The sequence below is a fragment of the Bos mutus genome, chromosome 3 (genome assembly GCF_027580195.1).
Source record: "Bos mutus isolate GX-2022 chromosome 3, NWIPB_WYAK_1.1, whole genome shotgun sequence".
NCBI classification, from domain to species: domain Eukaryota; kingdom Metazoa; phylum Chordata; class Mammalia; order Artiodactyla; family Bovidae; genus Bos; species Bos mutus.
In genome coordinates, this window is record NC_091619.1 from 56,253,391 (window position 1) to 56,496,520 (window position 243,130).

A 243,130-nucleotide genomic window follows, 5' to 3' on the forward strand; every position below is an offset into this window, starting at 1 on the left:
TTGTTTTGGGTTTTTTCCCCTATAAGTTCTAGGAAATCCTGGAGACTGATTTTTTGACCCTGTCTTTAAATATATGTGATATATATATTCTAAAGATAATTCAGTAGGATGCTGTAAATGGGGAACTGGCTGATGCCGGCTGTTATTGACAAATAACTGAAAGAATAAAAATAATGCCTTCTTTCTATCTGAAACCTCCCGGTAATAATAGAAACGATGTTGTTTGTTTCATCACTGCTAGCTTATTTCCATACATTATCACACGTAACATCAAAATACACTACAAGATTTATAATACCATCGTCTCTGGAGTACTGCTTAAGAAACTGAAGCATGGAGAGGAGTGCTATTAGATGTTTCTTCCATCTTCGTGCAAGCTTAGAACAGAGCAGGGTAGGTCTTCACATTTGAACGCAGCGAGGATTTCGCCTCTCTCCCTCATCCTGAACTCCTCCGGTCTCTTAAAGCAGAAGCCTGTAGCCCGGTGCAGAAACCCTCCAAAGGAAGGGTTTGGTGAAACCCCGCCCCGGGGGCGGGATCGAAGTGGGCGTGGTCTCAAACGGATCCCGGGAAGATCTGTGCGGGACTGCCGCAGAGCCGTAAAGAGCTCCGTGAGTCGTGAAAGGGTACGGCGCGGAAGCGTTGCTTTACGACCGTTCGGACAGGCGCGCCGGGTCGGCGTTCACTGCTTGTTACTTCTGTGATATGCACGTGGGCCGCTCTTCGTGTTTTTGCAGGTAACTCAGCCCTCTTGGCGTGAACCAAACACATTGAAGGACGGTGTGGCAACGGAGGTCAAGGATCTTGAGCTGATGGATTTTGCTGCTGAAAGTGAAGAGATGTCGGGAGGAGGTCTCCAGAGTGAAGCTGAGGGGGCGCGACTAAGTCTCGAGACAGATCAAGAGAGAGTAAGGACTGAGGAGTCCGGCGATGGAGAGGCGGAGAATGGTCTGACCGGAATGGAGAAGACAAGGGCAGGGGAAGAAGAAAGTAGACGAAGAGCAGAGGAGATGCGAATGGACCTAACGGTTGTGAAGCAAGAAGTAATGGACTGGTCAGAAATGGTAGAAGGTACGCTGAATGGCCAGTGGGTAAAGCAGGAGGAGGACCGACATGAGGTGAAAGAGGAAAAACCAGGCACATTGGAGGTGAAGGAGGAGATGGATAGTAGTTTGATGGTAAAAGAAGAAAAGGTGGAAGAAACAGAGATAAAGGAAGAGAAAGTGAAGGTGAAGGAAGAAGTGATGGACTGGCTGGAAGTGAAGGAAGAGAAGAAAGATATCTTGGAGATTAAACGTGAGGAAGTGTCTCTTGATCAGAATATTAAAAAGGAGGAAATAATGGATGAAATGTATGTAAAAGAAGAGAAGTATTTCCCCAAAGAAGAAATGATGGATTATACAAAGGTGAAAGAAGAGCCTCAGATAAATCCTTCAGTGGGCTCGAAGCGGAAACTGGCCATGTCAAGGTAGGGCAGAGCTGTGAAGGTCTTTTGTTGTCTAGGTTGAAAGAAACTACACCATCAGAAAGGTGTGGATTAATGAAAAATAAGCGCGAGTTTGGGCCGGGAGTCTGAGTGGTGGGGGGAGAGGCGATTAGGAAAGGAGGGTTTTGTCAGATAACAACAAATTCTGTGGAAATATGTGAGGTTGGTACTAGTGTCCAGTGGCCAAGTTAGGAAATGAAAATTCTTGGGACCAGAAAACCCCTGGACCAGTATCTGGCTTGACTTTGTATGCCCTTGGCTCAGTATTCCTTTGAGAGAGGATAGGTGTGAGGAACAGTCTAATAAAACCAACAAGGAAAAGTGGAGTAAGTTAAAATTAGGCAAAATACATTGTAACTCACTCAATTGGCTAGTTTCTCTATGGGTACTATGAACATTTATTGCTTTTGATTTGATTTCTTTATAGTGTGATCATGTGGCAGCATAGGAAATAAGAGTAGTCAGATTCTCGGGACCATTTCTGTCTCGAATACAGTGAATCAACATGTAGTTTGCTTGTCTGTTTGTAGTTTGATTGTCATTGTACACTGATTGTCACTCAAGTGAAAGATCAGTTGGAGACAGATGATGGGTAGTAGTATTTCTAGAGTGTTTTGATGCCCATTCTCAGTTGGGTGAGGAACTGAGGAAGAAAGATGCAACTGCTGCTCTCTAAATTTGCCTGGGTCTTCTTTTTCTGAATGTGTCTGCCTTTAAGATATATAAACAGCTCATGGATTGGACTTCTGGCTATGTGCACACACACAGTTGTTAACAGTGTCAGGCACTCCAAGTTCAAATATCAAAAAGCGATCTCATTGTCTGATTATTTAGAAAAGGAAGTCACAGTGAGGTAATTTTTTAAATTTGATACATGTTTTCTTGAATTACCTATCATTAAACAACATTGTAAATGTAGTGTCATTTAGAGATGGTTTCCTAGAGGAGAATTTTCTAATGATGTTTGACAGCTGTCCATTATTTCATTAGAGTTACTTGCATCTACTTTATTCACTGTGACTGCAGGTCTGTAAATTGTGATGGATTAAAAGTTTATAAATAAATATATAGAATTAATATTTGATAATCTATTAAGTTTCTTGTGGACTTTTGTAGATGTGAAACTTGTGGTACAGAAGAAGCAAAGTACAGATGTCCACGTTGTTTGCGGTATTCCTGCAGGTATATATGTAATTTTCTACCTTATTATCTCTGCCTGTATCCTTTTTACCTCAAAGCATAAAAGTTCCTTCTCTTTGTCTCTTCAGTTTGCCCTGTGTAAAGAAACACAAAGCAGAACTAACATGTAATGGAGTTCGAGATAAAACTGCGTATGTTTCAATACAACAGTTTACAGAAATGAATCTCCTAAGTGGTAAGCCATCTTATGTATAGCAGATTGATGCTTCCTGGCCATAGGCATATATCATTTATTTATTTTTCTGTGTTTTTGAAATTTGTAGATTATCGATTTTTAGAAGATGTGGCAAGAACAGCAGACCATATTTCTAGAGATGCTTTCTTGAAAAGACCAATCAGCAATAAACATGTAAGTATTTCTTCTGTTCTTTTCCAGTTAGAATTTCTTCTAATCAAATAGATTCTTTTTTTTCTTTTTGCATTCAACAAATAATATATTAAGTGGCTACTATGATCCAGGGCTGTTCCAGTTGCTAGGGATACAGCAGTGACCAAAACAAAGTCCTTCCCCTTGTGGAACTTGTAGCGGGAGAGACAGGGGGATGAGTACAGGAACAAATATAATTTCAGATAGAGTTAAGTGCATCTGAAAGATAAAGAGGACAACAGGAGGTTAAAGAAAATCAAAATGGTGTTTGTGGGTGAGGGAGGTTCTGAGAGTAGTCAGGAGAGTCTTCTCGGAGAGATGCCATCAAGCAGCAGTGTGAATGATGAGAAAGAGGCAGTCACGTGATCGTTTGAAGGACGACTTTACAGACAGAGACAAAAGCAGAAGTATAGATTGAATCAGGGTCAGAGTTAGTGTGTTTGAGGGCTTAAAAGAGGAGCCCAGTGACTGTAGCATAATTGAGTGAGGAGCATGTTGAACGGTGAGGTTAAAGAAACTGATGAAGTCTCCTAATGTATTCAAAGTAAAAATGGAGGCCATGGGAGGCAATTGAGCATGTTTGCTTTTTGAAAGATCACTCTTGAGGCTCTCTGGAAAGTGGACTTGAATAGGCAAGAGTGGAAGATTGGAAGCTGGGAGATCAGTTACAGAGCTATTGTTGTGGTTCTGGTCACAGATGATGCTGTTAGAATTATTGGGAAGTGATTAGATGTGTTTTTTTTAATTGGAGTATAGTTGCTTTACAATGTTGTATTAGTTTCTGCTGTACAGCAGAGTCAATCAGCAACATGTGTAAATGTATATCCTCTCTTCCTTGGCTTGCCTTCCACTTAGATCACCACAGAGCAGAGTTCCCTATGCTATACAGAGGAAGTGATTAGATTTGAATTTTGAAAGAAGGGCTAATAAGACTTGCTATTTTAATAAACTTATTATACTCTTTAATTTCTTTTTCATTCCTTAAGCACTGTGCAAAATGAAAAGCTTACATATTGGAAATATTTTCCAACTGCTATTGTTCTAAAAATTCTTTAATATTATTTAATCACATCACAGAATTATCTTTGGTTTTCAGAGACCATACTGGTATTGGAGTTGCAGAATTTTAATACTCTTTAAAGTATTTTATTGGTATTATTGGTACAGACATGACATTACACATGTCTGAAAGAAAAATTACCATATATCAAGGTTTTTTTTCCTTGAGCTTAATTAAACATCATTAAATTATATAGTTAAAGGATAAACTGCTTTTTAAATATTTTCTTTTTATGAAATATGGCACGCATATAAAAAAGCATAAAATAGAAATATACCATTTAATAATAATTATGGAGTGAGCATCCATGTAGCTACCACCTAGATCTAGAATTAGAACATAACCAGCTTCTCAAGAATTCCTACCACCATGTTATGCCCATCCCTGAACCATTCTTATTTCTGGGTTTTCTGTAATAAATTTTATGAACAATGCTATAGTGAACACTTTTGTTTAGGAATTGTGGTTTGCTTATGCATATGTTTTTCTGGAGTTCATACCTAGGAGTGAAATTGCTTTGTTGTGGAGTATGCATATCTTCAATTTGACTGTATGTTACCAAAATATTTTTCAAAGTGGTGATGCCAGATTATACTCACAGTATTTAAGTATACCTGTTGTCACATCCTCTCCAGATTCTTGACTTGGTCATAGTTTTTAAGCTTTTGTCAGTTTGATGGCTTTGTTACTTTATTATGATTTTTAATCTACAGTTGTCCAATTCTTAATGAGATTGAAAGTGACAGTAAAAGTCGCTCAGTTGTGTCCAACTCTTTGCGACCCCATGGACTATACAGTCCATGGAATTCTCCAGGCCAGAATACTGGAGTGGGTAGCCTATCCCTTCTCCAGTGGATCTTCCCGACCCAGGAGTTGAACTGGGATCTCCTGCATTGCAGGTGGATTCTTTACCCACTGAGCTATCAAGGAAGCCTCTTAATGAGATTGAGCACCTTTCAAATATTTTATTGGCCTTTGGATATTCCCCTTTGTGGTGTATGCCTGTTAAGTCTTTGTTCATCTTGTCTTTGGTCTGTTGTTTTTTCCTATTGGTTTTCTTTGTATTTTTAGATGCTGATGTTGATTGTGTATGTTATAAATCCTTTGATTCTGTGGCTTGTGTTTGTACTCTTTTTCATTTCTTACGGTAAACAGCTTTTTTAAATTTTAATGTAGTACAAATTGTCTTGTGTTTCCTTTATAGTTAATAGTTTTATGTGTTTTTAAAGAAATCCTTCCCTTCCTTGAGGTTATGAAGCTATTCTCCTGTAATGATTTTCTGAAAGCTTTGTAATATCACGTCTCACATTTATGTCTGTAAACATGGAACTGATTTTTGTCTATCATGTGAAGTAGAGGTCCTATTTAATTTTCCAAATGAATAATCTCCTTTTTCTAGCACCAGTTATTGAAAAGTTCACCCTTTCTCCACTGCTTTGCAGGACCATCTCTGTTATATATCAGGCATCCATATATGCTTGGCCTGTTTGTTTCTGGCCTGTCTGTTCTATTCTGTTAAACCTCTTGTCTCTTGCAACTATTGTAGTCTTTGCTGAACTCACTGAAGAAGTCAATCTTCTCACTTTGTTCATTGTTTAGATTAGACCATAGCCATTTTTCTAGAATATTTTCTAGAATATTGTCTGAAATACAGATGTGGCTCTTTGTAACTTCATACAAATAAGAAAAACCAGCCAACTGATTTATAGTCCTACCTTCCCCACTTGGGTATTTTGATTGGATTTGCATTTATTTTGTAGAGTTACTTGGGTGATTGGATTTTACGGCATTGAATATTTAAATCCTTGATTGTTGTATCTCTGAATTTATTTGGGTCTTTAACATCTCTGTAATTTTCTTAGTGAAGGTCTTGCACATTTTTTGTTAGACTTATTCTTGAGCACTTTATTTTTTCTTAGTATTTTAAATAGTATTTTCTTTTAAAATTTTTTATTATCTCTTTGCTGGTATTCAGGAATGAAAGTTTTTGTTGTTGTCCATTTTATGGTAGTAGCCATATTAAAATCTATTCCAATACCTTATCTATAGATTTTTTGAGGTTTTCTCTATAAACAGTTCATCACAGTTTGTGTCTAGCTTTCTGTCCTTATTCTTTTATCTCTTTTTCTTACCTTGTTAGAATAGCAAGAACTTCAATAATGTAAAATAGTAGTGATGATAGTAGATATTTAAAGTCCACTCCTGAGTCTGATGATTTGCTCGAGGGGTTCACAGGATGCAACGTGCAATTGAACTCATGGCTAAAGTTTATTACAGTGAAAGGATACAGAGCAAACTTTGCAAAAGGAAAATGTGTATGGGGCCAAGCCTGTAGGAATCCAGCCACAAGCTTCCCAAATTCCTCTCCTATTGGAGTCATACAATACACAGTTAATTTCCTCAGGCAATGGGTTGTGATAACTAATGTTTAAAGTTTATTGTCTACCAGGGAAACTCATTAGAGACTCAGTGCCCAAGGTTTTTATGGGGACTAGTTGCAGAAACACCCTTACCCTAGCAGTTGCCAAGTTCCATACACCCAGAAGGAAAGCAGATAAAAACCACATTTTTGTACAATTTCAGCATAATGAAGCAGAACCTACCATTTTTCATACCATTTTAGGAGAAATTTTTTGTCAGTGTAGGGTCCATTTACCAGTCAGTCAAATTGCCAAACTCCAGCCAAGAGCAAACCTTGCCAACAGAACTTTCTAAGGATAAGTTTCAGGCCTCTTATGTTAGCTCTTTTCTGTCTTTGTTTTGTAACCCTGATCATAGAGGGAAAAGTTTTAAGATTTCACCATGTTTACTTTTCAGTTTGTGGGTATAGTTTGATATCTAGATTAAAGAAGTTCTGTTCCCAGTTTGCTAACACATGTTAACATGAATCATGGTTATATTTTATCAAATGTTTTTTCTATATTTTATTATTATTTTAATATATAATATTCTATTAAGAATATGAATAATAATCGTCTAGGTGATTTTCTATTTTAAGCTAAACTTGCATGGTGTATTATTATCATATCATGCTTTTTATACTTTGCAGAATTCCGTTGTGTTATACGTGTGTACACATTATCCTTTCATTCATTTTGCATTTCTGTTCATGAGTGAGATAACTTCTAATTTTCCTTTTTGGTATTCTTAAGTTTCTCTATTGATGTGATTCTAGTTTCATAAAATTATTTGCTGATATTTCCATTTTGTTCTTAAATACATTAACATTGGGATTATTTCTTCCTTGGGAGTTTGATATAATTTTTTAATAGGCTGCAGAAGTTTATTCTTTACTATTAATGGGACTGTTCGGGTTTTCTCTGTCTCACGTCATTATTTTGTCTTAAGACTACATTTTCCTAGGAATTTGTTCATTTTACCTAACTTTTCCAATGTATTGGCATAAAGTTCTTCATAACATTTTCTTTAATGTGTCTGTAGGAAATGTAGTATTATCATTTGTGATATTGCTTACTTGTGTCTTTTTTTCTAGATCAGTTGCTATTACAGATGCCTTTTCTATTTAGTTACTGTGTCCTCTTGACTTCTGTTATATCCTTTATTATTTTTAGCTTAATTGCATTATGGTCAAAGAACATATTTTTTTCTGAGTTCATTTTTTAAAAAATACATTAAGACTTGTGTTTATGTCCCAGCATATAGTCAAATTTTGTAATGTTCCCTGTTTTCTTGGGGGAGCGGGGGAGGTATTCTGCAATTGCTAAATGTCTTATTCTAAACATATTCCTTTTAGGTCAGGTTTGTTAAATACATTGTTCAAATTATAACATTTCTGATTTTCTCTTTGTTTGTTTCTTTCTTCTACCAGTTACTGAGAGACATATTTTAATACTTCCCAATAGATAAAATCATCAGGATTTGTATGTTTCTCCTTGTGGATCAGTTAGCTTTGCTTCATATGCTTTAAGGGTACGTTATTAGATGCATACTTCAGGAAATTATTGGTGTATTTAACCTTTGGCCCTATGTTGTAACCCTTTTTGTCTCTAGCTTTTTGTGTTTTTGTCTGTTTTTAAACTATTTCACTCCTTTGGTGTATTTTGTCCTTCACTTTTACGTTAGGCCTTTCTGTGTCCTTATGTTCTGTGTGTCTTTTCAAAATACCATATTGTTGATTTCTAGTTTTTCTCCATTCTGACAATCTGTAACTCTTAACTGAATCTCTTTTTCTCTTTTGGTTCCTGTGTACTGAGGCTTACTTTCTTCTTCTTTTTTTTTTCATTGTGGTGGCTTCTGTTGCAGAGCTCAGACTCTACAGGGCATCGGCTTTAGTGGTTGCAGCGTACAGCTCAGCACCTGTGGCACTTGGGCTTAGTTGCCCCTTGGCATATAGGATCTTAGTCCCCTAACCAGGGATCAAACCTGCATTGGCAGGCGGATTCTTAATCACTAGACCACCAGGGAAGATCCCCTGATTTTCTTATATTGGTTATGCTTATTTATTTTTTGTTGAGTACTCCTTTTATTTTTCCCTTTAAAAATTACTTATGAGAATTGTTTGAAGGCTGGAATAAATAAATAGGCCTTCTTTTATTCTACCAGATACCTAGAAGCATTGCAGATCTAGGCTATCTTAAACCAGGTTGAAGGCTTAAGATTACATTAATCCCAAAGCAAGGCAAATCATTTCAAGTCTGAGCATGAACTGCCATGACCAGGCTAGAGGATTTCTAATGGATTTTTCTTTTTCCCCCCGTTCCAGTCAGACTAATAAAAAAAATTCCTAGCATGCTCTGGTGACCCTTATCCTGAGGGTGTATCATTCTGTGACTCAGTTTCATTTCATTTGAGAGGAGTTTCCACAAACATTACTAGATCTTGACTGTCTTGCTGAGGAGGCTCTAGAAAGGGGAAGCCTATATTTGCCATAATTAGCAAAAGTGGCTTCAGTGCTTTTTGCTTACTTCTCTGAGTTTCACTTTTCATTAAATATTGGCCTGTAGTTTCCCATTTCTGTCAGCTCTTCAATGCTTTTAAGGTGATCTTTGAAAATATTTACACAAATATATATAGCAAATAGCATTCTTAGATGTTTTCCATAGGAGAGTTGGGTCCTTATAATCACCGTCATTACTGAAACCAAAGTTTATGCACTGTGAAATTGCATGTAATTTCTTAAGTCATTTTCTTACTGACCCTCCCTTCCTCTTGACTTGACTTGATTGTCTAACTCTGTACATTGCAAAGTCTAGATGCCACTCACTTAAAAAGTTGCATTTATATTTTGCCACTTCTTTGAGTGATCTTTCTTCTTCGTTGATGATATTACTTCCTTCAGTACTCTCTGGAGTTGACTAATTCAGCTCAACCAACCTACGTGGTCAGTGGAATAATACATGTCAGAGCTAGAATTCTCATACCTCATTTTGTACATCCTACATCAGTGGCTACTTTTAAGTTAAGCCTTGTACTTGGCAGCGCCATAGTTCCTTCCCTGAATGAGCTACCTGCCTAGTAATAGAAGCAGGCATATATACAGCCAACTATGGTATGAAACCATCAGTAAAAAAGAAGAAGAAAAAAAAAAAACTATATAGGTAATCCCTGTGATTGCTAAAACCTGTATGTTTTTAAAATCCCCATGAAATTCTTCTTTTGGCTTATAGGATATATGGTTAAAAGCACAGACTGCAGTTAGACAAACCTGGATTTAAATGTAGGCTTTACATCTCTAAAATAGCAGAAATGAGAGTAATAATAGTACCTGCTTCATAATATTGTGAGGATTAAATGATATATTGCTGTTTATTGTAGTTTGTGAAGCATAAGTAGCCGATAAATCTTAACTTACATTTTAAACACTGTTTTATGTGCTTTTGGAATTTAAGCTATTTGAAAATTAATTTGTCTGTTTGTTTTTGTTTGTTAGATGTACTTTATGAAAAATCGTGCTCGAAAGCAAGGTATTAATTTAAAACTTCTACCCAATGGATTCACAAAAAGAAAAGAAAATTCAACATTTTTTGATAAGAAGTAAGTTTCTGACTTCTTTTTTAGTATATTAGATGTTCTTATTAGATGAGGAGCATCTTTTAAGCTTTGATTTGCTTGGAACATTGCTCCTCAAAGTGTGGCCTATGAGATGTTTGTCATTGATTGGTAGAGGACAAGATGACTGCAGAAACTGGACTTAAGCATTTAAGAACTTATGCTACTTTTATGTCATGTGACTTTAACATTTTTGGTTTGCTCCCTGTGTGTTTGAGAGAGAGAGATGGAGAGAGAGAAGGTAGCGTGTATATGTATATATCTTTCTCTCTGAGACCTAAAATACCATCAAAGTATTTCAGAAGCTTCAAGGACAAAATAAGAAGTCAAAGCAGAATTTCTGCATATTTTTAACCAGAGGAGCTTGACTTTTATACTCTTTTCTACTTTGGAATTCCAAATAGTAATTCATTTGTGAGTGAGTGATGGAGAAGAAGGGAAACTTGGAAAACATTTACTCTAGAAAATCTGAATAGAGATAATACATTAGAGATTAGTTTCTTGCTCTCTGAAATTGCTAGGTCAAAAAGGCCCCATTCGTACAGAGGAGAACAGGATCCCAAAGTACTGTAAGTAGCCCATTAAATTATTAGGTAATACCTTTACAAAGTCAAGATTCTGGTTTAGAGTCAAAAAGCCTGAGTGAGTCCCTCCCACTTTATTTTTTTTTTATTATTTTATTTTATTTTTAAACTTTATTAGTTTTGCCAAATATTGAAATGAATCCATCACAGGTATACATGTGTTCCCCATGCTGAACCCTGAGTGAGTCCCTCCCACTTTAGTCTCTTAGTAACTGCAAGGCCTTGAACAAATTACTTCCTTTCTCCGGACTCTGTCTGTATAATGGTGGGGGTTGAACTAGGTAACGCTCAGTTCAGTTCAGTCGCTCAGTCGTGTCCGATTCTTTGCGACCCCATGAATCGCAGCACGCCAGGCCTCCCTTTCCATCACCAACTCCCAGAGTTCACTGAGACTCACGTCCATCGAGTCAGTGATGCCATCCAGCCATCTCATCCTCTGTCATCCCCTTCTCCTCCTGCCTCCAATCCCTCCCAGCATCAGAGTCTTTTCCAATGAGTCAACTCTTCTCATGAGGTGGCCAAAGTACTGGAGTTTCAGCTTTAGCATCATTCCTTCCAAAGAAATCCCAGGGCTGATCTCCTTTAGGATGATTGGATCTCCTTGCAGTCCAAGAGACTCTCAAGAGTCTTCTCCAACACCACAGTTCAAAAGCATCAATTCTTCAGCACTCAGCTTTCTTCACAGTCCAACTCTCACATCCATACATGACCACAGGAAAAACCATACCCTTGACTAGATGGACCTTTGTTGGCAAAATTATGTCTCTGCTTTTCAATATGCTATCTAGGTTAGTCATAACTTTCCTTCCAAGGAGCAAGCGTCCTTTAATTTCATGGCTGCAGTCACCATCTGCACTGATTTTGGAGCCCAAAAAAAAAAGTCTGACACTGTTTCCACTGTTTCCCCATCTATTTCCCATGAAGTGATGGGACCGGATGCCATGATCTTCGTTTTCTGAATGTTGAGCTTTAAGCCAACTTTTTCACTCTCCACTTTCACCTTCATCAAGAGGCTTTTTAGTTCCTCTTCACTTTCTGCCTTAAGGGTGGTGTCATCTGCATATCTGAGGTTATTGATATTTCTCCCGGCAATCTTGATTCCAGCTTGTGCTTCTTCCAGTCCAGCGTTTCTCATGATGTACTCTGCATATAAGTTAAATAAGCAGGGTGACAATATACAGCCTTGACGTACTCCTTTTCCTATTTGGAACCAGTCTGTTGTTCCATGTCCAGTTCTAACTGTTGCTTCCTGACCTGCACACAGGTTTCTCAAGAGGCAGGTCAGGTGGTCTGGTATTCCCATCTCTTGAAGAATTTTCCACAGTTTATTGTGATCCATACAGTCCAAGGCTTTGGCATAGTCAATAAAGCAGAAATAGAGGTTTTTCTAGAACTCTCTTGCTTTTTAGATGATCCAGCAGATGTTGGCAATTTGATCTCTGGTTCCTCTGCCTTTTCTAAAACCAGCTTGAACATCTGGAAGTTCACGGTTCACGTATTACTGAAGCCTGGCTTGGAGAATTTTGAGCGTTACTTTACTAGCATGTGAGATGAGTGCAATTGTGTGGTAGTTTGAACATTCTTTGGCATTACCTTTCTTTGGGATTGGAATAAAAACTGACCTTTTCCAGTCCCATGGCCACTGCTGAGTTTTCCAAATTTGCTGGCATATTGAGTGTAGCACTTTCACAGCATCATCTTTCAGGATTTGAAATAGCTCCACTGGAATTCCATCACCTCCACTAGCTTTGTTCGTAGTGATGCTTTCTAAGGCCCACTTGACTTCACATTCCAGGATGTCTGGCTCTAGGTGAGTGATCACACTATCGTGATTATCTGGGTCATGAAGATCTTTTTTGTACAGTTCTTTTGTGTATTCTTGCCACCTCTTCTTAATATCTTCTGCTTCTGTTAGGTCTCTACCATTTCTGTCCTTTATCGAGCCCATCTTTGCATGATATGTTCCCTTGGTATCTCTAATTTTCTTGAAGAGATCTCTAGTCTTTCCCATTCTGTTGTTTTCCTCTATTTCTTTGCATCGATCGCTGAGGAAGGCTTTCTTATCTCTCCTTGCTGTTCTTTGGAACTCTGCATTCAGATGTTTGTGTCTTTCCTTTTCTCCTTTGCTTTTCCCTTCTCTTCTTTTCACAACTATTACAGGAGCTGACTGTGGCTCAGATCATGAACTCCTTATTGCCAAATTCAGACTTAAATTGAAGAAAGTAGGGAAAACCACTAGACCATTCAGATATGACCTAAATCAAATCCCTTATGATTATACAGTGGAAGTGAGAAATAGATTTAAGGAACTAGATCTGATAGATAGGGTGCCTGATGAACTATGGACGGAGGTTCGTGACATTGTACAAGAGACAGGGATCAACACCATCCTCATGGAAAAGAAATGCAAAAAAGCAAAATGGCTGTCTGAGGAGGCCTTACAAATAGCTGTGAAAACGTAACGCTACTGTTCCCTTAAAATTTTACTACGTAAATTAAAAAAACTGAACCATCAGAACTATCATTATTCTAAAAATCTTCCATCTTTTCAACAGATATTATATTTTTAGAGAATGGTGTTATCCAGTTATATATTTCAAAACAGATAGTTATAAAGGTGGTTTTCTCTTTCCTTGGTTGGTTTCCAAGATTATAGTAATATTTTGCATTTATCAGACTTCCCTGGTAGCTCAGAGCATAGTCTGCCTGCAGTGCGGGAGACCAGCTTTGATCCCTGGGTAGGGAAGATCCCCTGGAGAAGGAAAAAGCAACCCACTCCAGTATTCTTGCCTGGAAAATCCCATGAATGGGGGAGCCTGGCAGGCTAAAGTTCATGGGGTCACAAAGAGTCAGACACGACTGAGCGACTTCACTTTGCATTTATCAAATATGAGATAATTCTTTTGTGTGTTTTGAAACTGACATAGAAATTGACATGATTTGTTTGAAATTTAAAGTAACTGGTTTGTGCCTTCTGAAATATAAAATGTATTCCTGTTTTATGAAAGAAAACATTCAGAGCCTCAAATGTAAAACTTTGAGGTCTTTAGATACATAAATGTTTGTGGGAAGTTTTTTCCAAGACTACTACATTCAGTGTATTTTCTGGGTTTAGATTACAAATTTATGCTGTTATTTTGGAATTCCTCATCTGTGAAGTAGCAAATCAGACTCTTCTTGCATTATGCCTTTTACTCATGAATTTACAATGATTTGGGCTTGATGTTTTTATATTTTTAGTGTCTTGCCATGAAGAGATTAGCAACATAGAACACAGTAGACTTTAATTAGTTTTTCAGCTGTTTTCACCTCTGTAAAATGGAGCTAATGATAGCTACTGTGTAGTCCTGACCTCAGGGTGTTAATTTACCTAGACACTAACTTGAAGGTAGGAAGAAATCAGCACATAGTAGCAATTGTAAAAGTAATAAACCCTCAGCATAAAGAGTTTAAAGGAAAAATAGCAAGTGTAATTCCACTATGTAGAGACAACCAATGATAATGTTTCCTTCTCATCATGTTTGCTTCTTTTTTTCAATTAATAAAATATAATATCCTTACAAAAAAGTATAAAAATTTGCTTGACTCTCCTCAAGTTAAGCATTACTTTATAAATAAAAGGTACACCTTTTTTCTACAGCTAGCTTTTTCCTATTTAGCAACATATTATGAACTTCATGCTTGATAATGCAAGTCTGCGCGTTTTAAGTAGTATATTTCAACTATGACTACTGTATCCTAATTTATTTATTACCAGATTATCAAACAGTTGCTTAATTTCTGGTTTTTAATTATTACAAATAATACTGTTGTAAACATCCTTGAACAAGTTGTTTTGCATGCTTATGTGACTTTTCTATAGATCGATTCCTGATAAGTGGCATTACTGGGTCACAGATTACATGCATTTAAACTGTTGAGAGAAACTCCAAATTGTCCTCTCAAAAAAAGTACCACTTTGTAGCTTTTACAAAAATGTATGAATACCTATTTTAGTTATACTGTGCTTTAACTGAATATTATTAAACTTCTTTGCCTATCTGATTAGAGGTTGAATTCTTCAACTTTTTCATTCAGATATGCATGTTTTTAATCTCATCTTGATCAGTTGCATGCATTGTAAATGTTTTTACCAGTCTTTCCATTCTTAATTTTGCCTTCTGGTCATTTTTGATGCATTTTAAAGAATGGCTAAAAAGAAGAAAGGTTCTATAAAACATAAAGATAGTGAAGTGGAGTGGTTAAGAACACAAACTGGAGCTAGGCTGCCTTGGTTCAAATTTCTGACCTTCCTCTTCTAGCCATGTGATACTAAGCTAAGCCACCTAACTTCCTTGTGCTTCAGTTCCTCGTCTATAAAGTAGGACTAGTAATAATAAACTAGGGATAAGCCAGTTTTCATTTCCACTTACAGTAACTTAGAAATTCTATTTAAACATTTCACTAGCACTGAATTGTCTCTTTTTAAATATTTGTTGCTATTTTGGAAGGTGGAAATTGTTTTAATTTGCTTTTACTTAATTGCTCCATAGATATGGAGTATTTGCCCATGTGTTTCAAAGCAATATTTTAAAATTCAAATGTGAAGTTTGACTTAATCTAATCTGTGGTAGTAAGATGCTCTTAGAACTGTTTTGGTAAAATACGTAATTCAGAACTGTGGGACAGAGTTTTTCCATTTGTTCTTTGTTAAATTGCCCATTATTATTTCTAAATGGAAAATAATCATGCCACAAACTGAATTTAGAATGTCTGTATTTGGATGTTCCTTGAATAATAAAGCATGAAGGTGAGTTCCCATTTAGTTGATAGCCATACTTATTAGTTAGTCAATAGTCTGCTCAGTTGGTTAATAGCTTGGAAGTCTTTTGAGTGTGTCCTTATACTTTGTTCATTTTTCAGCATTTTCATCAGTGATTTAGGTCATGATTTCTTATCTTGGTGCTGCTAACATATTGAACCACAGAGCTCCTGTTGTGAGTGTGCATTTTAGGATGTTTAGCAGCATCCCTGGCCTCTACCCACTGGATATTGGTAACACACACACAAAGGCATTCTTTGTGATACCTGTGGTTTCTCAGACATTTGTATGAAAATGGTAAAAACTTTGGATGATCATAATGTTATTTGCTGGAAGGAAGGAAGAAGGGGATACTACCTCTTATCAGAGAATTATTTTTACCTCCCATATCTCCGATACTCTGTTTTTAAGAGAATTGTTTATAAGCTTTCTTAAACTTTAAGAAGTAGTTAAAGTTTTGACTGAGATAAACATGAATTTGAATATTGTTTCTACACTTGGTATATGTTAGGTGTCCTTGGGCAAAAGTGAATTTGCTAGATTGTTGACAGGAATAAATAAAATAATATTAAAATAATACCCAGCACTTAGCAGATAATGTGCAGCAATAAAAGATCTGCATTTTCGTACTGGAAATCTTTGGGAATACATTTACTATATTATATTCATTCCTAGTAGGTCTGCTGCTGCTGCTGCTAAGTCGCTTCAGTCGTGTCCGACTCTGCGACCCCATAGACGGCAGCCCACCAGGCTCCCCCGTCCCTGGGATTCTCCAGGCAAGAACACTGGAGTGGGTTGCCATTTCCTTCTCCAATGCATGAAAGTGAAAAGTGAAAGTGAAGTAGCTGAGTCCTGTCCGACTCCTAGCGACCCCATGGACTGTGGCCCACCAGGCTCCTCCATCCATGGGATTTTCCAGGCAAGAGTGCTGGAGTAGGGTACCATCACCTTCTCCCCTAGTAGGTCTAGGGCAGCATTATAATTAAACAATACTATTTCTCCAGTGAAACCTCCAAATGTTTGAATTAAAATGGGAAAATAATGAGTATAAATGAGCTCAGTCACTTTTTTGCTGCTGGAGGAGTTATGAAAATCTTTCAGCTTCAGAGATTCAGGGCTTGGAATTGTTCCCATGTAATTTTGGTCCTGTACTAAGATTATTGTAATTACTCCCTAGGCGTTAAATTGGTCCTTTGCTTATTTAAGCAGCTTGAGCTACAATATACACAAAAACTCAAACTGAAATTATTTAAAATTGAATGTTCCAGTGGTAACTTTTGAGCAATCTGAATGAAGAATTCTTTGTGGTATTTTTGTAACTTTTCTGTAAAGTTTGAAATTATTTGAAAATAAGAGGGTTTAAAAAAAAAATTAAATACCTACACCCCCTGCCCCCACCTCCATGAAGTGTGACTAATGTACATTGTGTCTGAATTACCTCCGTAGGACTAATAGCAACTTATATAGTAGCAAGTGCATTAATACCTTAGAATCATAGGTTCATTTTAACCCAAGCATTCTTTATGGTAGAAGTTTTTGACCAGTATGACTTCAAATCTCCAAAATCATATGCAAAATTATGTGATACATAAATTTTTCTAAGACTAGGAACCATAATTCTCATTTTATAGTCGAAGTGTGATGTAACACTAACCAGCCTGTTATGTCAAAAGTATATTTAATAGCTGTAAATTTTAAAGGACTGGTGAATTTGCTATAATGTCATAATGGATAACTTTAATGAACAAAGAAAAGTTAAGAGATGCTTATGTTAAGAATAACTTGAGCCAATACAAAATAGACATTCTCTGTTAAAAATAGAGGAGCTTGGTAAGAAAATGGTATAAGGCTCCCCTACTTATTTTAGTCATTGTTATTCAGCCACTGTGTCATGTCCAGCTATTTGCAACACCATGGACTGCAGCACGCAGGTTTCGCTGTCCTTCAGTATCTCATGGAGTTTGCTCAGACTCATGTCCATTGAGTCGGTGATGCCATCCAACCATCTCATCCTCTGTCATCCCCTTCTCCTCCCTTCACTCTTTCCCAGCATCAGGGTCTTTTCCAGTGAATTGGCTCTTTGCATCAGTTGGCCAACATTTAGAGGGGACCACAAACTACTTCTTTTAAATAATGACTCTTTCAGAGGTAAATGCTCTGCCTCAGCTCTTTGTATGGCATATAACTTTATATTTATTCTCAATCAGTGCTAATCAAAAACTGTTGAAAGAATGGAAAAGATCTGTATGAAGAAAACTTAAATTCTACTGAATGGCTTAAACAAGTCAAGCAAATGGGGGGAAAGGACCTTGTTATTAGCTGACTCAATATTACAGAAATAACATTTATTTCTTAAATGAATGATCTTTAAATCTGATATGATCCTAATGAAATCACTAATGAAATACTGTTTTTTATTTTGGAAATTTTTTTTTTTTTGGAGAAGGAAAAGATCCATAAAATGACTTTAGTTCATTCTGAAGAATAAACATGGGAGAAGCACCAGGAAAAACCAGGGGGGAAAAAGAGGAATAAGGCTGGACTCATTAAAATGTATGAAATTTTAGTAAAGTTTTATGGTATTGATGTAGAAATCTACAGTGAGATTATAGAAAATAGACATGAGGCTGTTTGACACTCTAGTATATGATCAGATAGAGATAGCATTTCAAATTAGTATAGATAATGACTTATTCAATAAATGCAGTTGAGACAGCCTGCCATTTAACAGTTTTTTGTTTTTTTTAATAGAATGTCCAGTCAGGTCAATTGCTCAGTCGTGTCCAACTCTTTGTGACCCCAGGGACCACAGTACACCAACCTTCCCTGTTCCATCACCAACTCCCGGAGCATACTCAGACTCATGTACATCACATCAGTGATGCCATCCAACCATCTCATTCCCTGTTGTCCCCTTCTCTTCCCACCTCCAATCTTTCCCAGCCTCAGGATCTTTTCAAATGAGTCAGTTCTTCACATCAGATGGCCAGCGTATTAGAGTTTCAGCTTCAACATCAGTCCTTCCAGTGAATATTCAGGACTGAATTCCTTTAGGATGGACTGATTGGATCTCCTTGCAGTCCAAAGGACTCTCAACAGTCTTCTCCAACACCACCGTTCAAAAGCATCAGTTTGTTGGCACTCATCTTTCATGGCTGCAGTCACCATCTACAGTGATTTTGGAGCCCAAAAAAATAGTCTGTCACTGTTTCCATTGTTTCCCCATTTATTTGCCATGAAGTGAGAGGACCAGATGCCGTGATCTTAGTTTTCTGAATGTTGAGTTTTAAGCCAACTTTTTCACTCTCTTCTTTCACTTTCATCAAGAGGCTCTTTAGTTCTTCTTTGCTTTCTGCCATAAGGGTGGTATCATTTGTGTATCTGAGGTTATTGATATTTCTCCCAGCATTCTTGATTCCAACTTGTGCTTCATCTAGCCTGGCATTTTGCATGATGTACTCTGCATATAAATTAAATAAGCAGAGTGACAATATACAGCCTTGACATACTCCTTTCCCAATTTGGAACCAGTCTGTTCCATGTCCAGTTCTAACTATTGCTTCTTGACATGGATACAGATTTCTCAGGAGGCAGGTCAGGTGATCTGGTATTCCCATCTCTTTAAGAATTTTCCACAGTTTCTTGTGATCCAGTCAAAGGCTTTGGCATAGTCAATAAAGCAAAAGTAGATGTTTTTCTGGAACTCTCTTGCTTTTTTGATGATCCAACGGATGCTGGCAATTTGATCTCTGGTTCCTCTGCCTTTTCTAAATCCAGCTTGAACATCTGGAAGTTCACGGTTCACGTACTGTTGAAACCTGACTTGGGAGAATTTTGAGCATTACTTTGCTAGCGTGAGAGATGAAGGCCATTGTGTAGTACTTTGAGCATTCTTTGGCATTGCCTTTCTTTGGGATTGGACTTCCCTGGTGGCTCAGACGGTAAAGCGTCTGTCTACAATGGGGGAGACCTGGGTTCAATCCCTGGGTTGGGAAGATCCCCTGGAAAAGAAAATGGCAATCCACTCCAGTACTATTGCCTGGAAAATCCCATGGACAGAGAAGCCTGGTAGGCTACAGTCAGACACAACTGAGTGACTTCACTTTCACCTTCTCTGCGATTGGAATGAAAACTGACCTTTTCCAGTCCTGTGGCCACTGCTGAGTTTTCCAAATTTGCTGGCATATTGAGTGCAGCACTTTCACAGCATCATCTTTTAGGATTTGAAATAGCTCAACTGGAATTCCATCATCTCCACTAGCTTTGTTCGTAGTGATGCTTCCTAAGGCCCACTTGACTTCACATTCCAGGATGTCTGGCTCTAGGTGAGTGTGAGTGATCACACCATGATTATCTGGATTGTGAAGTTCTTTTTTGTACAGTTTTGTGTATTCTTGCCGCCTCTTCTTAATATCTTCTGTTAGATCCATACCATTTCTGTCCTTTATTGTGCTCATTTTTGCATGAAATGTTCCCTTGATATCTCTTATTTTCTTGAAGAGTTCTCTATAGTCTTTACCATTATATTATTTTCCTCTATATCTTTGCATTAATTCCTGAGGAAGGCTTTCTTATCTCTCCTAGCTGTTCTTTGGAACTCTGCATTCAAATGGGTATATCTTTCCTTTTCTCCTTTGCCTTTCACTTCTCTTCTTTTCTCAGCTATTTGTAAAGCCTCCTCAGACAGCCATTTTGCCTTTTTGCATTTCTTTTTCTTGGAGATGGTCTTAATCTCTGCCTCCTGTACAGTGTCACAACCTCTGTCCATAGTTCTTCAGGCACTCTACCAGATCTAATCACTTGAATCTATTTGTCATTTCCACTGTAAAATCGTAAGGGATTTGATTTAGGTCATACCGAAATGATCTAGTGGTTTTCCTACTTTCTTCAATTTAAGTCTGAATTTGGCAGTAAGGAGTTCATGGTCTGAGCCACAGTCAGCTCCCAGTCATGTTTTTGCTGACTTTATAGAGCTTCTCCATCTTTGGTTGCAAAGAATATAATCAGTCTGATTTCGGCGTTGACCATCTGGTGATGTCCATGTGTAGAGTCTTCTCTTGTGTTGTTGGAAGAGGGTATTTACCATGACCAGTGCATTCTCTTGACAAAACTCTATTAGCCTTTGCCCTGTTTCATTTTGTACTCCAAGGCCAAATTTTGCCTGTTAGCTCTTGAATTCCTACTTTGGCACTCCAGTCCCTTATAATGAAAAGGACATCTTTTGGGGGTGTTAGTTCTATAAAGTCTTATAAGTCTTCATAGAACCATTCAGCTTCAGCTTCTTCAGCATTACTGGTCGGAGCATAGACTTGGATTACTGTGATATTGAATGTTTTGCCTTAGAAACGAACAGAGATCATTCTGTTGTTTTTGAGATTTCATCCAAGTACTGCATTTCAGACTCTTGTTGACTATGATGGCTATTTCATTATTTCTAAGGGATTCTTGCCCACTGTAGTAGATATAATGGTCATCTGAGTTAAACTCACCCATTTCAGTCCATTTTAGTTTGCTAATTCCTAAGATGTCAATGTTCACTCTTGCCATCTCCTGTTTGACCACTTCCAATTTGCCTTTTTTTCATGGACTTAACATTCCAGGTTCCTATGCAATATTGCTCTTTACAGCATCAGACTTTTCTTCCATCACCAGTCATATCCAGAATTGGGTGTTGTTTTTGCTTTGGCTCCGTCTCTTCATTCTTTCTGGAGTTATTTCTCCACTCTTCTCCAGGAGCATATTGGGCACCTACCAACCTGGGGAGTTCATCTTTCAGTGACATACCTTTTTGCCTTTTCATACTGTTCATGGGATTCTCAAGGCAACAATATTGAAGTGGTTTGTCATTCCCTCCTCCAGTGGACCACGTTTTGTCAGAACCCTCTGCCATGCCCCATCCGTCGTGGGTGGCCCTTGCATGGCATGGCTCATAGTTTCATTGAGCTAGTCAAGGCTGTGGTCCATGTGATCAGTTTGGTTAATTTTCTGTGATTGTGGTTTTCATGCTGTCTGCCTTCTGATGGATAAGGATAAGAGGCTTATGGAAGCTTCCTGAAGTGAGAGACTGACTGAGGGGGAAACTGGGTCTTGTTCTGTTGGGTGTTAATCCAATTTTCTGTTGATGGGCGGGGCTGTGTCCCCTCCCTGTTGCTTGACCTGAGGCCAAACTATGGTGGAGGTGATGAAGATAATGGCGACCTCCTTCAAAAGGTCCCATGCAGGCACGGCTGACCCACGCCTCTGCTGGAGACTCCTGGACTCATAGGCATATCTGGGTCAGTCTCTTGTGGGGTCACTGCTCCTTTCTCCTGGGTCCTGGTGCACACAAGGTTTTGCTTGTGCCCTCCCTGATGGCTCAGGGTAAAGCGTCTGCCTGCAATGCAGGAGACCTGGGTTCGATCCCTGGGTCAGGAAGATCCCCTGGAGAAGGAAATGGCAACCCACTCTAGTACTGTTGCCTGGAAAATCCCATGGACAGAGAAGCCTGGTAGACCACAGTCCATGGGAATCGCAAAGAGTCGGACATGACTGAGCGACTTCACTTTCACTTCCAGGAGTTTGTTTTCCCAGTCCTGTGTAAGTTCAGGAAGTTCTATGATGGGGTTAATGGCAACCTCCTCCAAGAGAGCTTATGCCATACCCAGGTCTGCTGCACCCAGAGCCCCTGCCCCTGCGGCAGGCCTCTGCTGACCCGTACTTCCACAGTAGACACTCAGACACAGTTCTGGCTCAGTTTCTGTGGGTTGGTCATGCATTTTATGCCCTTCCCTGGTCTGAACAGCTCAGGTGACCAGGTGCTTGGCCAGTGCACTGTCTCAGGTGGGCTGTGCATCTTAATCACCTTCCGGGTCCTGGCTGCGCAGCAAGAGCATGTGTGCCGTATGTCTCCACGGGAGAGCTGATCTGGCAGATGTCAGCCATCCATGATCTCAGAAGCAGCTGGGAGCCTGCTCACAGTTTGGTGGAAGATGCCCTCTCTAGGGCTAAAATGCCCTCTCTGCTAGGAGCCTCTTGCCTTCGGGCTCGGGCTGTGTCAAGGCTGCCTCTTTGCCTCTGGGCGGGGAGGGGCTGGTACACTGCTAGCTCTCCTTTGATATTTGCTCTGTCCCTTGTGCTGTGATCAGGCCAGGCTGCATGTTAGGTTGTTAGGTTAGAGCCTTTCTGGGAAAGTTCTCCTTTCCACAGTTGCAGTTAGGCATGTATTCTGTGGGTTTCCCACCGCCCCCAACACCCACCCCACAGCGCCACCCCCCCCGCCCCCCGCCTCTAGGTTATGTTGCCTTCTGAGATTCCAGAACTCCCCATAGACCCGCCTGTGAGAGGGTTTCTTATTGTGTGGAAACGTCTCCTTCTTCACGACTCCCCAGGACAGGTCTCCACCCCTAACTCTTTTGTCTCTCTTTTTGTCTTTTATATTTTGTCCTACCTCCTTTGGAAGAGAATGGGCTGCCTTTCTGGGTGCCTAGTGTCCTCCACCAGTGTTCAGAAATTGTTTTGTGAAAGTTGCTCAGCATTGAAATGATCTTTTGATGAAGGTCCAAGTGGAATTAATTGAGATATAATTGACATAGCTCTGTGTAAGGTGTATAGCCTAATGATTTGATTTACTAACATCATGAAGTGATTATCGTAATAAATTTAGTAAACATCCCTCATCTCATAGATAAAAAATTAAAGAAATAGAAAAGTTTTTCTTGTGATGAGAATACTTAGGATTTACTCTCTAAGCAACTTTTATATATAACACACTGCAGTGTTGATTATATTTATCATGTTGTTTTTTTATCTCCTTAGTGCTTATTTCTCTTACAACTGGAAGTTTGTACTTTTTGACTACCCTTCTCCAGTTCCCCTTCCTTCTCCCTTCTCTCCAGTAACCAGAAATCTGATCTCATTTTCTATGAATGAGTCAATTTATTTTTGAAGTCTAAGTGACCTACAACATCATGTTAGTAAAATCTAAAACTTGAAATAAAAAAATATGGAAATATTTTCATAATTTTGAAAAGAGAAGCATCCCATCCAAAGCCATTAAGGGAAAAATAACTAAATTTACATAGCTTTTTAAAAAAATTGTATAGCCTGAAAAGACCATAATAAAATCCAAAGACCCCCTCTCCAAAAAAATCTTTGACATATATGACAATGTTTATGCATTGATAAGAAAAAAGACTAGTAACTAAGAAAAAGGACAAAGGAGAAGAATAGATGGTCATAGAAAGATGTGTATGTGTGTGTGTGTGTGTGTGTACACACAATCAAAGTATGTGTCTGACAAGCATATATTAATAGTATCTAATACAGTGAATGTGTGAGCTACCCAGACCATTTTCTTCTTTCACTGTTCTTGAGAGTAAAAACTTAGGAGTCATTTTAGAAGGCAGTGTTTCTAAAAACATTATGCGTGCCTATTCAAGGAATTTAGCCTACACATGTATTAGTACAGTTCACAGAGATATATGTACATATTTATCTAGTGCAGTATTGTTTTTAATAACACAAAACCTGGAAACAACTTTGAGTATCCCTCGGTACTGGACTGAGCTAAGTTAATAATGATGCCTTCATATGGTGGAATTCTATGCAACCATTAAATTACATATAGAAGTATTGTCATGCCATGACATCCATGATAAATATCCAGTGGAAAAATAATATTGGAGTTTAGTTGTCTGAAAGATAAGAAGCTAACTTTTACTATTGTGAAATTCACATGCAGTGAAATGCACAAATCTTACATGTACATTTGTTGAGTTTTGACAAATGCATATATACCTGTATAACCCAGTCCCTGTAAATAGGTAAAACACTATCATCACCCAAAAGATTTTTCCTAGTTATCCCATTTCCTCCCCAGACAAACTATTCTAATTTTTCCCCTGAAGATGAATTTTGCCTGTTTTAAAATTTCATATGTGTGAATCCTATAGCTCCACCCTTGCTTTTGAACAATAGTTTAGCTGAATATGAAGTATCTCAGGGTCACATTTTAGTACTTCAGTTTAATTATTTATAACACTGTCCTCTCACTTCTTTTGCCACTATTGAGAACATTGTTGTTTTATATAGTCTTTCTATGTCAATTGCTTTTAAGTTCTTCATTTTTATCTTTGGGTGATTTATCTTCCTTTGGGGGTGGTGTGCTTTCTGTGTAATTCTGGAAAATTCTAATTTGTTACCTTAACTTTTTGCTTTTTTGTTCATCTTTGCTACATTCTGGGCAATTAATTCAGCTGTATCAACCAAGTCACTTTTCCCTCCTTGTTGTGTCTAATTAATCTGACCTTTAGCCCATGCACTGGATGGGTTTTTGTTTCAGTTACATTTTTCATGTCTAGGAGTTACATTCCTTTTTCAAATGTATCTGGTCTTTTAAGTAGAATGTGTTCCCTTCTCAGGTTTTAACCTACCTTTTTATTCAATAATTTAATACATCTGTTATCTGCATAAATAATTCTGTCTGAAATTCTTGGTAATTTGCTACAGCTATCTGCTGTTTCTGCTGATTCTTCATTATGATGGCTTATTTCCTTGTTTTTTTCTAAAATTGTGAAGTCAAGTTCATGCAGGAGGTGGTATGCAATTGCTTATGCCAGATACCGCATTGCACCAGTCGAGGACCCTCTTTAATTTCTTAGTTTGAAGTTTATCAGACTATACTATCTATGGTAATGATTTGAACTCCAACCCATTTGAGGATTTCATAGTTATTCATTCTCAATTGAAACCTTTCCCCCACCCCCTGATCCTTTCTTTCCCCCTCAGGCTTAAGCTGAGATGAACATGTTTCCTCCTTATCTCCCTTTGCTGGTAGCCACAATTTTTCTGGTTCACCCTTTCACTAGTTTTATGCAGTGGTCTTAATTTAAGGTCTTCGCCTTATTTGATACCAGTATCTTGTCTCATGTTACCCAGTGGCTGTTGAAACATAAGCCTTTTAATTACTAAGCCTCTTGGTTACTCAGAGGCAAAGGCCTCCAGAGCGGGTGTAGTTTCCTCATTCCACTATGGTTTTTAGTTCCTGCTTCCTTTTGGCTCCTGAAGATGTTTCTTACTTTTTGATGAGCTCAGTATGTTTGCTTTATTTGTCCAGGATTTCTTATTGAGCGCTTTGAGAAGGTTTTCAGATGATCTTCTTTACCATTTTGCACTATTTGCTTAAAATAAGTAGTGGCCCTGAACAAAGGGAGCTTCAGTTGTTGAAGAGAGATGGATCAGGAAGGCATGATAATGACTTTTTCACTGAACAGTTCTACTCTTAGAAATGTATCTGGCACATATAATCGTATGTATGGAAAATGAAATATGTACCAGGATATTCAGTGCAATGTTTTGATAGTAAGAGAGCAGTATGAATCTAAATACCTGTCAATAGTGGACTACTGAACTGAATTATGGTGTGCCTTTATAATGGGAAAAAAATTCAGCAACTCTAAATGTATGAATATGGAGTGGTTGCCAGAAATACTAAGTGAATAAAGACAGATACAGAACTACATTCATTATATACTAGCATTTTCTGCCACTGTGTGAGAAGTAAAGTTTAATTTAGTATCTATTCTTATGTTATAAGCTATTAATGGTAGTTATCTTAAGGGAGGGGAACTATGTAGAGGAGGACAGGAGTGGGAATTATGTGCCCTTTTGTACCTTTTTTGAATTTTAGACTGTGCATGTTATATTTATTTTAAGAATAAATGAATTTTTAAAATGATAATTTTTAAAAAATTGATAAATGTGGTAGGACCATTATACATTTTGAGTTGTAGTTATAGTCTTTGGAAAGTATTCTGATACTCAGATAAAATTCCATGTTTTTATCCATGGCTTCATCTTTTCAGATGTATTTTAGTTTTTTTGTTTTTTGTTTTTTTTCTTTTATAGGAAGCCGTGGGTAGCAAACCTGGAGATTATCTTTGATTGTGTTTGAATAACATCTCATTTGGTTGCCTAAGTTCCTTATTTTATTTTCCTGAGCCATTAGGGTCTGAGCAGAGGATTCAGCAGTGAGGGGCAATATATTTTGAGTTGTCATTTGGATAAAAAGAATTGGACTGAGGACTCCTCCCCAGTAATATATTTACCTTATCTCCAGGCATATGCTCTCTTATGTGATCTAACCTCTTATTCCCTAGGAGTGGACCCAGCTTTTGACCTTCCTCTTCTGGCAGTTTATCTCCACATGGCCCTGACCCTCAGTTCTAAGCAGCCCAGTCTATCTTCATTCCTTTACCACTGTCAACTTAGAACTGAGTTGCTATCTTACTTTTGGTTCAGAGTTCTTAGGCTCTCTGTCTATGGGTCTGTCTTAAACTTAGAGTGTTTGGATAGTATAAGTGTGTCCATTGTTAAACAACAGTATGAATTGATATTTGAGTTCCAGTCCTGTTTTAGAAGCTAGCCACTAGATGTCTCTCTTGTAAAGAAATAACCTTTTACAGAGTCTTAAAATTACTTTTTGTAAAAATGTCTATATGTGTATAACTGAGTCACTTTGCCGTATAGCAAAGATTGGCAAAACAGTCTAAATCAACTACACTTCAGTTAAAATTTTTTTCATTACTTTTTGAATAAAATTATAACATTCAAATTATATTGCAGTGATATACCTGGTATCCATCACTGTATTAACATCAGGAGCACTTTTTTCCTTCAATAATTATATGGCAATACATTTCTTAAAGGACAGGTTTTTGGTTTTGTTTTTGTGGGTTTGAGCTTTTTGTTTCTTTTTGGGCATGGTGTTTTATAAGTAGTATATATAGGTTTTTACCTTGCTGCAAACTAACTTTAGAAAAGAACAAAAGAAAATGAAATAATGGGTTTAGCAGTTATGGTCGTGATGAGAGAGGTGGATTAGAGAATATGACATAGTAGGTTTTCAGTGCACACTTGTTAACTAATTGAACATGGTTAGCTCTGTGGTTTCTTCCCCATAACTGATACAGTTTAATGGAAGAATTTCAAAGCAACAACAAGGACTTAATGCCTCTATTCTTTCACACTGTTTTTCTAATGGTTCTTCGGTTAATCAGGTATTTCCTTACTGGGGCCATGTAGACAGTGGTAAGGAAGTTTTTACTCCACACATCAGAGAGGGTGTGCCTTTCCATGGCAACAGGCAGCATTCACTCAAGTGGAAACCAAACATTGTTGATCATGTTATGGTCCCCGTATTGGTTCAGTTAGGAAAGTCTGTCCTCAGCCACCAAGTCTGCTTGTTCATCTCAGGAAGGAGTACCTTTCCACTGCCTTCACTGTGGCATCTATCATCTATAGCATCCAGCAGCTGTCATCTTCTCCCATGCAGGCCCATCTTGCCTCACCCGGGATTACTAGGGAACCTCTAAGAAACTCTCCGTACCTTCAGTGTCTCCTTACCTCAGTCACTCTTATACATTGATGCCAATACATCTTCTGAAAGCACGTGTTTACTCTGGTGGTCACCTGCTCAGAATCCTTTAGTGCTTCTGTGCCCACAGGAGTCATTAGCTCCGAGATACCTTTACTGGTCACAGGCAGAATTGCCAGTAGGTGAAATTTGTCACCTCACCAGCTTTGAACTATCTGAAGGTCTCAAGTGTTTTACCCTTTTCTGTGACCTAAAATTACCTTCCTTTATCTCTCCCTACCCGCCCCCCATTTCAAATTGCTTTTTCAGCAGTTGGAAATACCTCTTTCAAATATTTCTTACTTTAAGCAGTATGTTCCTGTTCCTCTAAGGATTGGGATCCATACTAAATAGTAGATTTTCATAGATGCCCCCACCTGATTTCCTAGTGTGTTCAACTAAAGGCACCCAGAGTGGTTATTCCTAATCCTAGAATGCCTTCCCCTTTCCTGTTTCCTAGACATCTGTGAAAATACACATGGTAGCTCATCTTCTCCATTATTTCTCCTTTGCCAGGGTTCCTATGGTACATATTTTCTCCAAGTTAATGTAAAACAGATGCCTGCATTTAGTGCTGGTGTTCAGTTTTTGGTATGCATGTATCTGCTCTCCTTTCTGTATTCTAGTGTTTCTTGGGAATGGCTCTGTTGACATTTTGAATAGGACAGTTTTTGTTGTGTGGCACTTTCGTGTGCATTACAGGAAGGTTGGCATTTCTGGTCCCTGCCCACTAAATACCTAAAGTGCTCCCCAGTCTCGGAACAATCAAAACTGCCTAGCCGCTTCCAAATGAGGTTGGTGCCACTCCGGGTGGAGAACTGCCTTATTAAGTGCTCGAATATATATTAGTTATTTGAAGCAAAATGTACTTTTTGTTCATTTCGATCTTTACCTACTGTATCTGTTTTCTTAATGTACTGTCTACCACATACTCCACAAGCAGGTTAACCTGTTTCCTATTATGATCATGTATTACCAGTAGTGAAACTGGTTTTTAAAAGAGCAAAATATAACTGGAACTTCTCAAAGTATTTCATAATGATGTGAGGCATAAAATTACGGTTTTCATTCTCCCCAGTTCCAGTAACCCTTTGCATTCACTCTTTCAAGAACATTTGCTATGGTACCAATCCTAACAAAATAGATGGGTTATTTTTATGAAGATAGTTATGTTTATTTTTGAGGCTTTAAATTTAAAAGATAAAATTTAAATTTCAAAAGATAAAATGCCTGTGAGTGAAGGATTATGTGCGTTTATTTATTATTGAAGGGTTTCACATTTTTGTAGATTTTCTTTCTGCTTTAAGTTAAAATAAGATTTTATAACCCACAGTGGAATAAAATTCGTTTTTCCTAATAGTCCATTGGGTGTTATTTTCTGTTTCCAGATTTTATAGCAGTTGACAATATATTGATTAATCTATCTTCACTATGGCTTAGAAATGCAAGAAGGAACCTAGAAAGAAAAATGTAATCCCTTGTATGAAACAAGATGCTTTATTTGCATGAAATAAAATATTCAGTTCAAACCAGTTTGAGCTATAAATGTGGTGTATTATTATATAGGCTTTCATAACTGAATGTCCACAGGTAGGATGGACTTCAGGACTTCGGGTACAGTGACTCATTGTATCATGAAAGACCCAGTTTATAGATGATTCTTCATTGTATTTTCTGTGATGTCCGCCAAATCCTTCTAATGGTTTAGGTAAAATATTTAGGAGTGCTTGTTTCCCAATGTAACTGAACAGGAAACCTGAAATTCACTGTGATTGGATCACCTAGGTCATCTGCCCAATCCTGAGACCTTGTGTCCAGGAGAATATAAGGTGTGACTTTCTTAAGCCAAACAGTAAGTGTGTAGTCCTAGAGATGGGGATGGGATCTATTATTCACCAAAATCTGATTTGGATTAGGAAGGAGAATGGAGGTAAGGGATTGCCAAGGAGACAGAATGTCCAGGATAACTCTTAAAAGTGATTTTAAAATATGGAGGCGAGTGTTTAAAATAAAATTGAGATCCATTTGAGTTATTAGTACAGAAAAATACATGGTTTGTTATTGAACTTTGATTTCTGGAAAGTTCATTATAGTATGCTAGATTGCAGCATAAACTCTTAAGAGTTAAAGTGCTGCCTGGGTTCAAACCCCAGCTCTGCCACTTTCCAGCAGAATAATAATGTTGGAAGAGTGCCTGACTTGTCTTTACCGTAGTGTTCTCTCCTATAAATGAAATAGTAGCCTTTATCCCATAGAATTATAAGAATTAAATTAATTGATACATATAAAACACTTAGAACAATGCCTGGCATTCAGGAGGCACTTAATAAACTAGTCAGCCTTCTGAATCTGCCAGTTCTGCATCTACAGATTTAGTCAATCACAGATTAAAAATATTTGGGGAAAATCTTGGAAGGTTCCAAAAAAGCAAAACTTGAATATGCTGTATACCAGCAACTGTTTACATAGCATTTATATTGTGTTAGATATTATAAACAATCTAGGGATGATTTTAAAGTATTTGGGAGGATGTGTGTAGGTTATATGCTGATAGACATTTTATATAAAGGATTTGAGCATCTTCAGTTTTGGTATCTGTGCAGCAGGGTGCAGGGGAAGACTGAACCAACTCCCCCAGGATACCAAAGGATGACTGTTGTTTACTGCTGTTGCGACTAGCGAGTGCTTTCTGGTATAAGGCTTCACTGGTAGTTTGCATAACCTGTAGACTTTTCTGAGTTAATGAATGGTATGGGTTCGACGCCTGGATCAGGAAGATCCCCTGGAGGAGGGCATGGCAACCCACTCCAGTATTCTTGCCTGAGAATCCCATGGACAGAGAAGTCTGGCGGGCTACAGTCCGTAGGGCCATGAAGAGTCAGACACGACTCAAGTGACTGAGCACGCACATACACATGGTAGTCTGAAGATCAGACTTGTAGAAAGTTTAGCTTTCACTTACCTCATGACGTCACCTGTATTTATGAATCATAAGTAAAAATTTCAGGCATATTTAAACTGCACTGTATCAGCAAGCTTCTCCACAAGCTTGTAGGAAATACTTCCCTTAATAACTTCGAACAAGAGTTGAAGAGTTAATGGCCTGAATATACTGTAGAAACAGTTATTAGGAGAGTTAAATAGCAGGATGACAGATTTCCTTCTAAGCTTTCATTTTGCTCTTCTTTAAAAACCTGTGTTGGTAGTGCGTTAATCAGAATAAAATCCATATTGTTTGACAGAACATTCAGAGCCTTTAGCAGTCTGGTATTAGTCCACATGTCCAGTTTCATAAACACTGAATTCCATGAAAGTAGAGTTTGGTTATAAACTCGTGGCACAATATTCTAAGTTGAAGACCCTGCAATGTTTCTGTTCTAAGCTTCATAACTCACAGGACATTAAATTGAATGTAAAATTATAACAGTAGTAATAACAGTAACTAACATTTTTGGTTGTGGTGTTCTGAGCTCTTGACCTATACATACTCACTTAATCCTATGATATAAATATTGTTCTCCCTGTTTTACTGTGAGAACGCTGAGGCATAGGGGAGATGTGTCTCTTGCTCAAGATCACATGAAGTAATAAATTTTGTTAAGAGTAGGATTCAAACAGAGTCCACTTCACCTCTCCCCTCTCCTACCTCTGGGCATTACAGTATATTGGATATCTTTTCTGTGTACAATGTCAATAAAGAACAGAGTTCTTTTATGTGAAACTCTATACTCTTCTTACAGTGATTTGGAAGGAAAAACGTGCGTTGGTGGTTCATTCACTGCCCTTTTAAAAAGAGGCTGCTTTGGGCTCATCCCCTGTGTCTCTTTGCATCCCTAATGCTCAGAGAGCCCTCGTAAGTGGTCTTTGAGTAAATGTTGGTTAATCAGTGATGTAATGGAATGAGAATTGGCAATTTTTTTAAGAAACAAAAGTGTTCATGTGCATTTAAACTTTGTATTAGAAATCTTAGTTCTTAGAATTCAGTCTCCATATGTTACTCTTGCTGCTGCTGCTGCCGCTAAGTTGCTTCAGTTGTGTCTGACTCTGTGCGACCCCATAGACGGCAGCCCACCAGGCTCCCCTGTCCCTGGGATTCTCCAGACAAGAACACCGGAGTGGGTTGCCATTTCCTTCTCCAATGCATGAAAGTGGAAAGTGAAAGTGAAGTCGCTCAGTTGTGTCCGACTCTTTGCGACCCCGTGGACTGCAGCCTACCAGGCTCCTCCGTCCATGGGATTTTCCAGGCAAAAGTACTGGAGTGGAGTGCCATCGCCTTCTCCAATGTTACTCTTAGTTGCAGCATATTTCTTGAGGCACAAAGCTTTGAAGCTGTCAGAAGATTAAATAAGGAACCCTAGTTCTGGTTGAGTAATAATTTCTGAGATAAACACTTTAAAATAGGACTTCTAATAATAAAATATTTTTTATTTGGAAAAACTTGAGAATTTTCCCCTGAATATTCATCACTTTTATTTATTTGTTTTTAATAGGATAATTGCTTTACAGTGTTGTAATGGTTTGTGCCATACAGCAGCGTAAATCAGTCATATATATATATATCCTCTTCCTCTGGAGCCTCCCTCCCACCCCCGCCATCTCACCCATCTAGGTCGTCACAGAGCACAGGCTGGGCTCCCTGTGTTATATAGTAGCTTCCCACTAGCAATCTGTTTTACATATGGTAGTGTATATATCGGAGAAGGCAATGGCACTCCACTCCAGTACTTTTGCCTGGAAAATCCCATGGATGGAGGAGCTGGTAGGCTGCAGTCCATGGGGTCGCTAGAGTCGACATGACTGAGCAACTTCACTTTCACTTTTCACTTTCATGCATTGGAGAAGGAAATGGCAACCCACTCCAGTGTTCTTGCCTGGAGAATCCCAGGAACGGGGAAGCCTGGTGGGCTGCCATCTATGGGGTCACACAGAGTCGGACACGACTGAAGCGACTTAGCAGCAGCAGCAGTGTATATATGTCAGTGAATAAAATATTTTTAAGTTTAAAAAGAATGTTAAAATTATTCTTGTCTTTTCTGTGACTTCCCCATGAAAACATCTTTGATTTTTCTGATAATAAAAAATAGCCAGTCATTATGTCGACAGTTTATTTAATACAGACACACAGAGAAAGAATTAAGTCCTTTCGTAATGTTAAGAAATAACCATTGTTAAAAATTTGGGGCGTATCCTTTATACTTCTAAATACAAAGTCATGAAGTCAGAAGAGTAGTTGAGTATATAAATACATTACTTCCCCAGCCCCAAATTTGTGTTTCATCCACATATTATTATCTTGGAACTGTGGGAGAGAATGAACCTCAACAGTTTCTAGTAAGCAAGAGTTGTTGAATAAATGTCCTATGTTAACTCAGTAAAATCAAGTGTAAAATAATACTTATTTTTGTCATTTAATACTTGTTCACATAGGTGTTTCTCAGTCTTTTCTCATTATCACCTCCCAAGGAACCTTTTTAAACATTTTCCCTCAAATTGCTGCCTGCCCGCCCGCCCACCCTGATATTTTGATACCACGTATGTATCTGTTTATGTACTGGAACCCTCCAAAGGGCCACAAACAAACAATTATACTAATTTTTTCTACCCTCCTAAGAACCAGTTTTCAGCCTCTTGGGAGTGATGCTTCCCACATTGAGAATGTATGGTGTGTGTGTGTGTGTGTGTGTGTGTGTGTATTTGGGAGAGGAGGAGAAAAAGCTTTGCTGTGCATGAATGATTACTTCAGTTTCATGGCACTCAGAGAAGGAGCCAGTGTTTTTATTACCTTGTCAGTTTGTCCAGAAGGGAACATTAGATTTAATTGTTGCCACCATTACTTCACTGGTCTATTATCGAACTACAAACATCGTGCTTTAGGGTGCCTAAGTTGCTGAGAATATTCTGGGTATAGTAATTCCATCCTTGAGAACGTTGATAAATATGGCAAGGACACAATGACATCTTTCTAATTGAAGGCATTTTGTTGAATTGAGGGAACAGAAGTCCTAATGCGTTAAGAACAATAATAAATATTTAAACCTCTATCCCAGTGGTTGTCAAAAATCATGATTTTGCCTCGCAGAGGACATTTGCAGTATTGGGGAACATTTTTAGTTGTCACAGCTGAGGGAGTGGATGTTGCTAGTGGCATCTCATGGTGAGAGGCCTGGTGCTAAATATCTTGCTAAACATCTTGCAGTGCGCAAGGTGATGTATCCCCACACCGTGAACCATAATAGAAGTATCTGGTCCAAACTGTCAGCACTGCTGAGGTTGAGAAACCCAGCTTTATCCTAATGATTCTATATCTTGGAATCTATATTTAGAAAATAACCCAAAACTCAGAAACAATTGTATGTATGCCTAGAGATGCTCACTGAAGCATTATTAATTTTAATCTTTTTTTTTTAACAAAGTATTCTTTCAGAAAACTTACAAACAAAAGAGAGGGGGACTCAGTCCCCCCCCAAAATAATGTTGTTGGGATTTTGATGTATGTATTCTTTGAAGTAGGACTTTTATCTCTATATGGGCTTCCCTGGTAGCTCAGCAGTAAAGAATCTGCCTGCAATGCAGGAGATGCGGGTTTGATCCCTAGGTCAGGAAGATCCGCTGGAGAAGGAAATGGCAGTCCCCTCCAGTATTCTTGTCTGGAAAAACCCCATGGACAGAGGAACCTGGTGGCCTGTAGTCCATGGGGTCACAAAGAGTCGGGCACGACTGAGTGACTACTTTGACTTTCATATAGTGACATGCTGCTATTCAGTTACTCCGTTGTGTCTGACTCTTTGCGACCCCATGGAGTGTAGCCCACCAGCCTCCTCTGTCCATGGAATTCTCCAGGCAAGAATACTTGAGTGGGTAGCCATTCCCTTCTCCAAGGGATCTTCCTGACCCAGAGATCAAACCCGGTCTCTTGCGTTGCAGGCGGGTTCTTTACTGTCTGAGCCACCAGGGAAGCCCATATCGTTCTATATACGTATGAAAAATGAAAGAGTTAATTCTTTCAGACTTAGAGATTTCATTGCCTTAGTCAGGACCACATCAATTTCAGGAACACTAAAGAACCACTTCAGAGGGAATTAATTAACTCATTCATTTCAGGAATTTTTTATACTGTACTCTTCAACCTTTTTGTCCACTGTCTCTTAACTTTTAGATTCCACATTACTGTTCACAGATGCCTCTTATACTATCATAAAGTGAAAACATAGAGGCAGTTTTTCAGTGACGTTAACTAAGTTCTCTGTACCAGAAAAGGTACATGATAGCCCCATCCCTGAGGCCATTCTTCTGTTTTTCTTTACTGTGATGTAAGAACAAGAACAAGTGGTAAAAAATGGGAAGCAGTCATAAATGTCTGGAGAGTCGATAAATAGATTTTGGCATTCTTCGTGCAATGGAATACTATGTAATGGTTAAAATTAATGAACTAATTTACATGTATCATCATAAGTCTCCAAAGCATAACATAAAGAGCATGACATGAGGTATTTAGAGTATGATAACATTGAAATAGGTGTTGCTATCACACAAAATATTGCATAGATATGTTTATATATGTATTAAAAATGTAAAACCATAAATGACAAAAATAGATACCCAACCTCAGGATAGTAATTACCTCTCTTAAGGAGAAGGGAATTGGATCAAGGACCAGTGAAAAGATTCATCAACCACATTTATAATCTTACATGTCTTAGAAGAAAGTATCTCAAGCATATAAATATGGCAACATGCAAGTTGGTTGACTATGTCTATGTTGAATGTTTTTATTCTTTTTTTGTTTTTAAGCTAAATACACTTTTCAGATTTGTTCATGTTTTAACTCGGGCCAAATATAAATAGATAATAGGCATAATTTAGCAATATATAATAAAAGAGTAATGAATGATTCCCATATAGCCACAACTAGTTAACTAAAACTAATAAAATCATTTCCAAGGACTTTTCTGTCTTTGTTTTTGGAATGTTAAGTACTTTCAGAGGGTATCTGGGGTCCACTGAATGTTAAGAAAGGCAAATGGTTCTTGAAATTACTCAAGCAACAGTTGCGGTGATTATGATTTACAATTCCAAAACATGACAAACTGGTAATCTTTCCTCTTCCCTCTGTAACTTAAATATATTTAGAAGGAAACCATATTGTACATTAAGATTAAAAAATTACTTTACTTCATACTAAGAAATGTGGTGTCTCTTGGCCTCTTGATACTGATACTATACTTACCTATTTCACAGATAGCAAATACTGCAAGATGTTTCATTTTAGAAGAATTCTTTATTTAAAATCAGTAACTGTTGTGTTTGTGTTCAGGTTTTTCTGTTTTTTTTTTTTTTTTTAAGTTTTCTCCTCTGAGATTTTAGATATCCAACCTTTAAATCAGTAAGGGATGCTTTACAACTTAAATCTATCCAAAAAAAAAAAAATTTAACATGATTGCTTCTTGTATAAGTGGCACTATCAAGTATCAATATGTGTTTCTCTAACTAGTGCCCAAAACTATCTTGTTACTGAAGAAAGCATCCATAAGCAAATCTGTGATAACTTACATTAATAGAAGGATTTTTACTTAATTTTATGTTAGTCTTCACACAAAAAATTGACCAAATCATATAAATGTTTGGTGGGAGATATTCTACCAGATTGTATTAAAAAAAATTATTTTAGATTTTGGGACCATGCTGCTAAGGGATATATTTATAGGAGATATTGACTATGGCTTGTACATACAGCTAGCAATAAACTTGCCGGTGGGTTGTTAGAAATTTATTTGCCAAGAAAGAAAAACATGTATAAAATGATCATGTAGTGAAGACATTTAAATTTCTGTAATGGATTGAATATTTTGAGCATTAAATGTTTTTAAAAAGGAATGGTCTCCAAATTTTGATGTATCAGATAGAGCATATGGCCATTTTTCTAAAATCACACATTTAGTGAATTGTTACAGTTGATTCTGTGTCAAGCCAAAGTTTAGACTAACAGCGAACAGACTAACTCAGAGTGCTTTCTGCTTAGCAACCAATTTGTTGTCTCCTGTTTTGCTACTGAATGCACGTACTCATGGCTCAGAAGTGTATCTGCAGCCAGCTGGTCTCAACTGGACAATACTTCATTCACCTAATTTCCAAACTAGTCAGGCAGAGACATCAGCTTTTTATTTTTAGTCATGAGGAAATTTATTTGTAAACTTCAAGTAGTAGCTCACTGATCTCAGAAGCCCCTGAACTATGAGAAACTGCCTTTTAATTCAAGAATGCGAAATCCTTGGAATTTCTGTTCTGCTTAATATTTTTTCCTCTTAAAGCCTCTTGCAAGTATATTGTTTAAAAAACATAACCTCTAACATTCTAGAAAAGAGAAAATAGCTTTTAGTATAAAAAAATTTTAAACTCCAAGAATACTTTTAGAATAATTATCTGAAAACAAAAATTTAGGAAGTTAGTTGTGTGTTCAGATTTCTGTTTTCTGCCTTTATCCCCCACATGATTGTTTTCTCTCTTAGAAAACAACAGTTTTGTTGGCATGTGAAGCTTCAATTTCCTCAGAGTCAAGCTGTGTACGTAGAAAAAAGGTATAGTATCACCACTTTCTATTCACAATTTACTTGTTTTCATTACGCCTCCGTATTTAAAATAAACTGTTAGATGTGATGTCAGTAGTAGAATGGATAACTAAGTATGGTATAGTCATACAATGAAATGCTACACACCACTGAAAATGAATCAACTACAATTACACACATCAACATGGACAAACCTCAGAAGTAATGTCTAGTGAGAAAACCAAGTTAAGGAAGAATATAAAGTATGATTTTTGTATGTAAATATGGAAAAAAATAAAAGTATACTTTTTAGGAATACCTCAATGGCACCCCACTCCAGTACTCTTGCTTGGAAAATCCATGGATGGAGGAGCCTGTTAGGCTGCAGTCCATGGGGTCGCTAAGAGTCAGACACGACTGAGCGACTTCACTTTGACTTTTCACTTTCATGCATTGGAGAAGAAAATGGCGACCCACTCCAGTGTTCTTGCCTGGAGAATCCCAGGGACGGGGGAGCCTGGTGGGCTGCCATCTATGGGGTCGCACAGAGTCGAACACAACTGAAATGACTTAGCATAGCATAGCATAGTAATGGTAGAACTCTGAGGAAAGTGATTAGCACAGAAATCATAATAGTGTTTACTTCAAGATGGGGACAGATGTGAAGGAGAGCAGCATAGGGAGAATCAGGAGGGCTGAATCAAGAGGAAACCTCTTCAGGCAGGTGGTTATACAGGAAATGAAAACTAATCCCAAATTCTACTATGATAAAATTACTGCTATTAACATCACAATGTGTCCTCAGAAAATACATTATTTTGGACATGAATATGTATACTCATAATTGGAATTAATTCACATAACAGTTGTTTATCCTACTTTTTTCATATTATGAACATTTTCAGATACCATTTAAAAATTTGAATGGTGGTATACTATTTAATTCCTTGGGTTAAGAAAATTTTAAAGTTGCCTTTTAAATAATGTCTTTAGCATATATTCATACTATGCATAAATGTCCTCTCTTTGTAATTGCCATATCAATTTTAGGGAAGAACTTTATTATTTAAGGTTGCATGACTGACTAACAACAGGGAAAGGACTTACATTTTACAGGTAGGGATATGTAGCACAGTAGTGTATATGAATATGTATGAGCTTTTTTCCTAAGTAATTTTTGCTTAAAAGGACATTATATTTTGCCAAGACTAGAATAAAAGGTCTATGTTCAGTTTTTTCTCTAAAGCCACAATAGTTAATAATTCTAAATTAACACCTTTAGTAGAAAATTATAAATAATAAATTTTGTTTTTGTTTTTGTTGGGAAGAGTACCAGATGATAAAACTATTAATGAAATCCTAAGACCTTACATTGATCCTGAAAAGTCTGATCCTGTAATTCGTCAAAGGTATGTTTCAAAAATCTTGTCACTTTCTGAAATTATTCTACATAATGAGGTGTGTATTATGTGCATATTTAAATAAAGCCATGTTTTTATTAGAATGTGATATTTTCATAGTTTACTTTCTGTCCCATTTCCTTGGGGTGTACTCAGGGCTTTGTCAGTCAGAGGTGATGTTTTGGGTGAGAATTTTGGTTATAGTAAAAATAACAGTACTTAACACTTTGTATTAATTCATTTAATCCTCACAATAACCCTTTAAAGTAGATTATTGCCATTATATCCATTTTACAGGTGGAGAAACTAAGCCTTAAAGTGGTTAAGTGACCTCATAAAGCTAATAATTAGGGAAGTAGGATTCAAATTCAGGCAGTCTGGATTCAGAGTCTGTACTCTTAGCCCTTAAACTAAACTGCCTTTCAAAGTTGAACTCAAAACTCTGAAAATTAGAGTTTCCAAGTAGTTAAAGACAGGAAATCCTGTTTCAGCCAAGTCTTCATAAAACTAAGTAATGTAGTTCTGCCTCCTGTCCAGAAATACATGGACAAAAATGGTTAACATAGCATAGTGGAAAGATTCAGTTATGAATATCTGCTTTAGAATAGCTAATTTTGTCTCTTATTAGCTATGTGATCAGGAGTCAACTTACTTACCTAACTTCTGGGCCTTAATTTTTTCCATCAGTAAAATGAGAATGATGATGTTTACTAGATAGAGTTGTTATGAAGCTTTTAAAAAATTACGTATATAAGGTTCCTGGTACAGAGTCTTATACATAGTAGCACTGAAAGAAGGAAACTGTTAGCATGTGAATGTGTTTCTGAGCAGGAGTTTCTTTTCACCAGGTGATACCTGCTTAAGATAGTCATGCTTGGTTTGTTTTAAATTTTAAATTGGGTGAATTCTAAAGCATCTGATTCAGTTTTAGTTAAATCTTATCTTCTGCTTTTCATAAAAAATGTTGACACAAACCCGATCTATGTTGCATACCATACAGTGTCTTTGGGACCACTACCATGTTTCTTTTCCTTTTACTGTAGTCGTTGTTTAGTCATCCAGCTCATGTCTGACTCTCTGCAATCCCATGGGCTGTAGCCCCCAGACTCCTGTGTTTGTGGGATTTCCCAGGCAAGAATACTGAAGTGGGTTGCCATTTCCTTTCCAGGGGATCTTCCCAACCCAGGGATCAAACCTGCATCTCCTGCTTAGCAGGCAGGTTCTTTACCACTGAGCCACCAGGGAAGCCTTTCCTCTTGCTACGAACAATCTAATTGTTATTACTGGTCATATATTTAACAATAAGGCAAAATACCTGTGATCAAATTGGATACTTTTTTAAAAAATTAAATAAATTAGCAAGATTAATGTGTACAGAGAGAAGATAGATAATTTTTTTTACACTTAGATTGTTGGTTAGAAAATATCTTTAACACTTTTTCTGTGCTTGGATAGGTAAATTTTAAGTATTATAATCAGCTACTCATAGATGCTTAGTTTTCCATAGACACAGTTTTAAAATACACCAAAAAGCAGTTTTACTTCCTTTAATATGACTTTTTTATTTCAGGTTGAAAGCCTACATTTGCTGTCAGACTGGGGTCCAAATTTTAATGAAGGTAGAAAATATGCAGCAAAATTTAGTAAGGTAAAGTTGCTTCTCTTTCCATTTCTTTAAATGTTTTCTAATTCTGTAATACAACTAAATAGCTTGCTTAGTGGAAGTGGCTAGTTATTTTACTAATTATCTGGCTGTCAGCAAAGCCTAGGCTTTTAAAAATGAACTTCAAATTAAAATTTTTAGATAATCACACATCATAATATAGGATAAATGCAATTGAAAAATCACCCTGGTTAGGGACATGGAAGCAACCTAGATGCCCATCAGCAGATGAATGGATAAGAAAGCTGTGGTACATATACACAATGGAGTATTACTCAGCCATTAAAAAGAATGCATTTGAATCGGTCTAATGAGGTGAGTGAAACTGGAGCCTATTATACAGAGTGAAGTAAGCCAGAAAGAAAAACACCAATACAGTATACTAACGCATATATATGGAATTTAGAAAGATGGTAACAAAAACCCTGTATACAAGACAGCAAAAGAGACACTGATGTATATAACAGTCTTTTGGACTCTGTGGGAGAGGGAGAGGGTGGGATTATTTGGGAGAATGGCATTGAAACATGTATAATGTCATATATGAAATGAGTGGCCAGTCCAGGTTCAATGCATGATACTGGATGCTTGGGGCTGGTGCACTGGGACGACCCAGAGGGATGGTATGGGGAGGGAGGAGGGTTCAGGATGGGGAACACGTGTATACCTGTGGCGGATTCATGTTGATATATGGCAAAACCAATACAATATTGTAAAGTTAAAAAAATAAATAAAAATTTTTTAAAAATAAACAAAAAAAAAAAGAAGAAAAATCACCCTGGTTAGAATATTTTAAAATAACATCATGTGCAACTGAAAGGTTTTAAATTCCATTGTAACTTATTTCAAGAAATATTCTGTACAGGTGTGTGTGCATGCATCCTCAGTCATGTCCAGCTGTTTTACAACTCCATGAACTGTAGCCCATCAGGCTCCTCTGTTTATGGAATTTCCTAGGCAAGAATACTGGAGTAGGTTGCAATTTCCTACTCTAAGGGATTTTCCCGACCTAGAGATCAAATCAAAGTCTCTTGCATCTCCCGCATTGAAGCAGATTCTTTACTACTGAGGCACCGAGGAAGCCTATTCTATACAATAGAGTTCCAATGTTCCAGGTTTTGCTTTAGGAATAAAAAAATTTGTGTGATAAACTGACCATTGAATATATCACAGTGGAAAGAACTCTACACAGAACGTGAAGAAAGCCAGGCTCTAACAAACATTGTGATTTGAGAGTTTTAATATCAGTAGGTTCTCTGTCCCTTCTTTAATGGGTTGATGAAGTAGACAACGTTGACAGATCTTTGAGAGTCCCTGCAGTGTGTCCTTAATAAGTGCCAGTTACGTGTGCATTACACTAAATTGCAGAACACTGATCTTTTAAGATCTGTGATGCTTTGCCCCTTTTGTTTCATTAACAAAACTACTAGATTCACTTCAGACTAAATATGATTGGTCCCGTCTGCTTGTATCGCTTAGAGATTTAAGCATCCAAGCTGTGAAAACAAAGCTGGGTTTGAATCCTGGCTCAGTCTGCTTCTAATTACATTAACTTGAGTAAATTACATAGCCTAACTGCCTTAGTTTCCTCATCTCTAAACTGGGGGTAATAATAATCAGGTTGTCATGAGAGATTGAGATAAATATTTAGCACATGGTAAGTGCATGCTTTTATTATTACTATTGCTACTATTGCTGTTATTACTACTGTTACAACAGATAAATGGATTCTTACAAACATCTTCCAAAATTCAAGGAAACCAAAATTCCTTGAATTCCTTACCTATTATAAAAGGTAAGGTAAATGTAAGATACTGCATAGTTTAAAGTTTATAATATAGGATAGACTGCTTAGGCCCAGATAAGTGTTCATTTTTGACTTGGAAATACATACTGTTAATCTGTGAAGAGAGAATGGGAATGGTGATCTCAGCTTGTCCTAGAGGACAGAGTTTTCTTGGAGAGTGACAGAAATGCCTGGAGCATGACACAACCCAGAGGGGAGCAGTTGGTAAAACCTTTTCAGGAAGTTGCATTAGAAAGAAATCCGAACATAGCAAGACAGGAGGATACAAGTGAGATTGGTAGATTGTATTTTAACAAAGGACCAAAGAGGATAAACCTTCACCAAAAAAGGTCAAAGGACTTACTGCAGTGAAGATCAGATGACCTAATTCAACTTCTCTGGGCTCCATTTCCCTGTAAGAGCCTTTAGTTTCTCTTATGTTATGGCTTTCCTTCTTTAGAAACTTAAAAAGGACTTCTATTGGGCCTTGGATTAACCTTTTTAATCCCCAGAGGGGAGACAATGGTACAGTAATAAAGTAAAAGATGAGTAGTATTGACTTTAAGGAATATCTAGAATACTAAACCCAAGCCAAACTGAGTAACATGAAAAGTATTCTGACTTTCCCTTATCTATGTAGGAAAACATGTCCTCCAGATTTCCCCATTTGAGTTGTTTACTTAAACTGAATAATATATGAAAATGCTATCAAAGAAGAGGAAGCAGTAGCTTACAACCAAGGTCTAAGAATTTTGTTTTTAAAAATTGCCATGCTGCGTAACTTTGACTAGTGATGTTTTTCACTTTAAGGCAATAATAATGTTAGAAACTCTTAAGTGAGATACCTTTTATCCTGAAGGTGGACCTATGTTGGGCTAAGGTACATCCTTATATCTCTGACTGTTAAGTCAGCCTTAAGTATAGTTATCCTAATTTCTACAAAACTCCCTAGTTTTATTAGTTTCCATGCAAAGAGTTGACTCATTGGAAAAGACTCTGATGCTGGGAGGGACTGGGGGCAGGAGGAGAAGGGAACGACAGAGGATGAGATGGCTGGATGGCATCACTGACTCGATGGACGTGAGTCTCAGTGAACTCCGGGAGTTGGTGATGGACAGGGAGGCCTGGCGTGCTGCGATTCATGGGGTCGCAAAGAGTCAGACACGACTGAGCGACTGAACTGAACTGAATCATGAATAATGAAATTTGATACTATGGAGATACATTTAGAAGTATATTTTTTTTATTAAATATTTTTAAACCTGTGTTCATCACATTATACATTCATAGATAGGCTAAGATGAGCGTTTACACTTCATTGTATACTTAATTACAGTTACACCATTAAAGGAAAGTACATTCAGAGAACATCTAAGTAAGATTATTATAGGTTATAAAATGCAGGCTTCTAATTTAAAATAAGGAGGATTTTATTATTTCCTGAAAAGTACTTAGAAGACTGAAACATATTTTCCTTGTGGCTTTCTGATTTTAAATATATCATACGATTTATAGCACTCCAGTAACTTCAGAGTAGTCTTTTGACCAAATACTTGGTATTGGTGATTTCCACTGGTTGTGTTTTTCATTCTTAGAGGGTTTATGACAATTGTCCCATTATATAACTGATCAGCTAGAGCAATCTTAAATTTTCCCATGCTTTAGCTTTACTTTATTCAACTTCTATGTTTGGATTTAGGTGATCATAGAATGTGTATCTCACCCTAAGGAATTTGTTACTCTTTAGGCATTTTCTTTCCAGAATACACAGGATTGAATTTGTATCTTCTTATAAAAGTAAGTAGGCTTCCCTTGTAGCTCAGTTGGTAAAGAATCCACCTAACCTGAGTTCGATCCCTGGGTTGGGAACATCCCCTGGAGAAGGAAAAGGCTACCCATTCCAGTATTCTGGCCTGGAGAATTTCATGGGCTGTATAGTCCATAGGGTGGCAAAGAGTCGGACACGACTGAGCGACTTTCACTCACTCACTCACTATAAAAATATGTCTACTTAAGTAAATCCATTCATTCATCCAGCAGACACTTAGTGAATACCCATTGCGGTCCAGGTGTTAATAAACATTAGACTGAGAGCAGCAAGGAAGGGGAAGGCAATGGCACCCCACTCCAGTACTTTTGCCTGGAAAATCCCATGGATGGAGGAGCCTGGTGGGCTGCCGTCTGTGGGGTTGCACAGAGTCGGACACGACTGAAGCAACTTAGCAGCAGCAGCAGCAAGGAAAACCATTCTTGACTCTGGAGCTCACATTCCCAGTGGAGGAGAATTCATGTAAGATACTCTCTTGCACATCATTTCTCACCATGTTTCTGTTTTCAGAGAGTAAATGAGTGTTTTGAAGCAGAAAAGGCTATGACAGTAGTACCAGGCACCATCAGAGGCAGCCATTATATTGCTGCTAACTTATTAACAAAATAAGTTAGAATACTCCAAGCTTTGATGTAGTTCATTCAGTTGTAATTTTTCAAATCTATTATATTTTAGACCTATATTTTACTATTTACTTTCCATAAAGACTTATTTATTTTCCATAAAGAAATTCAGATGCATTTTCTATTGTTTTATGTTTACTTTGTTGCTGCTTTGATGTTTATATCAGATCCTGATTTTGATAACAATGTAGTTTAAGCTGTTGTGGGATGAATTCTTTTCAGATTTACTCAAAAGCCATTAATTAAGCACATTTACTCTCCTTGGCCTATAAATTACAAAATTGGAGTTTATATAGGACTGAGTAGGGTACAGTTTTGTTGTAATGAAGAAAACAGACATGAAGCAAAGTTGACCGGGGTGCCTGGTGTGGATCTGTCTTCTGAGAGATGGAGATAAGGTCTGGAGAGGGTTAAGGCACATTGAGTTTCAAGTAGAAGTGTCATCATTTTCTCAGTCATTACTTTCAAAAAGAATGGCCTTTCTATATTAATCCCTTATTACTAAGCACCCTATTTCTGTATCCTTTGAGCCTCAAAAGCTTTTTATAGATTCCTGCATTCTTGTCTTAACATTTATCTCAATGAAACATCCCATATGGTGATAAACTCCCTTTTGAAAACAGTGGCTGCCATATGCATCTTCATTTTTATATTCCTGAAAGTGCTGAGTCAGTGACTTTCCCATAGTAGGAATTCAGTCTTAACTCTTTTAATAAGTAGTGTGGTGGTGGTTTAGTTGCTAAGTCATGTCCGACTCTTGTGACCCCAGGAACTGTAGCCTGCCAGACTCCTCTGTCCATGGGATTCTCCAGGCAAGAATACTGGAATGGGTTGCCATTTCCTTCTCCAGGGATGTTCCCAACCCAGGAATCGAACCCAGGTCTCCTGCATTGCAGGCAGATTCGTTACCAACTGAGCCACGAGGGAAGACCCAATAAGTAGTATCAGATCAGATCAGATCAGTCGCTCAGTCGTGTCCGACTCTTTGCAACCCCATGAATTGCAGCACGCCAGGCCTCCCTGTCCATCACCAACTCCCGGAGTTCACTGAGACTCACGTCCATCGAGTCAGTGATGCCATCCAGCCATCTCATCCTCTCTCGTTCCCTTCTCCTCTTGCCCCCAATCCCTCCCAGCATCAGAGTCTTTTCCAATGAGTCAACTCTTCACATGAGGTGGCCAAAGTACTGGAGTTTCAGCTTTAGCATCATTCCTTCCAAAGAAATCCCAGGGCTGATCTCCTTCAGAATGGACTGGTTGGATCTCCTTGCACTAATTCATTTAAATATATGTGTGCTTGCTATGCGCTAGGAGTTGATACCACTTTAAAGCAGGGTTCGGACAGCTTTTTTGCGAGTGGCCAGGCAGTACAGTTGCAATTGTCAAGCTGCCACGGTAGCACATAAACAGCTATAGACAGTACATAAATGACTGTCTGGGTATGACTATAAGACCTTATTTACAAAAACAGACAATGGACAGAATTTGGCCTGCTGACTGTATTTGCCAATTCCTGTGTGCTTCAATTCTCAGTTCTCTAAAATGAGAGAGCAAGATAGATTATTAAAACAACTGCCAAGTATAATGTAAAGTTTCTTCAGAAAAAGCACTTGTTCAGAGAACAGGCTTTTTGATATGTAACCTTGACCTGAAGTATCAATAGGTTAAGACTGATCAAGTCTTTATTTTTCATTTATTCAGTTAATATTCATTGAGTCCCTTCCATATGCCAGCACAGTGCTAAGCCTTAGGAACACATAGACATCTAAAAGACTAGCCCTCAAGATGCTCACAGTTGAGGAATGAAGATAGGTATGTGGTAAATGGTACAATACATATGTATTTAATAATACAGCATAGCAGAAAACATGGGCATCTTTGCCTGTCAGTTTTTGATGGGTGCACAGACCAGTTGTCTTCACTCTACTTCCAAAAATCGACATATAGAGCAAGGAGTTGAGACTTTAAACCCAAACCAAATTAAAATATTGTCCAAGCTTTGATTTCATGAATGTCACAGAAAATGTTATTACTCTTTTGTGGGGACTACCTATTGTACTGGAGAAAGCAATGGCACCCCACTCCAGTACTCTTGCCTGGAAAATCCCATGGATGGAGGAGCCTGGAAGGCTGCAGTCCTTGGGGTCGCTGAGGGTCGGACACGACTGAGCAACTTCACTTTCACTTTTCACTTTCATGCATTGGAGAAGGAAATGGCAACCCACTCCAGTGTTCTTGCCTGGAGAATCCCAGGGACGGGGGAGCCTGGTGGGCTGCTGTCTCTGGGGTCGCACAGAGTCGGACATGACTTACAGAGATTCTATTAGTTGTTTCCTACTATGCTGGTTGCTGGTTGTAGTTAATAATTTCAGAACACTTTTTTCTTTTTTTTAAGCAAAAAGCAACCAGCAAAAGAATGAGCTATTTCTCTTGGATGATTTTATTTCCATGCTGAGAGGATGTTTTTTAAATAAAAAACTAAAGGTACTTTACTTTCTTTGGATCTGTAACTTGAAATATTTAAAAATCATTTACTGTGAAGTTGAGGTAAGATACTTTTTCCTATGCCCTTTTAGAGAAATTGGCTTTGCCTCCATAAAGGCCTCAAGTGAGACCCTCCTGACTTCTTTTTTTTTTTTTTTTTCTGACTTCTTTTTGATTTTCACTAACACCCACCCACCAGGAAGCAAAGACCCCCTCCCCTCAACTACTACCTTAAAGCAGAGTGACCCCCCAGCTCAGGTTACTTGCTCAGATTCTCACTTCCAAGACTCTGAATTCTGCCTGCAAGGCACCATCTCTCAGACTTTGTTGATTCTGAGAACCTGGTCTTTTGCCTGTGTCACCTCCTCCTGGTCTCTCCTTGCTTTTCACCTCGCCCAGACACCTACTGGAGAAGGCAGTGGCACCCCACTCCAGTACTCTTGCCTGGAAAATCCATGGACGGAAGAGCCTGGTAGGCTACAGTCCATGGGGTCGCTAAAAGTCGGACACGACTGAGTGACTTCACTTTCACTTTTTACTTTCAAGCATTGGAGAAGGAAATGACAACCCACTCCAGTGTTCTTGCCTGGAGAATTCCAGGGACGGGGAAGCCTGGTGGGCTGCCGTCTATGGGGTCGCACAGAGTCAGACATGACTGAAGCGACTTAGCAGTAGCAGCAGACACCTACTGGCTGATTTTGCTCCCTTAGCATAAGCATCTCTCCAACTGATTATTTAACCTGTTTCTTTTCTCAGAACATTGCTTCTCAGATTTCAGTGTCCATCATAATTATCTAGGACAGATGAAAATGTTGATTTTCAACCCGCCTTCAAAGTTCTGGGTTTAGTCAATCTCACACAGAACCTGCATTTTTTAGTCTCTGCCTCCTAGGGGACCCTGACAGAAGTTATCCCTGGAACCACACTTAGAAACTCTGCCCAGAATGGTAAACTCCTTGAGGACATTTTTAAATCCCATACAAGTGTCTAATGTGTTTTCTATATAAAAAGTATTTGGTAGATGTTTATGCAGTTGAGTTGTTGAAGTTGTATGTAGAAATGTGTAACATTAGAATGAATTTTTGAAGTCAGATTTCTACATCTTTAAAGATAGGGTCTGTACCCTTTGCCTAATCGAACTAGTAATAGGAAACTAAATCTAATTTCAGGCTTACAGAGAATGATTGAAAAGTATACTCTGAACATATTCTAAATAAAAAATTTATAATATACATGTTAAGTTAGGATATTTAAAAAAAAATATCCTGCCATTAAGGAACTGAAGACCTTTGAACTTAAGATTATTTTGATAATAATGGTCTAGAATTAAATATATATCAGAGAACATTAAAGGAATTCCAGGATTGCTAAAAACGGCATTAACTGCTTTCAGATGCCTTGTCTTATGTAAATAGCCAGAGACCGGTTTTGCCTTTTAGTTAGATCCACTGAAAATAACTGTGATGAAGGAAGGGTTAGTGACTAACAGTGTGCTCTCTAGATGAGATTACTTAAACTTCCTTTTGTTTCCCTTTTGGAATTTAATTCTAGTAATGAATTCTGCAGAGATAAATGGGGGGAAATCACTTAATCTAAGACAGTTGTAAACAACCTTGCAGATTAGTAGAAGATGCCATCATCAGCACTCACTCATCTCATTAAGAGATGCATTCCCAGTAAAATTGTACTTTAAATGTTTGTAATATGTTTTTGTTTTGATCAGTTTTGTACTAATAATAATTAAAATTATTCTATCCAGAAGAAATTTTAACACTTAAAGCCTTAAGGTCATAGATAATAAAATGAAATTTTTACCTAACATACACATTTTTGTTACAGGGAAGTATAACTGGGTGCTAAGTAAAAGGTTTTCAAGCATGAATGTATTTAGGATAAAATTCTGTGGAAAATTGAAATGGAAAGACAATCAAGGAGAAAGAAAAACCATATAAGATTTCTAACTATTAAGGAAGAACTTGTTCAAACAGTTTTTAAGTTGGTGATACTGGTACCATTCTCATTTTATTTAAATTCCGGTGAATTTACTTAAGAGTGATATAACATTTTCATTTTAAATTATCAGTATGTGCACTGCCCTACAAATTATGTTCTTTATAATCTGTTTAAACTTGTGAATAAAGATTTTTAAATGAAATTTTAGATGTCTGTTCTAAAATGTACAAAGGTATCTTTGTTTTCTAAAATTATTTTAGTTATGATAAGCAGAAAAGTGTGCAGAACGTGCATAAGTTTTCCCAAATGGAGACATACACAAATGTTTGCTGCAAGGGTGTTTAAAATCAGAGTTAAATCTAAAGGCTGATGGATGTCTTTATGGAACATATAAGTATTAATGACACCCTTATATTGAGTGCCTCCTACTGTTTTTTAAGTACTTTGTTAAGCATTTTATACACATTACAATTATGTTACACAATATATGCCTTGGGCTTCCCTGGTGGCTCAGTGGTAAAGAGTCCGCCTGTACTGCAGGAGATGAAGGTTTGACCCCTGGGTCCAGAAGTTCTCCTGGAGAAGGAAATGTCAACCCATTCCAGTTTTCTTGCCTGGGAAGTCCCATGGACAGAGGAGCCTGGTGGGCTACAGTCCATCGGGTCAAAAAGAGTCGGATACGACTTACCGACTAAACAACAACATACGTACATTATACATCATAAATATGTTTCATTACCCAGAAAGCCCTGACTGCAAATTTGTAACCACTAACTATTAAACCAGAGTACACGTTCTTGGAAGATGTAGAACTCAACCCCAGTTCTTTGTTACCCATTGCTGGGATTATTGATTATTTTCCAAAGTGAGAATCATAAGCAGGATGAGTACGTGCTCAAAATAGTCTTAACCGTTGGCCACATTTTGGATCTAGACTCTAGAACAGAGGAAGCAAGGGATCATTTCAGAACTAGAAAATGTTAGAATCAACCTGAAGAATGTCTGCACACATAAAGAAAATATGTAGCACAGGTTGCTAAATACTTTCATCATCTCACAACACATCCAGTGATGAAATGGGTTTCATGTGTGGCATTCTGCTTGAGACAGTTTTATGATAAGAATTGTAAACGTAGCTTTAGAGAAGTTTACTCTTACTTAGCTCCAGGGAAGCTGAAACTCAGCTGGATGGATGAGTGGTTGAAGTTTCAGCTGCTGTGAACTTGTGAATATTAATTTGAGAGACTGTACAGAAAAGTTGATCCAAAATGATATGACAGTCAAAGTCTTATCAGATGATAAGCCCACGGTTTCCATAGTAATGATCTCATTTCAACTATGTACTATTTTGATTATTGATTAAGAGGATTATGTAAAACATAAAAAGTTTTCTCTAAAAACTTGGAAAATAAATTTTAACTCTCAGCTTGATGTTAATCCACTAATTTTATCCATTCTAGTTACATTACATAATAACTTGTACCAAATTTTATATATTCTGCAAAGAGAATAACAACATATTAAAATTTCTAGGTGATTCATTTTAGCCAAAGTACCTCATCTCCTTTTCAACTAGACTTCTCACTGAAATTCATAAGTACCAAAACTGAATTCTGTGTGTGTTCCCATATTCTCTATCTATTAATATCTTGTGGAGAAGGCAATGGCACCTCACTCCAGTACTTTTGCCTGGAAAATCCCATGGATGGAGGGGCCTGGTAGGCTGCAGTCCATGGGGTCACCAAGAGTTGGACACGACTGAGCGACTTCACTTTCACTTTTCACTTTCATGCTTTGGAGAAGGAAATGGCAACCCACTATCTTGTACATGTGTTTCTTCCTAGAAAGCCTTCATCTTTTCATCTCTAGTGAATACCTAATAGTTCACCATTGTATTCCCAGTTCTTGAAACAGCAACTGGTACATGGTAGACCTTAGTAAGTATGTGTTGAGTGAGGAATAACCAAACAGACAAATGATTCTATGGTGTAGTTAATCCATGAACTACTTAACATTTAAGCAAGTTATTTGGAGGAACATGATCATATTTTCCAAAGTGATACTTCCTAATGAAGACTGAAGGTGTATAAGACTCTTGCATTTAGTCTAGCACCAGAAGAAAGATATGCTTTGTTAACAGGAGAAAGGCTACTTAAAATTCCCTGTGTTAATTAGGAGAAAATCCATGCAGGGGGAAGGATTTTTAAGAACCAATTAAGGAGGGAAGGAGCTCAAGTTAGCAAATGAAGTGCCTAGATACTACAGGCACCTCTGCAGCCTGAAAGAACATTTGGAGGTGAAGGTTTATTGAGTATCTACTTAGGTTTAGATTTCTATCCTGACACATGTCCCAATGAAATGTGATAGCTTGTTTCTTTAACTGGCACTTCCAATAAACTGTAGGGTTTACTTCTGTGAACTTCCATTACCTAGGAGACTATCTTTGTCTTAGTGTTAGTCATTCAGTCATACCTGACTCTTCGACCCTAGTGGACTGTAGCCCTCAAGGTTCCTCTGTCCATGAGATTTCCCAGGCAAGAATACTGGAGTGGGTTGCCATTTCCTTCTCCAGGGGATCTCCCCAGCCAAGGGTTTGAACCTGTGTCTCCTGTATTGCAGGCGAATTCTTTACCATCTGAGCCACCTTACATGGTAGATACTAAATAAATATTTGAGGAATTGATTAATGAATGAATGCTAGGGACTGTTTACAACATTTTCATGTGCATTAATTCTAATGAAGCATGTACTGTATCTCTATAAGATAGGGATCGTGGACTCTGAGAAATTGAGTTACCCAAAGAAACCAAATTACAGTTACAAAGCCAGGATTTGGACTCAGGTCTTTTTGTCTACAGAATTTCTGCTTTTTTCTACTGACTTGTCCATCATATAAATGATGAATATAATTCCTGAAAAGTATGTTATTTCCCTGCTAAAGATGCAAAATTACCTTTGAAGTACAAAGTCTTATTACTAACACTAGTTTGGCAAGTTACGTTTTAGAAACATTTTCACCTATTAGATTTAATCTTTACAAGCTAGCTGATGAGCTAGATAGCTTTTACAAGCTAGATAACTTTCATCATTATACTGATGAGGAAAACTGAATACTCTTGAGAAATCAGAGCATATAAGGACCTGTGATAAGACTGGAACCCAAGCCTTCTGGATTTACAAGTAATTGAGCTTACTACTAATTGCATCTAGAATAAAAGCCTTGTAAAGCCCTCTTTAAAGAATGTTTTAAATTGCGTAGTTGGTCAGTTTATTTCACTACATCCATAGCTTTCATGTCATCAATAGACTGGGATCATCTACCTGTGTGTTTCTGAGCTGTAGCGCTTTATGAATGGAGGCAGGTGTCTGCACTGCCCCCACTCATGCCAAGTATGTGGAGTCCTCATTTACACGTTTACATAAATTACATAAAAGTCCCAAAACGAGGTGCAGCAAACTACTGGTTCAACTACTGTTATATTTTTAATATGAAAACTAAGTGAAATTAGGTAAGAAGAAAATTTGACTTTGGCAAAACCTGTTTCTAATGTGACATGGACAGTTTGAGTTGCAAAAATTGTCACACGGGAGTATCATCTGGAGAAATTTTAACTAATGCCTTTTTCTTTTAAACAGAAGAGTTAAAAAAAAAAAATGTCTGACCCCTGTATTTAGTTTGGTTTTACATGTGTTAGTTTGAATTTATGTATCCTTTTTTCTCCTACTCTGGGTCTTCATTACCTATCTGGTTTCTTTCTTCCTTTTCATTTGGATTTTAAAAACTAGTTTGTTCACTTAATCTGTTCTCTTTCTCCTCTATTGAAAAAAGTTTAGTACTTTAAAATTACTTATTTTAAAGGAATTTGATAAGTATGAATCTAAAACATTTAGTTTATAATTTATTAACTTTACTGAATTCCGGAGAAGGCAATGGCACCCCACTCCAGTACTCTTGCCTGGAAAATCCCATGGATGGAGGAGCCTGGAAGGCTGCAGTCCATGGGGTTGCTGAGGGTCGGACACGACTGACCGACTTCACTTTGACTTTTCACTTTCATGCATTGGAGAAGGAAATGGCAACCCACTCCAGTGTTCTTGCCTGGAGAATCCCAAGGATGGGGAAGCCTGGTGGGCTGCCATCTATGGGGTCACATAGAGTCGGACACGACTGAAGTGACTTAGCTTACTGAATTTAGTTTATACCAAGATAAGTCATACTTGAAAAACATTTGCCTATCAGATAACAATAAACTGATTTATGTTAAAGCTAAGTTTTTTTAAACACCAAGAGATTCAACTGTGTACAGTTTGCACTTTTAACCTAGAAACCTAAATTAAGAAATAATACACAACTATGAAGAATATAGGTTAAGTGCTGCCTTTTGTAGATAAATATCAAAAAACTTGCACAGTTTTAGAGCTGAAAGGATCTTAGTGATCACCTTATCCAATGACCTTATCTTGTAGTGGAAAAATTCTGTGGCCTCGGGATTGCTATTGAACTGTTAAATTTGGAGAATATTCTATTTTAGTTCACCTGTTTTTTAAGGGGGTGAAAGGGAAGATGATCTAAAGGTCGTCAGTGGTTAGATAGGAAATAGAATGGTTTGTGACTCCTCTCTCTTTTTTTTTAAATCTGTGTCTCCTTTTGAGTTATGGGAAGTTTAAAAAATCCTAATTTGCTAATAAAATGCAGAGAAGGAAGTTCAAGAACTTGGCCAGTTTCTTTGAAAATTAGTAACAGAGCTAAGCTTAAAAGCATACCCTTGAATATCAGTCCCCTTTTACGTATATGATGTCAATCACTTAATACCTGTTTAGCCTCCTGAGCTGTGCTGCCCTTGCAATGCCCCGGTGAAGGTGCCTACAGCTGGGTCGGCTAGTGAGCCTGTGAGAGTAATAAGCAAGTGAAATAACAAGAGGAAATGTCTAAGAGAGTCCCTAAGGGAAAAAGAAAAGACAAATGTTGGTATGTTAATTCTTTCAAACCCAAGTAGTTTGTCTTGTGGTAGTAGAACCCTTTTACTAATGGGAACACCAGAGTTCGTGAAAATTTCAAAAAAAGATGAAGCTTTCACTTGGGATTCAGTGACTTAATGGTTTGCAAAGGAGCTGACTCCTAAAGGTTTTGGGCAGAGCCAAGCTAGACTCTACAGCTTGCCTCAAGATAATGGAAACAGAAGCATTCAAAGTAGTTACAGCCTCTTGGAAGTAAACGTAATACAAAACAATGATTTGAAAGTTGTGAGGAAGGCTATGAGGCTACATTTAAAAATGCAGAATGCATAAAAAAGTAAGTGTTTCAGTGCTACATAAGTGCCATTCTTCATTATTGAAAATGTTGACTGTTTTGAACTAAAGTTTCTGTAAGAGTGCATTGTTATTTTAGGTAAATACAACTGTAAAACTGTGTTCACAGATTAAGTAAATGAGTTAACAATTTCTGTGTTTTATCATTTAGCCTTTGTAATAACTCTCTGAAGTGATACAGTTATTATCTCCACTTTCGAGCATGGAATAGGAATTAGAGAAGTAACTTGTGAAGAATCACAGACCAGTAAGAGATGGAGCCAGGACTTTGAGTGTTAGACTCCAAACCCAAGCAACCAGCAAAAGTTACTGCCTCCTTTAACTAAACCCCAGGTCCACAAAATGTTACCACATTTATGTTTAATAGCCTTTCTTTATAAAACAGTTTACATAATTTACTTCCTAATTACTGGCAAATATTAATGGTAGACTAAGAGTAACCATTAGTAAGAAAAATCAAAGAAATTCAGAATTTCAGTGAAGTCTGACCTCTTTTAAGTGACAGACTGGAAAACAGGTCTCCAAGCTGATTGATACTCGATAGCAATATTGCTATGATAAGTTTGCAACATCTTTTAGTAAACACTAAGTAAAATTCAGTGATTCTAATTAAAACCACACAACATACCAGGTTTATTTTAATTGTTTCACTTTGGAAATCTAGAGAAGCTTAATGAAGATTTAATATTTTACAAAGAAAATACCTAAAACATTAGATATGAACTGAAAATTTTTTACCAAAAATAATTAAATATGTAGAAAACATTCCCTTATTTGGAAAATGTCTCTTAATAGAAGCCTTATGATTCAGTTAAAATGTACAGAAGATAAGTTACCACAAGTGTTTGTAGGATGCCACTTGAAAACTTCCTGTTTGAAAGTTCAAGTCTTACTTTCTCCTGAGAAAAATTGAGTTACATCCATTTTATATTTTACTTTATAAAAGTTAATTGTATACTTCTATATCTAATTCAATCTCTCTTTTTTGTATAATCACTGTTAACTTAAAAAAAAATATGGCTTTTTCAAATGGAAATAACGTGTAAAAGATGTGAAACATTTATTCCTTGAAGGCTGGAACCACTTTTAAAATATCGGAAACACGTCTGTATTATATTACACAGGGAAAAGAATGTATGCGTTCTGTGGCCTATGGGCACGAGGGTGACTAGTTTAGGAAAACTGAGTGTTTTGCATTTCAAGTTTCTTTTCAACATGTAAAATATTCTATGATTCTAAAGTGAAGAATTTAATTGTGGTCATGCAAAACATAAGTAAAGTTTTGGTTTTACAGCTGTTTTCTCACTTGTCACTCATTTCTTAAAAAGAAATCAGTTTTTGTAGTGGGCTCAGCTTTGCATTTTGTGAAGAAATTGTTTCCCCTCAGTGAAAAACTAGTGCATGGGACAGAGTTAGCATACAGAGGAATCACTGCACCAAGAGTGTAGTGTGCTGCGTGTCTCAGTCAGCTGCAAAGTGTGGTGCAAACAGTTTGTTGCTAATTAAGAAACACCAAAATTTGAATGTTTTACTCTTAAAATTACAGCAGATTCAAATGTATCTCAATGGCAGCCTCACTCTTGATCACTGGTATTTCAGTGTACTTTCTTGAGTGGAAGGAAAGAGGATGGTGTTCCAGCTGTCAGGCCTGGTATCTCTTGGTATGTGTGCTTTGCATGTGAATATCATCTGTCATCTGTGGAGATAAGAGAAAGAAAGTTGGAGAACTTCTGCACTACACTGGTGGAGGTTCTGAGGTTTCTCCTCTTTGACATGACATGATAGTCACATGCCAGCACATTCTCTTAAACAGCTCCTAATGAGCTAGCTGAAATTCACCCTTCTTCCTACCTCAGAGAGCAAGCAAGGAAAAATGCTAGGGGCATATATCTTTAATCAACTGAAAAAAAAAATTGTTTTTAAATAATGACTTGAGAATTTCATACTTTAAGGAATATTAACATCTAAATTTCCTGTGACACATTTACTGGCTTATGTCATAGTGAAAATAAAAGTTGCTCAGTCGTGTCTGACTCTGCGACCCCATGGACTATACAGTCCATGGAATTCTCCAGGCCAGAATACTGGAGTAGGTAGCCTTTCCCTTCTCTAGGGGATCTTCCCAACCCAGGAACTGAACCCACATCTCCCACATTGCAGGCAGATTCTTTACCAGCTGAGCCACAAGGGAAGCCTAAGAAAACTGGAGTGGGTAGCCTATCCCTTCTCCAGCAGCTCTTCACAACCCAGGAATTGAACTGGGTTCTCTCTCCTGTATCACAGGCGGATTCTTTACCAACTGAGCTATCAGGAAAGCCCAAAAAGTGCAAGTCACTTAGTCGTGTCCAACTCTTTATAGATAAACTCCATATTTCTTATATTTTGTGCTTTTACCTAATTCATAAACTCAAACCTGTTTTTTTTTTTTAATTTCAAAATAAAGGAAAGCCAGATTTAATTATATGGTAATATAAATTTTGGAAAATATAATTTAGAATTAAATTTTCACAGAAGTATTTTATAGCCAGTTATTTTACTGCCATATATAACTATAAACTATCAGGGCTAGTTGTTTGGTTTTCTTTTAAGGCTCAAACTAAATATATTTGAGGAATTTGAGTTTTTAGCTAGTCAGTATTTTATCCAAGAAAAATTTCATGACATATCAAATATAGATATTATATAAAAGCCTCTATCCCTTAAGATGAAAATGAATAACTTATTCTAGAGCTTTCCTAATATCAAATTATTTGATATGCTTTTGATTTACTTTGGGACCTCATAATAATAGCTCTTTTACCCAATTTTCTTAATGCTAGTAAACTTACTATATTTATAAGGAAACAGCTATTGAATTGTCATCTCCATGTAAAATTTTTTAATATAAGGGACTCATATTTTGTTTATGAATAACTTCAAATAAAAGAGTATTTTTATTTTTGTTTTGCTTTTTTTCTAAAAGATATTATGAGCTGGATCCTGACAGAAGTCTCCTTGACAATTTGAGGGGCAAAGTGATCCTTGAATACCCAACATTACATGTAGTATTAAAAGAATACAGTAATGACATGAAAGTTCTTCACCAAGGTGAGTGTAAATTTCTTCCTGGTAACTTTTAAATAACTGGTGAAATTGAAACCGTTACATGATTGTCTTTATATATTTTCTCACTGTATTTACACACTTAACTGAATTTCCTCTGTAACTACAGATAATGCTATAAAGAAAAATATGATTGAGCTGTTGCTTCTGTCCCGTTTGAGACCTTGTAAGCTTTCATCAACTTAAAATGAATGAATCATTGAATGTCTGCCTCTAAAAAGATGTCCTTTGCCTCTTTGGAGTTCTTTGTATTTTGTCTTTTTCTAAGGTAATAATCTTTAAGTAACAGTCAGTCTAAGATCAGATACATTTATTCCCTAGTTAAAACTCCTTAGAGATTCCTAAAATGAAAGATCACAAAACATTTTTAGCATTCTATACTTTTCCCTCTTTGGTGAGTAGTGAAGTTGGGAGGAAGTACCAAAACTGGAAATTGTATGTGTAAAATGTTAGTATATAAGGTGACTTATCCCTATTTGCAATTACTGTTGAAACTAATTATGTAGCTGAATGTAAATTCTAGAAGATGAATAAAATTTTAAAAGTACTTCTAAAAAGAAGAAGTTACTTACCTTAACTCAGAACCACTATATAGCACTTTCAGCTAATAATTATAGGTACAGACCGGGTTTCATTGTAATTCCAGAGAACCATAAAATCCTTGGATTGGAAATATGTAGTTCAGGTTTTATTGTTATACCAGCATTATAGACTCTTAATAGGCAATAGCCTTTGTTGTAAGATCTTCTCTGTATGTGTGTATGGTAGCTCTTTTTCTTTGTGAAAGTTAATAGAAAAAAATTTTTTAAACTAGCCAAATTTTGTTAAGCCACAATTTGAAGCCAGATTTTTAATTGGCAAACATGAAGTTTCTAAAAATCAGTTAGCTCTCTAAATCTTTAGGCTAATTCTTGACTTTATGTTTTGGTGGTTTTTTTTTGCAATTTGAGAGCATCCATTTTTTCAAATTAAATTAGAAATTTCAGTACTAAATGTCCAGTTTCACTTTTTTTGGAAAAAAACTGTAAAACCTTTCTTTTTCCTTAATATAATTCACATAGCTCTCTCTCTAAATGTTGGTTTCAGGGAAAGTTGTTTAGTAATATGGGTTACTAGCCAGAGCAAACATTGTCTGTGTAAATAAACACAGCACACACAGCTCCTCTTTCACCTTGTTTAGGAGTGCACATTGAAGTAAGGCTTCCTGTCACGAAGCAAAAAGAAAAGGCTACTTTTGTAGTGTACTTGGAACCTTATGAAGTAAAATTTGGTATTTTTTGGTGGTTGTTCGATATTTGACTTATTTACATGAACCTCAAGTGACTTGCGCTTTCAGTATAGAGGATCATTTAGAGCTGCTGTGGCAGAGGACTGAAGACGATCGAGCAGGATTTTAAGGACCACATCAGTATTGTCACATCATGAATACATGGACTCTAAAAATAATGCCAGGTCTTCCTGTAGATGCATTTCTTTGTGTAAGCACTTCAAGGTGTCTTTTTCTTTGTACATTCTCACAGCACTGGATATTCTACAGGGTGGTCCCTTAGTGCGGGGGTGGGGGGAGGAGGGCAGAAAGGGGGTGTTATATAAGAACGGGGCATTTTATTTGGAAAGCCTTGAAATTTTTTCTCTCTCCAGAGGCAAAAAATGTTGGATTTTGATCTCAAGTTCATAGCAAAGGTGTCTCTCTTCTAGTTTGGGGAATGTGTGTTTCTGGCCTGGGATTCAGTTGTTTTCACATTTGATGATTGTTAAAATGTTTGTTATGAGTATAGATGGCCATAGTTTATTTTTTTAAAAGTCTGCCTCCATCTATGGACAATAGACAAGTTTTGTTTGCTTTTGGCTTTTTATGAAATGGAAAAGGTTGACTGGAAAAGGTTAAGCAGTTAGTGTAGCAGCACCGGATTGGAGGCGTAGAGTGCTGTCCCCACACCTTGTATCAGTCCAGTGGAAGTGCTCAGAATGGTGTTTCTTGTCTCACAGGTCCTGTTTGCCAAACTTAGCTGGTGGATTTAAATGACACAGTAAAGGCATGCTACATTTCAGACTAAGGAAAAAGAATGGAGCTCCATTAAAAGAAAAAAACTGGGCAACTTCAGTAAGCAGCAAACGGAAAAGCATCCCAAACTGCAATACCAAACAGCACAAAGCCCATTAACTTAAAAAATTAGCAAAATATTTTCCTCTAATATAACTCAGAATCACAGAATACTTCTGCCTTTTTAGGTTTCCCAGGTGGCGCTAGTGGTAAAGAACCTGCCTGCCAGTACTGGAGACTTAAGAGGTGCGGGTTTCATCCCTAGGTTGGGAAGATCCCCTTGGAGGGGACCATGGCAACCCACTCCAGTATTCTAGCCTGGAGAATCCCTTGGACAGAGGCGCCTAGCTGGCTATTGTCCATAGGGTCTAAAAGAGTCAGACACAAGTGAAGTGACGTAGCATGCACGCACACAACCCAAAAATGATTACTTGAATTAGTGAAAATACTAACTTAGAAGTTACTTATATATCAGTCCTTTCTTACTTATTTATTTATTTATTTTGATCATGACATGAGGCTTGTGGGATTTTAGTTCCCCAACCATGGATTGAACCTGGGCCCTCGGCAGTGAAAGCACTGGGTCCTAATCACCAAACCATCAGGGAATTCCCACATCAGTCTCTTCTTGGGCCAATAAATCCTTTCTTCCTTTCTCCTGCCTCACTCCTGCTTACCCCCTCTCTTTCCCTTTCTCTTTCTGTGTGTGTGTGTGTGTGGCATGGTAGGGCAGCAGAGGGGAGGCAGTGGGATGGGGATGGAGTTCAGGCCATCTTTACCGCAGGGCAACTTTACAGTGCAATCAGGTCTATAATGGTTTCAATCCTGAGAAAGCCAGAGGAGAAAACGAATACCTTGTATTCTCATGGAGAGAGACCTGAAGGACTCTGCTAGGATCTTGAACTTCTACAAAGATCAGGACCATATCTTGGGTAGAACCTATTTCAATGCCTTCCTTGTAAAAATGACCTGATGGACACCGGTTTGGTTGCTGGTACAGTGTTACATCTAGGTACCACTGGCAAACCCAAGGAACTTGGCAATTGGAATTTGAAGCAAGATCCAAATTTATGGTTCTAGCATCACCTCTTATTAGCTGGGTCCTTGGCATTCACTCTGCCTCTGAGCTTTATTTTCCTTACCTACACAATGGAGATAAAGGGCTATAAGCCTCAAGCAAATAATCTGTATTTTAACCATAACAGTTTTCAAAGTGTTTATGTGCTATTTCCTTTTAGCTTCCCTGTACAATAAAATAAAGAGAGCAGTTGTTCTGGTTCCCATTTTGCAAATTGAAAAAAAAAACAACAGTCTATAAGTTGGAGTAGTTTACAGTTATATTAGTTCAGTATACATGCTACACGGGGGAAATAAATATAGGAGAGAAAGGCCCAGTGTCTATTCTCTTGGAACTCTCCATTAGTGAGTAAATCATAGTTTTGCTGTAGTCAAGACAACTCCTTTAAAGGAGTTCCATTTCTACTCTCAGTCTCCTTTCCTGGGAAAAGAAGGAGATGGCGATTAGCTAGTCTTCTGTCAGCCCACATTCATTCAATATATACTGACCCTCAATTTTAAGTTTAAAAAAAATCCTGGAAAAATTTATTCCAACCACACTTGGCCAGCCTGAGTGATAATAGTGGTCTGTTCAGTGGTGCAAGTATCGGATCCTACCCACACTGTGAAGTGACCATTCCTGAGTCTTCCACAGAGTCAGGAAGGATGTTACCTCACAAAACATAATTGCCACTTTCAGACATCATTTCTGTATTTATTGTGGCCAGAATTGTATATCTCAGCTGCCTGGGACATGACATGGTTTGTCTGTCCCCATGAGCAGTGCTGTTGGTATGAATCAGAAGGGAGGAGAGAAGAGGGAAAAACAGAACAGGCTAAACAGAAACAGTATACACTCTTGACTGTATGTTTACTTACTTTTTCAGTGAAAAGTGAATCTACTAAGAACATTGGTGATGAAAATTGAGCACTTCTTTTGGAGGAAGAATGTGACAGTACCCAGATAGTGGCAGAGGACCTTGTTGGAAGATTTGGGGGTACTTTCACTTGGTCATTGGAAAGTTTTGTTTCTCTGAAAAGTGATTAAACCATCTTGGAAAAAGAAAATGTTTTAATGTATTTTCTAGCTTCCTGAAAAGCTTAGACTTTAATATGCTTTATTCTGTAGGCTGAAAACTGTGTTAGTTTGATCCAAGGATCCTGCGTTAGCCAAAAGTTGGCATTCTCTTTAGCGGAACCTCACTAAGAAGGGCCATGTGGCACACCAGCTAGCCACAGGAGGACTGGTCTCTCAGATGCCCATTCTTGTCCTTGGGATTTGTGTGTAACTTAACCTCTTGAGACAACTGAATGGATCTTCTATACTTGGGTGGCACCTGGTATGATGTCCTATGTAAAAGATTGTGTAAGTACTGGGAACTTCTATTTCTTACAGTCAGTTCAGAACAGCAGCGATTCCGCATTGTTGTTTGAACCATCAGTGCTCGCGAATCTGGCTTTCCTTGTCCACACAGTGAGCTGTGTCTTACTGTGAATTCTGTGCCTTTCACCCCATTCCAACTCTCCTCTTGGCATTACCACATGGGGTGTTGTGATGAGCAGTTTAATGCTGTGTTTGGAAACATCTAACAATAGCTAAAGAAGAAACACTTGGAACTCTTCAAAGTACTTTTGGAATGTGTATGTGTATTTATGTATATACATGATTTAATTTTTACCTTATGGCAGCTCTGTATACATTATGATCTCACTTATTAAAATTAAAGTTTCCTAGTTTTATTGGAATTTATAGTTATGAAATTGCAATATGACTATAAAAGATTATTACATCTGTATTGCATCTGTGTGCTTAATGGTTAAGAAAACAAATGATAAAATTGAATATCAATGTAATTCATTTTTAGTTTACAATTAAGAAAAGTTTTAGACCAAAAAGAAACCAGAGATATTCATTAAAAGAGACTTGGAAAGATTAGAAATAGGAAAAGATAATGAGAACATTATAAGCACAGAAGAAACTTATAGAATACAAATATATGTAACTTGGGGTAGAAATTGGAGAAGAGCATCTAAAGACAGTAATGGCCCAAAGACCTTTGATATAGAGTAGTGGTAGAAATGTGATTCATAGACAGTAAAGGTTAGGCGTTTGAAAAATACATATACTTTCTAAAGCAGCTTCAGGGATCTTCTCCCCATATATAGTAAAAACTGTGTGTAGAATTATGTTTTTCACAATAATTACAGGATTGAAAACTAAATGGGATTTCACAATCTTAACAGTGAGATTTATCTTCTTGAGACAGGCAAGAAAGATAATGAATTGAATCAGACATGTCACAGAATTGTTACTGGGAAAAGTGGGATAAAGTATACAAAAAGAACATGTGATCTGAGTGTCAGGGTGGAGAGGAATTTCCTGACAGTGAAATCTGTTATGATGTAGTCTCATTTCCAAGAAAAGTGTTGAGTTCCATCCCATCTAGAATTTAAGTTGAAAAACTGGACAAAAACCAAAGGATTTATCCTGTACTTTCCCTCCTGGGGAGGAAAAAAAAAAAAAAACAGAAAAAACCCCACATGATCTAATGCATCTTTACCATATCTATTGTCTAGAATTCTGTTAGACTTTAAATTATGGACTATTCCTTAGGAAAGAATATAGCAGAGTTCCCTTAATATAACTATCAGATCATTTGATTAATATGCACATTTATTCCCACAGAATTTACAATAAACGTGTTTTAGTGAATAACTGTGTCAGCTGCTTGGATGGGGTAAACTTGGAATAATTCACTGAGAGCCCTTTAAGTTTGTAGTATTAAAACCCAATTTCTTTTTTAGAGGCCTTCACCATTTTGGATTCCTGACAAATTCTGATGAATAAACAAACTCCCTGACCCATGTTAAGTTCAACATCCTGCATTTCATTCACGAACCATATTTTAAAAGGAGAAAGGCTCCACCTGGCCTTCTTTATTTTTTAAACAATGATTTCAAAGGGAAGGTAGGCCTTTCATAATTGCTAATTATTACATATGGGATTAATAGACATAAATTTACAGTAAACAAAACTTGCACCTGTTCATATTATAAATAGGAATTAAAGAGAGTTACTATAATATTCCTAAGTGTAGTTGAGCCAATTTGTTTCATTGTAGCAAGTGATAGAATTCAGGTTTCAGGATGTTAGTGAAATGCTAAACATATAATGCCAACAATTTACTTTATATGTTTTCTTTAATTTGTTTGGCATATACAGTGTGTTGTACCTGACTTCATATCAGGCATTAAATTTTAAGTAAAGATAACCTAAGCTGCTTTTATTTAGTCATAAATGACTGTATTAAAATGTGTTAGGTTTATTTTCAGGTATGTATTGAATACTTTTATTAACCAATCATCCTTCAACTGCAAGTGTCAAAAACTCAAACTAGAGTCAGCATGAAAGGCAGTTCATTGACTCCTGTGCTGGGAAGTCTGGGCATGACTGGGTCCAAACAACAAAGAAGCCATCTGTCTTTCCATCTCCCATACTTGACCCTGCTTTTCTTTTTTGTCCATGGATTGGTTTTCTTTCCCAGGCAAGCTTTCTCTTTGGGGATGCCCACTTTGGAGTGAGGTAAGGATAGTAGGTGACAGCTGTCGACGGTTTCAGCTTACATCATCATACAAAGCTTGGCAGCAAGTTATATAAAACTGGGGGTAAGAACTTTCATTTTAACCAGATTAGATCACATTCTATCCCTGAGCTGATGAGGAGTTCCCCCAAAGGAAGGGGAAATTACCAAAAAAAGGAAGGGTGTAGGGAACAGTAGAGGAAAGGTGGTTCCTGAGAATACAAAAGAAACAAACAGATGTCCATTGCACATTTATTGGAATTTAAGTAGCAGGGGGTTTCTGATTTGAAATCACTTAAGGAGTAAAATTCAGAATTAATCTGGAGGCCTTCATTGGCTTTAACTAGAGATTTTAGTTCCTACGTGTGCCATTGCTGCTGAGTTGCCATTATAGGCTTTTTTTTTTTAATGCTTCCCATTTGTGTTTGACATTATGTTGCTACTGGTTTGATCAGATGCACCGCACCAGTCTGTTTCCAAAATGGGGTTTGGAAATTGCCCATTTCATCAACATATGAGAAATACTGATTTTGAAATTAGAGTTGTACTGGAGGATAATGCTTCAAAAAAATGAAGACTATTTTAGTAAAAATAGACCCTTAAACCTCTGAGGAGGTTTACAAAATATTTTCTTTTAACTTTGGTCAACTGAAAGCTATCTCAAGTATGTGTGCATGTGTTCTTTAAAATGAACTAAAGTGTGGGCATTTTCCATATTGAAGTGTGGTGAGCTGCACTCATTTTGAACTTCATAACCAAATGCATCCTTTAGCCTTTGATAAGCTGCTACACAATTCTGCTATCGCCAGTTTTGTTTTCTTAATGAATACAATACCACTTACTCTTCATGACTGGTCCCCAACCTAATTTTACAGCCATTTCTTTCCTTTATCTCCACCCTTTAACTTCAGTCTCATAAAACAACAAAAACGCTACCATATATACATCCCAAGCATTTCCCCCCCGAAGTGCCTTTCTCCTTGTTCATAATCTCCATATGAGCATATTCTCCCTACTCTCTGAGACTCAGCTTGACCAGTCGTGGCTGTGAGCCTCTCATGCAGAACCCATAGTTATGTTCACACTGCATGCGTCTCCTGATAGGCAGATGCTCATGCCACACTGCCTGTTAAGTGTTTTTAATATCACACTGATAATAAGGTTAATAACTAGCATATATTAATAGCTTACTAAATACCATGCACTATTCTGACACTTGTGAGCCAGGCCTATGTCTGTCTTGTACATCTAAGAAAATAGCAGGAGCCCAGGAGTCTCTCAGGTAGTCAGTGCCCATCTTAGCACCCTTCTCTTGAGATTAACTCACCCTCTGCCTCCCCACTTCCTGAGACAGCCTACCATCTCCTCACCCACCTTCACTCTCTCTCTCATGTTCCTTGCCTCCACCAAGAGTTGGGATTTGAGCCCACGTGCATTTGTGAACAGGGGCTCAGGTGGAAAATGGAACTGATTTATGTTATGTTAGCATTATCGATGGGGTTTAAAATAAATCCATTTTACAGATGAGAAAACCAAGGCAATAGAGGTTCAAACTTATTACACTGTTAAATGATGAATGATGGGTGTTCGATATTTTCCTTCTCTTAATTCCTCTCAGAACCTGGTATTATCTTTCTTCCTGTCTATATAATTATTGCTCAAATTGTTGTTTAACTGGTCTTGAAGGCCAAATCTGTGGTTGATAATTATGGCACAATATCAAGCAGTTTCTGGCATAAAGTAGGATCTCAGTAAAGACTGGATATTGAGATAAGTTGGGAGAAGTAGGGAAGCTCTCTAGGTTGAAAACAATTTTTAAGGTTTTGTTATAGATTGATATCTCTCAGTCTATAGCAAAGCCCCTGACTGATAGGTTAGTATTATTGTCTAAAAGCATAGAACATAGGCACCATTCTAAGCACGTTACAACTGTTAATCACGGATTCTTCACAGTCCGGTGAAGTAAGTACTGCTGTGTTTCATTGACTGCACAGTGTCATTAGTGATAAGATGCGCCATTTTATTAACAAAACAATGCTGCCAATTAAATTGTGACAATGCTTTTTAGAAAATTTAGAATGCTTATGCAAAAAGCTCTTTTAGGAGTTTTATTTCAATAAATCGCAGACTTTGTCAGTTGTAAGACATACCATTTTGTATAGCACTAAGAATAAAAATACATGGTTCAACAAATTGTATGACACATCCTGACTTGAGATGTTAAAATATGGAAAAAATAGCTAGAACTAATGTAATGTGATATTGAGACAAACATATCATTCTGTGCTTATGTTTTAAATAAGTGAAATTAACTGGGTAAGGCATTCCTAAAACTTCATAGTCTGACCTTTATGACTCAGACCACATGATGCAGCAATTCTTAATGAACTGCTCCACCACTGTCTGTGCAATTTCCTTCAAAGTCACTGACACCCATTCTGCAAGTTCTGATGCTGGTGTTTTAATCAGAAGGTATTTAACAGAAAGGTTTTGGTCAACTGTTATTAAGACAACGGTCTGTGGAATGAGGGCTTCCCAGGTGGCATAGTGGTAAAGAATCTACCTGCAATACAGAAGACACTAAAGACATGAGTTTGATCCCTGGCTTGGGAAGATCCTCTGGAGGAGGAATGGCAGCCCACTCCAGTATTCTTGCCTGGAAAATTCTGACAGAGGAGCCTGGCAGGCTCCAGTCCATGGGGTCACAAAGAGTCAGACACACACCGATTCTGCACGTTCTGACACTGATGTTTCCTGATCTAAAGGTATTTAACAGAAGGATTTTGGTCAGCTGTTATTAAGACGATGGCCTGTGGGATGAAATATTGAAAGATTGCTGATGTCCATGTGTGCCACCAGAGACAACCACACGTGCCCAACAATGACACGTACATCATGACTGTGGCCTGGCCAGCGGCCTTTGTTAAGGCCCTGAAGATTTCAAGAATGTTAAAATGTGGGTTCCAGAGTCAATAAAGTACAGTACCGTCATCCCCATTTTATATAGGAAAGGAAATTAAGGTCCAAACCAGATGGGTTACATGGAAATTCACTAGGCGGGCCACGATTTAAACCAAGGCAAGTCGGGCTTCACAGGTCATGTCCTTAACCATTAGGTTAATTGGACTCCTGGATGGGCTCTGCCCAGGTCATCAAGTCATCCTGAAGTCATACTATGTTTCATAATGATTTCGAGATGACATTACAGTTTACTGCTACTTAAAAGTGGATAATTATTCTAATAGGCTACTTTACCTAACAAATTTTTTGAAAAAGTAGGACAGTTTCTTCAGAGTTTGTGAAACCACTTTTCTTGGAGGTTTTTCTCGCCGTTGATGGACAGTGGGCTGTTTCTCCTAATGTTTTCAGTTCCTGTCTTGAGTCTTTCATCCATGTTACTCATATTTTGCTGGTTTGGGCATAAAAACTTCAATCACTTCAGTTAGTTTGAAACCAGCTGTTAATGCTAGTGCCAGCTTCTTTCAGTGGGATCCAAGATGTTAGTCTCAAGTCTGTTTCACTGTCCATGATGGATTATGCACTGCTGAACTGAGCACTGCTCAGAACTGTTACAACTGACCTCAGGGAACATGGCTGTCCAGGACTATATTGTAAAGGGAGCCCACATGGAAAAGACATAAGGACACAAAGACAGCTGTTAATGATTGTTGGGTTGACCTTATGTTGAGCTGTGGCAGGAACATGTGCTTGGCATACTGGTGAATCCACCTGAGAGCTGGTGGGCATTGCTTCTGGACAGGACAGGCTTGGGGAGCTAGGACAACCATAGGGGAGGAGGTGTAATCTCAGGACCTGTTGGAAATCTTGAGAATGACTTCAAAAGTGGAAACGGGATAGTTGGAGAAAATCCATGAAAAGACAAAGGCCTTGTAAATAGTGAAATCTGAGTCTTAATTCTTAATTTCATGAAAGCAAGTGTTCATGCTCTAAACTGTATAACCAAGGAAAGTAAACTAAGCCTCTTGATTTTTAAAAGGGAAATTTCCATCCCCCTTGGGTAGGTAATGCAGTGTTCATCAAATAACTGTTTCACTTTGTATCTCAGAAAAGCTTTCCTTCTCCCAGTTTTCTGCTAAGTATTCTCAGTTATTTTTACCATGAGAAGAGATTGTCACATATCACCTCTTGGTATGATTTCTTTTGGCTCTTTTGAACAGTTGATTCTAGTTTAAGTCTATACAGAATGATTCTGTGGTGCAAAGACAGTCCCTGAAGCCCAATAACTTCTTATTTTTCCTAGAACCCTGTGGTCCTATCCTTGACTGCTGCTCTGCGTTCCTAAAGAAAAACAGTAGAGTCTGATCTCTGTGTTTTGAAGTTTTAGCAGTTGGTTAACCAGATGCTGTGATGTTGTGCTTTGGCGCCCCCGCCAATGTAGAAGAGACAGCAACTTTTTCCATGTTCCTGACAGATTGGAAGGTGTTTTTTCAAATCCCCTGCTTCAGATCTCTCCCTGGAAAGGTTGGTCGGTTGTTCAGCCAACACCCTTGGCCTGCGTAACGAGTGCAGCTTAGAAGCCTGTAAATAGTTCCTGCCACATTTGGACCCTCACAAACAAAACTTCTAAGCATTGGAAATGGAAAACTTGAGGTGGCCAGGAAAGCCAAGTGAGAGCAGGCATCCAGTCTTCCAGGTAATGAATTAATGCGACTCTGCAAGAAGGAAGCTACTGTTTGTGGCTGACCTGTGTGTGGACAGTCAAAGGGAAAGCATGATCCAGGTGTTCTTTTCTCACTTTCTTAAGTGCCAAGACCTGTTGGGAGGTTTGGTTTGATTTTTTTTTCCTAAGCAATCAAATCTTCCTTTCCCCTACCAAACTTCCGTGCCCCTTAGGAGCATGAAGGACAGCAAGTTCTTTCTTAACCCGTCAAACAGTACTTAATTTGAAATCCTATAACTTAGTCTATTCAAAAGGACTTTAAAATATTTTGTAATCTCCTTTAGTCCTGTTTAAGATTTCTCCAAAGGGTGGTAGTGAATCTGTAAAGCTTAGGCCAAGTGATAGTCCAAGTATAAATTAAAGAGTATGGTAAAATGTGTTGTTTGCTACTCAATATGCATCCCCCTTCTCGTAACACTACCTTGAGTTTCTTTGGGAAGCTAGCAGCTCCTTCTGTTCACAGTGATCTGGTTCAGATGGAATTAAGACCAACCCTAGCTCTAGGGTGGGTTTTCAGCAGCCTCAACAGATCCCACTCCCGTGATCCTGTGTTTGGTTCAGAACTGTGCAGGTAACCTAAGCTGGTACAATCCAAGAGACCTACAGAACAGGCAGATAGAATCTCCCCTACTATAAAGATGCACGTTAAAAGCAGGTTAGCTTGTTTTGCTACCGTAAGGGGAGCCTGCCTGAGACTGGTGACAACTCAGAGGAAGCTGATTGAATCTAGATTAAGCCAAACCCATATATCCCTGTGTAGTGCTCAGTTACATTACCCATTACATTCCTCTTTTTTCCTCCCTTAATCAAGCTTGTGTAAGTTAGATTTTCTGTCAACTGTCAGAATTTAATACCAGGAAATGAAGCGTGGCAAGTTGCAGCCCCTGGATTATAGAACTGGATGAATGAAGATAGTAGAACTTCTGGGTGCTAGTGAGGATTAAGTTGGTCTGTAAAAGGAAAAATAATCTTAACGGGCCCTTTATGGACAGTTTGTGGAAGTTGCACACAGCACTTCTGTTGATATCCCATATCCAGAACTTGGCTGTATAGCCACACCTGCTTTCAAGGGAATGGGAAGAAGTCCTTCTGGTTGGCAATGTGCCTAACTAAAAATTGTGGACTCTTCTTACTAAGGAGGATAATTAGATGGGTATTGGGACAATAACAGTCTTTAACACAGTCAGTTATTGGCAGTTCTTGGTTTGTGGTAAATTGTTTAATGTACACTGGGATTTTCAGCCCATGTGACTCTCTGGGCGGCAGCATTCAGGGACTTGGAAAGTTCAGGTTGTAGGAATGTAGTGGTTGCAGGTTGCAGCCTCTGTACATTTTACAAGAGCTAATGCCTCTAAAACCAAGAAGGAATGAAATAAGGCTTTGCTACAAAAAACAGTTTCTGCCTGTGACCCAAGTCAACTGAGTGTATTCATCTGGATCCTTTGCTGAATAGAAAAGCCAGATTCCTTGTAAAATTAAATTAGTTTGAGCAAAAGAAAAAAGAAGGGAAAAGTACAATAAAGACAGATTGTTATTGTTGTTTATTCGCTCGGTCATGTCTGACTCTTTTGCAACCCCATGGACTGTAGCCTGCCAGGCTCCTCTGTCCATGGGATTTCCCAGGGAAGAATACTGGAGTGGGTTGCCATTTCCTTCTCCAGGGGATCTTCCCAATCCAGGGATCGAACCCTGGTCTCCTGCATTGACAGGAGGATTCTTTAGCCACCTGGGAAGCCCAAAGAAAGATTAGGACCTAGAATAAGTGTGATCTCCCATACCTCTTCTAGAATCCTCTTGCTGCACCCTCCTGACCTGTCCAAAGGGACAGCCGTGCCTCTTGAACAGATGCAGCGGGTGTGCAGCCCTCCAGCAAAGGAAGAGTAGCTCCAGGTCATTGCACTGCATTGCCCCAGAAGAGACCAATATAGAGGCAGAAGCCAGTAATTTACAGCCACCCCAAATCTGTGTTCTAAATGAAGCTATAAATCAGCTAGATCTCTACTTTTATTACTAACTCATGGAACTGACCTGTGTGTTATCAGGGTTATCCAGAGAAGCAGAACCAATAGGTATATATGTAGAGAGAGAAACAGATTTATCCGGAACTGGCTCATGTGATTATGGAGTCTGGCAAGTCCCAAGATCTACAAGGTAAGTGCTCAAGCTAAGACCCAGGAGAGCAGATGTTTCAGTTTGAGTCTGAAGGAATGTCCCTGTTCAAAGGTAGTCAGGCCAGAGGGATTCTGTCTTACTCAGTGGGTGGTCAACCACTTGGCTCTAATCAGGCCTTCAACTGATTGGCTGAGGCCCACCCATATTAGGGAGAGTAGTCTGCTTTACTGCCTCTTCTGATTTAAATGTTAATCTCATTCCAAAATATCCTTACAGAAACATCCAGAATAATGTTTTACCAAATATCTGGGTACCCCATGACCCAGTCAAGTTGATACATAAAATTAACCATCAAAACCAGAAACACATAGATGGGAACCAGTCTGAAAACTGTCCTTGGAACCCCTTCCCCCACCACAGATGCACTCCCATTTATACCAGAGAGCAATGGTATTTAAAGCTGTGCTGTCCTATGAAAAGGCTCTCTCACAGAAACAGGGGACAAGGGGATCCTCTTAGAAAGTGCAAACTGAGGCAGCCCCAGACCACCACTTCCCTGCAAAATAGGGAGTCTTTGCCACTTTTGTCCAAAAAGATTGTAATATGTGTGAGGCCTGGTAGCCACTGGATGTCCTTTGCAATTTGGAATTTTTCTGTTTTCCCTGTCCTAATATACATAGGGTGTGGCTTAACTTCTTATTTACCCACAGATCACTGAACAAAGAAGAATCACTTGACAAGATTTGCACACTGACATGAAATATTGAACTTGGATCTAGCTTTAGTAATGGAGTTTCACATGATGTCCCTGTAGAGAAGTATCATGCCCTGTGTGTGTGTGGAAGCCATGGGTTGCTGTCAGGCAGCCGAAGGCTGGACCAGGCAACGTTTCTGAGTCCTGTCTGGTTCTCCACATTTCCTCTGAGAGCCACTTCCCCATATCCTCAGCTGCAGGGCTGGTTGGGATTGATGCCCACCTTCCCATTCCGTCTCAGCCACAGTCATTGGTTCAGGAATGGGCATGGAAATCCATACCAGAGTGAGCCTCCAATTTTTGCTAGGACTGCTAGAACTCCATCTCTCTTCCTCACTAGCCTAACTCATGGGGATGTCACCATTTTTGCTGCCACAGGGGACCCAGCGTGAGAAACTAGAAGCAGAGTTAAGAGATGGATCCTGGTTATAACATTTTGCTTTCATTTTGGAATCATTCTGGAGGGCTTTCCCCTCATTTGCAACAACAACAAAATTTCCTAAGTGACATAGAGAATGTGAGGAAACTCAAACAAGCACCTCTTTTTAGTGGTCTTGTTGTCTTTTCCAAGGAGCTTTCTTTCCCCTGTGTGTCATGACCTTTAAGGTCTCTGCAAAACCACAGAATTGTAGGATCTTAGAACCAAAAGGACCATAGAAATCAACTAGTCCAGGACCTCGAAAGACGCTTCAGGGGTTTAAGCAAGGTGATTTTTATGTGATTCATGAAAATTTTTTTATTTTAAAAAATATAATTATGAATCCTAGTAAAATATAACTAGCATTTTCACATTAAACTTGTGATTTAACAGGTTTCGTAATCCTTTTACTGAAGGGAAAATTGAAGCTTTGAGAGATTACTGGATGTTTTAAGGATTGCCCAGATGGTGAATGAAGGGTGAGAGATATTAAATGGAGAATCTTATAACTGGAAGGGAGCCTAGAGGTCATGAAATTACCCTTGCCCACCTCCAATTTCAGAATTTGTCTGAAGCATCTCACAAGTGGTCATCTAGCCTCTTTTTGCATATCCCGAGGATGGAAAGTTTATCACCATTAGAGGCAGCACATTCTGTTTTGGAAGTTTTGATAGAAAAATTCTCCCGTATACTGAACCAAAATCGGCCCCTTGAAATTTCTTTCCATTTGATTCCAGTTTTGCCCTCTGAAGCTACTCCCTGGCTTCAAATGTTTCAAGACACTTAATCCTGCCCTCTTCCACTTTTCCCTCAATACACACATCAGATCTCTTCATGAAATGTGGTTTTCTCACTTTTTTTTTCTTAATTTAACACCCAGATGTCTTTGTTACTATTAAAGCTGTGTGGCTAGAACATGACTTAATACATATACAGTGTAGACTAAACTAGAGCTGTCCCCCGCTTTGTCCTAGACTCTATGTTTCTATTCAGGCAGCCTAAGATCACCTTATCCACGGCTGACCATGAAGTAACAACGTCCATCTTTGTTCGCCATCATTCTGCAGTCAGCTGACTAACTGAACCTCAGTTCATGACTTGTCATTTGTTCTCACTCATTTTCATTCTATCATTTCAGCTTGTTGAGATTTTTTTTCCTTTTGGTCTTGATTTCTATCAGCCAATAAATCTAGGAATAACAAAGTATGAGGGTGTCCCTTGAAACTTAAAAGTAATTCAGAGTACCCAAAAATATGGTAAATGTAGACAATAATAAACATATACAAACTAGTATCCCAGAGATTGATGTAGACTGAAAATATTAATGGATTTAGCATGTATCAATGAGAGATTAGGAGATACTTAGGCAGGTGCTCAACTTTTTTAATATGATGTCCTAACCTTGCCTGTCTAATGTTTCCGCTGGTCAACACCAGAGGCAGACCGTTGAGTTATATTAGTTAAAGGTTTAGCTCAGCATGGGATTTCTTACCAATTTTTCCCTGTTGCAGAAATAAATCTATCTTTGGCCCCTGGGGCCAGTCCAGGATACTGATTGAAGGAACCCATTAGTGAATTAACTAGAACTGAGTTCAAATGCTGACTCTTTGACTTTCTAGTCCTATATCCTCTCACAAGCTGCACAGCCTCTCCGAGCTTCAGCTAACCCAGGAAACAGCACAGTGCCTGTCTCAGGCCAAGAATTACATAGAGTAATATATATAAAGCATCTGGCACATGGTAAACACTTAACATAAGTGGCTATGATTGTTTCTAATTCTCTTAAAACACACACGAAATAATTAGAGGAGTTGAAAATAAAAGTTAGCCCATGGAGACTGGAGCTGTCCATCATGACCTTGTGTACCTGGGTGAGTCAGCTTCTGTCTTGTACTGTCATCAGGACTCTGACAATTTGGTGGAGAAAACTCCTAACCACCCAAAGGCTTTGCATGTTGGGAGGAGCAGTATGAGAGGTTCAGAAGCAGCTTTGATGAAGGAGCCAGCAGAAACCAGCTGGAAATGTTTCCTCCACCACCAGGCAAATGCAGCACTGTCTGGAAGGAAACACAGAAGATACCCGGCCACTAGAAGGTCACTCACTCCTGTGTCACCTGCAGAGTCTTAGGGGACTGAAGGCTTAGGAGTGAAGAGCAAGAAGAGGAGTGGAAGGTAGGCTGTTTCTCTCCCAGTATATTTTTTCCAACCCTGGATTTGCCAGCCCACCTGAATGCAATTCTGAATGTAAGGCAGTTGTGGGTACACGTGTCTGGGCAGGCACAAGCTTCTAAGGATCATGCTTTCAAACAGTAACTGGGCTTGCCAGAGTTGGCCGAGGGTGGCCTCATCTGATCTGAGGATTATTGTCAGGCAGGAGGGGTTTAAATTTTTAAATCCCAGATTTTTAACACATAGGAAAACACCTGGCTTCCTGTGAAATGAATGGCTTCAGTTGGCTTCCTTTTTTTTTTTTAAAGAGTGATTAGATTTAGTGCTTTTTTTTCTCTTCATCACCAGCTCTAAGGAGCACACAAGCAATGGATGTCCAGATAGATATCCATCTATGGGCCCCATTGTTAGGACTCCAAAGGCTCCCAAGACTTGCACCTTCTCGGGACCCCATGACTTACAGCACCTCTCTTCCTTGCTCCATTCCTTCAGCATTCAGTGCTGCCCCATTGAGACAGAAGTACCAACAGACCTTTTACTTGGAAGTTCCTAGGCTATTTAATTAGTCATTCATCCTATATATTCAAAGGGCATGTGTATGTGTGTCTGTTTTGCCCTTGGCCACACTGAGTGTTGTGCTTTGTGTGGGGGTTTTCTGTTTTGTTGTGTTTTTTCCCATTTACACAAGGTCACACTCAGAGTTCTTCCTCCCTGAGAGGAGGTTTCACATTCATCACTTAATCTGCCTCCCATTTCCTTCAGTTGGGATCATTCAGCCCTTCCTGAGGTGTTACCATTTTTCCATTTCTTCTTTGCTCCCTCCTTTCTTTTAATAACTCTGGGAGACAGGGAGGCACCTTGTAAAGTTAATTTCCTCAGAAGCTTTCAAAGTAAAGGCATCTCTCAGCCCAGACACCACCACCCCTCTCCACCCCTCAGCAGAGACACACACCCCTCCACGGAGCCTTAGTCACTCTGGGCTGTGCCCGCCGCCCAGGCCTCTCCATGCCCAGCTCTGTCTCAGGGGCACAGTGAATTGCTCTGTCTACTGACTCTTTGGCCTGGGTGTGGGGAGCCCAGATGGGAAGAGCCTCCCCCTTTATTTTCCCTGCACCTTCCTCCCATTTTTCACTTCCCAGCTGTGCTCCCCCTTCCCTTCACTGCTTTCAGCTTCTCTCTGGTACTTTCAGGACTTGGGGGCTGGCTCTCTGCCTGTCCCAGGGATGGCATTTCCTCTTCAAAGGCCTGTGGCTGCAGCCACCCAGCTCTAAGGAGCACACAAGGCTTTGGAATCACTGTGGCTTTTGCTGCCTGCCTACTTGGAAGGCATGGGCAGTTTTTTAAAACACCCCTTTGGTTTCTTGGGGTGAAGCTTTTCTCAATCTTGTTTTATTTATGTGAACACGATCTGTGGCTTTTGAATGTTTGTGTTAATGGACTAAGCTGAAAGCGTTTCCTCTTACCGGAGAGAGGGCCCCGCACAGCTGGGGGCCAGGCTGCTCAGCTCCGGCGAAAAGTGTCCCAAGAGGAACAAGTTGTCAGCCAAGGAAGTCTGGAGACTGAGAGAAATTCATTGAGACCTGCATGGGCAACAGCGGTCAGAGCTGGGATCATAGACTGGGCCACAGAGCTCAAGAAAAAATCTTTTGATTAATAGGGAAGACTGGACTGGAGGCAACTAGATTTTTGCAAATACATTTTTTAAATTGTGCATATATTTACCAAAACTGTGGTTTTCAACAGCTTGGGTGTCTGATCTTTGCAGCCATATCCCCAGCCTTCTGAGTTACTCCTGGCAGTGTAAAGAAATCCAGCATTTAGCTGATTCCTGAACCATCTGTCCGTAGGGGAGCTGTCATCTGAAAGTGTAGCAGAGTTCTCAGCCTATTGACATGCTTCCTGTGTGTTTTCCCTTCCCTTCTCTCTGCACTGCAGATGGAAACAGAAACAAAGACCCAAAGGATCCACTGAGTATACGATCTTTCCATAGTTAATGATTGGACATCCTAGTGCTGGTGTGAGGAAAGGAGGCAGGAGAGGGCAGGTGGCACCAGAGAGGACAGTGTGGAGGGAGGAGGATCCTCAGATTTGCCATGAAGACCGAGGAACAGAGTAGAAAGCCTCGGGGCTGGGGTAGAGTAGCCTTGATGGGCTACTCATCAAGGGGTAGACCCACCATCCCACCAACAACAGCCCATAGCCTGTGTATCCCTGTGTCCAGTGGCCCCAGAAACCTGTGAGCCCTTGAGCTAAAGGTGGGAGACTTACCTGGACAGTCTGTGTGAGGATGTGGGCACAATGAGGAACATGTCTCCCTGCACACAAGATGGAACTGAACAGATTTAGTTGAGAATCCTTCTGTGATCTGGGCCAAACGATGGGTCCGCCAGCAGTGCTGCTTGAGTTAGTAACCTCCTTACATGCAGGGGCCAGCTGGTGCTGGAGCAGAAAAAAACTGCAGCAGAAAAGAACGGATGTGGGGCTCCATGGGAAACAGTTCTTGAGGCAAACTATTCCAGAGTTCCTTTATTTAAGATATGAGTTCAATGTTTGTGACCCATCTATTCAATCTTCACCCTCTCCTTGGACATCATCTTCTAACTCCTTGGTTTAGTGACCACTGAATCTCTCTTCTGACCTTCAGACCTGACCTAACTGCTTACTTGACATGACAATTACACATGTACTCAGTGTAACACATGGCTAGTTCATTCTTTTCTCTACTTCCCCCTAACCAGCTCCCCTGGGTCATCACTATTCATTCAGTTGCTCACACCAGAAATATCAGAATTATCTTTTTCTCTTTCCTTTTCCCTAATACTCCAACCAGCTACATGATCCTATTCATTCAGCTTTCTCTCTTTATTCTGTCCACATCTCATTCTCTCTTTGGCCACCAAACTAGTCCAAGTTAACATCTTTTCTCATCCAGCTACCACTTTGGTCCTCGGACTGGTCTCTTGGCTTCTCTTCTTATCTCCGCATAGTCCATGCTCTATGGACTTAAAGTACAAATTAAAATAATGTATCTAAAATACAATCTGATTGTATTTCTTACCTGTCCAAAACCTTTAAGTATTTTATATTGCTTTTCAGATAAAATCCCAAGTCCAAATTCCAGCCTTGCTTCCTCCTTCCAGCCTCATCTGTTACTAGGACAGAGACCTTATCTTTCCATTTCATTGCTGTTCCTTCAGCACCTAGAACAATGTATAGCACAACATTGCTTTCTATAAGTAGTAGTTGGATGAATGAATGAATAAATAAATGAATACACAGAATTTCTATGTATTCAAGGATAACCAAGTACAATGCAGAGTGAGAGAAAGCCAATATTATAACCCCTCAGGAAAAATTTTTATTCTAAGACTTCAGTGTATTTTTTGCTTTTGGCTGCACTAGGTCGTCATTCGGTGGGCAGGTTTTCTCTAGTTGCGATGCTTGGGCTTCTCTGTTGTGGAGCACAGGCTCTGGAGCACTTCAGTAGTTACTGCACCTGGTGCTCTAGTTGTATTGAGCAGGCTTAGTAGCTCTGTGGCGTGTGGAATCTTGGTTCCCCATCCAGGGATCGAACCCTCATTCCCTGCATTAGAAGGCAGATTCTTTTTTTTTTTTTTTTTTAGTAATCTTTTATTTTATTTATTTTTTGATATCCTTTTATTTTTTTTATATATATTTTTTATTTTATTTTTAACTTTACAATATTGTTTTGGTTTTGCCATATATCAACATGAATCCGCCACAGGTATACACGTGTTCCCCATCTGATTCTTAACCACTGGACCACAAGGGGAGTCTTGACTTCAGTGTTTTGATCCCAGGGCTGGAATAGTAGAAAATACTTGAGAAAGCATAGCACAAAATACAAGTTGAATAAGTTGGTCTCCGTTATTCTGCCCCATGGGGTCCCCATTCTGGATATAAGCAGCTTGCTATGCTATCTGAAAGATTATCTATGAAGACTGTGGGAACTGAAGGGTTTACAAGGGGAAGAGAAGAAGTGGCATTTGGAAAGATTAGTGTAGAGGATGGTTTTGTCCTGTTTTGGTTTTGGCTGACTAGCATCCACTTCACTCCCTAACAATACCCCAGTTTTCTTTTGACGAAGGATCTCTTCCTGTTGGATTCAGTCTATTGGGATTGTAATTAAGAGCCTGCCTTCCCTTGAGGCCCAAGTTAAACCAATAGATGCTTTCTCCCTAGAAGCAGACTCTTGAGCACAGAGATCAAGAAATTTAAAACATTTGCTGTGTGGAGGAGACCTTCCAGCCATACCATGCCTGCTATGAGACCAGCAAGGTCTGACTGGGGGCCAGTCATCCCATTAATTAGCCCAGTTGTGGGCTCTCAACCATTACAGAATAAACTTATTATCCATAATTTCGTCAGAGTTGTTTCTGTTGTTTGTAACTGCTAGCGTGATAATGTTGGCACAAGGGAAAATTATCAAAATACATTTCTGACATCTTTGAATGTTCTGGGCCAAAGCCATTATGTAAAGCCAAGAATAAACACCATATGCAATTTGACCTTGGGAGTACAATTATGACTGACTTTCCTAACACGGAAATGTGTAACATTCAAATATGGATCTTCTTAAGCTGTGCTTAGTAGCTCAGTCATGTCTGACTCTCCTCTGTCCATGGAAATTCTCCAAGCAAGAATACTGGAGTGGGTTGCCATTCCCTTCTCCAGGGCATCTTCCAACCCAGGGATCAAACTCAGGTCTCCTGCATTGCAAGCTGATTCTTTACCATCTGAGCCACCAAGGAAGCTCTCTTAGAGATCAGTAGCTGAAAATATCACACTTTGGACTGGTCATCTGTATCTAAAAGAAATACATTAAAACCACTTCTTCAACTTTGTCTTTCATTGTACCCATAGTAAAAGACTAAAAGTGATCAAACTTACTACTGGTCTGCTGCTGCTGCTGCTGCTGCTAAGTCACGTCAGTCGTGTCCGACTCTGTGCGACCCCTTAGACGGCAGCCCACCAGGCTCCCACATCCCTGGGATTCTCCAGGCAAGGACACTGGAGAGGGTTGCCATTTCCTTCTCCAAGCAGGAAAGTGAAAGTGAAGTCGCTCAGTCGTGCCCGACTCTTCGCGACCCCATGGACTGCAGCCCACCAGGCTCCTCTGTCCATGGGATTTTCCAGGCAAGAGTACTGGAGTGGGGTGCCATTGCCTTCTCCATTACTTGTCTGGTAAATACAAATTAAAATAAGTACCATGCTCTTGCCAATCAGTTCTGCCAAAATTTAAAAAAAAGAAAAAGGAAAAAAGCAGGCAATATCCATTGTTGATGAGAATGTGAACAAAGGGCATTCTTTCATAGTAGAAGTACAAATTGGTCAGTCTTTCTGGAAAGCAGTTTGGCAGTATCTATCAAAATTCAATACATGTATACCCTTTGACCCAGCAGTTCTACTCTTAGAAATAAAAAGAGTAATACAGGTATAATACTGCTCAATGCAGCATTAATCTGTCCTATCAAAATATTAGAAACAACCTATGTTCCTTAATAGGTTGAGTACATTTTGGTATAGTTTCATGATTCATTCAGTAGCCATTATAAAGAATGTGGTTGCTATGTATGTAACAGTAGTTCATAATATTTTACTGACTGCAAAAAGCAAGTTATAGAATGTGAAGAGAAAAATTCTTTAAAGAAAAAAAAACTATACACAGACTTTATGTATGTGTATGTAAAGACGTCTGAATGTGTACAGAAAAGATCCAGATGGGTTCGCACTGCAGTTAGTGGTGGCTACATTTGACAAATGGGTAGGAGCATTGGAAGGGGAGAAGAGAGGAAAAGAAAGGAAGTTTGATTTTATATTTTATATATTTTGGTATATCTGAATTTTTATGGCCCTTCTCTTACTCTTGGGATTTAAAAAATTACTTTTTAATTTTCTAAAAACAGAAAAAAGGAGTAAAACTGGTAACATATAAATAAAATAATCAGATAACAAGCAAAGTAACCTTTCCAGAGGTCAAGGGTGGGTTCTAACCCATGGGTCTGGACAACAGTCTGGTCTGTCCCAGTAGGTGGAAGCTGAGGGACTAAGCGTACCTAGGTTCTCTGTAAGAGAACCACCTAGGCAAGCCAAAGGAGCTCCTCCTGGAAGCCTTTCCCAGGCTGGGTGAAAATCAACCCCTAAAAGAGTTGGAATTGCACAGCTGATTGTTTTCATTGGCTCTGCCCATCTTACCTTGAATACCTCCTCTCTTGTTCATGAACGTTTAATGTGCCATCATGTTATAGCTGCAACAAGATTCCTGTCTATCTAATGAATTTAATGATACTGACGTAGGTGTCTAACAGACAGCAATTAGAACCTGTTCTGTTCATTGAGATATCGTACCACCAGGTACCTGTTTTTCATGCTGCCTTGTTTGGGCAGAAAGTTTATTTATTTTTTTCTTGTATTCTACTTCATTTCAAAACACATGGTATGTGAAACACACTGTTTTTAAAAAAAAAAAATCATAAAATGGGGAATGAAAGAAAAATAAGGGTTAAAAACAAAGTTAATCCAATAATGAGGTGGACTTAAAACTACATTTACCTAAAGTTTTCTGTCCTTATAAGTTAAGGGTGGGCCTTCATTTGACTCTGAGTTTCCTAGTTGGCAGAGCGACATGGTAAGGTATAGGGTCAAAGTAACAGTCTTGGTTTTCCTAAGAAATGAAAGGAGAAAGATTTCTCGGCAAGCTTGAATGTATGCATAGCTGAGAAGAAAAGAATCCTACTGCAGTCTCATGGATTTTAGAGCTGAATCCTGATTGATGGCAGTCAACTTACAGTTGTTTTCCAAGGCAACAGTAGTTTCCTTCTTTTCTATGAAATAACATACCTTGAGTCACTTGGTCCCCTTGCATCGTGGTCCCTCCTCTCCAGAGAGGAATCCTTGTGCTTTCTCTCAAAGCCATAGCTTGGGGAAGAAAGCTATTTTGTTCAAGTTATTCTTGATTACTTCGGAACTTCCTAAAGCTCCTGTCATGTGGTTCCAAGTTTAACCATAGTCACTTCGGACATGAGTTTGTTTCCACAGTGATGTATGTCAGCAACCACAGAGTAAGCTTGTATTTTTATATCAATATGATACCCTTTGTTTATTTGTTCCTCAGAGGTTTCACTTTTGCTTATGTAATGGGCTAAGGCATTCTTCGGTCATTAACTCATGCTGGGATCTCCTTTTCCTTTGTATCTCTGATGCGTCATATTCTTGACACTTGACTCCTTTGGATCTCTGAGATACAATGCTCTGAGTTAGTGGGCAGGAGTGGGTGGGAGCCAGATGACATGATGACTTCTCCACCCTTCCCCACACAAGAACCGCCTGAGTTTGTCACTGAGTCGTTTCTGAACTCAGACTTTTGACATCCGTCAAAAATCACATCACCTTAAAACTACGGCAGCTACCAAAATCATCAGGGTTACATGGGCCTGGAAGACTGTAAGCTCCCATGCTGAGTTAAGCAATGGGCCCAAAAGAGTCTCCTAAACTCCAGAGTTCCATTGACCCTGCTCCCACAGAGTCTGTGGCTAAAAGTGGTCAGTCCCCCATGCATACCCCCATCCATATCTACACTATAGGAGGATCTTGAAGGAAACATAAGCTGCAAAATAGGAACACTCCTTGGCTTGGGGCTCATTTTCCTGAGCTCCTCCATATTCTCATATATAGCTATCTGCTCAGATGTCTGACAGGAATCTCAAACTTAACATGCACAAAAAAGAACTCCTGTTTCACATTCCCACCCCACTCCCACCCATGTACTATTCTTCTACTCTTCTCCATCTGGAAAATCGCACAGCTATTCACCCAGCCACTCGACCCAAAAACTTAAGAATCATGCTTAATCCCACCTCCCCTTTCCTTCACCTTTTAAAAGAAAGTGAAAGAAAGAAAGTGAAGTCACTCAGTCATGTCCGACTCTTTGCGACCCCATGGACTATAGCCTACCATGTTCCTCCATCCATGGTATTTTCCAGGCAAGAGTACTGGAGTGGGTTGCCATTTCCTTCTCCAGGAGATCTTCCCGACCCAAGGATTGAACTCGGGTCTCCCGCATTGTAGGCAGACACTTTACTGTCTGAGCCACCTGCCAAATACAGTGTTTCTATTTCCAAAATATATCTGAGTCCCTCCACTTTTCCCCATACTCATGGCCATCATCCTAGTCCAAGCTGCTGTCATCTCTTGCCTGAATGACTGAAATCACTAACTGGGATCCCTAATCTATTCTTGCTACCACTACAATCTATTACCACACAGTATGCAGGGTGGCAGAATGCGTTGTTCCTGTGCTTAAATCCCTCCAGTGACTTCATTGCTGCTCTCAAGGGGGGAAAAATGCTGTTGCTCCTGCCCATCTCTCAGATCACATCTCATACCACTTTTTGTGTCAGCTCTAGACACATTAGCTAGCAAATGAATGGTGAACGAGTGATCTGGATGAAAAGGAAAAAAGAAAAGAGGAGCAACAAGGCCACTGTCAGATTCAGACCTAAGGTACCAAAGAGGAAGCAAGCAGAAAACAATGAGAAGGCTAAGCCGGAGAGACCATCCTGCCCATTCAATAAGCTGGGCACAGTCATGTCTGATTATGAAACATGTTAAGAGTCAGGGGCTTCCCTAGTGACTATAATCATAGATGTCCTTTCCATTTGTTTAGCCCAACCTTAGTTCAAAGTAGCATGGACATAAACTTTAGCCCTGGCCTTGACCGAAGGGCCACACACTCCACTTAGTTGAAAAAGTTCTATCAGTCAATGTGTATCAGTGAGAGTTTATACCAGTGAGGCATCGTAGAGCACTTTGTGGACATGGCCCTGATCAGCTTTCACCTGCCAAATAAGCCTCCTTTCCTTTGGGATCCCCTTCCTCTCACTCTTCAGAGTCCTAGTTCAAAGTCCAGCCTCTGTACTGATCTGAACATCTGCATGAATTTCTGTGTGCACTTCTGGAGGCAGCTGGTCCTTCCTCCTCATCCTGTTAATTTCCTTTTCTTCTCCCTTGCCCGGGTCTTCAGCAGACCTGCCACAAACCGAGAACCCACAGGCTGCCAGGAAACAGTCCTTTTCTCTTGTCTGGAGCATAGAAATACAAGGTTAGATTTGGAACAAAGAACAGGATGACTAGATCAGCAAATGAACCCAAAACTTACAGAGATAAGATGTGCTTAGCCACCATTACAAAGGAATGTCATGGTTTCTTTCCACTTGGTTAGATGGCTTACATTAAAACTTTCAGATGTTGGGTGCAGGTAGTGTCTTTGGGACCAACAAGATGGGAATCTAATTACACATCCCAGGAGGGAATCAGCTAGCAGCTGCAGCTCATCTCAGGTCTGAAGTGTCTCCTCACCCAACTGTGAAAATGACCTAATTGTGTACAGACAACAGCAATTGTACAGGGAAAATAATACAGCAATGCAAATATTCAAACCAAATTGGAAAAGCAAAGTAAGAAGGAGCCAGAAAACATTAGATCATTCAAACTGCAACCTGGCCAAGACAGCATCTGGGCGTGCACCCTCTGTCCAGCTTTTGTTCACATACCATCCCTAATTCTTCTTTGCATTTATAGAATCATGACTCGGTATTTGCACAAAACCCTTTGTGTGGCTGCATTCTAAAGAAAAGATTTTCTCACAGTGTCCCTCCAGCAGGGGCAGAGAATTCCCCCAGTGGAATGCTTTAATAGGCTTCCAGGTCAAAAAGAGCCTTTCTCACTCTGAAGAGATGGGCGGAGGAGTGTGCACCTTTGGCCGGCGTATGTGTTTTAATTGTGTGGCCAGGGCAGGCGGTGCTCACTTTCCTTCCTCACTGGGTCATTTCCACTTTAGTTCTGAAAACAAAAAACAATTGATTAAATAAAGAACCTTCCTGACTGAACTTTGGATCCCCTCTTTGGATCCAAACAAGAAGCGGGGGTATTCCTCTCCTCCTCCTCCCCACCATATCCTAAAGCTGGTTTAAGACCACCTGAGAGTCTGTGTTTCTCCTGGCACAGTCTTATGGGTGTCTTTTTGGAGTGGCCCCCTACCCCCTTCTCAGGTGGCATAGGAGACACGACTGAGCACACACTCACCCCCTTCTGGGGCTTCCCTAGTGGCTTCCCTAGGTCACTCTCTCCTGCCTGCCAAAGCAGGAAACATTGGTTCCATCCCTGGGCTGTGAAGATCCCCTGGAGAAAGAAATGGCAACCCATTCCAGTATTCTGCCTGGGAAATCCCATGGACAGAGGAGCCTGGTGGGCTATATATGTCTGACTCGCAAAGGAGTCAGACACCACTGTGCCACTAACCAACCAACCAACACTGTCCTCTATAGGGAAATCACTGCTGGACAGGCTCTGGAGTCTGAAACCCTGGGCAGAACCTGCTCTGCCACTGCAGGATCTGGGGCAAAACAGATTACCTCTGAGAGCTCTGGATCTCTCATGAATTAAATGAGAATAAACAGTATTATCTGCCTCCCCTGTTTTGTCAGGATGAAATGCTATAAAGGGCTTCTCAGAGTGCCTGGCACCTAGCAAGTATTTCAGAAATGGGAGGTTTTCTTGTTATCATCACTTGGATGTTCTTCAACCTCAGCCACCCCCACCCCCTCCCACCCCCTCAGCAGTCAACTAGATACCTCAGCACAAGCTCAGTGAGGAAGCAGCCAAGGACATTCAGGTTTTAGCACCTGCTCATAATAAGTCTCTCCGGTTCATGAAAATGAAACACAGTAGCATTTACTCAGTAACAGCCACCCCCATCCCCCATGGAAACGAGGACAAATCACCGCATAAACCCCAGTTCCCTAGTTTGTTTGGGATTGTCTTCATTTCGGTAGGTTCTCCATTTGTCACGACGTAGAAAGTCTTAAACAGCTGGGGCTCTGGGAGGAGGGAGAATCAGAGGAGAAGAGCAGGGACCTCAGACAGACAAACCCGCCTTTACCTGCATCACTCAGCGCAGCCGATGCCTCCGCCCCAGCGCTCCCCAGAAGGCACACCCAGGACTGCTCCGGGAAGCATCACGACAGCCGGCGCGAAGGGGCGCGAATTACCTTCCTTGGCGCCCTAGAAATCGGGAGCCAAGCGAAATAGAGTAAAAGAAGAAAAAAAGTCCTGTATTCAAATCCCTTCACTCCACCTTCCCAGCCGAGGCAGCTGGGGCAAGTTCACATCGTCCGTGAGGCTGGAGGATTTCGTTTGTGAACGTGGCTCATGACAACACCGCTTTGGAGGTTCGTGGGGAGGATGAAATGGGACCGGCCGGCGCCATGCCCGGGGGTGCAGAGGCAGAGCGGCAACGGAAGGATGTGCCCGCATCCCCGGTCCCTCCCTTACGGCCACCCGCGTTCCTGCGGGTCGGGTGGCGCTCGGCCTCCCCCGGGGACCTGACCCGGCTCGTCTTGCGAGCCGCTCTCCGGTTCCGAGAGGCCGGGGTCGCGGCCCCCGCGGCTCCGCGTGCGTCAAGCGCCGGTGGCCAGGGCTCCCGGGCCGGGAGTGGCGCGCGCGTAGCGGGCACGGGCCATTGTCCTGCAGGAGGCCCGCGTCGCCCTGGCGGCTCCTCGGTCACCGAACTGGGGCTCTGCTTAGTCACAAGTGGTACAACCCAGTTTCTGATGTGCTCAAACTCTTGCCTGCAAAGAAAAGAAGAAAATGCTTAAAGAGAAGAGCCCTCATTTATGTTTGTATTTGTTGCCATGGGGTTCAGTTCAACTGTACACAGATGTAATTTTTTTTTTAATAAAAAAAAACCTTTTCAAGCTGTGTACTGCAGTGGACAAAGATTACACCATGTTTGTGTTGTAATGTTGCTATGGAAGTGCATATGATTTTATTTGGTAAAAATTTGCAGAGAAATCGAAGGAAGTTATATGTATGCTTGACAAACATGAAGTTTCAGAAGACAGGATTCCAAACACACTAGAATTAAGTGGGTTTCTGACAATAACTTGAAATCTGGAACTGCAGTGTATGGGTGCTGCTTTACCAGCAGGGACTCTGACCCAGGAAGCAAAGGTTTTAGAGTCCACGAGTCAACGATTTGACCAGCTCTGCCGCTTACAAGCTGTGTAAGTTAAATGGGTGAGTTACTAAGCCTTGGCTGACCTCTGCTTTCCTCATCTCTATATCAGGGAGCCATTATCCCTACCTTGCATTGCTGATATTGAGAGGAAATAAGATAACAGGTCTTGAGCTCTGTACACAATAACTGTTCAATAAATAAATAGTAGTCCTCTTTGGTGGCTCAAATAGTAAAGAATCTGCCTGCAATGCAGGAGACTCAGGTTCAATCCCTGGGTCAGGAAGATCCCCTGGAGGAGGGCATGGCAACCCACTCCAGTTTTCTTGCCTGGAGAATTTTATGGGCAGAGAAGCCTTGTGGGCCACTGTCTATGCAGTCACAAAGAGTCAAACACAACTGAGCGACTGCTTTTCAAAGCCATCCTTGTGGAGTGGTGAGAGCAGTCCCATTAAGCTCAAAGGGTGTAGACTCATTCATCAAACTGTCTTTGGGGTTCTGAGGTTTGGAGCATTTAGGGAGCACTAAGGAGGTTCAGTCGGAGAAGGCAATGGCACCCCACTCCAGTACTCTTGCCTGGAAAATCCCATGGATGGAGGAGCCTGGTGGGCTGCAGTCCATGGGGTCTTGAAGAGTTGGACACGACTGAGCGACTTCACTTTCACTTTTCACTTTCCTGCATTGGAGAAGGAAATGGCAACCCACTCCAGTGTTCTTGCCTGGAGAATCCCAGGGACGGGGGAGCCTGGTGGGCTGCCATCTATGGGGTCGCACAGAGTCAGACACGACTGAAGCGACTTAGCAGTAGCAGCAAGGAAGTTCAGTGCTGGCCAGCCTTGGTTTTGTGGACAGTTGTCATCAGATGGGACCATCACTGAAAAGTATAGACTTCAGCTGCCAAAGGTGATCTGCTACAAACAACTAGGATGCCTAGTTGAGGCAAGTTGGTGACACTTACCAGGAGCGGCCTCCCAGCATCTGGCTCCTATCAGTCCACCCATTCTGTTTTATCAGCGGTGGTCTAGAACTGCACAGACTCCAGCATGTCTAAGAGAACAGAAAATCTGTCTCCAGAGCGTTCACACCTAAACACTTTGGAGGGCTGGGCAATGATTATAATCAAAACATTTTAAAATCTTCATTTAAATCTTCAAGTTAATTCATGTAGATTGAAATCTGCCAGGGGAGTATTCTACATACACATTTTGTATGGCTTGCAATTTGAAAGATTCACAGACTTGCTGGAATGCTGTCTCCCCACCCTCACCCCTGCCCCTGCCCCCACCCCAGTACACACAGTAGAGGTTGGCAGAACACTCGGAGAGCTTGTGCTAACCTTGATCAAGTTACTGGATCTATCTGGGGCTCTGTTTTCTGATCTGGAAAACGAAGTGATTTCTGAGGTCCTGCTAGACTTAAATGACTATCACTGCCATTCATTTACCTTGAATAAAATACAAGAGGTCTCCCAATATTGTAAATGTTTTAGCTAACCTACATTAGAAAACAATGAGAAAAAACTCTATATCCTCTCTCAACTTGGCATTCTAATTACTCAGTCCCTTGAAGGGCCCCCCAGAATAAGCATCTAAAATATAGCAGCTTACCCATACCTTTTATAGCCAAGCCCTTCTTCCTTGTCCCGATTCAGGAACTCCACCATTGGACAAATGTTCCTCATCCTGCCAGGGATGATTGAATGGACTTTATGTCTGCTCTTTCAACACCTTCATTACTTTTTAAAAACTAGTCACTTTTTAAAAACTAATAAACAGTGAAAAAGAGGAGGGGGACCTAATCAATTTTGTTTTTAAACTACAAGCCATATAACTTTGTGTATAATTCAAAGGAATTTTTTTTTCCTGGCAAAATTAAAGGACAAATGTTCATTCATTCAATCTACATAATAAAATGGTCAAGGTGTGTATTTAGTGATTACATTATATAAATCTCCGTGTGTGTGTGTGTGTGTGTGTGTGTGTGTGTGTGTGTGTATGCTCATCATGTCCAACTCTTTGTGACCCTTTGGACTGTAGCCCACCAGGCTCCTCTGTGCATGTGATTTTCCTGGCAAGAATACAGGAGTGGGTTGCCATTTCCTCCTCCAGGGGATATTCCCAACCCAAGGATCAAATCCAAGTCTCCTGCAGCTCCTGCATTGCAGGAGGATTCTTTACCCGCTGAGCCATTAGGGATACCTTATATTAATACATATATATATATATATATTGCTAGAACCCTAAACTTGAAAAAAATGTCTGCCAAATGGCTAATGGTACCAGTCCCCTCATTAATACAATAGATACTGCCTCTTACATTGAGGACATGGGACATCAGCAGAGTTAGCTGGCTAATGATGTCAACTGTGTATCTAATGCTAGGATTACTAATGAATCAAAACCCATTCTTTTCCCCTTCCTTCTGCCCCTGACTATTTTGATCTTGGGTTACACATTGGCTGAGGTGTGGCAATGAAAGCCAGATCACCTTGATGCTGGTCACAGCTGTGCCATTACGCAGCTCTGTGACCTGGGACAAGCTTTTACCCTTTCTGGATCTAGGTTTCCTCATCTCTAAAGTAGAGGGACTGGGGTTTGGGTCATCTCTAAGGTACCTCCTGGCACTAATAGTCAAGGATTCAGCTATCTTCCAGCTTGGAGAGGTTATCTGCTGCCAGCTACTGTTGGTTCTGGGAACTTCTGTTCACATGAGACTGAGTCTCAGATCCTATCAGCTTGAAAAGTCCTTGGCCCTTGCACTTCATACAGCTCTTCCAGGAATCAAGACTGAAGCTTTTGCTCAGACTTGGGTTCAAAGCCTCAGAGTTAATTAGAACCTCCTCACGTTTTGAGAGTAATACAAGAACTATATCCCTTCCCAGGACTGGTAGGTCATATTCCCTGCCTGTTTGTTCTGTCACCCGATGTTTGCTTATCTTCTTTTGGGTGAAGATTCCATTTTCTTTCTTTCTGTTTTTGCCTTCTTCAGATTCCAGCCAATTGAGCTTGTGGACCGCTATGAAAACCTTCCCTGTGGGCATTTCTCATCTCCATCCTCTTTTTTAAGAAGTTTCCAGGAAGGACTGTGATATAATTTCATGGAATAGAGCTAGACAGGATTGTATTTATCCAGGAGTGGCCTCCACAGGCTCCTGGTGATACAAACTGAGAGATGGCAATGGCCTTGGCAGACCTTCCTCATCCCTGATTAGCGGTAGGAGTACATGGTCTCCTGTATCCTTTCCCCTTGTCTGCAGTGGGTATGAGACACCTATCAAAAGAAGCCTGGTTGAAAAGCCACTAGAAAGTTGTACATCTTGTGCAATACTCTACTACTCATCATAGAAAACCTTTATAAAGCACTTAAATGGGATATTCTTTCTGAACTTGGAAAAGATTTGTTTTCAACTTCTCCCACAAGCTTTTTTCTCTTCTTATGCTTATCCTTCCTTCCTTTTCTCTTTTCACATCCTAATTTAAAGCTAGGAGATGATTTTTGGATTGTCTTGGGTTTTCTGTGAATTTTTTTGCTGCTAAAATAACTGAATGAGGTCATCACCAGTTTGGAAGGATACCCAGGAGCCACTACAATTATTTGTTACAAGCTGGCAGGTAAATAGAAAAGAGGTCTTTTGGAGACTGTGCAACAAAGCCTTGCAAGAGAAGGCCTATGTGGGGAGAAGGAATGCATTCAACCCAGGCAAGAAGCACAGAATTATTCTGGTAAAACAGGGTCTGCCACGGGGCACAGCTTTGCCTCCCCTTCTTCTGCTGGACCCAGTGCAGGCAGCATGTGGTGCTTGGGAAAGGCCTTTCTGGAAGGGCAAACCACAAGAATGCAGTCCTGCATGTTGCCTCCTGAACCAATCAGGGCAGCGATGACTGGCCCTACATGAAAGTGTTGATTGGTCCTGACGAATAACAACTCATATCTGGGAATAGATACTGCTGTCATTGGCAGGCTAGGGGTGGGGGTGAGGTTGGGGACAGATTTGCCAGTTTGGGATTTCAAGTTCATACGTGGCCAACACAGGTTGGACAGTGTATCCAGCCTTGCCCTGTTGGTACCTTGTTCCTGCCCTGTATATACAATTCCTTTGCCAAACTGGTATTTTGTCCTGAGTCTTAGGGCACAAGAGAGCAAACAAACAGATGGAATACATTAACTCCATCTCTTTTCTTAGGCCCTTTGCCGATACTAGTTAAAGCTGCTCTGCTCTTTACTTGGAAGTAGTTTTGACTCCACTTTCAAAGTAACATTTGCAAAGGGAATGCAGACCAGTGCTTTGTCATGATTTCTCATGTACAGGGAATTTGAGATTTGAGTTCCTGGCTGAGTGAATGAGGGCTCCAAAAGCTTGTCTTACTGAGCTGTGGCTGTAAAGATGCTGATCAGAAAGGAAGGCTGCTGCTCCTCCTTCCCTTCTGCTCATGCCCACATAAGCCCTCTCAACACCAGGCTGCTGGTTTTCATCACGAGCTGCATCTGGTGGTGAATTTCGGCTATCTGGGGACTCTTTCAGGCATTTACCATGCCATTTAGAGAAAGGCTAGTGTTGTGAGGCTGAGACTGAGCAAAACATCAAACAGGCAGGGATGGTCTCAGCAGCAGCAGCAAGGGCCTTAATTTATTCAAAGATTTGTTAAATATCAGCTGAAAGTCACTGACACTGATGGATCTCAAATGAGCCCTTCACCAGAGGATATACAGTAGAATTCTTTTTGTAAAAATTATATAAACTGGCAAACCTGATCTAGTCTGTTAAGATGTCAGGAGAGTGACTACCCTTGAGGAGGGGATGGGCCATGCCTGGACCTCTCTGGAACCAGACAGAGACTTGGAGGGACTGATAATGTTATGTTTCTCGATCAGGGTGCTAGTTATATGGGTGTGTTCAGTTTGTGAACACTTATTCAGCTGGACTCTTATAGTCTATGCACTTCCCTTTATGTATATTATATTTCAGTTTAAAAAAGTTACTGAGAGGCCATTCTATGTATAGAGACATGGAATGATTTCCAAATTAAATGGGAAATGCAAGAGACAGAACAGTATGTAGAATATGCAATGACTGGTATAAAAAATAGATGTGGGCATATAATTGTATATGCATAGAGCATCTCTGGGTCCTGAGAAGAATGATTGCCCCAGGGGTGCCTGGAGACAGAGGTGGGAGAAGAACTTGCTTTTTATTCTGTGTCCTTCTGTACCTTTTGAATTTCATATCATGTGCTCAAATATTTTATTCAATAACATTATTCATTAAAATATTAGTTAAAGAAGACACTATGCAAAGTGAAATAAGCCACAGAAGGGCAAATACTGTGTGAGTCCACTTAGATGAGGTACCTTGTTGTTGCTTAGTTGCTAAGGTGTGACTGACTCCATGGACTGTAGCCTCCTGGGCTCCTCTGTCCATGAAATTTCTAGGCAAGAACACTGGGGTGGGTTACCATTTCCTTCTCGAGGGGCTCTTCCTGATCCAGGAATCAAACTGGCATCTCCTGCTAGGCAGGTGGATTCTTTACCACTGAGCCACCCAGGAAGCCCTAGAGGTACCTGGAGTATTCAAATTCATGGAGACAGAAAATATAATGGTATTTGCCAGGGGCTGGAAGGAAGAGGGGATGGAGAGTTTTTGTTTAATAAGTGGGTGCGGAGTTTCAGCTTAGGAAGATGACAAACGTTCCTGAGATGGAAGGTGGTGGTTGCACAACAATGGGAATGTACCTAATGCCACTGAACTATACACTTAAAAATGATTCAAATGGCCAATTTTGTTATGTATATTTTGCCACAATAAAAAAATATATTTGCTAAGGCTAAAGTCATTATAAGATTAAGGGAAATGTATATGTGCTAGCTCTGTCATTTGCAAGCTGTGTCACCAGAGGAAGTCAGTTAACCTCCCTGTGTCTCCATTTCTTTGTTTCCTCATCTATAAAGTGGGGTAGTATTAGTACCTATCTTATGGGATTGTTGTAAGAATTAAATGAAAGAGTACATGAAAGTTTAGAATAGGCCTTGGAACAAATGTGCTCAAGAAATGTTACTTATTATCATTTTTGCAGACCCCTAGCTATAATACCACCACATTTATATTTTGTGAAAAGAATCTATACACTTGTATGAGTGTGTGTGTGTGCACGCACGTGTGCACGCAACTAATATACTCACTCATGCATCCATCATATATTTATCAAATAGCTTCTGTGCATCAGACGTTGTACTACAGGTTGGGCAGACAGTGGTAAGCCTGGATTGTTGGGGTAGAGAATGGTGGTAACAATGAGGCTCCTGTTTAAATAGAGATGTTTCAGGCTGCCTCTCTGAGCCGGTGACAGTCCTAAGTAGATCGTGAGTCCTGAAGGGGCTAGCCACAAAAACTAGAAGAGCTTTCCTGACAAAAGAAGCATAATGCTGCAAGATCCCAAGTTTGAAGGCTCTTTGTACATGGGTTAAGAGGAAGAGTAGTATGAGAGGTGGCTGGAATGTACATAGAAAATTCTAGAAAGATAGGGAAGGAACTGTTCAGAGTGGTTTCTGCTACGGAGTGGGACTCAGGGAGGTGTGGGGAGGAGGGTATGTAGCAGAGAAAAGGAATTCCACTTTTTACCTCATTCCCTTCTACACAGTTTGAATTACTTGACATAGCATGTATCTAATTAATAGGGGGGAAAGCTGGTTAATAAAAAATTGAGGAATTTTCATGATTAATAGTAAGGAATCTAATAACCTTTCCTTCTTTCAAGAATCACCTCATCTCAACCCTCCTCTCAGTTACTTTCCATGCATCAAGAAAGTAATGTCATTGGCCTAAAGTGGCCTTCTCCTCCTATAGTATTCAGCCATCTCTTTTTGAGCCGCTAATAACTTTTTTCAATTCTTTCAGTGAAACTCTTTAATCATCTCTGCCTCTGGGACTATTTTTACTTTTTTTTTTTAAGGACCTTTCAAATTCATGTAGGATTCTTACTTTGTTGTCACTGCAATGGCAGATGCACCCAGAGGCAGGTGCTCAATGTTTTGGCCACTTGAAGCAGGAGGGGAGGGGGGATTAGGACAGAGGGGCTGAGGGAGCAGGAAGAAATAAAGCAGTGGGCCTGCCAAATGAATTCCAGAGGCTCTCTGGGGCTGCATGCGTCCCTTTCTGTACCTCTGCCAGGGTGCTCAGCACCTTGTCTAAGTTGGGCAGGACTGAGAGTTTCTCTGTAGATTGAGGATTCAGAAAGGCAGAAAGCTTTGCTTTAGCCAAACAGAATTCCAGCAGTGCTAAGACCGCTTAGACTCAAACCTGTGAGTCAAGATAACTGACGATGTGTTCTAGGATGGATCTCAAAACAGCCCGAGGCGGTGGTGTGGACGGGAGTTTTGATCTGGAAGTCTCCTGGCATCCTCCATCCTCTAAAGTGAGCCGGAGTCAGAAAGGAGGAAAACAGAGCATCTGATCCATCCTTGGCCGGCCTGTCTTGCTGATAATGTCATTGGCTACATGGCAACAGGAGAAATAAGGTGACTAATACCAATTTGGAAACCTGCACTGGCCTCTTTGTCTGCTCAGCCCAAGTCCTAAATGTCTCTTCTGTGTCCCTTTTGTTTCTTCTCTGATGTTTTGATACCTATTTCCCATCCAGAAGAAGTACTTTAGTTACAACTTTGTCTTTGGCATCTGGTCAGAGGCGGACACTTGAGTTTCTTCTCTTGGCACTGCCCTTCCCCCTGTGTGCTACTTCCCAAGTCCTCCTCGGCCAGACAGTTCCAGACACCACAGGGGAGGTTCTCCTTTCAGGTGTAACCCATGCAGTCCTATTCCAGGAAGACTCCCTCTCTCCCCATCACTCTGTGTTTAGAAAACTCACTCTTTGCCTGTTGTAGCCACGCGTTCCGGGAAACAAACTCACTCAGAAGGACAATGCAGATAGTGGAGTGCAGTTTATTACACCGGCGGGCCCAAGGTAGAGTCTCCTCTTAGCCAAAGACCCTGACCAGCATTTGTAAAAATCTTTTATACCCTATGTGTACGTGTCTGAACCCACCACCCCAAATTCCTTGAGACTTACATAAACCAAGGAAAATACAATCCCAATAACCCCATCATTCACGTGTTAGGTGCTCATGTGCTCAAACAGTCAAACAATTAGCCAATAATCAATAAAACCGAGGTTACACTCCGATAGATACAGAAAAATTTATGGCCTGTCTGGAGGAAGGGGTGATTAGTGTATGTTTTCTCTTAGGCAGTGAGTAACCTAGATACGATCTTCAAGGTTCCCCTGTCTGGAGGGGGTCTTATCCTTCTGTTGTTGTTTTCATAGGCACTAAACACAGATTTCGGAGTCCATTGGAAAGGTGGCCGAGCATGATCAGCATGAACAGGCCTAAGATGGAGTCCAGGTCCTATGAATTCCTTCTTCATGCCAACTATGAGTAATGATATTAGTAATAAACTAGTATTTATTGAGTGTTTATTATGTATCAGGCAGCATTCTGAGTGTTTTACATGGATTAACTCATTTCATCTTTATCATGCCTCTCTACAGTGCAGATGTGCATGCTAAGTCACTCCAGTCGTGTCCAACTCTTTGAGACCCTATGGACCATAGTCTTCCAGGCTCCTGTGTCTACAGAATTCTCCAGGCAAGAATACTGGAGTGGGTTGCCATGCCCTCCTCCGGGGGATCTTTTCAACCCAGCGATTGAACCCACATCTCTTGCATTGCAGGTGGTCTCTTTACTAACTGAGCCACCAGGGAAGCCTGACTCTGCAGTAGGTGTAAAGAGGCTGTTGAGGAAACTGAGGCTGGAGAGGCTGGCTTCCACAGCTTTCCTTTCTACTGGGGTCTCTGCTCCGAGCCAGCCGGCAGTTCTCTGTACACATTGACAGCCCCTGCCAAAGGGGCCTGGCTCTTGGTGAATAATCCTCTCCTTGATCTCCTTCACTCCTCATCTACTTTCACATCCTGAGCAAAAAAATGTGTCCCTGGATTCCTCCTGCCAGCTCCATCTGTGAGGCATGTGAGCCGATGTTTGAATAAGAATGACTAAAGGGGAAAGCGGTTTTATGAACTTCAGACTGTGAACTCAAGGAAGAGAGTGAGTCAGGCCTCCACATTCTTGAAATACTTTCAGGAGGCTCAGTGACTTCAGACAATAAGAACCTGAGGCCGAGCTCTCCGGACCTCCTTGGGAGGCCTCCCACGAGGAAGAATGCGAGGGCAGCCCCTGGGCACCTGGTTCCTGTACACCGTGCTGTGTGGGGTTGAAGGCCTCGGCCAGGCAGAGTAGCCCCTGACTACCAAAGGCTGCTGTGCTTCTGCCCAGGCTGTATCCTTAGCCTAGAATGCCTTCCCCTAATTCCTTGTCCGCTTGTCTTCCGGGGCTCAGAGGCTGTGTCTCCTCCTTGGGCTGCTCCAGTCAGAAGCAGAGGCTCTGTGCCCTGCCTCCACAGGGCTTTGTGCCTGCTTCTCTCACCCCCAAACTCCGTGCTCCTAGAGAAACGTGCTGGCTTACACCTTACACAATACACTCCTTACACCTATTGAAGTTGGCAACAGCTCCGGGGTGGAGGGAAAATCCTGTCCTGGGAGGTGGGAGATGTGGGTTCTTGTCCCATCTCTGGCCTTGGCTATGCTGCGTAAACTCCCATTCCTGGGGAATTAAAATGATTTGTTTTATATGCATTACCATATGTAAAATGGATAGCTAATGGGAAGTTGCTATACAACACAGGGAGCTCAGCCTGGTGCTCTGTGACAGCCTAGAGGTGTGGGAGGAAGGTTCAAGAGGGAGGGGACATATGTATACTCTTAGGGATGATTCACGTTATTGTATGATAGAAATCAATACAACATTGGAAAACAATTATCCTCCAATTAAAAATAAATTTAAAAGAAAAAGGAAAAAAGAAAAGGTTCATGAGGAAATTTTAAAGGGTGGTGGATATTTTTATTATCTTGATTGTGGTGATGGTTTCATGGGTGTATGTACATTTCTAATATGTGTAGCTTTCTATATTTCAATCATACCTAATAAAGCTATTTAATAAATACTGCAAAAAAAATAATAATTTGTTTTGATCTGCCTCTCCCACAGATGTGACCTCCCAAAGGTCAGGGATATAGACTCCCAGACACTGGTCTCAGCAAGGAGTAGCACACCTGCATTAAAATAAGTTGAAATAATCATGGATGAATCTTTCTCCTAGTCTTGTTCCTCCATCACCCCTTTCCTTGCCCACTTTAGCCCCAGAGGCCGACTGGTGCCTCCATCCACAAAAGGAGAGGATCATCCACCAAATCAAAAAAAGATGATTTTTCGTGCATGTATTGCAGGGCCAGAGTGAATCAGAGGCTGCACACGGCTGAGTTCTGGCACCACAAGGGTGAATGGTGAAGAATGACTCTCATTCCAGATGAACCTCACATTACTGCAGAAATCCTTCCCAGATCCTTGAGCAAGGAAGGAATGAAAGGTTGTACTCAAGGCCCACCTTATAGACAGAAAAGCTGAGAGCAGAATCAGTCAAGAGAATTCTCCAACAACTGCAATCACTTTCCAAAATGAGTAGTAAGTGAAGGATGGAACGAGGACACAAGACTAACTAGGCTGTGAGTTATTGGTCTGAAGGCCAAAATTTAGTGCTCCAGTCCCTAGACTCTCTGGGAAAAGTGCTTTCCATGGTCCACCCAATGTATTGGTTACAGCTATTGAAATCAGCAACAGGACCCAGTGCCAAGGAAAAAACCCTGCCCTGGAAGTAGGAGGGACTTCCCTAGTGGCTCACATGGTAAAGAATCTGCCTGCAATACAGAAGACCCAGGTTCAATCCCCAGGTCAGGAAGACTGCCTGGAGGAGGGCATTACAACCCACTCCAGTATTCTTGCCTGGAGAATCCCATGGACAGAGGAGTCTGACAGGCTATGGTCCACAAGGTCACTAAGAGTTGGACATGACTGAAGTGACTTAACATTCACAGAAGTAGGAGATGTAGCTTGTATCCCCATCTCTGGCACTGATGAAGTCAGGGACTTGGCCATGTCACATAACCCCCCATGTCACCTCACCTGTGATGTGAAGAGATTGGGCTGGTGAAGAGGTTGGCTGAGGGTCTATGGCTCCTGCCCATGTCTCCTGCTCTCCCATGTCACATACACAAGCATTTCTGCAGTGAGCAATCTGGCATTTTCCCCAGCCTCTACTTTTACAGGTAACAGGGCTGTCACCCAGTAGCCCCACCCTCCACGACAGAAAGGAGGGAGTGTGGGTAAGTACAGATACATTTTGGCACATGTTCAGCCAGGCAAATTGGATTTTTATTAGTTAAATGAGTTTAAAATTTAAAAATGAGGTTGTAGGTTACACAGGGGAGGCCCCCTTCCCCTATCCATTCTCACCTCCATTCTCGCCCATTGGCCCATCCCCACCACCCACCCCTGCCCACTGGGGGCCTCTCTGTCATTCTAGCCACCAGTGGAAGCCGCCTAAGGACACTTAGTTCTGCCATCCTAGTCAGAGCAGCCCAAGTTCACCTTGCTGCACCTGCCAGATGCCTTCTGCATTCTCCCAGGTAGTTAATGATCTTCCCCCCATGGGCAGAAGAGCCCTTTAATAATTTACCAGAGTAGATAAAGAAAAAAGCATAGTTCTCTACTTGGAGGCCAATTAGGCTGGGAATTCAGACATTAGGGATGGAGTTAAGATTGACTTCAAGTTCAGACTGAGCTTTTTTGTATAGGAGTCCTGCGTTATAGCTCTGTTTATAAAGTCTTAGAACCTTCATCCAGATATTTAAACATCCCAGCTCTACTGTATGATCAGCACTTTAGGGCTCCTTCACTGCTTAGAGGAATTAGCTATGTAAAACAAAAGAAACCAAAATATTCCAGGACAAAATGAGATTGAAACATTTAAAGGACTCCAGAGAAAGAAAAGTCACTTTGCATTGTCTGACTTCTTGAGTTCCTTATTAGAATTGAAAAACAACTGTATATTTCTTTGAGTCAAAAGCACAGATTCCAAGAGAGAGCAGTGTGGTTCAGTAATTAAAAACAAAACAAACAAAAAAACAAACAAACAAACAAAAACATTCTTTGAATTAGAGATCTAGGTTGAAATCCTGCCTTTCAACTAACTGGGAGACTTTGAGGAATTTATTGAGGTTCTCTGAATCTCACTCATCTCTAAAATGGGAGTAATTCTGTCCTTCAGATTTTTTTCATAAATTGTAAATATGTGAAGAAAAACCTGGCACACAGTAGACAATAAATGATACATTTTCCTCATCACCTCCCTCATCATCCACAAAATTTGGATTTTGAGAAAAAAATACTCCTTCTCAAATGTGTGACAGTGACGTTTAATAAGGGTAAACATGGTAAACTATAACACTGATGGCCCCTAATGAACCACACCTCTTGCTATCCATGACCTTGTGCAGTTCCCTCCCATCTTGGCTCTGTGATCATGTGACGTGTTCTGACCAATGAGGCATCAGTGAGTGTGCCATACTCAGAAGTTTAATAGGTACTTGCGCAGTGGGGCTTGTCTACCTGGAACACTCCCTCTCAGAAGCCAGCTCCATGGCTGTAAAGCAGCTCAGGCTAGACTATAGATGATGAGAAGCCACAAGAAGGGAAACCCTGGGGGCTGAGAGGTCACCTCAGACACCCAGTTCACAGCCAGGCTCCTAATTGAATGAGGAATTACAGGAGTAACCACCCAGCTAAACCCAGTCAACCAAAAAATTGTGACAAATGGTAAGTCATTGTTGTTTTAAGTGGCCAAATTTTGGAAGGGTTTTTTTACACAAATGTCAAGTCCTAAATTTACATTAAGAAAGGTCAACAGTACAAGGAGAATTGGCAGATGATCCTTACAGAATGTCACAAGAATTAGACCACAGGATTCCATTTAACCATAAGCACTGACATACTGCTAAGAAACTAAATGCAAGCTCAGCCTGTTTTCATGAAACAAATGAACTGGTTGATAGACCATACAGTTATTAAGTGCCTGCTAGTTACCAGGCTTTGTGTCAGGGTCTGGAGATACAAGGAATTTAAGACCCAATTCTCCTGTACCATATTTTCTCTTGGATTCTGAAATTTATGCCTGTACTAGCACTGGGGGCTGTGAAAACAAGAGAATAAGTGCTCATAGTTTAGTAGGGAAGGTAGGTATGTAAATAGAAGAAAACTTTAGGTCCCTTAAGGAAGCAGATGGACTTGCTGGAGTTAGCACTCAGGGAAGATCCAGTGGACCACCAATCTCAGGCTCCCAAAATCTAACCCACCAGTATCCCATTTTTTACAGTGACCTTGACAAACTCAAGTATACCTGAAAGCAAGTAATCAGGAAATGAAGGCCTGAAGATCAGATCACGTGAGGAATCGTTGTAGCCACCATAAATTCTTCTCCGTGGATAAGAGAAACAGGAAGGAAAAGACAGGCTGGCAGTGTAAGTAGGGATGAAGGATGGAGCACAGACTTATTTAACACTTACATATGGAAGAGGATTAAATTCATTCTGAAAAGTGCCAGGAGGAGAAGCATAAACAGGAACTAAAAGTTACAGGGAAATGAGTTTCAAATTAATATTCAGAAGAATGTCTAACACGTCTGGAGGATGAACTGCAGGATTTGGAGTGGGCACCATAGAGATTAGGGAGAACAGGCTGGGTCGCCTCCTGCCGAGCAGGTGGGGAGGGGCTTCTGACAGTAGGTGGAGCCAGGAGCTTCTAAGTCTCTCCTAAGTGTTCCGCCCTAGGATTCACCCCCGAAGTTCTGTCATTCTCATCCCGACTGGCTAGCATTCTGAAGTAGACCAGCCGACATCTGCCTGCCAGTAGTGAGTGAGAGGACTGTCCACAGATGGTGCAGAGCCCAGAGATTAAGGGAATGAGAAGTCAAGGCTCAAAGACCCATAGCCGCTGCCTGAATGTCTCTCACCACTCTTGAGTGGTCGTGAGAACTTGCGTTTTCCGGGAATTATTTATTATGCCCTGGAGGCGGACTCAGAGGAGCAGGTCAGGCAAATATGAGCGTGCAGATTTCGCAAGTGTGGACAGTTCAGGAAGGACGAGGGAAGAGGACTACACAAGGAGAGGAAGTCATCTGGCATTCCTGATTAGGAATTCAGCTCTGTTCCAGCACCACTGTCAGGGCACCTAACTGGCTCTCTCCTGCTCCCCTCCCCCTCCAGCCTGTGAAACTATAGGGGAGAAGACCTTTCCAGGGGTGGGGGCACCATTTCCGGTCCGTGGGTCTGGCCGCACCCATGGTACCAGGACGAGAGAGAGGACTACAGAGTCGCAGGTTCGTGGGAAACAGCACATCTGGGAGGTCGTTTCGGGTTCCCTGGGGACCTTGCAATTACGGGCCGGGTCCAGGGCCATTTTCTCCTCCCTCACCGGCTCTGGGTGAGAATAAAGGAAGGGGCTGCAGAGAACCCTCTGAACCTATCTTTCCCCGGGGCTTCTCGGGCTCCTGCACACCTGTGCCTTTTCACAGGCTGTTCTCATAGCCCTGGTTTCCCTTTCTCGTTTCTCCTTTTCTATCAAGACCCAACTTCCAGGTTCTACCCCGTGTAAGAAACCTTCCACAACTCTTTCAGGCCGAGGCAGCCTGGAATCATCCAGCAAAGCTCACTGTAACTAGTTCTACCAGAGACGGTCTTGTTCGCCTCTTTCTTCCTCAGAGGAGGCGGGCACAGAACCTGGAGCATCTCAGATGCTCAGTTCAAGCGGGTGGAACGTGCGGAGTGCTCCCTTCTCCACCTGCTGGCGTGGCGCATGCTCACTGATGCTCTTTCGACGCAGGGCACATACCTGCATTATCGCTGTGGCCCATCTGGCTCAAGTTGGAATGCAGCTCTGGTCAGAGAGAACTTAATTCTAAAGTAAATGAACAAAGGAAACTGTGATTTCCATCTGTTCCCTCCACAACAGGGAAGCCCTGGCATCTGGGGGAGGGGATTGGTCAATGGGGGCCTGAGCAGACTAGGAATCCTCAAGGGAGAGAGGCCAGTCATGGCAAAAACACTTTAGGCCACTGACCCAGCACAAAGACTCTGCTGTGGGGAAACTCAATATAAGGGTGTGCCTTGCTTGTCGGGAACTCGATACACAAAAATCCAAAGTCATAAAATAGATAAATCTGGGGTGGTTATTGACTTTACAAGAGGACTCGCCAGCAATTCCTCTAAATAGCCAACTCCCACAGTCTACTTTACCTCCGATTTTATTTTCAAGAGTTTGATATTACACACCGGTTTCCAGGCAAAACATAAATAGGTCCCTGGAGAGCCTGGTGTTGCAGTGTGTCTGGCCAGAAGCTTGTTGACCGGGCCTTAAGGTGAACAGGCCTGGAGCTGCCCTAAGTGCTGGAGTAGGTGTGTTTCAGGATACCCCTCCAAGCTCTCTGAGCTGGCACTTTCCAAAGGCAGGTGTGATAGGAAAAACCAGGCTCAATCTAGACCGTCTGGCTCTGCCTGAGTAGGCTGCTTGATTGCTCAGGTGAACATGGGATTTGTATCAGCTAGCCATTCATTCAGAAGTGTTTGCTACTGACTTTCTGTGTGTGACACTGTGCTAGGCACAGCAAAGCAGAGGAGATTGTAAGGCGCATCCCTATTCTCTAGGAACTCGCAGTCTAGTGGGAAAGAAGCCCTGGATTTCACTGATTCTTAAAAGTATGTTTTCACTCTTTAAGAGAGCTGAAATCACAGTGCATCTTACTGCAGGTGGTGTGGACAGTTTAATTGGCTGAGTTTTTCTCAGCGGTATGTAAAAGGGTGATGTTACCTTGCAGTCGTCAGCGTCTTAGGTGAAACAGGGCAGATGTAAGTGCTTGGTGACAGTTTAATGCCACAGAACTCCCAGTGAGATTTGATTTTGGAAGGATAAAATTGGGCCCCTGTGTGAATATACCTTATGGGTTCCTGTTGCAGAGAATGTGTGAAACAAGTTCAAAATAATATCCCTTGTCCACAGTTATCCAGGGACACTAGGCTGGAGTGGCCTTACCCTTCCTCCATTCTGGGAGTGAGAAATGGTAGTGGCCATGCCTTGATTGATTGCCTTCTATGTGGGTCCTGAGAAAACCAAAGGAGCCAAGCAGCAGGAGCAGGTCTGGGAGGCAGCCCTTAAGGAATGAGGAAATTGGTGTTTGATCTCTGACTTCTAGATGGCAAGTCCTCTGCCAGCTGGACCTTCCAAGAGCCAGCCCTGTGCCTGGCCAATAACAAACAAGAAAATAAACAACAACTGTGTGTGTGGCATGCGTGCACATATATACATATGTGTGCAGATAGAAATATATGTACAGATATATGTCAAATGAATGAACTTCTGTTATGGAGGCCAAATTGTTGTTACAAAAAAAATTTCAATGTGACTGCTAGTCTTGACTTCTTGGCTCAAATTCAGAATGATTTCTTACAGTCTGTCTAATGTTACAGGGGATTTCTTCCCTATCTTTTTTTGGCTTCACCATTCCTCACCCAAAAAAACAGTGACTCCTGTTGTGGGTACTGAACCATTGCCCTGTTCTATTTATTTAAATGGCTGTGTTCCCATCTCATGCCAAGAGATCTGGTCTGTAACTTCTGAAAGGGTCAAGAGAATGTACAGCTTCTAGGCAGATGATAGTGAGAGTGATGGTGTAGGTTAAATACATTCTTAAGAGCATGTACAGATAGCTGGAACGGTCTAGACCAAGCACATCAACATAATCAGTTCAGTTCAGTCGCTCAGTCGTGTCCAACTCTTTGCAACCCCATGAATCACAGCACGCCAGGCTTCCCTTTCCATCACCAACTCCCGGAGTTCACTCAAACTCATGTGCATCAAGTCGGTGATGCCATCCAGCCATCTCATCCTCTGTCATCCCCTTCTCCTCTTGCCCCCAATCCCTCCCAGCATCAGAGTCTTTTCCAATGAGTCAACTCTTCGCATCAGGTGGCCAAAGTACTGGAGTTTCAGCTTTAGCATCATTCCTTCCAAAGAACACCCAGGGCTGATCTCCTTCAGAATGGACTGGTTGGATCTCCTTGCAGTCCAAGGGACTCTCAAGAGTCTTCTCCAACACCACAGTTCAAAAGCATCAATTCTTCGGCGCTCAGCCTTCTTCACAGTCCAACTCTCACATCCATACATGACCACAGGAAAAACCATAGCCTTGACCAGACGGACCTTTGTTGGCAAAGTGATGTCTCTGCTTTTGAATATGCTATCTAGGTTGGTCATAACTTTCCTTCCAAGGAGTAAGCATCTTTTCATTTCATGGCTGCAGTCACCATCTGCAGAGATTGTGGAGCCCCCAAAAATAAAGTCTGACACTGTTTCCCCATCTATTTCCCATGAAGTGGTGGGACCGGATGCCATGATCTTCGTTTTCTGAATATTGAGCTTTAAGCCAACTTTTTCACTCTCCACTTTCACTTTCATCAAGAGGCTTTTGAGTTCCTCTTCATTTTCTGCCATAAGGGTGGTGTCATCTGCATATCTGAGGTTTTGATATTTCTCCTGGCAATCTTGATTCCAGCTTGTGCTTCTTCCAGCCCAATATTTCACAGGATGCACTCTGCATAAAAGTTAAATAAGCAGGGTGACAATATACAGCCTTGACGTACTCCTTTTCCTATTTGGATCCAGTCTGTCGTTCCAGTTCTAACTGTTGCTTCCTGACCTGCATACAGATTTCTCAAGAGGTATAATAGCACAGTCCAAACCCTCTAACTTGGCTATCATTGATGTAGCCCAGAAAGTCTATGAGGGACTTTATAGTTCTTGCACATACAGAACATGAAGACACTTGACTTTCATTACGTCTTTTCTTGACATTCACTTTGACTGTGAGTGCAATTATGAGAGTTCTGGAAAAATAGATGAGGTTTCAGAAGCCGGCATGGAGTTGCCCGTGGCCTTTTGTTTACATGTCACACTGTAGGCTTTAAGATCCTGGATGAGAAAGCTGTGTGCAGCTAGCAGGAAGCATCACTTGAGGAGGAACTGGAAGGCATTAATGGGCTGGCCTCCTGTGAGATTCTGACTGTGGCACAAAAACAAGAGGGTGGCAGCGACCGAGTCATCCAGGCCACTTCTCTCTGGGCTTTTTGCCTTCGCACCTGGGTCCAAGTAGTTGCAAGGGCCTCCTCGGGTGACCTACCAGTGGGTCAGGCCTAGACTGGATCCTGTCTGGGATCGACCTGTCATATTGAGGCTGTCATGTGGGAGAAGCAGATTGATTTTCAGCCTGTATCTGGTGGTGCCAATGCTACTTCGCTACTTCACCCTCTGCAGGATGGCAGCTCTTCTTACTGTGGTGGTGGGGAATTTCCAAAGGTAATTCCCCTAGAAGGGTCCGGCCTGTCCCCATCACCAGGTCAGGTCTTCTGTAGGTCCCTGCTGAAGGCTGCTTTTCTTCTTATCCATTGTAAAAACCAAGATGCAAAATACTTTGCTGGCTTTGATAGAATTCCCAGGCTTCAAATACTTCTCCCCCCTGCCCCCCACCAGTTTTGGAAGTAATTCCAAGTAGCAAACTCCTGTTCATGCTTCAAGACCCAGTTCAGATATTTTGTCCTCTGTGCGGTTTCCTCTGACTACCCTTTGTACTCTCACAGTCCTAGGTTCTCCAATGCTGTTCCTATGCACCAGAATTATTTGTATACCTTGCTACCTCTGCTAGATACAACATCCTTGTGGCCAGGGACAATGTCTCACTATTTCATCTGTTACCCATGTCTTGATATGTGGCCTGTCAAATACTACATACTCAGTAAATGTTTGTTAAATGAATGGACTTATTATATTTCTGTCAAATATTTGTTTGTTGGTTCATTCACTCATTTTTAGGAGTACTTTCTTCTCCTTTGGATATGGTTATCTTTGTGTTATTTATAAAATCAATAGGCCTCAAAAAGGGCCAAGTGTAAAATCATCAGTTGGATGATTTTGAGCTTCGCTGATGGCTCAGTGGTAAAGAATCTTCCTCCAATGCAGGAAATGTGGTTTCGATCCCTGGGTTGGGAAGGAGGAGGGCATGGCATCCACTCCAGTATTCTTGCCTGGAAAATCCCATGGACAGAGGAGCCTGGCGGGCTACAGTCCATGGTGTTACAAAAGAGTCAATTACAACTTAGTGGCTAAACAACAACAACAAGGATGATTTTAGCTATAACAGTTGGTTTAATAAAAAATAGCTTGAACAATAGGAGATTTCTTATCACACTAAACAAGAGGTATGGATGTCAGAGGGGCTGAAGGTCAGGTGACTCGACAGCTCAGTGGTCTCTTTAGAGACCCAGGGGCCTCCTACGTTCTGTTCTGCTGTCTTCCGTGTGTCAGTGACACTTCTCCCTGAGCTCAAGAGAGGTGATGTCCAGCAAAGAAGAAAAGCTCTCCTCTTCTAGTTTCTTTTTATTATCAGAGAAATCCTTTCTCAGAAGATCCCCCATCACCCTCCTCCAGGATATATTTTCTGGAATATCATTGATCAGGATTAAATCATAGCCCATCATGGATAAGGAAATGAGACCATTATGGTGGCTGAAGCCAGTCCTGATGCAACCCTTGGGGTTAGGGAGAGACAGGGGACTCCTTCCCTGAACGTACGGAAGGCCAAACACCTGAACAAAACCGGGGCTCTGCTAGCAAGGAGTCAAGGATATGAAGGGTGTCTGTGAGGTGCGTATCTAACGGTGTCCCCACGCCAAGTACTTGAATAAACTGTGGCACATCAATAAAAGAGTGAAAGTCTATGAACCCACTACAGTGGCTGAAGGAGAACTACACGCAACAACATGAAATGACTTTCAAGATATAAGAACTGTAAAGCTCTGTGTATAGTCTAATCTTTTTGTTCATAATAATAATAATAATGAATAACAGGTTAGGCACATCCCAAACCTATAAGTCCATGTAATATGCCCATAAAAGAGGCTGGATGTGGGGACCTGTGTGAAGGGGAGGGTTTCCTTAGAGACCTTCATTTTTGACATTCTGTATTTCTTATAATATTGAATTTGTATGAGTATGCCTTCTTTTGTTAAGGGGGAAAAAAAGCCAAATATTAAAAAGAGCACTTTAAAAGGCCAAGTATCATTTTGAATGCAAGAAGTCAATTAAAGACACGGGCTCCTTTCCAAGAGTAAACTAATTTGGAACGTGGGCGGGACCGCTCCGAAAGTTTTGCTCATGAGCCCAGAATTTAAACTCTTTCCATGAATGAGCAACTTTTTTTTTTTTTCAAGTTAGCCAATCTCCTTCACAGAAGATACACATTTTTACAGTGTTGAATCATTCTCTATTTGCTGGAGAAGGGCATCATCCTTGCTCTGGGATGCTGAGGATGCTGACTCGCCTATAGGAAATCCATTAGCGAAAGTCGTCCCAGGAGCCACACTGATACCAAGAGCCAGGCAAATGTCCCTGTAACCCAAGTGCTTTCCTGTACCCCAAATGACTCTGTCAGGGATAAGCTCAGAGAATAAATCCTGGGGTCCGCCTTCCGCTCTGCTACTGACTAACTGTAACTACTCAGTTCAATTTCTCTGAAGTTCATTGAACACCTCTGAAAAATGAGTAATATTTATGTGACAGTACTTGAAGGAAACATTTTTGAATCATTAAAAAAGATTTCTAGAACAAACCTCCTGACTACCTGGAATGACTCTCCTGGGAAGGCTCTTTGGTTACTATAAAAATAGATGGTTAAATTCAACAGAGGTTCAGGATGCAGTGTATATCTTTGATCAACTTATCTGGTGTCAGTTGAAAAATGTGACATGATATTGTAAATGGAATTGGTACAACTTCTCCACAAAAATACACAGTCTGGAATGGTAGAGGAAGATAGGGAATGGGGGCTTATTTACAGCCCCACATATTTGAAATTAATGAAGTGGTCTCTATTTTATCCTGGGCTTATAATGCAGAGTTTCCACGCCTAAAATCTTTTTTTGAAGCACTTTCATAGTAAAAGTGGTGCTCTGATTGTGCCTTTTTTAGAAAGATCCTGGATTTTTAAAGATCATCTCTGCCTGCCCTTCAGTTCCACCAACCGCAGGAATACATATATATCTCTTCTCCATCCATCTCTGGTGAATGCAGCATACCTACTCTAAGAGGGGAGGCTGCAGCTCAGCTCCCACCCTGTGCAAACTAACTTGTAGAAACTGTGGCCTACTGTTACCAGATCTATGAATTTTTCAAAAGAAGTCAGAAATATGGAAATACGAAAAAATTCTCAATTTTCAAATATTGGCAGCAAATCCCAGTTTTTATAAACTCTCTGCAGGCTGAACAAAACATATTTATTGTCCAATCCTATTTAAGTCACCAGCCTAGGACCTCTGGGCTTCCCAAGTGGCACTAGTGGTAAAGAACCCACCTGCCAATTGCAGGAGACACGGGTTCAGTCCCTGGGTTGGGAAGATCCCCTGGAGGAGAGCATGGCAACCGACTGCAATACTCCTGCCTGAAGAATCCCACAGACAGAGGAACCTGGCAGGCTACAATCCATAGGGTCACGAAGAGTCGGACACAACTGAAGCGACTTAGCACACATGTGCTTAGGACCTCTGCTATGAGGCAAGGCAGGACAAACTTGCTTTCTCTTCTTCATGAAGATCTGGAGGTTTGGGAAGCTCTCAAACTCCTTTCAATCTATTCTTAGTTGGCACTCATTCCTTGACAAAACTCTTTAAAGAATTTAAAATCTGATGGGAATAGTTAAATACCCACTCATGATGTGGTGGTGTTGCTACCATGGATTTGCCTGACGAGCCAATGGAGGGAGCACTTGTTTTCTTTCTGGTAGTGTGTCCAAGTAAGGGACTGTGTTTTACCACATTTATGAGGGTTTGGAGAAGAATTTTCTCCAGAGCTTTTATGAGACTCCTACATCCATTTCAGTTGAGGTGGATCCTGCTGGCTCGATATGGAACTTGGGGTTAGTGTTCTAGAAATCTTTTTTTTTCATTTTATTTTTTTTAATTTTAGTTGGATAGAAATCTTCTTGAGGTGCCCCATACCTTTGGTCAATGAAAAGTCAATGCTGGCGCCCCTCCCCCATACATACCCAAGCACAGTGTCCGGCCTAGAGGAATCATAGGCATATCTGGCAACAATTTTGCTTTTTCTGACTGCTAAAATGCATTCCATTTTAGAGAGAAGACATTAGTTTCTTCTTCTCAAAAGGTTTTACGACACAAGTACGGTGATGGTTAATTTTATATGTTAACTTGGCTAGACTATAATGCTGGTTTGTTGAGTTGAACAAAAGTCTAGATGTTACCCTGATGGTATTTTATAGATACAATTAATATTTAAAACAGTCAGCTTTGCTGTAGACTACTTTAGACTGGGTCTAGGTGGGGAGGGAAGGTCAATGAAAATGTAGCTTTGATGCTGAGACCTGCATGACAGGAAGAAGTTCAGATCAGGGAGCAGGGCATTTGGGGCAGAGAAACACAGCTAGTGCAAAGGTCCTGAGGAGGAACTTACATGGCTTATTTCAGAAAGGAAGGGGCAAGTGGAGCACCATAAACTCCACTTACAGTGAGTAAATGAAAGAAGTAGGCAGGTTACCAGGAGCTATGTGCCAAATAAGGAGTTGAATCTTATTCCAAGAGCAATGGGACCTGTTTCTGATTTACACTTTTAAAGAATTACTCCAGCTCGTCTAAGGAAAATGGATCACCAATGGTCAAGATTGGAAACCAGTGATGTTGCAGTTAACTATTGCCATGTAACAAACAACACTCAAAACTTAGGGCCTTAAATAATCATATTGGTTTGTTCATTATTTTATGTGTCAAGAATTCTGGGAAGGATTCAACAGGCAGCTCATCTCTGATTTATTAGACATCAGCTTTTGAGGCAGTTGGAGCTGGAGGGTCCATTTCCAAGATGGTGTCTTCATATACATGTGGTACCCAAGGACTCCCTGATCTTCCTCTCTCTCCACAAGGCATCTCATCCTCTCAAGCCTATCCCTGTGGCATGGGCTTATCAATCTTCTAGTCTCAGTGTACTTATAATTCTTTTATGGTAGCTCGTTTTTGAAGAGAAAGGAAATAGGAGCACCTAGCCAGTGCACCATTTGGAACTAGCACCATATCACATGACTTTTTAGATATTCATTGGTCAAGGCAGTCAAAGAGCCCACCCAGCTCCAAGAGGGTGGAGAAGTAGACCCCATCTATTTTGGAGAGCAATGGGGTCACGCTGCTGAAGGGCATGTGGGTTGGAAGACATGGTTGCAGCCACCTTTGAAAAATACTGCGTGCCACAAGTGAAGGAGCCATTCCAGTAATTCAGGCAAGAGGTGATGGTGTCTTAGATTTAGATGTTTGCACTAGACTAAGAAAGAGGTGGATTCAAAATAAACAAGCAGAATACATGAGAACTGTAAAGTACTAACAAATGTGCTTGAGTACTTGTTTAATTGAATTGCACCTTATTAGATTATGTGGTAAGTGTTTCCCACCAGCAATAAAGTTAAAAGTAAGTCTGTTCTATTCTTAGGACACATGCATCACTGTCATGCATCACAATGTGCTTTGTCTCAAAGAATAAGCTTTTTAGGGCAGGAATTTTAAAAGGTCCAGATATTGGGGCTATATAGAGAGAGGGAAAAATAAGGACCTATAACTTATAAGGTCCAGGGACAGCCACATCCTATAACCAGGAGGGCTTTAGAAACTAAAGAGGGCCTTATATTTTCAAAGGCTTCATGGAGATGAGTGCTTTTGTCCACAGACAAACGTGAACAGTTTTTGCTTCATACATTCAGTTGCTTGATGAGGCAAAGCTTTAAAGGTATGGCAGTCAATGTATTAAAGAGAATATATGAAAAAAAATTTTTTTGTGACAAAAATGTGAGAAGTTCCATTTTAAAACAGGAGAGAAGAATCCAGAAACTCACCCAGGCTTACCCAGTAAATTAATGGCAGAGCTAGTATAAAAGACATGTCTACCAATTTCTAGTCTGGGATTCTTTCTACAATATCATCTGCCATTCTGCCCCAAACACAGCTTTATTCTGTACTGTGGTCCCACTGGACCCTTGCTATTATTGCTCAAGTGACTTTCAAATAGTGTCAGAAGGCAGGAGAAGAGGTTGTGAACATATCAAATCTGGTCACTGTACTAGTAAAATAACTAAAATATACTTTGCTAATTTTGATTCAGTTGCATCTCTTTATGGAGTGGACAGCACATGTGCTTATGTGAGAATCATCACCATGAGACTACTTACTGTGCTACTTTGTCATTCAATCACTAAGTCATGTCCGACTCTGTGACCCCATGGACTGACTGCAGCATGCTAGGCTTCCTGTCCTTCATCATCTCCTGGAGTTTGCCCAAATTCATGTCCATTGAGTTGGTGATGCTATCTAACCATCTCATCCTCTGCCACCTTCTCCTCCTTTTGCCTGCTAAATGTCCCAAAGAATATTTCTTGAGTGAAGTCGCTCAGTCGTGTCCAACTCTTTGCGACCCCATGGACTGTAGCCCATCAGGCTCCTCCATCCATGGAATTTTCTAGGCAAGAGTACTAGAGTGGATTGCCATTTCCTTCTCCAGGGGATCTTCCCGACCCAGGGCTTGAACCCAGGTCTCCCGCATTGCCGGCAGACACTTTACTGTCTGAGCCACCATTCTTTGGGACATTTTTTTAGAAATATAAAATGTCTCAAAGAATATTTCTTAAGATTCACTAAATTCCTAGGATTCTGGGATCACTTTATAACTCTCAAGGCTTACATCTCTATCAAAAACAAAACAAGAAAACAGCTCAAGAACATCAGAATCTTTTAGATTGGAAAGTGGTTACAACATAAGATCTTTACCACGTGTGGTGGTGGTTTACTCGACCCCATGGGCTATAGCTTGCCAGGCTCCTCTGTCCATAGAATTCTCCAGGCCAGAATACTAGAGTGGGTTGCCATTTCTTCTCCAGAGGATCTTCCTGACCCAAGGATTGAACCTGGGTCTCCTGAACTACAGGCAGTTTCTTTACCAACTGAGCTACCAGGGAAGCCCATGTGTAGAGGGTACAAATATGTTCTATTTCACATTTGCAATGCATGGTTTTTTATTTTGTTTTCTCAATATTTGAAGTAGGCAGTGTTCCATTTTAGACCTAGATAAAACTGATATGTTCTAAATTGCATAATTTCATTCTCAATTACTTTTAATGTCTTCACTCGCACTCATTTTCTATTGCCAAATCAAATATTTTGTGTCTATTGGTGTTTTTTAAAATTAATTAAGTACTCATTGAATCAGCATTTGTGTATCATTTAGTGTATTTCTTATGATAAGTTTAATGATCAAAGATCTAGTATTTTCCCATGCTAGATATGTTTCACATTTGAACTTCAATGGACAAATACTGGGCTTCCCTGGCTGCTCAGATGGTAAAGAATCTGGCTGCGGGAGACCTGGGTTCCATCCCTGGGTTGGGAAGACCCAGTGGAGGAGAGCATGGCAGCCCACTCTAGTATTCTTGCCTAGGGACTCCCCATGGATAGCGGAGCCTGGAGGGCTACAGTCCATGGAGTTGCAGAGAATCAGACATGACTGAGCAACTAAGCACAGCACAGGACAAATATTACCTCTCTACATACATAAAGGGTCTATAAAATATTGCTCCTTGATCTTCATGTAAGAAGCAATTTGCTGGGCTCTAATATTGGAAGATAATACCAGGATTGGTGCCTGGGAATGCATAAATTTTGCCTAAAGGTTCAGATGTCTGTTTAACAATATTGCACCAAAAATCCTCACAACTTTATTATGTTTTACGTGTTCTGTTGCACTGACAAGTTTAACTGCATCCAAGACTGAGCCAGGTGGTGTTCAAATTTCCAAATACCTTAAAATTTGAATGCCTCAGGCAAGAAAACCTGACCACTCACTAGGCAAAATTTATATTTAAGGCAAGACATTGTCAGAGTCAAAAGAGTGAAGGCCTTTGTCCACAGATTTTGCTATCACATTTACTTGAAAAGTTATGAATTTCAGTAAGGCTTTAAAACAGGTGCTCAGGCAGTGTTTTTCTGTACATCTTAATGGAGCATCAATATTAAACTATTTTGAAAACTCACAAGATCCCAGAAGCGGCTCCTCTTTTAAAGCACCTTCTCTTGTTGCCTAAAGATTCAAGTACTCTCTTAACTAAGTGAAGACCGAAATATTTCACTATGGATTTGAACAGGAGCCAAGAAGCTGAGATGAAAGGGAAACTTCTCTCTATAAAACATTTATTGTCAGTGCTTTCTTCAGATGTGATTCTTCTAAAACTAGCTACCAGCATTTTCCCAAACATTGACGCAGCCTTCTCAACCTCTCCTAGACCTACAATTCGGGTCCTTTTAGGAATGCACTGCATCTAGCCTCTGACCCTCTGGATAGCCAGTTCTATCTAACTGCTCCCTCCTGCCTCAATATATTGTATATTATAAAAAGGAAAGGGGGTGGGGTAGCATGGTCCTCACGCTATTGGAAAAGTACTTGAAATTCCTTGCATTCCTTTGCATTTAACAGCATGTTTACCTAATCATCGGCTTATTAGGATTAACACACGTCAATGTTCAAATTCATTTAATGAAAACAAACTGACTTCTGTAGATTGTAAGATTTTTTTCTCTGATCCCGACCACGGGTGAATTTTTGAGTCATTCTCCCAGGTTTGAGGAATGATACTAGAAAAATATGAACAGGTGACTTGATAACACATCATCCAACCATATTTAAATCTTGCCCGTGGATTTAGACGTGGGCAGCCTGAGTTATGGACTGTTTTCATTAAAGTTTCTCTCCTCTCTAAAGGATGTGCACAGTTACCTAGTGATTAAACAGCTTGGGTGATGGAGACCCTTAGGCTTTGAATTCTTATGAAAATAAAGCATTATTATTTAAATCACAAACTTAACTTCAGATTCCTTCTTATGCTTTGTACAAGGGCTGGGGTTCAATGTGTTTTTAAAACAGATTACTTTCAATGCCAAGGTTTTTCTCTACTGAATTTACAAAAGCAATCATTGTTAGATTTTTTAAGTTAGTTCCCTGCTCTGTCCCAAGCACTAGAACAGTTCCTGGCTCACTCAGTAAATCTTGTTTCAGTGATTGAATGCATAAGCTGGATTGTCCCCAATGGCTTTGAACATTCTCTAAAAATACTGAATGCCATACACTCAGGTATTAGGTAAATATTTCTTTATTAAATGATTAATTCCATAAATAAATTCTTTTCACTGAATATAAAATTAAAATCATTTACAAATTATTCCAGTATTACATTTCCCCTCCCTCCCTAAAAGCTACATTTTGATAAATAAAAACATTCAGTCTTAAAACACCTGATTTCTGTTTGCAATTTAGAGTGCAGATAGCTGCCTCTCATGGACACTCACAGAGTGTCACCTTCAGAAAGGGACGGACCCCCTTCCCATTTACTTCTGTCAAAGGATGAAGGTTTCAACTGTCCAACTAATCTTAATTACCTTTTACAACTGTAAAACCGAAAGGAAAAAAGCCTAGAGAAAAATATGCTTACCAAATAATTTACAAACAGAAAACAGAACGTCAACACCACAAGCTCCAAAATGAAGCGGTAACGTGTGCTCCAATACTATGAAGCGAAGTATTCTCCAATCGCAGCTGCATTAGTGTCCATGTGCACCAGCACACCTGGCAGTTTCCAAATACCTCACTACTACTCAAGAATGAGCAATGCCTCCCTTCTACCATAAGTCCCTTGACCCCGCCGCCCCCACCCATGCCTCTGTGATTCTGACACTCTCTCCCCACTTTGTCCACCCTTATGCTGGAAACCCGAGTTGCATTTAGTCCCTAAACTTGTGAATGTCATTGAACAGCCTGTAGAAGGGGAAGGCAGCCTCGTTGGCATGCGGGCAGTTGTAGTTGCATCTGCAGGACTGTATCATCATGACGTTCTTGGAAAACATTTCACCGTCTTCGCAGCGGAACCGCATCTTCACAGTCCTGGTCTGCTGAGGCGTGCAGCAGCGGCCGTCCACGCAGGAACCGCAGTACTTGGGCCGGTATTTCTTCACACTCGAACATCCAGCGTAAGTAAAGTGAACCGGTTCGGGGGACTTCTTGGTCTTGCTGCATTTCTTGCCCTTCTGTAAGAAAAGAGAAGGGAAGTTAGTGTTTTCTCTTTCTTGGAAGAGAAGGTCCCTTCTCACCCAGTCTACACCCAGGGGACTAGTCTACAGCACAGCACCGCAGGCACTTACTTTCAGGCTGCTGTACACCGGCTGTCCACAAGGCCGCACTTCACAGATCCGGGTTTCTTTCACCAGGCGGCATTCAGGGTTGTCATTGGTAACGCGTGTGGAGATACCAGTTCCACAGGTCTTTGAGCACTGGGACCATGAAGTTGTTTGGACGATACATTTCTGGCCGTGTGAAGAAGGGTTGTAAAGAATGCGAGGTTCCATTCCAAAAACTAGACAGACAAACAAGAGGGAAGAGTTCTCAGAGACATAGGGACACAAACAAATTCAAGTTCTCATTTCTCTAAAGCTTCAGACTAGGCATAGGGTTCAGTGCAAGGTCGCAGTCTTAACTTACCGGGGAGCCGCTTCAAGAAGCCGCTTTTTCCAACTGCAATTAATTCATTGTTTCTCGTTAACTCCACCTCCGAGTCATCGAAGGCCAGCTCCTTGCCCTGGAGGCCCTCCCCGTCGTCCATAGGGTCCTTGGCACTGTCGTCGTCGCAGACCCACTCCTCACAGCACTGCCCGGTAACTTTGACCAGCCGGAGGTTGGGGCAGCCCAAGTTGGGGAGAGAGAGTTCTTGGGGGCACAGAGGAATGCAGCCCACGGCGCCGTCGATACATGTGCACTGATGTTTACAGTTGGGCTGGAAACTTTCCCCATTCTGGTAGATTCTGGAGTTATATTCACAGGGTCTGCCCTCCGACTGAGCTGCAAAGAGCACCGAAAAAGAAAGGAAGGGGTGGATAAAGGTAAGATTCCGAACTACGGCCTGAAACTCATACATATTTTCTGCTGCTTAATTCAATTTATGGTAAAGTTTCCTACAATTCCCCGGAGACTCCAGGCCAGAACAATAAGTTAGTCAGGAATCACTTTTCCGTATGCGCTTTTCGTTGGGCCCAGACACACTGAATTGCATTCCAGACTGCTGAAATCATGTGCCTTTCTGCCAAGCTACCAACAACAAAGCATCACCATACATGGTCTCAAAATTACTAAACTTCTGGACTTCGGGGACTATTCTTTTTTTTAAAAGGGGCCAAACCGCAAGCCTCTTACCTCTGCAGATCCCCTTCAGAGCGGTGGAGTTGGCGCCGAAGTTGCATTCCAGCCCCTTGGTGTGGTCGCAGGGCTGCGTTTTGCTGCAGTCCTCGTTGAGCTGCTTGGCGCAGACCTTACAGCAGCCGCAGGCGTCCCGGACCAGCCCGACTCCCGGGGCGCACTTGGGAGCCTCCAGGGGGCAGTGGCAGGCGGTGGGGCAGGTGGAGAGAGCCTGGAAGGGGGTGAGGAAACGCGTGAGGCTCCGCGGGGTACGCAGGAGAGGCGCCCCAGGAAGGGACGAGGGTGTCTGACCCGGGCGGCAGGAGACGGGGGTTTCTGATCCCGTCCAGCCCGGCCGTCCTGGGCAGCGGCGAACGCCAGGAGGCCCCCGGCAGGTCTTCAGGGCGGGATTAAAGAAAGAGCTATCCCGAAACACCCCCAACCCCCGAACTCTGGAGCCTAGCTTTTCCAACCGCGGGTCGTCCGGGGAAAGGGGAAGGGGCTGTGAGAACGGAAGGGGAAGCGGTGGCCTAAGAACTCACCAGCCTGGCCAAGTGGAGAAGGGTGACGGCGAGGGCGAGCGTCCTGGCGGTGCGGGAGCTCATCGTGGCGCGCAGGAGTGGTCCCGGCTAGCGCGGAGGCAAAGACGCCAACACACCAGAGCGCAGCGGACGAGCCGGTGCGGCTGGGGTAGTGGGCCGGGCGGCGGGGAGGCGAGGGCCGGGGCGGCGAGCGGTTTGCGGGCGTCCTTCTTCCGAGGTCCTGGCCGAGGAGTAGCGGAGGACGCGGGTGCTGCTCGGGGGCGCTCTCGCTCGCGGTCTGCCCCAGCGCCCAGAGCCCGCCTTTTATACCGGCCGGTCGCGGCGCCGCGTGTTTCAGTGACGTCGGCTCTGTCTGTGCGTTCCAGAATTCTCAAACATCTCAGGAATGCTGGTTGGCGCGGGCTCCTGCCAAGCGCCTCCCCTGGCTCCGTTGCACTTTTTTTTTTTTGTCCTGGACCCGTCAAGAAAACAATCTTCCTTTTTTTCCACTTTAAATAACGACTTCTATTGGGGAGGGCTCTTCTTGGCGTGATGATGGTGATGGTGGTGGAAGGGCTGAGGGGGGCGAGTTCAGAACTTTGCCTGGACTGGGAGGGTGGGAGGACCTGGAGGGAGGGATAAAAGTCGTTTTGTTTGGTGATGCCGAGTTGACCCAGCAGCCTTGGAAGCCCTCACCCGGGAAGGCAGCGAGCTGTTTGCCTGTTTACAGCGAAGGTGAGAATCAAGTTATCTATTGAGAAAGGCGAACGAGGAGGGGGAGTGTCTGGGAGCCAGGACTCTGTTTGAGGACTTCGTAGAGGCATGCTCTGATCAAGTCCCAAAGCTTTGGCATGGTGTTTATTAGCCAAGTTAAATATATTGCAAATTAATACCCGCAGTGGCATTTATGAATGAGAAGGGGGGGGGGGGGAAACCTACTCCCTCCATTGTCTGGCAGATTCCCAGACAGAGGTCTTCCTATTCCGCATCACACCCCCCCCCCACCCCCCACCCCCACCCCCCCCCCCCCCCCCGCTTTTTGGTACGTCGTACTTGTTTGTTTTTGGAGGTTCCCACTTAAGTTCCAGCCCACTGCCTGGGTTGGAAGTCCGAGAGGAAACGAACGCAGGGAGTTCTCCGGGAGGCTGTCTTACACTTCCGCACGGATGCAGGAGACCGGGTAAGCCCTTCCAGTCTCCCTCCGCAGGCGGGAGGCGACGCTAACTAAGCAGACAGCCAGAAGCGTAGAGGACTATCGTCAAGTGATTTGTATTGAGATCATTACCGGCATATACAGCAAAATCAAACCAGATTCCAGCACCATTGTGCCCAGTAAATCTCTGGAGAAAACAAACACCTTGACACGGAAAGTTTTGCAGGGGAGTTTAACTCCTTTCCTGGGACTACTTAGAAGCCTCCCATTTCAAGTGAATTGCAATGCTTTGCCCTCTAAATACAGAGAAATTAGTCTTAGGATGTAATATGTTGTAGTAAAAAAAAAAGTTGGCAATTTTAAGGTCTTTTTCTACGAGCAACACATTCAGTAGAAGACCCCTTACAAAGCAAATTATTTGAACTTCAAAAACCATCAGTGTGCTTGACAAATGCTCCCTCAAAGTTTCAAAAACTACACTTCTTGTGTAATTTTCATAAAAACACACACAGTAATTATGCCAGTTTGTCATGTATATGTGCTCTAGGAGAAATTCTTGTCCTTTGTAATGTTTAGGGCTGTTCAGTCTAAATGACTGAGCCGTCTGGCTTAAGAAGGCCTTCAGTGTAATTTTCTGTGAATGATTGATAAACACAATAAAGACCTACTGCAATGAAAACATTCTCCAATGCAGAGAACTGTGGCAGGAAAGAGTTAAGTTTCATTCATTCAAAAGTGCTCTTCCAGAAGTCTAAGAGACTTTTACTAGAGAGAATAGGATCTTTAAGGTTTAGTTGGGAGTGGGGTCTTACTTTTCAAGACAATAAACTGTCAGGTTTTCTGGGCCCTATCCAAGTCAACTCACCAGTTATTATTTAGAAAGCGTTTTTGTTTTTTCCTGTAGTAGAGTTTCTGTATTGTTTCCTCCATAATGAAGTGACTAGGAGTAGATGCAGTACAGGGTGGGAGGAGGCGGTGGAGAAAGAATGGAGAGGAGCTTTCCTGGCTTCTGTTGCGGGTCTTTTCTATTTGACTTCATGGTTGTAAGTATTTCCAGATGGTGAATCAGACACCAGACGTAACAATATTTCCATATTTGGGTATAGCAGTAGCCTGCGTTTTTAACATTTTTCTGCCTCTGTTATCCAACCACAAAGCATTCTTGACAGCTTCAAATGTTGTTAAATATAGACTTAACTTCTGTTCCCAGGGCAGGAAATTCTTTGGAATTCCTTGTTTTTCATACAATCTGTCTATCATAATTTAAAAATGAAATTACGACAGATGATCCAACTGGCTCGTGTATACACCTTGTTCCTTTATGGAAGTTTTATAGGGGGTGGAGGCAAGGGGGAGCTGAGAGAGATTCAGTGTGCAGCACAGCATTCACAAACACACCATTCCAGAGATTCCATTAAAAATCAGATTAAAGTTTTCTAACAAGAGTGTGTGGGTTTGTTTCTGGACTTCATCTGGGGAATCTTGGAGGATGAGTTTGCCTCAGAGGAGAAGCTTACAGAACCTCACCGTCAGCTGCCCATTTAAAGCAGGGGGTGTGTTGTGGGAGTGGGTGGGAAGCCGGAGCAAACAGGGCCAGGACGCGGGAGCCGGACAGACAGGAGTAACCTATGTGCACAGCCTTTCCCTATACTATGTCCTGGTTCCACTGCTAGTAAATGACAGCATCAAACAAGAGGAATAGCAGCTCCTCAAGTCCTGTTCCAGGAAGGTCCAGAAACCCCAAACGTCCCGTTGCCTTCTCGCCTCCTCTGCTGAGAGCTGCAGAGCAGCTCACGTTGACAGACTGCAGGGTAAATGTGCAAACGTTTATGGGTAAGTGTCCTCTGGTCCTCCTTCTGCATGGCTCTTTTGCTCTCTTTTCTCCCCCACCCTCCCTCTCCGGGTGCCCCAAGAGTGAATAACGGGCCGTCTTGTTTCCTTGGGCTGCAGGGCACGGAGAAGGGGCTGATTGTCTTCTCAGCTCCTGGCTTTGGACTGAGCGATGGGAACGTCTCTCGTCCGCTGATGCCAGGGAATTTTAGGTCACCAAAAGAAGGGTTCACTGTCTGGCGGCAACTGAGAATAATAATCACCCTAAATCTGGCGACTCCGGTTTCCTAGCCCTAGACCAGTGGTTCTCCAACTTTGGCCCGCATCAGACTCACCTGGAGGGCTGGGTAGATGACCGACCCAACTGGCACCACCCTAGAATTTGTTATTAGTTCTAAGAAGTTTCTTAGTTTCTAATTAGTTCTAATTAGTTTCAAAGAAGTCTCGAGGTGATGTGATCCCGCTGGTTCGGGGAATCACACCCTGAGGACCACCGCCTTGGATGACAAAAGTGCCTGTAAGAGCTGTGTGTGTGCTTGCATTTGTCCTCAGTCAGGCACTCGGTGGTCTCACAACTCCACTTTTTTAGCCACCTTAAGGAACAGAACAACTGATGGGGACAACGAAAGGCCGGCTTTAAGGCTATTCGATCTCTCCCCACCGCCCAGCCTACCCCGAGAGATCTCAGGGAGAGTCAGTGAGCAAGATGGGGGCAGGAACTGAGTGGTAATGGTGCTGGGAAGGCCTCGGCTGCCCCCCGCACCTCTGCGGAGACAGCGGGTAGGGGCCGCGCTGCGAGAGTGGTATGGGGAGGGGAGAGATCCGGGGCCGAGCACCGAGAAGCGCCCGGCCGCCTGCCGCCCGCTGCCCCCTGCCGGCTGTCCGGCCCGCGCACCCGGAGTCACCGCGGTTGTCAGGACTAGAGGTTTCCGGCGGCGCGCGCCGCAGGACGTTTCCAGCCCCAGCCCATATTTGGTGAAAGTCTTTCAAGACTCCGTCATCCAGCTCTGGGGGGCGGAGGCGACGGCGGCGGCCTTAGGAGCTGGGCCCGGCAACCGCGCGGCCGCTGCGTCGCTGAAAAGTGACCGCGTCCGGCCCTCGCGCCGCGGGGCGGCAGGCGTGCCGGGCGTGCTGGTGCGCGCGTGCCCCGGAGATCGCGGCCGCGGGACCCGTACCTGCACCCGTTGCGAGGGCTCGGCCCGCCCTGCGCTGCGTGGGAGGCTGGCGCGGAGGGCGCCGGCCCGATTGTGTCACTTTTCCCGTCCACCCCTCTGTTGACTCGTCCTCCCAACGGGGCAGAGTTGCCGCGCTGTGCTAGACTTGGAGGGTACGCCCAGGCGCGGGGGTGTGGGTGTGTGTCGGAACCAGGCGTTCTTGAGACATCAAGCCCACCAGAGAGTGGGGACCAGGAATTAATTTTGGGGAGTAGTCCCCGAGGGCCTTGGTTCCGTTATCCCTAGAAGGGAGAGAGGCTGAAGCTCGCTCTCGGTCTCTCTTGGATCTCCCACAACCCTTCCTTCCCTCCTTATCAATAAGTTCCGTGGAGGCGGAACCCCTGGATAGGAAGCCCTAGCTCTGTCGTCCACTGGCCTACAGTCTTCAGTAAACTGCACATCCTTAATGGACCCTGTATCCTTCATCAGTAAATTGGGAAAGGAGCAGTGGTAAAACTGGATCAGTCCCTTTCAGGGCCAAATTTTATGTCATCCTCTCCTGATAATGACAGAAGCCAATGCTTATATAGGGCCCACTTTGTGTCAGGCACGGTTTTGAATGCCTGCTATTTATTGACTTATTTGATTCTCTAATGCCCCATTGAGGGCATCGTTAACACCATTCTCTAAATGGAAAAAAATTGGAGGCACAGAGGGTAAATGTTTAGTCATAAAGCACTCAGGTAGGTAGCTGAATTGAACCCAGGCTTCTTGGTCCTAGCTGACCTTGCACTTAACCGCTGTGCGTACTCCCTATCACTTAGAAGTTCAGACCTGTCCCTTCTTCTGAAACTTACCTTTATTTAACTCTATCACAACTTACCCAGATGTTCCAGGATAAATGCATCAGATAGAAAAGAAGTTGGTGAGTTAACTGAAGCTGTATAAACCTCTAAGAATTACCTTATGTACTGGCTCTTGGGCTTCCCTGGTGGCTCAGACTATAAAAATCTGCCTGAAAATGTGGGAGACCTGGGTTCAATCCCTGGGTTGGGAAGATCCCCTGGAGGAGGGCATGGCAACCCACTCCAGTATTCTTGCCTGGAAAATCCCCATGGACAGAGGAGCCTGGCAGGCTACAGTCCATGGGGTTGCGAAGAGTTGGACACGACTGAGCAACTAGGCACGGCATAGCACTGGCTCTTGGGAAGGAGAGGGAAAAGGTCATTGCATTTCAACGGAAAAGCCTTAATGCAAACAGACTTTTTGACACCTTGGCAGATGACAGAGAAGGTATCTAGGCCTTTGGAACCCTTCTTTAATCTTATAAGCCACATTGATCAGACAGTCCTACTTCTGGAGTAAGGGTTAGCCTGGTAAGAGCTACATTTGTCACTGAGATAGTTTTCACAGCTACTTACTTGATAGTTTATCAGTCTGGGTGCTTCTTATACACTCAATCTACTTTTAACTTTTTTTCCAGTTATGTTATGAGCATAATCACCTATGTATATGAGGACAAATTGCTTATCCTCTTCAAACCCCAGATTTATTCTGAGCTCATGATATGTCATGGCACCAAAAAGAGGACTTTAATATTGGCCTTCCCCTGAACGACTTTACAGTCTGACACTTTTGGGCCTGGGCAATGGATATAGAATTAATCTGAGTCTATATGGATAAATAAGAGTCTGATACATGGAAAGATATTTGAGGGAATAGAGCTTTGATGACCCACTAGTAAGGCTTGGCCATAGAATTCCTTTGGGGAACTGGCAAGAGACGTCAACTGGATCTTCTGCCAGTGGCCTTGCCCATCTGACTGGGACTCTGTCTATAGGTAGTGGTGAGCCTGTGAGGTTTTGCCTTGGTTTCCTCTCATCTATAAGATAATGGCTTTGCCCCAGCTCAGGGAATATGCACTGAAGGGCTCAAAGGGATCAGCCAGGTAACAAAATGCCATTCCAAGGATTTTTGTCTGATGACACTGGCCTCAGCCTGGGGCAACAATGTGGATAGTGTAGACTCTATGAGGGGTGGAGTGGGGGCTGAGTGGTTGGTAGGTGAAAATGTAAATCCAGTGTTTGCTTGTTTTCTCAAATTTTAGAGGTACTAGTGATCTGAATTTTTACACGAAGGCTTTTCATTTTTAAAATATTGACAATTAATTAAAACAGTGTTAAAATGCCATCTAAGTTAATCCTGGGAAAACTCAAGAAGACAATGTGTGGGAGCTGCCAATGTGATCTCCAGACCAAATGTCTCTGAAAACTTGTCCTGCTCTGGCATTCTGTAACTCTCAGCCTCTCTTGACATATTAAGGAATAGCACCATGGGCTCCATTGAACTGGCAGGTTGGTTAGGCTTTCATTTGTTTAAGAGTTAGGGCTGTCATTTGACTCAGTTGTAAGAGTTTATGCTTTATCAACAAAATTGGAATGTGTCTTTTCTTATTTTCCACTTTCCATCTTCCCCAAACACTACTCTGTCTTCTTACTTCTCCCCTTGAATTTATATTGTAAGCAGCAGGCATTCTCTTGGCAGCATGGTAGGAAACACTTTTTTTTATTTTAAGGCATTTGTATCCAGTGGGAACTATATCTGTTTAGTTTCTTCACCTGGCATCTGTCCACAGGAAGCCAGGCATTTCTAACCCCTTTTTACCTTACAGATCTTGTTTTTTGATAACATAGAAACATTTCAAAGGAATGGACTGGAAGGTACCCCTCCCACTCCGCCCTGCAATCTATCTTCTAGACATGCTGGAGCAATCCGAAATATATAATTATAAGTCACTATCAAATGGGTTGGTTCCAGATTCAGAGATTAAGAATTAACCTTCACCTTCTATGGGTTTTATTTCCAGAGATACTTGTCTCTTAAATGCCCACTTAAAACCACACATACCACATTGAGAAAGGATTTGATCTGGGCACAGTACGTGAGCACACAGAGAGACTGAAGCCATTTATTTGTGCCAACTTTTGCAGGGCCGAGGATTAAGTGTGAAGGAGGATTCTGGCAGTTGGGCTGAACAAAGACATAAGACATGTTTAATCCTCAGCAGGATGCTTGGCATATAGTAAGTACTTAATAAATTATAATTATTTCCACTGCAATCACCACCATTACCTTTACTTTTACTACAATTAGCATAGGATGAATTAGACTTATTCTCTAGAGAATATTCTGTATTCCTTAGACTAGAGAAAAAAATTAGATGAACTCTAGTTTAAAAATCATTTGCTAAGTTATATATAGATGATGTGATTTATAAACCCCACCCAAGTCAGGATCCTGGCTTGCACTGGAGCCCCAGTGATCATCTAACAAAGCACTTTAATGGCCTTGCCCGTCATGGAATTGCAACTTTGCCTATAAACAGTGTTGAGCCATGTAAGGTTCTTGCCTTGGTTTCTTCATCTATAAGACAATGACGTTGCCCCAACTCAGAGGTCATGCACTCAAGTGCCCCACAGATCAGTCAGATACAAAACACCATACTTGAGAGTTAGTGACAGCTAACACTTGGCCCCAGTGTTTGGGAGCCATGAGGATCACTGTATCTATGGTGCCTGAGTTTTGTCTACCAAAGACTAGGCAGTTCGTATATATATATGAGATGTTAAGGGACAGCAGAGTGTTTGCATCCAAAGGCCATTCTTTTGATGGAATCTGCCTTAAAATCTAGGTACTTGCCCCCAACCTCTTGACTTCCTCCTAACAACTGATTGTGGACCTCACTTAAATATTTTTCTAAATGTGAGCTTATTTGTGTTTTCAGTCATGGTAGACCTCACTTTCTTCAAGAGAGTCTGGTAATGAATGAGTTAAATAATAAAAAAAGGTTCCCTCCTCAGGGACCCTTGCCTGAGCTTGCTCCTATTTCCTCTGAAAAGCAAGAGATGTGTCAGAGCAGAGGAGCAACTCAGAGATTGAGAGATGCTTCTACCCTAGCTGAGTCATCACCATTGACTTTATCCCCTGAGGCCAACTTTACCACCTGAGGTGGAATCACTGCTACCACCCACAGCCTGTGGGTACCACTTCAGGTGGTAAAGTCCACTTCAGGTGGACAGCTGCTCAGTCCAGAGCCCTCCAGGCACCCATCAAACACTCCTAGTGTGCACCTTGTGCAAGGTGTCACTGAACCTTGGATGTGGGCATGGGTGAGGTGCCCAAGGTTATGGCAAAAAATAAAAAGCATACAGCAATTTAAGGCTAGTCCCAGGCATTTCTTTGACATCTTTTATCCTCTCTCCTTTGATTAAATATTAGCTTTCAAAAAAAGAAAAAAGCTGTTTTTAAACAGTCAGTTCTATTTTTTTGTACTTGTTTCTAACTTAAAAATTGATATATAATATTATATTAATTTTAGGTATACAACATAATGATTCAATGTATATATATATATATAGGGAAATGATCACCAGAGTAAGTCTAGTTCACATCTATCACCTCATATAGTTTTTTTTGTGGGGGAGGGAGAGTAGAAGTTTTAAGATCTACTCTTATTTACAATGCAGTATCAACTATGGTTGAGACTTCCCAGGTGGTACTAATGGTAAAAGAACCTGCCTGCCAATGCAGGAGACATAAGAGATGTGAGTTCGACTCCCAGGTCAGGAAGATCCCCTGGAGGAGGGCACATCAATACCCCTCTGGTATTCTTGCCTGGAGAATCCCATGGACAGAGGAGCTTGGTGGGCTACAGTCCATAGGGTCGCAAAGAGTTGGACACAATTGAAGCAGCTTAGCGCAGCATGAACTATAGTCACCATACTGTACATTACATTCCCAGGATTTATTTATTTTATATTATTTTATAACTAAAAGTGCGTACTTTTTGATCACCTGAACAGTCAGTTCTTAAAGGGCGAAGACAACATGTCTTCAATGCTTGAATCTTCTGAGGCCCTAGGAAATGCTGCTGGGGGAATTATAAAATGTGAATATACACCAAGACACTGCCGATTCAGAAGATGAATGGCTCAGTTCAGCCCTATTAATATGATATGAATGACAAGCTTCATTCTAAGTGACAAGGCAAAGAGAAACAACATCTAGATTTTGCTATGTTGGCTCTCATAGCCTAGAAAAGATCTAGAGGCATAAACAGATAATATAATACAGCGGTCTATGTTCTAGGTAAAAGGCAGCCAAATTGCTCTGGGAATAAAGACAAGGAACATCTTAACTTTGAGTCCCACCCTTTCAAAATGTGAGGTTTTTTTCAGTTTGTATATTTTGGTGGATAGGATGGGTCAGACTCAGTCACACGCAGGCACTAACATGTATGTTCCCCTTGAAGCTGGCGATTGCAGAAAACATGGGCATCTTCATGAGACAATAGTAAAATACATACAAAGGAGAAACTTAATATGAGCCTCTGAAAATGCATTGATTACAGACAGGACCAACTTTGTGAGTGCTGCTGGAAATTATCACTATGGATCCTTTTTTCTGAGGTAAGAGGCAAGGGAACTGACATGAACCAAAACCTTAAAGGCTATCTCACCTTACGTTCAAGAAAATCCTCTGAGGTGAGCATGTGAACATCTTTCTAAACTCAGGAAGTTGGAGTTCAGTGAAGTTAAGCAACTCGCTCAAGATTAGGCAGTTAGTATGTGACAAAACAAGGCGTCTAACCCAGACCTAACTGCTCCCAAACCCAAAGTCTTTGCCCTTTCTACATTTCTGCTACATCGTCCTACCGTCCTGAGTTTCAACTCCCTTCATGAGTGTTTGCTCTTGTTCTATTTTCTTTAATTGTTACCACCTTGCCTTTATAGAGCCAGCCCTTTCACCTTTTCTTAGCACTTTCAGATCCATTGATGCTGCAGTTTTTGAGCCACTCACTGGTGAGCCTGACTTCTCAAGAAGGTGCAAATTAAAGTGAATGAGATCATTATCCTCACCACTATAATCAGAGAACAAGTATGGTGATACTAAGCCTGCACTTGGATTTGCTTCCTTGCTAGGCGCTATGTAGAATAATTTAGATATCCATGATTTCTGTCTTCTAGGGATAGATAACAGGTTCCCCAGGGTGTGGAGTTTAAATGGAAATAATGAAGGAAGTATGATTTAGGGAGTTTGTGTTTCAAAGACAGAAGGAAGTGCCATGGCAGTCTGAGACTGCCCTGAAGTAATACAGTGGCTCTATAAAGGCAAGGTGACAACACTAAGAAAATATAAAAATGAGCAAGCCCTCATAAAGCCCTCATAAAGGGTGATGCCCTTCACTGACTCAACAGACATGAGTTTGAGCAAACTCTGGGAGATGATGAAGGACAGGGAAGCCTGGTGTGCTGCTGTCCAAGGGGTTGCAAAGAGTTGGACACAACTGAGCGACTGAACAACAACTCATTAAGGGAGTGGAAACTCAGAAGGAAGTCAGAGGACTATGTGAAAAGAGTATTGGACAAGTGTACTGAAGTATGTGTTGTGTGTACATGTGTGTGTATGGGTACTTGTGTGTTGGGGTGGAATGAGAAGAACATAGTGAATTATGACATTCCTGTGGATTCATTATTGTCATTATTATAATTATTATTATTCATTATTTTCTTGTTAACATAGCTCATCCTGATTCCAATCACCTTTCTTTTCTGTGGGTTTTCTGCACTTCCTAGGTCCTTGCTCTGCAGTTTCCAATAGAAAAGTCCTTGAGTCTCCATCCAGGAGAGGTGGCTAGAAAGGACTACTTTCATAGTTGGGCCATCCTGCAAGCACTGTTTTCAAGAGCCTGAAATTCAGAAAGCTGGAGCCAAGGAAGGAGGTAGGAGATGAGGGTGTGAGGTAAACTCAGGGAATAATTCTGAAGTGACATAAATAAGAATTGAGGCAATTTCCACTTGAAGTCACCTTTCCACTCACTAGGCATTAACCATCTGGAACCAAATGCAGCTAATTTAGCATCATGTTGGAAAGTTTATGACATGAAGCACATTTTAGGGCCAGGACATCCAGGTTTTAATCCTTTGTATTCAGTAAATGCCTCTCTTCTGGAATTCAGTCTGCTGTCAGTACATAGGAACTAAGAATAGCGCCAGCTTGTGAGTCACCACTCTTTGCTTTCTTCCAGAACACCGTGGGAAAAGGATGGGCAGACTAGTTCAGATAAAATCCAGTCCCACCCAAATACTCACTGAAGGCTGGAAACAAATCCATTTTTTAAATGTTTCAAAAATTGAATTGAACTCAGGAAAGAGATAGTAAGCCTGTGTTCTTTAGTTTCAACTTGGATCAGAAGCCTTGTTTTGTGTTCTAAGTCTCAAGGCTATCACATTGGGTGTTTTCTACAACCCTTTAGGTTGCTAGGGGGGTTCCCACTTGACTTTAAAGGACATTTATTAAATGATTGCACCATGCTAGGGTTTAGGGATACGGAGGTGACTAACATGTGGTCTCTGACTTTGAGGACGGCATGGTCTAGAGTGGTGAGAGCATAGGTAAATAATATGTAGTTGCTCAGTAGTGTCCGACTCTTTGCATCCCATGGAATGTAGCCTGCCGGGCTCCTCTGTCCATGGAATTCTCCAGGCAAGAATACTGGAGTGGACTGCCATTCTCTTCTGCAGGGGAGCTTCCCAGTCTAGGGATTGAACCTGGATCTCCTGCATTGCAGGCAGATTACCGTCTGAGCTACCGGGGAGCCCAGGTAAATAATGCCTGTGTGCACATACTGTGTCCCCTCATAAGGGTGCATTGTGTATACACTGCCTCTGGATCCTTTTGTGTATGTGGGCTATGCTAGCGGTGAGGTCTTCTCACTGCCCTTGATGGTGTTGCTCTTGGAAATTCCAGTGCTTCTTTTGTGAAGCTTGAAAGAACAGGCTGAGTCTGTCTCTGCTTGGTTTTAAACAACTATACTTAAATGACATAATATCAGTGTAAACTCAGAGGGTCCTCTGACAATCTTGTTAGTAAGGGGTTGGGTAGTTTTGTTTTGAATGCCTTTCCACTTCCCTTTGGTAAGCAGTCTAGGCTTCCTGATGTCTACTTATGGCCTTTTAGGTGAAGTTACATGTTCTGGCATTGTGATAATAACTAAAGTGAAGTGAAAGTGAAGTTGCTCAGTCGTGTCTGACACTTTGCAACCCCATGGACTGTAGCCTACCATGCTTCTCTGTCCATGGGATTTTCCAGGCAAGGTACTGGAGTGGGTTGCCATTTCCTTCTCCAGGGGATCTTCCTGACTCAGGGATCGAACCCGGGTCTCCCACATTGCATGCAGATGCTCTACCCTCTGAGCCACCAGGGAAGCCGATAATAACTAATGGATGTGTGAATTGTATTCTTGGCCTCCCTAGAAATGGTGCATAGTGAATCCCAAGATTTCTGTTATATAGTTTTAAAGGTAAGCCTAGCTATTGAAGCCTTTTTTCTCGGCAGTGGACCACATTGGAAGTAAACAGGAAAGAAGAGCATAATCGGCAAGAGGGCTATGACCCAGCATGCCATTACATTTAGTAGTATTTTAAAGTATGGTTTAATTTTATTCCCCCATTGTTTGTGGTATGCCATCTGGCTTTATTTGTTTTGTTTACTTTGGGTTCAGTTTCCTTTTATTTGTCAAGTTTCTTAATGTGGAACCTCAGGTCACTGACTTAAGATCTTTTTTCTTTCTATTGTAATCATTTAGTGCTGTAGATTTACCTATAGATGCTCCAGCTGCATCCCAGAAAATTTGATACATATGCTTTTATTTTCATTCATTTGAAAGGCTTTTCTGATTTCCTTTTTAATTTCAATTTGACTCTTGGGTTAGTGTGTTATTTAGGATTTGAATATTTGGATATTTTCCAGACATCATTCTAGTTACTTATTTATTTCTAAATAAATAATAATAAATATTCATTTCTAGTTTGATTTCATTGCAGTCTGAAAATAAACTATTTGATTTTTAAAAAATATCTTACACTTTACATTTATATTTTACCTTAAATACTTGTACACAGTTATAATAGCTTTTTAAATTCTTACTTATTTTTATTTTACTTATTTTAATTGGAGGCTAATTGCTTTATAATATTGTAGTGGTTTTGCCATACATTGACATGAATCAGCAATGGGTGTACATGTGTTCCCCATCCTGAACTCTCCTCCCCCCTCCCTCCCCATCCCATTCCTCTGGGTCATCCCAGTGCACCAGCCCTGAGCACCCTGTCTCATGCATTGAACCTGGACTGGTGATCTGTCCAGTTATAATAGCTCTTTTAATATTATCATTTTCTAGTCTCATTAATCCTGTAATTTCTAAGTTTGTTTCTATTGATTACTTTTTCTCCTGATTCTGGATCACATTTTCCTGCTATTCGGCATGTCTAGTAATTTTTTACTTGGAAGCTGAGTGTTATAAATATTATGTTATTGTATTTCCAAACAAATATTGTTTGTTTTCTTTCTATAAATGGTGTGGTATTTTGCTTTGGCAGGTCGTTAAGTTATATGCAGATTAGCTCGACCCATTCAAGGCCTTATACTTTCCTAGGGCAGGTCTAGAGAACCCTTCACTCAAGAGATAGTTCGGGTTTACTACTAAGATGTGACTCTACTGGTGTCTCTATTGAATGACCTAGGATGTCATGAGGTCTGTCTACTAGCCAATGTCAAATGTCAGGAAGGCAATTTAAAGATGGACTGGCACAGCTTCCTTGAGAATGTGAATGTTTATTTTTTCTTTTGCCTTTCTTTACTGGAGCAGTGGGTATGAATTCTTTTAATAATATTGATCTATAATGTCAAACTGCTTTCTAGAAGGTCATAACATTTTCTACTTCTATCAACAGTTTAGGAGAGTGCCTGCTTCACAATATCCTTGCCAGTATTGAGTTTATGTTAAATAAAGTATAATACAATCTCTTGGAAGGAATATCATGAAGCCATTAGAATCATGTTTTCTGAAAACTAATAACTTGGGAAAACTCTCAAAACAGTGTTAATTGAACAAAAGCAGTACAAAGAACTCTATACACATCAAGATACCACTTTTATATAAAGATCATATGTATATATATACATTCATTCTTTGTTAATATCATTTATCTGTGGATAATGAGATTATGGGTGATTTTTATATTCTTATTTTTAGTATAACTTTTATACTAAAAACTGCTTTATAATATGAGGTATCTGATAAATGAGTGTATAGTAAAGAAAGGGCTTTACTCAGAACATGGAAATACTCAAGGACAAGAAAATCTACAGACATAGAAATCATATACCCTTCACAGACTTTAAGTGGAGTCATGTTTTGCAATCTGTGTATTCATTAGGGGTCCTCTGGGAGGATAGCTGTCTGGGCCACTGAAAATAAAGTCCTACTAACACCAACGAAGATCATGGCATCTGGTCCCATCACTTCATGGGAAATAGATGGGGAAACAGTGTCAGACTTTATTTTTGGGGGCTCCAAAATCACTGCAGATGGTGACTGTGGCCATGAAATTAAAAGACGCTTACTCCTTGGAAGGAAAGTTATGACCAACCTAGATAGCGTATTGAAAAGCAGAGACATCACTTTGCCAACAAAGGTCCGTCTAGTCAAGGCTATGGTTTTTCCTGTGGTCATGTATGGATGTGAGAGTTGGACTGTGAAGAAAGCTAAGCACTGAAGAATTGATGCTTTTGAACTGTGGTGTTGGAGAAGACTCTTGAGAGTCCCTTGGACTGCAAGGAGATCTAACCAGTCCATTCTAAAGGAAATCAGCACTGGGATTTCTTTGGAAGGACTGATGCTAAAGCTGAAACTCTAGTACTTTGGCCACCTCGTGTGAAGAGTTGACTCATTGGAAAAGACTCTGATGCTAGGAGGGATTGCGGGCAGGAGGAGAAGGGGACGACAGAGGATGAGATGGCTGGATGGCATCACTGACTCGATGGACGTGAGTCTCAGTGAACTCCGGGAGTTGGTGATGGACAGGGAGGCCTGGCGTGCTGCGATTCATGGGGTCGCAAAGAGTTGGACACGACTGAGCAACTGAACTGAACTGAACTGAACACTTGGGAACTGGCAAAAGTTGTATAACTGGTCAACCAATGACCATGGAAGGGAGGCAACTTTCTGCCTTGAATTGTTGAATTCATTTTGAGTCGTTTGGACCCAATGCATTGTCCTTGGTTTCCATTTTACACTTTAACATGGAATGTATTAGTTAGTTATTAGGACTGTCATAACAAATGATCATAGATTAGAAGTAAAAATTTATTTTAATTAAGATTTATTTTCTTACAGTTATAGGATCTAGAAGTCCAAGATCAGTGCATTTGCAGGTTTCTTCTAAGGCATTGTTCCTTGGCTTGCCAGTAGTGATTCTTGTGTCTTCATATGTACATGAATGTTTGTGTCCATTTCTTCTTCTTATAAAGACACTAGACATATTGGATTACTCCAAATTGACTACACCATAATGACCTCATTTTAACTTAATAACCTCTTGAAAGACTCTATTTCTAAATATAGTCACATTATGAGGTACTGCGGTTAGGACTTCAACATACGAATTTTTGAGAGGATACAATTCAGGCCATAAGACTAAGTGTAGCTCTTTCTTCAAATTCCTCATGGATGTAGCAGAGGGAGGAAAACCCATTTCTTTACTCTTCAAGCATAAACTCTGGATCCCAAGTGCTTGATGTTGAACTCTGGCCCTCTCACTTAAGAACTCTTTGACCTGAGGGACTTCCCTGATGGTCCAGCGGTTAGGATTCCTTGCTTCCAATACAGGGGGTGTGGGTTAGATTCCTGGTCAGGGAACTAAGATCACACATGCCTGCCACATGGCATGACCTTAAAAACAAACAAACAAACAAAAAAACCCCTATTTTTAAAAGTACATTTTTAGAAAAAAAAAAAAAAAAGAACTGTTGGGCCTGGGATGAGATACCTAGCCTCTCTATATTTCAGTATCCTTCTCTCTCAAATGGGAACAATATAAGCTTATATCTCATGGGTTTGTTGTAAACATTCAGTAATTTAATTTATGAAGATCTTGTAGAATAGTGCTTGTCACATAGCCATATACTAGGTATTCAATAAAGGTTAGCTGTTATCATTACATCAAATTATCTCATTCACGTACCTATCTATTTAACACTGTACTTCACGCAGAAGGTATAGCAATAAACACAAAAGATGTCTCTGTCATCACCAAGGAGGATTTTTGCTTCTGAATCTATGTGCCCTTCTTATTTTTGGCAAGGGAGCTTTTGTTCTTCCTTTATAAATTCTGTGTGGAAATACTTTTCTAAGGGATACTGAGCAATCAGAGCATGCTTGATCTCTCTGCCCTTCCCTCATTATTGGCACTGATTCTTTAATATGATTTGTAGATTTAGGGAGAGAGAAGGTCTGAAAAAGAAACCTGAAGTGATAAATCCTCATCTTTTTGTTATGGTTGCTTCTCCTTTCTCTACCCCAGAAACAACACACATATTTATACCTTTTTAGCTGTACTGGACACATTTTCAAAATCCGCATGCCCAGATTGGGCACCTAGATAATGCTGTCTTGTGAGGTTGCGGTATCTGCTACGTTGAGCAGCCTTTTTAGAATGCTTTGATGACTAAAAATATGGATGATGAATCTGTCCTTTGTGCACCAGCTCTCTCCCCTTCATGTGGAACATGTCTTTTAGGTCCTTTTTCAAGCAAAGACTTGTGCTGATCTACCTCATACATTAATTCTAGCTGTAGTAATACTTTGGGAAAGGAATAGGATCCCAAAATAACCACCAGGAGAAGTGTGTCATGAAAGGTCATGGCAATGGGGCAGAAGATATTGGACAGAAGAGTTCTAAAAATAGGGAGCGAGAGATCAAAGACCCAGCAGTAATGAGGAACCGTTTTTGGCTTTGCCTCACACGAGGAGGAGGCAACGTTCCCCAGCCCACTCCTGCGTTCGGCTCGACCTGCCACTCACACCCCGCTGGCAGAACTGCTGGGGCTGGGAGGATGATGAGCACGTTTTTCTGTCCTGGGTGTGAACTGCCTTTGTATCATTTTGATGATAAGTGTATTCAGATAATGCTTAAAAGCATATCAAAATAAGCAACATCATGGAGAATTTTACCTTATTGCCACATTCCTAATATTGCAAGGACATCAGACATTTCTGAGCAGGGATACTTAATTTCACCTTTCTTTTGGAGCAGTTCTTTAGATTTTTACAAGCTAGAGTTGATTTTTCATTGTCTCCTGACAACGCACCTGATGATTAAGTGTTTGCAAAGCTAAGCACTGAGTTTTATGTGCATGCACTGCAAATTGGGTCAGTGGGTTCAGCCACGTCAGATCCCATCAGCCACTCTGTGTGTTCCGGAGGACCAGGGTATGGGCATGTATAGCTGCAGGTGAAGAAACTGATTTTAAATATGATGTTCAATGTTCTCCCTCCATAGATAGAATTTTGATGATAATGTGGTAGGCAGATTAAAACATTAAAAACACGGGCCCCTTGAATGAATTTTGGGATATGATTTTATGTGTGTGTGTGGTTTTGTTTCCTCATTCCATGAACTAGAGAATCAGAAACTCTGAGATAAATCCCGTAATCTAGAAATCAGTTTCCTCCACAATAAAATAAGCTTACTGACACTTGGCTTAGAGATGATAAATGTGCGGAAGTGCTTACAAACTGCAGGGCTGTACATGTGTTCCTTTTAAATCACACGGCTGTCAGAGAACTCGTCTGTGCGTTCACGTGGAATCCACCCTTACCTCTTCAAATACGCTTCTTTTCATTCATTCCAAAGCTGTTTACTTCACTCCAGTGTGCTGGGCACAGGGCCAAGCACCAAAAAGCACTCAAAGATGAATCATACCCAGATCCTGCCCTCAAGGAACTTAGTGTAGAAGGAGGCATATAAAACACCGAAAAATGCATTGCTTGGTTTTTAAAATTTAGCATAATTGACTGCATCCTTGAACAAAATACCACATTTAAAAAATGATTTAGCAGTCCCTCTTAAATATTTAAATGATAAAGTCTGTGTTAATGAACATTCATTAGTCTGCTAATAGACTAATGAATATGTGTGCTATTAGTCAAGAATATGGAGAAATGCCTGTGAAACAAAGGTATCCTGACTGAAGACAGGCGATTTGGGGAACTGCAGTGATTAATGATGACTGACAGTGCAGTAATCCCAGCCCTTGTTGAGGGATCACTCTTCATTAGGCTCCCCAAACCACAACTGATCAGGAATTTGATTCTGTCTGGCCCTAAAGCCAATTTCTCCATTTGTTTTGATTCAAGGCTTTCCTAGCCTGAATCCATAAGTAAACTGGTCCTTTTGTTTAACATTTTCACTGCAGTATAGTTAACAAATCTCTGAAAATAGAGACAAAGTTGAGATTTCTCCAGGAGACTGGGAATCCTAAGATTTGTGCAAGGGAAGTGTGCAGTTATAATCCTGAAAATTATGCAATTTGTCATCAGTGTAATGAAAAAAGGATATTTGATAAAATTTTTAGCCCTTTGAAAATCACAACAAAATCTTAACTCTTTTAAAAATCTAGCTTAAAGCACATTCTCGGTCAGGATTATGACTTCAAAAATATGCATTGAATAAGAATATGAAAGGCCTTCTGAAAATACAGGACATGATTTTGATCTTCCTGTAAAAAAAAAAGCTGCTTTAGAGATCAGAAATCTCATCATTCCCTTTTCAGGACAACTGTGAGGGCCTGTGCATTGGTCTTGCGTCAGTCTCTCCTTCAGACATTAATAGATTTAAATCAGTATGGGAGATCTTAAATATGGTCCTGAGGAAAAAGAAGCTATTGTGAGCTCAGAAAAGAGGAATGTTTCATGTAGGGCTTAGAATAATGGTAGAAAACGATTAGGGGTATCTGGGTGCTAGCTAGCACTTAACTAATGAGTTCTGCAGAATGGTGAGAAGAGAAAGGCAAATGCTGTGTGAGCAACAAGTAGAACCTTCAGATGAAGATGCTGATGGTAGGCAGAGGGCTGGGTGAGCTCCTCAGGGCAAGACACTCAACTCAGAGCCAGAATCCTCAGGAAGTTCTTCCACAAGGAGTCCTCCAGCAGACTGGTCACAGTTTCTGACCTACAAGCATTCTGACTAAAATGTCTCAGAAGAAGGAGAGTCTGGATCTGCATCCCATGTCCAGTCACAGTGCATATGGCATCCTGTATTGCTTAGCTGCCCATTTCCTCTCAGGAAACTGTACTACCAGTATTGCCTTCAATTTCTGCATTCAGTCAGTTCACACAACAGGTATTTATCAAGCCTCTGGATGGCGCAATGGTAAAGAATCCACCTGCTAAGGCAGGAGATGCAGGATCAATCTCTGGTCAGGAAGACCCCCTGGAGGAGGAAATGGCAACCCACTCCAGTATTATTTCTGCGTGGAAAATTCCATGGACAAAGAAGCCTCGCAGGCTACAATCCGTGGGGTCTCAAAGAGTCAGAAATGACTGAGCATGTATGCCTTTCTTTCTTCTTGGTCTCTACCATCTTCTGAGCACAAAGAATCTTTTCATTCCTCTGACTTCTAATTTGTGCTCTTACAAAGTGCAGTGAGCTTCCACAGACCTAAAATGGGGCACCTTCTGCTGGTCAGATCAGCAACGCTGCCCTTAGAGGGTGGCCTCTGGGCCCCAGTGGCCTCAGGCAGGTGTTTACAGTTAAGGATTCACTGATTCTCACTAAGCACCTTAAATGTTATCAGGAGGTCCCAGAAGTTTTTGTCTCCAACTGGCCAGTGATTACAACTCTTTCAGACCAATTTACTTTAGGAATAAAAGAGTTAGGATTCATTCATTCCCTGACTTTTCTGGTATCTACTGCTTTAAAACAAAGTATTCCAAAAGATAGTAACCTAAAACAGAAGCCATTAAATTGTATCTTGCGGATTCTGTGAGCCAGTAATTTGGCCAGGACTCAGCTTCTATGGGGAGAAGGCAATGGCACCCCACTCCAGTGCTCTTGACTGGAAAATCCCATGGATGGAGGAGCCTGGTAGGCTGCAGTCCATGGGGTCGCTAAGAGTCGGAAACAACTGAGCAACTTCACTTTCACTTTTCACTTTCATGCATTGGAGAAGGAAATGGCAACCCACTCCAATATTCTTGCCTGGAGAATCCCAGGGACAGGGGAGCCTGGTGGGCTGCCGTCTATGGGGTCACGCAGAGTCGGACACGACTGAACGACTTAGCAGCAGCAGCAGCTTCTTCTGAAAGAAAAAGATTCTTCTGTTCCTCGTGAGGTGACCAGGTCACTTAGGGGTACTCAGCTGGAAGATGGCTGGCCAAAAGGGTCTAAGATGATTTTACTGACAAGTCTGTCACCTTGGTGGGGGTGTGGAATGTGAGCTTAGCGGGGACTGTCTACTGGAGCACCAGCATAGTCTCTGAGTTTACTCTGAGACTGTCTACTAAGACTGTCTACTGTCTCTTGCAGCGCTGTAGTCTTTGAGGAGACAGACTTCATACATGGAGGCTGAGCAAGCATCGCAAGAGAACCAGGGGAAGGCCGTAGGGTGTCACCTCAGAGGCCATGCAACATTACTTGTGCAGTATTCTGTTGGTTACAGGTGAGTCCTAAGGCCATCTCAGACTCAAGAGGAGAGAAACAGGATTTATTTCCAGGTTAGAGGCCACTTTGTAGAAGAGCTTGGGAAAGATTGTTGCAGTTGTTCACTGTTGTTCAGTTGCTCATTCATGTCTGACTCTTTGAGATCCCATGAACTGCAGCACACCAGGCTTCCCAGTCTTTCAGTAGCTCCCAGAGTGTGCTCAAACTCACGTCCATTGAGTTGGTGATGCCCTCTAACCATCTCATCTTTACTGTTGCCCCCCTCTCCTCCTGCCCTCAATCTTTCCCAGCATCTGGATCTTTTCCAGTGAGTTAGCCCTTCGCATCAGGTGGCCAAAGTATTTACAGTCTTCCACTTTGGCATCTGTGTCTCACTTATTTCCTGCTCAGACTGCCTGTACCTGCTTCTTATCTAGGAGTCAGTTACTGTGTCTACTCAGAAGCTAAACTTCTTCCCTCCCTTTCTTTCCCTTGTCCCTAGTCAAGATGTCCACTCCAATAAGAACTTCCCAGAGACACCTAAACTACAGGACAGAGTAAAATAGGTGCTGGTGGGAACCAGCTGGCGGGAGCCCAGGAGAACATGGGTCAACAAGGAAGGAATAATCATGATGCGAAGAATTAAGAGAGGTCTCACTGGGGAGCTGGCCATTATGCTGAACTTCAGACAAGTAGAATTTTGACAGATTAAGAGTAGGGGAGAAAGAGATGTCATTCCTACATGAGCAGAAGCACATAAGTGTAGAAAGATGTGTTGTATAAGGAAAAGCTAATACTGCTAAAGAATTCAAACTTCAGACTCTAGTCACTGAGAAGCTAGCTTTTAAAAGCAGTGCTTTACGATGCTGGATGCTTGGGGCTGGTGCACTGGGACGACCCGGAGGGATGGTATGGGGAGGGAGGAGGGAGGAGGGTTCAGGATGGGGAACACATGTATGCCTGTGGTGGATTCATTTTGATATTTGGCAATAAATTATTTTTTAAAAAAAAAAATAAAAGCAGTGCTTTAGGAAGATGACTCTGGCAACAGTGTGGAAGATACCTTGGAGAGGTGAGATCTGAGGAGAAAAAGATGGCTAATCTCTGTAAGGGTTAATATTATCTCCCTTTGAAAGGAAAGGAGAGAGGGTTTTCTCTCTTTTCTGGTCTATAAGAAATAGTAACAGTGACTCTTTCTCCAGACACGGTGGCATGAAGAAGTCTGATTCACCACATTCAGACATGGACACTTCTTTAGCAAAGACTTGTCCAAATGTATTTGGACTGGATACTTGATAGGACTAGTCATCTCCTTGGGATTTCATCTTCCCACCCTCCCTCATCCCAATGAATCTGTACCTCAGCAACCCTTCAATTTCACTGCCTTCAATTTCCCATGTCCACCCCAAACCCTTGCCCTAGTTAAAAAGTCTAGACTTTGTGCTATTTCTTCCGTCATTCCCTCAAACTCTTTGTGGCAACCACAGAGAACTCCTCACCATTCCTGGCATACCATACCCTATTTCACTGCCTTGTCTTTGCATATGATCTTTTCTCTACCCAAAGAATTCTTTTTATCACCTCCTCTTCCACCAGGCAAAATTCCTTGCCATCAATTAATACCAAATTGAAATGTCACCTCTGTGAAACATGATGCAGTAGGCTGCTACCTGTTGGTCTCCTGTGATGTTGTGTCTTCTACCATAGCATCTGTCCTATTATAGTGTTATGTGCATTTCATGTTTATTTTGTGGATTAGATTGAGCCCTTTAGAGGAATAGACCATACCTTATCGTCTTTGTATCACTAGTGTGTCTCATAGGAGTAGGTGGTCAGGAAATGTTACAGCAAGGAAGGAAGGAAAGTAGGAACTTTGTTAGACTCTTGCTAATTTAAATGTTATAAATGTCAGTCTGTGTCTCTGATCTAGAAATTCTGATACTCTGAGTGAGCAGGGAGCTGTTATCATTCTATGCAGAACAGTGGCATTTAATTCTGCTCAGAAGAAGCTGGATTTCTGTTGACACAAGTTATCGAAGTAATCTGGAGAATTAACCAGTGAAAACCAGAGGTCCCAGAGTGCTAGAGCTCTATTCACAAGCCTTGTTTATTTCTAGCAAACACTTTCCCAGAGGTGTCATGAACAGCCTATTGCCGTGTCTCTCACACCCCAGTAACTATTAAAACTGGCAATGTTCTGCCTGGTTTCAAAGCAGCACAGCAGCCCTGTGTAACCTGGGTTCATCAGTAATATTCTCTGAGCTGAAAGGCTGACATTCACAGGTAGTTTAGGTCATTGTCAGCTTCTGTGGTCTCCTTTTAAAACCTAAGGTCACACATTCATAAAAGCCTTCCTGACAGTGTGGATAATAGCAGGGAACTCAGCTTACACATATACTAAGCCCTAAAGTATGCTCCGTGGGCAGAGCTCAGCTTACTTGGGAGAAATTTGTTTGCACAGGGTTTCAGAGCCTGCGTAGATAGGATGTTTTCCCTTTTACCAAGAACACTGCCATGACCTGCTTTATATAACCAAGGCAGTGCTAGCAAGTTGATAATGGTGGTGTTTTCACTACACGTAGAGTATATAGACTAATGCTACATGTGCCTTCCTAAGCTTGAGATTAATGTAAAGGTGCTCATGGAGGACCTTTAAATTGTACCTGTTTTTTAATTACTCCCTTGGGTTATTTTCTGGTCTTATTAAACAATGGTAGGTAAAGGTGTAACATTTTGCATACTTCTGAGTGAAACGTTTTGATTTAATTTTATGCCTCTCAGTTTAAGTATCAGATGTTTTCACCACTGAGGTGACACATATGTGAAAATGATAATTTTAAAACCTATAAATTATTGGTAATTCATTCCAACACCAAATAATTCTCCCTTATAGCTGTCCTTTGAAGAGGGAGCCCACCTATTCCATCCAAGGATCACTAAGGTCTTGAAGCACAGTGATTGGTGAAGGGGGGGCAGGGCGTGAAAAAAGTGGACTTTGGACTGCTCACGGCTGACTTATGTCCTAAAGCTACCACTTATCAATGGGAGCCTCCTGGCCTCAACTTTTCTAGGGATCAGTCCCTCATCACAGATTTGTTGTAGATAAGATGATGTAGCCCTTAGAATATGCTCAGTAAGGGTTAGTTGCTGTCCTTTCTTCCTTGACAGGTCAGTAGGGCTGAGGAGCTCATACTAAGCAGACACGTCAAAGTAAAAAGTTAAGAAACAGTGTCAGTTGGGTATATCCAAAATTAGGATATGTAAATAGGATCCAATTGACTGTAATTTGACTTGCAGATTCTCGGGAACACATTTATTATATCAGTTCTTCTCAGTTCAGTTGCTCAATTGTGTCTGACTCTTTGTGACCCCATGAATCACAGCATGCCAGGCCTCCCTGTCCATCATCAACTCCCGGAGTTCACTCAAACTCATGTCCATCGAGTCCATGATGCCATCCAGCCATCTCATCCTCTGTTATCCCCTTCTCCTCCTGCCCCCAATCTCTCCCAGCATCAGAGTTTTTTCCAATGAGTCAACTCTTCGCATGAGGTGGCCAAAGTACTGGAGTTTCAGCTTCAGCATCAGTCCTTCCAGTGAACACCCAGGACTGATCTCCTTTAGGATAGACTGGTTGGATCTCCTCCAAGGGACTCTCAAGAGTCTTCTCCAACACCACCGTTCAAAAGCATTAATTCTTCAGCACTCAGCTTTCTTCACAGTCCAACCCTCACATCCATACATGACCACTGGAAAAACCATAGCCTTGACTAGACGGACCTTTGTTGGCAAAGTAATGTCTCTGCTTTTGAATATGCTATCTAGGTTGGTCATAACTTTCCTTCCAAGGAGTAAGCGTCTTTTAATTTCATGGCTGCAGTCACCATCTGCAGAGATTTTGGAGCCCCCAAAAATAAAGTCTAACACTGGTTCCATTGTTTCCCCATCTATCTGCCATGAAGTGATGGGACCAGATGCCACGATCTTAGTTTTCTGAATGTTGAGCTTTAAGCCAACTTTTTCACTCTCCTCTTTCACCTTCATCAAGAGGCTTTTTAGTTCCTCTTCACTTTCTGCCATAAGGGTGGTGTCATCTGCATATCTGAGGTTATTGATATTTCTCCTGGCAATCTTGATTCCAGCTTGTGCTTCTTCCAGCCCAGTGTTTCTCATGATGTACTCTGCATATAAGTTAAATAAGCAGGGTGACAATATACAGCCTTGACATACTCCTTTTCCTATTTGGAACCAGTCTGTTGCTCCATGTCCAGTTCTAACTGTTGCTTCCTGACCTGCATATAGATTTCTCAAGAGGCAGGTCAGGTGGTCTGGTATTCCCATCTCTTTCAGAATTTTCCACAGTTTATTGTGATCCACACAGTCAAAGGCTTTGGCATAGTCAGTAAAGCAGAAATAGGTGTTTTTCTGGAACTCTCTTGCTTTTTCGATGATCCAGCGGATGTTGGCAATTTGGTCTCTGGTTCCTCTGTGTTTTCTAAAACCAGCTTGAACATCTGGAAGTTCACGGTTCACATATTGCTGAAGCCTGGCTTGGAGAATTTTGAGCATTACTTTACTAGCGTGTGAGATGAGTGCAATTGTGCAGTAGTTTGAGCATTCTTTGGGACTGGAATGAAAACTGACCTTTTCCAGTCCTGTGGCCACTGCTGAGTTTTCCAAATTTGCTGGCATATTGAGTGCAGCACTTTCACAGCATCATCTTTCAGGATTTGAAATAGCTCCACTGGAATTCCATCAGCTCCACTAGCTTTGTTCGTAGTGATGCTTTCTAAGGCCCACTTGACTTCACACTCCAGGATGTCTGGCTCTAGGTCAATGATCACACCATCGTGATTATCTGGGTCATGAAGATCTTTTTTGTACAGTTCTTTTGTGTATTCTTGCCACCTCTTCTTAATATCTTCTGCTTCTGTTAGGTCTCTACCATTTGTGTCCTTTATTGAGCCCATCTTTGCATGAAATGTTCCCTTGGTATCTCTAATTTTCTTGAAGAGATCTCTAGTCTTTCCCATTCTGTTGTTTTCCTCTATTTCTTTGCATTGATCGCTGAGGAAGGCTTTCTTATCTCTCCTTGCTATTCTTTTGAACTCTGCAGTCAGATGCTTATATCTTTCCTTTTCTCCTTTGCTTTTTGCTTCTCTTCTTTTCACAGCTATTTGTAAGGCCTCCCCAGACAGCCGTTTTGCTTTTTTGCATTTCTTTTCCATGGGGATGGTCTTGATCCCTGTCTCCTGTACAGTGTCACAAACCTCTGTCCATAGTTCATCAGGCACTCTATCTATCAGCTCTAGTCCCTTAAATATATTTCTCACTTCCACTGTATAATCATAAGGAATTTGATTTAGGTCATACCTGAATGGTCTAGTGGTTTTCCCTACTTTCTTCAATTTAAGTCTGAATTTGGCAACAAGGAGGTCATGATCTAAGCCACAGTCAGCTCCTGGTCTTGTTTTTGCTGACTGTATAGAGCTTCTCCATCTTTGGCTGCAAAGAATAGAATCAATCTGATTTCGGTGTTGACCATCTGGTGATGTCCATGTGTAGAGTCTTCTCTTGTGTTGTTGGAAGAGGGTGTTTGCATTGACCAATGCGTTCTCTTGGCCAAACTCTATTAGCCTTTGCCCTGCTTCATTCTGTACTCCAAGGCCAAATTTGCCTGTTACTCCAGGTGTTTCTTGACTTCCTACTTTTGCATTCCAGTCCCCTATAATGAAAAGGACATCTTTTTGGGGTGTTAGTTCTAAAAGGTCTTGTAAGTCTTCATAGAACCGTTCAATTTCAGCTTCTTCAGCATTACTGGTTGGGGCATAGGCTTGGATTACTGTGATATTGAATGATTTGCCTTGGAAACGAACAGAGATCATTCTGTCGTTTTTGAGATTGCATCCAAGTACTGCATTTCAGACTCTTTTTTTGACCATGATGGCTACTCCATTTCTTCTAAGGGATTCCTGCCCACAGTAGTAGATACAATGGTCATCTAAGTTAAATTCACCCATTCCAGTCCATTTTAGTTCACTGATCCCTAGAATGTCAATGTTCACTCTTGCCATCTCCTGTTTGACCACTTCCAGTTTGCCTTGATTCATGGACCTAACATTCCAGGTTCCTATGCAGCTCAGGCTGTGCCAATTTTGTGATTCTGTGCTACATTTATAATCACTATTATTTTAAAGGGTTCCTTGACTCTATAGCGTCTTTTTGTTGTTTTTGTTTAGTCATTAAGTCATGTCTGAATCTGCGACCCTATGGACTGTAGTCCACCAGGCTCCTCTGTCCATGGGATTTCCCAGGCAAGAATAGTGGGGTGGGTTGCCATTTCCTTCTCCAAGAGATCTTCCTGACCCAGGGATCGAATGCATGTCTCCTGCATTGCAGTTGGATTCTTTACCACTGAGCCACCTGGGAAGTCCCTATGGCTTCTTTAGCATCGTCAAAATTTCTGCTGTAGAAATTAAAGGTCAATTAAAGTTCTGTGGGTTTTGGTGAATGGAGCCCCAGCCCAAGTGTCAGTGATGTAAAGTTTGTCTGTATTTACAAAATGTTACTTAATCACTCCTCCAAGGAGACAAGAATAAGTTCATTTAATCCATATGATTAAATGAGAAATAAGAAATTTATCTCTTAAATAGTTAAACATAAAATATTTTCAAAGTTTCTTTTATTAAAATTAGTCAAAGACATTCTCTGTTCTCCCAACTCCTTTCTTTATATTTGATTTCTGAAGCTTTTGACACTTTTTAAAGTAAAAATTCAAAACACAAAGAAAACACCATAGGTATGTGGCTCAGTATCTAAGGGTCAGGCTTACAGAAAGCAAACAAGAACAGCCGTTGATGATGGAAGCAGAGACCAAAACGTCTTCCATGTTCTACTTCATGATCTCAGTCTGAAACAAGAAATCTAGAGGAATGGCATAGTCCCCAGACCAGAAGCATGTTAGTCAGGTCAGTGCTCTGGCTTCAGTCCCGATCTGCTGAATGAGTTCCTCGGTTTCTGTGGTAGGCTTAGCGATTGAGGTAGACACAGCAATTCTGTGGTAGGCTTAACAAGCCTTCCAGGTGATTCTGATGATAATAACATTTGAGAACCATTAGTCTAGAACAGATTTTGAAAAGAGAAAAACAGAACCTTCAGAGTGTCACTGTGATAAAAAATTTTATTTCATGCTTGAAGAGAAACAAAAAAATTAGCAGTCTGTATAGTCCTTAGATAAATCTACCTTTAGGCTAAAGAGCTTTCTGAAAGCCAGTATCACTAAAAGAATGGCACTGTTTGGAAGACTCTCAGAAGTCAGTTGTCATAACTTACTGCTTTGATTCAGAAACATTTTAACTGCCAGAGTGAGATTATAATCTACAAATATTCTATGGAAATACTTCCATGAAAGTAATTATATACAGAAGACATTTAATACTCAGGTATTTTTAGGGTGCTCTGGGTTACACAGAATGAAAAATGTTTCCTTCTTGAGAAGTCTTGCAAGAAGAGAACGTGTGTAAGCCAATGCGCTGCAGGACTTATATAATATTTGAACTACGTATATAGGACTTATATAATATGTGAAAGTGTAATTATGAATTTCCAAAAGAGGATATTCTCTTTTGTGTATGGTGGTTCTCTTCATTTCTGATGTTTTCCAGACTTGTTTGACCATGGAAGCCTTTTCTGTGGAGGGTCCTTTTTGACAGAATTCTGCAGAATCTATCTTGGGAAATGCTGATATGAATTAGAAAATGACAGAATTTCTGTCTTGGAGCTATTTCTAGAAATCAGTCAGTTGAATTCCTTAGTTCTAAGCACCTGGCTCACCCAAAGTCAGAGAGCTAGTTATTCCAGAGCCACTTGTAACCTCTAGTTTGTGCTACTATCCTTGCAAATATGAGAATCTTCTTAAAACATCAAATTTCATGGATCAACACCCATTTCCTGCATACATATACATTGATGTAAATAGGTAAAATATTTTATACCTGTCAGTTACAAAGTATCCTAACCAGGGGCAATGCCACAAACTTCAGAGTCAGAGTCTGGCTCCATCATCTCCTGCTAGTAAAACCAAATGGTGAGTTAATTAAACTCTACAAGCCTCAGTTTCTTGGGGTAACAGTTGTACCTACCTTCTGGGTGCTAACAAGAGGTAAACAAAAATAATCTGGATGGCATAGCACTGTGCTAGCCACACTGAAAATGTTCAATAAATATTAGACACAGCTTTGTTGACTGAATTAAAAATGTGCAATGATAAAAAATTACAGCCAAGTCCACAATTCATTTAAAAGAATTTGCAATTTTATTAAATCAAAATAGATTGTACATGCATTTTGGGGACAAAATATTGTAAGTAGGTGCAAAACATTTATTCATTCTACAATGTTTGATGTACAAATCAATTTCCAGATCCTTTGCAGTAACTCTGCAACATTTAGGGTTTACCAACTACAGGTTAAGAACCAATGGCCTGTGTCAATGCACTTTTTAAAAATTAATTAATTAATTTTAATTGGAGGATAATTACAATATTGTTATAGTTGTCAATGCATTTTCATCTAAAAATAGATTGTTTAAAAACATGGACATGAAGAAAGGGCCTTCTGCCTTCTTTGTCCCCTTATTTCTGTATTTAAATTCCCTTGCAGTTGATTTTTTATGGGTCTCTTTGGGCATGTTCAAAACCCATTTCGTGTGATCTGATCTTCTATAGACCTGAGCAGCTGGCCAGCATCTTCTTCACAGTAACATTTTATCCCAAGTAAAACCTCTTCCGAAAGAAAGCACTCTATCAATCAGCTAACAACATTACGTGACTAGCATTTGAGTAGATATGTATGGGTAGATAGAAGGTGTTTGAAACCTCTTTTATCACTTGAAGGAACTTACAATGTAGTTGAAGGAGCAAATTTATCACTTGGGAATATGCAAGTGCTCTACTGATGGTACTGGCTGAAAGTGGCACTTTCTGAAAATGTTCAGAAAAGGGCAAAATCATTGCAGGAGAATATTTGCAAAGCTCCATGAAGGCACGTTGAAATGCAAAAATATTGAATTAAGAATCAAGATTTAGGTTCTAGTCCAGGCTTTGAAACTATTAACAATTGGGCTAGATTTTTACTTTTCTAGATATTAGTTTTCTTACCTATAAAACGAACAATTGGATTGGGCTCTGACTGCTCCCCCTGAAGATGGGAGACCTGTATCCTCAATGTGCATCTTCATATTGATCACTCACACAGCCCTCTGAGAGAGGTACTCTTCAGAGATGGTAGCCCCGCTTTTCAGATGCGGTCACGGAGGCTAGCAAGGTTGTGTCATCTACTGCAACCTAGCTAATAAGAGACTGTTCCAGTACTCCCACCCAGGTTTTCCCCATTCTGGCCTCTTTTCTCTTAACCACAAGGCCTTTCTTTTCCTTTGAGGGGATGGGAAAGGGTTTAAGCTGGCTGGACCTTCTGAGATGGGTAAGGGCAGATATAGAGTTACACTGTGTGTCTAACTCAGTCCCCAGAGTACATAGTAATTTATAGTGCAGCTCCCTCCCTAAGTCCCAGAAAGCCTATAATATGAGGTTATTTCTGTCCCCAAACACCAGCATTATTATGGAGATCAGCTGAGCACGAACTATTTGTTGCTTATTCATTAACCTCTTCTTTTTTAAGTGTTTCTTTTTTTCATTTTTTAATTCTTTGGTCATTTAAAAATTGCTTTTTTCTAAGTTCTCTTTGATTTCTCAAATAATGCTCTTCCTATTGTTTCTGTACACATACAGAAAGACTATTTTCTCTCTTACGAACCATTAGCCTGTAAATAATCACTATTATCACATGATGTTTAGACTTTTAATAAAACACTGCCTGACTTTCATTTGTTTTTGCTCCACTAACAGTTCAGAACCCTTCTAGCTGTGATGTTTTTCTCTAATTAGTGCTGTTTGCCTTCTATCCTTGCATGGTCTGCTTGAATCTGTCTGGAGATGGAAAAGCCTATGATAGTAATCATGGACTTTACTGAGTGCTTACTTTGTTTTGGATACTATTTGTGAATGAAAAATGTTACCTGCCATGTCAGTAAAAAAGGGCTGTTGCAACCATCATGCCATCACATTACAACCAACCGGATGGTGAGCCCTGAGGGAATTCAGGATAGAAATATAACGCCCACATTAAATCATCAGACACTGTAGGCACCACCCCGCCCCCAGCCTTGCACCTTGAGGACACTCAAGATGAGAAAACATAGGATACTGGCCCCAAATAGCTGAGGTGCATATCAAAGGCATGATTTCGGTGAGCCAAGAATCTTGTATCTTCTACACAGAAATGTGCTAAATTCCTTAACTTGAGGTATCAGATTTTTTTTAGTTGACAGCAATCTTTTGATGTTCTGATTACCTGATCTTTGTTGCAAAAACTCCTGTATATTTTTTGCCTGTTTGGGGCAGTTTCTCAGGGCTATCTGAGATTCTGGGTCCCGGGGTTAAGTCCTTAGTTTTGACCTAACTCTCAACTTTTAGTGTGTACTTTTTTTCAGTCTATTAATCCATAGTCAAGGTGTCTTATGTATAATCTTTACAACCACCCCTAATAGAAGCTAGGAACTGCTATTGTTCCCATATTACAAATAAGGAAATGGATACAAATAAGAACATTGAGATGAAAGTAATTTGTCCAAAGTTGCTGAGTCAATTTAGCAAGGTCAAGTCAAACTCAAGAGTTTGGCACCAAAACCTAAGCCCTTAATCTTGAGACTACACTTTTGTCTTTTCAAAGGAAAGAAGTAGGATGTATATGTGGGAGGATCAGTTATCTCCTCTTCTCGTGGTTAAGATTGAGCTGGTTTAGAAGGAGTTTATTTGAGCAATGTAGGAAGATTACTTAGGGTAGGATAATATTAGCAGCAAGGAAAGGAAATTAAGAAAGGGAACATTTTGGATCTACATTTACATCTCATAGACACCTCTCTTCTGAATGGAGGGCTGTTTCCTGACCAGTTTTCCTAGTGAAAGAAGCTATTCACAGCTGCGGAAAGCAGGCCCCATGGCTGGCAGGATTGGACCATCACCACTATCGCAGTTGGTAGTAAGAGTGGGAGACGGTAATAGCTTACTGTCATTTCTAACATTTTAATAATTGACAGAATAAAAATTAATCCTTATCTTTAAAAAAATCAAGAAAGGCTTCAGAAAATTACTTCCTCCAGCTTATCACCTCTGCTGCCTTATTGTCATAATGAAATCATGTCTCATATTTTCTTTCCCCTCTGCTAATAGCAAGGCTTTAAATTATTAAAGGAGAGGGATGTCAAGGCTTCTGCTTTGCTGTTTCTCTCCTCTCTGCTTTGAGACTAGGTTGACTCTTTGGGCTTTCCTGTTGCTGCCCTGGAAAGGTTCCTTCTCTGTTGGGCGTCACGTCCCAGCCTTGCTTCGTGTCTGCAGACATGCAGGGCAGAGTTTAGGCTGCTGAATGGAGCAGAGGAATGTTTGAGTGGCAGGGGCAGGGGGTTGTTGACTTTACCTAAAATATTTTCTGAAAATAGCTCATACAGTGTTATGTTTTGTAGCTCCCTCCGCTCTTCTGTGACCCCCACTTTTAAATAAATGTGTAGAGTTATGGTGTGTACAGAGGAAGTTAGAAAATGAACCCCACTGTTCCTATCTCCACAGGCATCTGTGCGGGTGGGACAGGGTGAATGGGCTCTTTGGGAATTCTAAAGGGAATCCTCTAGAGCCAAATTCCTCAACCAGGGCAAACTTCCATCAGCTGTGTAAATAGTGTGGCAGCGTGAGGAGGCCACAGGCGGCTTCCTGACAGTCAGCTACTGTGCCCAGGTAGTTCAAAGGATTCATGTTCCATCCTGAGCTTGCAGGATGTGAGTTGAATCTTGTAGTCCCTGATGAGTGGGTGGATGGGTAGAAATGTTCTCTGTACTTTTATTTAGGAGGGAAGGCAAGTCTGATGGTGATAGATAGGGCTGACTGATAAAGCCACAATGAAAAGAGGGCTTCTGGGTATCTGAGTGAAGGAAAAAAAGGAAAAAACCTCTGGAAACTGGGGACAGAATTGGATACTCATAAGCAGACGTTTATCTCAGCTCAAGAAATTCCTGGGACCAGGCTTAGGACACTGTGCTCTGAAGTTATTTATTTAACTGTTCTTTGGAGCGGGAACTTAAATGCACTTCGTGTACCTAGTTTCTTTTCCCCACAACATCTGAAAGAAGGCAGCGCCCTGGAGGCTTCCTGTCCTGAGGCAGTGCCAGCTGCCCATGCCTGTGCCTCTGCAGGGTGCTGGTTTGCAGCTGCATTAACCTCAGCTCTTCCTCACGCACAAATCTGGATGCTCGCCTCAGCTCCTGGATCTGCAGTCATTTTAGTGTTTTTATGCTTATTCTGCAGGCTTCATCACTCTGACATCCAATTTGTTTGTTTAGCTCAAATGAACGGGCATGGAGACAAAACAGCTAGGTATAAGCAGTCCTCTGTGTACATCTGTACATAATGCACTCCTAAAAATATACACTAATTCACAAAACTCAAATCATAGACTTATGTATTGTAAACAGCATTCTAGGACCAAAGAACTTAAAGTACTAGAAAATCCCTACATATATCTTGTTTTCACAGTTAGTTTTTGATTGTATATTTCTAGCATTTTGTCTGAGCTCTTTAGTTTAATGCTTTCCCTCACCGCTGGATATAGGGAGTACTGGCTGAAGTCCAGCCATCCTCCAGTGGAGACCAAAGTGTGTCTGCTTTTGGCTTGGCCATTCATTGTTTTCTGTTTTCATCGCAATTGTATTAATTTATGAGCTCTATCCTTATCAACAGTACCAGTATTTGTTTTTCCATTTTCAGTCCCACTTTTATTGATATATATGGATAAAAAGGATAAAATCCATCAAGATATTCAAATAATTACTTAAACAAATATTCTTTTTTATTGAAGCATAGTTGTTTACAATATCATGTTAGTTTCAGATGTACAGCGTAGTGATTCAGATTTTCTCTTTGCAGATTATATTTTATTATAGGTTATTACAAGGTATCAGACATTATTCCCTGGGCTATGTAATAAATCCTTGTTGCTTATCTACTTTATGTACAATATAAACAAGTACTCTTTTACAAAAATATCACCATACTTCCAAAGAGAACAACTATATCTGCCATTATCCATTTATCCATGCCCAGTTTAAGTGCTATGTTTCTCTTTTCTTTAAAATTCTCTCAACTTGCCTCAGCCATTCCAGGAATGACCAGATACCAGTGTGCATGCAGCTGTGGATATGTTTTCTCGAAGTGAGCAACTTTCTGACATTGGTCAATGGCCCAAAACCGCAGGAATTGATGGAAGATAATTTTAGAGGCAGTTGCTTGTTTCCTATGTGCTTTATGAACAACTCTGCCTCAAACTGTTCTGAGAGGTCTATCATCCAGGTAGACCTCAGAGTATCTTTTGTATATTGTAGTTGTTTTCTTCAAGACAGTAGACTGTTTGAACTGTTGTTTTCTTTTTACTGTTAAGGTTCAAATGTGTTAGACATGCATACAGATAGTTGTGACTAAGAATTTAATTAAGAGAGACTCCAGAAAGGATGGAAGAAATGGAAACCAATAGGAAATCCAGATTATTTTTTTGTCTTTTGTTAGCACATTTACAGGTTCCTTGTGAGGATATGGAACAACAGACTGGTTCCAAATCGGGAAAGGAGTACATCAAGGCTGTATATTGTCACCCTGCTTATTAACTTATATACAGAGTGCATCATGCAAAATGCTGGGCTGGATGAAGCACAAGGTGGAATCAAGATTGCCGGGAGAAATATCAATAACCTCAGATACACAGATGACACCACTCTTATGGGAGAAAGTGAAGAAGAACTAAAGAGCCTCTTGATGAAAGTGAAAGAGGAGAGTGAAAAAGTTGGCTTAAAACTCAACATTCAGAAAACTAAGATCATGGCATCTGGTCCATCACTTCATGGCAAATAGATGAGAAAACAACGGAAACAGTGGCTGACTTTATTTTGGGGCGTTCCAAAATCACTACAGATGGTGATTGCAGCCATGAAATTAAAAGATGCTTGCTCCTTGGAAGAAAGGTTATGACAAACCTAGACAGCATATTAAAAAGAAAGAGACATTACTTTATCAACAAAGGTCCATCTAGTCAAAGATATGATTTTTCCAGTAGTCATGTATGGATGTGAGAGTTGGACTAAAAAGAAAGCTGAGTGCCGAAGAATTGATGCTTTTGAACTGTGGTGTTGGAGAAGACTCTTGAGAGTCCCTTGGACTGCAAGGATATCCAACCAGTCCATCCTAAGGGAAACCAGTCCTGAATATTCATTGGAAGGACTGATGCTGAAGCTGAAACTCCAATACTTTGGCCACCCGATGTGAAGAACTGACTCATGGAAAAGACCCTGATGCTGGGAAAGATTGAAGGCGGGAGGAGAAGGGGACAACAGAGGATGAGATGGTTAGATGGCATCACCAACGCAATGGATATGAGTTTGAATATGCTCCAGGAGTTGGTAATGGACAGGGAAGCCTGGTGTGCTGCAGTCCATGGGGTTGCAAAGAGTTGGACACGACTGAACAACTGAGCTGAACTGAACTGTGAGGATAATCCAGTGATATAATATATTAAACTGGAATTCATCTACATTTTAATATCACACAAAAATAGATCTGAGAAGCAATGTGGTAGTATTAGTAATAGCACAGACTTTGAAGGAAGACAGAGAGTTTGGATCTACCACTTTCTAACTGTATGACCTTGAGTGAGTTATTTAACCTTGCTGAGCCTCAGCATCCTCATTCATAAAATGGGTATAATTATGTCCACCTCTCAAGGCCATGTTAACTTAAAAAAATGTACAACTTGAAAGTTGAGAAGTCTGTTTTATTTGGCAGACTTTCTGAAGACTTCAAACCCTGGAGGCAACCTCTCAGAATTTTTCAAAGGGACTGTTTGGAAGTAGTAAGGGAGAAGCCACGAGATATAGTTTTTGCAACAAAGAACAGGCAGTAAAGATATCAAAATATTCCTGTTAAATCAAGACAACCAGATATTTCAAGTTAATGAATTTAGCACTTTTTTTATGTATGGGAAGATGCAAGAGTCTGAACTCATGGGAACCCTCCTTTGATATGCACCTCAGCTATCTGGGGCCAGTATCTGTCTTATCCTGAGTCCCCTCAGGGTGGACCGTGGGGGTGGCTGCAGTGACCTAAGGCTTGGCAGTGGGGCAGCTTGTTCACCTCTATCCTGACTTCCCTCAGGGTTTACTGTTAGGGCTGCTGTAATGGATTGATGGCTTGCAACAGCCTTTGTTTACTGATACGGCGGCAACATTTTTCATTCACAGTCATTATAAAGATTAAACCTATATTTTAAAAAATTCTGTGATCTCATCCTGTGTTAGTCAACCAACATAGGTTTGCTTAAAGATTTCCTTGCTGTGGTCTAAAAACCTGTGTTTCTTCATTTCATCTTTAACAGCTAGCTATTGGCCAAATAAAAACACTAACTGTCATGAAGAGGGAACGGAGGATGGCTGAGGGCACGTGTGTGCAAGTGTATTTTGGGCTTAGACCAGGTGGGCCTGAGTGGTGGTGCCATCATTTTCTCTCTGTTTGTGGGTGGCTTTTCGTAAATCAGTGTTAGCTGAGTTCTTCAAAAAGATTGGAATGCTATTGATCTAGCCTTCATATCCTCACATCTTATCACCATTTATCTGGATATACAATGTGAGAAGTTTTTTGGAGATTGAGATATGAGGTGACATAAACCACCTGTTTTCTTGTGACAGAATTCCAAATCAGATAACTGGAAATAGAACTTGGAGAGGAGGTTTTAGAGGATAGAGAATTCTGATTTCCTCAGAATCTAAGTAGTTAGGGGGCTGACGAAACACTTGAAACCGAGTCACATAGATTCTTGCATGTACAATCTGTAAGCTTTTAGAATTATTTACTCTTGGTTTCTTTTTAAAGGTCATGACACAGCGATAGTTTGTCAGACTCTTCCATAAATACTAGTCTCATTTGAAAACACTAGTTACTCATATCAGATTCCTTACAAATTATGAACCAGATTCAGGTCCCGGAGTGAGGAGACCTGGATTCAAATCCACTCTCCGCCATTTATTAGCTCTATGACCTTGGGTGAAAATATTCTTGAATCATTCTCAGTTGATTCATTTGTAAAATGTGTATATCAATACCTACATTAGTGAGTTGTTTTGAGAATTAAATGAAAAAATGTTTAAAAAAATTTTTGTAAGCTCTCCCACTGCAATAAAGAGTCTAAGTAATATAGTAGATCATCACAGGATTCTGCTATATCCTGTAAAGCAGGGGTCCCCAACCCCAGGTCATGGACCAGCACCAGTCAATGGCCTGTTAGGAACCAGACTACAAACGAGGAGGTGAGTGGCCAGGGGGGCACGTGAAGCTTCCTCTAGATTTTCAGTCACTTTTGTGGCTCAGCTGGGAAAGAACCCACCTGCAATGTGGGAGACCTCGGTTCGATCCCTGGGTTGGGAAGACCTCCTGGAGAAGGGAAAGGCTACCCACTCCAGTATTCTGGCCTGGAGAATTCCATGGTCTGTATAGTCCATGGAGTCGCAAAGAGTCAGACACAGCTGAGCAACTTTCACTTTCACTTTCCTTCTCCATCCCCATCTCCTTACTACCTGAGCTCGGCCTCCTGTCACGTCAGCAGTAGCATAATAAATATAATGTGCTTGAATCATCCCCAAACCATTACCCCACCCCTGTCCATGGAAAAGTTGTCTTCCACGAAACTAATCCCTGGTGCCAAAAAGGTTGGGGACGGCTGCTGTAAGACATAAACAAAAGAACAGACAAAGATCTATATAGCATCATTTGCTAATGTCTGAGCCCCTTGGACTGCAAGGAGATCCAACCAGTCCATCCCAAAGGAGATCAGTCCTGGGTGTTCATTTGAAGGACTTATGTTGAAGCTTAAACTCCAATACTTTGGCCACCTGATGCGTAGAGCTGACTCATTTGAAAAGACCCTGATGCTGGGAAAGATTGAGGGCAGGAGGAGAAGGGGACGACAGAGGATGAGATGGTTGGATGGCATCACTGACTCAATGGACATGGGCTTGAGTGAACTCCAGGAGTTGGTGATGGACAGGGAGGCCTAGCGTGCTGCGGTTCATGGAGTCGCAAAGAGTTGGACATGACTGAGCGACTGAACTGAACTGAGACTAATAACGAGGAATATAAACAAGTGTCTGTGACATACTTATTTTTAATGTAACACTTTCCTATGAAATATTAGGGCAAGGGCCAAGGCTAAGAAATATTTAGGTTTCCCACAACAACTTCCCTTCCAGGAAATGGTACGTAAGAGCAAGATGATAAAAAATTTCCACTTTAGCACACAGAGCATTTCTTCTGTTGCTTAGAAGGACTTTATATTTTTAAAAGGAAAGTTAGTTTAGCCTAAGTTCTAAAGAGCCTCCTTAAAAAAAATTTTATTCTTGAAGAAATAAAAAGGCTATCACTTAGGAAAAGTACAGCTGTTTGAGCCCATCAAGTTGTGACTTGACTGTGGCAAGAGAATGAACGTTTCTTAAAGTCCTACATCTCTATTCTTTTAAAAAATATGTATTTATTTGGCTGCATGGGGTCTTAGTTGCCGGATCTTCATTGTGTCACATGGGATCTTTCACTGCAGTGCATGGACTCTCTCGTTGTGACTCGCAGGCTCCAGAGCATGTGGGCTTCAGTAGTTGCTCAGTGCGCAGCTCAGGCTTAGTGCCATCTCCTTCTCCAAGTTGCCCCACAGCATGTGGGATCTTAGTTCCCAGACCAGGGCTCAAACCTGTGACCCCTGCATTGCAAGACAGATTCTTAACCACTGGACCACCAGGGAAGTCCCATACACGTTGATTCTTGGATGAGGAGTGGCAACATGCTTGGGGACCATCAGTCTTCATTTAGTCATAATGAATAATAGGGAAAAACCACTAAATGTGTTCTGGTTCGTCATTCAGCTGATAAGTATGCTTAAGAGTTTATTATGTACAAGGAGTTGCTAGGGTTTATAGTGGGTACAGGAGGAGGGCATTGGGGGTAGTTGTGCAAAGATGTATGAGTTACAGTTGGATCTCAGAGAAGCTTAGACTCATGTGGAGGAATGGAGTATACATAAACCTATCACAAGATACAAAGGGTAGTTTCATGTCAGACTGCAGAATGTATGATAGTTCAGAGGAGTGAGAGGTCATTTTCATTTGGGGAATCAGAAAAGAATTAACGAAGGAAGGTGTGTTTGAGCCATGTGTTGAGGCATAGTTGTCTTTGCACAAGTGGAGTAAGGAAGAGTGAGTATTTGCGGTATAGGAGAAATCAAGACCAAGACCCCAGAGTGGGTAAATGAAAGAAGCATGAGGAGAAGAGAGGGAAATAAGACTGAAAAGTTTGAACCCTGGGTCAAAGGGAAAAGGAACATTGTATATCAGAAAGAGCAGTGACTTGGTTTAAAATAGGAAGGTATTGTATTTCCTTGTTTCTAAGAGTCACATTGTTCTTCCTCATTTTAATGTTTTTAAAATAAAAAAAAATCTTGCAATCGATATGTATATTTAGTGTAATATTTCTTTATTGCCTAAAAAAGTTGTTAAATCAATAGTATATCCACAATTGATGGAAATAGTTTAATATTTTATAATTGTAACTATTTCATATGCAAATCCACACAAATCCACTTTATAGGCTTTTCAGAGAAATAAGTAAAATAATGTGTGCAGCACTGGTCACATAATGGGTTCAATAAACTTCATCTCAGTTCAGTTCAGTCACTCAGTTGTGTCCGACTCTTTGCGACCCCATGAATTGCAGCACTCCAGGCCTCCCTGTCCATCACCAACTCCTGGAGTTCACCCAAACTCATGTCCATTGAGTCAGTGATGCCATCCAGCCATCTCATCCTCTGTCATTCCCTTCTCCTCCTGCCCCCAATCCCTCCCAGCATCAGAGTCTTTTCCAATGAGTCAGCTCTTCACACGAGGTGGCCAAAGTATTGGAGTTTCAGCTTTAACATCAGTCCTTCCAAAGAATACCCACGACTGATCTCCTTTAGAATGGACTGGTTGGATCTCCTTGCAATAAACTTACTATTTTTAAAAAATAAAGTTGAACTAACTCTGATAGGCAAGGGAGAAGTATAGAAGGACTTCAAAAAGAGAGAGGTGATCAATCAAACTGTGACATCCAAATTGCTAACAATTTTAAGAAGCAGTTTTTGGGAAGAGCCCATCTGGGACACTATTACAGTAGTCTAGGCAAGAGTTAGTGAAGAGCTAATCTAGGGGAGAACTAGCAAGAGTGAACATGACCTGTGCCTCGCCTTGGAAACACCATTAACAGGATTTGCTAAGCAATAGCATGCCGCAAAGGAAGAAGCAGAGATGATGGAGAGGTTTGTACAGAAATAGAAGATATGGGGTGTGATATTGTGATTTATAAGAAAAAAACATGTACTTGGTCGTTCAGATGATCAAAACACATTGGTGGTGCTCAGTCATGTCCCACTCTTTGCAGCCCCATGGACTGTAGCCTGCCAGGCTCCTCCATCCTTGGAACTTTCCAGGCAAGAATACTGAATTGGGTTGCCATTTCTCACTCCAGGAGCTCTTCCCTACCCAGGGATCAAACCCACATCTCCTGTGTCTCCTGCATTGCCCCATGGATTCTATACCACTAACGCCCCCTGGGAAGTCTCATTTATATTTGATCCTCATGCACAGTTCCTGACTTACAGCTCCCCAAACCCTTTGAATTTTCTAAGTGCTGAGACTGACAAAGCTGTCTCATGATAATGAAGTGGCTTTCGGGCCTCACTAAGGTTGGGGGCAGTTTACCTGGAGAACCAACCTTGTGATTGAAGACTTCCAGAGAGGGGAAAGGGCCTGGAGGTTGAATCAATCAACAAGGGCCAATGATTTAATCAACCACGATTGTGTACTGCTGCCTTCATAAACACCCAAGAGGACAGAGCTCAGAGAGCTGCTGGATTGGTAAACACATGGAGATGAGGGAGAGTGCTGCAGTGGAGAAGGCATGGAGGCTCCACACCCTCCCCATACCTATGCAGCTCTTCTAACTGACTACTTCTGAGTGATCTCATTTTATAATAAATTGGTAATCTAGTAAATAAAATGTTTCTCTGAATTCTATTAGCTATTCTAGCAAATTAATTGAACTCAAAGAGGAGGTCATGGGAACCTCTGATTTATGGCTGGTTAGTCAGAACTACAGGTAACAACATGGGCTTGTGACTGATGTCTGAAGACCAATGAGAGGGTCATGGGAACTGCTAATGTATAGCTTTGACCTTCAACTTGAGCCTGAAATGGGGGAAGCAATCTTATAGAACTGAACCCTTTACTTGTGGGACCTGATGTTTAGAGTCATTCTCATAAGTGGTGCTTGAAGCCATAGATACACATAAGATGTTTAAATAAAGGGAATATAGAGGGAAAAGGGAAAAGAACTAAGGTTGGAAACTCTAGAGAACAGCAACATGTAGACAATTTATTGAAAATGAAACAGAGGAACCAGAGAAACAAGTTTGGAGAGCTAGAAAAGGATTATGTTGAAAGTCCAGAGATAAATCCATACACCTCTGGTCATCTAATCTATGACAAAGGAGGCAAGAACACAATGGAGAAAAGGCAGTCTCTTCAATAAGTGGTGCTGGGAAAACTGGACCACTATATGTAAAAGAATGAAATTAGAGCATTCTCTAACACTACATAAAAATTAACTCACAATAAGTAAACTGGATTAAAAACCTAAATGTAAGGCTGGATACTATAAAATTCTTGGAGGAGAACATAAGCAGAACACGCTCTGACATAAATCACAGCAAGATCTTATTGGATCCACCTCCTGGAGCAATGAAAATACAAACAAAAACAAATGGGTGGGATCTAATTAAACTTACAAGTTTTTGCACAGCAAAGCAGAGCATGAACAAAATAAAAAACAATCCACACAGAAAATCATAATTTGAAAAGATACATGTGCCCCAGTGTTCACTGCAGCACTGTTTACAATAGCCAGGAAACGGAAGGAACTTAAATATCCATCGATGGAAGAATGGAGAAAGAAGATGTGGTATGTCCTGGTGCTACGTCACTTCAGTTGTGTCCGAGTCTTTGTGATCCCATGGACTGTGGCCCTCCAGGCTCTCCATCCATGGAATTCTCCAGGCAAGCATACTGGAATGGGTATCCAATCCCTTCTCCAGGGCATCTTCCTGACCCAGGGATTGAACCCGAGTCTCCTGCATTGCAGGCAGATTCTTTACATCTGAGCCACCAGGGAAGATATGGAATATCACTCAGCCTTAAAAAAAGAATGAAATAATGCCATTTGTAGCAAGATGGGTGGGCCTGGAGACTGAGTAAGTCAGAGCAAGATAAATATTATATGATATTGCTTATATGTAGAAGCTAAAAAAAATGGTGCAAATGAACCTATTTACAAAACAGACATAGAGTCACAGATGTAGAAAACAAACTTATGGTTACCAAAGGGAAAAGGGGAGGGAAAAAATGGGAGATTGGGATTGACATATGCTCTCTACTCTATATAAAATAGATAACTCAATAAGGACTTACTGATAGCACAGGGAACTCTACTCGATATTCTGTAATGACCTATAGGGAATGGAATGTAAAAAAGAGTGGAATATATATGTATAACTGATTCCCTTTGCCGTACAGCAGAAACTAACACAATTGTTATTGTGTTGTCTATTCTTTTAAAAATAGATCTTAGAAATTCTCATCACAAGAGATACCTTTTTCTTGGCCCACCTATATTGTCCTTAAATACCTCAGCATTTGGCTGCCATTTTTTTTGCTGCTTTTTCTTTTTTCCTTTTGCAGCAATTTCTGAGCTCTTTTTGTTTTGACCTACATTTCTGTGGCTGCTTTAGTATTTTCCCCCCCTCTTGACTGTGTGCTTGTGGGAAAATGCAGAGCACAGACTATCTGAGGCAGCCCCTTTGGATGATCCAACACTGATGCTTAAGAATATCAGGGAAAGAAATGAAACCACATGCACAAATCATTGAGGCAGTCTCCTGCAGTTCCACTTTTGCGGCAATCCAACACTAATAATAATACCACATGGTTTAGCGTCTAAGCACAGACCTACCTGGATTCACCTTAAAATTTGCTGGAAAAGATGCTCTTGCCTCTCATATAGACATTTTTTTGGCCTCACCACGGCTTAGTCTCCCTCCATCCACTGCCCCCCAACCAGTGGTGGAAGCCACACCCCCTGTAGAGAAGCTTGGAGTCTTAAACACGGAACTGCCAGGGAAGTCCCACCTTGCCTCTCACATAGAACCTTCCAACTCCTCCTCAGCTCTTGTACGTTGTTGATGTTTCTATTTTTATGTCATTTTGTACGGTAATTAGTTCTTCCTTTACCTTGCCACTCCAGGTCCTTTAAATGGGCTCATATCCACAGAAGCTAGCTTAAATTTTCAAAGTTACTGTGTAACTTATGTTGAATGCATTATGTACTTGTAGACAGTGGTAGTCTCATATTTTTCATAATTGCATTTTCATGTGATAATGTATTATACATCAAGGGCCTGTTGGCAGTGCATTTAGTTCTAGTGTGGGAAACTTGTAGGCATGGATTAGGTTTGGTTTTTATTTTCCTGCTAATGGGGATTACGATGTTGAATTTCAGTATGCTACCAAATACCTAACTGTTAATGTGTCAGTTTTAAGTGCAGAAGAATTGACTTTATTGAGGAGAAATAGAACACACATTTTCTTAGTATGTTTTTGTTGTTGAAGAAGTGAAGTAAAAGTAGCTCAGTTGTGTCTGACTTTTTGCAGCCTTATGGACACTATCACACTATTGCACTCATCTCACATGCTAGTAAAATGATGCTCAAAATTCTCCAAGCCAGGCTTCAGCAATACGTGAACCATGAACTTCCAGGTGTTCAAGCGGGTTTTAGAAAAGGCAGAGGAACCAGAGATCAAATTGCCAACATCCACTGGATCATCGAAAAAGCAAGAGAGTTCCAGAAAAACATCTATTTCTGCTTTATTGACTATGCCAAAGCCTTTGTGTGGATCACAATAAAGTGTGGAAAATTCTGAAAGAGATGGGAATACCAGACCACCTGACCTGCCTCTTGAGAAACCTATATGCAGGTCAGGAAGCGACAGTTAGAACTGGACATGGAACAACAGACTGGTTCCAAATAGGAAAAGGAGTACGTCAAGGCTGTATATTGTCACCTTACTTATTTAACTTCTATGCAGAGTACATCATGAGAAACGCTGGACTGGAAGAAGCACAAGCTGGAATCAAGATTGCCAGGAGAAATATCAATAACCTCAGATATGCAGATGACACCACCCTTATGGCAGAAAGTGAAGAGGAACTAAAAAGCCTCTTGATGAAAGTGAAAGAGAGTGAAAAAGTTGGCTTAAAGCTCAACATTCAGAAAACTAAGATCGTGGCATCTGGTCCCGTCACTTCATGAGAAATAGATGGGGAAACAGTGGAAACAGTGTCAGACTTCATTTTTCTGGGCTCCAAAATCTCTGCAGATGGTGATTGCAGCCATGAAATTAAAAGACGCTTACTCCTTGGAAGGAAAGTTATGACCAACCTAGATAGCATATTCAAAAGCAGAGACATTACTTTGCCAACAAAGGTCCGTCTAGTCAAGGCTATGGTTTTTCCAGTACTCATGTATGAATGTAAGAGTTGGACTGTGAAGAAAGCTGAGCACGGAAGAATTGATGCTTTTGAACTGTGGTGTTGGAGAAGACTCTTGAGAGTCCCTTGGACTGCAAGGAGATCCAACCAGTCCATTCTAAAGGAGATCAGCCCTGGAATTTCTTTGGAAGGAATGATGCTAAAGCTGAAACTCCAGTACTTTGGCCACCTCATGCGAAGAGTTGACTCACTGGAAAAGACCCTGATGCTGGGAGGGATTGGGGGCAGGAGGAGAAGGGGACAACAGAGGATGAGATGGCTGGATGGCATCACCGATTCGATGGACATGAGTTTGGGTGAACTCCCAGAGTTGGTGATGGACAGGGAGGCCTGGCATGCTGCAATTCATGGGGTTGCAAAGAGTTGGACACGACTGAGTGACTGAACTGAACTGAACTGGATTATATAGTCCATAGAATTCTCCAGGCCAGAATACTGGAGTGGGTACCCTTTCCATTCTCCAGGGGATTTTCCCAATCCAGGGATTGAACCAGGTCTCCCACATTGCAGGTGGATTCTTTACCAGCTCAGCCACAAGGGAAGCCCAAGAATACTAGAGTGGATAACCTATCCCTTCTCCAGCACATTTTCCCAACCCAGGAATCCAACTGAGGTCTCCTGCATTGCAGGCGGATTCTTTACCAACTAAGCTATCTTGTTTCTACTTTTAATAATGGTCTTGATAACTTTCTTGTTAACCAAATTAACAAGAGTGGGTAGCCACTCTTTAAAAGAGAGCGATTGAAGGATGCCAGAACATTCAGTTCAGTTCAGTCGCTCAGTTGTGTCCAGTTCTTTGCGACCCCATGAATCCCAGCACGCCAGGCCTCCCTGTCCATCACCAACTCCCGGAGTTCACCCAAACTCATGTGCATCAAGTTGGTGATGCCATCCAGCCATCTCATCCTCTGTCGTCCCCTTCTCCTCCTGCCCCCAATCCCTCCCAGCATCAGGGTCTTTTCCAATGAGTCAACTCTTCGCATGAGGTGGCCAAAGTACTGGAGTTTCAGCCTCAGCATCAGTCCTTCCAATGAACACCCAGGACGGATCTCCTTTAGGATGGACTGGTTGGATCTCCTTGCAGTCCAAGGGACTCTCAAGAGTCTTCTCCAACACCACAGTTCAAAAGCGTCAATTCTTCGGCGCTCAGCTTTCTTCACAGTCCAACTCTCACAGCCATACAGGACCTTAAAGATTATAATTTACTGAGTCTGGGTCAAGAGTTGGGCATCCTATTTTTATAAGCTTCTCTAATTTTCTAAGGCACACCAAAGTTTGATGATTACCTTATTTCTGAAATAAGTTTTAGAATGTTGAAGAAAAATGATCATGGGTAGAAAACCATGTTTTTACCAGAAAAACCATCTGGTAAAAACAACTTTAGTTATCTATATTAAAATCTTCAAATACTTGCAGCTTAAAAGCCTTTAAAAGATAGACAGGTCTTTCTGAAAATTTGTAGAAGTAAGAACTTTCAGAAAGCTGAAAAAAATAGATCAATATCATATGTAAATATTTTTGAAGAAATAGAAGAGATTCAGACAATTATGGGCTGAAAAAAAAAAACACAGCAGAAGCAATATTCTCATAATGTTGGTTTGGTAAGTGAGCAACTGTTCTTCAACCATGGTTAGGCTGAGCAAAAGGAAACGGGCTGAAACTAGAGTGTGAGGGATTTAGGTTAGAATATAAGGGGAGGAATATTGGAACAACTTCCTAAGAAATATTGTGCAACCTATTTCTCGAGAGGTCTGTAAAAACAGGATAGATTTTCATGTCAGATTTAAATCTGGTGCTGCTCAAAGGTGAAGGAAAGCCAAAGTCCTTTATTTTAATTCTCATATATATTTTGATGACCTTTTAAAGTCTATTTTCTCATTTCAAATATTGGAAACTGAGGTTTTCTGTTATAATATGGCATCATGAATTTTAAAAATATTCTTCTGCCTTCAGTTAATTTTGCTTTATAAGCTATATATACATATTTTATATATATATATATATATATATATTGCTTTGCCTTAAGATTTTCATCTCATTTCCATGGAAAGTAAGAATTTCTAAGCATATCAACTCCTACCCCCCTCCTTTTTTCTTCTGTTTTGAAACACTGTGTTTTTGGTCACATGTCTACACAACAAAGTTCAAATAAGTAGTCACAGGAACCTTTTCTGGCAGGCTTTGGCAAATCAAGTATATACTATATAATGTATAATAATTATACATGAAGAAAAGAGGCAGAGGGCCCAGAAGCTCTTGGCAGCTGTGCTGTCTGGTTAGAAAAGGAAGTGAGTTACAGAGTTTGGACATTCAGTTCTGAGATGTTATTCCTGAGTCAACAAGATTTTAATTATGCATGTGGCCTAGAAGAAACTTTTACGCAAGAGGAATATATTGTTGTCAAAAGTGTTTGTGATTTTGATTCTTGTTCAGAATTGGAAAGAAGCCAAAAGTAATTTCTGAAGGTAAATAACTGGATTGAAAGAATATAGAATAATGATACCTCTCCTAGTGGCAGGAAAATAACCAGTATATCTGACTTTCCTTTCCTTCTCTCTCGTTCAACACACTCCCTTTTCTTTTATTGTTCTTTTTGTTAAAAAATATGTATGTATTTTCACACAACATTCATTCATTTTAAATCACACTGTTTAGACAGAAATAAAGAGTGTGTTAAACAAAACTTCATCTTTGAACATCTTTTCTCCTTTTCTCCTCATGATATAGAGGTCACTTAGAGTTTTTGTTTATAAATTTGTTGTGTTCTTGCATATGTGTTAGTGTAGTTTTGGAAAAAGTTTAAAATTTCCTGCACTGAACTGAGTTATTGCAAGAGGAATAGGAAAACTATTTTGGGGACTTCCCTGCTGATCTACTGGCTAAAACTACTTGCTCCCAATGCAGGGGGCCTGGGTTCATTCCTAGACAGGGAACTAGATCTCACATGCCACAGCTAAGACCCAATGAAGCCAAATAAATAAATAGATTTTTTTTTTTAAAGAAAGACTATTCCGGATTATCATGGATACCTTCTCTTTTATGGAAGGAATGCTGCTGCTAAGTCGCTTCAGTCGTGTCTGACTCTGTGCGACCCCAGACACAGCAGCCCACCAGGCTCCCCCGTCCCTGGGAGTCTCCAGGCAAGAACACTGGAGTGGGTTGCCATTTCCTTCTCCAGTGCATGAAAGTGAAAAGTGAAAGTGAAATCGCTCAGTCGTGTCCGACTTTTAGTGACCCCAAGGACTGCAGCCCACCAGGCTCCTCCATCCATGGGATTTTCCAGGCAAGAGTACTGGAGTGGGGTGCCATTGTCTTCTCCATGGATGGAATAGAGGGGTTCAAAAGGCCTGTAGAAAGCAAAGAATTTCACTTTTTTGAAAGCAAGCTTTTCTTCTTATGACTCCATTCCTTGATTCATTCACTGATTGATTAATTCAGTTCAGTTCAGTTGCTCAGTTGTGTCCTACTCTTTGTGACCCCATGAATCACAGCACGCCAGGCCTCCCTGTCCATCACCATCTCCCGGAGTTCACTCAAACTCACATCCATCGAGTCGGTGATGCCATCCAGCCATCTCATCCTCTGTCGTCCCCTTCTCCTCCTGCCCCCAATCCCTTCCAGCATCAGAGTCTTTTCCAGTGAGTCAACTCTTCGCATGAGGTGGCCAAAGTACTGGAGTTTCAGCTTTAGCATCATTCCTTCCAAAGAACACCCAGGGCTGATCTCCTTTAGAATGGACTGGTTGGATCTCCTTGCAGTCCAAAGGACTCTCTCAAGAGTCCTCTCCAACACCACAGTTCAAAAGCATCAATTCTTCCGTGCTCAGCTTTCTTCACAGTCCAACTCTCACATCCATACATGACCACAGGAAAAACCATAGCCTTGACTAGACGGACCTTTGTTGGCAAAGTAATGTCTCTGCTTTTGAATATGCTATCTAGGTTGGTCATAACTTTTCTTCTAAGGAGTAAGCATCTTTTAATTTCATGGCTGCAATCACCATCTGCAGTGATTTTGGAGCCCCCAGAAAATAAACTCTGACACTGTTTCCACTGTTTCCACTGTTTCCCCATCTATTTCCCATGAAGTGATGGGACAAGATGCCATGATCTTCGTTTTCTGAACGTTGAGCTTTAAGCCAACTTTTTCACTCTCCTCTTTCACTTTCATCAAGAGGCTTTTCAGTTCCTCTTCACTTTCTGCCATAAGGGTGGTGTCATCTGCATATCTGAGGTTATTGATATTTCTCCCAGCAGTCTTGATTCCAGCTTGTGCTTCTTCCAGCCCAGCGTTTCTCATGATGTACTCTGCATAGAAGTTAACAAAGCAGGTGACAATATACAGCCTTGATTAATTAGCTCAATCATTCAATATTTCCTGAGTACCACAATGTGTGAGTCCTACCACGGGGTCTCAGCAGTAGACATAGGATTATCCTTGTTTGTTTTAACTTACCTTTGTTTAACTTACCTTCTCCACTCCCCTTCAAGTGTGCTGCAATGATCATGATGTCTTCTGTTTTTGTTTTTAATTTTTTGGCCATGAGACATGGCATTTGGGATCTTAGTTCCCTGACCAGGCATTGAACCTACACCCCCAACATTGGATGCATGGGGTCTTAACCACTGCACTACCAGGGAAGTCCTGTAACATCTGTTTTAACAGATGGCAGTTATTGAGCACTTAGCAGATATTGTCCTTAGTGCCTTTATAAATTATTTATCACAGCAAGCCACCTCATGAAGCAGGTCTTATTGACAACCTCATTTAAAGAGGAAGAAACTGAGTGCAGGGGAATGGGTGTCCTGCACAAGGTCACTTACCTCGTGAGTGAGCCCAGGTTGTGGGACTAGTTCTTAACCCCATTCTGTACTGCCTCCTGGGGTTATTTATTTTCTTTTTTCCCCCTAAAGAAATCACATCTTTTATTTCTTTATTTTTGTCTATGCTAGGTCTTCCTTGCTTTTCGTGGGCTTTCTATATTTGCAGCAAGTGGGGGCTACTCTTCGTTGTGGTGTGCAGGCTTCTCGTTGAAGTGGCTTCTCTTGTTTCAGAGCACAGGCTCTAGGGCCCGTGGGCTTTGGTAGTTGTAGCGCTTGGCCTTTAGAACGCAGACTCAGTAGATGTGGTGCACGGGCTTAGTTCCTCTGTTGCATGTGGCATCTTTCTGAACAAGGAATCAAGCTCGTGTCCCCTGCATTGGCAGGCAGATTCTTATCCACTGTGGCACCAGGGAACTCCTTTATTCTTTGGTTTTTGATTTAGAGGTTTTCTTTAGGTGTAAATTCCCAAAGCCACCTGTGTGCCTCATTAAATGATTTTTTTTTTTTTACCTTCTGTTTTCATCTCTTTTACCTCCTTGAAATCCATCTATAATTATTTTTAAGGAAAACAATAAATGGCCCGAGTCTCCAGTTATTTTAGATTGTTCAACACTTTCTGACAGCAGTCTTGATTCTGTCTTAAAGCTTTAAAAGTAGCCCAATCAGTGTGGCACATTTGTGAAGGTTAATGTAAAATAAATTATTTTAGAACATAAAATGACTTTTTCCCTCTAATATCCTTACAGAGGAAAACAATCCTTGTTTGGAGTGCTTTGAGTAACTAAAATACTAAAAACCCTACGAGGTTCTTTGGTTAAGGGAACAAGAGTGCAGAATATACCTGAGTGTGTACAGTGTTGGTTTTCTCCAGCTTAGTAAAAGATTGCAAAACAGTCTTCAGCAAACCTAGAAATGACAACTATGATTTTATAATCATGAGAACTCGAGTCATGTTTCTTTAATGCCATATTATTCCGTTATACCTTAAAAAAAAAAAGCCTTCCTTTTAAGACAAGCCAGACCTGCCAAACCAACATATCATCTTGGAGCAATTAACGGTTTTAGGGTTTCCCCTTCTGGAATCTTATTTCCAGTTGACAGATTTTGAAGGTTCCCCAAGGGTAACCATTTAGTAGATGTCATGTAGCTTTTAATGTGGGGCTTGCAAAAAGCAAATGATCACTTTGTTAGAACCCGGGGACTCATACTTGGCTTTACTCTGTGCACCCCAGAGTTAGCGTCTACAATAGCTGGGGACATGTAAAACCAGGTTCTCCTCTTCACATCCTGGCTCTGTCATTGGCTAGATAGCTATGTGATCTCAAGTTAACTCCCAGTGCCTTGGGTTTTGCTTCTGTAGGAGGGGAATAGCAACAGTGTCTTTCTCATAAAGTTGTTGTGAAATAAGATAATCTATGGAAAGCACATGGCAGGGTGCCTGGTCCACAATAAACACCCAATAAATGTTAGATTTTATCCATCCCAACAGTGGTGAATATGAAGGTGACTGATATTGAATTCAGTTCTTTTATATCACCTTAATAGAATTATTTGATGTTTGCACTGTAATTTATGGCTTCATAGCACTAGAGACCTCAAGGGGTTTTAGTATTTTTAGTTACTCAAAGCACAAAAGATTATTTTTCTCTATAGGAACATTGGAGGTAAAAGTCACTTTATATTGTGAAATAGCTTTCTATACCTTTACAAATGTGCTAGATTGATTTGGTTACATTATAAGACTTTTAGAAAGAATTGAGAGAGTAAATGGACAGTTTTTGACATCTAGCCTTAACAGCCAGGAGACTTGGTTAGTGAGATGTATAATCAGAGACTCAGGTCTCCAAGAAGCTGAAAGAGTGTCTTGGTAAAGGATATGGACTATGGATTGAGGTGCCTGGATCAAGAGGAGGGGATGGGTCCTGTGATTCCCAAACTGTGTTCTCTCAAATTGTTAACTATTATAGTAGGTATGACCCACAAAAAATGATTCCATAGTCAAGTTTAGAAGGTCCTGGTCAAAAGTGGTTAAATGCCAAGAAATTCCTATCTCTCAACACCAATTTGTGAGCTGGGAAGGCCAGCATCAAGAAAAAGGACAATTCAGGCCCATTTTAATTCACTCAATATGCAAAAATCTAAATTAACAAATCAGATCTGTGAAAGTGAAATACACAGACTATTTCAAAAATAGCCTTCTTGATGTCTTGGGCTTACTCCATTCTGACCAGCCTGTCAATACAGACCCCTGTATTAGGGACTCATTCACACTACAGAATGATTCTCCATTTTCACAGATGGTGTCACCGCAAAGTTTCTCCAATAATTACCCCTCTTGGTAATTAATATCTGTTCTGATCTTCGGAAGTTAGTTTATAATCAGTTCTAAGGAGCCATCAAGTACCCAGAACCTGCTTCTGCATTTATTCTTACGCTGCATGTGGCCTTATGATACTTCTAAGGCGAGCTAGTAGAAGTCTGCTGTAGTAAAACCTGGAATTTTACTCAATTTTTGTATTCTATCAAATATCTTCATTTTCTTAAAAAAAAAAAATTGGGGGTCTTGGGAATGGGATAGCTAAAGAAAGGAGATGGCTTAGTTAGGTTTGAAAGGTTGTGAAAATGTTGTTTCAAATGAAGAAAGGGATTACATGACTATTCTCATTTTTAGAAAGTTAATATTCTCCAGAATAGGATAACACAACATAATGATCATGATTAGCTTAAGTCAAAGATAGAGTTCCTTTATTAGCACTCATGTATTTCCTTGAATCACTTCAAATGGATACCCATATTATTGCATTATAACATTTTATTTTTCTTAACAGAATTATGAAATTACTTAAAAGACCAGGTAAAACAACATTTCTCAAATTACAGGTCATGATCCATCAGTAAGTAGGAAAATTAATAAAATGAATCATGATATTTTATGAAAATAGAAAAATAAAATATCAGCATGCACACACTTTGAAAGGGTAGGTTTTGTTCCATATATATGTATATATATAAATAGCATATAAACATATGCTCGTGAGTGCTGAATCAAAAAATTTTAATATATTTCTTACTGTGGAATGCAAACAAAAAGTTTGAGAACTCTTAAGATAGAGAATATTTAAAATGAAAAGTAAAAAAAGACCATGTTATTCTATATATTAAATGTGATTTTAAATGCAAAATTATTCTGAAAGCAGTGTCCTTAGACTTAGCAAATTTATAGTTCTAATAAACAAAAGAGGCATTCAGGCAAAATATATTCATATACATGTATGTATATGAGCATATAAACACTTATCTATAAATAGCATTTTTTAAACCTTTATATATATTTTAAACCTTTAAAATATAGTTAGAAATATAGCTTCCCATCCTGTGAATAACCACTGTTAATAATGTAAAATCAAGGGTGCAGTTATGCTGATGTTTTAACAGTGTTCACTCACTCGTATACTAAGCAAAACGGTATGAAAAAATTCATGTGTAGTTGCTACTTTATAGTTTAGAATTTATAACCTATTTAGCACCTATCCTCTCATTAACCTGTACTATGGTAGATGGTCTGTGTGATGCAGCTGGACTCCAGAAAGAAATTCTGAAACTGCATTAAATGGTTGAGATGAGCCAATCTTACGCTTCATCTTAATGATTTTTTTTAATCCCTGATTGCTCTCTGATCTGAATCAGTCTTGCTGAACATTGTTACAGCGCTTTGCCCATTCTTCATCATGGACCATATAGGCTACCCGGGGAACTCTCGGGACTAAAAACATTCCAGACATTCCTTAACACAACGTTCCTCAAAAGGTTGGTTTCTTAGGATCTGGCTGGAGCCCTGCCTGCCTGGTTCACAGAGACCACTGCATAAGCCTTTCATTAGGAGCCGGCCAGACAGCGGCAGCTGCCTCTCTGCTCTGAAAGGCTTGCTTCACTCAACTGGGAGTCCATCAAAGTAGCTTTCAGAGGGGTAAATGAGGACACTGCAATTCTCAGTGAAGAAGAATCAATCAGTGGAGCCGAGTTTCTAGCACCACAGTGAAGCTACACATAGATTGTGTATCTTGGTATGATGTGTGTTTTCTTTGGAAAGAGGCATTTAAATGAAGTTTCCTATAACAAAAACTTGACCTCCTCCAATTCTGAGAGTCTCAAAGTTACTTTGAACAAATTCAAGAAATAGAAATCCTACCTTGGAACTCTTATTAGCTGCCTTTTTGAGAAAAATAATTACAGGATACACCATTTGCCTTCTTTTCTCTATTAATATTTCCAAATCTGCCTTCCTCCCTCCCTTCATCTTTCCTCTTGCACCTCATATACTTCCTTTGAGGTTCTATAATTCTCTTTTTAGACCAGAACACCTTGATATCAAACATTCCAGGGTTGAAGATTTTCAAGAAGGAGAGCACAAAACCCAAGAAACTTTTTTCATGTAGAGCTTGGTTCCTTCATGTTCTTTCTGGGCTCTTCCCTGCCAACCTCGAGAGTTTACTTTGCCTAGAATTCTCCTTACCTTCTTCTTCCTAACTCAGCCCCTCGTGGTTTTCATATTCCTTGATAAACACAGTCAAATTCAGCATCTTTCTCCAAAACCCTAGTACAAGATCTTAAATATGAGTTCTTGGCTAGGTGTTATAGCCTATGATCACACATCTGGATCTGTGTGATCTGACTAGTGGAGTCTGTCCTCAAGCCCTATTCTTTCTCAGTGACCCATGAGACACTGAACAAATTAGAGCTGCTCTATATTTGGCCTGTGACCGACTGCCAGTGAAATGTGACTCAGCGCCAGGGGCTCATCACAGAACGAGGTGATTAAGAAGCTAAGCGATCATTTCACACTCCACATGTACAGTATGAGAGCTGGAAGTAAAGCTCTTAGTTTAGGGGATGAGCATTTTTCTCTCCCGATCTCTTCCTCTTGTAGCTGGGGGCTGGGGCTCACAGAAAGTGTTGAGATGAGAGTAAGGTGGGCAGTGCCTTTTCTGTAGCATCTATAGGATATGTACATTTTGTTGCCTTGTTAGTCACTTTTCTGGTGACATTTAACCAGAGGCGCTTTGACTTTGGAATCTGTGGCAGAATTTTCCTCTATTTTTTTCTTAAATTGAAGTGTAGTTGCTGTATATTATTATTGAAGTTACAGGTATACAATATAGTGATTCACAATTTTAAAGGTTATACTTCATTTATAGTTATTATAAAACATTGAATGTATTCTCTGAGTTGTACAATATATCCTTCTAGTTTATTTTATACCTAATAGTTTGAGAGTCCCTTGGACTGCAAGGAGATCCAACCAGTCCATTCTGAAGGAGATCAGCCCTGGGATTTCTTTGGAAGGAATGATGCTAAAGCTGAAACTCCAGTACTTTGGCCACCTCATGTGAAGAGTTGACTCATTGGAAAAGACTGTGATGCTGGGAGGGATTGGGGGCAGGAGGAGAAGGGGACGACAGAGGATGAGATGGCTGGATGGCATCACTGACTCGATGGACGTGAGTCTGAGTGAACTCCGGGAGTTGGTGATGGACAGGGAGGCCTGGCGTGCTGCGATTCAGGGGTTGCAAAGAGTCGGACACAACTGAGCAACTGAACTGAACTGAACTGAATAGTTTGTACCTCTTACTCTCGTACCCCTGTCTTGCCCCTCCCCTCTTCTTTCTACTCACTGGTCACCACTAGTTTGTTCTCAGTATTTGTGAGTCTACTACTTTTTTGTTATATTCGTTGGTTTGTTACTTTTTAGATTCCACATATAAATTATATCATACAGTGTTTGTCTTTGACTTATTTCACTTAGCATAATGTATGGCAGAATTTTTAAATGCCAACTTTGAAATAGAGAAACTCACCTAAACCAGTCCTGTAAGATGTCATCACCTAAAAATATCCCTAGTGGATTATTAGGAGCAGGAAATGAAGCAGAGATAGCAAGTTTACACTGACTTTTAAAAGAGTCACTATGGAGTGTTTATAAGGATCCCACAGATGACTAAAATTAGTTTATTTTGCACAGCATTAGCCACTGCTGACTCAAGATGGTGATACAAGCAGTGTTAAGCTGTGAGCTCACCAGGAAACTCATTCCCTAAAATTATTCTCTGGCAGAGAAAGACCCCTAGTTCACATCAATGGATGGAAGATGAGGTATAAATAGAAACTTGTTATGCCATCACTCAGAAGCTATGTTTTCCAGATCTCTGTTTCTTGAAAATGTAAAAGCCTCCTGATCAGTCTCAGTGCGGGGTGTGTGTGTGCGTGTGTGTGTGTGTGTGTGTACAACATCCTTTTAGTGGTGCAATACAATAATTGGAAAACAGGCTAAGTCATCTGGCAAGGATCATCTACCAACTCACTGAAATTGAAAAGTGAGTTTGGGGATCCTGTAAAGGTCCTATGAACTGATATGTGTAAATGATCAATTAATTCAAAACATGTTCATATTAGGCTGTGTAGGTGTGTGTACTGTTTCTCTATTATGAAAAACAGGTTTTTTAATCTGTTTTTCTGTATATAGTTGACTCTTGAACAACGTGGGGGTTAATGATATTGATCTTCCTCACATTCAAAAATCCACGTATAACTTACAGTCAGATATGAAGATGATACCAGTCTAATGGCAGAAAGTGAAGAAACACTAACTTGATGAGGGTGAAAGAGGAGAGTGAAAAAGCTGGCTTGAAACTCAACATTAAAAAAACTACTATCATGGCATTTGGCATCATTTCATGGCAAATAGATGGGGAGTGGAAGCAGTGATAGATTTTATCTCCTTGGGCTCCAAAATCACTGAGGACAATGGCTACTGCCATGAAATTAAAAGACACTTACTCCTTGGAAGGAAAGCTATCACAAACCTAGACAGTGTATTAAAAAGCAGAGACATCATTTTACCAACAAAGATCTGTCTAGTCAAAGCTATGGTTTTTCCAGTAGTCATGTACAGATGTGAGAGTTGGACCATAAAGAAGGCTGAACACCAAAGAATTGATGCTTTCAAACTTTGATGTTGGAGAAGACTCTTGAGAGTCCCCTGGACTGCAAGGAGATCAAACCAGTCATTCTTAAAGGAAATCAACCCTGAATAGTCACTGGAAGAACTGATGCTAAAGATGAAGCTCAAATACTTTGGCCACCTGATGCAAAGATGACCCTCTTCACATCAGGCTCAGGGTTTTCCAGACGCTGATGCTGGGAAAGATTGAACACAAAAGGAGAAAGGGGTGGCAGAGGATGAGATGGTTGGATAGCGTCACTGACTCAATGGGCATGAATTTGAGTAAACTTTGGGAGATAGTGGAGGAAGGAGAAGACTGGTGTGCTGTAGTCCATGTGGTCACAAGGAGTCAGACACAACTTAGCGACTGAACAACAACAAACTTATAGTCACCTGTCTGTATCTGACAGTCTTCTGTATTCTTGGTTTCAACCAACTGCAGATTGTGCAGTACTATAGTATTTATGATTGCAAAAAATATTCACATATAAGTGGACCTTCACAGTACAAACCCATTGTTCAAAGGTCAGCTGTATTTAAAGGTCAGTTTATCAGAATAAAGCTGCATCCACACTCTACTCAAGTTACTGCTTTGGTTGATTCACTAAGGTAATCAATTTCATAAAGTAAGAAATCATACAAATCAACCATTTAAGTTAAATGGACTAATCAACCCAGTGAAAAAATGGCTGCAGCTCTGTACCATACAATAATCTGTTATGTTCTCTCTTCATAGCTGATATTATATTCCTTTTCACACAGATTTTCTATAGCATTCATTTCAGGACACAGCGCATCTTCTTCAGTGTGTGCCAGAGTCATTTGTTTCTGAATCGTTCTATTTCTCTGTAGGTGCCCATTCCCTGCCACTGATAACTTCCCCCATCTGTTTAATTCATTTTCTGGCATATTAAGTACTGGGATTATTTCTTTAGTGACAAAGCCCTCAAACTATGCATCACTGATTTTCTATTTTTGAAGCCCTGGAATTTTCCTTGTTGGGACACTGAGTGCTTTATTTCTAATTAGGCTTTCCTTCTTACTCATATTTGGCTTTGCTTTATCAATAAATTACACAACCAATAATTAGGAACAGGATTCCAGCATGTGCTGCAGACATGATTCCCAGTGAAGGGCGGGAAAGAAGGGACTTTCAAAGGGAGATGGAATTTGGATTGCAATGCAAGCAAGATGACTCTAGGCTTGACAATGAAATGAGAAGTTGTTCATTTTTAAACAACAGCTGGACTCTGACTCAGGTAGAAACCATCCCTTTTTATTGGCTATTTTCTTTAAAAGAGCCTTTATATTATGTGGCAGCTTAGGAAAAGCCATTGGATGTTCTGCTGTAAAGCCAGGACAGAGTAAAATGCTCCAGAAGTGAAGCATCTTCTAACATTCTGTTCTAATATCTCTACCTCTATGAAATCTTTCCTGATCTCCCCACTGGGAACCATGTCTGCATCCTATCAGCTCCCACAGCACTTTGAGATAATCCAGGTAAGGTAATTAGTTGAGAGCCTGGTATAAAGCAAGCCCTGATTTTTATTGTCCCTGCCTCTTGGTAGTATGTATCACATTCTGCTGGAGGGCATCATCTTATCTTCAGCAGTTACTTATACTTTGCAGGTACTTCTAAGTATGTATTAATATATTGTCAGCCCATCTCAGGTAATTTGGATCCTCAGGCTTGACATTCAGTAGACATTCAATAAGTTCTGGGCTAATGAATGTTCAATGAATTGATATAAACCAAAAAATCCACCACCAAAGTTCAGCCTTTGTGTTCACGGGGTAAACAACAACTAAAAATATATAAAATGACCTGCTGGTTATTTAAATAATTGACCAACAAGTTTTATCCACACACCTAATATGCAGAGTAAAATAATTATGGCTAATACTTATTAGGCATTTGCTTTGTGATGGGCTTTGTTCTGCTCACTTTACATGTACTCTCTTATTCTCACTGCCATCTATTCTAAAGACAAGGCACTGAGGCACAATTATATGAAATCCTTTGCCCCAGGTCAGTCTTTTACCAAATACTGCATTAAGCTAGAACTGAGCTGGAGTTGCAGACAAGTTTTGGTTTGTTGGTTTATATTGCCCTGCTTTGTGCAAAATGCTAAACCAAGAGCAAATGCCGGAAGCAGTCCAGCCAAGATGCTGTTGCCCAGAGGCTTTATCTCTCTCACAAATATACTTGAGCTCTCCACTTTCCTTTTTGTTGAAGGTGCCCCAGGTAGAGAGGGAGAGAAGGGCCACAAAAGCTGTTAGTTGGCTTGTGAGCACAGAAAACGTTTACTTCAAGACTCAGACTGTATCTTTGTCTCTGCTTTGCTCCATCAGTAAGCACTACCCTGCCACACCTATTCCCACTTTCCTTCTCAGACTCTGATATCTCCCTGCTCTTCTCTTAGCTTTGAATTTTCCACTTCCGTACCTTCCTCCAATTGTCTAGGCCTTACAGGTCAATCAAGATGTAACTTAGATTTGACACCTCTTGCTGGAAGCCCTCCCTGACCATCCCAGACAGGTGTCAGATCCCTACAACTTCCCATGTATCCTCCTATCCTGGCTTATCATTCTACATTATAATTCTTGGTTTGATCATCTCTACTTATAGACTATGACCTCATCAAGGGTGGGGACCCTGTCTTGTTCCCTGGTTTCTGGAGATCCCACTGTCAATTCTTGCCACATAGGTGCCTCGTCAATATTTGCTGAAAGAACAGATAGGTGACTAAATGAAAGTGTTTCCTCGCAAGTTTATTCCACTCTGAAAGCATTATATAAACCAACTACAGGGCCGCTGTACATTCACACTCAGATGCCTGAGATTGGCTGGAAAGACACAGTTATGAATAACAGGTTAGAGATATCATTTCTTTGTCCCTATGTATCAGAGAGAAAATATCCTGCTGCTATCCAACTAAATAATCTTTGATGAGGAAAGGAAAGCAAGCCTGAAAAATTTGTGGCTGGAAAAAAACGTTTCAAGCAGCATTTTATTTTTCCTGTCTGTGGGCTTGTTGAATAAATTATGTGTGAGACAAATATGTGATATGGAGATTCAGTGGTAATTACTTGTTCTCAAATGTTTGCTTAACCACGCCTCTCAATCCCACATACAATAGTTTAGCACAGGATTAAATTCTACCCTTTAGGCAGGATTAGCATTTGCAGTTTTGTGTTTCTGTAGTTTAAATGTTTTTATCCCAATATTTATACTTTTCTATTTAGAATAAATGTACTGAGTGTGTGTATGTAGGAAATATAAATAGCATGGGATTTTTATGATTCAACCCATCATCCTTATTGGTTTGTGGATCAATTTTTATAGATATTGATTTTTTAAATTACTTATCTCTAATTAGTTATAGGAACATAGGAAGAATTGCTAGGCCACTTTTTCTTCTAATGAATATAGTATCTTCTCTTTGCCAATAAGCAAAGTCTTTACTTTCATAAAGGAAAAACGTTTCCTTCAACCGTTTTACTCTCAAAATGCAGAGACTTCAAGAGACAATGTTGTTTGACATAATCAGGGAGACAATTTTTCCCTGCGGCCACATATAGCAGGAAAAGGGGAGGGGAGAAGGCATTGATCTAATTAACTGGGGACTCTGTAGACCCCATATTAGTGGTAGTACTAATTTATCCATTCAACATGCAATTAATGTTCACTGTGTGCCTAGAATGTTCTGAAAGCTGCTATTTTCTGACAGTATAAAAAGAATCAGGGCATGGTCTCTGTCATGCCTTTCTCCTCAAGAAACTTACACTGATTTGCATTCCCATCGAGTGAAGTAAGCCAGAAAGAAAAACACCAATACAGTATATACTAACGCATATATATGGAATTTAGAAAGATGGTAACAATAACCCTGTGTACGAGACAGCAAAAGAGACACCGATGTATAGATCAGTCTTATGGACTCTGTGGGAGAGGGAGAGGGTGGGGAGATTTGGGAGAATAGCATTGAAACATGTTTAATATCATGTATGAAACGAGTCGCCATCCAGGTTCGATGCACAGTACTGGATGCTTGGGGCTGGTGCACTGGGACGACCCAGAGGGAGGGTAGGGGAGGGAGGAGGGAGGAGGGTTCAGGACGGGGAACGCGGGTATACCTGTGGCGGATTCATTTCGATATTTGGCAAAACTAATACAATATTGTAAAGTTTAAAAATAAAATTAAAAAAAAAAAAGAAACTTACACTGAAATAGGAGACAGTTGTATAAACAGCTGCCATCAAACAAGACAAGTCTTGGGAGTCTATACAAGGTGCAGCATGGCTTTAAGAGAAGAACTTAAGCTGGCTGGGGAAGTCAGAGACATGGGTTCGCAGGGGAGCAAGCGCCTGAGCTGAGACATACTGGAGTAGGAGTTTGCCAGGTGGCAGAACTGGTGACTGAGTGATGGGGGAAGCTGCTGTCGACAGAGGAATGAAAATAGTGGGTCCTTGGAATCTATTGGTCTTTATTATCAGTGACACGTGGCCTGTCACAACTCTCAGAGACACAGTAGTGCGAGGCTGGCTCCCTGGGGAAGACTTCAAGCTTGGTGAGGAACTGTTAAGATTGGCCTAGAGAAAGAGAGAGAGAGAGAGTTAGTTTATTTGGCCGCCATTGGGTGGGGAGGCCACAGGAGCTGCCTCAGTGTTGTCAGGCTGAGGAGCAGAGGCAGCAGGACCTGTTCTGCAAACCACTAGATCTGGACTGACTCAGATGTACAGTGTGTGGTCATGGCCACCTACATCAGCCGAGTACAGGTTAGGTTGAGCCTTTCACACAAATTAATTTGAAGGCAGAAAGATGAATTTAGCCCAACATTAGAATATTTTGATGGCATCATGTGTGTGGTCAGTTGCTTCTATCATGTCCAACTCTTTGTGACCCCATGAACCGTAGCCCACCAGGCTCCTCTGTCCATGGGATTTCCCAGGCAAGAATACTGGTATGGTAGCCATTTCCTTCTTCAGGGGATTTTCCCGACCCAGAGATGGAACCCACGTCTTTTGCACATCTCCTGCATTGCAGGCAGATTCTTCACCGCTGAGCCTCTGGAGCAGCCTTGATGGCATTAGGTGGGATATTTTCAAAATAGAGTTCCATTTCGGGGGAGAGGATATTTGTGTGTGTTAATCTATTAAATAATGGTATTTAACCCTAGAGAAATGGCAACCCACTCCAGTACTCTTGCCTGGAAAATCCCATGGACGGAGGAGCCTCGTAGACTACAGTCCATGGGATCTCAAAGAATCGGACATAACTGAACAATTTCACTTCACTTCAAGTAATTCCACCACTTCCAACAGAGAACCAACTGAGGCGCCTTCATGGTTCTCCATTAGCATTTCCCTTTTTTCTTGAAAAGCAGTACATAAATACCTTCCTTATTCTTTATCTAAAGTAAAAATTGGAGACAAGAAAAATATAAAGAAGAAGGTGATTGTTAATATAAATCTGTGATGTCAGGTCTATTCTTCCAGTAGCCTAAATTTTCTATTTAATTATATATTGACATTTTTCTGTACTTATATCCATCTAAGTACTTAAATCTGTTTCCAAAGCTCTTCAGAATTTCAGAGGGAAATCCTGCTTCAACCACCCTCATCTACTACTGGCCGATGTGTTCTGTTGATAAGGTCTCTTTGTGCCATGACACAGTTCATTTTGCTCTCTGAATTGTTCCCTCTTAGAAATCCATGAATTTCCTTTCCTCCTTCAGAATCTGGCTCAAAACATAATCTCTCTGATCAGTTTAATCCCTACTCCAGTTGCTTCTTTGATTCTTGACAGTCTTTATGAATTATTCAACTTGCATACAGGTTTCTGTTTAAGCCTTCTTAAACATTTTAATGTACATATTTTGGGTCTACATGCAGGATCAGCAAGGGGACTCTAGGAGCTAAGGGATCCATCAACTAACATCCAGCAAGGGAATAGAGATCTCAGTCTTATAACCGTGCAGAACTGAAGGAGCAAGGAAAGAGATTCCTTCCTGGACTCTGAAAGAAGGACCCCAGAATTGCCAGGGCATTGGTTTTGGTCCAGAGACCCATACCAGACCTACCAAACTATGAGATAATAAATTTGAGTTGTTCTGTACCTCTAAAATTGTGGTAATCTGTTATCATGGCAGCAATAGAAAACAAGTATTAGAAACCACAACAAGAAAGTTGTAGAGGAATGGGAACTCAAACTCAGGTGATCTGACTCCAGAATATCTGTACAGCTAAGTCACTCTTTATTGGCCAGCTCATGCTGATGGGCATTTAGACTGCTTTCAGTGTATGGTATTTCAGACAATGGAACAGGAGCTTTCCTTATGTCTATATCTTAATATGCTTTAGTTAGAATTTTTACAGGAAAATTTCCTAGAAGTGAAATAATTGGGTCAGAGGAGAATCATATCAAGTATTTTTTATAAATACTGCCAAACTGCCTTGCAAAATGTTCCCAATGAAGCTCTTAGACTAGAACTGAAATCAGCAGGAAAAGAATTAAGAAAAAGTATGGATGGATATGGCTCATTGGTGACAATTTCAGCGAAGCAAAGGACCGAAATGATCATGTAACTGCAAGTGCCTTTCTCCTTCATTTTAACTGGAGGACTTGCAGACATCTGTTCCAGGAGATTTCCTCTGGCTTTAACTTTTCTCTATGCATTGTGGACAGATTCATTTTGTGCTTTTACTTCTGAGTCTTGCTTTTTGGCCTTTGAGGCAATAGTGACTGACAAAAATAAATAGCCTTTTCAGTAAGGATCTCTTGTGCTGCACATCCATTCTAAATTCTCTATTACTTCAACTGAAGCTAGATTTTCCCATGTGCACAATAGGTACTTTAAAATACTAATAGCATTTCATTAATTTTGAATGATAGTCTTCCCAGCAGGCCCCTGGAACTCAACTTATGGAAGAAATCACTGGTTAAAGAAAATTAACAGAGCAACCAGCTCAAGTGCACAGGCTCTGTGACTAGCTGGCATTTTATTGGAGTCACCAAAGCAGGCCCCATAAGATTCAACGGCCAGTTCCTCACATGATTCTACATCAAAACAACCTCTTCACATTAAGGAATCCCAGGCTCTGAAAGACAAGGAGTCTTTCTTGCTGGAAACAACTTTTACTTTCCTTGGGCATCTTAACTCTACTTTTTGTCTGGAAAGTGGTCTCCTTCACTTCTAGTTTGCACTAATGCTTTCGTTGTGCTTGTAGATCTGATAGCATCCTCTTTTTTCCCCAGACTCTTTCTTTGCTCTAGAACTTTACTGCTTTGGAGATTTTGGCTTTCTCCCTATGCTGTGGTTTTTCTTATTTAGAGTTATGAAATCTTTGATTCAATTGTTCTCCTTATTTTTCTCTTTTTTGCTCAACTGCTAAATCCTGGGACATTGTATATAAGCATCTTCATGGCTGTGAAATGGAAAGATGTCTAACTAATGACGTTTGTTTGCTTTTTAATTTATTTTTGCTTCATTTTACCTAGGAAAACAGGCTGGAAATTTTGATTAATTTTCAGGTATTATAATGAATAATAGCACCTCCTATTTATTGAATAGGCTTCCCTGATAGCTCAGATGGTAAAGAATCTGCTGCAATGGAGAAGATTGGGTTCGATCCCTGGGTTGGGACCATTTATCCTGTACCTGATACTATTCTTTTTTTTTTTTTTTAATGCTTTAGCTTAAAGTCTTCAGGGCCTTTGTGAGGTAGGTGCTACTGTTACCCCATTCTACTGTTGAGGAAATTGAGGCTTTAAGAAGTTAGACAGTCTGATCCAGGCTGTGTAATAGTAAATGATAAAGCTGTGGTTGAAACACAAGCTTGTTTAACCAGTCTGTACCCTTAACCACTATACCAGAATGTTCTTTGGCATTTCAAAATCGTGTAAGCAATACTTCCAAGAACATTTTTAACAGGAAAAAATTAAACACAGAGTTACTTAGTTGTGGTGAAGTAGAAAGAACACTGGGATAGGAGTCAAAGAGGGAGTCTCAGCTGTGTCCTTAACTAGCTGAGCAAGTCCCCAGGCAAATCCGTTCACCAGCCCCTCCCTTATCCTTTATTCCCCCATCTGTAAAACTGCCAATCTTCTAGCATTCTTAAAAAAAAAAACAAAAAAACTTCATTTCCTCTTCTTTAATTTTTTATATACTAAGATAATTGAAATCTGCCACTCCTATATCATTTGTGACAGTTAAGGCCGGTATCAAATGAGTCAGTCAGGACAGAGCTACTTGTCCTGAAAAAGGAAGAAAAAAGCAATGATTAAATGCCACCACCTCCTCCCCCGGCAGAGAGCAAGCTAAGCATAATGACTCAAGTTCAAAGCCTAGAAAATCTTGGCGGAAACCAGATGGATATATTCTTCTGTCTCTAATTTTCTCTGTGTATATTCATCTTTGACCTTAGAAATCTGGATGAATGTATGGCTCATCATTTAATCATCATCTCAAATTTGCTCAAGCCATTATGTAGCAATAATGCTACCAAATTGTCTTTGTCCAGTCAGAAACATGACTGTATTTGGAGATGGGTCCTTTAAAGAGGTAATTAAGATAAAATGAGGTCATGTTGGTGGGTCCTAACCCAATATGATTGGTGTCCTTATAAAAGAAATTAAGACACAGAAACAGATGGAAAGATGGCTATGTGAGGACACAGAGAGAAGGTAAACATCAGCAAACCAAGAAGAGAGATCTCAAGAGAAAACAAACCTGTTTGATCTTGGACTTCTAGACTCCAGGATTGTGAGAAAATAAATTTCTGTTGCTTAAGCCAATGAATCTTTGGTCCTTTGTTATGGCAGCCCTCAAAAATTAATACACCATGTTTTAAATCCAGGGTTGTTTTTAGTTTTTTTTTATTATTACTTCTTAGAAAATCTTTACCTCCATTTTTAATTTTCTTTCCTCCTTTGAGCTAAATTTTCTTGCCCTAATAAGTCATACTGTGGTGTCAAGCTTCATCCATGTACTGGAGTACAGGAGTTTCATAGATGTTAACAGTGTTTGAAGAACACCCAATGTTAGTGAATCTTGACTGGTACTTTTAATATAGCTTACATTTCTATATCTATGTAAAATCCTTGTTTTGTCACTGCCTCATCTGTGGGTGTAAGTTCTTAAATAATTTTATAGCTAATAAAAGAAAACACTGAGCCATATAAAATTGAGGTCTCATCCCTTACCAATACACTATGAATTTTTCTTCTTTTTCTTACTTCCTATCTTTATAACATGGCCACAGCAGTCCCTCTCAACCAGGTTCGTGTTTTCAAGCTAAAAACATAGGAAGTCATTCTTAACCTTTTCCTTGTCTCATATATCCATCTCATCACTCAGTTCTGTTCATTCTCCCTTTAATACAATTATCTAATAGAAAAAGACTTGTAATATTAATCTACAATATTAAATTTGAATTACAAATATCAATATGGACTAATGACTTAAAAATATCAATATGGACTAATATATTAAACATATCTACCTATCTCTTCTGGCTTCAGGAGAAGGCAATGGCACTCCACTCCAGTACTCTTGCCTGGAAAATCCCATGGACAGGGGAGCCTGGTGCGCTGCAGTCCATGGGGTCGCTGGGAGTCAGACATGACTGAGTGACTTCACTTTTGCTTTTCACTTTGATGCATTGGAGAGGGAAATGGCAACCCACTCCAGTGTTCTTGCCTGGAGAATCCCAGGGACTCGGGAGCCTGGTGGGCTACCGTCTATGGGGTCACGCGGAGTCGGACACGACTGACGCGACTTAGCAGCAGCAATTCTGGCTTCATCCACTGAAAGAACGTAAAAGCTATGATATCCCCTTCCCAATAAGCACATCCAGAATCCAGATTTTGGTTTCAATTCATCATTACCTACTAAAAGAATAGTCGTCTTTGGAGAAATAGCTGATTCTAGGTGTTGAGCAGGAAACCACAAGGTGAGTTTAGGATATCTTGTGTCAGAAACCACAGAAGGGCTCAGTGATTTATAGGGGCATGTTAAAAGGACCCAGGAATTCATTTGAAAGGGTTTCCACTGGAAAAATTTTGAACATTTTGAAGTATAATTGATTGTTAAACATTGAATACATAAAAGTCTATTAGTTGACAGTGATACTCAAAAAAGTGAAGGAAAGGAGGGAAAAATCATTTGGATCATTAGAGATGACTACTTAATAAGTCCTGATTCTGAAATTGGTAATAAAAAGGAAAGAACTAAACATTTACCTTTCCTTTTTATGGGGAGTTGTATATCATACTATTAATAGTTGATGAGGGAAAATTCATATTTAGAAAAAAATGACAAAAATAGGAGTGAAACTATTTTAAAGTCACTATTTTGCAACCCCCAATGAAGTAATTGATTCAGGCAAGGATCACCAGTGATGAAAGATTATTGCGGAATGGGATAGTCACACGATGACAAAACATCCCCACACAGAGTACTTATTAATTGTGAAGAACAAAGGGAAGAGACCTGGTGGTAGTCCCCACTTTGACCAACGATTGATACAAAAGCATTCATAATACGGGATAATCTTACATTATGTTCCCACTGATGTGATGCAGATGAAATTCACAGAGTTGTTTATGAACTGTTCTTGCCAAAGATGTTCAACCGGAATCTAATTAAGCCTTTAGACTTAGCTTCAAATATATAGGAGTTACAGGGAATCAAAGAACAATAAAATTGTTAATCCAAGGAAACACACAGAGTAATCCCAAATGTGAAATATTTTATAGATGACTTTTTTAGATTCATTCAAAAGTCAATGTCATCCGTGGAGAAAGAGTAGGCAAGAATTGATCTAGATTAAAAGAGACTAAAGAGATATGACAACCAAATACAGTATACAAAACTTGGTTGACTCTTGACCTGATTAAAAAAAGCTAAAAAACCACTTTGAGAACAACTGAAGAAAATTTGAATATGAGCTTTATGTTAAAAGCTCCGTTGGTGGCTCAGGTGGTAAAGAATCTGCCCTGCAATGCAGGAGACCCAGGTTCCATCCCTGGGTGAGGAAGATCCCCTGGAGAAGGGAATGGCAACCCACTCCAGTATTCTTGCCTGGAGAATTCCATGGACAGAAGAGCTGGGTGGGCTATATAGTCCATAAGGCCTTAAAGAGTTGGACACAACTGAGCAACTAACACTTCCACTTTCTATACATTAAATATGACATATGATATTAAGAAACTAATATTAACTTTTTTTAGATGTGATAATGAATGTGGTGATATATTAATAGAAGAAAATTCTTATTTTTAGGAGATGTGTATTTGGGTGATTGGGGACCAAGATCCTTCACTCAAGGGGGCAGTATTACTCGGGATCAGTTGAATGAAGGCCCAATGTTGCTGAATCTTTGTGTTTGACTGTAAATTAAAAATAAAGGTTTATATACAAATTCTCATTTTAAAAACTGACAAGTAAGTTTCTTTAAAACACTGCAGGCTGAAAAAAAAACTGTGGGCTACAGTGCTCACTCTTTCGTACTGACTTCTGTGTCATTCTTTCTTCTCTCTTCTTGTTCTAGAAGACTTTCTCCATCCTTTTCCCATTGAAATCCTGTGAGTCTTTCAAAACCTAACAAGCAAGACCATTCACCTTTCCAAATTCTTGTAGGCAGAGCTAGCACTCCCTCTCTGCTGTGTCTGGCTGTTTATACAAACCTTCATCCAGGACTTATAATGGAATGACATATTTGGTTGTCTGTCTCCTTCCACTTAATTCTGCACCCTCAGGATTAAGAGCCATAGTTTATTCATTGTGGTATCCCCCGTGCTGCTCACACTGTCTGGTATAAAGTAAACACTTGATAGACATCTGTTGATTGAGTTGCAGCCTGTTAAAAGTAATGCTACAGAAAAATTTAGGACATGGCTTCTGTGGCATCCAGTTGGCAATATACTTAAGAATGTTTATGAATAAGTAAAAGAAAATTTCCTAGTATTATATTCCAAGCAAGGTTGTGTTTTGGGCTCATTTGTCTATTATAGGAAGTCAGGTAAACAAGTTTAGTTTTAAAAAGAAAAAAACTATCTCAAAAGGATTATTTCTGATCTTTTAATGCAAGAGAATGATTAATAGAGAATTGTTTCAAAGATGGATTTTCTAGAACAATCTTGGCCAAGATCAGGCCAAGGATTTAGGCTGCTTCATAACCTACAAATGCTCTAAACCTACTTGAACCTATATAAATAAGAACTGAATGGTGGAGTGTGTGCTCAATCAAGTCGACTACCTTCCTCCTTTTGGGACATCAATGCCTATAAGTGCTCTACACACCCAATTCTCTCCTTGTCATTTTCATACATTTCTTTTCTGCAATGCTTCCTTCCTACCTTTCTTTCTTCATTCCTTTCAAAATTCAGCTTAAAACTAAATTCTCCCAAGGAGTCTCTGATAAATGCCACACACCTTGATTGTTCCTCTATATTGTCTTCTCCATTATTAATCTATGTGTTTTTTTTTTTTTTGCTAGGCATGGTCTATTCCTCTGTAGGCTATATAATTACAATGATTGCGTTATTAAGAATAAGATAGTAAGAATCATTTGGAGGGATCCTGCAGCTTGCTGGATATCAGTTCCCTGGCCAGGGATTGAAAGCCCAGAATCCTAACCATGAGGCCATCAGGAAACTCCTACAAACTAATTCCTACAGTCAGGCAACTAGGAAACACTGGTCTTATCCTTATGCCTGCTAAGTTGCTTCAGTTGTGTCCAGCTCTTTGCAACCTCATGGACTGTAGCCCGCCAGGCTCCTCTGTCCATGGGATTCTCCAGGCAAGAACACTGGAGTGGGTTGCCATGCCCTCTACCAGGGAATCTCTTCAACCCAGGGGTTAAGCCCATGTCTCTTATGTCTCCTGCATTGGCAGGAGGGTTCTTTACCACTGGTGCCACCTGGGAAGCTTGGATTTGGGATTAGACTGATTAGAATTGAGGCTGGAAGTTGTTAGCTGTGTGAAGCATTAGACAAGTTACTGTGTTCACAGACGTGGATTTTTAAATCTAGGTAAACACTATCGTAGGGTTGTTCTGGGGAATTAAATGGTTCATTGGAGCATTAATACAGTCTAAGTTCTCAGTAAATGTTGAAAATTATGTTTACATTTGCTTGTCACTTTCTCCATCATGTTACTGTGATTCAAGGTTTGGGTGGTTGGGTTTCTTTGGATTTTCTGTAACACTGGTGATTCAGGGTAGAGTGACCCATAAGATTTTACCCTAGCTATTGTTGAGAACCTATTAACCTCTGGAAATTTTTTTTTTGCTTCAACAAGATATCCTTTTTTTTTTTTTTTTTGGTCCTCTTTAATTTTATCTGTTACCTCCATTAAATTATAAAAAGATCTTTGAAGTCAGTGACCCAGTCATACATTGTGTTACACATAGATCCAGTACCTGTGTAGTGGGCTATCAGCAGAGGGCATCATCTAATAGAACACACATTTATTTCATACAGCTATAGAACCATCATTTCTTGTTTAGGTTACAACAGCTCCTAATGAATCTTGGAGTCTTACACTCTTGCTTGCCAACAATCCAGTCTCTACACAGCAGTCGGTATGATCTTTTAAAAATATTATCACAGGCTGTCATTCTCTTTTGAAATCTCCCAATTCTCCCTACGGTATTTAAAATAAAAAAAAACTTCTTACCATAATTTTGTAAGCCCTACCTGAACTGGGCTGGGTCTGTCTGACCTCATCTCCTGTCATTCACTTCCTGGATCATTACATTCCCGTAACTTTGCTGTTTCTCCTGCCTGGGTTTTTTCCCCCCTAGATCTTCCCATCATTGAGCCCAGATGTCATCTTCTCAGAGACCTTCCTTCCCCTCCCTGTTCAAAGTTTTCCTCCCATCAGTTTCTATCCCATTAGCCTGCTTTATTTTCCTCTGATCTTTTACCCACTGTCTGATCTTGTACTTACCAGTCACTGATGTTAGCTTGCTTGTTTATTGGAAGCTCCATGAGAGCAGGCATCTTGCCCATCTTGTATCCCAGCACTAGGGATAGAACATGACACACTGCATGTGCTGCGTATATATTTGTCAACCTGATAAGTGAGTTTTACAGATAGAGTAAAGAACATCTGTAGAATCTAGTAGATTTCAACACTTTTCTAAAGTGGAAGACTTTTAAAAAGTCTTCCCTGGTGGCTCAGACAGTAAAGAATCTGCCTTCAATATGGGAGACCTGAGTTTGATCCCTGGGTTGGGAAGATCTGCTGGAGAAGGAAATGGCAACCCACTCCAGTATTCTTGACTGGAGAATCCCATGGACAGAGGAGCCTGGCAGTCCATGGGGTTGCAAAGAGTCGGACGTGACTGAGCGACTTCGCTTTCTCATCAAAGAAAATATTTGGTTTTAAATAATTAATTTGTGCATTTGTCCAGTTCTTTTCACTCATTTTTGATGATTAATACAATTCTATACACATAGAAAGTTATTAGCAAATACTTGGCAATTTAAAGAATCCTTGTTCAACAAAAACTACCACCGGGGGAAATCCATCTTCTGACCAGCAGCTGTGGACAGGGAAAATCTGGCCGGAGGAGAAGCAGAGCTGACCCCAGGGGACAAGGGCAAGTGAGAGATACTGAGCACAGCTCCTCTGGAGTTTCCCTACTGCTCTAGAGAGACAGCGATAGGAAGCAGAAGAGGCAGGGTCGTCACTGAAGCACTCAGAGGAGAGGTGGGGAGAGCGGGCTCGTTAATGCCTGCCAGGGCTACAGTGAGAAGCAGCCTGGCCTAGAGCAACCCTGGGCCAGTGGCTGCAGCACTGCAGAAGGGATGGCAGTGAAGGCAGCACCACAGGAACAGTATCTCAGGGAGGTGGGGCCCTGGGATGCAGCCTTCCACGAAGGGCAGGCTGTAAGGGGCTTGGGAAGGAGGCAATGACTGAGAGATCACACTTTTATAATCTTACTTTTTTAACTTTTTAAAAACCAATGTTATAAAACATCTACATAGGAACAGTTACTGATACATTCAGTTACACTGACATTATATGGTTTCCATTCAGTAATTTTCCATTAACAAATATTTTTTCTACAGACTCCAGTGCCCTCCTTTTTCCTTATGATGAGACACAGAGGGCTTGGCAGAAATTACTCATTAGTTTGTAACCATTCTTCTTTCTCCTTAAAGTTGCTATGCATTTATAGAATTTATTGATTCCTTTACTTCAATGAAGTATTCCTTGAAATACTTCAATTTTTTTATGCCACTTTATATACCTGATCATGGAGAATAGAAAAAGCAAAGCAAAAATAAGGAAGGATATATGATATCTTTAGCAATCTATTTTCTGATTCCCCGTGGATACCCAGTCAAGCAGGATCTCACACAGTTTTCACTCTTTACTGTAGGTGTGTGAAAAGGCTTACTGGTCTCATGCATTTCATGTATATGTTGTTAACTCCTGGGTTTTGACTCCTCTAAAGAAACACAGCAAGACTCATTTACAAGTGTACATATGCTTCTATTCAACCAGAAGAAAATCCAAAGCAAGTTGCAGAAAAACAATGATGTTAAAAAAAACTCTAACTTCATATTGTATTAGGCTGAGATTTTCTGAAGTAAAGTTCTTTAAAGTTAGAAGCGTTCCTGAAAAGTTTGCAGTGAATGTGGAAAGCGCATTAAGTACTGCTCCAGGAAACATTGTACAGATGAAATGCTTTAATCTGCTAGCATAAATGCATTCTTAATTCTTTCCCAGTGGTCTTTTGGAATATGTTTTATTTGCTCTTGACTAAAGTTTGGATGCCAAGATGCAGGAAATATATTCCTTACAGAGCAGGTGTCTGTTTAATCCCCAGGTATGATCTTATAAGCCAGTTTAGCTAGAGATGGCCTGGTGGGAGCCTATAAAATGTTTATACTGTAACAGCATGTCCCATAACAGGTCTAGAGTAATTAGGCTACACTACACTACTCCCTCCCCCCAAAACAGGAACTCCTAAAGGGGCTTTCCCAGTGGCTCAGTTGGTAAAGAATCTGCCTGCAATTCAGGAGACCTGGGTTTGATCCCTGGGTAGGGAAGATCCCCTGGAGAAGGAAAGAGCAACCCACTCTAGTACTTTGCATGCAGAATTTCATGGACAGAGGAGCCAGGCAAGCTACAGTCCATGGGATGACAGAGTGGACAAGACTGTATGACTTTCACTTTCACTTTCAAAGGGTACCATGTGTAGGCCAAAAAGAAACCCCAGTAAGACTGTAGGCACTGGAGTGGTTGTGAGGAGATACCCCACACCTGAGGGCAAAGGAGAAGCCCCAGCAAGATGATAGGAGGGGCGAATTCATGTTTAAAATCACACCCCATTTCTGCCAGAGACGCTCAGAGGCTCAAACAAACCTCGTGTGCACCAGGACCCAGGGACCCCACAGAGACTGAGACAGAAGTGTGTTTGAGCGTCTCCTGTAAAGGTACGGGTCAGCAGTGGCCTGCCACAGGGACAGAGGCTCTGGGTGCAGCAGACTTGGGTATGGCATAAGCACTCTTAGAGGAGGTCGCCATTAACCCCACCATAGAGCTACCAGGCCTTACAGGACTGGGAAAAAGACTCTTGGAGGGCACAAACAGAACCTTGTATGCACCAGGACCCAGGAGAAAGGAGCAGTGACCCCACAAGAGACTGACCCAGACTTACCTGTGAGTGTCCAGGAGTCTCCAGTGGAGGCGTAGGTCAGTGGTGGCCTGCTGCAGGGTGGGGGGCACTGAGAGTAGCAGTACATGCATGGGATCTTTTGAAGGAGGTCACCATTACCTTCATTACCTCCACCATAGTTTGGCCCCAGGTAAATAGCAGGGTGGGAACACAGCTCCATCCATCAACAGAAATTGGATTAAATTTACTGATCATGGCCCCACCCATCAGAACAAGACCCAGTTACCCCTTAGTCAGTCTCTCCCATCAGGAAGCTGCCATAAGCCTCTTATCCTTCTCCACTAGAGAGCAGACAGACTGAAAACCACAATCACAGAAAACTAACCAATCTAATCACATGGACCACAGCCTTGTCTAACTCAATGAAACTATGAGCCATGCCATGTAAGGGCCACCCAAGACAGACAGGTCGTGGTGGAGAGTTCTGACAAAATGTGGTCCACTGGAGAAGGGAATGGCAAACCACTTCAGTATTCTTGCCTTGAGAACCCCATGAACAGTATGAAAAGGCAAAAAGGTATGACACTGAAAGATGAACTCCCCAGGTCAGTAGGTGCCCAATATGCTCCTGGAGGAGAGTAGAGAAATAACTCCAGAAAGAATGAAGAGACGGAGCCAAAGCAAAAACAACACCCAGTTGTGGATGGGACTGGTGATGGAAGTAGAATCAGATGCTGTAAAGAGCAATATTGCATAGGAACCTGGAATGTTAGGTCCATGAATCAAGGCAAATTGAAAGTGGTCAAACAGGAGATGGCAAGAATGAACATCAACATCTTAGGAATCAGCAAACGAAAATGGACTGGAATGGGTGAACTAACTCAGATGACCATTATATCTACTACTGTGGGCAAGAATCCCTTAGAATAAATGGAGTAGCCATCATAGTAAACAAAAGAATCTGAAATGCAGTACTTGGATGCGATCCCAAAAATGACAGAATGATCTCTGTACGTTTCCAAGGCAAACCATTCAGTATCACAGTAATCCAAGTCTATGCCCCAAACAGTAATGCTGAAGAAGCTGAAGTTCAACGGTTCTATGAAGACCTCCAAGACCTTCTAGAATTAACACCCCCAAAAGATGTCCTTTTCATTATAGGGGACTGGAATGCAGAAGTAGGAAGGCAAGAAACACCTGGAGTAACAGGCAAATTTGGCCTTGGAGTACAGAATGAAGCAGGGCAAAGGCTAACAGAGTTTTGCCAAGAGAACGCACTGGTCATAGCAAACATCCTCCTCCAATAACATAAGAGAAGACTCTACACATGGACATTACCAGATGGTCAACACCGAAATCAGACTGATTCTATTCTTTGCAGCCAAAGATGGAGAAGCTCTATACAGTCATCAAAAATAAGCCCAGGAGCTGACTGTGGCTCAGACCATGAACTCCTTATTGCCAAATTCAGACTTAAATTGAAGAAAGTAGGGAAAATCACTAGACCATTCAGATAAGACATAAATCAAATCCCTTACAATTATACAGTGAAAGTGGGAAATAGCTTTAAGGGACTAGATCTGGTAGACAGAGTGCCTGATGAACTATGGATGGAGGTTCATGACACTGTATAGGAGACAGGAATCAAGACCATCCCCAAAAAAAGGAAATGCAAAAAAAGCAAAATGGCTGTCTGAGGAGGCCTTACAAATAGCTGTGAAAAGAAGAAAAGCAAAAGGCAAAGGAGAATAGGAAAGATATACCCATTTGAATGCAGAGTTCCAAAGAATAGCAAGGAGAGATAAGAAAGCCTTCCTCAGTGATCAAAGCAAAGAGATAGAAGAAAACAATAGAATTGCAAAGACTAGAAATCTCTTCAAGAAAATTAGAGATACCAAGGGAACGATTTATGCAAAGATGGGCACAGTAAAGGACAGAAATGGTAGAGACCTAACAGAAGCAGAAGATATTAAGAAGAGGTGGCAAGAATACACAGAAGAATTATACTAAAAGGATCTTCACAACCCAGATAATCATGATGGTATGATCACTCACCTAGAACCAGACATCCTGGAGTGTGAAGTCAAGTGAATGTGAAGTCAATGTGGGCCTTAGGAAGCATCACTATGAATAAAGCTAATGGAGGTGATGGAATTCCAATTGAGCTATTTCAAATCCTAAAAGATGATGCTGTGAAAGTGCTGCACTCAATATGCCAGCAAATTTGGAAAACTCAGCAGTGGTCACAGGACTGGAAAAGGTCAGTTTTCACTCCAATCCCAAAGAAAGGCAATGCCAAAGAATGCTCAAACTACCACACAATTGCACTCATCTCACATGCTAGTAAAATAATGCTCAAAATTCTCCAAGCCAGGTTTCAACAATATGTGAACCGTGAACTTCCAGATGTTCAAGCTGGTTTTAGAAAAGGCAGAGGTCCAGAGATCAAATTGCCAACCTCTGTTGGATCATTGAAAAAGTAAGAGTTCCAGAAAAACATCTATTTCTGCTTCACTGACTATGCCAAAGCCTTTGACTGTGGATCACAACAAACTGTGGAAAATTCTGAAAGAGATGGGAATACCAGACCACCTGACCTGCCTTCTGAGAAATCTGTCTGCAGGTCAAGAAGCAACAGTTAGAACTGGACATGGAACAATAGACTGGTTCCAAATAAGAAAAGGAGTACGTCAAGGCTGTATATTGTCACCCTGCTTATTTAACTTATATGCAGAGTACATCATGAGAAATGCTGGGCTGGAGGAAGCACAAGCTGGAATCAAGATTGCCGGGAGAAATATCCTTAACCTCAAATATGCAGATGATACCACCCTTGTGACAGAAAATAAAGAAAAACTAAAGACCCTCCTGATGAAGGTGAAAGAGGACAGTGAAAAAGTTAGCTTAAAGCTCAACATTCAGAAAACTAAGATCATGGCATTTGGTCCCATCACCTCAAGGCAAATAAATGAGGAAACAGTGGAAACAGGGGCAGAGTTTATTTTGGGGGGCTCCAAAATCACTGCAGATGGTGACGGCAGCCATGAAATTAAAAGGCACTTACTCCTTGGAAAGAAAGTTATGACCAACCTAGATAGCATATTCAAAAGCAGAGACATTATTTTGCCAGCAAAGGTCTGTCTAGTCAAAGCTGTTGTTTTTCCAGTGGTCATGTATGGATGTGAGAGTTGGACTATAAAGAAAGCTGAGCGCCGAAGAATTGATGCTTTTGAACTGTGATGTTGGAGAAGACTCTTGAGAGTCCTTTGGACTGCAAGGAGATCCAACCACTCCATCCTAAAATAAATCAGTTCTGAATATTCATTGGAAGGACTGATGTTAAAGCTGAAACTCCAATACTTTGGCCACCTAATGTGAAGAATTGGCTCATTTGAAAAGACCCTGATGCTGGGAAAGATTGAAGGTGGGAGGAGAAGGGGACAACAGAGAATGAGATGGTTGGATGGCATCTCTGACTCAATGGACATGAGTTTGTTAAACTCCAGGAGTTAGTGATGGACAGGGAGGCCTGGCATGGTGTAGTACATGGAGTTGCAAAGAGTCGGACACAACTGAGTGACTGAACTGAAGTGAACTGAGATGTAGGCCTAGCAATATAAAAACTAAGAGACAAATCCATATTCTCACCATTTTTTTTTTTTTTTTTTGCCTAATTACTCAAGTTAATTCAACCACCTTCCTGGAAATGAATATCAGAGAAAGTTATACCCAGAAAGGTGTTATTGGGAGTTAACACTTTCCACAATGTAATGGCTCCTTTCTCCATCCCATTAATAATTAGGTTTATAGTTAAATCCATTATATAGGCAGAGTAAATTGTGGGGAGAACTGAGCATGGAGAATATACTTATGTTTTGTAATAAGGCCTCTTTGAGTAATTCTCTACTGAATTTCTCATTTTATCCACAGGGTTTCTCAAAGGGAATACTTACAGGTGCATCTTCTGTAGTTGAGTTACAGGACTCTTAGGCATATATGTTCAGTACTTGATCGTACTTGGACTTCTGAAGGCAGGGCACAGTTTGGTTGAGAAGACATAGTCAACTGTAACTGTATTCTTTCCTCAACTGGCAACCTGAGAGATATGAGAAGGAATGGTGGACCTTTGTAGCGATCCACTTAGGAATTTGTTAACTGCATTTTGGAAGTCAGTTTAAGAGTAAGCAGTGTTGATGGGCTTAACATGGACTATCTCCTTAACTGTTATAGTTATCCAGCTATACCACAACCAAAAGGCACCAGTTAGAAATGTGCTTAAGGCATTCAGGTATGGGAGTGGCTCTGCTCAGTTTTTGTTCAGGGTAGCTGCTTGGTGGTGAGTCACAGTGCTCTATTTAGAGTGGAAAGCTGGCAGGGATTCATAAGGGGCTTTTGAAAGGTGGAACTCCACAAGAAGATAGAGGAGGCCATTCAGAGATTGGTTTCAGTTTGGGTACGTAGTGGAATCAATGAAAGAGTCTTAGACCTATCTCTCCAAGTACATGGACTAGTGTGCTAGCATCCAAGAGTTTAGCATGGTGTAACCAGGAATTTAGGATATAAAGGTTTCTAAGTTGTAGAATATTTTTAAATGGTATTTAACCTGCCAGGCAAGACTATCAAGAGATGTTAGGTTGGGTACCATAGGGTCCCCTTCTTCAAAGGAATCCCACTCATTGTCAGAACTCTCACTGAGGTAATTAGCATTTTCTTCTTCCTCACTTTTTGATTCTGATAAGGAGTCAGTAGAGGGATTTCTAGGAACCATTAGAAGAGACCAACAGGATAGGGAAAAAAAGGTACTAGAAAAAGGTGGCAATCTAAGCCAATAAAACCCTAACACTGGCAAATAGAAGCAAAAAAGAGAAATCCTTTTAGTAAGTTCATTTGGCTATTTCTCAGTCTGTTTCACACACAGAGTGCCCCTGACTCACACCACTGTGCCGTTCTGCAAGATAATGTTCTTTACTTATGAAGAAGACAGCTCAGTTCCTCAGGACTGAGCTGTGTAAAATTAGTCACTGACCAGTGGCACAGGTCAGAGTCTCTCCTTCAAGTCCTGGCTACCCAAGAAGAGAAGGGGCCTCATCTAGGCAAGCTGATTTTCTTACCATGGTCTCAACTGGTCGTGATATTATGAAGAGACATTTTATGTGCTCTTTTTTTTTTTTTTTTTAACAGAAATAGTATATCTATTTGGTAATGAAAGGAAACAGCCTTCTTTGTCTGCCGGTGCAGCAACTTTTGTGCAGTGGGGTGGTGGGATGGGTTGTGAAGGATCTGTCTGGTGTGCACAGATCTGACATTTTCCATAGGTGGTGCAAATGCCCTTGGAAACTAGTGACTTAGTTGTTGGACTGTCTGGAAAGGCAGCCTTAACCCATGGATGATCCTTACCTCATCCCTAGCCGCAAGACCCTACTAGGCCTAATGCCATTGGCTCTGTTTTCCGTAGTCTTAATTTTTTTATATATATAAAACTGAGATTGCCTTAAGTATGCAACTGACATATTTAGATTAAAATTACATTCAACAACATACATATTAATATACAAACTTCCAAATCATCTAAATGTTTGCAGTCACTGTGTAGCTCCATTAAAATGTATGTTTATATTATACTTTAAATCTGTATTTCCTTGGGACATACTCATATTTTATGAGAATAGAAAGCTTGCCTAAGGCTTCTTCTATAATGGAAATGGAAACATTGCTAACATCTGAATCTTGTTTAGTGTAAAAAAGAAAATTGGGACCATCTGAACACTCAGTATCCTTTCATGGCATAGAATGGTAGAGTATTGGTGTAAAAAGAACCACTTTTTAAAAAAATATTCCAAGTGTTACTAAGCACCAAAGTCCTTTGTCTTTGGAAACACTGTGGCTTTCTAGGTCACTGGCTGTGTGTCATATACCAATAGAGGGCACGATTCGTCAGCTGTGGACATTCTTTGCATTCTTAGTGTTGTTCATTGCTGTTTCTTTACCTCAGGGACTGGCTGACACCTTTCACTAAAATCAGCCCTTGAGTTTATGATTATTATGCATCAGGTTATTGGGTTGGTGGCTGGCCTTCCAGCTGTCCACCAGCCTGAGCTCATGAGAAAGCAGTCACCGTTGTCAGTGTCACAGCGCTGTTCTCTTAGGTTAAATCCAAAACACTGGTGATATCCAAAAAACTTCTGGTATAAGAATTACTTTTTCTTCTATTTTGAATTAATGAAGCAGAACTACAAGCTGTGAGCAGTGTCTATAAATAGCCTTGGTTCTTCTATGAGGAATGTCTTCAATGTTAGCACCTGCAAGAAGCTAGTGCGTGTCATATTAGTTTTATAATATTAGTGTTAGAACAGAATGATGGCAGGAAGACAAATCAGGTTGTTTTCCCATCCCTATGAAGACTTGAAGTATTAGGTTAAATCACATGAAATTGCTATTTGTGTAGAAAATTTTACATGGCTCTAGGAGACAAGAGGGGCTTCGCTGATGTCTCTGATAGTAAAAAATCTGCCAGCAATGCAGGAGACCCAGGTTCCATCCCTGGGTTGGAAAGATACCCTGGAGAAGGGAATGGCAACCCACTCCAGTATTATTGCCTGGAGAATCCCATGGACAGAGGCTATAGTCCATGGGGTTGCAGAGTTGGACACAACTGAGTGACTAACATTTTCAGAAGACAAGATACATTTTAATTGTTCTTGTACATCATGGTGAGTTTGCCACACATATTTTAAATTAATGCATATAATTTAAAAGTTAGAACATGAAAGACAAGATTTGTTTGTTCTCATTCCTGCTGTTTGTACTCTGTCATTGCTCCCTTCCTCTTAAGGAAATGGAGACTCTGCCTAAAAAAATATCCTGATGTTTGACTTTCTGTAGCCCCTTGAGAGGTAAACAAATAAAAGCACAAATATTACATACTCAGGTGTGGGTTAAAGTTGTCTTTAGATTTTTCTAACAGTAATTTAAACTCATAGCTGTCTCTTTATGATTTTTATCAATTTTTTAATAGAGAAGACATTATCATCAATGAGGATGTATTAGAAGTAGTCAAATGGCTTACTCCTCCTCATTCTTCTGTATTTCTCCATGTGCAATTTCAGCTATACAGAAAAGGAGCTCTGGCAACTTCTGCTGAGACTTTTCAGTAGGAAAAGCTTCCAAAAAAAAAAAGCAACAGCTATTTTGAAGGCCAACTTGCTAAAATTATATTCAGGTAAATTAAATTTTAGATGTCATCCTCTACAGCTAAAAGTAAGCACATATGACTTAATCATTTTAATCAAAAATGTATTTGTATTCAAGTGTTCGTATATATGAGTCCTCTTGGCTGGATTTAAATTATGTTGACAGAAAACATGCATTTTCTCACATTTTCAAATACCAAGGAAGTTTTAGAACCCAGCCTATAGCTTGGTTGTTTTGGAAGAAAAAAATGTGATTCGGCCAAGGCTGATCTTGTTTTTCCTTTATTCTTGAAGCCAGAAGCAATTACTTTTCATTTAGGATTAAGCGGCTGTAACATTGCCATTTGTGGCTGAGGCTCCTGGTTTCAGCATGTCTGCTTGGTTCCCAGCCAGTCCTGGGTGTTCAGGTAGCAGCTGGGGATGGGAGTGCCTCTCCAGCCCACATTCCTTGGCTATGAATTTTGCAGCCCTGTTTATATGATGAAGATCTCCCCACAGTGAGTTGCCCACGACATTGTCACACAGACATTAATGAATGATATGGAAAGATATAGACTTTTTCCTTCTGGAATGCCAACCAATCCTGAATCTTCCAGTCCCTTAACACTCGCTGATGACCACAAAGGCCTGGTACTAAGATGAGATCCCATGAGATCTGTCCTACCTAAACCAAATTCTAGTGGGATGCCTATATACATCTTCCCTGTGAGACTATCATCCAAACCTGTTCAGCGTATTTTTCAACAATTACATTTGCCCAAACACTGACTCTCACTACTCTGTACTCTTTGTTTATTGATATTTATACTTTTAATCTATAAATGCTGTACCCAAAGACTCTCTTCCTTCTCTTGAAACTCATGAATTTACTTGGGATGACTTTTGAGCCTGGCTCTTTCACTATTCCGTGTCTTTCTTTTGCCTTCCCACACCAGACTGTGAATTCCTTGAGAGAGGGGCTCCCCAAAACTGGCAACACCTTATACAGACAGACAGGAGAAAAAATATTTGGACAGAAAGACCTTTGTTGTTCTTAGTAATCCAGAAAATTTGTCTTAACTTGTTCAGAACACTCTAGACACACGCTGTAATATATGGCTCCTCTCCTTTCCCCTGCCTGCCCTCTGCTGGAATGGCTCACCAGCAATAAGATGACCAGAGGAGGATGTCGTTTGGGGAATGTGGGAAAATACAGGGCTTGTTTGGCTGAAAGGCTGCCTGAATAACTGTGAGTTGAGTCCACAACCTCGATCTTTGGAACTCTGCAGTATGTGCCTTGGGATAACTAGCACACTCAATACAAGACCCCTTATGAGTTCAACCATGCACAGGGATTCTCCCTGCTAGCATGAGATGGACCAAGTAATCTTGGGTGTCCTCCTCCTCTGTTGTATTCGTTTCACCTCCAGAACCACCCAGTGGATGGCAGGTAGCTAAGCCAGGTGGTGCCCCCTCCCAAACACAAATACCCTTTCCTGTTCACAAGCCCCTCAAAGCCTTCACCACCTTCACATATAACAGGCATTGACAGGGATCTGGCAAGGCTGCCAGTTTGGTAATGTGATTCAGGAGGTAAGTTTGAAACTCTAGCAGGGTTTTCTGTTTCGAAGGGCAGAAGGATATGGCAGCTGCTGAGACGGCCCATTTGCCCTTGGAGAGGAGATGCAAGAGTGTCTGATCTCTGGACCACCTCTCTCTCTTGATGGCCCAGGCCATGTCTGGGCAGTCCCCTTCTTCCTCCCGCTGTTACTCAGGAGGCTAGATGTTATGAAAAAGAGAAGGAAAAAACATGTTTTTCTGCTTTTTTATTATTAAAAGAGGGCACTTTCTGGGAAGGCAGAATCCATTAGCTGAATGCATTTCAGTTTCAATGGTTAATTAATTTAGGCAACTTTAATGCACTTTTATAATGTAGCCTTTAAGAGCTATTCTGGTAAATGTCCATCCCATAAATACTAGCTCCACTTTATATGTATGATATCCTTTTTGGAAGGGTGAATCTGAATTATTATCCAGGTACTAATTTGCACACAACGTTGTCCAAGCAATCCAAAAATGCTTCCTCATAGTTTGAACATTGTTCAATACATTTTGAAGTGGGAAAAAACTGTTCAGATTTGACCCTACATTTTAAGTTGTGGAGAAATCAGCCTGGTTGCCTCCCAAAACATTATTTTGAAAACCAGTTTTGCCATACTACAAACTGAATAATTGATTTCCCCATTTCATTCTGTAAATTAAACACTAGGTTTTGAATTACTAGAAGGAATAGCACAGTTAGCCAATAAACCTTTCTTATACAATGACAGCATTTTAATTTATTATATACATTAGCATTTATTCATGCCTAAGATTTCATCAGTCAATTTTCTATATAAAAAAGATGTCTCTGGAAACAACAGTGGAGAAGTGCTGAGTTCCAAAAGCAATGTTGTGAAAGGCAACAGGGCCAGAGTTCTGGGCACACGTTTAACTAAATTATAGTCAATAACCATGCGGCTCCAAGTATAAGCCCACATTTTTTAAAGTATCCACCTTATGAACTGACTCTCTTGGAATGTCAGAATTTCAAAAAGAAACTATTTACTTTTCACTGTTTTAAGAGGTGGGCTCTATTTGTTCAGAATTACAGCAACCTCTGTTATTATTTTAAAATATTTATTTTGCCACTTTGACAGGCTTCTGCACTGCTCTTGGGTTTTAATTTTGTTTGCAGAGGTACATTTCAATAGTTGGCTTCAGATTAAATGAATGTTAGTACTTTGTGATGATTTTATTAATTAGTTGTTTTGAAAACTATTTTAAGCCGGGCATTACTCCATTATAGAAGCTCTAAGAATCATGCTATCAGGTAGGTGTTAATTTAAAATTATTTATTCATTTCATTAATTTAACAAAATTATATTTAACACATACAGGCAAGATAGGCACAGTGCCTGGAGGCCACAATACTTTTAGGGAGCTATGCAAATTAGCTGTGCAAATAAAAATTAACTTTTAGGTTAAAAAAATATTAAAATATGTAATGCTAATATATTTACCTTTGTAACAACATGGTAATAAAATACAATTTTTAATATGTTTTTTAATGGAAGAAGTCTATGAAGACTAAAGTTCCAAGGACCTATGAAAATGATAATGTAACCTATGCCATATTTCAGCTATGTTAGATTCTAGAGATAAAAAGATGAGTAGGACACAATTTCTGTTCCCAAAGTACTCACAGCTAATGAAGAAAATGGACATAAAATAGGTATTTATAATGTGGTTTCCTTGAAGTTGTTTGGAGTAGTCATTACAGCTTGAAGAGCATCAGAGTTTTACTACAAAATGTCATTCAATGCATAGACTGAGTCTTTTCCTTCTTTTTTTTTTTGTAAGGCATTTTTCTTTATTATTTTTCGGTTTATCTTAGTAATGCCAGAAAAATAACAGCCATTATTTTCACTTTAAATGGAAACCAAATACTGCTGCACACAGAGTACAAAGATCACCTGCGAACACGGTTGGGCACAAAGGTCGTATTAGATGTGTAGACCGCGCTGTGTTTACATCAAAGTGAGACTGACAGAGCAATTTTTTGGACAATTATTTTAGCTAATAACCGTGCTACTAAACAAAGGCAAATGCACATATATATATACACAAACATGTTTCAACTAAAGTTATTCGTGTCACTTTGACAAACGAAGGCTTCTTCTCTGGTGGGTTTCACCAGATATTTGCACCCCAGAGTCCCCTGCCCTGATCCCACCCCCAAATGCTGACTTGATCTGAAGAAAAAAATTAGAGATGTTCTTAATTAAAGGCACATTTGGCAGCTACTGAAAAGTGGCATGCATCTGGCACAGGTGTGCTCTCCCTAAAGCCACACGTGTGACTTCCATCTGCTATGCATCTTGTTTCTTTGAGTGGTAGTCCAATGTGATCCACCTTTAGCTAACTTGCTCTGTAATTCTGCAGCAGTTGGCTACTTAATGCACTATTTTCATTAAAGGCAAAAGGGAAATTTGCTCACAGTTGACAGAAAATGCACTTTTCGGTGTCAAAAATGGAAAATAAGGCATGAAACTTACAAAACAAGTTACAAGTGCTTTTGTTGTTCAGATTTATCATATAGACTTCACGCTTTTCTTTAGAGCTCAAAATATTTCATTGGCTCATGTATAAAGGATTATGAAATGATTTTAAAAGTAATGAGATGCTTCAAAAGAAAAATATTGAATAAATTAAACTAAGTCACCACTTTCCCTTATAAATAATTCTACTGCATAATTCTTTCAGCCAAACTGGTATTAACCCTGTGATGCTTATTTTACTGGTAAAGATTAATGTGCAACTCCATAGGACCTACACTTGTACAACAGTCATACAATATAGGTTAAAAGATAAGTGAACCTACCTATGGCAGCAGAATACCAAGAAATAAATGGTTTATTTTTTCTTTCTGAATCTAGAGGGAAAAAAATAATAGGTTTTCCTCAATATGTATAACACTAATAAACTGGAATTATCCGCCCCCCCATTTGCATTATGTTTTGCTGAGCCACTTAAAACTCTCAATTTAAGCTGTCATTAAAAGACAAATGATGAGGTACATGATTAAAGTGAGCTAAATTTGAGAATTAAGACAAGATAGTGATCATAGATCAAAATAGGATTTGTATATATTTTAATGATACATATACAGCATTACTATATGTTTGTTCCTTTCAAACACTGCTGATATTATCATTTGGATCTGTAAGTCAAAATCTTCATATCGTATGAGCATACTGCATTAATAGGACCACGAAGGAAATGCCAAGTCTTAGGTATTAATGGTTCAATGGCAAAAATGAGAAGAACTTCAGTTCTCCCATGCTTAGAAAAGCTTCCCTACTTATATCCTTCTGAGTTTTACTGAGGCTTCAGACATGGAACAGAATCATGGCTGCACTTTCTCTCTTCATAAAATTTCTCATATATATGAGATTCAGCACTTTTTCAATTATTCTTCCTATGCCATAATGAGGTAGTTAGAATGTTCTCCTTAACCTAAATCTTCCTTGTTAATATTTAGGTCCACTTCCACATTTTTGTTGTCAATTGGAGAATGATTTTTACCATTTTCAACTTTACCTGCATTATCTTATTATGCACACAAGCTTTTTGAATAAGCAGGGCATCATGGGACATTGGAAAGAGCACAGGCTCAGACAAACCTGGGTGTGAATCAGAATTATGTCGCTCAAACTGTATGACCTTGGTTAACTCATTTAAACTCATTGCATCCCAGCATCCTCATCTATTAAATGGGGATCATTATGAATGTGTTAGAAAATTGCTGTAAAAATTAGAATAATATATGTTAAGCATTAGGCCAGTACCTGAAATACGGTAGATGGCTAAACAAGTAGCTGCTGTTATTATTTGCCATACTTTACAAATCAAGAAACTGAAGCACAGACATATTAAATGACTTTGGTCAAGGTTGGGGGCTATGGTACGCAGTTATTACTAGGAAATTGGAGGCTTGCTTTTGATCAAACCTTATTGAGAATGAAGTCGTAGGACACAAAGAAAGTGCAGAAGCAAAAAGTACGGAAAGAACACTGACATCAAAGCAACCAGGTAATCAGTATGTATTTATTGAACACACTGTAAGTATAAGATATCCTTTGCACAAGTTGGACCACTTTGGTTTGCCAATGACTGAACCCTAACTTGCCCTTCCAAAAGGCTGGTATAACCCAAACACAGGATGTAGTGAACATTCTGAAGGTTCTGGTGATGTCTGGATTCTGTGGCAAGAACATTTTCAGGATTCCCTCTCTATTTCTAACTAGTTTGTCTGGTATTCTTTGCAGATGGCTTTCTCCATGCCATGGGGGTCATGGCTCCTAGCAACCTTGATCTCTTCTCATCTAAGCAGCTCTTCCATCAGCAAAGAAAGAAGGTTTCTTCCTTTTTGGCTCCAATCTGAAAAAAATTTCAAGCATAATTTGCATGGGACCAACTTAAGTCACATACTTCTCCTCAAACCAGTTACAACCAGGAAGATGAGGTAATATGATTGGTTGAATTGAATTTCTAATGAAATGAAATTCCAGTTCATTCGAATTTGATTCCTGTGGAAAGAGATGCATCAAGCATGCCGAGAGAGTAACCTTTACCTTCTGTAAGAGGTAATAGAATAATTAGTATTTTAGTGGTAGAGTTGGTTCTACAAACTGGCATAAAGTCAAAACACTGACTCTCTACTAAGTCACTAGAACCAAAATGCTAGAATCTCTGGATGTCTGGCTAAGATACCACAGGGCCTGAGTGGACATGTCACATGAACTTTGTATCCAAGGAAGAAAGCCTATCATATTTTCCTCTCTCAGGATGTTGGCTCATAGAGTAAAAACTTGAATTTATTTCTTAGTATACATACCTTTTAATGAAGAAAGTTATAAACACGTGAGTACTATCTTAGAAAAAGCAGAGCCTCTAAAGAGGGTGGTTGAAGGTGACATTTCTGTTGTTTTAAAAACTTTAGGATGTCATGTCCTGTGGGAATGCATTATTCTAACAATTTACTTAACATTTTGCTTCCTATAGAGTGGACTGGGCGTGGGAGCTGAAAGCAGATTTGTGAATTGAATTTATAGTGGATGAGCTTCTCCTAATGCTTTTGCCAGGTCATTTAAGACTGTTGGCTCTTGATTCCAGTACTTTCAATATCCACTCACCACTGCATTAGTGGGAGGACTATTGTATTATATAAGAGATCTGGAGAGCTAGTGACTTAGTAGAGAGTCAGTGTTTTGACTTTATGCCAACATCATCATCATTTCCGTACTTGTTTCGCATTTCTCTTATCAGCTGGGCCCTTGATTCAAGGTTACCTTGATTATTTTCAGGTCTTGAGTCATGAATCTCCCTTATTTTTACCTCAAAAATATTTTCACCAACTCACCTTATCTTCTTTCTTTTCAAAATTAAAGGTGTCCTCCAAGGGGGTGAGGGGGGTGAGATTAGGAGATTGGGATTGGCATATATCACTATGGATGTGTATATGTATGAAGTGTTATATTTTATACTATGTATAAAATGTTAGTCACTCAGTCATGTCCAACTCTTTGCGACCCCATGGACTATAGCCCACCAGGCTCCTCTGTCCATGGAATTTCCCAGCAAGAATGCTGGAGTAGATGGCCATTGCCTTCTCCAGGGGAATCTTCCTGAGCCAGGGATCGAACCCAGGTCTCCCACATGGCAGGCAGATTATTTACTGTCTGAGCCACCATAACTAATGAGAACCTACTGTATAGCACAGAGAACTCTACTCAATGCTCTGTGGTGACCTAATTGGGAAGGAAATCCAAGGAAGAGAGGATATACATATACATGTGACTATTCACTTTGCTGTATAGAAGAAACTAATACAACATTTGAAAGCAACTCTAATCCAGTTAGGGGCTTCCCTGGTAGCTCAGCTAGTAAAGAATCTGCCTGCAAAGCGGGAGACCCTGGTTTGATTCCTGGGTTGGGAAGATGCCCTGGAGAAGGGACAGGCTTTACCCACTCCAGTATTCTTGGGCTTCCCTGGTGGCTCAGCTAGTAAAGAATCTGCCTGCAAAGCGGGAGACCCTGGTTTGATTCCTGGGTTGGGAAGACGCCCTGGAGAAGGGACAGGCTTTACCCACTCCAGTATTCTTGGGCTTCCCTGGTGGCTCAGCTGGTAAAGAATCCACCTGCAGTGCAGGAGACCTGGGTTTGATCCCTGGGTTGGGACGATCTCCTGGAGGAGGTCATGAGTCAGACACGACTGAGTGACTAAGCATAGCACAGTCATCGGACATAAGAGATCAGAAATAAAGAAGAAGTCTATGATGACTCCTAGGTATTTAGTTTTGTGACCTGTATGGATGGGGATATAATTACATTAAAATAAAATAGAATTAATTTTAAAAATACCTACCCTTTCCCAGCACTAAATTCTTCTCTCTTTCACTACCATAGAAAACTAACTCCATCCATTTCTTCAATGTCTATCTGTATTTCCAGTTATTCCTCTGATGCATCTCCCCCTACTTATCTACCTATAAGACTATCTCCTTGAGATACCATCAAAAAGGATAATGTAGGTGGCAGTATACGGTTGCCCTAAAGTGGAATGTAAATATGATGGAATATCACTGTTATCCTATCTTTCTCCTTCACTCCACAACCATCTAAAAAGTCAGTATAAAGTATTTCTTAACTTTAATTTTTCATTGTTCAGCTCATTACTTAGTATCTTAAAATCTGACTTCATTCTCCTAGCATACTGTCCTTGGGTTCATATCATTGCGTTATCTTTCTTCTAGCACATGGAACAGTTGACTTTGCCCTCCTCTTGATTCTACCACCTCACCGCCTTGGTTTACTTTATCTCTTTCTGACCAATAATATATTTTTTAAAATTTTGAAAACTTTATGGATATGCAATTCACTCATCCAAAGTGTACAATTCAATGGCTTTTTATATTCAATATACACTGAATTGTGCAATAATCACCACAGTCAATTTTAAAACATTTTCATCACCTCTGAAAAGAAACTCTACATTCCTTAGCCACCCTGTCCAATCACGCATCCCTCCCAGCCTTAGGCAACCACTAATCTGTTTTTTTATGACCACTCATATTTTAGTGATCATCTTTGTCCTTGTGTCTCTGAATGTGAGTGGTCTCCATCATTCTGTCCTTGCTCATTCTCCCTATGCCTCCTCTCTCTCATAAATAATTCTCAAAAAAGCTCCCAGATCTCTCTTCACCTCAACTTCTTTATTGGATGCCTGCTTATAATTTTAACCTATGTATCTCACCAGTCTCCAACTATAATGTATACTAAAATAAACTCTTACCCCATCCTAAGTTATCTTCTACCCTATCTCAGCTAACAGTATTATATTTCTACCCAGTCATTTGGACTTAGAGCTTGGTTTGATTTTGGCTGCTCTCTCCCCGTTATCCCCGAATCCGATTTAAGCTATATTTTAAGGACACATTGTTCTATCCATCTACTTTCACTCTGTCTCTCCCCTCTGCCTTCTCTTCCTTCAGGCAGTAAAGCTCAGGCTGATAAAGTAGCACAAGTTCTATTATTTTGGTTTTGGTGAGGTTGTCCAGAAGTATTTTGTGACCATACTTTTTCTCTCTTCCTCATTCTTGATTCTTTCCCATTTCTGAGAAGAATAACTATTTGAACTCAGTTTTAAAGATCACTAAATCTTCTTCTACACAAGTACCCTTCTCTTAAACTCCATATACATGAATGTGCTAAGAATGGCCTATATAACATGTCTAATAAGCAACAGTCAGGTGTTTGCTGATTATTATTTGTAAGCAATGACATAGCAAAAAATATTTCATAGCTGTATGTTTTACTAATGTAATTTGCATCTTCGGGGGAGGAGGGAGAACAAGATGGCGGAGGAGTAGGTGGACGTGGAGTACATCTCTCTCCACGATACATCAGGAATATACCGTCAGACACAGAAGTGCATGCAGAACACCAGCTGAGAGCGGACAGGAGTACCTGACCAGCAGAAAAGAATATACAGAGCCACACAAAACTCGGTAGGATGAAGGAACTAGAGGGAAAAAACAAGAGTGTTAGTAGGACTGGACCTGCCCTCAGCAGGTGGGGGAACCGAAGCAGGGGTCTGATCCCCACATCAGGACAATTGTCTGAGTCAGAGGAGAAGCATTTAAGGCTGAGAGTGAAACAGCTGACCTGTGGCAGCCTAAATGGAATGAGAATCAGACAGTCCTTGCTGCAGCCATACATACCCTGAACAGGGACTCAGGTGCCCCTGGAAGGCACATCAGCTGGGAGCTGGAGTTTAGGGAGCAATCACAGAGCAAGGGCTGCTGTTGACTGCGGAGAGATGGATAGAGGGGATGTGAAGGAGGAGATTGTGGCGGGAAATGCCTGTGGAGGAAAGCTGGGCAGCCATGGAAGCAAGGTGATACTGCTGAGTCACACATAAGGAGTGGAGCCATCACCATAGTGTCTCTCTTCCTACACACCAGCATCAGCAGCTGAACAATAGAGAGGCAGGCCCATCAAAGGCCTGATGCACTGAACTACAGAATAGGACCCCAGCCAGGGGGCCCCTCTATGTGCCCGATGCACCAGAGAAGGGCCCCAGGCAAGGGAGCCCTCTAAGTGCCTGAATGGGCAGAGTTATGGAGAAAGACTGGCCAAAGAGGCCTTCTGATCACCAGCTACAAGAGGCTCAAAAAAAGACTCCAATAGGGCCATAACTCCTGCGGTGGAGGCAGTCCATGCCCCTGCACACTTGGTGCCGTCAGGGTCCCTGCAAACCAAGCAGCTGTGCCACCTTCACACTCAACTCTCACTGGGGCAGAGCTGCCACAGGCAAAAAATGTCTTGCATCTATACACGCAGGGTTGCTTTGATCGTGTCCAACTCTTTGCGATCCTATTGACTGTGGCCTGCCAGGCTTCTCTGTTAGGTAGAGGGGTTCTCCAGACAGGAATACTGGAGTGTAATGGCCAATACTGGTTGCCATACCTTTCTGGAGCACTATATTTCCTGCCACCCTAGCCACCAACTCCCCTGAGTACCTGGTGCTGCCAGAACCCCTGCGACTCAAGCAGATGCACCACCTCCACACCTGACCCTCACAGGGGCAAACCCAAGTCCTCCAGGGCAGCATCAGGAGCAAACCCCAGGGGATGACCCACATGCAGAGGTGGAAATAGAATCACAATTGAAACCCAGGGGCAGTGTGGCTAAGGAAGAAGACCCAAAACCTTCCCATCAGCTGTACAAGCAGCAGATTAAATCCACATGATCAACTAGGCAGACTCCATGTCTATAGAATATATAAACGGAGATTGAGAGCTCCCATAAAAGAAAACGCACTAGTTCTGATAGCTGTGGACATTGGAGGCAAGAACACACAAGCGTAGGACCAGATTAGAGTTTGAACAGGCCGCACTGTAGATTCAGAGATCAGCACAGTGTTGGAGGGCACCCTAGGGATGTGAGGTGGACTGTAACTCCCAGCAAGGGAAAAGGGCTCGGACAGCAGTGACTCAAGAAAAACATTTATTATTCTTATGTTTTGACTTGTTCTATAGATTGTTTTGGATTTTTTGGGGGGGGTCCTTTTTTCCCCCTCTGTTGTAGTTGTCGATTTTATTGGCACTATGAAATCTAATTAAGCTTTTGAACTTTTTTTTTCAGTCACATTTTTTATTATTGTTATAAACTTCTGCCTCTATGTTGGGCTTTTGCAGTTCTGTGGAGTTTTTCTTTTTCTCTTCTTTTCTCTTTTTTAAATTTTAATCTTATAAACCTATTATATTTTTTATTCCTTTGTTTGCCTTTCCTACTGTTCTTTTCCCCTTGAAGTTAATCTTTAATGTATATAAATCTTCTTCATCTACCTCTATTTAGCTTTGCATATCTATTCTTTCTTTTCTTTCTTTCCTTTCCTCTCAACGTATTTGTTAGTTTTGTTTTCATTGCTTTATTTCCCACTTAGCACTTTGCTTTAGTTTTGTTTTCTAGTTTGTGCTTTAGTTAGTTTCGTTCTAAACTGGTAAATATAATTTATGATTTTCTTTGTTCATCAGGTCAATCTACTATTTTTGTTGGACTGTTTTGACTTTGCTTATGGGTGTATATGTATATATTCCATTATTTTAATTATCATTTGCCTGATTTTGTAACTGCCATTTGTCTGGGGTTCCTCGTTGGTTTCTCATTTGGGGGTATTTGTTTTAATCTCACTTAGTGCCATAACAACTACTTGTGGAATCTTCATTCCTGACCAGCGATCAAGCCCTGAGCCTTCAGAGTGGGAGCACTGACTCCAAGACCGTAGACTACCAGAGAACTAACCCTAGGGAGTATCAAATAATGGGAACTCACACAAAGAAAATCACTTGAATACAAGATCTGGCATCACCCAATCACCAGTAGCACCCTGTGTAGGATGCCTCATCTGAGGAAAAAGAAACAAACAAACAAAAAAACTCAGCACAAATCTCACCCTATACTAAGCTTACACAAACCACTGGACCAAACTTAGGAGGTCAGAAACCAAAAGGAAGAAAGAATTCAACCTTGAAGCCTAGGAAAAGGAGACCTCAAACACAATACGTTTAAAAAAAATAATGAAAAGGTGGAAAAATACTACACAAATGAAAGAACAAATGAGAAACACAGAAATCCAAATAAATGAAGAGGAAATAGGCAAACTACCTGAAAAAGAATTCAGAATAATGATAGTAAAGATGATCAAATAAACCTTGAAAACAAAATGTAAAAAAACTTTCAGCAGAAATTTTGCAGGCCAGAAGGGAATGGCAGGATATAGTTAAAGTACTGAAAGGGAAAAATCTATAATGAAGATTACTTTACCCAGCAAGGATCTCATTCAGAATTGATGCAGAAATAAAAAGCTTTTCAGACAAACAGAAGTTAAGAGAATTCAGTACCACCAAACCAGCTTTATAACAAATGTTAAAGGGACTTATATAGTCAAAAAATACAAGAGAAGAAAAAGATCGACAAAATCAACCCCAAACAATTAAGAAAATGGCAATAGGAACATATATAATTCCTTTAAATGTAAACAGATTAAATGCTCCAACCAAAAGACACAGACTGGCTGCATGGATACAAAAACAAGACCCATATATATACTGTCTACAAGAAACCCACTTCAGACCTAAAGACACATGTAGACAGAAAGTGAGAAGATGGAAAAATACATTCTATGCAAATGGGAAGCAAAATAAAGCTGGAGTAGCAATCTTCATATCAGACAACATAGACCTTAAAATAAATAATAGTACAAGAGATAAGGAAGGACACTACATAATGATCAAGGATCCAAGAGGAGGACATAACAATTGTAAATATCTATGCACCCAACATAGGAGCACCTCAATACATAAGACAAACACTAACAGACATAAAAGGAGAAATTGACAGTAACACAATAATAGTAGGAGACTTTAAAACCTCACTCACACCAATGGACAGAGCATCAAAACAGAAATTAATAAGTTATTAATAAGTTAATAAATTAAATTAATAAGTTAAATGTATCATTTAACACAAGTCTTAAATGATACATTAGATGAGATGGATCTCATTGATATCTTCAGGACATTCCATCCAAATGCAGAAGAATACACCTTCTTCTCAAATGCACATGGAACATTCTCCAAAATAGACCATATTTTGGGTCACAAATCAAACCTCAGTAAATTTAAGAAAATTGAAATCATATCAAACATCTTCTCCAACCACAATGCTGTGAGACTAGATATCAATTACAAACAACAACAGCAAAAAACTGTAAGAAACACAAACACACGGAGATTAAACAACACATTTCTAAATAACCAACAGGTTACTGAAGAAATCAAAAGGGAAATCAAAAAAATTTAGAAACAAATGACAACAAAAACATGACAACTCAAAACCTATGGGATGCCACAAAAGCAGTTCTAAGAGGGAAGTTTATAGCAATACAATCCTACCTCAAGAAGCAAGAAAAACATCGAATAGACAACCTAACTTTACACCTAAAACAACTGAAAAAAGAAGAAAAAAAAATTGGTAGAAGGAAAGAAATCATAAATATCCAAGCAGAAATAAATGAAAAAGAAATGAAAGAAACAATAGTAAAGATTAATAAAACTAAAAGCTGGTTCTTTGAGAAGATAAACAAAATTGACAAACCTTTAGCCAGACTCATCAAGAAAAAAAGAGAGAAGAATCAAATCAACAAAATTAGAAATGAAAAAGGAGAGGTTACAACAGATAATGCAGAAATACAAAGGATTATAAGAGACTATTATAAACAGCTATATGGCAATAAAATGGATAACCTGAAAGAAATGGACAGATTCTTAGAACAGTTCAATCTTCCAAGATTGAACCAAGAAGAAATAGAAATTATGAACAACCCAATTACAAGCACTGAAATTGAAGCTGTGATCAAAAATCTCCCATAAAACAAAAGCCCAGGACCAGATGGCTTCACAGGAGAATTCTGTCAAACATTTAGAGAAGAGCTAATGCCTATCCTTCTAAAACTCTTCAAAAAACTGCAGAGGAAGGAACATTTCCAAACTCATTCGATGAGGCCACCATCACCCTGATACTGAAACCAGAAAAAGAACACACAAAAAAAGAAAACTGCAGGCCAATATCACTGATGAACATAGATGCAAAAATCCTCAACAAAATTTTAACAAATAGAATTCAGCAACACATCAAAAAGCTCATACACCATGATCAAGTTGGGTTTATTCCAGAGATGCAAGGATTCTTCAAAATACACAAATCAATCAATGTGATACACCATATTAACAAATTGAAAGATAAAAACCATATGATAATCTCAACAGATGTAGTGAAAGCCTTTGATAAAGTTCAGCACCCATTTATGATTGAAACTCTTCAAAAAATAGACATAGAAGGAATCTATGTCAACATAAAGTGAAAAGTGAAGTCGCTCAGTCATGTCCAACTCTCTGTGACCCCATGGACTGTAACCTACCAGGCTCCTCTATCCATGAGATTTTCCAGGCAAGAGTACTGGAGTGGGTTGCCATTTCCTTCTCCAGGGGATCTTTCTGACTGAGAGACCAAACCCAGGTCTCCCATATTGCAGGCAGATGCTTTACCATCTAACACTAGGAAACCTCAACATAGTAAAGGCCATATATTACAAGCCTATGGCAAACATTATTCTCAATGGAGAAAAACTGAAAGCATTCCCCTAAGATCAGGAACAAGACAAGGGTGTCCTCTTTCACCACTATTATTCAACATAGTTCTGGAAGTTCTAGCTACAGCAATCAGAGAAGAAAAAGAAATAAAAGGAATCCAGATTGGAAAAGAAGTAAAGCTCTCACTGTTTGCAGATGACATGATACTGTACATAGAAAACCCTAAAGGTAGTATCAGAAAATTACTAGAGCTAATCAGTGAATTTATCAAAGTTGCAGTATACAAAATCAATACACAGAAATCACTTGCATTTCTATATACTAACAATGAAAAATCAGAAAGAGAAATTAAGGAATCAATCCCATTCACCATTGCAACAAAAAGAATTAAATATCTAGGAATAAACTTACCTAAAGAGACAAAATAACTACACACAGAAAATTATAAGACACTGATGACAGAAATCAAAGATGACATAAACAGATGGAGAGATATTCCATGTTCCTGGGTAGGAAGAATCAATATTGTGAAAATGACTATACTATCAAGTGCAGTCTACAGATTGAATGCGATCCCTATCAAATTACCAATGGCATTTTTCACAGAACTAGAACAAAAAATTTCAAAATTCATATGGAAGCACAAAAGACCCCAAATAGCCAAGTAATCTTAAAAATAAAAAATGGAGCCAAGGAATCATCCTTCCTGAATTCACATTACACTACAAACCTACAGTCATCAAGATAGTATGACACTGGCACAAAAACAGAAATATAGACTAATGGGACAAGATAGAAAGCCCAGAAATAAACCCATGCACCTATGCTGCTGCTGCTGCTAAGTTGCTTCAGTCGTGTCTGACTCTGTGCGACCCCATAGACGTCTGGCAGCCCACCAGGTTCCCCCATCCCTGGGATTCTCCAGGCAAGAACGATGGAGTGGGTTGCCATTTCCTTCTCCAGTGCATGAAAGTGAAAAGTGAAAGTGAAGTCGCTCAGTCGTGTCCGACTCTCAGCGACCCCGTGGACTGAAGCCTATCAGGCTCCTCCATCCATGGGATTTTCCAGGCAAGAGTACTGGAGTGGGGTGCCATTGCCTTCTCTGATGCACCTATGGGTACCTTATTTTTAACAAAGGAGGCAAGAATATACAATGGGGCAAAGACAGCCTCTTCAATAAATGGTGCTGGGAAAACTGGACAGCTACATGTAAAAGAATGAAGTTAGAACACTTCCTAACACCATACACAAAGATAAACTCAAAATGGATTAAAGACCTAAATGTTAAGACCAGAAACTATAAAACTCTTAGAAGAAAAAATAGGCAGAACACTTGATGACATAAATCAAAGCAAGATCCTCTATGACCCACCTCCTAGAGTAATGGAAATAAAAACAAAAGTAAACAAGTGGGACCTGATTAAACTTAAAAGCTTTTGCACAGCAAAGGAAACTATAAGCAAAGTGAAAAGACAACCCTCAGAATGGGAGAAAATAATAGCAAATGAAACAACTGACAAAGGATTAATTTCCAAAATACATAAAGAACTCATACAACTCAATGCCAGAAAAACAAACAACCAAATCAAAAAGTGGGAAAAAGACCTAAACAGACATTTCTTCATAGAAGACATACAGATGGCTAGCAAACACATGAAAAGGTGCTCAACACTGCTCATTATTAGAGACATGCAAATCAAAACCATAGTGAGATATCACCTCACACCAGTCAGAATGGCCATCATCAAAAAGTTTACAAACAATAAATGCTGGAGAGGCTGTGGAAAAAAGGGAACACTCTTGCACCGTTGGTGGGAATGTGAATCGATACAGCCACTGTGGAAGACAGTATGGATATTCCTTTAAAAACTAGGAATAAAACCACCATATGACCCAGCAATCCCAGTCCTAGGCATACACCCTGAGGAAACCAAAATTGAAAAAGACACACGTATCCCACTGTTCATTGCACCACTATTTACAATAGCTAGAACATGGAAGCAACCTAGATGTCTATCGGCAGATGAATGGATAAAGAAGTTGTGGTATATATACACAATGGAATATTACTCAGTCATAAAAAGGAACACATTTGAGTCAGTCCTAATGAGGTGGATGAACTTAGAACCTATTATACAGAGTGAAATAAGTCAGAAAGATAGAGATAAATATCATATTCTAGTGCAATGGCACCCCACTCCAGTACTCTTGCCTGGGAAATCCCATGGACGGAGGAGCCTGGTAGGCTGCAGTCCAAGGGGTCACTGAGAGTCGGACACGACCAAGTGACTTCCTGCTTTCACTTTCCACTTTCATGCATTGGAGAAGGAAATGGCAACCCACTCCAGTGTTCTTGCCTGGAGAATCCCAGGGACGGGGGAGCTGGTGGGCTGCCGTCTATGGGGTCGCACAGAGTCGGACACGACTGAAGCGACTTAGCAGCAGCAGCAGTGCATATATAGAAAAATGGTACTGAAGAAATTATTTACTGGGCAGCAATGGAGAAACAGACATAGAGAATAGACTTGTGGAGATGGGGAGAGGGGAGGAGAGGGTGAGATGTTTGGAAAGAGTAACATGGAAACTTACATTACCCTATGTAAAATAGATAGCCAACGGGAATTAGCTGTATGGCTCAGGAAACTCAAACAGGGGCTCTGTATCAACCTAGAGGGGTGGGATGGGGAAGGATATGGGAGGGAGGTTCAAAAGGGAGGGGATATGTGTATACATATGGCTGATTCATGTTGAGGTTTGACAGAAAACAAAATTCTGTAAAGCAATTATCCTTCAATAAAAAAATAAAAACTATAATTTGTGTCTTCAAATAAATACCTTATTAGAACAACATTTGTAACATATTTGATTTAGAAAGCTGAGATTCTGAGGATCCAATGATGGACTAATGAATGTGTATTAAACATATTGCTTGTGTTTTGATACTTTTCCAGCAATCATCAGTATATAATTATTCCAGCCTGTGTGGACCCTCATCAGAACCATCACCTATCAATCTCTAACTTTATTTCTGCCATGGCTGTTAGCTAAGAATGATTAAAGATAGCTTCACTGTTCCTAGTTCCAACCTTAACGATGTATGATGTACCAACAGCATACTGTGGAGCTGTAAAAAAAGAATAGGAAAGCTCCTTATGTCTTATATGGAAAGGTCTTTGTGTGGACTGAATTATTTGTGTCTCCCCGAAGTTCATATGTTGACCACCTAGTGTGATGGTATTTGCTTATAGGGCCTTTTGGAGGTAATTAGGTTTAGATGAGGTTGTGCAGGTGGTGCCCTCATGGTGGGATTGCTACCCTTATGGTCTTATAATAAGAGACACCAGAGAGCTTGCTGGCTTTCTTTGCCATGTGAGGACACAGGGAAAAGACGGCTGTCTGCAAACCAGGAAAAGAGTTCTCTACAGAGCCTGACCATACAGGCATCCTGATCTATTATTTCCAGCCTCCAGAACTGTGAGAAAATAAATGTCTGCTATTTAAGCCATCCAGTGTATGAGAACCTGAACTGACTAATGTAGTTGCCAAGATTTATTTTTAAGTGGGGAGAAAGAGGTGCCAAAATAGTGTACTCTTGAAGTAAAAAAAAGAAGGGAAAATAATCTATACTTGTGTTGGCTTCTACATACATTTATAAAATCCTGGGAAGTAAATGAGAAACTAATAATATTGGTTAGTTATTTTAGGGGGTTAGGAATTTGGCAGATAGAAGATTGGGTTGGAAAAGAGACATGGGTGTACATCATTTTATACTTTTGATGCTCAAAGTATGTGAATATGTTACCACTTCAAGAAATTAAATAAATGAAACATTAAAAATAATAACAAAAACATTTTATTTGGGAAAACAAGATTATATTGAAATAAGGAAAATACTGTTCATATTGAAAGAAGATTTTTGATTAGCAGAATAATTATAGCAGAAGTTGACATTTGATGCAGGCACAATTTGAAGAACATGAAGGAATTTGAACTATTAATGGTATTAAATTGCTTTCCTAGTCAGTTCTTTAGTAATCCTCATGATGATATAGATAGCTCTTATCATCTACTGCTCCTTTCTTGGATCTGCATTGGTTACTCCCAGGAGAGCTTGAAGTGCCCCACATGCATGCATTTGATTGAAAGATGATGGCAACAGGTTCTCAAGTATTCTCTCAGTAATGCCCAGAACGTCTCTGAGAGTAATACCTCCTCCTTCAACTTCCCTCAGTGGGTAATCCATATTCAAGCATACAACCACTGAGGAGAGGACCCAGGATTCAAGCATACAACCACTGAGAAGAGGACCCAGAAGACCCATTCATACAACCACTGAGAAGAGGACCCAATCTCTTCCATGGACAAAGATGTAAATTTTCCCACAACTTACTCTGGCCAACTATTGTTCTAGAGACATTATAGCATACCACCCCAAAGAGGGGCTTCCCTGGTGGTTCAGTGGTAAAGAATCTGCCTGCAATGCAGGAGTTGTAGGAGACCCAGGTTCAATTCCTGGGATGGGAAGATCCCCTGGAAGACGGCATGGCAACCCACTCCAGTATTCTTGCCTGGAGAATCCCATGGACAGAGGAGCCTGGTGGACTACAGTCCATAGGGTTGCACAGAGTCAGACATGACTGAAGGAACTTGGCACACACACACCCCAAAGAGATCTTTTAATTTCTATTTAATGTCTAATCATAGATTTCTTCTTCATTGGTCATCTAGCCTTCACCTGACTCTCTACACCCATAGACTCATTTTGAGTTGTGTGCCATCCAAAGTGCTTTTTCTCTGTCTCTATGCCTTTGTAAATGCCATTTCCATTGCTTGGACCACCTTCTATTTGTTACTTATGATGCTGCTGCTGCTAAGTAGCTTCATTCGTGTCTGACTCTGTACGACCCCATAGACGGCAGCCCACCAGGCTCCCCTGTCTCTGGGACTCTCCAGGCAAGAACACTGGAGTGGGTTGTCATTTCCTTCTCCAACGCATGAAAATGAAAAGTGAAAGTGAAGTCACTCAGTCGTGTCCGACTCTCAGCAACCCCATGGACTGCAGCCCACCAGGCTCCTCCATCCATGGGATTCTCCAGGCAAGAGTACTGGAGTGGGGTGCCATTGCTTTCTCCATACTTATGATGAAGCTCCCCCAAATAGAGATAGTGTTTTTCCTGATATCATCCTATATTAATTGAACCCCATTGAGATTTTCTACATGATTATTCCTTCCTATTAGATTCAAGACGTTCAGCAGGAGCCATAGCATATTTGTTTTGAATCCACAATGCTGATATCCATTAGGAACTTGATGGTTGAATGAATGAGTAAATATACAGCCTGGTTGAAATGTTAAAGACAAAAATATCACAGTACTCTCTAATAAAATCCCATTCAATGCTTAGGGGAAGTGCTTCGCAGGAGGTTTCTAACTCTGCACTGTAAGTGTGTTATTGAGCCCCTGATTGATTCATAAGAGCTGAATTCTGTAAGGACACTTCTCCATGAATCTTTTGATATTTTGGAGTGTGTTTAATTTTGTAGATTTTTTTGGTGTGTGGTTTGAAAACTGCATCTCCAAACTAAGGCATTTCTATGAGGATCCCCTCTGTTTAAGTGCATTTTATTTCTCACATTTTAAAGCAAGATGACTGCTCTCAATCCAGTGGATTTTCATCCTTATCTCCAGAAAACCACATTTCTTATGCTTTGTGGTAAGGTAAGTTACATATCTATAGACATCGCTTTGTGGAAGTGAGAGTTCAGCTAGAACCTCAGATCTACATTTGCTTGCCAGAGAGCCAGAGTGGCACCGGGGTAATCCCCACTGTTTTGTAGTTAGATATCTTTCTCACATGTCTTTCTCAAAGACACCCTTTTAAAATGTGAAATTTGCAGAAAACAAATCATTATTTTTTCTAGCTGAAAGAATTCACTTTCCAAAGTAAAGAGGCTGATTTGGGAGAGTTTCAGCTGTGTCAGTAATCTACCAGAGACAGATTTTAGAATTAGGCTCATTTTCTTTTCTTAATTCAGTTTACCCTAAACAGAGTAGATAAAAATAAATGCTTAAACTTTTCCATATTAAGACATGCTTATATAAATATGGCCTCATAATAATTTGTTCTCAGAGTTCATTGACTTTAATTGTCCTACTGATGCTGTGTCCATTGACATATCTAATACGTAGTATTCATTTTCTATAGTATCTTGAGATCCTAATACGTAGCATGATGACTTTAGTTAGTAACACTATATTGTATACTGGAAATTTGCTGAGAGAGTCAACTTCAGGTGCCTTCACCAAACACACAAAAACTGCTAAATATGTTAGGAGATGGATACATTGATTAGCTTTATTGTAGTAATCATTTCACTGCATTTAGGTATCATCAAAACATGATATTATTTAATATCATGTTTAATATACACAATTGTTATTTTAAGAAACTAGATTTGTATACTAATGCATATATATGGAATTTAGAAAGAAGGTAATGATAACCCTGTATGCGAGACAGCAAAAGAGACACAGAGGTATTGAATAGTCTTTTGGACTCTGTAGGAGAGGGCGAGGGTGGGATAATATGGGAGAATGGCATTGAAACATGTAAAATATCATATGTGAAACTAATCGCCAGTCCAGGTTTGATGCATGATACAGGGTGCTCAGGGCTGGTGCACTGGGATGACCCAGAGGGATGGTATGGGGAGGGAGGTGGGAGGGGGGTTCAGGATGGGGAACACATGTATATTCATGGTGGATTCAAGTCAATGTATGGCAAAACCAATACAATATTATAAAGTAAAATTAATTAATTTTTTTGAAAAAGAAACTAGATTTGCATTAGATTGAATGCAGGAGATAGGAGAATTCAACTATCCTCTATTTTGCAAAAATGTAAAATAATGTCACTATAATTCATGTAATAATGTATACACTCTTTAGAGGTTGTTGTTTTTTTTTTTTTTTCATTAAAAAGCATTACTTGTATTCCCCTAAAAAATATCAAAACAAAACATTTTCTATAGTAAGGGGCACTGTCATAAGCCTGAGTTCAACATACTTTTGAACATAATCCTGACACTTTTCTCAATATCAATAGCCTGCTGGCTCTTAGTGACATGTGGTTGAAGGCAAAACTTTAACAATATTTACTGGATCTTAGTTCTAATGCCATTTATTATAAGTTTTGGAGATAGAAAGAAAAGTTCTGAAATATTTCTCCCACCCCAGAATTTTAGTTATTTTGCAGTTACCAAGTCTGAAAAATCTCTAGATTTGCCCCCCTCCAGGAAAGAGTGTCTTAATTAAATAATTAGGCCCTTTTAAGGATCAGTTCCCTGTGGGTTGCTTCTATAATTGCCTCTTCACTCATCAGCTAAAAACCTCCCTAGGCTGTTTCTTGTTCATTCTCAATATAATGTTTTACCTATTTAATTCATGCAGTTGTTTTTGTATAGCTTATATGTTTTTCTTTGTTTGTCATCATCCTCTGTTCAAAATTGTAAGGTCCCAGAAATAAGACCCAAGTGTCCTTAATTTATTTTTATGGTGCTTACATTAGCATTATATGATATTAAACGTTTAGTAATTTTTCAGTGTGATGATTATGAAGATGGGAATCTATAGTAGGCTGATAAATGTGAATTTAACATGAAAAAAAAAGCTCATTGAAACTCTGGTTGTGCTATTCATAGCACACAGCAGCCTATATCAGTTGCTAAGAAGAGTTTAGTATTATGTGAAAGCAGTAATGAAAATGTTCAAAATTGCCAACTTCCAATGACTCATAAGGAGAAGGCAATGGCAACCCACTCCGATACTCTTGCCTGGAAAATCCCACAGACGGAGGAGCCTGATGGGCTGCAGTCTATGGGGTCGTGAAGAGTCGGACACGACTGAGCGACTTCACTTTCACTTTTCACTTTCATGCATTGGAGAAGGAAATGGCAACCCACCCAGTGTTCTTGCCTGGAGAATCCCAGGGACAGGGGAGCCTGGTGGGCTGCCGTCTCTGGGGTCGCACAGAGTCGGACACGACTGAAGCGACTTAGCAGCAGCAGCAGCAATGACTCATAAAGTACATATGTCTCTTAAGTTGCTTACCTGCTTTTGCCCTTGGGCCATGTTTCTGCTCTTGTCTCCAGCCAGAGTCTGAGAAGGTATCAGATCAGATCAGATCAGTAGCTCAGTCGTGTCCGACTCTTTGCGACCCCATGAATCGCAGCACGCCAGGCCTCCCTGTCCATCACCAACTCCCGGAGTTCACTGAGACTCACGTCCATCGAGTCAGTGATGCCATCCAGGCATCTCATCCTCTGGCGTCTCCTTCTCCTCCTGCCCCCAATCCCTCCCAGCATCACAGTCTTTTCCAATGAGTCAACTCTTCGCATGAGGTGGCCAAAGTACTGGAGTTTCAGCTTTAGCATCATTCCTTCCAAAGAAATCCCAGGGCTGATCTCCTTCAGAATGGACTGGCTGGATCTCCTTGCAGTCCAAGGGACTCTCATATAGGAGGTCAAATCAATCAGTTTTACACATACTGGTAGTTCTAGTAGTAAGGTTAGTCAAAGAGAAAGTAGTAATGATGTAAATCATAATTTTGAGGGATTATTGTGGAATTTAGTGTTTGATGGTCAACCTGCATTAATAAATCAGCATTCATTTGACTGCATGGTTTGTAGAACTAAAGAAAAATTCCTCCTTCTGTCAAAAGTTCTGTATGGTTAGTCTGACTGTGGAAGTCTTGTTGGACTAGCAGAGCTTGGGGGAGCAAGCCCTAAAGACAGAGCAGTTTCCTAGAACTGAAGGATTTAACCTCGGGTCTAGCCCTCCGTCCTGTCAGCCTCGTCAGCAGGAAAACCGTCAAGGTTGATTTCAAATGAATCATCCTTGGCACTTTTCCCCCCTAAAACCGCTTATCTGTCACTTCATGGAAATTGCTACTTGTCCTTAGTTGCATGCAATATTAGCTCAGACGCTGCACACGTTATATCACAGAGATTGAATAAACTCCCCCATTATGTCTACCTATATATTAAATATGTGTCTTATATATGTCTTATGTATGTCTATATAATAAAGAAGTTTCTTCAAAACTGTCTAATAACTCAGCAGTTTTAGACTTAAGGGCTGAAACCATAGCCTTTTGGTCACTTAGCTGCCTGAATTTGCCCAACAGTGATTGGGAAATGTTAGGCTAGGAGATGACCTTTTAAAAGTATTCAGAAATGCATTTTTGCCAGCTCTACTAATATTACTTAGAAGACCTACGTATTTCTTAATGCTTTTAAATGTTTATAAGGTATGTTTATGATAACATTTTTTTTCTCCCTTAAAACAACTGAGGCCCTTTAAGCACATGTGTCTTCAAGGCACACAATTAGAATATTTTCACTCCTGGGGTTTATATCTAAGATCAAATACTATCATATGCTCTAATGTGAATAAACCACTTCAGTATTCTTGCCTTGAGAACCCCATGAACAGTATGAAAAGGCAAAATGATAGGATACTGAAAGAGGAACTCCCCAGGTCAGTAGGTGCCCAATATGCTACAGGAGATCAGTGGAGCAATAACTCCAGAAAGAATGAAGGGATGGAGCCAAAGCAAGAACAATACCCAGTTGTGGATGTGACTGGTGATAGAAGCAAGGTCCGATGCTGTAAAGAGCAATATTGCATAGGAACCTGGAATGTTAGGTCCATGAATCAAGGCAAATTGGAAGTGGTCAAACAGGAGATGGCAAGAGTAAATGTCGAAATTCTAGGAATCAGTGGACTAAATGGACTGGAATGGGTGAATTTAACTCAGATGACCATTGTATCTACAATGGTGGGCAGGAATCCCTTAGAAGAAATGGAGTAGCCATTTCTCATGGTCAACAAAAGAGTCTGAAATGCAGTACTTGGATGAAATCTCAAAAACAACAGAATGATCTCTGTTCATTTCCGAAGCAAACCATTAAATATCACGGTGATCCAAGCCTATGCCTCAACCAGTAACACTGAAGAATCTGAAGTTGAATGGTTCTATGAAGACCTACAAGACCTCTTAGAACTAACACCCAAAAAAGATGTCCTTTTAATTATAGGGGGCTGGAATGCAAAAGTAGGAAATCAAGAAATACCTGGAGTAACAGGCAAATTTGGCCTTGGAATACAGAATGAAGCAGGGCAAAGGCTAATAGAGTTTTGCCAAGAGAATGCACTGGTCATAAGCAGGGTGACAATATAGAGCCTTGACATACTCTCTTTCCTATTTGGAACCAGTCTGTTGTTCCATGTCCAAGCTAACTGTTGCTTCCTGACCTGCACACAGGTTTCTCAAGAGACAGGTCAGGTGGTCTGGTATTCCCATCTCTTGAAGAATTCTCCACAGTTTATTGTGATCCACACAGTCAAAGGCTTTGGCAGAATCAATAAAGCAGAAATAGATGTTTTTCTGGAACTCTTTTGTTTTTTTGATGATCCAGTAGATGTTGGCAATTTGATCTCTGGTTCCTCTGCCTTTTCTAAAACCAGCTTGAACATTTGGAAGTTCACGGTTCAAACTGTTTCTCTTCAAGAAAATTAGAGCAAACACCCTCTTCCAACAACACAAGAGAAGACTCTACACATGGACATCACCAGATGGTCAACACCGAAATCAGATTGATTATACTCTTTGCAGCCAAAGATGGAGAAGCTCTATACAGTCAGCAAAAACAAAACCGGGAGCTGACTGTGGCTCAGATCATGACCTCCTTATTGCCAAATTCAGACTTAAATTGAAGAAAGTAGGGAAAACCTCTAGACCATTCAGGTATGACCTAAATCAAATCCCTTATGATTATACAGTGCAAGTGAGAAATAGATTTAAGGGACTAGATCTGATAGACAAAGTACCTGATGAACTATAGATGGAGATTCATGACATTGTACAAGAGACAGGGATCAAGACCATCCCCATGGAAAAGAAATGCAAAAAAAGGAAAATGGCTGTCTGAGGAGGCCTTACAAATAGTTGAGAAAACAAGAGAAGTAAAAAGCAAAGGAGAAAAGGAAAGACACTCCCATTTGAATGCAGAGTTCCAAAGAATAGCAAGGAGAGAGAAGAAAGCTTTCCTCAGCAATCAATGCAAGGAAATAGAGGAAAATAACAGAATGGAAAAGACTAGGGATCTCTTAAAGAAAATTAGAGATACCAAGGGAACATTTCATGCAAAGATGGGCTCGATAAAGGACAGAAATGGTATGGGCCTAATAGAAGCAGAAGTTATTAAGAAGAGGTGGCAAGAACACACAGAAGAACTGTACAAAAAAGATCTTCATGACCCAGATAATCACGATGGTTGGTCACTCACCTAGAGCCAGACATCCTGGAATGTGAAGTCAAGTGGGCCTTAGAAAGCATCACTAGGAACAAAGCTAGTGGAGGTGATAGAATTCCAGTTGAGCTGTCCCAAATCCTGAAAGATGATGCTGTGAAAGTACGACACTCAATATGCCAGCAAATTTGGTAAACTCAGCAGTGGCCACAGGACTGTAAAAGGTCAGTTTTCATTCCAATCCCAAAGAAAGCCAATGCCAAAGAATGCTCTAGCTACCGCACAATTGCACTCATCTCACACGCTAGTAAAGTAATGCTCAAAATTCTCCAAGCCAGGCTTCAGCAATATGTGAACCGTGAACTTCCTGATGTTCAAGCTGGTTTTAGAAAAGGCAGAGGAACCAGAGATCAAATTGCCAACATCCGCTGGATCATCGAAAAAGTAAGAGTTCCAGAAAAACCTCTATTTCTGCCTTATTGACTATGCCAAAGCCTTTGACTGTGTGGATCACAATAAACCGTGGAAAATTCTGAAAGAGATGGGAATACCAGACCACCTGACCTGCCTCTTGAGAAACCTGTGTGCAGGTCAGGAAGCAACAGTTAGCTTGGACATGGAACAACAGACTGGTTCCAAATAGGAAAAGGAGTACGTCAAGCCTGTATATTGTCACCCTGCTTTTTTAACTTCTATGCAGAGTACATCATAAGAAACGCTGGGTTGGAGGAAGCACAGGCTGGAATCAAGATTGCCGGGAGAAATATCAATTACCTCAGATATGCAGATGACACCATCCTTATGGCAGAAACTGAAGAGGAACTAAAAAGCCTCTTGATGAAAGTGAAAGAGGAGAGTGAAAAAGTTGGCTTAAAGCTCAACATTTAGAAAACTAAGAATATGGCATCTGGTCCCATCACTTCATGGGAAATAGGTGGGGAATCAGTGGAAACAGTGTCAGACTTTGTTTTTTGGGGGCTTCAAAATCACTGCATATGGTATTGCACCATGAAATTAAAAGATGCTTACTCCTTGGAAGGAAAGTTATGACCAACCTAGATAGCATATTCAAAAGCAGAGACATTACTTTGCCAACAAAGGTCCATCTAGTCAAGGCTATGGTTTTTACAGTGGTCATGAATGGTTGTGAGAGTTGGACTGTGAAGAAAGCTGAGCGCCGAAGAATTGATGCTTTTGAACTGTGGTGTTGGAGAAGACTCTTGCAAGTCCCTTGGACTGCAAGGAGATCCAACCAATCCATCCTAAAGGAGACCAGTCCTGGGTGTTCATTGGAAGGACTGATGCTGAGGCTGAAACTCCAGTACTTTGGCCACCTGATGCGAAGAGTTGACTCATTGGAAAAGACCCTGATGCTGGGAGGGATTGGGGGCAGGAGAGGTAGGGGACAACAGAGGATGAGATGTCTGGATGGCATCACCAACTCAATGTACATGAGTTTGGGTGAACTCTGGTAGTTGGTGATGGACAAGGAGGCCTGGCATGCTGCAATTCATGGGGTCACAAAGAGTCGGACATGACTGAGTGACTGAACTGAACTGAATGTGAATAGAAATCATATTTATGGCTCCTATGATGAGAATACATGTTAGACTTGATGAACTAGGGGCTGAGAAAGAGATAATGATACACCTTGTGCAGGCTGTGGTCCTGAGTCCCCACCTTTCTCATCCAGGTCCATAATCCTTTATCTGCAATTCAGAAATCCAAAGGAGGTAGAAAGGAAGACTTTTCAGTAACAAATTTGGTGACCTAAACTGATGAGAAACAGTGTAGTACTTATTCTAGTGGTCCCATCTAAGTAAATGGAAATGTTAATATGTTGGATCATAAGGAGCTGCCCCAGGCCCATTAGAGGTTCTTTGCAAAAACATATACTTACCACATGATTTCTACAGTCCAAAAAGGTCTAAGTTCTGAAACATATTTGGCACCAAAGATTTCTGATAAGGCATTGTGAACTATACATCTCCTTACAGTAGTAAATACATTTATAAAATCAATGAGTGAAGTTTCATATTAAATATTCTGTCACATATATGGGTAGTTAGATGTTCTCATAACACCTTGTACAAAATTATAACACTTACCATAACATATATGAAAGTGAAAGTGACTCAGTCCTGTCTGACTCTTTGAGACCCCATGGACTATACAGTCCATGGCATTCTCCAGGCAAGAATGCTGGAGTGGGTAGCCTTTCCCTTCTCCAGGCCATTGTCCCAAGCCAGGGATTGAACCCAGGTCTCCTGCATTGCAGGCAGATCCTTTACCAGCTGAGCCACCAGGGAAGCCCATAATATATATAATATACATATAATACTTTTTGATCTAGTATCATCTGGACTAAACTAATAACTCTTGCAGAGAGTAGTTTATTGTCTCTGGTTAAACTGTATATTGTTTATTTTCTGATTATAACACACTATATGCTTCTTGAAGAAAATTGTAAAGTGCGTAGAAGTTTGAAGAAAATAAAAATCATATATAATCCCTCTTCTTAAAGATAGGCAAAGTTACTATTATATTTTATTGTCTTTCTTATGCATATTTTTTTAAAAAAACATTAATTTTTGGCTGGGTTGGGTCTTAGTTGTGTCATATAGGATCTTCCTTGTGGCATGTGGGCTTCTCTCTAGTTGAGGTGCAAGGCTTTGTTGCCCGTGGCACGTTGGATCTTAGTTCCCTGACCAGGAACCGAACACTCATCCCTGCCTTAACTGGTGGACTCCCAACTACTGGGCTGCCAGGGCTGCTGTCCCTTCTGTGCGAATTTAAAAACTAAAACTGAGGTCATACCAAAGCATTGTTTTCCTTTTTAAAATTTTATTGATATAACTGACATACTACAGTGTATAGGTTTAAAGTGTAAATATTGTCAAGTGATTACCACAGTAAGTTTGGTTGACACCCATCGAAAGCATTCTTCTGAGTGGCTACAGAGTACCCCACAGGTATGGATGTAACATGATTTATTTAACTGCTCCCTTATTGTAGGGCTTCCCAATTTTTCCCGATTTTTTAAATGAATAGAGAAACTGTTTCTAAAGCATATTGTTAACCACAGTGCTTAGCACAAAGTCACTCAGTGAAAGGTACTGAATTGATTAAAGTTATTTTCATCTACTAAAATTGTAGCACAAATAGGTTTATTAGGTTTAATTAGATGCTTAGGGAGAATCTGGAAGAATGAGCTCCATTGTGAATACATCTGGGTTGTAGAGGGAGCAATGTAAACCTAGGCTGGGAGATGCTGCATAGGGAGAGGGGTGGCTGGCTGTGTGAGCAGTGGGGAGGGGGAGCATTGAGAAACTTCTGTGTTGATTAGAGATTTTGAAGTTTGTTATGTAGTCTGTTTTCTCTGTTAATTGCTCATAGTTGTCCCTGTGAGAGCAGACATGTGCTCTTTGAATGTAATTGAATGTCTGCTTTAGAACAATGTGACAAGTACATATTATCTTCTTTGATTCCAGTATGTGTTAAGATGGACGTAGTCGTTTCTGGAAATTTCCAAATCAGATCTTTGTGAACTCTTCCAGGAAATGTGATTAGGGCAGCCCACAGGACTCTCTCCCAATCAGGGCCAAGCAGATGGGAGCTGGAAGCACCATTTTCACCCTAAAGGGATGAAAACAAAGCCTAGCAAAGTGAACTAGCAATATTTAGCACTCTGCTGTTTTGATGATACCCACGTGGGCTCCACCTCCAGAATGCCTATTCCCGTACCATGTACAACTAAACTGCATATTTTGGTTCATGGCCAGACCTATTCCATGTTCAGACTGTTTGAACACTGTTGTAATATTCAATAAGCAATCAGTGGTGCAAAACCTGGTCAGTTTTCAGTTAATTCATTTGATTTAATTAAGCATTTAATTTTCTTCCTTTTTTTATGAAAGATAAACAAGAGAGGAAAAGTGATTTCTTTTTGCTTTTTCAGTTACTACCTCTTGGGCTATAACAAACCATGAGTCTTTTAAAAGCAAAACAAATTAAAGTAAAAATTATCTTTAAACTTTCAAAGGGCAATGAAAATAGAATTCCTTTTAAAGGGTGAATTATTTTCACCCTGGAGATAGTAGTATGAATCATACATTATTTCTAAGGAGTTAGATAATCTTTGCATGAGTTAGTCTTTTTTTCTCATTCTTTTATTTATTCCTTAGAATACATACTATAAAGTAATATAAACTTATATAGAATGTAATATTGTAGACTTATATGATATGAAGTCCTAAGGACTATTCCCCAAAATGTTAACAGTTCATTCTTCCTCAGTTGACATTTATCAGTCTTTCCTGACAGTGTCCAACCTCTTCTCCTTATCTGCACCTTACCAGTGATGACCATTTCCAATGAGAATCAGAATGATATTGCACTAAGGCAGACAATATTATTAAGCTCAAGAAACATTAACAAGGTCACAAAAGGAAAAGTATAACTGAAAAGATAATTCCTATAGTTAATTATAATGTCAGAAAGTTCTTGGTAAAAGGCAAATTAGAGTTGACATCTTTTTCCTTTCTTTTTCAAGTTGTATGTTACGGTCTTATTTCGTGGGAACACACGAGGTTTCCATAAAAGTACAATTCTGATTTTTCTATGTAGTACTCTTGTCCCCTTTCCTCCTAAGATGATATAATTATCACAGAATTCCCACAAGAAAAATAGCTTTCTGAGACAGTCTTCTTGCTTTTTACTTCTTCCTATACTTTTGAAAAGGTCTTTCTTCAAAGTCTTTTCTCATTTTTCCCCACTTTTGAATTGGCAGATGGTATAGTTAATTAATTTTTTTCAAATATAAAAAATACATTAAAAAATTTAAGAACTGAAAAGAAAATTGAAGCCCATGTACTGGGGTCTAAAAACAAAATATGCTAGACTAGTAACTTATAGATAATCTGTGCATCATTTTATACTGATGCATATACTGATCTGCTGGGATGTTTAAATAAATTCTCTGGAAAATTTAGTAAGTAGATACATATGCGGCCTGTATGAATACAAATTACCATTTTCTTCTAGCTTTCACATAAGAGTTGTATGTATACATATATAGAATTATTTTTATATAATGAGACTAATGGAGATAGTAGTATGAATCATGTATTATTTCCAAAGAATTGGATAATCTGCATGAGTTAGTCTTTTTTCTCACTATCATTCAGAATGATTTTAACATACAAAACAATAACTTAAAATAGAAACACACTCTAATAATTTAGAAAAAAAACTATTCATACCTATTCTTTTACTTAATACTCTAACAACTCTTGTGAGATGGGCATTTTTTTCATAGTCCATTTTATTTTGCTTTTATTGGAGTACAATTACTTTGCAATGTTGTGTTTGTTTCTACTGTACAGCAAAGTGAATCAGCTATCTGTATACATATATCCTCTCTTTTTTGGATTTCTTTCCCATTTATGTCACCTCAGAGCACTGAGTAGTTTTCTGTGCTATATAGTAGGTTCTTATTAGTTATCTATTTTATATATAATATCAACAGTATACATATGTCAATTCCAAATTCATCTTCTAGTTTTCTGAGTACAGGTTTTTTGCCTCCTTAGGTAAGTTTGACCATGCCAAAGCCTTTGACTGTGTGGATCACAATAAACCATGGAAAATTCTGAAAGAGATGGGAATACCAGACCACCTGATCTTCCTCTTGAGAAACCTGTATGCAGGTCAGGAAGCAACAGTTAGACCTGGACATGGAACAAAAGACTGGTTCCAAATAGGAAAAGGAGAACGTCAAGGCTGTATATTGTCACCCTGCTTATTTAACTTATATGCAGAGTACATCATGAGAAACTTTGGGCTGGATGAAGCACAGGCTGGAATCAAGATTTCTGGGAGAAATATCAATAACCTCAGATATGCAGATGACACCACTCTTAGGGCAGAAAATGAAGAAGAACTAAAGAGCCTCTTGATGAAGGTGAAAGAGGACAGTGAAAAAGTTGGCTTAAAGCTCAGCATTCAGAAAACTAAGATCATGGCATCCAGTCCCATCACTTCATGGGAAATAGATGGGGAACAGTGGAAACAGTGGCTGACTTTATTTTTCAGGGCTCCAAAATCACTGCAGATTGTGATTGCAGCCATGAGATTAAAAGATGCTTGCTCCCTGGAAGGAAAGTTATGACCAACCTAGACAGCATATTGAAAAGCAGAGACATTACTTTGTCAACAAAAGTCCGTCTCATCGAGGCAATGGTTTTTCCAGTAGTCATGGATGGATGTGAGAGTTGGACTATAAAGAAACCTGAGTGCCGAAGAATTGATGCTTTTGAACTGTGGTGTTGGAGAAGACTCTTGAGAGTCCCTTGGACTGCAAGGAGATCCACCCAGTCCATCCTAAAGGAGATCAGTCCTGAATATTCATTGGAAGGACTGATGTTGAAGCTGAAACTCCAATACTTTGGCCACCTGATGCGAAGAGCTGACTCATTTGAAAAGACCCTGATGCTGGGAAAAATTGAGGGCAGGAGGAGAAGGGGACGACAGAGGATGAGATGGTTGGATGGCATCACCGACTCAATGGACATGGGTTTGGGTGGACTCCGGGAGTTGGTGTTGGACAGGGAGGCCTGACGTGCTGCAGTTCATGGGGTCACAAAGAGTCGGACACGACTGAGCGACTGAACTGACTGAGGTAGGTTTATTCCTAGGTGTTTTGTTTTGTTTTGATGTGGTGATAAATGGGATTGTTTCCTTAATCTCTCTTTCTGATCTTTCATTATTAGTATATACGAATGCAAGAGAGTTCTGTGTATTAATTTTGTGTCTTGCAACTTTACCAAATTCATTGATGAGCCTCTTCTCACTCTTTGTCTTTGCTCATGTGTTCCCGTAGTTTGAAATGTTCTCTCCAATCCTAATTAATACCTACCCAGACTTCAAAGTCTCAGCTCAAAAGTCACCACCTCAGGAAACCTCCCTTGATACCCTGGACAGATGAGACTTCTGATATTATACATGCCCCAGGTGTCCAGTCCTTTTCCTTTATAGCACTTAGTTTGTATTTAACTATGTGGTGTTTGATAAATAACCATCTTCCCTATAAGACAATACTAGTGCCTAGCACTAGTCACTAAATAGAGCTAGCTGTGTAAATCTATAATATGGACCCTGACTGTAATTCAGGGAAAGTTAGAAACTTTATGAAATGGAAGGCAAATTATCTGAAAAAGTTATATAAATACTATAACAGAATAGTAACAGAACTGGAGAATAAGAATGCAGCTGATTAATGATGGGCATTCCCTTTCATTGAGAAGTGGTGCCTATTTCCTTTCCGAATCTGGATAGGTCTGTAACTGCTTTGACCAATATAGAATGGCAGGCATGATGCTATACTACTCCTGTGTATAGCCTTTAAGTGGCCTGGCAGCATGCACTTACCACCTCTAGGAAATCAACAGCTAATTGAGAAGTGAGACCACATTGAGACCACCATGCTGTGAGTAACCCAAGCCACATGGCGAGGTCCTGGAGAAAGAAATTCATCCCATGGAGAGCAGAAGCCAAGGAACATGGGGGGGCAGCAGAGATGTGAGCGAGGGAGCCATCTTTGACCCTCCAGCTCTGACTACCCCAACGAAATCCACAAGGATCAAAGATGAACCACTTGCGTAAGCCCTTCTCAAATTCCTTATCTAAAAATCATTGGCAAAATAAAAAGACTGTTTCCAGTCACTAAGTTTGGGGGTGGTTTGTTGCTGCTGCTGCTGCCACCGCCACCGCTAAGTCGCTTCAGTCGTGTCCGACTCTGTGCGACCCCATAGACGGCAGCCCACCAGGCTCTGCTGTCCACGGGATTTTCCAGGCAAGAGTACTCGAGTGGGTTGCCATTTCCTTCTCCAATGCATGAAAGTGAAAAGTGAAAGTGAAGTCGCTCAGTCGTGTCCGACCCTCAGAGACCCCATGGACTGCAGCCCACCAGGCTCTTCGGTCCATGGGATTTTCCAGGCAAGAGTACTGGAGTGGGGTGCCATTGCCTTCTCCGGGGGTGGTTTGTTAGGCAGCACTAAATAACTGGAATGAAGAGTGAGAAAAGTAAATTCATGACACGGAGGAGCTGAGAAAAGATGATACAGAGGAGAAAATAGGTGAAGGGTGAAATAAGGACATATGTAGCAACCACCTGAGAAGTAAGAATTCAGACAACAGGGATGGTGAGGCTCTCTCTGTAAAACCACTAGAGGCTTGCAAACTCTCCATTTATGCAAGTCATAATGTATAGGAAATAATTTGACACTGTTGTTTACATGACCTATATTTCTAAGAGTTGTATCTGTACATTATCAAGCAAATGAAATATAAATGACCTAAATTATTTAAAATGTATTAAATTTTCACTAATATTCAATACCATAAGATTCCCATTCATCAGGGAAAGCTGGGTAACAACTACGTTGTAATGGAATTTGACCTTAGAATGAGAAAACAAAGATTTACCTAACCATGAATCGAATGGGAAGGAGAAAAAGGAGTAACTTCCACTGAAAGACAGCTGTTGTCAGGCTTTGCTTCTTCTTATCCTCCTTATTGTTTTTTTTTTTTTTATCATCATCATCAGAAAAGCCAATAACGTTTGCTGAGTGCTTATTCTATCTATATGCTACAAAGCTTTACATGATCATCTCATTAACCTCTACAACACCATAAGGTTGGTATCATTTTCTTTTTACAAAAGAAAAAAATCAAAGCTCTGTATATAAAATTGATTGACCAGAATTGTATAGGAATAAGGGCTGGAGCCAGAGAAGGAAATGGCAACCCACTCCAGTATTCCTGCCTGGAGAATTCCATGGACAGAGGAGCCTAGTGGGGCTATAGTCCATGGAATCACAAAGAGTCGGACATGACTGAGGGACTAACACACACACACACAAGGGGTGGAGCCAGGATTTTTAAAAAGGGCTATTTGTATACTGACTGTCTTCCCAGGGGGAAGAATGAAGAGAACATATTTCACCTGTCATTCAAGTTAATTTTCTTTAATCCTTTTCATACCAATCTTGGATTGGTATTACTATTCCTGTTTTACATATGAGGCTCTGAGGCTCAGAAAGGTTAAGCAAATTGTGCAAGATCACACAGCTGTGACAGAGCCAGGATTCAAACCCAAACCACAAACTCTCTACTATCCTGCAGCAATTAACAGGCATTGGAGCAATAGAATCAGAGACTCTGGAAACTGAAAGGGGTCCTGGTATAATCTTATTTTGTAAGAACAGAAACCCATTATTATGAAGGTGAACTGACGCAAGTAGGGAGAAGTAAATGCCATTCATTGCTTTAATTAAGCCACTGAATTGAAGATTCAGCAATAAAAAAGATGTGTGTGTCTGCCAAGAGCTCCTTAGACTGGCAAGTAACATGGCATTGCATAACGGGAGTGAAAGCAAGAATATAGGTGGGTCACATGTGGACTGGGACAGGGGAGAGGGAGAAGGCTTCTTGGAAGTTAATGCCTTCGCTGAGTCTTAAAGAAGGACTAAGAGTTGCTCAAGCAGGAATGGGGTCAAGCACATTACAAGGGATACAATATGATGTCCAGAGGCCCATGTAGAAGAAAAATGAGAAAGTGACCAGAATGAGAATGGGGAAGGTGGTCTTGTGGCCCACGGTAAGGCATTTGAACTTCATTCTGAGGGTACAAGGGAGGCACTGGAGGATTTAGGCAAGAGAGTAGCATGGTCAGATTTGTATTTTAGAAAGACCACTCTGGATAGGAGGACCGTGTGAGAATCCAGGAGACCAATGATTATATTCTGGACTTGGTGGTGGCAGAGTGAATGGAGAGACATGGATGGATTTGAGCCGTTTTAAGGAGACTGATCTCTCAGAATTGATTGATTCAATTTGGAGACAAAGAAGGAAGTGAAGCCAAGGATAAGCCTCAGACCTGGAAAAGGTCAGTTTTCATTGCAATCCCAAGGAAAGGCAATGCCACAAAATGCTCAAACTACCATACAATTGCACTCATTTCACATGCTAGTAAAGTAATGCTCAAAGTTCTCCAAGCCAGGCTTCAACAATATATAAGCAGTGAACTTCAGATTACTAGCTTGAGCAACAATTGTGAGGATGAAAAAGAGAATGGAAGCGGGAAAGGAGCAGTCTGGACGGAACACAAGAAACTCGGTTCTGGGCATGTTTACGTGGGAGTTAAGGTGGGACTTTAAAAAGGTGGGACTAAAAATATGGAGATTAGTGGAGAAGTAACTCCAGAAAGAATGAAGAAACAAGCCAAAGTAAAAACAACACCCAGTTGTGGATGTGATTGGTGATGGAAGTAAAGTCTGATGCTGTAAAGAACAATATTGCATAGGAACCTGGAATGTTAGGTCCATGAATCAAGGCAAATTTGAAGTGGTCAAACAGGAGATAGCAAGAGTAACATTTTAGGAATCAGCAAACTAAAATGGATTGGAATGGGTGAATTTAACTCAAATGATCATTATATCTACTACTGTGGGCAAGAATCCCTTAGAAGAAATGGAGTAGCCATCATAGTCAACAAAAGAGTCTGAAATGCAGTACTTGGATGCGATCCCCAAAATGACAGAATGATCTCTGTTTGTTTCCAAGGCAAATCATTCAATATCACAGTAATCCAAGTCTATGTCCTGACCAGTAATGCTGAAGAAGCTGGAGTTGAATGGTTCTATGAAGACCTACAAGACCTCTTAGAACTAACACCCAAAAAAGATGTCCTTTTCATTATAGGGGACTGGAATGCAAAAGTAGGAAGTCAAGAAACACCTGGAGTAACAGGAAAATTTGGCCTTGGAATAAGGAATGAAGCAGGGCAAAGGCTAACAGACTTTTGCCAAGAGAACGCGATGGTCATAGCAAACACCCTCTTCCAACAACATAAGAGAAGACTCTACACATGGACATCACCAATGGTCAACACCGAAATCAGACTGATTATATTCTTTGCAGCCAAAGATGGAGAAGCTCTATACAGTCATCAAAAACAAAACCGGGAGCTGACTGTGGCTCAGATCATGAACTCCTTATTGCCAAATTCAGACTTAAATTGAAGAAAGTAGGGAAAACCACTAGACCATTCAGGTATGACTTAAATCAAATCCCTTATGATTATACAGTGGAAGTGAGAAATAGATTTAAGGGCCTAGATCTTATAGACAGAGTGCCTGATGAACTATGGACGGAGGTTCATGAAGTTGTACAGGAGACAGGGATCAACACCATTCCTAAGAAAAAGAAATGCAAAAATGCAAAATGGTTGTCTGACAAGGCCTTACAAATAGTTGAGAAAAGAAGAGAAGTGAAAAGCAAAGGAGAAAAGGAAAGATATACCCATTTGAATGCAGAGTTCAAAAGAATAGCAAGGAGAGATAAGAAAGCCTTCCTCAGTGATCAGTGCAAAGAAATAGAGGAAAACAGTAGAATGGGAAAGACTAGAGATTTCTTCAAGAAAATGAGAGATACCAAGGGAACATTTCATGCAAAGATGGGCACAATAAAGGACAGAAATGGTATGGAACTGACAGAAGCAGAGGATATTAAGAGGTGGCAAGAATACACAGAAGAACTATATAAAAAGATCTTTATGACCCAGATAATCATCATGATGTGATCACTCACCTAAAGCCAAACATCCTGGAATGTGAAGTCAAGTGGGCCTTAGGAAGCATTAACTTTCTAAGCATTAGCACTTGCTTAACGAACAAAGCTAGTGGAGGTGATAGAATTTCAGTTGAGCTATTTCAAATCCTAAAAGATGACTCTGTGGGAGAGGGAGTGGGGGGATGATTTGGGAGAATGGCATTAAAACATGTATAATATCATATAAGAAATGAATCGCCAGTCCAGGTTCGATGCAGGATACAGGAAGCTTGGGGCTGATGCACTGGGATGACTCAGAGGGATGGTATGGGGAGGGAGGTGGGAGGAGGGTTCAGGATTGGGAACATGTGTACACCTGTGGTGGATGCATGTTGATGTATGGCAAAACCAACACAATATTGTAAAGTAAAAAATATATATATATAAAATTAAAAGAAAGTGCTGCACTCAATATGCCAGCAAATTTGGAAAACTCAGCAGTGGCCACAGGACTGGAAAAGGTCAGTTTTCATTCCAATCCCAAAGAAAGGCAATGCCAAAGAATGTTCAAACTACTGCACAATTGCACTCATTTCACACGCTAGTAAAGCAATGCTCAAAATTCTCCAAGCCAGCCTTCAGCAATATGTGAACCGTGAACTTCCTGATGTTCAAGCTGGTTTTAGAAAAGGCAGAGGAACCAGAGATCAAATTGCCAACATCCACTGGATCATCAAAAAAACAAGAGAGTTCCAGAAAAACCTCTATTTCTGCTTTATTGACTATGCCAAAGCCTTTGGCTGTGTGGATCTATGGAGAATTCTGAAAGAGATGGGAATAATGGACGACCTGACCTGCCTCTTGAGAAATCTGTATGCAGGTCAAGAAGCAACAGTTAGAACTGGACATGGAACAACAGACTGATTGCAAATTGGAAAGGAGTACATCAAGGCTGTATATTGTCACCCTGTTTATTTAACTTATATGCAGAATACATCATGAGAAATGCTGGACTGGATGAAGCACAAGCTGGAATCAAGATTGCCAGGAGAAATATCAATAACCTCAGATACGCAGATGACACCATTCTTATGGCAGAAAGTGAAGAAGAACTAAAGAGGCTCTTGATGAAAGTGAAAGAGGAGAGTGAAAAAGTTGGCTTAAAATTCAACATTCAGAAACCTAAGATCATAGAAACCTAAGATCTGGTCCCATCACTTCATGGCAAATAGATGGGGAAACAATGGAAACAGTGAGAGACTTTATTTTGGGGGGCTCCAAAATCTCTGCAGTTGGTGACTGCAGCCACGAGATTAAAAGACACTTGCTCCTTTCAAGAAAAGTTATGACCACCTAGACAGCATATTAAAAAGCAGAAATATTACTTTGCCAACAAAGGTCCATCTAATCAAAGCTATAATTTTTCCAGTAGTCATGTATGGATATGAGAGTTGGACTATAAAGAAAGCTGAGCGCCAAAGAATTGATACTTTTGAACTGTGGTGTTGGAGAAGATTCTTGAGATCCCTTGGACAGCAAGGAGATACAACCAGTCCATCCTAAAGGAAATCGGTCCTGAATATTCATTGGAAGCACTGATGCTGAAGCTGAAACTCCAATACTTTGGCCCCCTGATGCAAAGAACTGACTCATTAGAAAAGACCCTGATGCTGGGAAAGACTGAAGGTGGGAGGAGAAGGGGATGACAGAGGATGAGATGGTTGAATGGCATCACCGACTCAATGGACATGAGTTTGAGTAGACTCCGGGAGTTGGTGATGGATAGGGAGGCCTGGCATGTTGCAATCCATTAGGTCACAAATAGTCGGACAGGACTGAGCAACTGTACTTAACTGAACTGAAAAACAGGGATGAATTCCAGGCAGCTCTGAAGCTCAGGAGAGAGTGTGGAACCAGCAATGACAGTTTAGGCACTGATGAAATTGAGGTGACATTTGAAGTCATGGGCCTAGATTAGTCTACCCAGAAGAGGGAGCATTTAAAGCTGGAAGAAGAGGAAAGGAGACTGAAACTAGAGACTTAGTCAACATTTAAAAGCAGTGAAACAGAAGCAGCGGGAGACAGCTATAGAGAGACGGAGCACTAGGGAAAAGAAGCCAGCAGAGAGCAGTATCACTGATGCAAAAGAGGAAAACTGGAAGGAGAATTCCCAGGACATATGTGATCTAATCCTACATTCAAACAATTGTAGGTTGATACAGAGAGAGCCCACAGGACATTGCTCTTCATAAGCAAATGAGGCAATTTGATTTCATAAGGAAATGAAGGGGGCTTATCAGAGCCTAATCTATTTCTTTTCCACAAACATGTATTTAGAAATGAAGTGAAAGTGTTAGTCATTCAGTCACGTCTGACTCTTTGCGACCCCATAGACTGTAGCCCACCATGTTTCTCTGTCCGTGGAATTCTCCAGGCAAAAATAATGGAGTAGGTTGCCATTCCCCTCTCTAGATCTTCCCAACCCAGGGATCAAACCCAGGTCTTCTGCATTGCAGGCAGATTCTTTATGGTCTGAGCCACCAGAGAAACTACAAATCTATTTCTTCCCCATAAATCTACTACTGCTACTGCTACTGCTAAGTCACTTCAGTCGTGTCTGACTCTGTGCAACCCCATAGACGGCAGCCCACCAGGCTCCCCCGTCCCTGGGATTCTCCAGGCAAGAATAATGGAGTGGGTTGCCATTTCCTTCTCCAATGCATGAAAGTGAAAAGTGAAAGTGAAGTTGCTCAGTCGTGTCTGACTCTTAGCGACCCCACGGACTGCAGCCTACCAGACTCCTCCGTCCATGGGATTTTCCAGGCAAGAGTACTGGAGTGGGGTGCCATTGCCTTCTCCGGTTCAAGCTGAGTTGGAGTCAACTGGCTACTTCTTTCCAGAGCATAGAAGTTAGGAACTCTCCCTTTGCTGCTTTCATCAATATCCTTACATCAAACGTTATGTCATGGCTGTGTTGGTCCCTTGATCCCTTCTACAACTACACTGATCAACATTCACAGTGCCAAAAAATACTTTGAGATGTTGGAGAGGGTGGATAGCCCCAAGCACAGCCTCATGCACTGAATATTGCCAAATGCTCTTTCTGAAAATGCTGAATTGCCTTTTCTTCACATCCTCTTTTTCTTTAATATTCATAATGTTGTGTACTAAAAGAGAACTTTAAAATATGCTGTTTACTACTTTCATTTAAGTAGTTACATGAGGTTATAAGAACCCAGCCAGGAGCTAGAATCACCAAAATGAGGGACCACCAGACAGAAGCTATGGTTATAAAAGGGTTGTTGTTAGAACCATGAAAAGCAGGAAGGGAGTACAAAGAATAAATATGTTGATTTCTGTTTCCTCTTGTCCTCCCGTCTCCTGTAAGAGCTTCTCATTGGCCAGAGTCAACAATAATGGGATACCAGATGATATGGTCCATGAAGGGCAGTCCCCTTGGTTTAGAGCAAGACAGAAAATAGTGAAGCCTGAGTCTTGGGCACACCAAGACTACACAGCTAAGATGCAGGAAGGGCAGGAGTCAAAGTCAGATTTATTATGCCCTTTTCACTGCTTTTATTTCTCTTCCATACACATTGTAGGTGTTTGGCAAATATTTGTTTAAAGAATGAATTCCCAGATGAAAGTTGAAGAAGCCAAGATTGCTGCTGCTACTGCTGCTGCTAAGTCGCTTCAGTCGTGTCCGATTCTGTGCGACCCCATAGACGGCAGCCCACCAGGCTCCCCAGTCCCTGGGATTCTCCAGGCAAGAACACTGGAGTGGCTTGTCATTTCCTTCTCCAATGTATGAAAGTGAAAAGTGAAGGTGAAGTCGCTCAGTCGTGTCCGACTCCTAGCGATCGCATGGACTGCAGCCTACCAGGCTCCTCCGTCCATGGGATTTTCCAGGAAAGACTACTGGAGTGGGGTGCCATTGCCTTCTCCGAAGCAAAGATTAGGGGCTACGAATCTTAACTTTAGGAACCAGAACCCTGGAATCATCTCCTTGTCTATAAAATGCTGCCTGGCCGTTCGACCAAACAGAACTTACTGACTGTACGTCAAAGGAAATCTGCAGCAGTTTCCTCCGCAGTAAAACTCTTTGCGTCAAGCTTAATGATTCTTATCTGGAAACACTCAGGACTTAGTGTCAGAATGCAGATTTGTGGTATTTACTTGATCTAGTATTCCCAGTATTTGGGATGGATGAGGACACCACTGAGCCTTCATTCTCTTTAAGGATTCCAACCCCTACCCTCAAACACCCATTCCCCAATGAAAGCAAATATTATATCTGCTGAAGATGGGGTAATAAAGAAATAAGGCATGAATGTCTATTTTAATCCTGAAATAATTGCTATCTAAATTTGACTTCAAATGTAGATCTTTTGATTGATTGATATATTATCAATGGAAAAGAAAAATTGCCTCTGTATCAGTCAGTGTCCAGCCAGGAGCAAATAAACAGTTCTAGGTATTCCAAATAGAATTTAAACAGGGAATTAGTTACAAAGATCTTGAAATTTGTGGAAGAGAAAAAGGAGCAATTTGACCATAAGCTCCATAATGTAATTCACAATTATATCTCCTGTACCTGGTATGTAGCAAAGATTCAAAAATGTGTATTGAATCTATGATTACACTTGTGAGTGAGATTTGATCTATCAGTCTAGGAAGGTCAAGGGTTCTGCTGGAAAGCATTAGGATAGCTATATGACTCTGATAATTCAAGGGATGTGAGTATGTGATTTGGCCATTGGTAGGAAATCATGTTCAAAGCCTTCTGTTCAAAACCTGTCAGTGTTACTGTATAGCACAGAGAACTCTACTCAATATTCCATGATGACCTATATGAGAAAAGAATCTGAAAAAGGATGAATATATGTATATGTATAGCTGAATCACTTTGCTATACTCCTAAAACTAATACAACATTATAAATCAACTATAATCTAATAAAATTTTAAAAACCCAAAGCAATAACAAACTCCCCCAAACCTGTTAATGGATAATATTTAAGGAACACCTACTAGGTGCTAGATACCATTTCTGGCACTTTACTAAGACATTTATGTTATTAATTTTAACCTTCCTAATAATCCTATGATAATGGGTTCATTGTTTCCAGTTTCATAAATGAGGAAGAAAAGGAGGCAAAGAGCTTTTAAGTAACATAACTAAGAGCATACAATAAGAAAATAGCAGAGCCAAGCTTCCACCCACAAGGTTTGGCTTCGGAAGCTACACTCAGTCTCCACACCATATGTCTCTCCACTGCTCAAGCGATGAAAGCTTAAACCTTTCTACCTTTATTCTCCATTTTCCCCATTGTACTCTGGGGCACAAACCAGCTAGCTATTTCCCTAACCTGTTTCCTCTCCTTTCTGGGCTCATAGAAGACTATTCCCCAGCTCTTCCCTTTGGTCACTGTAGCTGTATGACTGAGTTCCAGCCAGAGGAAAGCGAGCAGAGGTGATGGGTATCACTTCCTGGCCTGGCCCATCAAGCCTCTTACATCTGATACTGCATCTTATAATTTTCTTTCAGCTTGAGGAAGATGAGCATACTGAACTTGGATGCTATATTTGAAAGTGTTGGAGCCACAAAATGCAAGAAGGCCAGACCCCCCTGTATGTTGTTTGGAGAAGAGTCAGGAACCAATCAAGAACATCTGTGTTAGCTCTTAAGGGAACAAGAGATACACTATCCACTTGGTTCCACCATATGTGTTGGGGTCATTTTGTTACAGCAGCTGGAGTTATCTTAACCAATGCATACATGATTTGAGCTGATCTGTTGTTCCTTGAACATGCATTTGGCTTTTGCACATACTTTTCCTTGGGATTCTTATTCTATTCTTGCAAATATTCACATCCTAAAAATTATTCAAGGCCTAAACCAAGACCACTCATCCTCAAGCAGCTCTCCTTCACTCCTACTGGCCACAGTGCTTTCTTTTTTGCTTAACTTCCTATACCACTTTGTTGATAGTAACTCTCATGTACTCTTAGCATAGCTCTAATTTTGGATGTCTTGTTTTCCCAGTAAGCTCTTCAAGGTCAAGGATCATGCTTTAAAGCTGCCTGTATGTCTCTGAAGTATATAACATGGTAGTGTGCCTTGAGAATTCTCAATAAATATCTCTGAGGAAAATGAATTTATATATATATATTAGACTCAATAAAGTCCATGTTCCCAAAAATAGTCCTTCATCACTCAAGCAGGAAGGCATGTAAATGTAATTTACTGGAGTTTGTCTTTATTATTCTTTTCACCAGCACACACATCCCAACACTTTTTGACAACTGCTTAGAGAAGACAGAAGGCATGCTTATCAAATTTCAGATGATACAAAGCTAGAGGTAATAAATAATGCACAGGATGACAGAATCAAAATGAGGCAAGTTGGAATGAAGCAGATAACATTTACTAGGGGTAACTGCAAAATTAGATTAAAAAAAAAAAAAAAAGAGGCCCAATTTCAGTATGGAACATGTGGCTAATGTCAATTTATAGGAAAAATCTTTCAGGTTTTAATTGGCTGCTGGGTTGACATGGGCCCAGAGTGGATACATGGGACTTTGTTTATAATTATGCTCAGGGCACTTCATGGCAAAGTATTCAGGCTTTAACAAGGCATGGGCATGAATTAAGCTTGCTAGGTGGGGACCAATGTAAGTACATGAAACCTCAGTGTTAAGTAAAGAGGGGAACCAAGTCCCATATTTTAGCCTGGGCAAGCTCAGCACATGAGGTAACTTTCACCGGTAGCACTGGTGAGAATCCCCTGCGGAGGACACCATCAAGTAATTTCTGGACACTAATTTGATGCCAACAGCATGGGTCCCCTGAGAGTTTTGCCTCAGAAGTAGAACCCAGTAGGCCTCAAAGGCTTGTTGTGTTACTTTTGGTCCCACTTCCCAGCATCAGGGTTGGAGCTGTCCTTCACTTAAAACCAGTCACTTTCAGAGCTGAGAAATGCCATGTCATCTGGGTAAATTCAAGTCATCCTTGAGAGAGAGGGGAGAGAAGGCAGATCACATCTCCTCTGTGCTTAACTGAGACAACTGTTCCAGGATCCTTAGCTAGCTAGGTATCTCCTTGAAACCTACACTGCATGTTTGCATGCTTAGTTGCTACATTGTGCCCGACTCTGCAACCTCATGGACTGTGGCCCACCAGGTCCTCTGTCCATGGGACTTCCCAGGCAAGAATACTGGAGTGGGTTGTTGTTTCTGCTTCCAGGGGCTTAGGCAGTGTTAATAGAAGCCTAGCACCTGGAATAAGGGTCCTACTACAGTCTGTGAGAGTCAGGCCACACAGGAAGAATTGTTTCTACTCTAGATACTATGATTTAAAAGGGATACTGACAAACTGATATGAACCAAAAGGAAGATAACCAGAATATTGAAGAGATTTAGAAACCAGTCACTAGTTCTTTTTTGGTGGGTTAGCCTCAAGGCCCGGAGTGGGTTAGGACAGCGAGTGGGAGGGGGTGTCAGGTAGCAAGGAGAGCAGAACTGTCTTGGGATGTATGAATGCTGCCTTGTGAAAGAACACTTGCATGTTAGGTAATGGCAGAAGGCACAACTGGGACCAGGGGTATATGAGCCCCAAATAAAAATGCTTTGCTTGTGATAACTCTGAAAGTAGAATACACTTTGTAAGTGAGTTTAGAATGTTCAAGTAAAGAACTGGTGACTGTCATAGATGTTTTAGCTGGAATTCCAGAACATTGGGTAGGGAGTTAAATGAAAGTGATTCTAAGATCCCATTCAAATCTAATGTTCTATGATCTAATTAATCTTTAAATTAGAAATGTGCTACAGAATTTGAGGAAATAAGATTATTAACTGAGATGATTTTGGAGTTACAACCTGAAGTGGATCTTCCCCTCAAAAAAAGCAGATCCCATGGATTATTTTATCTGTAATGTGTGAGATGGGAAAATAGAAGCCTAGTACCATTATGAAGGAAAAGGAACTCCCAAGGGGTATGAGAAAAGAAACATTTAATAAATATGAGAATTTCAGAGTCTGAACAGGCCTGAGGGGAAGGCAAGGGAGGAATTTGGAAACCTTCTTTCCCAAAGACAAAAGAGTTGTGATGCTCCACATCTGAAACTGCTCAAGGTGAGCACTCATCTATGGCTGATGAAAACATACTTGGTCTTTTCCTCCCTATTCTGAAGGCAAAAACTCCAGAATCACACATAATCACAGTGTTCATAGCACTTTGCCCATGACTCTGTAAAGAATCCACCTGTAATGCAGGAGACTCAGGAGACACTGATTCGATCTCTGGGTTGGGAAGATCGCCTGGAGGAGATCATGGCAACCCACTCCAGTATTCTTGCCTGGAGAATCCCATGGACAGAGGAGTTTGGTGGGCTACAGTTCTTGGGGTCCAAAGAGTTGGACGGAACTGATGGAACTGAGCAGGCGCGCACCCACTCTGTTCATAAGAACCGATTGTCTTTGAAACACTGTGAGTTTCTGTATGTCTATTTCTCTCTGTGTTTCTTGTCCTTACAGAGAGGAAGAAATAAGATCCTTTTCACAATCTTGAGTCTGGCGGGGCTGAGGGGGTCATTTGCCGAGAAAGTCAAGGTAACGTGGCATGCATGCGTGCTCAGTAGTGTCTAACTCTTTGGGACCCCATGGACTGTAGTCTACCAGGCTCCTCTGTCCATGGGATTATCAGGACAAGAATACTGGAGTGTGTAGAATACTTTAGTGGGTTGCCATTATCCAGGGGATCTTCCAGACCTAGAGACTGAACCTGTGTCTGCTGCATTGGCAGATGGATTCTTTACCACCGAGCCATCTGACAAGCCCCAAGGTAACATGGACTTGGGTACAAAGACAGATTCTCATCCTGGGAACTGGAGGGGGAGGTTGGGGTTGGGGGCAGGACCACATGCCGGGAAACCTAGGAACAGCAGACTAGAGAGAGAGGTCAAAGTATCTATCCAGAAAGGAATCATCCCATCCTTGGCTTCCCGACCACCAAGCAACCCCTTCCAGTCGCTCTGCGCAGACCACAGCAGC

At 40.5% G+C, this 243,130-nt stretch overlaps 2 protein-coding genes, 2 long non-coding RNA genes and 1 pseudogene across 13 annotated transcripts; 3 read left to right on the plus strand and 2 right to left on the minus strand.

Annotated features, from left to right (window-relative positions):
- The first annotated feature begins 623 nt into the window (after positions 1-623).
- Positions 624-74,309, plus strand: ZNHIT6 (zinc finger HIT-type containing 6). Of its 2 annotated transcripts, XR_011463678.1 has the most exons (11): positions 624-1,468; positions 2,603-2,668; positions 2,755-2,861; positions 2,950-3,035; positions 10,004-10,107; positions 37,405-37,473; positions 38,772-38,852; positions 40,414-40,491; positions 57,453-57,577; positions 57,702-57,860; positions 61,580-74,309. XR_011463678.1 is itself a non-coding variant. In XM_005888436.3 (10 exons), the coding sequence occupies exons 1-10, from the start codon at positions 813-815 to the stop codon at positions 61,618-61,620; spliced, it is 1,413 nt and encodes a 470-aa protein (XP_005888498.1). In that variant the 5' UTR covers positions 628-812; the 3' UTR covers positions 61,621-74,308. The 2 variants fall into 2 exon arrangements, 1 of the variants encoding a protein (XP_005888498.1); XM_005888436.3 differs by lacking the exon at positions 57,702-57,860 and having other exon boundaries at positions 628-1,468; positions 61,580-74,308.
- Positions 74,310-86,179: 11,870 nt separating this feature from the next.
- On the plus strand, positions 86,180-96,409 carry LOC138985974 (uncharacterized). 4 transcript variants are annotated; one of them, XR_011462909.1, is made up of 4 exons: positions 86,180-86,503; positions 93,769-93,953; positions 94,757-94,868; positions 94,982-96,409. It is a non-coding gene; the product is annotated as an uncharacterized lncRNA (long non-coding RNA). The 4 variants fall into 4 exon arrangements; XR_011462908.1 differs by having other exon boundaries at positions 94,757-94,835; XR_011462906.1 differs by having other exon boundaries at positions 94,757-96,409.
- A 17,243-nt stretch (positions 96,410-113,652) lies between these two features.
- On the minus strand, positions 113,653-116,547 carry CCN1 (cellular communication network factor 1). The gene is made up of 5 exons (XM_005888438.2): positions 116,285-116,547; positions 115,761-115,974; positions 115,053-115,409; positions 114,716-114,927; positions 113,653-114,601 (listed from the first exon to the last, which is right to left on the minus strand). The coding sequence occupies exons 1-5, from the start codon at positions 116,345-116,347 to the stop codon at positions 114,299-114,301; spliced, it is 1,149 nt and encodes a 382-aa protein (XP_005888500.1). The 5' UTR covers positions 116,348-116,547; the 3' UTR covers positions 113,653-114,298.
- A 163-nt stretch (positions 116,548-116,710) lies between these two features.
- On the plus strand, positions 116,711-240,264 carry LOC138987235 (uncharacterized). 6 transcript variants are annotated; one of them, XR_011463680.1, is made up of 8 exons: positions 116,711-116,998; positions 117,333-117,443; positions 119,090-119,249; positions 123,391-123,482; positions 125,712-125,868; positions 127,036-127,181; positions 136,831-136,963; positions 150,611-155,868. It is a non-coding gene; the product is annotated as an uncharacterized lncRNA (long non-coding RNA). The 6 variants fall into 6 exon arrangements; XR_011463682.1 differs by lacking the exons at positions 116,711-116,998; positions 117,333-117,443; positions 150,611-155,868 and adding exons at positions 202,269-202,465; positions 228,062-229,149; positions 237,683-240,264 and having other exon boundaries at positions 117,450-119,249; XR_011463683.1 differs by lacking the exons at positions 116,711-116,998; positions 117,333-117,443; positions 150,611-155,868 and adding exons at positions 202,269-202,465; positions 228,062-229,149; positions 231,076-231,552 and having other exon boundaries at positions 117,450-119,249.
- LOC102279031 (DDB1- and CUL4-associated factor 16-like) lies at positions 193,314-193,997 on the minus strand (annotated as a pseudogene).
- Positions 240,265-243,130: the final 2,866 nt, after the last annotated feature.

What these genes read in the sequence shown, in the direction of transcription:
- ZNHIT6 (XM_005888436.3), top strand. Translation starts at nt 813, where the DNA reads ATGGATTTTGCTGCTGAAAGTGAAGAGATGTCGGGAGGAGGTCTCCAG. An exon ending in AGAAATGAATCTCCTAAGTG is followed by an intron (nt 2,862 to 2,949) that starts GTAAGCCATCTT and finishes TGAAATTTGTAG; the next exon opens with ATTATCGATTTTTAGAAGAT. An exon ending in GACCAATCAGCAATAAACAT is followed by an intron (nt 3,036 to 10,003) that starts GTAAGTATTTCT and finishes TTTGTTTGTTAG; the next exon opens with ATGTACTTTATGAAAAATCG.
- CCN1 (XM_005888438.2), bottom strand. Translation starts at nt 116,347, where the DNA reads ATGAGCTCCCGCACCGCCAGGACGCTCGCCCTCGCCGTCACCCTTCTC. An exon ending in CTTCTTGAAGCGGCTCCCCG is followed by an intron (nt 114,928 to 115,052) that starts GTAAGTTAAGAC and finishes TTGTCTGTCTAG; the next exon opens with TTTTTGGAATGGAACCTCGC. An exon ending in CGGTGTACAGCAGCCTGAAA is followed by an intron (nt 114,602 to 114,715) that starts GTAAGTGCCTGC and finishes CTTTTCTTACAG; the next exon opens with AAGGGCAAGAAATGCAGCAA.